General features: G+C 44.1%; 1 protein-coding gene across 1 annotated transcript; it reads left to right on the top strand.

Moving 5' to 3' along the window:
• The first annotated feature begins 80,324 nt into the window (after positions 1-80,324).
• Positions 80,325-270,620, top strand: LOC144826913 (cytochrome P450 2K1-like). The gene is made up of 9 exons (XM_078685371.1): positions 80,325-80,510; positions 105,860-106,022; positions 129,628-129,777; positions 133,197-133,357; positions 141,774-141,947; positions 182,209-182,350; positions 207,082-207,266; positions 232,081-232,222; positions 270,439-270,620. Exons 1-9 carry the CDS (start codon positions 80,325-80,327, stop codon positions 270,618-270,620), a joined length of 1,485 nt encoding a protein of 494 aa, XP_078541497.1.
• Positions 270,621-288,358: the final 17,738 nt, after the last annotated feature.

The raw sequence follows: 288,358 nt of genomic DNA, 5'->3' as shown, positions 1-288,358 counted from the left end.
AAGTGTAAGGATACAGACTGGAGAATTGAAGGTATAAAAGACAAGTTTGCAGGTGCATAGAAGAGTGCATGCATAGTGTATAGGGGTTTGAAACAGTCCATGCCCTAAGGCCTACTTTGCTGCAGGAGTACTTGGGTACTGACTGAATGATTACAGTTCTGCAAGGAGAGTGGCTGACTGAATGTAAAGGGCTAATATACTGCACACATTCCAAAAATATAAATACTGCATTTTACTGTACAACCATGAGTCATTTTGCAAATACAAAGGCAATACCTAGTTTCTAATTCAATCAAAACTTGAAAAAAGGATACATTTTTAAGCACTTCTGTGTCTGCAAACACAAAACATACAAAAATGCTTCACCCAGAATGATTACTAAATGCACACAGATGCACAGTGTGATTCTAGACAAAAAATATTAGACCTTGCATTTAATCAAAACACATTTGGTAGTCTAGAAACGGTAAATTGACTAAACACATTCTATATATATGACTGTTGCATTTTACCATATAATCCTGATTCATTTTGCAAATACATAAGCAATTTACTACATTATCGGTGCCAACATTACATCAAAAAAGTGTCACAATACAACTACAAAGAGGCACTAGGGGCTTGTAAATCTGCCCCAGAGTGTATGCAGCAGTGTATATATGCTGACTGGGAAATTGTACATTTGAAACACAAGTCTGATTCTAGACAAGCAACACTATTAATTACTCTGTAAGACCTAATACGACTGCACACATTCCAGAAATATAAATACTGCATTTTACTAAACAACCATGATTCATTTTGCAAATACAAATAATAACTAGTTTCTAATTCTATCAAAACTTCATATAAGCATATATATTTAAGCGCGTATGTGTCTAGAAACACAAAACATACAAAAATGCTTCACTCAGAATAATTCCTAAATACAAAGAGATTCTAGACAAAAAATATTAAACCTTGCATTTTACCAAAACACATTTACTAATCTAGAAATGGTAAAGTTGAAGGACTGAGCTCTTTAAGACCCAGCGGTGCCAGGGAACAACACCTATAACCTTCGTGGGATACCTGTTCCGGTGCACAAGTGACAGAGACACGGGAGGCTTCCTTCGGCGTCAGGAGGCGGGAATCTTCGCAGGAAAAATCTTCGGACCACTTATTTCGACAACAGGATCGATGAAGCGGGGTGCACCTTTTCCTCAGAGATTTCACACGAAGTTCCTCACAATCGTCAGGCTTTGGACCGGTACTGAAGGACTGAGCTCTTTAAGACCCAGCGGTGCCAGGGAACAACACCTATAACCTTCGTGGGATACCTGTTCCGGCGCACAAGTGACAGAGACACGGGAGGCTTCCTTCGGCATCAAAGATCAGAGTTTATTACTGTAGGGAGGCAAAAGTCACTAGAAGTACAACAGCGTGTAGGTTCTACGAGTCTGCTTCAACTTGCATATGTGAGTCGCTCTCTTTTATACAGGATATTGCCATTGCACAACATGTGAACAAAAGGTTACAACCCAGTTCCCACAATAAACTTCAATAAGGGTCGCTTTCATGCTTTCAGAACTCCGGAACATGATCACAGTACATTACCAGTCCCCAACTGTAAAAGCACATCTTCCCATCATTAGGCACATTCCACTTGAGTTGTAAATGAGCAAGAGAAAAGGGACAAGAACAGCTGCTAGGAAGTCAGGCACACCTAAAGAAAAGAGTGTGGGGGTAATAGTGAAAACATGATCATAGGATCAAAGAGCTTGATCCCAGCGCATGCACGGCTGAAACAATAGGCCGGTACGAAGTGATTACCCTCAAGCTGAGCCATTTGCCTTTGCAGTGTCATTCCTCCGGTCATAAAGGAGCATGAAAGGAATATGCGTCTTCCGTATGTCTTGGGAACTAAGAGTTCATGGTGCGGACACTTGCCTGTTCGCTGACTACGTGAGGGCAAGGAACAAAATGGATGCCTTATCTAAAATGGAACCCACGGGTTCAGATGTAGAGACACGTAAATAAGGCGAACCAAGCCAGGTAGTGTAGTGAAAACGCGTACACTTACCGAGCTTGCTATTTACGGTTCATAGACACCACATTCGTCCATATTCGGCAATGTCCAAAACACCGTAACGATTTTCACGGAACCTCAGACGCTCCTTTTGCCCTCATGTAGGCAAGCACTAGTCGAAATCAGGATCGATCTCGATATTCATCAGATCGTTCAGGTGTTGCTGGAACATTATTCTATCCATCAATGCCTCTCTGGAAACAGTCGGCCTTCTTATACACGTTGTAGCACAAAGGCCACATAAGGCAGGACCACACTGTACACAAAGACAACACGTGAACAGGAACGTCACAACAACCCCTATAATCATCAGAATCTTCCAACCCCAGGTCGACATCAGGCCCCAAAACCATCCTAGAAGCGTCCAATCTCCCTCGTCCACGTGTATGGACTCCGAGATTTTGTGCAACTTGGAGATGGCTTGATAAACCGTTGGAGCGTTATCAGGTATGAATATGCAGCAGCTCGAATGGATGACCCTACACACACCTCCTCTATCTGCTAGAACAATGTCGAGAACCATACGGTTCTGTAACGTCATAAGCCTATCCGCTTGAAGCTCTGCTGTCAAATTACCAAGGGCACTTGCGGTTATGTTAGCAGTTGACTCTACTACACGGGTTAACTGTCTCAGATTTCTGCTATTAACCATAGGGCCCCAGAACGGTAGGAAACCCTTAAAGAAGTCTTCTGCTTCTTGACCGGCAGTATCTTCTTTGCTAATAACACCTCTCTCAACTCTGGCTCTGTGATAATCTGAGGCAACAGTGAAGGTCGGAGGCAAGAGATTTGCAATATAGCAGATACCCGAGAAATCAAGAGGTAACCACGTATATGCTCGATCATAACATACAAAATAGGTACCCTTGGCAGTTAAGAAGACAGGGGAAGAGAGCATCGGTAGAACGTAAGTATCCACACAAGCGCTCTTCCCAAGCTGGGCTCTTGGATTTCGGCCACGACCTTGCAGACACAAGTGGCCTAGGTGAGGTACAATCCAGATTGGAGATGAGCTTTTAAGCTGCCTATCACCCACTGATATACTATACTCAGCCTCACTAAGGTACTTATAGGCCTGCACTTCCTCCTCTCGGATAAGTGAGGTATCGAAAATGTCTCTATCTAGATCAGCAATCGCCGTCGCCAGGGACTTATGGTATGGACCAGGACCAGAGCTTGCTGAGCGTGGCTCTCGGTGGGGGTAGGAATCTAGTGCACTATGGAACATGATTTGGAATGCCCGAGCTGACCCTTGGGGACTGTACGGAAGCATAAAATACGGGATACCCCTGTCCATGGTGTGTGGCATTAGTCCACACACCCAACAATTTGTAGTATTTACCACCATCTGATGCTGGTGCAGAAGTTGTACAAAAGAATTGTTTCGAAATTCCGCACGTCTGACTTGCTCATGTTGGGGCAGTATGTGGAAAGAATGTGGAGAAACAGTAGAGACGAATTTTAGATCATTAGAAGGAGAGGTAGGCAAAGCAGAAGGCAGTAATGTTTGAAAACCATAATATACTCCACTCACCAGCAGCATAGAAACAGTTAGGAACAACATAAAAACCTGTAGCAAGAAACATTTTGTACGCAATACCCTATCTAATGCAGATCTTTGCGCCGGCATTTTCTCTCTTTCCGACAGCTTAGAAAATTCCATCCTCTAACGACCGTCCGCGACGTTCTTGACGCACTTCGTTCTGTGTAGCGATCATCAATTCCCAGGAGTTCCCAGGAATTGACAAAAGAAACCGACCTAGTGTCGATAACTGCTAACCAGAAGAAAGTACCCGCACGGCCCTACGGCCAACCCGGATGATAGGTTCTAGATAAATTGAACATTCAATTTATTATAAGGTCCTTGGCTGCACGAAAAAGGAAAAAGGTACACCATATAAAATGTCCACAATGTTCAGAGTTACTGCGTGATCCAAAAACAAAAATTATTTTATTAGTCTTTTGTGCGTGGGCGAAAAAAGTATCGGCTGCTCCCAGGGCGTGTCTGATCTTCAAACAGTGAATTGGATGGCAAATGAGTGTTCGATTGTTCAGACAATTGTTCAGCACTTGAAGTTTTCAAGGTAGAGGGAAAGGAAATTGTTTGAGGGGAATCAACAAGGGTGTCAGATATGGGCTGAGCTTCGCTGAACGGGACAAAGCGTTGTGGGGCGTCGGTCTTGGACGAGGAAAAACCCTTTATTATCCAAGTATCCGCCGGCAAAGGAAGCGGGACTTTCTTGGTGTGGGTGGCATGCACCCAATGCTTCCATCCCTCCAGCCGAACCGCTGTCCTCGTTGCCAGTAGCACCTGGAAGGGTCCCACAAACCTCGGGTCAAGGTTTCGTTTTCGTCCGAAGTTACGGGTGAGGCCCCAGTCCCCTGGTTGTAGCCGATGACCAGGACCCTCTGTCTGTGACGGCAGAGCCTCAAAGACCTGTTGATGAATCAAACTCAATTTAGCAGTCAGATCATGAAGATAATCAATCAACATTGGATATTCGATTCTATCAAACTCTTTAGGCCTTGGGACTCCCCATATATTAGCAGGACGCCCGAACACAATCTCATATGGGCTAAGCCCTACTCGAGAGTGTACAGTTGCCCTGGTCGATAAGAGGGCTAGAGGCAAAGCATCTGGCCATGATAAACCAGTTGTTGCCTGAATTTTTGCAAGTTTCAGTTTCAGGGTGCCATTGTATCCTTCCACCAAACCCGCTGATTGAGGATGATTAGCACTATGAAATTTCTGCACTATACCTAAGCCACGACACACACTCTTCATCACACTTCCCACAAACTCACTTCCGTTGTCCGACCATACAATCCGAGGCATGCCGTATCTGGGGAAATACTCTTTGAGCAGAATTTTTGCTGTGGATAGGGCAGTATTATCCTTAAGGGGGTAAGCCTCAATCCATCTGGAGAAGGCACATACTACAACCAAAACATATTTCAAATTGTTGCATCTCTCCATATGGATGAAGTCCAACTGGATAACTTCGAAAGGGCATGTAGGAGGGGCAAAATGACCAGGTGGAGTGGGAGTGCCCTTACCGGGATTATACATCAAACACACCATACAATTCTTAACCACTCTCTCTGCACATTTAGTGATACCATCATTCTTCCATACAGGAGACAACAACTTGCATATGCCCTTTGCGCTTATGTGTGCTGGACCATGAGCCATTGTAACAACAGCGAGCACATATGCATCCGGTAACATCCATCTCTGCTTTTCTGACAAATCAACCCAACATCCATTTTCATCTAACTTCCCCGTGCTCTCTTTCCATTTAGTCTTTTCCGTCTCAGTGGCCTCATTCTGTATTCCCTTCACACTTTCAACTGTGTCTTCACACATACTAGTCTCCGTTGGCCATCTCACTGAACTCGTAACATACATTCGATTTGTCAGATCTTTAGCTGTCTCCTTAGCAATCTCGTCTGCAGACGCATTACCACGACCAACATCATCCGTCACTTTCCGATGCGCACTACATTTGATTATTGCCACCTGTTTAGGCAATGTAAGTGCATCTAGAAGGTCGTTCACAAGCTGACTCTTCGTGCCATGCGATGTTAAGAATCCTCTTTCTCTCCACAATCGCCCAAAACTGTGCGCCACACCAAAAGCATACTGGCTGTCGGTAAACACATTCACCCGTTTTCCTCTGGACAACACACACGCTCTTGTCAAGGCGATCAGCTCAGCAGCCTGAGCCGAATTCTGACTCAATCTTGCAGTTTCTACAACCGTACTCAATGTCACTACAGCATACGCAGTCGTCACATCACCATTCGGCAACTTAAAACAGGAACCATCCACATACAAAGTGCCATCGGGATCTACCAATGGAGTATCTTTCAGGTCAATACGACCCTTTGTTTCCTCCTCAGTTCTCAGATAACAGTCATGTGGTGCTTCACCACTTGACTCCATGTTGATCGGCAACAATGTTGCTGGGTTCAACACATTACATCGTTTGATGCGTATGTGACTAGCCAGTAATGTCAACTCATACCCAGACAACCTTGCGCTCGTCAAATGTTGAGTTTTCGTTCGATTCAAGAGAGTGTCAACTGCATGCGGAACCATCACCGTAAGCATATTATCCATGACCAGACCTGCGGACTGTCGAATGGACGCCGCGGCTGCCGCTGTTGCTCTTAAGCAACTCGGCAAAGCTCTAGCTACTGGGTCTAAGGTCGAAGAAAGATATGCGCATGGGCGCTGTTTGTCACCAAATTGTTGCGCCAGAACACTCAACGCACAACCATCCCTCTCGTGAACGTACAGTGTAAACGGCTTACTGTAATCAGGAGTACCTAACACAGGAGCCGAACACAACGCATCACGTAATTCAGAGAAACTTTTCTGACACTCTTCAGTCCATGGCAAAGGAGTCGGAACATCCTTGCACGTGAGGGCTAACAATGGTTTCGCCAATAGTGAAAAATTTGGGATCCATTGTCTGCAGTATGACGTAATACCTAGAAAGGCACGTACATCTCTCTGAGTTTTAGGCACAGTCATTCGAGAAATCGCTGCAATTCTCTCTGGGGTCAACCTTCTCCCTTCTTTTGATAATAAGTGACCTAAGTAGGTTACTTCTTGGCAACAATATTGCAGCTTGGAAGGTGACACCTTGTGATGTAAGTCATGTAGGTAGCGCAATAGTGATACTGTAGCCGTTTTGAAAATAGCCTCCGTATCAGCTGCCACTAATAGGTCGTCAACGTATTGAATCAAAGCCGCACCCATCGGTAACACAAATGCATCCAGTTGGCTTTTGAGTGCCTGGCTATAGATCGACGGACTTTCACAATAGCCTTGTGGTGCGCGTTTTAGTCTGAAACTGCGACCACCTAATGAGAATCCGAATAGGTCTCTGCTTTCCTCAGCGATCGGGATACTAAAGAAAGCATTCTTCAGGTCGATCACCGTGAACCAGGAGGCAGAAGCTGGAATCAGGGTCAACAAAGCCGTGATATCAGGGACCACGGGGAATTGTGGAATCATGATTTTATTCACCTCTCTCAAATCGATTATGAAACGATACACAGGAGGTTTAGATGGATCAGTGCGTTTTAAAATTGGTAGTACAGGACTATTACACAGATTTCCTCGAGTTTCTTCAATGACATCCTTTTTGATCAGATCGTGTACAATCGCTAATAGCGCTCGTTCTCCCTCAATGGAGATACGATACTGTGGTATACGTGGCAGTCGCACATTTGGTTTCATCTTGATCATATAAGGTGGGATGTCCAAGAGACCCACGTCATTGGGACCTGTGGCCCATAGAGATGCAGGAAGGGAGCTCAATTCCGGTGGGAGTTTATCGATCGACAAGTACATAGGAGAGATTACTTTCCGACCTAATGTAAGCTCCACTCCTTCAGGGGAGCAATACAAAGTCGCATATAACCGTTTTAACAAATCCAAGCCCAAAAGATTCTCACCACAACCAGTAGATAGAATCAATGGAGCCTCCAGCTCACGAGGGCCAATCGTAAGTGGCAAAGGGCTGGAAACAGGATTGCTAACAGGGGCGCCAGAGAATCCAACGGAAATATTTGTTAAGCCAGACAAAGGTGCGCCAGGGAGTTTCGAATGCATGATGGAACTTTTCGTTGCACCAGTGTCTAACAGAAAAGGCTCAACTACGCCAGAAGTAGCTACTGTGACGTAAGGCCCACTCTGATCAACTGGAACTGATACTACTCCCTCTCTTTGTCGGTGGCTGTCCTAGTAATGATCGTTTGCAACAGTCTCATGTTCAACGTAGTAATCGTCCACATGATATTGTGTAGATCTAACTGACCCCGCATTTCGCTGATCAAAACAATTATTCGTATCTGGTGAATTCTGGAGTCGCTCAATTTGATTTTGGGGGGCACCGCGACCTCTATCTCGTGATGCCTGTTGAGGACCACCACCACTGTTTCCTCGTGTTGACACACCATTTAGACGGTCACGTAAAGCAGGACAATCATATTTTATGTGTCCCTCTCTTCTACAATATGCGCACTGATTATACCCAAGTGAAGATCTATAGTCAGAGTTGTCAGAACGCGGCTGCATCCTATCGGGCTGTGCTCGCGGTCGATACTGCTGTTGTGAATCATTTTGGTTTGATCGTGGAGGATACGCTTGTTGCAACAAAACCTTCGTTTTGAGCTCCTTCGTTTTCTTATCTACACGATCACTTTCTTCCTTTTCCCTATTCTCATAGTATTGAGCCGTTGCTAATATCTGTGCAGTGGTTGAAACAGCCCATGCACTTTCTGAATTTTTCAATTTGTTGCATAGTTCTGGCAACAAATTTAATACGAATTTATCGACAAATAAACGTTGGCCTCCCTCAGTGCCCATATCCTGACCGCTATGATCGACAAATGCCTCTTCAAACCTTGTGAAGAAATCCGAGACACTCTCGTCTTTCTTTTGCTTACAAGCTGATAACTTATCCCAGTTTACCTTCATCGCTGGCATTAGAGTTTTCATGAGCGTAATGATTTTCTGAGGTAAATCCAAGATCAACTGCTCAGGCTTAGCCCCACCGACTTGCAATGCATCAGCCGCTATCAGTGCAGCCCAATCACCACCTAACTCATTTGCGTGGTTTGCTTGACGAATTTTCGCCCAAACTGGTTGTGGTACAACATTACCAAACAACATGTCGATGTCGGCAAGGTTCATAACAGAAGCTTCCACCAATTGGGATAGCTCCTTATAATAACCAGCCGGATTCTTACGCGGATCAGGCAAGGATTGCTTCACTTGCAAAACTTCCGATCGTTTCCATGGGAGGTGTATCCACACTCTTCGAAAATGCGGTAAAACCGGAGGGTTAGCTTGCGGATCACCAGGCACCCAAAGTGGCGGAACCTCTCTCATAGGATACTGACCAGGAGCCGCTTTCCAATTCTCAGTGGCATCATCAAATGACACTCGAGAATACACTGTGGATCTGAACGCTAACAAACGTTCCAAGGCACGTCGTACATCACCCCCTACAATCATACCGTTCGAAAAGTGACTCTGGAGTTCAGTTATATCGGGCGGTACGTTATCTAGATCATCGTTATACCATTCTTCCCTCAAAAAGTTACACATTTCTTCGAACACGAATCTCTGCGTAGGCTCATTAAACTGAGAAAACGTGTCGAAGACCACACGTGGAGTGTAGTTAGCAGGGTGTCTTATCCATCTATGTGCCATAGTCATTAATGTCTCTTTTTCCCTTCCACTAGGGATCTGGCTCCGTCTCTGGGGAGTTTTGGAAAGATCAGACGGGAATAACTGACCAGAAAGCGGTGAATAAAGGGTAGCAACAGTGTTAGGGATACGATTACGAACAGAAGGAGAAGAAGAAAGAAGAGCAGGAGCAACAACATTAGAAGCGAAGGAAGGCATAGTAGAAACAGACAAGGTAGTCGGGGTAACAGGAATAACAGATTGAGGAGGTACAGGTACGGGGCAGTAGGGACAGGGACAAGTGGTGGGACAACCATAGAATTAACGACGGGCGGACCCGCAGCCACTGGAACAACGGGAGGAACAACAGGAGGAACTACAGGAGGAGCTACAGGAGGAGCTACAGGAGCCGTAGCACCCTGTGCATAAGGAGGTGGCGATTTCATCAAATACGCTAACAAGGAATCCTCCTTCGAATCTTCTTCTTTTTTATCTAGACCAGTTGGTAAAACCGGATAACATTTATCTACACTCATATGATGTAGTCTAGTGGAAACTTCCATTTCTTTTTCTTCTTTTTCTCGCTTACATTGTTGTACAACTTGCATTATCGGAACAAACCCTTCTCTTCGATCCTTTTTAAGCTGTTTGATTTCTTTCTGCTTGGCCTCTTTACGCCATAACCGAAAAGAATCAAACATAGCGGGCCTAGCTTTCTTTTTAAATAATTTAGCTTCAAGATTATCTAAAATCGCAAGTTCAAAACTTCCATGCGGTGGCCAACTAAGGACACCATCTTTTTTCGTGTAACGGACCCAGTATTCATTATATATAATAGGGCCCACACCATGTCGACTGTAGAGCTCATATATCGGAGTTCCAACTGGAGGTATCGGACACGAGTCCTCCAACCGGGAATCCATTGCGCAACATTTGAAGATACCAAACAAACCACTATGGCTAGGCATCGTGCACACTAACCTAGTATCAAACTTCAAGGGTTACCGAAGTGCTAAATCTTCGTGTAAGACAAAACCCTCGGTTTTTGGCAATTGCAACTGTCAAATAAATACTAAGAACCACGACTAAGAACCACAAATGCAATGGAACCATGCAATACAACAAAGCCTTAAAAGGCTACCACAAAACTTCAATGAGCTACAACAACAAAGCTTCAATAAGCTACAACAAAGCTTCAATAAGCTAGAACAACCACTAAGGACTGGGAGCGACCCACAAATACTTAACTCAGAACTTCAATGGCGTCACCAGGAAGGCCCGTCTATCGTCTCGCTTGTACGGAAGGTCTACGCCGGGCGTCGAAAACAGGACGACAGTCAGGGCATCGGTCCGTCGCAGCCGTCAGGAGGCGGGAATCTTCGCAGGAAAAATCTTCGGACCACTTATTTCGACAACAGGATCGATGAAGCGGGGTGCACCTTTTCCTCAGAGATTTCACACGAAGTTCCTCACAATCGTCAGGCTTTGGACCGGTACTGAAGGACTGAGCTCTTTAAGACCCAGCGGTGCCAGGGAACAACACCTATAACCTTCGTGGGATACCTGTTCCGGCGCACAAGTGACAGAGACACGGGAGGCTTCCTTCGGCATCAAAGATCAGAGTTTATTACTGCAGGGAGGCAAAAGTCACTAGAAGTACAACAGCGTGTAGGTTCTACGAGTCTGCTTCAACTTGCATATGTGAGTCGCTCTCTTTTATACAGGATATTGCCATTGCACAACATGTGAACAAAAGGTTACAACCCAGTTCCCACAATAAACTTCAATAAGGGTCGCTTTCATGCTTTCAGAACTCCGGAACATGATCACAGTACATTACCAGTCCCCAACTGTAAAAGCACATCTTCCCATCGTTAGGCACATTCCACTTGAGTTGTAAATGAGCGAGAGAAAAGGGACAAGAACAGCTGCTAGGAAGTCAGGCACACCTAAAGAAAAGAGTGTGGGGGTAATAGTGAAAACATGATCATAGGATCAAAGAGCTTGATCCCAGCGCATGCACGGCTGAAACAATAGGCCGGTACGAAGTGATTACCCTCAAGCTGAGCCATTTGCCTTTGCAGTGTCATTCCTCCGGTCATAAAGGAGCATGAAAGGAATATGCGTCTTCCGTATGTCTTGGGAACTAAGAGTTCATGGTGCGGACACTTGCCTGTTCGCTGACTACGTGAGGGCAAGGAACAAAATGGATGCCGTATCTAAAATGGAACCCACGGGTTCAGATGTAGAGACACGTAAATAAGGCGAACCAAGCCAGGTAGTGTAGTGAAAACGCGTACACTTACCGAGCTTGCCATTTACGGTTCATAGACACCACATTCGTCCATATCCGGCAATGTCCAAAACACCGTAACGATTTTCACGGAACCTCAAAGTGACTGCACACATTCCTTGTATATAACTACTACATTTCACTGCACAACCCTGACTCATTTTGCAAATACATAAGCAATTTGCTGCATTATTTGTGCCATCATTACATCAAAAAAGTGACGCAATGGCAGCACAAAGATGCGCAAGAGGCTCGTAAATCTGCCCCAGAGAGTTTGCAGTAGTGTATGTATACTGACTGGAAAATTATAGATTTAAAACACAAGCCTAATTCTAAACAAGCAACACTTTTAACTACTCTAGAACTGAAAAAGTGACTGCACACATTCTACATTTTTTAATACTGCACGTAACTGCACACAACTGACTCACCAAACACATTAACTTACCAAATGGTTTTATCACAATGGTTATCGAAATGCAGACAACCTCAGAATGTGATTCTACACACTTTAGAAGGATAAACACATTACTCTTACTAAAAAACAAAATGCACCACATACATTCCCTAAAAAGTTATCAACTCGCCTTTCAAATTGATTTGTAGATTCAAAGGAATGCCAGTCAAACAGGAGATATTCTTATACAGAATCTCTCCACTTCAGTGTTCTTAGCAAAACCAGAAAATGGCACCCTTTCCCTCTCAATATACATATATACATGTTAATAACAAATCAAATTGCTTTGCACATTGATTTAAAACCAAACATTGGCTAAACTCTGCATAGGTATTTACTTATAAGTACCAATAAAGAGAAAGGCTCTAGTTAGAACTAACCAACATCTAAACACATAAGCTTGATAGGAATCTGAAAAATATTGTGGGGGACTGGGGCCCAGTGGGGAATGGCACACATAAAATTCACGGGGTGCCTTTATTCAATTACTCTTTATTGTGCCTTTTTTCTTTTCAACCAAGTCTTTTTACAGGATTTAAGTAGGGGTTGTGTTGTTCTTCGGGTATTATTTCCAGGGTCCTTCAGTCCAGTGTCTTACTTGGTCTGTATTTTTTCGGATATCTGGGCCTCAGAAGGGAAAAGAAGAAGGGTCGGAAATTAGTTGATGTTCACTAGCGTTGGAGTGCTTCCATGCGTGCTACCATCACAATTTCAGGGAGTGAGGGAGTGTTTCAGTGGTGGTTATTGGCCTTAATTTGACACCACATATCCCACCAAAAAGCCCCTGGCAGCGGTACTTGCCTTGGGCCACGTCCTGTGTCTCTGACCGCAGCGTAGGGACCCGGGGCGTCTCCTCCTTTTGCCGGCCCACCGGGATTGTAAGCAGTGTAGACCACGTGTTCTTCTGTCCTCTCCGTTGGTTCTCCTACTTGGCTCCTCTCCACGCTCTCCTCTCTTTGGGTCCGGCTCCTCTCCATGCTCTCCTCTCCTCCAGTCCTCTCGTCGCTCTCCTCTCTTCAGCTCTTCTCCGGGTGCTCGGCTCTCCTGCCTTCCGGGTTGCACACTGCCTGTTCCACTTTCCCCTCTCTTGTTCTTCCGGCTTCTGCGCCAAAATGTGACTCCGTCCCCTCCAGTCCTTGAACGACTACAGCGCTGGTTACTTCCTGGTTCTCCCGCGAAAGCGTACCGGAAATGGGCAACTAATCCGCCCCACGGGTGTCCTCCTGCTCCTCCTCCTCACAAACATATTTGTTTTCTTTTTTTTTCTTGCTAAGGTACGCATAGGGACTACTTAGAAACCTCACAGCATACGTTGTACGGCTGCACATGGTACGCGTAATCTAATTTTATAGGGAAAAAAGATAGCCCCAAACATTCATTTTTATTATCCCCGGGGACCCAATCCCCCGGGGCTCATATAAAACATTGGGGACAGTGGGGGAAGCCCCAATGCCCCCACGGCCCCAGCCGGCTCCCCGCATCCTTCGGGAGCCGGAATTGCTTTTCTGCATAGGGAGCAGCTAACATGCTGCCCCCCTTGCAGAGAATCAATCGGCTTTGATTTTTTGGAAGAGAGAGCAGGTTAATCTGCCAACCATAAATATTTAATAAAAAGCCCCGGGGGTGGTAGACCTTGGGGCTGGGGGGCCCCTCTGGCACCCCACAACAATAAACACTTTGGCCCTAGGACTTGGCCACCCCAGGGGCTAATTACCATGAAAGTCTTTCTTTTTCACGGCATACGCGTTCACGTTTCAAGCGATTTAAAAAAATATATATATATTTTTTAGACCTTGAGGATCCTTGTAGGACAACCAGAGCAGGCCTAGGGGGTCAATAAGTCCTATGGCAAATAACAAAGTTTTCCCCTCAATCTACACTCATATACAAATAAATAACAAATCACATTTATTCCCACAATAAATCAAGAGGAAACACACATTTCTATTGCTTGAACATTTGAACCCTTTCCAACTAACAAAACGTTCAACCCTACCCCCATTCTCCCTTCTGCCTGTCACCATAGAAACACTTCAGGGAACACTTAACTGAGCCCACATGTGAAAAAGTCATCAAACAATGTTGCAAATCAAAACAGCAAGTGTGCTTGACTTTTCGATATACCGGCTTATCTTAAGTAACGTTCTTTTCTATCAGTTTTTGTTAACCAATAAATATCAGGCTTCTAAAAAACAGAAAATGGCACCCTAGTTTTCTGTGTAAAATGTTTTCAAACAACCAATCATTTCTTAGCTTTTTTCAAATCTGCATCTTATTCACTATTTTAGAACATTTGTACTATTCAAACTGCCATTTCATTTACAGAGACCATCTGAGTGCATCCAGACCTCTCTTCAAGATGCATAGAGTGTGGATTGTGGGGCACAGCTATATTTTCTGGAGCCAAAGGTACGCAGAACAGAAAGGAATTCACAAAGACCTAGTTTACCAAATGTAGACATTAAATGGATTGGACAGAGAGGGTTAAAGTGGCACCAACTGATGCCATTGGTTAAACCCTTTTTACATCTCCAACACCCTGACCTCATAATTGTGCACTGTGGCAGCAATGACCTAGGCACTTTGACTGGGGTAAGTCTGGAAATGCTTATGAAGGACACCTTTACAGAACTGATGTCACCTTTCCCCCAAACTGCCTTTGAGTATTCCAACATAGGCCAAAGAAAGAAAAGGAACTGGTCCGATCCATTTTATCCACAGATTATGAAAGCTAGGAAACATGTGAACAAATCTGTTTCTGCTTTTCTCCGAGACTATAGAATGAGGTCCATTTACAACAACAATCGTTTCAATATGCATGGCATCTATAGGAGAGATGGTGTATATTTTACAGATGAAGGGAACAGAGTCTTCCTCATGAACTTTAGACTCTGCATCGGTACTTACTTGTAGGTACTAAAATTTCCCAATAAACATAAGGGCTCTTTTTAAAGCCACCCAACATCTGAACAAAAAAACTTATTTTTTTTAATCATTTTCAACAATAAGAAACAAACATCACAAAGAAGTACAGTACTTGGCATACAGTTTGGTATCAATCCATTACACAATAATGAAGAATCCATTAGGGACAGGTCAGGACTACACATATAATCATATAAATGGTATTTCAGTCAGATTATAAGGAAAAGGAACATGGATAAGGGAATATAGTGGAACATAGTCATATAGTAAACCTGCTCATCACAGTACCAAAAATAACAGGAGATTAGATATTAGGCACAGACAGCAAGTAGGTCATGAGGGGTGACCAAATGTCCCGTGGCCTTGATGAAGTGGGCAGTTCCTCAGCATAACAGACCAGCTGATCTCGACAATAGGTTAAATCCTGCAACCATAATTTGATAGTGGGGGCCAATCTACTCTCCCAAACACATAGAGACCCTCCGCTTGGCCATCAGCAACGCAATAGCACAAACCTTCTGCCGGAGGCCTTGACACCTGCAACTAGACCTAAGAGACATAATTGAGGGTTACAATCCAAAGGAAGCTCAACCATGTGGCGTATAATCTGTACTACAGATTCCTAATATGAGAACACCTTGGGACAAACCCATGCCAAGTGGTAAAAATCAGCGTTGGGGGTCCCACAGTGCCTACAGGTAGCAGAGTCTTTCAGACCATATTTATACAATTGGGCAGGGGTATAATATAGCTGATGGATGTATTTAAAGTAAACCATATGCAGATTCCCATTAGCTGTTAAATACCCTGTCAGGCGGCAACAGCCCGCCCACTCGTCCTCAGACAAAGTGTGGTAAGACTGCATTCAGCTAAACAAATAAACTTGATAAATATCTGAAAAATATTTTTATTTTTCTTGCTTAGGTATGTGTATGGTACGCCTTACGAATCAGGCATCATATGTTGTACGGTATGCGTACCGAATGTGTACACACCAGAAGTTATAAAAAATATGAGGAGGGAGGCTGCGTGGCCCGCTCCTGTGGCTTCTTTTAGCTCCGGGGACCCAATCCCCCGGGGCTCTGCCTCATTTTTTAAAATTATGTTTTATGGGGAGGGGGGACACGTAGCCCCCCTCCGGAGCCGTTTCTGGCCCCGGGGACCCCATCCCCCATTCACATAGTTTAGTTACCGATCCATGTATTAAGTGAGAAACTTTTAATTACTCAATTAAACAGAGAGTCAGACAGCTACTAAATACTCCATCCAGACAGTTATACATCCACTCAATTTTCAATACAGATTAGTATATATATATATATAATACATATTTAAATTTCAAACTAAACCACATTCACTGGATGATGTCATCCATGATGTCATCAGTGATGTCATTTGAGATGTCATCAGTGATGTCATCAGTGATGTCACTGACTGTGTCATGAATGATGTAATATGTGACATCACCAGCAGTGCATTGCGGGTGCGAAAGTTATAGTCAGCAGAACTAAATATAACAGAAGCCTTTGTTTTTTTCTGTGAATTTCTAATGTTTTTAAATGCTCGTTTCTAACTATAACGTCTCTGAAACCTATGTTTTTTTCAGTGAGTTTCAAAGGTTTTTTAAATGCTAATTTTTAAGTGTAATAGTAGTTATGCCTGTTTCTTTGTACTGATTTTCTAGTTTTTAAATTGTTTATTTATAAATGTTTTTTTCATTAAATAACATTATATATTTTTTCTGAAAATTGCAACAACAAAAAATAAATTCAATCTGAAATATTGTTTAATATTTTTGTTTTAATTTATTATTTTAATATATTTCTATTATTTTATTTGTTTTTCCAATGCCCGCACCCAAAGCGTAGACATCATGGTTGTAGAAGGCAAACATAAAGTCCCAATCTTGTAGTTTATAGCTTCTTCTTCTTCGTTTCCAGAACCTTTGATTTTCCACTCCGCCAGCACCCTCGGCAGAAGCAAAGAAGCAGGTAAGGGTCTGTACCTCTTTTCACTTCATATGAATTGAATTAGTGGGTTGATGGATTTCCATTTATCTTTTTGTGAAGAGTGCTTGTGAGCTACTTGATAGCAAATAAGAAGGATATGATGAAATGGAGAGAAATAGATGGCCCCAAAAGAAATGCTAAGTATAGCAGTGGGGAGATGAACAAACCATTAGAATTCTGGCTTCTAGTTGCACTTTTATGTTTTCTTCTTTTTCTCTTCTCTTCCCTTTTCTGTTTTTGTTCTTCTCCTCCTCCCTCCTGTCTCTTCGATTTTACTCCTGTTCGCCCCCCCTTCCCTTCAACTGTTTTTTATATTCTTTTGGTTTCTACCCAGTAACCGGGCCGGTACCTGGTGGAGCCACATCCCTCCTTGGACGTGGCGGGGCTCGGGAGCCAGCTGGCAGTCAGGAGACTCCGCTTTTGCTGGTACTTTCTGCTCCTCACGTGGGATGTAGTCTTCTGCAGGAAACTGGCCTGCCACTTGCTCTCTGTCTACCTGCTTCTTTGGTTCCTCAGTCTTTTCTCCGCTCACTGCCACCACGATGCTGTCTATCCAGTTTTTGTAGCTGTTTTTCGAGGCGCCGGCCTTCATCACCTTCCTCATCTGGGTCACGTGAAGAGACGTGATTCCACCCCTCTGCCTGACTTCCGGGACAGGCAAGAAAGAAAGAGCCAGCCTCGATCTCTGTTGCGTAGAGCCAGTCAGGTCGGTGACAGCATGTATTTTCAGGGCCACTTAGAGTTTATTCTCTGCAAAGCCTAAATTGTTTGCCCTATTTGTTCCTCTTTTGCTTTGTCCTGTTTATGCTGTTGGCAAAAACCTGTTGTACTAACAAAAGATATTTAAAGGGCACTCACTTGTTCCTAATCTGCCTGGAGCCCCACAAACCCTAGAAGTGGCCCTGCTCCTGTGTCTGTAATTGCTGCCTTAGTGTCAACAGCCCATACTGCAGAGCATCTGGCAGTTTAGAGAAGTGCTGGTTAGAATGAAAAACTAACATATTCAGCAATTTGAGGCAGAAGACACACATGTGAATGGAAGCAGTAGGGAGCATTTTAGGAGTCACTGCAGATGTAACTGACTAACAATAACAGCTGAAGGTGCTGTACTGTATGAAACCTGCTTACAAACAGTAAAAGTACGTGTTAAGCCACAGCCGATGCCAGTGATGACACTTAGTGCAAAGAAAAAAGAGAAGAACTGGAGGAATCAAGAGGTGGCTTGGTGGGAGGCAGTGACGTAGGTACAGCATACTGGTGTAGGCCATTTAACAAGTCACTGCAGATGTGAATGGCCAGAAAAAATAGCAGATGCTGCTGAACTGAGACCAACCAGCCTGTAGACTTATAAGGCCTCAGACAAACCTGTATGACGACGTCACAGCCAGACAGAGAAGGAGAAAACAAAAAGTGATGCAGCTGGAGGTCTGCAGACTTGGAAAATGTACAATGGACTGACTAGTAAATCAAATAACAATCATGGAATCACCAATCCATAACAACAATTTACAGCAGGAGTACTTGCACTTCAACACTGAACAGCAGTGAGAAAGTGTAGAGAGACACAACCAGCAAAAACAGAATCAGACTGCGGAGAAAACTCTGGAAATTCTCTCCTGCTGTTTAAATACCTGCAGGGCAGTCATAAAACGGCCCCCATTAGCATTTATAAAGAAAAAAAAAACACAACTTTAAAAATGCATCTCGGAGCGTAGCAGCATCACCATCACCATCAGTCACACTTCAGAGGCTCCGGTTAAGTATTTACTGAATGTAGTGAAATCCTTTGTAGTGGCTCTAATTGTAGGTGGCTGAGCAGAGGGAAACCTAGTTGTGTGCACCTGATCAGGCACCATACTCCTATCCTTCATTGACTCCTTACCCTTTAGCTCACAAATTTCAAGTTCCCTCCTTTTAGCATTGATTAGTAAGAAGACCTCTAAATAACAAGGAGTTATAGAGGGACAATTTCAAGCCAGATAGCCCTCCACCCATCAATAATTCAAACAACAAGGATCTGGCTATCGGGGCACTTCTTTCTCTTTTTTTAGTAAGACCGAAGTCAGGGGGTGTTCACCTGCACCCAACAACTTTTCCTCTATGTCCAGGGTAATAGGTTAACTTAAAAAGGAATTACAAAACAAGTGTATGTCGGACCATTCACAACAACACATCCACTTAACATTAGAATATGTGTCCCACCCAGAACATGTGCGTGAAAAAGAGAAAGTGTCTCACATGCGCACCACCAGAGGAGCTACTGGCATGTTCTCACCAGCTTTTCAACTTCTCAAAAGAACTTATTGTTCAGACAGATGCTTCAGAGCATGGTGTGGGGGCTGTTCTATCACAGATTAATGAAGAGGGCCTAGACCAACCTGAAGCCTTCGTCAGTAGGAGGTTACGTCCATGGGAAAGAGGTGGAGTGCAATTGAGCATGAGGCATTTGCTGTGGTCTGGGCACTAAGAAGTTGAGACCATACTTGTTTGGGACTCACTTCCTGGTTCAGACCAACCACAGGCCCCTCAGATGGCTGATGCAGATGAGGGGTGAGAACCCAAAGTTGTTAAGGTGGTCCATTTCCCTACATGGTACGGACTTTACAGTGGAACACCGCCCTGGTACACAACACGCCATCGCTGATGGTCTGTCCAGATTTTTCTGACTTAGTGAGGAGAACTCCCAAGGGTAAGGGTAAGGGTAAGCTGAAGGGCATACATATTAGACCTGGCATGATTCGCGTAAGTCTCCCTTCCATTTTGGCGGATTGCCTTCTCTGTTTTTCATATGTTTTTGCTGGTTACAGGCATTGGGCCGATTGCCACTGCTATTCAGTGCCACAGTGCAAGTGCTCCCTATGTTAAATTGATGTATTGATTAGTGACTACATGATTGGGTTATTTGATTTACTTGTCAGACCCTATTACAGTGCACCATGTGTGCCCAGGGCTTTTAACTGCTTCAGCGCTACCGCGTTTACCTGCTGTGCGCTGAAAAAGTAGTAAATGGCTTGTTTGTGACAAAGCCAGCTAATCATGAGCGCAGGGCAGGTAACGCCCATGACGAGCTGGCTTTGTCACTAGCGTCGAAGTGGTTAAATCAAATGCTGCTGGTGGGCTTGCAGCACTGTTTGTGCCACCCACAGAAGCAGCTTGTAAAGTGTGTCTCAGGCTTGCCATCTATGTGCCATCTAGGACTGCCATGTCAACTTGGCAAGTGCACCCCTTGCCAGACCCTAAACCTTCCCTTTGCTTCATATCAGACACCCCTATGGTAGGCCCAAGGGCAAGGTGCATTGTAAGTACAAGGTAGGACATGCCCTGGCGTGTGTAGCATGTCCTTATAGTAAATTGCATCCATTTTCGTTTTTCACTATTGCAAGGTTATCTGTTCTCCATGGGCCAGAATGGGCAGTTAGATTATTATATCTTATAATTCTAACTGACTCAGGGAACATGGTAGAAATTCAAATTTAGTATGCCTGAACTCAGAATGATAAAATACATATTTTATGAAAGTTGCTTTTGACATTCTGTGTTTGAAAATACCACTTTTAGAAAGTAGGTATTTTCTTGTCTTACTACCCAAAGCCTGCCTCTGCTATGTTGTGTATTCCTTATTTGGAGTTTTGTGTCAGCCCAGTGGTGAATAGGGAGATCTGCATCTAGATGGGAGGGAGGAGTTGCACCTGGGACCTGAATAGGGCTGTGCCTTACCCTCCACAATGCTGGCTCCACCTCCTTGGATGGGGCTAATGTCTCTGCCCTGCACTGTGAAAGAAGAGAAGGAATGATGTCAATAAAGTGCTCCAAGGGCTGTGCTTTACCTCCACAATGCTGGCTCCACCTCCTGTGGGGCGTCAGATGTTTCTGACCAGCATTGTGAAAGGAAAGAAGGAGGCCTGTAAACAAAGTGCTCAATAACTCGTTTGGACTAGGCAGAGGCCTCTCTGCTGTCAGAAAACAAAGAGCAAAGTAGTATAAATATTGGGACTTAGACCCAAGTACTTTAGATCACTTCTGGGAACAAGAAACCTTTTGCCAAGGAGAAGAACCAAGGAAGCTGCAGGCGTTTGGACTTGCCTTCTGCCAGTGTGCTGTTTGCTGAGTTGGCCTACAGTGGTTTCTTCATTGCCAAGGGAAAGGAGAAGGAACTTTTACAGAATATTCTCCAAGGGCTTGAACGTGTGCTTGCCTACTGCTGAAGTCTCAGGAACAACAGACTTCATCTCCAGCTCCCCACTGAATTAACTTGATGGGAATTCAAACTGCAGAAGCCTGCATGTCGCTGGGAGCTGGAAGCGCAACGCAACAAGAAGAAGCCTTTCGCGGCCACAGCTGAAATCGTTGCATTGCCAGAGAAGCGTGCCACTGTAGCATCTCCCAGAAAGTGAGTCTTCTTGGAAGCTGCCTGCTGTCGCATCACCAGAGAAGATCGACTTTCCGGGTTCTTCTACTTAGACAATGAAGATTCTCTAGGGAAAGGTTAGTCTCCTCATGTTTCGTTTGGGGGGTGTTGTGTGAAAAAGTGCCCTCTTTCTGCATGGTATGTCCCCCACTTTTTGCTGAATTGCTGATGTTACTTGACTGAGTGTGCCCTGGGCACCTGCTAATCAGGTACATAGGGCCTATATTCCTTCCCTGAAATTGCATTGAAGCCTAAACCCAATTGACATCTCTGTCAACAGGTCAGCCTCTGATAAATGGTACCACAGGTTAACAGAGCACTGTGAGCAGAACAGACCTCTAAGGGCTACATCACTTATTGTGCCACCCTTAGAGGTCCTGTACCCTGACACTCACAAACTGCCTTTGCAGGCTGCGTGTCTTGGTGCAGAACAAAGTAGAGAGTCGAAAGGGCACACATCTCTGTGTGCCATGCCCAAAAACATCTACCCTGGCATACATCAGTCACCCCTGTAGCAGGGTGTACTATGCCAGTGTTGAGGGTACAGGTTCATGAGCCCTGTACCCCTACAGTGCCCAAGTCCATTCTTGGGCATTGTAAGTGCAGTGCTGTCATTAAAAGTATATGGTGCTGGGAGTTTGTCATTACGAAATCCACAACACCATAATGGCTACACTGAAAACTGGGATGTTTGGTATCAAACTTCTCAGCACATTAAACCCACACTGATGCCAGTGTGGGATTTATTGTGAAATGAGCAACAGAGGGCATCTTAGAGATGCCCCCTGAAACTCAACATTCTCCTAGTGACCCAAATGAGTGGCTGCTTTGGCTGCCAACAACAGACATGTTTCTGCACCCATGGGTCGAGAGCCTGCTGCCCTTGGGGTCCTGAAACAATGCTCATTCTGGGATGAGGTACCAAGCCTCTTCCCCTAGGATGGGCAGGGTTCACGAAGGAGAAGCTTCAAAGGCATGTCACCTTTGTGAGCCTCCTCAGACCATTTGCTGTATTTAGCAACTGGTCCCTGCTGGTTCTACCTCTCACTTTGGATGGGGTAACCGGTGGGAAAACAAGTGAGGGAAATGGGTGTGCCTGCCTCTGCCAACTCCACCCCTCAGGTGGGGGAGGCGAGGTGAAGCACAACTCGGAGTACCCACCATCTTGAGGATGGGGGGACCCAACCAACCAGGGACAGGCTCTTGCGCCTCTCCCATTGGCGGTTGCCATGATAGGGGGTGTACCCAACCCAGGGAAGGGACCCATTTGTCCCTGCCCTTTAACTACCTGTAACACCCCTTAATGTAGTATTTAAGGGCACCCTGAACCTTGCTTCCTCAGATCTAGAAAGAACAAGAAGGAAAGAAGAAGAAGAACCGAACAGCTGTGCAGCCAGGTAAAAAGAGGAAGGAGCCCACTAACTTGGCCCAAGATCTGCAGGTCTGTCTCCCCTTAAACATGCTCTTGCAAAATCTTGGTGTGTCCTGCCGCCAGCCAGCTCAAAAACCCCAAAGGATCTGCCTGCCTTAACCTCAAAATACTGATTCTCACATGAACACCTGATTTGTTCAACTGCAACCTCTGGGAGCAGCTGGATACCAAAAATCCAGCCCACTCTGAACGTGCCAAAACCAGCCCGAGCTCGAGTAGAATAACACCATAAGGAGGTCACCGTGGCAATCCTGACCCAATATCTGGCAACCCCTGACCTACATCAAGCCTCCAGCCGATGCCTGCAGCCTAAATCCAGAAGGCCCCCTAACTGCGACCCGGAACTGATAAGAAGATCTGACCCCAGAAGGCACCCCTGCACCCAACGCCCCATGGCCCTGTGTGCCCAAACCAACAGTGCCTAACCAACCCCTAACTTCCCAACTTAACTCTCAAAGTCGTGGTCGCACCCACAAGTCCTTCATCTCCCTGCCTGCAGTGCTTTTACAAACCGGAAGTACTCCATTGAAAACAACAGGGCACCCGACCTTGAAACAGCACCCTGCACGAGGCCACCCCAGTGCCGCTGAGTGTGCACCTTTTGTGCTACTTTGTTTCCCAATTCTCCCTGACCTAAATGCTGGTAGCTTTTGCTCACACATCCCATTGGCCTGCTCCCAGCTGCCACCAACCTGAGGCTCCTTATCCCGCATTGGATACCATTGGGCCTCAAAACTCTGCACCTGGCTGCCCTTGTGCCGCTGATGGTGTAACAAGAGTGCACCACTGACCCTGGGGGACCCCTGATCTTAACTCCACAACCTTACCTCCCACAATAGATAACTTACCTGTGAACCGATAACCTCGTTTTCCTCTAAAGGATAACATTGACAATTTTCTTCCTAAAAGTTTCTGAGTGAGGAATTTTGAAATCAAAAATTATTCTTTAAAAAACACATGAATAACCAAAACCTGTTTGCTGAAAATGTCCCAGTGCTGGATCTAGGTATCCAGTACTGAGTAAGAAAAGTAACGTAAAAAGTCACTTCCCTGTAATTTACTGAACAAGCCTATTCATTTCAATGTACTGTGTTTGCTAAGTATTGCAACCTACTGCGCCCCTGTGAATCAAACAAAATAAAATTCCTATTACATTTTGAATCTGTTCTACGATCAGCAACGTATTACTGTAAAGTATTTAATGCTTACCTGTGCCAGGCTTTCTTGGTTCTAAAATAAAACAACAGTATATTTTTAATACCAAAACAATTGGCCTTGGGTGTGTGAATTCATTTTCTGACTGTATGTGTACATCAAATACTTAACACTGTCCTATGGTATTTCCTTCCTGCTCGACCACTCTACCATAAATAGAGAGTAAGTATCTATCTAACTTTAACCTCTGCCTACCTCTGGTGTCACCTGGACTCTATACACACTATACCTCATTTTGGTGTAGTACATATAGAGCCAGTTTTCTACATCCCCTCATTACATTGTACCATTGGCCACTCCAGGCCTGTCCAATATGGTAAGTGTCCCTAGGGCCTGGCTGGAAAACCCGCAGGGCAATAATAATATGACAATTAAACAACAAAAGTCCAACTTTGCGATATCACCCCATAATCTACATAATGACAATGGACCAGCCATTATGAGTCCAACAGAGTCCTGCTCGTAATCCACTTGAAGGGGGCCTGCACTCATCTTCCATCAATGCACCCAGCAACAAAAGCGCAGCACCAGTCACCTTCCATTGTTTCGCTGGAAGATCCCACGATCAGTATGCCCCATTTGCCTCCATTAAAACTAACTCTGTAGCCGTTGGCCATTCGGACAGAGAGGTACCATCACCTACCAAACCACATCCATGCTGCCTAGGTGCTCCAAGCCCAAACTACTATACTTTTTTAATCGGAATATAGATCCAGATGTTCTTTTGACATTTTAATTTGTGGTAAAATATTCAAGCTTCTCCAATCTATGGGTACCATTGGAGTTGTCACATTGCAAGATATCACTTAAATTGAATATATTGCCCAATGCCCAGCCAGATTAATAATATGACAAAAGTAACCTGAGGATCCACAAACCTTCAAACAGTGGGGGATTCCCATCATGCCATCAAAGGAACCATGGTATCGGCATGTCCTTGAAAATATGCCCAAAGAGGCCAAAACACCCATTCATCCCAGATTGGTCTATTCGCTTCTTAGAGGTGAACTCCTGCCCCTGCAATTGAGCAAATTAATGGCTTCCATGAAAAACCGGCAGCCGGCACAGAGGTCGCAGGCAACGGGAGCTGGCTGTCGGTGTTAGGGGTGCTACAGGTCGTCTTATTTAAGTCTGTGGAATTTAATTGCAGTATTGGGTTTCTATTAAACTTTAAGTTAAGGTTTTGTTTATATTTAAAAAAAAAGAACATGATTTGTTAGCTGTATGTAATCTTTTACTTATTGCCAATGAGATTCTCTGTTTAGATTTGCATTAGCCAATGCTTGTTGTTTTGCAGACATAGAGTAGAAAATCCTGTTAGACTGTGCGCTCTTCTTGAGTGAGGCTCGCGCTGACTCTCGAGTTAGTTATTTAAATGAGAGGGAGCTTGCGCTGCTCTCGTGCCTGAAGCCTTGCCTTAAATAGAACCCATCCCTAACGGTTCGGCGCTTCGTCTCTGATTGTCTCCCTGACGAGCGCTTCTGTGTTTGTGTCGACGGTCTCAGTCAACCGTCACCTAGCCTTCTCCTGAAACCCTCTCTGTGTCCCATCTAGTTTAAAAACAAAAGGAAAATCCATTTTGTCGAGCCCCCTTTCCCAGCGGTCATCTCCCTGATCCTGAAGCCGCTTCGAGTAAGCCGACGGTGTCAGCTCTCGTCTTTCAGCAAGCGGGACTTGGGTTTCCTTTCCGCTCTCCTGAAGTCAGTTCGAGGCTCCAGTCGGCGAGTGACTCTTGCAAGGGACAGTAAGATTTTATTTCTTCAGCTGTCCAGAACCTTAAAAAATCAAAAGACGTTTTTCAATAGAATTAATTAATTAACTATGAACCAGCAGTACAATTCAGTTGTAAGAAGAGGTGATTGAGGCTGGAGCGCTGGTAAAACAAGCCTTGGCAAGAACAAATTAATCGTACCATCAGCAGATGGGTTACTAGAGACTACCATCAGCAGATGGGTTACTAGAGACTACAAGTACTTGGAGATAAAGACTTACTACTGTTTTTTTGAAGAAACAAGCCTTGGCAAAGCCAGATCAAAATGGTTTTTTCTTTGTAAAAAGGTCTTTTAGAGACTGCAAACACTGTAGAGACAAAACTTGATATTTTCTGTTAAGAAGCCTTGGCAAAAGGAAGGGTTTAGTTGTTTCTTAGCAAGGAATGTTTGATTAAATGAATGTTTATAGAAATCTGTGGGAATTAAGAAAACAGGAGCTTATGTACAAAATCTACTGTTGCAACTAAGTTACAGTTGTTTTCTTTGGGGTAGATTGTTGTTTTGTTCACTATCTCCCATCTGCAGATTCCCTTTGATTAGAAGAATTTGCTGAAGTTTTCAGGTATGATGTTTGCATGCTAAAGACTAGTTCAGTTCACTAATCTATTAACAACCAGAGTATTTTCAAAAGAGTTTGATTCAAATAACAACTTTCATTTTATTTTCAAAGAATTTTGAAACTGAGGCAGAGTTATTTCTGATGCAAACTAAGTGCGAGCAAAGATCGCTAAAACCAATGGTCAGTAAATGTTGCATAAAATTATCATTAGAGTTAAGAAAGGCTAATGAGAATGATTAGTAATTGTTAATTTTGAATTATTGCTCAGTGTGAAAACCAGAAAAGTACCTCAAGAAAAGGTCAGCGGTCTGGAGCACTTTCAAGAGAAAACAACAGCGGAAGACAATATTTCTTATATGTTGTTAGTTTTCTCTGTCCACTTCCCCTTTCCCTGAGGGAAAAGTAGACTCAGTCAGTTTTGAATTCCTGATTGCGTAGACTGATCCTTGAGGGAGTTGGGAGTTTGCAGCTTCAAGAGGAAACGTCAGAAGTGACTCTCAGGACTTCACAACAGTAGACGAAGCCCTTTAAAAAGTCGTTTCCTCTTGGGTTTGTAAACTCGCCCTCATGGATGTTTCACAGTTGTCACAGTTAGTGCAGAAAATGACTGTGGAAATGGAGAATTTACGTTTAGAGAATCAGTCACTTCGTCAGGAGTTGGATGAAACTAGGGCGGGGTTTTCTTTTTGGAGGGATCCTAGTGTGGAGAAAAAAATAGTAATAGCGCCAACTAGATTTGGAACTGATGTGGATCAGTCACATCGCTCAGGAGATCAGTCAAAAAATCAACCGGTTCAAGTCACAGTTGTAACCCCAACGCCTGTCCCTTTGGCTAATCCAGAAAGATTTTCTGGAGATAATAGTAGATTTACTACTTTCCTTAGTCAATGTCAATTGCATTTCATGTGTAAACCCCAAATTTTTTCTTCCGACACAGCTAAAGTGGCATTTATAATTTCTTATCTTGGGGGGGTGGCTGCAAATTGGGCAATGCCTTTAGTTGATAAAAATGATCCCTTGCTTCATAATCTACAGGATTTTAAATTAGCCATGTCTAATTTGTTTGCTAAGCATACCTTTGTTCAGTCTTCAGATAATGAGTTATTGAGTCTTCGCCAAGGGACCAAGGAACTTATTTCTTATGTTACTACCTTCAATAGACTTTTGACTGAAACTCATTGGCCTGAAGAGAAAATGATTTCTTTGTTTTATAGAGGTCTGAGAGACGAGTTGAAAGATTCTCTTGCACATATTGTTAATCTGCCTGAAGATTTTAAGGAATTTCAGGATTTAGTGGTTAGGCTTGATCACAGATTAGGGGAACGTAAAAATGAGAAGACTAGGAGTGATTTTAGGAATCCTCAATTTAGAATAGAGACGAAAGAGTCAGAAGTTAAGAATATTTTGGCTGAACCAATTCTTTCAGGAGGGTTTAAAGGACCTTTAACCCTTGAGGAAAAAGAACGTAGACGGAAGGGTAATTTGTGTTTGTACTGTGGCAAGCCTGGGCATTTTGCTAAAGATTGTACAATTAAACCAACTAAAAAGAAAGTTTTAGTGGTTGAAACCCTTCCAAATAATTTGTCGGAAAACTAGAACTCTCGAGGAAAGTAGAGATCGTTTCTTCGAGTAAATCTTCTTCCAAGATCTCCCAATTTGTCACGAATGTAACTACACATATTCCAAAACACTTTACTATTCGGATGGTTTTTATTTTAACTACTCTTCAACGACATAGTATTCCTGCGCTATTAGATTCTGGGGCCACAGGAAATTTTTTCGATATTGAGTTTGCTCATAAATTAAATTTAAAATTTGTCGCCAAGGAGGAACCTGAACCTGTGAGGGCGGTTGATGGTTCAGTGTTGTCTTCTGGGATGATTCGATTTAACACGGAACCATTGACTTTGGTGGCAGATAATGGGCATACTGAAAGGGTGGTTTTTGATCTTATCGATGCACCAACCTTTGGAGTAATTTTGGGGATTCCTTGGTTAGAATTGCACAATCCAAAAATCGATTGGATTAAAAGAACTGTTACTTTGGAGTCTTCTTTTTGTAAGTTACATTGTTATCAAGAAACCAGAGATCCGGTTATGCCCCTTTTCTGTGCTACTTTAAATCCTGAAATTAATAAACTTCCAGTTGAATATAAGAGTTTTTCTAAGGTTTTTGATCCTGTTGAAGCAACTAAACTACCACCGCACAGAATTTATGATTGCAGGATTGATTTGGTACCTGGTGCTGTTCTGCCCTGCAGTAGGATTTATGCCTTAACTGAACCAGAAAATGATTATTTAAGGAAATATCTGGATGAACTTTTAGAGTTGGGTTTTATTCGTCATTCCACTTCTCCAGTCTCATCTCCGCTTTTCTTCGTTGCTAAAAAGACTGGTGATTTGAGGGCTTGTATCGATTATAGAGCGGTTAACAAAGCGACAATTAAGAATAGATATCCTTTACCTCTGATTCCTGTGCTTCTTAACCAAATTAAGGGTTCCAGTATTTATACCAAACTGGACCTTAGGGGAGCATATCATTTGATTAGAGTTAAAGAAGGTGATGAATGGAAGACCGCTTTTCGTACGAAATTTGGTCTTTTTGAGTATACTGTCATGCCATTTGGTCTTTGCAATGCTCCTGCAGCCTTTCAGTATTTCATAAACAAGGTTTTGCATGATTTATTGGATGTCTGTTGTATAGTCTATATTGACGACATCTTAATTTATTCTAAGAATTCGGAAGAGCATGTGCAACATGTTCAGTCTGTTCTACAGAGATTGAGGGATCACTCATTATTTGCTAAATTGGAAAAATGTGTTTTTCATGCCTCCAAGGTGGAGTTTTTAGGTTATTGTCTGTCACCTGAGGGGATCCATATGGACCCTAAGAACGTAGAAGCAATTTTAACTTGGCCGATTCCTGCTTCTATTAAAGACACACAAAGAATTCTTGGGTTTGCCAATTTTTATAGGCGATTCATTTCTAAATTTTCTGAAATTGTTACTCCCATTACTCAGTTATTAAAGAAAGGGAAAGTTTTCTCTTGGACTGAGGAAGCTGATCAAGCTTTTATGTTGTTGAAAAAGGCTTTTACCTCTGCTCCTATATTGGTTCATCCTGATCCGGACAGGCCATTTTTTGTGGAAGCAGACGCTTCGCAGACAGCTATTGGTGGTGTGTTGCTTCAAAAGGACTCAAATTCTGGTCATTTACATCCCATCGCTTTCTTTTCTAGGAAGTTATTATTAGCTGAACAGAATTATACAATAGCGGAGCGAGAACTGTTAGCTATTAAAGAAGTGTTTCAGGAATGGCGACATCATCTTTTTGGGGGCAAAACACACTATCACCGTATATTCTGATCACAAAAATTTACAATTTTATTCCACTGTTAAGGCTTTTACTCCTAGACAGATGAGATGGCTTCAGTTTTTTAGTGAATTTGATTTTTTAATAATGTATCGACCTGGAAGTAAGCAGTTGTTGTCAGATACACTTTCACGATTAGTTTGTAAAAAATATAATTCTGTTAAAGAACCGCCTAGTATTTTGCCATTGGAAAAAATAGCTGCTGAGATCCATTCTGAAAGTTTCTTAGACTCTGTTAGGAAAGAGTTAAAATCTTTTGATTTTCAGGAATGGTTGTCTAAAGAAGGGAACTCTATTAGTGAGGGCCTTTTCTTTCACAATAATAAATTATTTGTTCCCACTAAAGACTTACAAGAGAAGGTTATGCAATGGAATCATGATTTGGCAATAGCTGCACATCCTGGTATTAATAAAACCTTGGATCTGTGTCAGCGTCATTTTTGGTGGGGAAAGATGATTCCTGCAATTCAGCAATTTGTGAGAACTTGTCCTGTCTGTTCACGACAAAAGGCTTTGCATGCAGCTCCTATGGGTCTGCTTCGTCCTATGACTATCCCTCCTCAACCTTGGCACACGATCAGTTTAGATTTCATTACTGATCTTCCTAATTCTAATGGCTATACTACGGTTCTGGTAGTGGTTGATTTGTTATCAAAAATGGGACATTTTATTGCTTTGCACAAGATTCCATCTGCTGCAGAATTTAGTACTGTGTTTTTATCTAATATTGTAAAACTTCATGGTCTTCCCTCAAAGATTATTTCAGATAGAGGTCCTCAATTTATTTCTAAGTTTTGGTCACAACTTAGTAAACAGTTAGGAATTGAGTTAGCTCTGTCCTCCTCTTTTCATCCTCAGACTGATGGACAAACTGAGAAAGTTAATCAGTATGTTGAACAGGGTTTAAGATGTTTGTTAACAACTTCTTCTAGTCCTTGGGATGAAGTTCTGCCCTGGGCGGAGTTTTCTTACAATAACACTACTCATTCGGCTTTGGGTTGTTCTCCTTTTTATTTTCTCACTGGTCAACACCCAAGATCTCTTCCTATTATTTTACCTGAGGAACAACAATCCATGCCTGCAGTTTCTGACAGATTGACATCTCTGATGGATATTCAGGAAAAAGCTAGAAAACAGTGGCTTAAAAGTAAGATGACTATGAAAAGAACAGCCGATTCTCATCGTAGACCTTCTCCTTTGTACTCGGAAGGTCAATTGGTTTGGCTATCTACTAGAAACATTCAAGTGGAGGGTCCTAGGAAATTGAAACCTAGGTATCTGGGACCTTTTCAAATTGAGAAAATTCTGAATCCTGTGTCTGTCAAGTTAATTTTGCCTGGAGAATATGCTATTCATCCTGTATTTCATGTTTCTCTTTTGAAACCTTTTGAACCTTCTACTCGACCTGATAATCCACCTCCGCCAGTGGTTATAGGTGATCATGTCGAATATGAGGTTAAATCTATTTTAGATTCTAAGAGGTTACAGGGTACCTTGTTTTATTTAGTTGATTGGAAAGGTTATGATCCTTCTGAACGATCTTGGGAGCCTGAAAAGAATGTTCATGCTCCTAGACTTGTTAGGTCTTTTCATGCTTTACATCCTGACAAACCTCGACCTATAAGACGACCTTTGGGGGAGGAACTGTTAGGGGTGCTACAGGTCGTCTTATTTAAGTCTGTGGAATTTAATTGCAGTATTGGGTTTCTATTAAACTTTAAGTTAAGGTTTTGTTTATATTTAAAAAAAAAGAACATGATTTGTTAGCTGTATGTAATCTTTTACTTATTGCCAATGAGATTCTCTGTTTAGATTTGCATTAGCCAGTGCTTGTTGTTTTGCAGACATAGAGTAGAAAATCCTGTTAGACTGTGCGCTCTTCTTGAGTGAGGCTCGCGCTGACTCTCGAGTTAGTTATTTAAATGAGAGGGAGCTCGCGCTGCTCTCGTGCCTGAAGCCTTGCCTATAAATAGAACCCATCCCTAACGGTTCGGCGCTTCGTCTCTGATTGTCTCCCTGACGAGCGCTTCTGTGTTTGTGTCGACGGTCTCAGTCAACCGTCACCTAGCCTTCTGCTGAAACCCTCTCTGTGTCCCATCTAGTTTAAAAACAAAAGGAAAATCCTTTTTGTCGAGCCCCCTTTCCCAGCGGTCATCTCCCTGATCCTGAAGCCGCTTCGAGTAAGCCGACGGTGTCAGCTCACGTCTTTCAGCAAGCGGGACTTGGGTTTCCTTTCCTCTCTCCTGAAGTCAGTTTGAGGCTCCAGTCGGCGAGTGACTCTTGCAAGGGACAGTAAGATTTTATTTCTTCAGCTGTCCAGAACCTTAAAAAATCAAAAGACGTTTTTCAATAGAATTAATTAATTAACTATGAACCAGCAGTACAATTCAGTTGTAAGAAGAGGTGATTGAGGCTGGAGCGCTGGTAAAACAAGCCTTGGCAAGAACAAATTAATCGTACCATCAGCAGATGGGTTACTAGAGACTACCATCAGCAGATGGGTTACTAGAGACTACAAGTACTTGGAGATAAAGACTTACTACTGTTTTTTTGAAGAAACAAGCCTTGGCAAAGCCAGATCAAAATGGTTTTTTCTTTGTAAAAAGGTCTTTTAGAGACTGCAAACACTGTAGAGACAAAACTTGAAATTTTCTGTTAAGAAGCCTTGGCAAAAGGAAGGGTTTAGTTGTTTCTAAGCAAGGAATGTTTGATTAAATGAATGTTTATAGAAATCTGTGGGAATTAAGAAAACAGGAGCTTATGTACAAAATCTACTGTTGCAACTAAGTTACAGTTGTTTTCTTTGGGGTAGATTGTTGTTTTGTTCACTATCTCCCATCTGCAGATTCCCTTTGATTAGAAGAATTTGCTGACGTTTTCAGGTATGATGTTTGCATGCTAAAGACTAGTTCAGTTCACTAATCTATTAACAACCAGAGTATTTTCAAAAGAGTTTGATTCAAATAACAACTTTCATTTTATTTTCAAAGAATTTTGAAACTGAGGCAGAGTTATTTCTGATGCAAACTAAGTGCGAGCAAAGATCGCTAAAAACCAATGGTCAGTAACTGTTGCATAAAATTATCATTAGAGTTAAGAAAGGCTAATGAGAAGGATTAGTAATTGTTAATTTTGAATTATTGCTCAGTGTGAAAACCAGAAAAGTACCTCAAGAAAAGGTCAGCGGTCTGGAGCACTTTCAAGAGAAAACAACAGCGGAAGACAATATTTCTTATATGTTGTTAGTTTTCTCTGTCCACTTCCCCTTTCCCTGAGGGAAAAGTAGACTCAGTCAGTTTTGAATTCCTGATTGCGTAGACTGATCCTTGAGGGATTTGGGAGTTTGCAGCTTCAAGAGGAAACGTCAGAAGTGACTCTCAGGACTTCACAACAGTCGGGATCCCTAAACTCAACAAGATTGCTACATTGACAACTTTGCCCCAACTGTTCTCTCGGATCAGGTACTTTGGATACGTTCTTGGAATATCAATGGATTGGTAAATAAACTGGGGGACTTGGAAAACCTCCTATAGCTCTGTTCCATTCAAATTGTTATGCTACAAGGGACTTGGGCTCAGAAGGCTTACCATCTTGAGGGCTATTTAAATCATTTTATATCCGAAACCAAACAACATGTATGGCCGAAGCTGGGGGAGGGTGGTCATATACATATCGACTAGTATGTAATTAAGTCCCAGAAACAAAACAGCAATAAAGCAGGGATACAAGGACTGGATTTAGCTCTCAAAACTCCTAATGGCCAATATAAAAGAATCACCTTGCTAAAGGTTTACATCCATCCAAAGTACAACTCAAGGACAGAGGTTTTGAATAAGCTGATCAATATTGCTCTAAGCCTCAAATCAGAGAATTCCAGCAGGTACATTATAATAGTAATTGATTTTGGCATGTGTCTGATGAGAGAGCCACCTGCAAATTAAACCACAGAGGCACACGATGCAGACTGGGAAACACCATCTCAAATCCACCCGGGTGGCTTAAAGCTGATGAAAGAGGACAGACCCTACAAGGAAATCAGGAACATCTTAGAATCAGAGCCCTAAATAGATGAATATTACCCGATAAACTGCCTGGACTCTCTTATTCAACAAGCATTGGGGCCTCCTTATTTGACTACACTTTTGTCAGTCTTTCCTTCCTATATACCATTACCTACTTTGGCTTTAGCAAAAAATAGATAGTAGTCATCGACCTCAAGTGCTAACTTCAACGTTGGGCTTGATGTGTATAATGATGCCGTTGACCTTGGTCCTGAAGGCCAGACAGTCAATCTTATGTGAATGACGTGCACTACTGACTCTTTATCAGGCCTTGCCTTAGTAGCTAGAAATCTACTCGCTGCCACTAACAAGCTGTAGGAAAACCATTTGGCTGGCTTTGTAAGGTTCCCAGAAAAGCTGGCAAGCAAACATAAAAAGTCAAATTCAAAGGAACTTATTGAGTGCACAAATCACCAAAAAGGTCTCATAGCACTTGTGAAGACTCTGTATGAGCTGACGATCTGACTATCTGATATGACTGCGTTATTGATGGTCAAGTAACCAGGTTTTTAATTCCCTGCGAAAGAGCTTGTGATCAGAGATGGAGAGAAGCTTAGACGGGATCTTGTTCCAGAGGGTGGGTGCGAGAGAAGAGAAGGATCATCCACCTTTTCTTGCAGTGCGGATTCGTCGCGGGGTAAGGAGATATTTGGTCCTGGATGTTAGTGGTCTGCTTGGATGATACCAGCTTAGTTTCTTAGCTAAATAGCTGGTTCTGGTTCCATGCAAACTCTTGTGATCGAGACATAGAATTTTGAAATGACCTCTCTTTTTTACAAAAAGCTAGTGAGTCCTCAGGCTAGGTCCTGATGGGACTCTTGATGAAGGATTTAAAATAAGTTTAGCAGCGGTATTCTGCAAGATCTGAAGTTTAAAGTGGAGTTCTTCATTTGCGGAAGCTAATAGGGCATTACCATAGTCCATACGGCATACAATGAACCCCTACACTAGCGTTTTTCTGGATTCGATAGGAATCCACTGAAAGAATTTGCGTATTTTCCACAAAATCCCGCAACAGTTGCCTAGTACATAGTTTACATGATATTTCATTGACAGCTGATTGTCAATCCCTTTTCCAAGTTTGCCCACTACTTTTTGTAGCTGTTTTTCATCACCTTCCTCATCTGGGTCACGTGAAGAGACTTGATTCCACCCCTCTGCCTGACCTCTGGGACAGGCAAGAAAGTAAGAGCCAGCCTCGATCTCTGTTGCGTAGTGCCAGTCAGGTCAGTGACAGCATGTTTTTTCAGGGCCACTTAGAGTTTAATCTCTGCAAAGCCTAAATTGTTTGCCCTATGTGTTCCTTTTTTGCTTTGTCATGTGTATGCTGTTGACAAAAACCTTTTGTACTAACAAAAGATATTGAAAGGGCACTCACTTGTTCCTAATCTGCCTGGAGCCCCACAAACCTTAGAAGTGGCCCTGCTCCTGTGTCTGTAATTGCTGCCTTAGTGTCAACAGCCCATACTGCAGAGCATCTGGCAGTTTAGAGAAGTGCTGGTTAGAATGAAAAACTAACATATTCAGCAATTTGAGGCAGAAGACACATGTGAATGGAAGCAGTAGGGGGCATTTTAGGAGTCACTGCAGATGTAACTGACTAACAATAACAGCTGAAGGTGCTGTACTGTATGAAACCAGCTTACAAACAGTAAAAGTACGTGTTAAGCAACAGCCGATGCCAGTGATGACACTTAGTGCACAGAAAAAAGAGAAGAACTGGAGGAATCAAGAGGTGGCTTGGTGGGAGGCAGTGATGTTGGTACAGCATACTAGTATAGACAATTTAACAAGTCACTGCAGATGTGAATGGCCAGCAAAAATAGCAGATGCTGCTGAACTGAGACCAACCAGCCTGTAGACTGATAAGGCCTCAGACAAACCTGTATGACGACGCCACAGCCAGACAGAGAAGGAGAAAACAAAAAGTGATGCAGCTGGAGGTCTGCAGACTTGGCAAATGTACAATGGACTGACTAGTAAATCAAATGAACAATCATGGAATCACCAATCCATAACAACAATTTACAACAGGAGTACTTGCACTTCAACACTGAACAGCTGTGAGAAAGTGTAGAGAGACACTAAACCAGCAAAACAGAGTCAGACTGCGGAGAAAGCTCTGGAAATTCTCTCCTGCTGTTTAAATACCTGCAGGGCAGTCATAAAACGGCCCCCATTAGCATTTTTAAAGAAAAAAAACACATCTTTAAAAATGCATCTCGAAGCGTAGCAGCATCACCATCACCATCAGTCACACTTCAGAGGCTTCAGTTAAGTATTTACTGAATGTAGTGAAATCCTTTGTAGTGTGCTCTAATTGTAGGTGGCTGAGCAGAGGGAAACCTAGTTGTGTGCGCCTGATCAGGCACCATACTCCTATCCTTCATTGACTCCTTACCCTTTAGCTCACAAATTTCAAGTTCCCTCCTTTTAGCATTGATTAGTAAGAAGACCTCTAAATAACAAGGAGTTATAGAGGGACAATTTCACGCCAGATTGCTCTCCACCCATCAAGGATCTGGCTATCGGGGCACTTCTCTCTCTTTTTAGTGAGACCGAAGTCAGGGGGTGTTCACCTGCACCCAACAACTTTTCCTCTATGTCCAGGGTAATAGGTTAACTTAAAAAGGAATTACAAAACAAGTGTATGTCGGACCATTCACAACAACACATCCACTTAACATTAGAATATGTGTCCCACACAGAAAATGTGTGTGAAAAAGAGAAAGTGTCTCACATGCGCACCACCAGGGGAGCTACTGGCATGTTCTCACCAGCTTTTCAACTTCTCAAAAGAACTTATTGTTCAGACAGATGCTTCAGAGCCTGGTGTGGGGGCTGTTCTATCACAGATTAATGAAGAGGGCCTAGACCAACCTGAAGCCTTCGTCAGTAGGAGGTTACATCCACGGGAAAGAGGTGGAGTGCAATTGAGCGTGAGGCATTTGCTGTGGTGTGGGCACTAAGAAGTTGAGACCATACTTGTTTGGGACTCACTTCCTGGTTCAGACCAACCACAGGCCCCTCACATGGCTGATGCAGATGAGGGGTGAGAACCAAAAGTTGATAAGGTGGTCCATTTCCCTTGATGATATGGCCTTTACGGTGGAACACCGCCCTGGTACAGAACACGCGAACGCTGATGGTCTGTCCAGATTTTTCTGCCTTAGTGAAGAGAACTCCCATGGGTAAGGGTAGTTCTCCCCACATTCAGCTGAAGGGGAGACATATTAGACCTGGCTTCATTCGCGTGAGTCTGCCTTCTCTGTTTTTGATATGTTTTTGCTGGTTATTTGCATTGGGCCCCTTGCCACTGCTATTCAGTGACACAGTGCAAGTGCTCCCTATGTTCAATTGATGTATTGATTAGTGATTCCATGATTGGGTTATTTGATTTACTTGTCAGACCCTATTACAGTGCACCATGTGTGCCCAGGGCTTGTAAATCAAATGCTGCTGGTGGGCTTGCAGCACTGGTTGTTCCACCCACAGATGCAGCTTGTAAAGTGTGTCTCAGGCTTGCCATTGCAAGGCCTGTGTGCAGTGTAGGACTGCCATGTCAACTTGGCAAGTGCACCCCTTGCCAGACCCTACACCTTCCCTTTGCTTCATGTAAAACACCCCTATGGTAGGCCCAAGGGCATGTTGCATTGTAAGTACAAGGTAGGACATGCCCTGGCGTGTGTAGCATGTCCTTATAGTAAATTGTAGCCATTTTCGTTTTTCACTATTTCAAGGCTATCTGTTCTCCATAGGCCAGAATGGGCAGTTAGATTATTACATCTTATAATTCTAACTGACTCAGGGAACATGGTAGAAATTCAAATTTAGTATGCCTGAACTCAGAATGATAAAATACATATTTTATGAAAGTTGCTTTTAACATTCTGTGTTTGAAAATACCACTTTTAGAAAGTAGGTATTTTCTTGTATAACTATCCAAAGCCTGCCTCTGCTATGTTGTGTATTCCTTATTTGGAGTTTTGAGTCAGCCCAGTGGCGAATAGGGAGATCTGCATCTAGATGGGAGGGAGGGGTTGCACCTGGGACCTGAATAGGGCTGTGCCTTCCCTCCACAATGCTGGCTCCACCTCCTTGGATGGGGCTAATATCTCTGCCCTGCACTGTGAAAGAAGAGAAGGAATGATGTCAATAAAGTGCTCCAAGGGCTGTGCTTTACCTCCACAATGCTGGCTTCACCTCCTGTGGGGCGTCAGATGTTTCTGACCAGCATTGTGAAAGGAAAGAAGGAGTACTGTAAACAAAGTGCTCAAGAACTCGTTTGGACGAGGCAGAGGCCTCTCTGCCGTCAGAAAACAAAGAGCAAAGTAGTATAAATATTGGGACTTAGACCCAATAACTTTAGATCACTTCTGGGAACAAGAAACCTTTTGCCAAGGAGAATAACCAAGGAAGCTGCAGGCGTTTGGACTGCCCCTCTGCCATCGTGCGGTTTGCTGGGTTGGCCTACAGTGGTTTCTTCATTGCCAAGGGAAAGGAGAAGGAAATTTTACAGAATATTCTCAAAGGGCTTGAACTTGTGCTTGCCTACTGCTGAAGTCTCAGGGACAACAGACTTCATCTCCAGCTCCCCACTGAATTTCCTTGCTGGGTATTCGAACTGCAGAAGCCTGCATGTCGCTGGGAGCTGGAAGCGCAACGCAACAAGAAGAAGCCTTTCACGGCCACAGCTGAAATCGTTGCATCGCCAGAGAAGCGTGCCACCGCAGCATCTCCCAGAAAGTGAGTCTTCTTGGAAGCTGCCTGCTGTTGCATCACCAGAGAAGATCAACTTTCCAGGTTCTTCTACTTAGACAATAAAGATTCTCTAGGGAAAGGTTAGTCTCATCATGTTTCGTTTGGGGGTGTTGTGTGAGAAAGTGCCCTCTTTCTGCATGGTATGTCCCCCACTTTTTGCTGAATTGCTGATGTTATTTGACTGAGTGTGCCCTGGTCACCTGCTAATCAGGTACATAGGGCCTATGTTCCGTCCCGGTAATTGCATTGAAGCCTAAACCCAATTGACATCTCTGGCCACAGGTCAGCCCCTGATAAATGGTACCACAGTTAAACAGAGCACTGTGAGCAGAACAGGCCTCTAAGGGCTACAGCACTTATTGTGCCACCCTTAGAGGTCCTCTACCCTGACACTCACACACTGCCTTTGCAGGCTGCGTGTCTTGGTGCAGAATAAAGTAGGGAGTCGACAGGGCACATATCTCGGTGTGCCATGCCCACAAACATCTACCCTGGCATACATCAGTCACCCCTGTAGCAGGGTGTACTATGCCAGTGTTGAGGGTACAGGTTCATGAGCCCTGTACCCCTATAGTGCCCAAGTCCAGTCTTGGGCATTGTAAGTGCAGTGCTGTCATTAAAAGTATATGGTGCTGGGAGTTTGTCAATACAAAATCCGCAACACCATAATGGCTACACTGAAAACTGGGATGTTTAGTATCAAACTTCTCAGCACATTAAACCCACACTGATTCCAGTGTGGGATTTAATGTGAAATGAACAACAGAGGGCATCTTAGAGATGCCCCTGAAGCTCAACATTCTCCTAGTGACTCAACTGAGTGGCTGCTTAGGCTGCCAACAACAGACATGTTTCTGCACCCATGGGTCTAGAGCCTGCTGCTCTTGGGGGCCTGAAACAATGGTCATCCTGGGACGAGGTACCAAGCCTCCTCCCCCAGGATGGCCAGGGTTCATGAAGGAGACACTTAAAAGGCATGTCACCTTTGTGAGCCTCCTCAGACCATTTGCTGTATTCAGCAACTGGTCCCTGCTTGTTCTACCCCTCACTTTGGATGGGAGAACTGGTGGGAAAAACAAGTGAGGGAAAGAGGTGTGCCCATCTCTGCCAACTCCACCCCTCAGGTGGGGGAGGCTAGGTGAAGCACAACTCTGAGTACCCACCATCTTGAGGATGGGGGGCCCCAACCAACCAGGGACAGGTTCTTGCGCCCCTCCCATTGGTGTTTGCCATGATAGGGGGTGTACCCACCCCAGGGAAGGGACCCATTTATCCCTGCCCTTTAACTACCTGTAACACCCCTTAATGTAGTATTTAAGGGCACCCTGAACCTTGCTTCCTGAGATCTAGAAACAACAAGAAGGAAAGAAGAAGAAGGACCGAACAACTGTGCAGCCAGGTAAAAAGAGGAAGGAGCCCACTAACTTGGCCCAAGCCCTGCAGATCTGTCTCCCCTCGAACCTGCTCTTGCAAAATCTTGGTGTGTCCTGCAGCCAGCCAGCTCAAAAACCCCAAAGGATCTGCCTGCCTTAACCTCAAAATACTGTTTCTTCCATGAATACCTGGTTTGTTCAACTGCAACCTCTGGGAGCAGCTGGAGACCACAAATCCAGCCCACTCTGAACATGCCGAAACCAGCCCGAGCTCGAGTAGAAAAACACCATGAGGAGGTCACCCTGGCAATCCTGACCCAAGATCTGGCGACCCCTGACCTACCTCAAGCCTCCAGCCGATGCCTGCAGCCTAAATCCAGATGGCCCCCTAACTGCGAACCAGAACTGGTAAGAAGATCTGACCCCAGAAGGCACCCCTGCACCCAACGCCCCATGGCCTTGTGTGCCCAAACCAACAGTGCCTAACCAACCCCTAACTTCCCAACTTACCTCTCAAAGTGGTGGTCGCACCCAGAAGTCCTTCATCTCCCTGCCTGCAGTGCTTTTACAAACCGGAAGTACTCCATTGAAAATAACAGGGCACCCGACCTTGAAACAGCACCATGCACGAGGCCACCCCAGTGCCGCTGAGGGTGCACCTTTTGTGCTACTTTGTTTCCCAATTCTCCCTGACCTAAGTGCTGGGAGCTTTTGCTCACATAACCTATTGGCCTGCTTCCAGCTGCCACCAACCTGAGGCCCCCTATCCCGCATTGGATAACATTGGGCCTCAAAACTCCGCACCTGGCCGCCCTTGTGCCACTGATGGTGTAACAAGAGTGTACCACTGACCCTGGGGGACCCCTGATATTAACTCCACAACCTTACCTCCCACAATACATAACTTATCTGTGAGCCAATAACCTCTTTTTCCTCCAAAGGATAACATTGACAATTTTCTTCCAAAAAGTTTCTGAGTGAGGATTTTTTAAATCAAATATTATTCTTTAAAAAACGCTTGAATAACCAAAACCTGTTTGCAAAAAATGTCCCAGTGCTGGATCTAGGTATCCTGTACTGAGTAAGTAAAGTAACGTAAAAAGTAACTTCCCGGTAATTTACTGAACAAGCCTATTCATTTCAATGTACTGTGTTTGCTAAGTATTGCAACCTACTGCACCCCTGTGAATCAAACAAAATAAAATTCCTATTACATTTTGAATCTGTTCTACCATCAGCAACGTATTACTGTAAAGTATTTAATGCTTACCTGTGCTAGGCTTGCTTGGTTCTAAAATAAAACAACAGTATATTTTTTATACCAAAACAATTGGCCTAGAATTCAGGCCTTGGGTGTGTGAATTCATTTTCTGACTGTATGTGTACATCAAATACTTAACACTGTCCTATGGTATTCCCTTACTGCTCGACCACTCTACCATAAATAGAGAGTACGTATCTATCTAACTTTAACCTCTGCCTACCTCTGGTGTCACCTGGACTCTATACACACTATACCTCATTTTGGTGTAGTATATATAGAGCCAGTTTTCTACATCCCCTCATTACATTGTACCATTAGCCCCTCCAGGCCTGTCCAATATGGTAAGTGCCCCTAGGGCCTGGCTGGAAAACCCGCAGGGCAATAATAATATGACAATTAAACAACAAAAGACCAACTTTGCGGATATCACCCCATAATCTACATAATGACAATGGACCAGCCATTATGAGTCCAACAGAGTCCTGCTCGTAATCCACTTGAAGGGGCCCTGCACTCATCTTCCATCAATGCACCCAGCAACAAAAGCGCAGCACCAGTCACCTTCCATTGTTTCGCTGGAAGATCCCACGATCAGTATGATCCATTCGCCTGCATTAAAACTAACTCTGTAGCCGTTGGCCATTCGGACAGAGAGGTACCATCACCTACTAAACCACATGCATGCTGCCTAGGTGCTCCAAGCCCAAACTACTATACTTTTTAAATCGGAATATAAATCCAGATGTTCTTTTGACATTTTAATTTGTGGTAAAATATTCAAGCTTCTCCAATCTTATGGGTACCATTGGAGTTGTCACATTGCAAGATATCACTTCAATTGAATATATTGCCCAAGGCCCAGCCAGATTAATAATATGACAAAAGTAACCTGAGGATCCACAAACCCTCAAACAGTGGGGGATTACCATCATGCCATTAACGGAACCAGGGTATCCGCATGTCCTTGAAAATATGTCCAAAGGGGCCAAAACCCCCTATCATATAATACATTTGTTGTTCCCAAAATAAAACTGTCACGCATGGGAGGAAAATCCTTCGCCTACTTTGGTCCCTCCTTGTGGAATTCCATGCCACAAGCTCTACGCTCAGAGGCTAATTACATCAAATTCAGAAAAGCCTTAAAAACCTGGCTTTTCAACATCGAAGTCAGTCATTCGATTACTCATCACTGAATCACAGCGCCGGGAAACCCTTTGTTGGGTAGCTGTTTGCGCTATACAAGATAAATAAATAAATAAATAAATAAATATCATCCCGGATTGGTCTATTCGCTTCTTAGAGGTGCACTACGCAAAACTCCGCCCCGTGCAATTGAGCAAATTAATGGCTTCCATGAAAAAACAGCAGCCAGAACAGAGGTAGCAGGCAACTGGAGCTGGCTGTCGGGATCCCTAAACACAACAAGATTGCTACATTGACAAAATTTCCCCCCAACTGTTCTCTCGGATCAGGTACTTTGGATACGTTCTTGGAATATCAATGGATTGGTAAATAAACTGGGGGACTTGGAAACCCTCCTATAGCTCTGTTCCATTCAAATTGTTATGCTACAAGAGACTTGGGCTCAGAAGGCTTACCATCTTGAGGGCTGTTTAAATCATTTTATATCCGAAACCAAACAACATGTATGGCCGAAGCTGGGGGAGGGTGGTCATATACATGTCGACTAGTATGTAATTAAGTCCCAGGAACACAACAGCAATAAAGCAGGGATACAAGGACTGGATTTAGCTCTCAAAAATCCTAATGGCCAATATAAAAGAATCACCTTGCTAAAGGTTTACATCCATCCAAAGTACAACTCAAGGACATAGGTTTTGAATAAGCTGATCAATATTGCTCTAAGCCTCAAATCAGAGAATTCCAGCAGGTACATTATAATATTAATTGATTTTGGCATGTGTCTGATGAGAGAGCCACCTGCAAATTAAACCACAAAACAAACAATGGTAACAGTTACACAGGAGCGCACAGCGAGTATAAGTAAGTCCAGTTGGTGCTCAAAGTGGGCAAGAGCCGGTTACCACGACTCAAAAGTAAAGCCAACAAGTGGCTTACAACATTACCATAAGTTCCACCAAGCACTCGAATTATTGAATCAAAATCCACAATAATAAAGTCAATTATTTCAAATGTTCTTCTCTTTATTCCTTCATCCAACGTATATGTATTTCTCAAACACAGCCAACACGTGTTTCGTCCTGTCAGTCTTTGACAATAGACTTCTTCAGGGCTGTAAACAATTACAATATCCATTGTTTAAACCTACATTCAATATTAGATATATACATCAACAGTAGGATCACTGATTAGAGAATAATCCAAAATCACTGAATTTCCAATAGGAAAGGGAAATGTAAAGATTGAAAGAAAGTACCTATCACCAAGGACAAACCTAAATCACCCAAGTGTGACAGAATGAAGTTGCCAAGTAGGCAGAACCACAGTTTGAATCCCAAAATCAAGCAAAATAGTCAGTTTAAGGAGGAGTAATAAACATACCCCTCAAAATTCCAGATCCTCCTAATTACCACAGCCCAAAGTAATTAAATCTCCATATATTTCTAAAAAGTAAGAACACCCCAATCACAAACCACTCCTTCCAAAATGAGTAAAAATGCTGTCTCATATGTTAAATGAAACTCACCTAAATTAAAGGTCTATATATCACGTAGCACGAGTCTAAGGGTTCCTTCGTCACTAAACCCAAGTATTACTTCACATCAGTTGAGTTCTAATTCACTCTGTAAATATAAAGTATTTCTCTCTTAAGTACAAATAGTTAGCTATAGTGACCGTGTTATCTAGACACTCAGCTGTAATAGCTCAACCACTGTCTTACCTGCCAGTCTCAATGGATATGTCTGCCCAAATTCAGGGTATCAATATTATAAATCTTGGTCTGATTGCTGAAAAATAATAAAGTAACTACGTCTTAGCATTTATATTCACTATCTATCTTGCTCCGCTCCCGTCTAATGCATTGCTTACCGCGTATCCAGCAAATTAAACCACAGAGGCACACGATGCAGACTGGGAAACACCATCTCAAATCCAACTGGGTGGCTTAAAGCTGATGAAAGAGGACATACCCTACAAGGAAATCAGGAACATCTTAGATTCAGAGCCCTAAATAGATGAATATTACCCGATAAACTGCCTGGACTCTCTTATTCAACAAGCATTGGGGCCTCCTTATTTGACTACACTTTTGTCAGTCTTTCCTTCCTATATACCATTACCTACTTTGGCTTTAGAGAAAAAATGGATAGTAGTCATCGACCTCAAGTGCTAACTTCTACGTTGGGCTTGATGTGTATAATCATGCAGTAGACCTTGGTTCTGAAGGCCAGACAGGCAATCTTATGTCAATCACGTGCACTACTGACTCTTTATCAAGTCTTGCCTTAGTAGCTAGAATACTACTAGCTGCCACTAACAAGCTGTAGGAAAACCATTTGGCTGGCTGTGTAAGGTTCACAGAAAAGCTTGCAAGCAAACATAAAAAGTAAAATTCAAAGGAACGTATTGAGCGCACAAATCAACAAAAAGGTCTCATAGCACTTGTAAAGACTCTGTATGAGCTGACGATCTGACGTTCTGATATGACTGCGTTATTGATGGTCAAGTAACCAGGTTTTTAATTCCCTGTGAAAGAGCTTGTGATCAGAGATAGAGAGAAGCTGAGACGAGATCTTGTTCCAGAGGGTGGGTGCGAGAAAAGAGAAGGATCATCCACCTTTTCTTGCAGTGCGGATTCGTCGCGGGGTAAGGAGATGTTTCGTCCTGAATCTTAGTGGTGTGCTTAGATGATACCAGCTTAGTTTCTTAGCTAAATAGCTGGTTCTGGTTCCATGCAAACTCTTGTGATCGAGACATAGAATTTTGAAATGACCTCTCTTTTTTACAGAAAGCTAGTGAGTCCTCAGGCTAGGTCCTGATGGGACTCTTGATGAAGGATTTAAAATAAGTTTAGCAGCGGTATTCTGCAAGATCTGAAGTTTAAAGTGGAGTTCTTCATTTGCGGAAGCTAATAGGGCATTACAATAGTCCATACGACATACAATGAACCCCTACACTAGCGTTTTTCTGGATTCGATAGGAATCCACTGAAAGAATTTCCGTAATTTCCGCAAAATCCCGCAACAGATGCCTAGTACATGGTTCACATGATATTTCATTGACAGCTGATTGTCAATCCTTTTTCCAAGGTTGCCCACTACTAGTTTAGGAGGTTGACAGGGGCCTAGGGTTTGGGGCCACGAGTCACTGGACCAGTACTAATCGGCTTTCCCGAGCAGAAAGATCTCCGTCTTGCTTCCAAGACGCACATTCAGTTGTTGATATGGATCATGCAATTTTTAAAACAGGTCATTCTGTCTATGGAGTTAGGGCCAAACGTAATTAGCTGCTCTCTCATAGTGCTGGCACAGTGCGAGCTGTCTAGTGCCTTTTGCATCATGGTGCAGGATTGCTTATGTGCGTGAAGGGGGACCTCCCTGCACAAACGAATCTTTAGATGTCTCTTTCTCCTTGTGCTGCCAAAGAAATTAGGAGCAGAAATATAGGGGTGTGTCAATAATGATGCCATAATTTCTCACCCGCGAGACCCCTTTTTACTTTCCACTCTGTATGCCCAGGGAACTTCATAACCAAAGAGAGAGAGAGGGAAAATAATTACAGGCACTATGTGAGGTGGGAACTCCTGGTCCCCCAACTAATTTACAAAAACAATGGAGGAGTAACCCCTCGTAGGCAGAGAGAGGTATCTCTCTGACAATGAGCTTGAGTGCTCTGGTCAGCACATTATGCCCCAACCTGTTACTGGATAATGCATATCCTTGTAGAAGACCCCTCACTCACCAACCTAGTTGGTGACATGCTTCATCATCGGGGTCCCACCCCATAGGCCGAGTGCCTATAGGGTGTGCTGCGACACCTGATTACAGTGGAGCGGGTTTTTTTCTTTTATGTGTTCAAGACTATCAACAATTCTGTATTAAAAAGGGCCAACACTACTCACTGCAAGTATTTTATTCTTGAGTGCTTGAACCCTTGTTAAAATTAAAGTGTGGCACCTTTGCCTAATTAGGTAGGCTTTGGTGTCATAAGTAGTATGAGTGCTGACGAAGAATCGGTCCTGAACAAAGGTTTAGGATTTGTACCCACAGCGAATCTCTTCTTTCTTTAGAAAACTGAGATTAAAAGCTTTCTTCGAAAAAAGACCTCACACAGAAGAGAACACAGACCCTAATGAAACAGGACTGGGGAACAAAGCCACTTTCACTCCACCACCACATCTGATTCCTGTGGAAATCTCCGCATTTGAGCAAGCAGTGTTCAATTAAATTGAGAACACAAAACCAAAAAAACCATTCATGAACCTGACCAATCAAGAAAGAGTCGCCCTTGATGTTCTGCGCAATTGTGAAACCATTGTGATCAAGCCTGCGGATAAAGGCGGAGGAATTGTTGTGCAAGATCGCACAGCTTACCAAAACGAATGTCTCCGACTTTTAGCGGATGACAACAGCTATCGCAGACTACCGGCGGACCCAACAGAAGACCTGAAAAGTGAGATAACATCACTAGTAGAACACGTGGAAGCTGAGGGTTTCATATCCAAGCAGGAGGCTAATTTCCTTTGCCACAGCGAAGGGAAAATCCCCTACTTCTATACCCTCCCCAAAATACACAAAAACAGGACACCACCGCCAGGTAGGCCAATTGTCTCTGGTCTGGGATCAGTCCTCGAACCACTCTCGCAGTTTTGCGACGTGTTTTTCAAATCAATGGTGCAAAGAACTAGCACATATCTGCAAGATACAAAAAGTCTTCTACAAATTCTAGACCAACTCACCGTGGATAGTAACACCATCCTGGTGAGTTTCGACATTGAGAGCCTGTACACCAGCATCCCCCAGGATGCCACACTGGAGGTACTTGAACGAGCTCTAGAGAAAGAAACGTGGACATCAAGAACACCAAAAAATTTTGTCCTGGAGTGTGCGAGGCTAGCACTAAAAAGGAATTATTTTGAGTTTGAAGGCCAAATATTCCTACAGACGGGGGGGACATCCATGGGCAGTTCTTTTGCTCCAAGCATAGCGGGTTTGTATGTGTATGATTTTGAAGAAAAATACATTCTCAGTGACACAAACCCCTATAGCTCCAATATTCTATTATGGCGCAGGTACATCGACGATGTGCTAACCATATGGAAAGGTTCAGAGGAATCCCTGACCTCCTTCTTCAATTGGATGAATACCCGTGACAATCACTTAAGGTTCACATATGAAAAAAACATTGACACTCTGGTCTTCCTAGACGTAAAAATTACAAAAAAAGAAGGGAAACTGACTACCATTACCCATTATAAACCAACTGCAAAAAATAACCTTCGCTTTGAAAGTTTCCATCCCAGACCCCTACGTGAGAATTTACCATACGGACAATTTCTTAGAATCCGTAGGAATTGTAGTGAATTGGAAGACTACAAGAGACAAGCCAATGATCTCTCCCAAAAACTTCAAAGCCGAGGTTACCCTAACAGAATTCTCCAGAAAAGCCAAAAGCGAGCACGGAATCAACCACGTACAGCTCTATTGGAACCAAAAGAGAGGACCCCGGAAGAAATTCCTTTGACGTGTGTTACCACATATAACACAATATCCAACGATGTGTCAAGGATAATAAAAAAGCACTGGAACATTCTAAACACAGGCAACCTAAGATGGAATAAACCCCTGTTTTCCTTCAAAAGGGCACGAAGCATAAAAGATGCAGTTGTCAATACAAGACCCCTAATGGTATGTTCTGGAAAAGAAACGCAAACAAACCTATGGGGCCTACCAAAGGTGACAGGCCACTAGAAATGCGGCAGTTGCAGCGTTTGCCCTTTCACCACGAATACAAAAACCTTACTCTTGGAACCAAATAAAGTATGGACTATTAGAGGGCAGACCAACTGCAACAGCGAAAATGTCATCTATCGATTGACATGTCCTTGCGACCTACACTATGTAGGAATGACCAGTAGGAAGATAAAATTACGTATTGGAGAGCACAGGAGCACCATCAGGTGCAAGAAGACGAATACAAAGCTCACTGAACATTTTTTGTCCATGGGTCACACTGCAGATGACCTCAAATGGACAATTATTGAACAAGTTCAACCAGGTATAAACCTGACCAAACGTCTATTCGAAAAAGAACAGAGGTGGGTCTACAGACTTTCCACGCATAAAACCGGTTTGAACGACAATATACCGTGGAATAACGTAATGACATAAGGAACTCCCCCCTACATTAAACTGAAAAACCTTGTGCCCGAGTTATCTGCGAATGGTGGTGATAAAACCCGTTTTTTGTCCTGAATAGTTTTCTCTGTCCTGAATCATTCCCTGTAATTTTCCCTCTATTTTATTTTATTTAGTTGCTTATATGCTCACAAAAAACGCTAGATGTAACAAGCCCGTTTGTTTTCTGATTAAGATACACCATCACCATAGCGATGTAAACAATGAATCACACTGGCTGAGTAGTCCTTCTACTATGTCAAACGATTCAACGTGAGTGGCCACCACTGAACCACGCGTTGAGCACACGTGACCCGGCCACTCCCAACCAGGAAGTGCAAGCGGGTTTACTTTACCGGCAGCACTCAGGCACCCGAGACACTCCACGGGGCACGCCGGACAAGAACCAAGTAGGTTTTCGGTCTGACGATCAGAAGGCACAAGTAAGTACACTCGGTCAGATCAAAGTGCGGTAACGCTGGACCGCACTTTTCCTAAAGGCAATACTCGTGTGTCATTACTCAGCGACCACAGAGTTGACACTCGATATATGTTTTCTCTACCTACAGGAGACGAAATCTTGTCATCTTGGTAACGCCGCTGCCCATGAAGCGATAGTTCCGCTTCCAAGCGTAAGCATCTACTATTAACTAGCCGACTCCACAAATCATGGCAGTTATTACACGACTGCTCACTACGTTTGGCAGCCGTTCACATCGCAACACGATATAAGGTCACTCTCCCATTTTACCGATCCCTGTTTTTTCCACATATCCATGACGCCAAAACCATCTCGACACCTCTCATTTTGGCGCCGGTCTTTTGAGTGAAAGGGCACTACTCGGCGACTTATCACTGTAGTACCATTGAAAGAACGCTATAGAGAGAATTTACACTCAATATTGATATGCTGGCATGACTCAACACCCGGTTGGTACGATTGTGGTGTTGACCACTAACGCATGTGTTAAATGTGGTATAAGTCATTTTGTCTACCCCAGTATGTGACCCCTTCCTGTTCTTTGTCTTCCTGTCTTTTCACAGGTTTTTGCAAAAAAGAAAAAACGCACTTTTTTCACGAGATCGCAATTTGCGGCCTCTTACTTGAACTAGGGCAGGACGCTCCTTAGCGTGGGCGGACCACCCAGTTCAAATCACCACGGTCCTGACGAAAACCCTTGAATTTATGTATGGGTTGAAACATGTAGACCTCCTTAAACAATAGTTTGTATAGATTCACATTCACATAGCACACTTTAGCTATTTTTATATATTTTAATACTACTTATGACACCAAAGCCTACCTAATTAGGCAAAGGTGCCACACTTTAATTTTAACAAGGGTTCAAGCACTCAAGAATAAAATACTTGCAGTGAGTAGTGTTGGCCCTTTTTAATACAGAATTGTTGATAGTCTTGAACACATAAAAGAAAAAAACCCGCTCCACTGTAATCAGGTGTCGCAGCACACCCTATAGGCACTCGGCCTATGGGGTGGGACCCCGATGATGAAGCATGTCACCAACTAGGTTGGTGAGTGAGGGGTCTTCTACAAGGATATGCATTATCCAGTAACAGGTTGGGGCAAAATGTGCTGACCAGAGCACTCAAGCTCATTGTCAGAGAGATACCTCTCTCTGCCTACGAGGGGTTACTCCTCCATTGTTTTTGCCCAGGGAACTTGACACAAATAGCGGGCTGATAACAGGAGGCAGAAATATACAATAGAACTCAGAGAGGCTCCATTGACAGGAGTTAAATCATGGTGCATGCAGTATTTTTCATAAATGACCAATATGTACTTTGCAGATGAATGAAAGGTACTCTCTGTAATGTATATGTTTTAAGTGCCTCATACTGCACCCCTGAAGTTTTGAAGCGCTGTAGATAAGACGTATACGTATTATCGAGTTTGATGGGCTTGTGGTGGCTCTGTTCTCAAACTATGAGCTAACAAAAATATGTTTCCTATTACAAGTAATTCCTTTTATGCTTGTTTTTCTTGTGTAACAAACCTTTGAAGCATTGTCCTCTTTCAAGTGGGTAACAGATTTAACGTAAGCAGTTCTGGGGTGTTGTCACCCATATGTGGCTATTGATAAGTTACTACAGTGCAAAAAAAGAAAACCAATAATTTGGGAATTTCTTCTACTTACAGGGACAACGCTGATTTCCACTACTAGTGGTAAAGAGTAATGTTTATTAAATGCTACATACTGCCTTTCCAACCGCATGTTCAGATTATGGGCGGGCATTTGATGCCATCGTGCGGTCGACATTGTAACTTGCATAGTCTTTGTACAATATTAAATCGACTGGGGGCGGTGGTTAATATTGCAACGGTGACCATCTTCAGAGACTCTGCATTGGCACTCAGTGAGGAGACGGAAGCAGGCAGCGAGCACCAGGTGAGTACAGTGGGGCACGAGGGAATTTACTCCAAAGTATCTGATTTGTTTTTATTTTTAACAATATCTACTGTACAGTATACCCATCAAAACAGCTATTGTCTCTTCTACCTATAAACAAAAGTAAAATGTCTCTTTTTTAATCTCTAATCATATTATTAGGGGCAGATGTAGAAAGCATTTTTGTGGGTTCTAAAGTTCCACTTTGGAGTTTACGACCGCAGTAATGCATTTTACGAGGAAGTAACTTTTTTTCCTGAACCTAAATTGGGATAAGACAGTAACAGTAAGTAAGTAAAAATCTTTATTCAGCTTCAGTTTTACATGAAAAACCATAAAAGCATTTATACATTTCATTTACATACGTTTTAACAATACTAATGCATACTCAGTTCATTTAAAATTTATGACACTGTTACTTAATCAAGATAATTTTACTAGTTATTGTTCTGGAGATTTAGCCTATGTTTAAAAATACATTTTAAAAGGGTGCTAACGACTTTACATACATATTCTGAACTTAAAAATTGTAGCCACAGCATGGCAGGACGACATTTTCTAAGGCCTAAAGTTCTCAACAGGGGGGTTAACCAAAGCCTGTGGTGAGCGGAGTAATATTTACAGAATAATACGGTATGAATTGTGGACTGTTCGGATAGTTCATCACATGGACAGGGCATTAAACTTTCTTCCCAGCTATTTCTGTTTGGAAATGCTACAACCCTGTGAAAAATGTTCAACCTAAATCTCGCTAATAGAAATCGTTCAAACTACGAATCAACATAGGTTAAATATGGTTCCATTTCCAAGGTCGTCATGACCGCTAGGGAGTGCTGTACAGATGGTTTCTTAATTTCCACAGTAATACGTAACTCTTCAAAGTGGCTCAGTGCCTTTGCCTTGAGCTCTTTTTTTGGAATTCCAACAATTGTTTCGGGGTTGTGGTAATACTCGGCCATTCCTAGGTCAGTGAGAAGATTTTTTACGTATATTAACCAATCTATGTTATCAGCACGATCTAGAGTCATACAATCCGCAACAATATCTTTAGTGAGAGTATTCTTTGTTGATACCCATATTCTGCGCCAAAGAAGTACAGGTTCAATTTTGGCCAAGTCCTCAATATGTGATAGTCCCAATTCTGCGTGGCAGGCGAAAGTGGAGACTCTTTTAGGGATTGACAGTAAAAATCTTATAAAAGTGTTCTCCGCTACCTGAAGGGCTTTTGTGTGTTTGTGGCCCCATAGGCCCGCCCCATAAAGTGCGATAGAATGGCACTTGGCTCTATAGATTTGGAGTAGTTCAACCGGGGGCTTTTTCCCTAGTTTCTGGCCAAATTTCACAAGAGCGGCAATAGAGCGCAAAAGTTGATGCTTGCGCGCTTCTATGGCCGCTCTCCAGTTGAGCTTCTCATCTATCATAATTCCTAAATAGGGATATTGGGAAGTAGATTCTAATTTTTCGTTGTTTAGGAAGATGGTTTTTCCATATTTCCTGACCCGGCCTGCTACCATTACAAAAGTTTTCTTAATGTTTATGTGAAGGTCGAGGTCACTCATAAATTTTGCATAGCTATTCAGGGATTTTTGTAGCTCACGTGGGGTGCGTGCTAGGATCACCGCGTCATCTGCATACAAGAGCGCGGGCACCAGTCGATCTTTCACAAGGGGCAAGTCCAATCCCCCCCTCAGCATCTCTGCCTCAAGACCATTGGTATAGAGGGAGAAGAGGAAGGGGGCAAGGACGCATCCCTGTCTGACGCCGCGCTCCACAGGAAAAGATTCTGACAGTTCACCCTGTACTCCAAAACGCACCCTAGAGGAGGCGTTGGAGTAGAGTTCTCTGAGAAAGGTCACGAGAACATTGTCTATTCCCATGTTGGTCAAAACTGACCATAGTTTTGCATGGCTGACGCAGTCAAAAGCTGCAGAGAGGTCAACATATACCATGTACAACCTCTCGCGCTTTGCCGAGACATATTTTCCCGTCAGTAAGTCCAGGTTCAGGGCTTTTTCCGTTGTTCCGTGGCCCTCTCGGAAGCCATACTGGATATGCGAGAGGGTCCCGGTATCGTCCGCCCACTCCTGTAAACGCTGGAGAACCACTCTGCCCAGTACTTTCCCCAGTGAGTCAAGGAGGGAGATTGGTCGATAGCAGGTCACCTCCTCTCTATTTCCCTTCTTGAAAATGGGCACCAAAATTGATTGGGTCCAGGATGTGAATAGTCCACAGTTCATTGTTGCATCAAACACCCTTTTTATGATCGGGCCCAAAGATCTAATCTAAATTTAAAAAAGTCGACTGGTACCCCATCCGGGCCAGGGGCTTTTCCACTATTACTGGCATTCACTGCAGTTATTACCTCATATAGTTTGACTGCCAATGGAATTGGAAATGAATAATCCTGATTTAGGCTGTTGTTACTTTCTATGGGGGGTACTGCTGGAAATTTGCCAAAGATCTTTGCAAAATGGTTTACCCAGGTTTGTCCCTCGATAGCTACTTCTGTGCTTGGCTGATCTTTATATCCGTCAGGAAAGGTGCTTTTACCACCTTCCAAAATAATTCGCTGTTTTTATTTAATGAGCTTTCGTGCAGCTGATTCCATAATGCTTTTTTTAACTCTACTTTTCTCGCCTTGCACGCCGACCTATACACTTTTCTCAGGTTCCTGACCTCCTCTTGATCTCTTATTGTTTGTGTTAATGCTCTCTTTAACTTTTTATGAGCAGCTGAGCAATCATGGTTAAACCATCCTTTTTTTTTTCCATGATCCCTTTCTGGTTCACAGTAAGGTATTCATTTACTTTTCCTAGGATCGTCTTGATGTGGGATAGGACTTCCTCATCGGTTGCCTCCATATCTAAGCACTTCAGTATTGCTGTTTGTGCTGTAATTACAACCTTATTTTTCAGCTCATTTGGATCGATCTTCCCCCATCCAAGGGTGTAACCATTTATTTTTGTAAGTTGTATGTTATTCTGGGAGAGGGTGGACATTAAGGTTTGGGCTGATAGCTGGCATTGATCCAAAATTAATTCAAAAGTTAAAGCTGAGTGATCGCTTAGTGTGTTAATTTTAACTCTGAGATTCAGGGTCCTATTTACAAGGGTTGCTGTGGTGAGGATGTAATCGATTGTAGTTTCACTTCCCCTTCCGAGATAGGTAGGTTCCAACTTCCCAAATAGAGGGTTTGTTTGATTTAATATTACTAGGTCCAAACTGGACATGGTTTCATTTAAGAAATCTCCCACCACTGAGTGACTAAAATGGGTTGTTTGTTCTTCTGTTTCATACCCCATGCCACACATATTACTATTTGGCCTTTCACAAGGATGGTGGTTAAAATCGCCTCCCCAAACAATACTCGGTGGTTCTGGCCCTTGTATTAGTTTCATATCACTAATCAGTTTCTTACGTAAAACCCCCAATATTTTTATTCTCTCGTTTTCCACTAGATTGTCATAAATGTTAACGAGAAGAATAGTCCTCTTTGTCTTGAATACCAATCTCAAGATCTGGTATTGAGGTTCTAGGCTAAGTACAGTAACTACCAAGCCTGGTATAGTATTCGATATGTAAATGATCAGCCCACCTTTAGCTCTCCCATGGGTTCCTGCGATTCCTGCTGAGAAGTAGGTTTTATACCCTATCAGGTGCATTTCTTTCGTGAGCCAGGTCTCCTGGAGAGCTAGGACTGGACAATCTTTAGCAAACTCTAAAACACTTCCATCCAGAATTTTTTCTCGGAGACCTGCACAATTCCAAAACATAAATTGAATTTTTTCTACTCTCCTGCCGGAGACCTGACTTTCGTTTATCCTATTTTCCTTGTTTGGGACAGATGCCTCCACCTCCCTGTTGTATTCCTCATTAACTAAAGTGGATGTAATGCTAATGCTAATGTTATTCCCCATGGTGGAATTTTCCCCCTCCCTCTCACATAGTTGATTGGATTGAATCAGCTGGCTTTGTTCTTCAATGCTACAATTTTCAACCGTGATGTCTGGAATGATATCACCAAAAAGAGTGCCTTCTTTTGTGATGGTCCGGTCATTAATCGAGGGAGGATTGCTATCAAGTCAATCTATTCCTTCTAGACCACACAATGTTGAGAAGGGATTAAATATTGGAATATTAAACTCTGGGAATGATGTTTGATAGTTGTTATTCAAATTACTCCAGTATGTCCGAGAATAAAGTGGTTGCGGGGGTTGGTTAGGGAAATGAATCTGAATGGATTGGTAGCCTACTTCTCTCCACTCTGGACGATGTCTTCTTGTTTGGAAGTGTTTAGGGTTATTTATCAGTTCTCGTGGGTAGAAGTAGCTAACATAGTGTGTGGAAATATTATCTCCGCCTATGGCCTCATACCAGTCTCCTAGGGTTCTTACCACCCTGTGGTCCTTAAAATTAATAATTATCACATCTCCCCTTTTGTCTTTCGGTCTTGAGCCCACCCAAACGGCACGCCTTACTGACTGGATTTCTCCGTTTACATGTGCAGGGAGGGGTCTGTTCTGCTTCAACCAATAAATGGTTTTATTTTTTAAGGCATGATAATTCTCTCTGGCCCCTTCTGCTAACTCTGGAACTCCTGTCATAACAATTGTATATGGAGCTGATTCCGGGGGTAGATCAACTGTCCTGCGTCTTGGTCTTTTTGAGTGTTGTGTTGGCTGCTCGCCCGACTCTCTGCTTGATGTATTATTCGTGGGCAGATTAGGATTGGTTGTTTGTAAAGGAGGATTTGTTTGTATAAGATTCTTTGTCACAGGGGGGGCTGGACCTGAAGGTTGTGATGATGGGATGGTAGGTTTACTATGAGGGACCGGGGCTAGATTAGCCATAGGAGGATGCAAAAGGGAGGTAGCAGTGGTGACCGAGGGAGGTCCCAAGTTACATGGGGAGATTTGTGAAATATGGTGGAAGGTGGAAGGTGGCTTGGACTCAGAGGGTCTGTCTCGGGTAGTAACCGATGGTTTCATACTACTCAATGTAGCCTCTAGAATAGTGAGCCTAATCTCCACTTTATTTATGCTCTCGCTGATAGGCAAGAGCAAGGATCTAAGTAGGAATTCCAGGTTTCCTAAAGGAGCGACAGGGGGTAATGCATCAGATGAATTAATCACAGGGGCTTCAACAAGATCGATAATATTAATGCCCTTGTCAGGGGGAGAATTACGCACGTCCACCATAATTCTGCCGGGATTTGGAGCGGGCTTAGAGGCTTTCCCAAAATCAGAATGGGGGGTTTTGGTTTTATCATGCCCTCCCCTCGTCTTCCTTCTTCGCTTATTAGGGGGGGCATGCAACTTCGCCACAGCAACTAGTTTCGGCTTACCTTTCCCTGCTTTAAATGCTTTAGGTGGTGGGATAGGTTGAGAAGTTAAATCAATGGCCGCACTACTAGAGTTAGTGGGATCGGTAACCTTAGGGACATGCACAATAGGTGAACAGGGGCTAATAATACAATTCCTCAACAAAAGCGGGACGCCGTCCTGGGATAATGGCTCCTCGCTGATGTTGGAAGACTCACCCTCTTGGGAGGTAGAGATTTCAGTCAAGGGCCTATTTTTCAAAGTCTCAATAGAGCGACGTCGCTCGGCCCTACGCTCCGCCAGAGAAGTGTCTTTATCCCCATCCCCACCACCTGGTGTCCGTGAGAAATAAATGTCCAAAGTCCTATTTTTTGCTCCCCCCGCCTTCACGGTAGACCCATCCAAGGCTGGTGAGGGCATATCGAGTATCCGATACCCTAGTCAGGAACAAGGGCAAAATCGAACAAGTGCGCCTGCAACAAACGCAAGAGGGTAGGCCCAGCCCAGTCTCCTCTGGCCTCTGAGGGCCACAGAGGGCCCGCCCTTTGCCCAGGCTTAGCCCCGGGTGCTCCCGCGCGCTCCCGTGCAGCATGGTTCTCTGTGACTTATAGGACAGAGGACGTAAGTACGTAGGAGTGGGGGTGGGGCTGGGCTGTCAGGGAGAGCTGGCCCGGTGTCTCGGCCTCTGGGTAGCCGGGACTCCTGGGAAAGCGAGTCCCGGTTCCAACGCTCGCAGCCCTGCAGCCCAGTCACTCACCCTACAGGAGCCAAACAGCGATGAAACAACAGGGCGATGCGGGACCCGCGGAGCGGGTTCCGCGAGAGGTAGCATTGGTTCCTTGTGAATAGCAGCAGCGGCAAAGGTATTTTAAAAATAAAGGCGTCCCACGAAGCAGCAGCGTCCAAAGTCTTTTCAAGGAGTGGGGGTGGGGCGGGGCTGTCAGGGAGAGCGGGCCCGGTGTCTCGGCCTCTGGGTAGCCGGGACTCCTGGGAAAGCGAGTCCCGGTTCCAACGCTCGCAGCCCTGCAGCCCAGTCACTCACCCTACAGGAGCCAAACAGCGATGAAACAACAGGGCGATGCGGGACCCGCGGAGCGTGTTCCGCGAGAGGTAGCGTTGGTTCCTTGTGAATAGCAGCAGCGGCAAAGGTATTTTAAAAATAAAGGCGTCCCACGAAGCAGCAGCATCCAAAGTCTTTTCAAGAAGTGGGGGTGGGGCGGGGCTGTCAGGGAGAGCGGGCCCGGTGTCTCGGCCTCTGGGTAGCCGGGACTCCTGGGAAAGCGAGTCCCGGTTCCAACACTCGCAGCCCTGCAGCCCAGTCACTCACCCTACAGGAGCCAAACAGCGATGAAACAACAGGGCGATGCGGGACCCGCGGAGTGGGTTCTGCGAGAGGTAGCGTTGGTTCCTTGTGAATAGCAGCAGCGGCAAAGGTATTTAAAAAATAAAGACATTAATATATCTATGGGCCAAAAAAAGCATTTTCTTTAAAAAAAACACTTGGCGAGATTCGTGCACCCAGCGCGAATTTCGGCAGAAATTTTAAAAAAAAGTAGCGTGGGCTCCCGCAAATCCTGGGGGACCAAATCCCGAGGGCAATGGACTATATGTAAAGGGGGGCCCAGAGGGGCCCCCAACCCCAGGGACCCCCACCCGCGGTACTTTTTAAAATTATGTAGGAGGGGCCTCTCAGGCCCCTCCATTCCCGGGGACTGCCACCCCCGGGGCTTATTAAAATTGGATGGGGGGCTCTCAGGCCCACCAGCTCTGGGGACTGCCACCCCCCTGGGGCTACTTTAAAGAAGATTTGGGGGGCTCTCAGGCCCCCTATCTCCGGGGACTGCCACCCCCGGGGCTTTTGAAAATTATGTAGGGGGGCTCTCAGGGCCCCCCCAGCCCCTTTGACCACCACCCCCAGGGCTTATTAAAATTGGGTCGGTGGGTTCTCAGGCCCCCAGTCCCTGGGACCGCCACCCCACAGGGCAACTACAAATTAGGTGTAGGGGGGACTCCGAGGCTCCCCCAGCCCCAGGGGACAGCCTCCCCCGGGGCTTCTTACAAATGTGGGACAGGGGCTGTGCGGCTCCCTCCTGGAGCCTTGTACAGGCCCTGGGGACTGCCACCCCCCAGGGCCGGCTCCTGCAGTGTCCCGGGGTGCCCACCTCCGGGACACTGCCATTTGCAATGACAGGGAAGGCGCATTTGCAGAGGGAGAAGTAATTCCCCTTGCATACTGGGGGTCCGTGGGGGCCAACTAGCGCACCGGGAACCTCCAGTATGCGCCAGGGGGCTACGTTGCAGAGAGGTGTTCTGAGGCCAGGCCCCCTTTTACACCTCTCTGCAATGCAGCTCTGTGGTGCTTACTGGAGGTACCTGGTGGGCTAGAGGGCCGCCGGGGGACGTCAGGATTCAAGGGAACGTAACCCCCAACTTAAAATGTGCCACGGGGCACGTTGGCACAGTGGTGAAGGTAGGGGGCAGGGCCTGAGGTGATATGTGTGCAAACACGCCCTGTGGTGCGTTTTAAGTTGGGAAATTAATTCTTCTTCAATCCAGAGGTCCCCTGGGGGCCAACTAGCCCAAAAGGTACCTCAACTAAGTGCCACGGAGCTGCGTTGCAGAGTGTTGTAGAAAGGGGCGTGGCCTCTGAATACCTCTCTGCAACGCAGCTCCCTGGCGCATACTGGAGGTACCTGGTGGGCTAATTTGCCCCCAGGGGACCACAGGATTGAAGAGGAATTAATTCCCTAACTTAAAACATGCCACAGGGCGTGTTTGCACACATGTCACCACAGGTCCGCCCCCTTCCTTCACCATTGTACAAATATTCCTCTAAAATCAGCTGAACTACAAATTCTGATTTACACACCTGTTATCAGGAGAGAACCCAGTGCGGCATCTTTTAGCCCAGCGCTGACCCTGAAAAGTAATTTTAAGCATACTTACCAGTAACTTGTATTTCCTTCCATAGCAATCCTTTTTTTTAAATTTTTTATTTTCCAGTAAGCAATATTTGGACAGTTTCTTATACAAAAGACAAAGAAAAAACAACACAGAATTAAGGAGACCCCCAGAGGGCATGAAGGTAAAAACTAAAGATAAACAAAAAACAATCGAGGAGCCAAACAAATTGTCCATGGGACTCCCAGACCATAAAAACAGAAGAGACCTTAGCTCACATAAACTCGGAGATAAGAACCCTACGAAAACTGCTGAGCGCGGCATTAATCCTACCTTCCCCGTATTCTTCCATCAACAAACCCCATACCTGTCTGCCCCGCATCTTCCCCCTTCGACCTTTACACTTATACAAAGCCATCTCCAGATTAACCCCTTCGCTGCTAGGCCTTTTCCCCTCCTGTGCTAAGCCTGTTTTTGGCAAATTGGGGTAGTGCGCACTTAGGCCCCTGTAACTTTTTGACCACATAAGGTATCCACGCCAAATTTGCGTCCTTTTCTTCCTACATAATGTGGATTCTAAAGGTGCCCAGGGTTTGTGGATTTCCTTGCAGGGGCCCCAGAAACTAAGCAAAATACAGTAAAAATGTAGTTTTTTTCAGAAAATTGGAAAAAACGGGCTGCAAATGAAAGCCTCTGGGTTTTTCCCTGCAAATGTTATCAAAAAAGGGTTTGTCGGGCTGAAATCTCCATGTTCTCAGCTTTTAGGGAATGACAGTCTTTTGTCAGAGAACCAACATTTTTCACACAGTTTTGGCATTTTTCTGGGACGTAGCCTATTTTTGCTATTTTTAGAGCTTTCAACCTCCTTCCAGTTAATGGTAGAAATGAGTTTAAAAGCAATAATGGTTCCTGGAAAGCTATACATTTCCAAAAAGTAGACAAAATTTTGAATTCAGAAAGGGGTCATTTGTCTAAATCGATGAAGGTTTCTTAATAGAAACTAACAGTTAGATATTGGAATAATTGAAAATTAGTTGAAAAAGCAGCCTTTTGTCTCAATGTTTTCACCTGTAACTTCTTGTAATTTTGACAGCTGTTTGAAATCAATATACCGTTACATCCGGTTGACCTTCTTGGTTGTGGGGATATATAAGACTTGTAGTTTGACCAAGAACCCGATGAACCCAGAGCCAAAAACTGTGCAGCAACTTGCAAAGGTATTTTATTATTTACTGGGTATAGAGCACTTATTCTTGGAAAATGTATACATGAAAAAATCGATATGAAAGACACCTATGTATTTCTGAATTGGGTACAAATTATAGAGTTTACAAACAGTAAATATTTGCACATCTTCAAAATTGGGAATACTCATACTAGCATGAGAATTATTGGTCATTTTTCAAAAAGAGTTCTTTTTTTACACAATGTCTTTCATTGGGAAGGGAGAAATGCATGAAAAATCAATAGGTAATAACAGTTGACTTACAAATCTGAATTACCCTAAGTCTCCCAATAAAAACAGTACCTCACTTGTGTGGGTCGGCCTTGTGCCTGCGACTGGAAATGGCGCAAAATGCAACGTGGTCACACATCAATTTTGCAGGTAAAAATGGACCCTTTTATGGCAAAGTGCCTAGCTGTAGTTTTTGCACCCTAGCTCTGCCGGCATTTAAGGAAACCTAGCAAAGCTATACATTTTTGAAAACTAGACACCCAGGGAAATTCAGGCTGGGGTGACTCGACTGCCTACCACTAGGTTCTGTTACCCAGAATCCCTTGCAAACCTAAAGAATTGGGGAAAAAACGCATTTTCCTCACATTTCTGTGGTGGAAAGTTCTGGAATCTGTGTGGATCAACAGATTTCCACCCACCCCGCATTCCCCAAAGTCTTATGAGAAAAATGGTACCTCACTTGCCTGGGTCTGCCTAGTGCCTGCGTCAGGAAACGGCGCAAAACGCAACGTGGTCGCACCGCAATTTCGCAGTCAATACTGGCCCTTTTTTGGCAAAGACCCTACCTGTAGTTTTTGAACCCTAGCTCTGCCGGCACCTAGGGAAACCTAGCAAATCTGTAATTTTTTTAAAACTAGACAACCAGGGGAATTTAAGATGGGGTGACTCGACTGCCTCCCACCAGGTTCTGTTACCCAGAATCCCTTGCAAACCTAAGAAATTGGGAAAAAAATATGAATTTTCCTCACATTTCTGTGGTGTAAAGTTCTGGAATCTGCGTGGATCAACAAATTGCCACCCACCCAGCGTTTCCCTAGGTCTCCAGAGAAAAATGGTCCCACACTTGCCTGGGTCTGCCTAGTGCCTGCGACAGGAAACAGCGCAAAACGCAACGTGTTTGCACCGCAATTTCGCAGTGAAAACGGGCCCTTTTTTGGCAAAGTGCCTATCTTTTGTTTTCGAACCCTAGCTCTGAGGGCACCTAGGGAAATCTAGCAAACCTATACATTTTTAAAAACTAAACACCCAGGGGAATTCAGGATGGGGTGACTCAACTGCCTCCCACCAGGTTCTGTTATCCAGAATCCCTTGCAAAGCTAAAAAATTGACAAACAAATGCATTTTCCTTACATTTCTGTGGTGGAAAGTTCTGGAATCTGCGTGGATCAACAAATTTCCACCCACCCCACGTTCCCCTAGGTCTCCCAAAAAAAATGGTACCTCACTTGCCTGGGTCTGCCTAGTGCCTGCGACAGGAAACAGCGCAAAACACAACGTGGTCGCACCGCAATTTTGCAGTGAAAACGGGCCCTTTTTTGGCAAAGTGCCTACCTTTCGTTTTTGAACCCTAGCTCTGCCAGCATCTAGGGAAACCTAGCAAACCTATACATTTTTGAAAACTAGACACCCAGGGAAATTTAGGATGAGGTGACTCAACTGCCTCCCACCAGGTTCTGTTACCCAGAATACCTTGCAAAGCTAAACAATTCACAAAACAAACGCATTTTCCTCATATTTCTGTGGTGGAAAGTTCTGGAATCTGCGTGGATCAACAAATTTCCACCCACCCAGCGTTCCCCCAGGTCTCCCGAAAAAAATGGTACCTCACTTGGTGGGTAGGCATAGTGGCTGCAACAGGAAAATGCCCAAATCGTACGGTGGAGACTTAAAAATAACCTATAGCAAAACGACCTTATTTTTGGGGGGGCACCTGAGTTTTTGGCCCGGGGCTCGGTGGCAAACTTGAGAAACTACAAAGCCCAAACATTTCTGAAAGCTAGACACCTGGAGGAGTCCAGGGAGGTATGGCATGCGTGGGTCCCCCAATGTTTTCCTACCCAGAATTCCCTGCAAACCTTAACATTAGGTTAAAAATCACTTTTCCATACTTTCTTTCGTGGGATCTCCATGCCGGCACAAATGTCCTACCACCCCGCGTTCCCCTTGTTCTCCTGAGTAAAATGATACCTCACTTGTGTGGGTGGGCCAAAGGCCTGTGACTAGGATGACCCCAAAACAGTAGAATTCTCTGTGCTTAATTTGTCAATTCCGAACGCTACAATTTCTTAAAAAAAAATTTTTGGCCTGTTCTGCTTTGGCCCACCCACACAAGTGAGGTATCATTTTACTGGGGAGAACAAGGGACCCGCACATGCCATACCTCCCTGGACTCCCCGGGTGTCTAGTTTTCAGAACTGTTTGGGTTGGAAATGGGATGACAAGCGGACACAGCACAACTGCAGGCTTCAGGCTGGAGATAGGCTGGGATAGAGGGGTGGGGGTCAGCCTACATGCACAGCCAGTCACCGACTCCTGCTCCTGATCATTCTTCCACTCAGCCTTATCCACTCAACCTGATTGCTCCCCCCCTGCGACTCCTCCTGTGGGCAGAAGACTGCAGCACACCGGGTGGGCCACAGGCTGAACACAGGCCTAGCTGGGCCAACTCCGTGGGCCACCTGGGGTCCGCTCTCAGCAGGAACTGACTACGGATCCTGCCCTTGTAACTGCAAGGAGGGGAGGGGCTGTCTGGTGGTTGATTGCCAGAGAGTAAGAGTGGGTATGGGTGTGTTCGGCAGACTCAGTGACCGGGGGTGGTAGTCTCTTTATGGAAGGGGGAGGAGAGGCAAGGGGGCCAGCAGTGAACCCACAATGCCCACTGTTCATGTGACGCCTCATTTACTCACTCACCAGCTCAGCGCTGCGGGCTTGTGGTGGAGACGGTAGAGTTAGGAGACAATGTCAGGCTACTGGCTGCTGGTTACCCAAAGGGGCAATGTGTTGGATCTGCACCTGGTCACACTTGATTGTGGGGCAGGCCACCAGCCTAGTTTACTCACTGCATAGCATACCACAGAAGAGGGCAGAATGGTGAAATGTAAGTTGTTAGGACTCCTAACTTTACTACTACTAAATGCCTTTTGTGAATTCCGAAAGTTGTAAAGTTAGAATTTTCTCTCAGTTTGGTTGCAGTAAAGTTAGGAGTCCTAACTTTACTAGTACTAAATGCCTTGTGTGAATACCAAAAGTAGTATGTTTAGGATTTTCTCTCGGATTAGTTCTGGAATCGGCCCAGTAGTCCTTGTAGGGTTGGGGATTTAAATGTGTTAATAGGAAGGAAGATATGTTGTATAATTGTAACTAGATCCAATGTGATCTTGGATAGCCGGGTGATGTCCTGGAATATGGAATGTTAATGATATCATGGGTAATGTCAGGACTGGTAGTTGCTGTTCTGTCTTGCCAGGATTGGTCGCGCACTTGTTCTTGCATGAAATAAATACGTCAAGATGAAATTGGTGGAGTGTGCTCTTTTTCAAGAACCTTAGGTGGTTACGTAATGTATGTGTATTTGAAAAGGACACTTTCACCTGTGAGGGTATCTTGGCACCCTGGTGGACAAAAGAGCCGAGAGTTCAACAAGATCTACTGTAATATCAGAGACTTTATTGACTAATGTTTTTATAGGTATCACCAGCTAACACCAAGAAGCATTAGCATTAAATCCACTCCAAGGTGAATTAAATTGAATTTTGTGAGGGTGAATCCCAAGAAAACCAAAACTCTCCCCTTTATTAAAGATAAATAGGTGAAACCCATCTTTATGGCCAGCTTCTCTTTGTGTTTTCACGGACATGGTGGGTTCAGCCCCTTAATGTGGACATTATTATGGACTCCAAACGTTTATTTGAACCCTGATCTCTGCAGTTGAAAAAGCATTTTAATGCTTCCCTTTTCTTTCATTTTCTAAAACAGTGTTTGTTACTAGCGGTTTTATCTTGCCTAGATTAGACTAGGTCAACCCACCTACCTCACTTGCCTAAGAAGACACTGGACCTACTTCAAAAACATCGGAAAGCAGCAGTTAGTCTTGTACTCAGTTTAAAAAAGTTTGATTTTGTCTCAAACCATCACAATCACCTTCATTTGTTCCTATCAATGAGTGCATTAACTTTAATGCTGATTACTCGATGCATAATTCTTTTATGGTAAACATCTGTATAGTTTTCAAAAAAAGGAAACATTGCATTCCCTCTCATTAACTAAGTTCCTACTTCATCCTAATTCTTTCCGAATGTAAACTGGAGTGGAGAAGTGTGGCTCACTGGTTAGAAGCGGCAGACCCTGAAGCAGAGATCAGCTCGGGACCAGGGTTCAATTCCCGACGTGGCAGGGTCTTGGGTCAATGTCCACGGACTCGATAATTCTCACCGAGGTGCCTACGCTAACCATGGGTCCCACTCTGCAACTCTGGGCAATAGCTTGCTTAATCTCCACAACGGCCCCATGAGCGCCGGGGATGCCTGGCTTCACCTTGGAGGTGCCCAGGAGGGACTATCTCACAGGGAAAGCCAGGACGGGTTCCCCAGCGGTATACAGCGCCAGGACACTCCGAGATGGAGTAACAGTGCGCTTTACAAGTATACTTACCTTACCTTACCTTACCAACTCCATGAATGGGGTGGAATATTTCTAGGTTCTAGAACCTTATCTATACTAACTGAATATGCCCATTACAAGTTCAGCAAGCTTCTCAAAATATGGCTTTATGATCTAGAAGATGTAAGCTTCAGTAGAGGGAATTTAAGGTGCCCAGAGATTCCAACACGAATGAATGAACGAATACGTTTGTGTGATTATTTGAATCATTAAATGGTCGAAGGACTATTGCATCATAGCCCTCTCACCCTGATAGCACATAATTATGTGGTACATAGCACTACATGAAGCTCTTTATACATTCTTAAAACCGATTAGGCACCATATAGTAAGGGCACGCAGTCAGATTCACGTAGATTGCCAGCATAGCGCATTGACAGTGTAAATAAAGTTGGTTGAAAAAAACGGCTAGCGCAGCAATGCGCATGCGCTAAACAGCCGGTAGAAAAACGCACAGATTTGACCCCGGCGCCATTAGAAGATGCAGCGCGGAGTTCGCGTAAGCGGAACACCTTAGCAGTTCACAAAGTTCACAAGGTGAGCGTTTAAAGCACCAGCAAAATGCCAATGCAAGCCGCGTCCCGCAAGTTCAGCGTAACTTTAGCATATTTAAGCATTTGCTAGCGATTGAGCGGCCCAAGAACCTTTACGGTCACGCATCATGCTAAGCCACGCATTTGAACTATAACACAGTCAGTAAACAAAGTCGCTAACAATGTTTAATATCGTGAATTATACGAAAAAGTGCAGGCTAAAGCAAATTCTGTTTTATTAATCAACAGGTTTCCCTGATGAAGGTGCTAGATGCACCGAAATGCATTGGATATGATTTATTTGGGAACAAAACAAACGATGTAAAAGGAGACATTTAACATGTGAATTTAACATGAAAAAATTGGATTATGATGAAAAATAAATTCGAAAGCATACAACTACAACGAAGTTACGTTTGAATTGCCAGAGCTGGAGATCCAGCAATTTTCTTGTGCCCAGGGTGAGAGGGCTATGATGCAATAGTCCTGCGACCATTTGATTATTCTATTACACTCAGGGAGGAGAGTGATACCCAAGGCAGCACGGATAACACAGTTAAGCCTACAGGCTGTGCACATCCCAAACTTTGAAGTAACATTATTTTAATCATTGCAATATAAAGTAAAAAGTATATGTTGTATGTAGTCAAACTTTAAAATCAGCAAGAAGGTGTGTGCCCAGCCAATGTTGACTATTTGGATAACAAATAAATAGAGAATTTCACCATAGTTCATTAGTTGAGACCCTGAAAAAAACGAGTCCTTCCGGATTGCTGTTCTGTTGTGATGAACCACATCAAACTGTTAGTCATTCCCTCCATGTGGCATTTTTTTCTTTCAAAAGTAAACATGCTTGATAGATGAATTTGCCGAAATTGGCCACATTCTTCACTGTATCCAAGGTGTAAAGCTGGCAATTGGCATCCTTTGTGGAATGTGTGTCCAGTGAGAGAAATATAGGCCTGAGACTCCACACAAGTGAAGTGACCTTTACAAGTAATCTAAAGTATGAGAATACTAATCCTATGTGAATGTGAAGCAAGCTAGAAGTCAGGAAAAGCATATTTCTGACCAAGTACCTGAAAGTAAAAAATGGACCCAATTTGGATCCCTTCCTGGACCTGCTGTTTCCTTCTGACAAAAGGGTCCTAACCTTCATGTTTACATTAGGAGCTCTACGGGAGCAGGCCTTAAAAAAATCATGGAGTAAAGCCTTTTCGGTGGATCTGAAATGTCCTACTGCACATTAGGTGGCTCAAAAACAATCATACATTTTATGCTACAGTGTGATATCTCGCGGAAAATCCGAAGGTTCTTCATATGTCCACTATTTCTAAAATGTATTCTGGGGTGTTGCAGAGCAGAGCTTTTATTTTGTTGTAGAACATATTGCATTGAATTTAACAGGTTGTAGATTCTTACATACATGCTGCTTGGACGGTCACAAGATCTGCCATAGACAGAGGTGGAGGAAGCAGGCAAAAAGTATACCCTGACAGCTAGCAAATGGCTTATAACACTCTCAGTTTGGCCCTGGAGGTACTGCTTGCACCTTGATAAATATGTCCCACGTAAAATGGAGCTTGGTCTGAATCCTGCATCAAAGAAGCAAGCAGCCTAATGGATGACCTGGGGCATTGAACAGACCTTGGGTCAGATATAAGACAGGATTTTGCATGCAAATCCCTGTTGGCCATGTACTAAAAATAGTGTTTAGTGACTCACAATTAGGAAGGGGCATTCCAAGGGCGTCCCTTTCTAATTGCAACTCTCAGCCCTATATCAAAAAAAAAATTGAGACCACAATTGCAGTTGTAAAACACTTGCAATTTACCACCTTCTAAAGAGGGTGGTGATGCAGTAGCAAATGGGAAGGGGTCCCCAGAGGACCCTTTCCCCTTTGCAAATGCAGGGGGAAGTATTCTTTAGGGACAGGTAGTGGTCCCAGAGACCTCTACCTGCCCTTAAATAATGAAATGAAACGAACATTTTCTGCCGCATACCTGAGAGGGCCTTCCATTCTCAAAGGGGTAGCCAATATTTATGAGGCATACAATTTGCAACCCCATTAAGAATCACAAACAGTTTCTCAGACACGGTTGTACAAAGGAAATTGCAACTTGCAATTTGCGACTCGCAATTGAGCGCAAATTGCGAGTCGCAATTTCCAATGGTCGTACATCTGGACCCTAGACGGGGCGCTGAGAGATGGTAATGCACATCTTAACTTGCACCTACACTTTACCAAAACATATGAGTAGGTGCAGGATTTCTTTTAGCTGATTTCTACTGGGTTGTCACTAAAATAATAATCATTTGGGCAAATTGTTATCCTAAATAACATTATATGTAAATTTTGTGCAGCAAGTCTGTGCTCAGTTTTGTTTGTATCCTATAGTTACCGACATGGAGCTGGTATACTCCTACATTTTTAAAAGGTGTCTTGGCCCAGAGAGGGTAATTAGTAGATGCACACGTTTGCACTTGTTTGATAGTTGATATGTTTAGTAAGATCTGACAACCGCTCTACTCAATGGAAATTGTTTATATAAAGTAAGTAGGCTAGCTTATTACCTACTGGCGGTTGCCAGTAGGTAGTTATAGTTAGGACCTAGTTTCCATATAAAATCCACAACATTCTATTTGGAATAACTTTGGCGCCGGTATACGAATCTTTGTGAATTTCTCCAAGAAAATGGCCTTGGTTCCGCTCCTTCCCTGAAAGTTTAAGGGCGATTCGTCAAGTGGGGGCCCAAAACATGTTTTTCCCATGCAATTTTCCATAGGGACCTTTAGCAAGGGCTACAGCCCGAACGGCTGAACAGAATTATACCAAATTTGGCAGAGAGGTAGAGTTTGGTTCGCAGATTGTGCTTTTATTTAAATGGTGTAAATCCGTTCAGTAGTTTTTGAGAAAATTGCAAGTAAAATCATAGCGATATCTAGAGACGGAGTTCAGCATGCGTACAGAAATCTGTTCAATTACGAGCGCGAGCTGCATGCTGGTTGGCTGTGAACTGTCTGTCAACACTCATGTTGGAACCGGGGATGTACGACATTACAACGCATGCTTTTACATCGCATGCTTTTACAACGCGAGTTTTACAACGCATACCATTACAACGCATAATGCTTTTAGGCGCTGGATAGTGAATTGTTTAATTTACTATTCCAACTCCAGTCCCCGTGGATAGTAGGGAAGGTGTTGGATAGTACATTAAACACATTCCCTATCCTAGAGCGCCCCCCAGCGCAATGCGTTGTAATGGTTTGCGTTGTAAAAGTTGCGTCGTAAAGGCACTGCATGGTAAAAGTTGCGTTGTAAGTGATATTTCCCGGAACCGGAGGTCTCCGGTTGGCACAGGTATGCACTTGTGACAAGCGGGGACCCTCAGCTCCACGTCAGGGCAAGGGAACTACTCCTTCGAATAACCCCTGCTCACCCTCTAGGTAGTATGGTGCGAGCAGACAAGGCTAATCCTCAGGGCGATAGTAAGTTAAGCATTTATGGTCACACACAGTAAACCCACTGACCCACCACAAATGGACACCAGTCAAATGGTTGTATCAAAAATACGTATACTTTATATAAAAGATATGTTCAAGCTGGATTATCACAAGACCAGAATAACGTTTAGCGATTTGAGGCCACCAGATTACAATAGGCAAGCTTAGTCTTTGAATGTTCGTTTTTCAGCAATGTACGATGACAGGGAAATAAGAACGTTGCGGACCCTGGATCCAATATGAACTTGTGACGGAGTTCAAGTGTACCTTGCTTGTGGAAGTCCGAGGCGTTTCAGGCGTGGCTACTGGGAGGGTGGACCCTGGACGAGGCCGACGGTTCTCCAGAGGATTTCTACGGCTCGGTCCCCCTCGAGGAGCAAGGCGGGGGAGCTAGACTGTGGAGGGTTGCGGTGATCCGGGGTCGATGCAGCACACGGGTCGAGGCACCGTTCAGGCATGCGGGACGTACTACGTCTTAGCACGCCGGGTCGTACTCGTGGATCTGTGAGGGGCGTCGCGTTCTCGGGCGGACGGGTGCAGCACCAGACTTCCGGTACCACTGTACGGGGAAGCCTTTCTTGAGGTGCTCTATTAGCAACAAAGAGTTGGCTCTAATCAGTTAGGCTGAGCACTTATATCTGAACAACAAAAGAAAGTGCCTAAACTGATGAAATTAGTCATGTGTGATTTAAACTAAAGGAAGAAGTTATGTTTCCACCCTGGATTTTGCTAGTTAATAGCTTTTTATTTATTCATTTTTTAAGACGAAATTTTTGAAAAAGTTAATACATATTATATACAATAGGACACTACACCATTAAACTAAACAATATTATAACACTATGGATATTCATTCATACTCATCAGACATATCACAGTCGTTCAAAATATCATACATCCATTCTTACACAATCTGAAAAAAAGAAAGAAAGAAAGAAACAGAAGTTGCTCAATAAATCAAAATATCAGATATGATACATCAATGCATATCAACCTGGAGCAAAGTACACTTGGAATTCAATATACAATCAATTATACGATGAAAAACTTGTATGTCAATGTGTACACAACTAAAGTGCAGTATTTGTCAACACTTGAGTTATTCAAGAACAGAGCAACATTTGATACAAGGGCCTACGCGTTTCGAATTCCAAACGAAATCAACGAGGGATTCTCCTCAGGGCCAATGGAATATCTAGAAAGAATGAATAAACATGAAAAATTGGTCTCTAAGTAAAACATTCTATAAAAATAAGAGAGTGAACCACCACCAGCTCAAACAGCTTACCCCACTGGTCTACAAGGCGACTTGGAAGGTGAAGTGAAGCAGAAGTTTCTGCAGGGGAGAAGGGATGTTTGTATAAGGTGATCGAAATCATCAGACCAGCCAGCATATATGTACAAGAGGAAGAAAGCGCTGTACCTGTCTGAAACAGCTGGTAGTCAGTGAACAGTCAGTAAACATGGAATGAATTTTTGCAGGCGCAGACGGACGCTCTCACTGAAAAGTGAAATAAAATAGAATTAGGGGATGGTAATAACAGCCTGTGAGGGCCTAAGGTCATGACGTTTTTACAACTACGGTCTTACCGAGCTATATAGCCCAGGGGTCCGTTGCGGGTGTACGAATTCGGGAAAGTCGGGGACACAAGGATCCTCGTATAATTTAATATAATGAAGCCTGCAAAACCAAAACGGGGCATTACTTGTCTACCCCATAAGAGTAGAGGAGGTAAGCAGAAATGGTCACATTGCGAGCGCCTCACAAATGCGGGATGGATTACCTTAATTCAAGCGGGCGCTTGGCTTGATGCAAAGATGAGAATTTCAGCCACGCGAGTTACCATCACAGGTGGAGTCAATCCTAAGTATATGAAAACGAAAGGATATTTTAGTCATTGCGCGACCCTTGGGGACGAGGCAAGTGAACTGAAGAAACTACTGACAGATCTTACCTGAATCACAGATTGTTGTGCGCTGCAATGGAAAGCCGACTTGTCGTTCTGGCGTCTAGGCAGAACTAATCTCCCGCACATGCGCAGGCCGGCCGGTGTCGGTCTTATAAACGAACGAGCTAGCAGGGAGAATACTACTCGCCCGCACTTGCGCATCAACAGAATTGAGTGCAAGTTGCATTTGATATACTTATTGGCACACAAAGCGGCGTGATTGATAAACAAAACCCTTCACAGACATGAAGGGAAGGATTTACTAATGAACAATGTTCAAACAGGAATAAACACCTTCACGCACAAAACGAGGCTGGACAATTACTCGCGACTAACGAACAGATGATTGCAAGAGGGCAGGACTCGAACGTTTTTATAGTTTGTAAATTTCTGACAATTCATTAAGACCTATAACGGCCGTATTAAACTTGACTATAAGGAGCGCTTCCCTTTTAGAGAGTCTGGCATCCCAGTCACCTCCTCGGGGATCGTGCTCCACCCTGGAGATGATAGTCCATTTGAGATCTTTGATTTGATGGTTCAATCTATTCCAGTGATTGACCAGGGGTGCAGATTCTACTCGATTTTTGAGTCTTGATTTGTGCTGTGAAATTCTTTGCCGTGCCTCCTGATTCGTTTTACCGATGTACAAGAGTCCACAGGGACAAAGGATGCCGTAAACCACATATCTTGTCTTACAGTTACTGAATGTCTCGTGTTTCCACGAGACACCTTTATGCTGAAATAGAGAACCCTCAATGGTCGTCTCGCAGCATAGGCAGGTTCCACACTTATGGTGTCCTGTGATGGGATTAAGACCCATCATTTGTCGAATGGAGGGTGGGGCTTCCCTAGTCATTGCTGCTCTAACCACATAATTCGCTATGCTTTTTTCTTTTTTGAAAGCAAAAAGTGGTGGTTTATTGAGGCCCTCGTCTAGATTTTTGACTAGGTGCCAATTTTGATTGATTACTTTTTTTAGCTGATTCGCATTTGGGCAGAATGTTGTGACACACACCTGTCGTTTTAGCTGTGGCTTGGTGCGTCGTTCTAGGAGCATTTCCCTGGGAGTCCAGCGTGCCCTTTTCATGCAATTTGATACCAGTTTTTTTGGGTATCCACGGTCACATAGCTTAGACATCAAATTACTGGCATGAAATTTATAGTCATCATTATTTGTGCAATTTCTTCGTATCCGAAGAAATTGCCCGAGTGGAAGATTCTCTCTTAGACTCCTAGGATGGTTGCTAGAAAATAACAGGGCTTTATTCCGATCCGTTGGTTTAACAAAAAGGGAAGTGGATAGTTTGCCTTCAGTTGGGAAGACTTCCACGTCCAAGAAAGATATTTTTTCTTTCGACAATATCATGCTGAACTTGATGTCTGCAGTACGTGCATTCAGCCAATCATAGAAGCATCTCAATTCCTCTTCACCTCTTTTCCACACCATGAACACATCATCTATGAAGCGTAACCACACTCCAATGTGATCTTTAAAGGGATTATTGTTGTATACATAAGTGTCCTCATACAGTGACATAAATAGGACTGCCAATTCTGGAGCGAAGGGGCAGCCCATCGCCACTCCTTTTACTTGGAAATAAAAATCTTTTCCAAAGCAAAAGTAATTCTTTTTAAGAGCAAAAGAGGCGAGGTCAATCAGAAATTTTGTTGGCACCCGTACAGGTCTTGATCTCAATTCCAGGAAGTGTGTGAGTACAGCCACCGCTTCATCCTGAGGGATCTGGGTGTAGAGTGAAGTGACATCCAGGGTAACCAGGATGTCACTGCCCTCACAAAACTCAATTGTTTCAAGTTTATTAATAAAATCTGTAGTATCCTGCAAATACGATGTTACAAGGGTCATGAATTGTTTCAGGAATACGTCCACATATTTGGCAACTGGTTCGAGCAGGGAATCACATCCTGCCACAATTGGTCTCCCCGGGGGTTTATTTTGATCTTTGTGTACCTTTGGTAGGATGTAAAAAAGGGGGACTTTTGGATGTTTATTTTGTAAAAAATCCAGCTCTTTAGGACCTACAAAACCTTCTTCATACCCATCTTTAATGATAGCGAAGAGTTGGTGCTGTAGTTCTAACGTGGGGTCTTTCCCGATTTTGAGATAGCATGCCTGATCATTCAGTTGCCTAAGCACTTCATTGTTGTAGTCTATTGTCTCCCATACCACTATTGCCCCGCCCTTATCGGCTTGCTTTATAGTGATAGTGGGGTCGCTACGTAGATCTTGGAGGGCTTTTGTTTGTTCTTTTGTTGTATTGAATTTGACATATTTTTTCTGCGTTTCCATGGCAGAAATTGCAGAAAGTACAGTTTTTTCAAAGACTAAAATTTCTTTTGGTATTTTATGTCCCGGAGGGCAAAAAGTGGATTTATTTCGTAAACCCGTAGCTTCAGTAATAGTAACCGAAGGGTTTTCAATGAAAAAGGTTAGTAATCGTAATTTTCGGCAGAACTCGATGAATTCAGTCTTCATCCTTGTAAAATCAGTACGTTTAGATGGTACGAAGGAAAGGCCCTTGGACAGGATACTTTCCTCCGCTACAGTCAATGATTTAGATGAGAGATTGAAGATGGGTGACATTGTCAATTTTGATAATGTTGGCGACGAGTTGTCATCTCCCATCTCACTTTCGCCCTCGGGCGTGTTTGCCCTCTCCCTAAAAAAGAATTCGGGGTGTTGCTTTGTTGTTGTTGATTCTGATTCCATTGGCGATTCCTGTTTGGTCTGCTATTGCTTTTGTTGCCGCTATTATCACTGTCACCGCCCGATGAAGAAGTATCCGAAAAAGTAATGAACTGATTTCTTGATCTGCCGCGATTACCTGGTAAGAATCGCCTTGAGTCTGGTTTTGTGTAAAAATCTGCTTGTAAAAAAGGATACACGTTTTCCAGTGTAAAGGTCTTCTTATCTTTTTCAAACTGGTTAGTTTTTTGTGTTATAGTATAGTCCTTGAAGTCCTGTATTTCTTTTGCAACTTTGTCTAATAAAGCCTTTGCATCTGCTATCGTGGGGTTGCTATTTATTTCAGACTCTAGTTGGGCTATTTCTTCTAGTTCTTGTTTAGAAATTCTAGCCGCTGTTTCTACAGTAAGGACCATGAGGTCCCTACTGCATTTTGTCTCGATCTGACTAAAACCCTTTTTAAATAGCGGGTCCTCGGTGAAGATAACTGGTATATTTTTTATCTGGAGACCTCCTTGAGGTGCGGCACGAGCCTTGGTATGCAGGAGGGCAAAGCGAGACAGTCGGGTACGTTACGACGTACGGACCGTCCGAGGCTATGGAATTCGCTCCGTGCAGATTCCGGCTGGAGAAGATGAGAGGTACCCAACGTGCTCCGTTAGCGGCGAGGTGACAGGAGAGCGGGCGACCCGACACTGAAGCGGAGAGCGACTCAGGAATGAGCGGGGCTCTCTACGGCAGGGCGACCAGGCTCCGAGCTGTCACGACCTGGGAGGGGGAGAAGGCACCCGTGTCACAACTCTGGCGAGGGAATAAGAACTAAGGCCCAACAGCAGACGGGCACAAGCAGAATAGAACCCAATGGTCCTGGGGTTCCGTTCAGGGGGCAAGCTCTCGATCAAGCCCTTGGAGATCGTTTCAGGCACAAGTCTACAAAGTCCTCTCTGGTCCTTTCCTCTCCGTTCTTAGCAAGGCACCACTGCAGGCCAGTTCAACAGGATACAGACTGGTTTCCATCCTTCAGCTTCTCTTGGTCCTTCTAGTCAGGCAGAGGTTCGTCGTGGTCAAAACTGGATCTGATTTGTAAGGAGCGGAGCTCCTATATTTATACAGCATTTCTTTTGTCTTTGGGGGCCTGAGCCTGGTTCAACCCGGTTCTGGAGTACTCTGTTGACATGACGCTGCCGTCTTCTTTCAGGGTGTAGGGCAGAGACATCAGACGCTCCGCAGGAGGTGGAGCCAGCATTGTGGTGGTGGATCACAACCCTATTCAGAGTCGAGGACTACTCCGCCCACCCATCCTGGTGTAAGCACCCCATTCACCACCTGGAGCACCCGACTGTCCCCGAGAATCTCCCAGCCCTATCACTCACACAAACCCAGACAGCAGATACACATCCTGGCAGAGGCGGGCTGAACAGTTAGGCGAGCAAATGCTAACTTTCTAAAAGTAGCATTTGCAAACACAGGATATTAAAATAAACCTTACTAAAGGAAGTATTTTATTATTCTGAGTTCAGGCATACTAAACTCGACGTGCTACAGTGTTCCCTGAGCCTGCCGGTACTATAGCGTGTAATAGCTCCGACAGCTCATCTGGCCTAAGAGAACAGGTAGCCCTTCAACAGTGAAGAACGAAGAGGGCGGTAATTCACTACTAGGACATGCCACACTCTAGGCTTGTCCTACCTTACGCTTACAATGCACCCTGCCCGTAGGCCTACCATAGGGGTGACTGATATGAAGGTTAGGGAAGGTTCTGGGACTGGCAAGTGTGGGCACTTGCGCAGTCAGCGTGACAGTACGGGACTGTACGTGGACCCGAGACATATCTTACGAGGCCGCTTCTGTGGGTGGCGCAACCAGCGCTGCAGCCCCACTAGCAGCATTTGTATCTACAAGCCCCGGCATTCCTCGTGCTCTTTACTGGGGACTGACAGTAAACCAAATAATCCAATTGTGGAAATCAATTACATATACACTTTAAGCACTTGCACTGCGGCACGGATTGGCCGTGGTGCAGTGCCCTGAGCATCGAACACCAGCAAAACATCTGAGGCACTTCAGCAAAAAGTGGAAGGGAAACTCACGCCAAGGTGCCAGGTCTAACAACTCAAACCAGGAAGTGTTGGTGGCCATCTTGTGCCTCGCCAGAACCGAGTCACAAGAAAACAGTAAAACAAATTTCCGGAATAAGGAAAGGGGGTAGGCTAGAAACATTCTGACCCTCTCGACTTGCTCAGGGAGTCGTACAGGAATGTGTAGGCTCTATTTTTCATTTTTATTTTTGTAAAGGAAAATAGCAGGGTACGCATACCGAAATACGTACAATTATGAGCAAGAGCTGCATGCTGATTGGCTGTCAATACTACAAACCAGGAAGTGTTGGCAGCCATCTTGTTTGTCGGGAGAGCAGAGTCACAAGAAAACAGTAAAACAAAGTTGAGAAATAGGGAAAGGGGGCAGGGTAGAAACATTCTTACCCTATAGTCTTGGTCAGGGGGTGGTACATGGATCTTTAGGCTCAATTTTTATTTATTTTTAAATAAAAAAGGGCGGGGTACTCGTGCAGTACTTGTACGCGGTGGAAAAGGTGGAAAACAAACTAGTAGTTTGTTTAATTCATTATGTTCCGGGGGGCAATTGTTTTGCATTATGGGGGCTTGTAAGGTGCCCCGAGCACTGGGGAACGGCACTCCTCTGGTTTTATTTTTTAGTATGCGGGGTGGGTTACAGTCCTACTCCCCGCAGTCTTGGTGAGTGGCACCCCTCGGGTCTTTTTAAAAAAATATATGTTTTGAGCTCTGTCTCTCTCTCCCCATACATGTCGCAGGGAACGGCACCTTTCTGGGCTAGTGATTTGTAAAATGACCTTCCAGCTCCGGGTACCTGCATTGTCTGGAGTTTTTTATTAATGTTGGGAAGGTGGGCTTGATAATACGTCTTTGTTAATTCTCATAGAAGCCTACGTTCTGGTGTTAACATGGGCTTCTATGGGAAATACCAAAGGCTGTATTATCAACCTCATTATTGCCGTTTTGATGGCAGTTTCCTGCCAATAAAACAGCGATAATTTTAACACCGGTTCTTGATAATATGCACCTAAGTTTACTTGTCAAAAAAAGAGCAGTGGGCCATATTATCAACAAAAGGCGATTCATTATCGTCGCTTTTATCGGCAGGAAACTGGCGATAAAGCGGCGATAATGGGCTTGATAATATGCCTTTGTGAATAACCATAGCAGCCCAGGTTAACACCAGAACCTGGGCTTGTATGGGAAGTTACAAGGGCCTATTATCAAGCACATTATCGCTGCTTTATCTGCAGTTTTCTGTAGATAAAAGTGGCGATAATGTATCGCCTTTTGTTGATAATATGCTCCTTCATTTTTAAGATAGTATGTAAAGCTTTCCTTTTTTTGTGTAGCAGTTGTACTCCCTAAACATGCACAGCGTCGTTTCAAAGCCCAGGTTTTCTTTTTCTTCAAATTCAACAAGCAAACCGTTCTTTATTTCAGGTAGTAAATCTGTCGCTTTCGTTTCCCGGTTCGTGTGTGTCATCCGCTGCTGTACTTTTGTATCGTACTTTTGTAATCATATTTTTTCTATATTTATTTGAAAGGTAGTGCCAAAGCACCAAACGTTGATAACATACTCCATCCACCGCCATTTTAGTAGTTTTTCACCGTTGTTTTTATTATATCTGGTAGTTAGAACTCAGTAGTTTTCAATCCTAGTCTTGAATATCTTAGTATAGTATTTCAACATTATTTTTATTGTAGACCGTCATACCCCGTCCCCACAAAATAAAAGAAGTATGTAGTTTTTTTAATTAACTTTTATTAAACAATAAATATAAACGAAACTCAATTATAACAATATTAGAACTAGAAAAATAACTTTAACAAACAATGTTATAAACCAATTGTGAAATGAATTCCAAAAGGTGTCCGATTGGTAATCTGCAAAAGAAAAAAGAAAATTAGAGTTTAGAAGTATGTAGATGTGAGTAAATGAGCTGAAGCATTACGGGGCATATTATCAAAAACGGCGATACAATTATCGGCGTTTTAGCGGTAGGAAACTGCAGCTAAAGCGGAGATAATGAGCTTGATAATATGCTCTTGTGAATTCCAATAGCAGCCCAGGTTCTGGTGTTAACCTGGTGGAGAAGTGTGGCTCAACGGTTAGAGGCGGCAGACTGTGGTCGGCCCGGGACCAGCGTTCAATTCCCGACGCGGCCGGGTGCAGGACCAATGTCAGCGGGCCCGATAAATCTCACCTCGGTGCCACTCTAACCATGGGGACCCACGCTGCAACTCTGGGCAATAGCTTGCTTAATCTCCACTCCGGCCCCATCACAGCCGGGGATGCCTGGCTTCACCTTGGGGATGCCCAGTAAAGGGACCATCTCACAGGGAAAGCCAGGACGGGTTCCCCAGTGGTACAGCGCTGGGACGCTCCAGGGTAACCACGTGCTCTATAAATCCAACATTCATTCATTCATTCATTCATTATGCCGACTTATTTCTAATGCATTTCTATGAAGGCTTTGTAGATCTAGGCCTCTATGCTTACCCTTGTATAAACCTTGCGGCTAAACATTTCAGGCAGTTGGTGTCACAACTTTTTTTCAACAATTCTTATACACGTCCTAGCAGACAGCAGTGTCTAAGTTTAAGAGAGAAAGAGAAATGATGTCACAGAGAGTGGGAGAGAGAAATAGAGAGAGAGAAAACAACATTAAAACTGTGTCGCAGAGTCTGGAGTTGAGATTTTTTCTTGAAAAGTTAGACGTAGATTTACAAGCTCCTTGCATCACTTTACCCATGTTAAAAGTGACTCAAAAGTGGCGTAATAAGGTTGTGGATCTGTTTGTCAGACTGTTGTAACCTATCTGTTGTCACTGCTCTGAGGTAATTATAGATTTTACAGAGAAGCTGCTGTACACTACGCACTGTGGGCCATAATATCAAGCCTGGGCGACATAATTATCTCCACTTTATCGGAAGGAAAGTGTCGCTAAAGTGGCGATAATGGGTTTGATAATATGCTCTATGGAATTCCAATCGAAGCTCATGTTAGATGTCCTTCACATCTAAACAGTTTAAAAACAATTACACAAATCGCAGTAGAACATCATGCGTTCTGGTATCAAAGTAGCTGCGTAAGCGCATCATAAGGGTACGCAAAGGCATCAGTGATGTCATTTGAGATGTCATCAGTGATGTCATGAGTGATGTCACTGAGCATGTCATGAGTGATGTAGTATGTGACGTCATCAGCAGTGCATTGCGGGCGCATGGGTTATAGATAGCTGAACTAACTATAACGGAGGAATTTCAAAGGTTTTGTATGAGAGAAATGTTTAGCTAACTATAACGTGTGAAACCTATGTTTTTTTTTCAATGAATTTCTAAGCTTTTTTAAAAGCTAATTCCTAACTATAACGTGTGTGAAACCTATGTTTTTTTCAATGAATTTGCAAGGTTTTTTAAATGCTAATTGCGAACTATAACATGTGTGAAACCTATGGTTTTTTCAGTGAATATTAAATTAAATTGTTGATGAGCAGAGAGTAGCATGTTATGAACTGTGTCAAGGTTATTTCACATTTAAATGAATTGTGAAAATGTTTGCATTGTATTGTGATCAGCAATATTTGAATTGTTATGGCATAAATTACTGAACAATAAACTGATTTGAATGTTTGAATGTTGATAAAGAAGGAAAGTGTAAAGTTTTTGTCACATAACATGTTTCTGATTCTCGCCTGCACAGTTTTCTCCGTATTATCACATATGGCTCTGTTATGTATGCAGAATGACATTATGGAAAGAATGCATATCAACTGTTTGTGGTAAAAGATACCTCTGCAAACAATGTTTTAATGATACACAAAGATATATGTATGTAACTTATATATTCAGAACAGAAGAAAATGTGCAAAAGTGCTCCAGTTTTCAATGAACTTTAGCCCTTCGAAAACGTTTCTGGAAAAAATCCTTACTACGCTTGCACACCCAAAACTAATCTATGTAACTTGGATTTAACTTGAGCAGCATGTAGAAATCCTCTCGTATCTGGAGGAAGTGTTAAATCATGTGCACAAAAAAAACACAGTTTGAATTTTTGCTACCATACTGGATGAGGAAAAAGAGCGGCATGTTTTGTTTCAAGTCTACATTTAGCACTTCTGCCTCAACAGCTGCAACACCCCATTATCATCCAATGCTAAATCAGCATATGTTATCAGAAACATCCGCCTTTGTAGGTTGCTACTTTATTTAAATACCAAAAGAATCCATTTTGTTTACCTTGTTGAAACAATAACCGGTGAGCTTAGTCAGCAAGATTGCAAGCCTGATGCAATTCAGTGTATTTATCTGTGCAGTGGGCATGACAGACATGGTGTGCCAAAATGTAATTGTTGAGGTAATACAACTTAAACTCCAACAGTCACTATGCATACACCAGCTTAGAGAGAGGGGGGGCATTCCTTAAAAGAATGTAATCATTTCCAGCCAGAAGAGTATATATTACTTCACTCTTGTTAAGGTGATTGACATTTTATTTTACAGTGTGGAAAACCACTGCCAAAGGAGAAATGTACACTACAGGGATTGTTATTATTCTCCTGGTCGTTCTTTTGGGTTTTATTGCTGTAAAAATTACAAACGATGGCTGGAACAAGGACATCGCCCAGAACTTCCCACCTGGACCGAAACCTCTCCCACTAATTGGAAACCTGCTGCTGATAGACCTGAAGAAGCCACAGAAAACATTTGTAGAGGTAAGGCACCCAGCTTTCATAGCCTGGAATTAAATGCAGTACATGCCTGTATTGTGCACTGTATTCATAGAAAACATGATTGCAATATCTTATCATAGAAGAGGGGCTGCACTTTTTAAAGGTTCTCATTCATTTTGGAGAAAGGTCAGTCAAAGCACGAATAGAAAGATGAAGTAACGAGGAAAAATACATATATTGCTCCTTGTTTGACCTCCCATGGGAAGGCACAACTTTTGGCGCCTTCCCAGGTCTACTATTTCTGGTAAATTCATGGTAGTAGCATTGACACACCCACATAACGCCCATGGAATGCCCCCCATAGGGGAGAGTCAGGCAATACAGACATCTGCACTGCATTGATTTACTCCAAAGTGGCCCTGCACTGCTTTATGAAATGATTACGCACTGGTATAGCGCACGACTACCCGTAGGAATCTCGGTGCTTGTACGAATACCGCCGAGGAACCCTTCCTGGCCTTTCCCTGTGAGGTGTCCACTCCTGGGCACCCCCAAGGTGAAGCCAGGCATCCTAGCGCTGTTGGGGCCGTTGTGGAGACTAAGCAAGCTATTGCCCAGAGGTGCAGAATGGGACTCATGATTAGAGTAGGCACCGAGGCGAGAATTATCAGGTCCGAGAAAATTGAGCCCGAGACCCGCCGAGGCGGGAATTGAACCCTGGTCCCGGCCAGACTACTGCATCAGGTTCTGCCGCTCTAACCATTGAGCCACAAATCTCATTTAGGACTGGCGTTTCTCTTGCATGGTGCCCTGGAGTGCTGATTTGGGATCTCATCCCAGTGTTACCATCCGACACATTCTGGCAAATCACATTTTCTCCTGCAAACTTGGCACTTTTCTACATTCTTTAACTGGATTTCCCAGGTGCAGAGAGGGACAATGCAACGATTACAGTAAATGCACTGTCGCCAGCAAAGCCCTTAAGCGTGTGCTTGCCCTGTGGGCAGTGCATTAGTGAACATGATTTGAAGCCATTGGTCTGTCTGTCACTATTCAGGCAGAAGCCTGCGCCTCCTTTCGAATGGGGGGCAGAGATCCTCCCTTGCTGGCGGGTGTAGTTATTGACTGCATTCATCTCCAGGAGGATTGCCTGGGGGATTGTTGATATCTCCTATTCCTTCTTTGAGCACTGACTGTGCTTCCTTTAATGAGATGCACAGCTGGGGCACTTCCCAGCTGCTACTTTGCCTCTGCACTCTTTACTGTATTATGGCACAGATGCAAAAGCAATGTGTGAATGCTCTTCCCACCTATATCAGACTTGCTTCTTTGCATCAGTTCTCCCAAACTTTCCTCAGGTAACATGTCTTACTCCTTAACATCGACTCTAGAGGACACACTCACTCATACTGAGGTTCTTTGTCAAAATATAGTTGCCATAAATATTGTGTTCAATAAATATATACTAAATATTGATTGCTGTTGGACACTATTTAGACTACAACAATTTTGTACCTCAACTTTGCAAACTGTAAATGCATCTGTATTTGAATTTTCATTTCTGATGAACCCCTCTTTCAAGCAACCATTTAACTTTTTGTAGCAATTTAGTCGAGGCAGGCAGCCATCAGTGGCTGTCTGAGGTAATGTATGACTTAGTGAAAAGAAGACAGTCGCCAGGTACGTTTACCAGTCTTCTTTGGTTAAGTCTGATCACCCAGCTTCCCAGCAGCAACTGCCAGTGCCTCCGCATTCCATGTTCCACTCAGGGAACACAAGGAAAAAGCAATGCAGATACAAGCGGCACAAGATCCCAACACACCCCCCTTCCTTCACATGGAAAACAACAAGATGATGAAAACATACCTAACAAAAAAAAAACAGAAACAGAAACCATGGTAAATTGCAAGGATGGCAGGATAGCAAATGAGTTGAGAAAATACAATACCTAACATAGTCCCAGAATCTTGTGGGGCAACCCTTGTTCTAGAAGGGGATGCCTGGGGAATAATCTTCTTGGCAGGAACGGAAGCCTTTAAATCCCCCCCCCACTTAGCTATGCGCGGAGTGGCCCTGCCACCACCCTTGGCGGTAAAAAAAATCCACTAATGGTTTATGGTTGGTCCTTTAAACAAATTTGTTCCCACACAAAAAGTACCGAAAATACTGTACAGCCCACCACAAAGCTAGGGCCTCCTTTTCAATCGTAGAGTAAGTGTTCTCCGCTCCCCGAAATGCTCTAGAGGCAAAAGCAATGGCCTACTCCCTATGGTCAGATCTTTTCTGCATAAGAACATCTCCAAGAACTACATTGCTTGCATCATTGGTTGTAACAATGCAGCGATCATTATTGTTCATTAACGTGAGTGGGCGTGCCTGCACAATAGCCTCTTTCAATAGTTTGAAATCACAAGCACACTGGCCTGACCATACATACATTGCATTCTTTTTCAAAAGCTCATGCAAATGCACCATCCTATCCTAAAAAATTGCCACAAATATAGCATAGTAGTCAACCAGCCCAAGAAAAGAACAAAGCTGGTTCCTATTCAGAGGTTCAGGTGCATTTTGGATGGCACTCCCGGAAATGTGGTGCCCCAGATAGTCTACACCATCTTGAAGAAAATTACATTTGTCCTTCCTTAACCTTAACACACTAGACTTGACAGTGTCCAATACCTGCCTGACTCTGGCATTGTGCTCTAACTCTGTTTTGCCATGAATTAGGATGTCGGCTTGGAAAAACACGACTCCTGCAGTGTTCTTAAACAGGTTCCCCATGCGGCGCTGGAACACTGCAGAAGCCGATGCTAAACCAAACGGCAGGTGTAAAGAGAGAAACGCCCCTTCGGGAGTCACAAAGGAAATGAGGTGTCTTGAGTCCTTGCACAATTCCACTTGATGGTAATCGGCGGAGATGTCAAGTGAGGAAAAATACGTTGCACCCTCCAAAGTTGACATCCTCTCATTGATGTTGGGCAGGGTTTGGTGGTCCACCCATATGCAATCATTTACGTCACGCAAGTCCACACACATTCTGAGAGATCTGTCCGCCTTGCACGCCAAAACAATGGAGGACAACCATTCAGAGCCTTCAATGGGCTCAATTACTCCCATGGTACACAACCGCTCAAGTTCCTGCTTGAGCTCACCATGCATACTAAGCGGTACTTTACGCCCTTTGTATGCAACAGCCATTGCACCCTATTTAAGAACATTGCAGTGCTGAAAACCCTTGAGTTTACCCAAACCACTGCTAAAAATCTCTGAGTATCTTTGGATCCAGTCACAATTAGAAAATTACTTGGTAGTGACTGTATGCACAGGGGTAGCAGCAGGGAGACTGGAGTGGATGGCTTCATGTTTTGATAAGACCATATCCGGATGATTGGGATTGAAAATGATTCCAGGCTCACCCTGCTCCTCCCATCCCAACACATTTGCATCTTCCTTTACAATGTATGCAGTCCTCGTGCAAAACCCCCTTTGAATTCCAATTTGCCCTCAAATTTGCCAAGAACTTCTACTCTTTTACCACCATAAGCAAAGATCTTTAGGGTAAACGGAGAACCAGAATCAGAAAGAAACTTTATATTACTGCTGCTTAGACTTATAGAACAAGCAGGTGATTTCCATTTTTGAGGTTCTACAATAGAAGCAATTTCCACCACATTATCCGATTAAATAGAGGAAGAAAAGTCATTACTTTAATTTTCTTCCCCAGAGTCAACATAGTGAATGAATGATTGAATGTTTATTTATGTAGTGCATGGCTACCCTGAGGCCTCCCATTGCTGAGGACAGACACAGATAGACACAAAGCAGATAGTTAGAACAAGTCCTCGAAGAGGCAGGTTTTCAGGAGTTTTTGAAACGCCAACAGGTTAGGCTCCTTCCGCAGATTGGGAGTGGGGGGGGTGAAGGACTGGGTTCTTTAAGGCCCAGCGGTGCCAGGGAACAACACCTGAAACCTTCGTGGGTTACCTGCTCTGGCGTACAAGTGACAGAGACACGGGACACTTCCTTCGGCGTCAAAGATCAGCGTTTATTACTGCAGGGATACAGAAATCGCAAGAAGTACAACATAGTGTAGGTTCTGAGAGTCTGCTTCAAATTGCAAAAGGGAATCACTTCTTTTATACACATTTTCGTCATTGCTCGACATAACGAACAAAAGGTTACAACTCAGTTCCCACAGTAAACTTCAAAAGGATTGCATTCATGTTGTCAGAAGCCCGGAACATGATTATAGTAACATTGCCGGTTCCCAACTGTAAAAGCACATCATCTCTCCATGAGGCACATTCCACTCTAGTTGTAAACAGGCGAAAGAAAGAGACAGGAACAGGTGTAAGAAAGACAGACAACCGTAACAGAAGAGTGTGGGGGCAATATCGGAAGCGTGATCACAGGATCAAAGGACTCAAACCTAACATATGTAAAGCTGAAACAATAGACCAACACGGCAGAATAAGCCTCAAGCTGAGCCATCTGCCTTTGCCGTGTCATTCCCCCGGTCGTAAAGACGACCCCAAAGAATATTCATCTTCCGCCAGAGCTTGGGAATCCCAGGGTCATGAAGCGGACATTGTCCCTTCGCTGGCTACGTGAGGGCAAGAAACAAAATGGATGCCGTATCTAAAATGGAACCCGAGGGTTCAGATGGAAAAACCCGTAAAGGAGACGAACCCTTCTAAGTAGTCTAGCGTAAACGCATACACCTACTAATCTCGTCATTTACGGTTCATAGATACCAAACTCGTCCATATCCGAGCATGCCCAAAACATCGTAATGATTCTCACGGAACCTCAGACGCTCCTTTTGCCCTCAGGTAGGCAAGCACTAGTCGAAATCAGAATCAATTTCGATATTCATCAGATCATTCAGGTGTTGTTGAAACATCATCCTATCCATCAATGTCTCTTTGGTCACAGATGGCCTTCTTATACACGTTGTAGCACAAAGGCCACATAAGGCAGGACCACACTGCACACAAAGACAACACGTGAACAGAAACGCTATAACGACTCCTATGATCATCAGAAGCTTCCAACCCCAAGTCGACATCAGACCCCAAAACCATCCTAGAAGCGTCCAATCTCCCTCGTCCACGTGTATGGACTCCGAGATTTTATGCAACTTTGAGATGGCTTGATAAACAGTTGGAGCATTATCAGGGATGAAAATGCAGCAGCTCGAATGGATTACCTTGCACACACCACCTCTATCTGCAAGTATAACGTCTAGAACCATACGGTTCTGTAGCATCATAAGTCTATCCGCTTGAAGCTCTGCTGTCAGGTTACCAAGGGCACTTGCAGTGATATTAGCAGTCAATTTCACCACACGAGTCAACTGTCTCAAGTTCCTACTATTAACCATAGGACCCCAAAACGGTAGGAAACCCTTAAAGAAGTCTCCTGCCTCTTGACTGGCAGTGTCCTCTTTACTAACGACGCCTCTCACAACTCTAGTCTTGTGATAGTTTGAGGCAACCGTAAAAGTTGGTGGCAAAAGATTCGCGATATAGCAGGTGCCTGAAAAGTCACGAGGCAACCACGTATAAGCACGATCGTAACACACAAAATAAGTACCCTTGGCAGTCAGGAAGACAGGGGAAGAGAGCATCGGTAAGACATACGTCTCAGTACAAGCACTCTTCCCAAGCTGAGCTCTTGGATTTCGACCAAGGCCTTGCAGACAGAAATGGCCGAGATGAGGTACGATCCAAATCGGAGATGAGCTTTTAAGCTGTCTATCACTTACTAACATACTATACTCAACCTCACTCAGATCCTTGTAAGCTCGCACCTCTTCCTCTGGGATAATTGTTGCATCAAAAATATCTTTATCTAAATCAGCAATCGCTATCGCCAAAGGCTTGTGGTACGGGCCGGGACTAAGGTCTGTGGAGCGAGGCTCTCGACGGGGGTAGGAATCTAGTGCACTACGGAACATAGTTTGGAATGCTCGAGCTGACCCCTGGGTGCTGTAAGAAAGAACCAAATACGGAATACCTTTATCCATAGTATGTGGCATTAACCCACACACCCAACAATTGGTAGTATTCATCACCAACTGATGCTGATGCAGGAGTTGGACAAAGGAATTGTTCATAAATTCCGCACGTCTGGCCTGTTCATGTTGAGGCAGAAGATGAAAGGAATGTGGTGAAATAGTAGAAACAGAATTTAGGTCAAGTGAGAAGGAAACGGGTGAAATGGAAGGCAATAATAATTGAATCCCAAAGTACACTCCACCCACTAGTAGCAAAGAAACAGTCAGTAACAACATAAAAACCTGAAACAGAAAACATTTTGTTCGAAACATCTTATGCAATTTGGATCTTTGTACCGCCATTTTGTCTATGTCCGACAGCTTAGAAAACTCCATCCTCTAAAAACCGTCCGTGACGTTCTTGACACACTTCGTTCTGAGTAGCGACTATCAATTTCCAGGAGTTCCCAGAAATTGACAAAAGGCAATCGACCTAGTGTCAGAAACCTGCTAAACAGAAGGAGGTACCCGCACGGCCCTACGGTCAACCCAGATGGTAGGTCTAATTAATTTATCTTTTAATTAGCATAAGTCTCCTAGCTGCAAAGGAAAAAAATACACACACAATATGCAAAATCATAACATTCATGGCAACTGTAAGGGGTAACGTGAATTCAAAAATAAACAAATGCATTAGTCTTTATTGCGCGATCGAAGAAAATATCGAGTTTTTCCAGGTTGAGTTTGCTCTTCAAATAACGGTTCTGATGGCAAAACAGTGTTCGATTGTTCAGGTAACAGTTCAGAACTTGAACTCTCCAATGCTGATGATAACGGTATCGTTTTCGATGATTCGACAGGGATATCTGATTGAACTAAATCGTTCCCTACAGGCTGGGCATCACTAAATGGTACATAGTACAAAGGGGCCCCTGTTTCAGTCGAGGCGACTCCTTTCTTCATCCATGTGTCTACTGGCAAAGGAAGCGGAACCTTCTTGGTGTGGGTGGCATGCACCCAATGCTTTCTTCCTTCCAGTCGAACTGCAGTCCTCGTCGCCAGTAACACCTGGTGGGGTCCCACGAATCTTGGCTCAAGATTGCGTTTTCGTCCAAAATTTCGGGTAACGACCCAGTCGCCAGGTTGGAGCCGATGACCAGGACCTTCTGTTTGTGCCGGTAGAGCCTCGTAAACCTGTTGGTGAATCAAACTTAATTTAGCAGTCAGATCATGAAGATAGTCAATCAACATTGGATATTCAAGTCTGTTAAATTCCTTAGGCCTTGGGACTCCCCAAATGTTCGCAGGACGGCCGAACACAATCTCATATGGGCTAAGCCCTACTCGAGAGTGCACAGTCGCTCTGGTCGATAAGAGGGCTAGAGGCAAAGCATCTGGCCATGATAAACCAGTCGTGGCCTGGATTTTGGCAAGTTTCAGTTTCAGGGTACCATTGTATCCTTCCACTAAACCCGCCGACTGAGGATGATTAGCACTATGGTATTTTTAATGAATACCAAGGCCACTGCATACACTTTTCATCACACTTCCCACAAACTCACTTCCGTTATCCGACCATACAATCCGTGGCATGCCATACCTAGGGAAATACTCTTTGAGCAACACTTTTGCTGTAGATAGGGCAGTATTATCTTTATGGGGGTAAGCCTCAATCCATCTAGAGAATGCACAAACTACAACCAAGACATACTTCAGGTTGTTGCATCTCTCCATATGGATGAAATCCAACTGAATAATTTCAAAGGGACATGTAGGAGGGGCAAAATGACCAGGTGGAGTAGGGGTGCCCTTGCCAGGATTATACATCAAACATACCATGCAATTCTTAACCACTCTCTCAGCACACTTAGTAATCCCCTCATTCTTCCATACTGGGGACAACAACTTAAATATGCCTTTGGCGCTAATATGTGACGTGCCATGAGCCATGGTAACAACGGCAAGCACATATGCATCCGGTAACATCCATCTCTGCCTTTCTGACAAATCAACCCAACATCCATTCTCATCTAACTTCCCCGTGCTTTCTTTCCACTGAGTCTTTTCCATCTCGGTAGCCTCATTCTGTATCTCTTTCATACTCTCAACTGTGTCTTCACACATACCAGTCTCCGCTGGCCATCCTACTGAATTCGTAACGTACATTCGATTTGTCAGATCTCTAGCTGTCTCCTTAGCAATCTCATCCGCAAACGCATTACCGCGGCCAACATCATCTGTCACTTTCCGATGCGCACTGCATTTGATTATTGCCACCTGTTTAGGCAATGTAAGTGCATCCAAAAGGTCATTCACAAGTTGTCCATGCTGTATCTTCGTGCCATGTGACGTGAAAAACCCTTGTTTTCTCCACAATCGACCAAAACTGTGCGCTACGCCAAATGCATACTGACTATCGGTAAACACATTCACCCGCTTTCCTCTAGACAACACACACGCTCTCGTCAGCGCGATCAATTCAGCTGCTTGGGCTGAATTCTGACTCAATCTCGCAGTTTCCACAACCGTACTCAACGTCACTAAAGCATACGCAGTCGTCGTATCACCATTCGGCAACTTGAAGCACGAGCCATCAACATACAAAGTACCATCGGGATCTATCAATGGAGTGTTTTTCAGGTCAATGCGACCCTTCGTCTCTTCTTCAGTTCTCAAGTAACAATCATGTGGTGCTACATCATCTGATTCCATGTTGATCGGCAACAATGTTGCTGGGTTCAACACATTACAACGCTTTATCCGTATATGACTTGCCAAAAGTGTCAGCTCATACCCAGACAACCTTGCGCTCGTCAGGTGTTGAGTTTTCGTTCGGTTCAGAAGAGTGTCAACTGCATGCGGAACCATCACCGTAAGCATATTATCCATGACCAAACCTGCGGACTGTCGAATGGACACCGCAGCTGCTGCTGTTGCTTTCAGACAACTCGGTAATGCTCTAGCTACTGGGTCTAAGGTTGAGGAAAAATACGCACATGGGCGTTGTTTGTCGCCAAATTGTTGCGTCAAGACACTCAACGCACAACCATCCCTCTCGTGAACGTACAGTGTGAACGGCTTACCGTAATCGGGAGTACCTAACACAGGAGCCGAACACAACACATCACGTAATTCCGAAAAACTTTGCTGACACTCTTCAGTCCAAGGCAAAGGAGTCGAAACATCCTTGCACGTGAGAGCTAACAATGGCTTCGCTAATAATGAAAAATTTGGAATCCATTGTCTGCAGTATGACGTAATACCTAGAAAGGCACGCACATCTCTCTGAGTTTTTGGCACAGTCATTCGCGCAATCACTGCAATTCTTTCTGGGGTCAACCGTCTCCCTTCTTTTGACAATAAGTGACTCAAATAGGTTACTTCTTGACAACAATATTGCAGCTTAGAAGGTGACACCTTGTGATGTAAGTCACATAAATGCTGCAACAACGACACTGTAGTGGTTCTGCAAATAACCTCGGTATCAGCAGCCACTAATAAGTCATCAACGTACTGAATCAAAGCTGCACCCGTCGGTAATACAAATGCATCCAGTTGACTTTTAAGGGCTTGACTGTAGATCGATGGACTCTCACAATAGCCCTGTGGTGCGCGTTTAAATCTAAAACTGCGACCACCTAGTGAGAATCCGAATAGATCTCTGCTTTCCTCAGCAATCGGAATGCTAAAGAAAGCATTCTTTAGATCAATCACCGTGAACCAGGAGGCAGAAGCTGGAATTAAGGTCAACAAGGCCGTGATATCTGGCACCACAGGAAATTGTGGGACCACGATCTTATTCACCTCTCTTAAATCAATTACAAAACGGTACACAGGAGGTTTAGATGGATCAGTTCGTTTCAGGATGGGTAACACAGGACTATTACACACATTTCCCGAAGTTTCTTCAATGACATCCTTTTCGATCAGGTCATAAACAATCGCTAATAGCGCTCGCTCACCATCAAGAGAAATACGATATTGAGGTATACGTGGTAATCGCACATTTGATTTCAACTGCACCACATAAGGTGGAATGTCCAACAAACCCACATCATTGGGGCCCGTGGCCCATAGTGACGCAGGATGGGAACTCAGTTCCGGTGGGAACTTATCAATCGATAAGTACATAGGAGAGATTATTCTCTGACCTAATGTAAGCTCCACTCCCGCAGGAGAGCAGTACAAAGTCGCATATAACCGTTTTAACAAATCCAAACCCAAAAGATTCTCGCCACAACCAGTGGAGAGAATCAAGGGAGCCTCCAGCTCACGAGGATCAATCGTAAGGGGCAAAGGGCTGGAGACAGGATTGCTAACAGGGGCGCCAGAGAATCCAACGGAAACATTCGTTAAGCCGGACAAAGGTGCGCCAGGGAGTTTTGAATGCATGATGGAACTTTTTGCTGCACCAGTGTCCAACAGAAAAGGCTCAACTACGCCAGATGTAGCAACTGCGACGTAAGGCCCTCTCTGATCAACCGGAACTGACACTACTCCCTCTCTTTGTCGGTGGCTGTCCTAGTAACGATCACCTTCCTCAATCTCATGTCCAATGTAATAATCGTCCACATGGTACTGTGACGATCTATCGGACCTCGCATTCCGCTGATCAAAACAATTATTCGCATCCAACGAAGTAGGAGAGCGCTCATTCTGATTCTGAGAGTTACCACGACCTTTACCTCGAAATGCCTGTTGGGGACCACCACGTCCCCCTCGAGCCAAAACATGATTATAGCGATCACGTAAAGTGGGACAATTAAATTTGATATGTCCCTCTCCCCTACAATATGCACACTGATTATATCCAAGCATAGATCTAAAGTCAGAGGAGTCAGAGCGTGACTGCATCCTGGAAGACTGTGCCTGTGGCCGATACTGCTGTTGCGAATCATTTTGATTCGAACGCGGAGGATACGCTTGTTGCAACAAAACCTTCGTTTTAAGCTCCTTCGTTTTCTTATCTGAACGATCACTTTCTTCTTTTTCCCTATTTTCGTAGTATTGAGCCGTCGCTAGTATTTGAGCAGTGGTTGAAACGGCCCATGCACTTTCTGAATTTTTCAATTTGTTGCATAGTTCAGGCAACAAATTTAACACAAACTTATCAACAAATAACCGCTGTCCTCCCTCCGTACTCATGTCCTGACCACTATGATCAATGAATGCTTCCTCAAATCTAGTAAAGAAATTGGAGACACTTTCGTCTTTCTTTTGCTTACAAGCCGACAATTTGTCCCAATTCACCCTCATCGCTGGCATAAGCGTTTTCATGAGCGTAATGATTCTTTGCGGCAAATCCGTAATTAACTGCTCGGGCTTAGCCCCACCAATTTGTCGTCCATCAGCCGCTAATAGCGTAGCCCAATCACCACCCAACTCAGCCAAACGATTCTCTTGGCGGATTTTGGCCCAAATCGGTTGCGGTACAATATTACCAAACAACATGTCGATGTCAGCAAGGTTCATAATAGAAGCATCCACCAGTTGGGATAACTCCTTATAATAACCTGCCGGATTTTTGCGTGGATCAGGCAAGGATTGCTTCACCTGTAAGACTTCTGATCGCTTCCATGGGAGGTGTATCCAAACCCTTTGGAAATACGGCAGAACCACAGGATTAGCATTTGGATCCCCTGGCATCCAAACTGGTGGAACCTCTCTCATAGGATACTGACCGGAGTTCGCTTTTGGAGTATCAGAATCGTCATCAAACGACACCCGAGAAGGCACTGTAGACCTAAAGGCTAATAATCGCTCTAATGCACGTCGTACATCTGCACCTACGATCATACCATTCAAAAAACGACTCTGAAGTTCGGTCATCTCGGGCGGTACATCATCTAAGTCATCAATATCCCACTCTTCCCTCAAGGAGTTGCACATTTCTTCAAACACAAATCTCTGTGTCGGCTCATTGAACTGAGAAAATGTATCGAAAACTATGCGTGAGGTGTATTTAGCAGGGTGTCTAATCCATCTACGCGCCATAGTTTCTAACGTCGCTCTCTCTCTTCCACCAGGGATTTGACTTCGTCTCTGGGGAGTTTCAGAGACATCGGATTGAAGTAACGATCCGGAAAGTGGGGAGTAGAGGGTAGCAACTGAGTTAGGGATACGATTACGAACGGAAGGAGAAGAGGAAAAAAGAACAGGAGCAACAGCATTAGAAGTGGTTATAGGATCAGTGGGGGTAGCAGGAACAATAGACTGAGAAGGTACAGGCAAAGAAGCAGTAGGAAGAGGAACAGGTAGAGGAGCAAGAACAGGACCAACAACAGGCTGACCAGTAGCCGCCAAAACAACAGGAGGGGGAACAGGAGGAACTACAGGAGCCGTAGCACCCTGAGCATAAGGAGGCAGTGATTTCATTAAATACGCTAACAAAGGATCCTCTTTCGAGTCTTCTTCCTTTTTATCGAGATTTGACGATAACACCGGATAACATTTATCCGCCCACATGTGATGCAGTCTAACTGAAACTTCCGTTTCTTTATCTGCTTTATCTTGATGGTGACGTCCTGCATCTTGCATTATCGTAATGATACTACTTTCTTTCTTATTTTTCTTAAGCTGTTTGATTTCTTTCTGCCTGGCCTCTTTGCGCCATAACCGAAAGGAATCGAACATAGCCGGACTAGATTTTCTTTTAAACAGTTTCGTTTCGAGATTATCTAAAATTTTAGTATCGAAACTTCCATGTGATGGCCAACTAAGGTCACCGTCATTTTTCGTATAACAAATCCAATATTCATTATATATAATAGGGCCCACACCATGTCGACTATAGAGCTCATATATCGGAGTTCCAACTGGAGGTATCGGACACAAGTCCTCCAACCGGGAGTCCATACTGTGACATTTAAAGAAACCAAGGAAACCACTATGGCCAGGCATCTTGCACGCTAACCTAGTATCAAACTTCAAGGGTTATCGAAGTACAAAATCTTCGTGAAATACAAAACCCTCGGTTTTTGGCAATTGCAACTGTCAAATAACAACTAAGAACCAACAACTAAGAACCACAAATGCAATGGAACCATGCAAAAACGACTAAGCACCAACAACAACCAAGGATACTGGGAGCGACCCACAAATACTTAACTGAGAGCTCAATGGCGTCACCAGGAAGGCCCGTCTGTCGTCTCGCCGTACAAAGGACTACGCCAGGCGCCAAAACAGGTCGACAGTCAGAGCATCGGTCCGTCGCAACCGTCAGGAGGCGGGGATCTTCGCAGGAAAAGTCTTCGGACCACTTATTTCGACAACAGGATTGATGAAGCGGGGTGCACCTTTCCTCGGAGATTTCACACGAAGTTCCTCACGATCGTCAGGTTTTGGACCGGTACCACTGATGTCGCCCCACGTTGGGCGCCAACTGAAGGACTGGGTTCTTTAAGGCCCAGCGGTGCCAGGGAACAACACCTGAAACCTTTGTGGGTTACCTGCTCTGGCGTACAAGTGACAGAGACACGGGACACTTCCTTCGGCGTCAAAGATCAGCGTTTATTACTGCAGGGATACAGAAATCGCAAGAAGTACAACATAGTGTAGGTTCTGAGAGTCTGCTTCAAATTGCAAAAGGGAATCACTTATTTTATACACATTTTCGTCATTGCTCGACATAACGAACAAAAGGTTACAACTCAGTTCCCACAGTAAACTTCAAAAGGATTGCATTCATGTTGTCAGAAGCCCGGAACATGATTATAGTAACATTGCCGGTTCCCAACTGCAAAAGCACATCATCTCTCCATGAGGCACATTCCACTCTAGTTGTAAACAGGCGAAAGAAAGAGACAGGAACAGGTGTAAGAAAGACAGACAACCGTAACAGAAGAGTGTGGGGGCAATATCGGAAGCGTGATCACAGGATCAAAGGACTCAAACCTAACATATGTAAAGCTGAAACAATAGACCAACACGGCAGAATAAGCCTCAAGCTGAGCCATCTGCCTTTGCCGTGTCATTCCCCTGGTCGTAAAGACGACCCCAAAGAATATTCATCTTCCGCCAGAGCTTGGGAATCCCAGGGTCACGAAGCGGACATTGTCCCTTCGCTGGCTACGTGAGGGCAAGAAACAAAATGGATGCCGTATCTAAAATGGAACCCGAGGGTTCAGATGGAAAAACCCGTAAAGGAGACGAACCCTTCTAAGTAGTGTAGCGTAAACGCATACACCTACTAATCTCGTCATTTACGGTTCATAGATACCAAACTCGTCCATATCCGAGCATGCCCAAAACGTCGTAATGATTCTCACGGAACCTCAGGGGGGGCGTTCCAGCGGCTCGGGCATTGAAAGAAAAGGAGCGCCCGCCCCATCTAGTCCTTCATAGTTTTTTTCAGGACGCCAAGAAAGGAGGAGCTGGAGCAGAGATTTCTAAGGGGATGGTAGAGGGTAATGAGGGAATGGGTAATGACCGGGCTGTTCTTCCAGAGGCCTTGTGAGCCAAGCACATGGCCTTAAATCGTATCTTTGCCATGATAGGGAGCCAGTGAAGGGTTTTGCAGAGGAATCTGAAGGAGCAGACGAGCAGCACTGTTCCGGAACGTCTGGAGTTTAGGAAGAGTGAATTGAGGAGCATCAAAGTGGAGGGCATTCCCATAATCCAGGCGAGAAAGAATGAGAGCTTGGACCATGATCCTTCCTGCCTGGAAGGGAAGGAGGGAGAGGATCTTATGCAACATCCTCATCAGGCCGTATTAGATGGCTGAGAGCTTGGTGGCCTGGTGGTTGAAGCTAAGAGAGCAGTCAAGCCACATACCAAGGATCTTGATCTAGGCTTTTGGATCTGGGGCATGACCAAGGAAGTCCGGCCAGAGGAGAGCAGGGTTAAAGGAGGAGTTAGTTGCCGAGGAGCGTGAGCTCGGTCTTGTCCCCATTGAGCTTCAGGCATGAGAGTTCCATCTACTCGGCCACCACCTCTAGGCAAGGACCTAGGGTGCTAGATGACCCCTCGGGGTGGTTTAATGCCACCATGAGCTGCGTGTCATCTGCATACGTGATGATCTTTATGCCGAATGGTTGGACAGGCTCCGCCGCGGGTCTCATATAGATATTAAATAGCGTAGGGCTCAAGGAGGAACCCTGGGGTACTCCAAAGCTAAAAGGCAACCAGTTGGAGCAGCATCTCCTTAAAAAAAAAATAGGTCGCTGAGAAAGGACTGGAACCAGGTTAATGCTGTGCTGGTCAGTCCAAGATTATTGAGTTGACAGGTCAAGATGTTAAGATTGACAGTGTTGATTGCTTCACTGAGATCTAGGAGGATGATTGCTGTAGTGCCTCCCTGGTACAGTATCTTCCTCACCGCCTCAGTTACTGCCAGAAGGGCGGTCTCAGTCCCTAGCTGAAGATGAACGCCTGTTTGGAAGTAGTGGAGAAGATTGTTTTACTCTAAATACTCTATCAGCGTGGTATTTATATGTTTCTCAAGTGGCCTACTCAGCCAGGGAAGGAGGGATATGGGATGATAGTTGGTTAAGTTAGACTGGTCAAGGTTTGGTTTCTTTAAAAGGGCATTCACCATAGCACATTCCCAAGCAAGGTGGACCGTACCCGAAGAGATGGGCGAGTTCAGGATGTCAAGGATTACGGGGTGAATGGTGTTGGCAACAAAGGCAAGAGGCTGTGGGGGAGCAGGATCAGTAGGAAAGCCCGAGATAACCGTGAGCACAATCAGATCAAGTGAGTCTGAGTCCAAGAGAGGGAGTTGTCTTAATGAGAACTGGGATTCAGTTTGCAGTCCTGCAATATGGGAAGCACAGGGATCATTCGAAGAGGCTGGGAAGGACATCTAGATATTTAAAACATTTTTATGGAAAAACTCTGCTAGGTTATTACAGAACGTAAGTGCCCTCTCTAAGATTTGTGGTTTCTGGGGCAAGGTGGATAGAGTTTTAGCAATTCAAAAAATCTCTTTAGGTGAGTTTGCGGCTAGGTGAATTTTCTCTTCATAAAAGGTGACTTGGGCAGCTTTAATTCCTGACCTTTATAGCCTGATTGCCTTTCTATAGTCTAATTTCCTAGGTTCTGAATAATTCTGCCTCCACCTTCTTTCTAATCTTCTGCATGCTTGTTTTAATTTTCTTAATTTAGGGGAGAACCTGGTCTACATTTCTTATGGGTGGATCTCTTAGGGAGGACTGAATCTAGGAAGCTTAGGATCCAGTGATTGAAGTTATCATTGGCCGTATTGGAGTTGGGGTTGGGGTCACTGGCTGGTCTAGTGGCTTCAAGAACTTAAGTCCATTTGTCAGTAGGGAGCTTGGCCCAACACCAGCATTGTGTTGGAAGAGAAGGTAGGTCCACAGATTTCCCAAGTTAGGGGGATCAAGAAATGATCCGTCCAAGGGAGTGTGTTTGGAGTGCGTACGACGATCTTGTGCAGGTTACTAAAAACAGGGTCAAAAAGATGACCTTCGATGTGCGTTGATGTAAATCCTTTCTGGATGAGCTGAAGCACTAAGAGTTTCATTGATAGCTCATTGGCTGCATGGTCGGCGGGATCATCTAGGTGGATGTTAAGATCCCCAAGTACAGTAAAATGTAACGGGGCAAAAGGCCAGGTTAGCAATGGTGGTGGAGAGGTCAGTAAGAAATTGCCTGACGGCCCCAGGGGGGCGATAAATTAGTAGACCAGCAAAGGTGCTTGTCGGAGAAAACTCTTAAGAGAAGGCCAGGCTCTCGCAATCAGATAGAGATAATGTGGTAATCCGACAATTGGAGGTCTCTTTAAAAATGATAACTAAACCAACCTCCTCTACCAATCTTGCTATCAGCCCTGAGTATTAAATAACCTGCGGGGAGGGTTTGAACAAGGACAGGATCAGCTTCACCATGAAGCCATGTCTCGGTTTAAAAAAAGAGCATCAGGTTTTAGCTCTTCTACTAATAAAGCAAGTTCAGTTGAGTGTTTGGGGAGTGATCTGCAATTCAGAAGGAACTTCCTTAAGGAAGCTGGGTTAGCAAGAGGGTTCACAGTTTTGTTATATGGCCGGAAGGTGAAAATACAGTGAGAACAGTGAGATGGTCTATTTTCAACTTTCATAGCGGGCAAACAGTTTACGTTAAGATCCCTCCTCAGTCCGTGCAGAGTCTGGGGGCTATAGAATATAGTATTTCCATTTGGCCTTTGGCATGCCATCGGTGCACCGGCGGTGCATGGCGGTGCGCCCGCTGTGCCACAGGCAAGGCATGCTGGTTAAATAGTTTTGAGCGCACTATAATGCTAAATCCCGTCTCTGTCCCCAACCAACCGGAAAGGAGTTTGAAGACTGAAGAACCGGGCCTAGAAGGGCCTGGCGGCGCAGGGCACGCCTGAAATCAAACCAATTTATTAGCTGCAGCTTATTCACAGTTGTCCCAGAAGTACATCAATAGTAGGTTCTCAGGAGACTGCCACTTTGCTCCGTGGCTTACAGTTTTTTATAACCATATACACCCACAGAAAAATACTCCCCATGCACCAAATATTAACCAATAGGAAAACATTCAAAACAAGACACCATGTGACCAGAACGTCCCCATTGAGTCGTGTTCTTGCCCAACCCCATAAGTCAATCTATGACAGCACCTATAGGTCAATCAGTAATGGCAGGACGTGTTTGTGTGCTTCAAAGGACAACTGAAGAAATAGGATATTCTTTTATTCTTACAATGGTGAGAATTATCATGGTACGTTTTCCCAAACATGAGAGATGAAGCTATGTTGTTCCTAGCTTTATTGATAGAAGTTTCCACATTATCTATGAGAATCTTTTCTTTACTCAAGGAAGGCATCAACAAAGATCTTGCCTATCTACCTCTCATTATAAAATAAGGAGAAACTTCCTTACAGGTGTTAGGAGTTAAATAATAACTCCATATTTTTTCTTTATGAAATTCAAAGCAGCTTGAATGCCTTCTTTAAAAAATCTGTTTGCTCTCTCAATCTGACCATTAGAACGAGGACTATAAAGAGGAGCTATTTTAGCATAGACAGTAAATTTTTCCCAAAAACATTTGCATCTTGCTTGAAATAAATTGAACACCATTGTCAGACATAATTGACGTAGGTGCCCCTTCAATCCTGAAAATGTTATCCAGGAAAAGTATAACTTCATCTGTGGTAGGATGTTCAACAAAATAGTAATATAACCATTTAGAAAAATCATCAGTGCTTATCTGACTTTACACACGCAGAACAATTATCTATATATCTTTCCACAGATGCTTCCATGCCAGGCTACCAATAATGACACTTAAGAATTTGTTTTGTTCCTGACATACTTGGATGTCCTGAATGAGCGAAATGAATGAGTTTGTCTCTGAGACCAGTTGGTGTTAAAAACAAATCTTGCCTTAACAAAATATCATGTTCAACAGCAATTTGTGGAAAGCTTCTGAGAGGTAATTCTAATTTTTAACTGAGAGCCTTCCATTGATCACATATTGCTTAACTTTGGCTAAAACATTATCTTTGGTAGCCTGATTAATCCATTCTTTCTCAGAAATAGCGAAATTACAAGAATCAACAGCATCAATCGAAGCTACAACACATTCATGATGATCAAAAACTTCATCATCAGATTCATTGACTGGTGGTAATCTTGAAAGACAGTCTGCGGTAAAACAAATTCCACCAGGAATGTGTTGTATTTCAAAGTAAAATTCTTGCAGTCTCACAATTAATCTAACCAATCTAGATGAAGCTTTCCCACTTCTAACCCCTTCCATCATATAAACGAGAGGTTTATGGTCTGTAACCAAAACAAAAGGTATTTCCACAAAAAATTCTTCAACTTTTCAACAGCCCACACGCAAGCCAGGGCTTCCTTTTCAATGGTGCTATAGTGAACTTCAGCACCTCTTATACCTCTAGAAATGAACGAAATTACCCTTTCCTTTCCCTCAACAATTTGAGTGAAAACTGCACCCAATCCAATGGTACTAGCATCTACAGTAACACATGATTTTCCCTGAGGATCAAAAGTGTTAAGGCAAGGTGCTTTATCAATGAGTTTAACAAAATTGCTGAAGGCTTCATCATGAACATCTTTCCACACAAATTTAGAACCTTTTTTGAGTAGTCGTCTAAGTGGCTCAACCACAAAAGCATAGCCCTTGACAAACTTGGCATAATACTCACTTAAACCAAGAAATGAGCGTAATGAATCTTTATCTTGTGGCTTACTAGCTCTTTCCAAAGTATTGATAATATCCTCTTTAGGAAAAATACAATTAGGGGTAATCTTGTGACCTAAATAGATGATTTCATTGACCAAAAATGTACACTTCTCTTTGCTGACAGTCATGCCTTTGCTCTTTAGAGTTTTTAAAACCCTCTCCAAATGGAATTATGGTCATCACTAGTTTTAGCAAAAATCAAAATGCCATCTTGGAAAGACTGCACTCCTTTTAAAACAAAAAACAAATTCTCAATTAATCTCTGGAAAACACTGGCCGCTGATGCCAGTTCGAAAGGCATCCTCAAAAACCTGTACAACCAAACCAACGCCGTAAGATCTTTTGAAGAATCATCAAGGGTTACCTGATGATAGGCAGATTTTAGGTCAATAATTGAGCAACATGTTGCACCGTTAGCAGCAGCCAGCATTTCTTGAATTCTGGGTAAGTGATATGTTTCAACTACAATATTTTTATTAAGAGATCTAAGATCCACACATAATCTGATATCTTGATTTTTTTTAAGAGCGATACCAATCGCAGAAACCCACTCAGAGCTGTAAGTAGGCTCTATGATGCCTTGTGAACAAAGATCATCCAGATGTCGTGTGAGTTTATCTCTCACTCCCAAAGGTACCATCCGCACTTTATGCTGTATGGGTAAGGCTGCCTTTTTAAGTTTTATTCTATGTGAAAATCCTTTATCTTCCCCCGCCACATTTTCAAAGACTTTCTTGTACTTGTGTAGAATAGAAGATAAAGAAGAGTTCTCTAAAGAGACACTGTTAATAGAAATGTCTCTCAATTGAATAGGACGGTCAGACCCTGGACATAAATTCACTCCTAATTCATACCATCCAACAATATTCTTTCAATCTATAGCCACATATCTTTTAGTAAAAATCATGCGATTTTCAAATTTCAAAGAATCTTCAAAGAATCCTAACGTCTTGATGTCAAAATTGCCAAAAGCTTTAGGACTAATATCTGAAACAGTAAGATTGACACTGTCTCAATTTTCAGAAACAAAAACATCCGATTAAATGGCCACTGGCAATCCAGAATCAGTCATAGCCTCAAAAGCAATATCACAAACATGAACAGTCCCTAAAGGAGCTTTAAAAGGAAGAGTGACATTGTTAAAGGAATCATTAAATGAATCATCATAAATTGTGATAATTAAGTTTTGCATATCATGTTCAACACTTGAAACACTATTAACAGTAAAATTAGAATCACAACCTTTCCTGGGGGTTTTACAAACAGAAGAAAAATAACCAACTTTCCTACATTTGGTACACTTTTTTTTTTAAGAGCAGGACAATTAACAGAGTTTGCCAAATGTGTTTTAGAACCACACCTAATGCAACATAAATTAAACTCTCTACCCGTTTTGAAACTACTCCTATTACAATTTTGAACAGCACAAACAGAAGGAGTGTTAGTACTTTTAACATCTTCAGCAGCAATAATTGTAGATGATTCAATTGACCTCTCAATGCCTTTAGCAAAATCTATTACCTTCATTTAAAGTAGGGTTACGACATGCCAGAAGTCTTACCTGCGTTTCTGTAGTTACAATTAAAAAAAGAATTGTGCGCAAATCATAGCTGTAGTGAAGACGTGACATGCAAGTTAATATAACAAAGTGTGCATATCACTGTAGCAGATAACTTTGAATATTAATTTATTGCTGTATTTATTTGTCTGCAGATCACAGTTGTAGTGAAGATGTGACATGCACTTTAAAATAACCAAGTGTGCATATCACTGTAGCAGGTAGTATAGAAATTGAACTTATTGCTATATTACTAGCAATGTAACATGCACTATTACAATGAACTAGGGTGCATATCACTGTTAATAAAATTTAATAAGCAAATTGAATCCGCAAATTCCAGTAAAGTATGTGAATTGAATAGTCGTTTTATTGTACGCGCAATAATAAATAAGCTTCAATTACCAAATGCGCTATATTGACTTATTCTCAATTTTTCAATCTGCTTCGGAACATCAATAAATATGGATGAAGACGTTACGTCCTTCCGTAAACGTCTCAGACCTCAGAAAGAGTTCCAAGCATGTGATGCGGTCCAGAGACTCCTTAGCAACCGTGGTTGGGTTGCGTCACAGTGGCTGCACGTGAACAGGTGAAGAGACGCGATAACTAGGCGCACGAGCAACGGAAGATCAATAAATAAGACAGTACCTGGAATTCATGAATTCACAACCGAGTAAAATTCTCAAATAAATATACGCCAAACCGGCCAAACAAAGTACGTTTAAATAGATCTTCAAGAAGTTTTCTTCTTAAAAATTTGCAGAAAGTTGCTTGAATCACACAGTGGGTCAATAAATAAAAAATTAGAGCACCTCGTCGCCAATGTAAAAAGCGGAGGAGTCAGGTAAAGATTAATACTTATTTAATTCAATATATAAGTATAAAAAACCCACAGGTATACAAGCTCAGGCGTCTTGTCAGATCAGCTCCAACCGCTTCTCTGACCAAAGACTGTACATAATGACCTAAGTTGATAAGAAACTACAATAGAATTAAAAGAAAGACACATTTACTACAAATTGCGTAAATAATTTAGAAGTTGTAAAGAAATATCAAAAAGTACATTTAAGAAGAGCAGGGTGTGCACATCACCGACATACTTAATAATGCAGTAGAAGTGATGCTGTGTAATACACCACACTAGATGTGCACGTAACTATGTTTTAACATGCCTAAAGGATGTTGTCTTGAGGTGTGCATGTGTCACTACAATACCCAAAGGAAAAAACAGGCTGACACGCTTGGTGTGTGTGTCACCGTTATAATAACTTGTACAAGATGCTAAAAGCCAACAGCAGTAATAAAAAAAAATAACTGTCTGTAAAATATTCATAGAATATGGGGCAATGTTAGGCACAAAAAGGTTTTTGACAATTAAAGTTGTTGTTCACGTGGTATTTGGGCCCTAGGCCCTCATACTGATAAATGAGGTGACGCAGACACCGGAACTGTAGTTAGTTAACTGGCCCTGAGCACGTGCGCTCAGCCTGTTTTATTAGCAGGGTCATCTGACTGATGGCGCCTGTGGTGGGTGGGTGTTCAGTGTGGGTTACACCATACTGCAACACTAGAATGTATCCCTCACGATACCACAGTTCACACAGTCTTGACATGTAATGTGACACATGTCGATATGCGTGCCATTTAAAATAAAAAACAAGGCTTTGTCTCAATCAAAGTGACGCGCTGACGTGCTCACAGGTTGCCATTACAACAGGAGCTTTCTTTGAAGCAGTGTGACGCATGATGACGCGCACACCAAGCATTAACATGATGAACTTGAAATGTATATATAAAGAGGTAAAACTCCACCACAAGCTCCACTGAAACCGCGACTTGCAGGAAGGAGGATAATCAGCATCAGGTCTTCACTGGATAGATTTTAGGGACACTCAACTAGTTTTCCATGTTCCACGCAGGGAACACAAGATAAAAGGAATGCAGATACAAGCGTCACAAGATCCCAACAGTTAGTAATCATCGTAGGATGGTTAAATGTGCAAGTGTAGTGGAAGACAGATATGCCCAGGCAAAATGTAATCATGGCCAGTGCTCCATTCTTACACAAGTTGCTGAACAGGAGCTGCATCCCGAATTTATTATGAATATGCATTCTAAGTGGTTCTATGAAATTAAAATGCCATTTGTTACTAAACCGCCTGCACTAAAGGACCCTGCCCTGAAACCTAATCCTACATGGTTTGATCAGAGCTGCAGGTTAGCAAATAATCACCGTATTAAAGCTCTTAACAGTGGCCATCAGTTTGATATTCAATCTGCCAGACCCTCCAACAAAATTATACAAAAGCAAGCTAAAACGATCTTGTAAACTAATATCTGGTGTAATATTTTGGCAGCAGTGCATTCCAAAAATGAATCAGCTGTTTGGCATGTTACTCATGATGTCATTACATCAAGGACGAAGCCAGAATATCTTATACCTAAAGAGGAATGGGTATCTCATTTTGAAATTTTATACAGTGGCCCCCTTAACACACCCCCCCACAGATGCTTCTCAGTTGGCTTGAGCCCATTTTTCATCTTGCTGGGTGTTTTTGTAACAGAATGTAACCTTGCCATCACTTGTCACAAATCTGGTAAAGCTCCAGGGCTGGATCGACATCCAACAGAGCTCTTTACTTCCGAAAATTACTTTTGGGCCCCATATCTTAGTCGGTGGCAAAGGCTCTAATGGCAGGAGCTGATATCCCTACATCATGGAAGGGTGCTGAAGTAATTCCTATCAAAAAGAAAGGCTCTAAAGTTGATCCTGCTAAGTATTGGCCAATTAGCTTGCTAGATTCTAGCCCAAAAATATTCTGCAAGTTGATACTGGATTGTCTTATGAACTGGGTTAGTGAAAATAGGGTTTTGACCCAATTTCAAGCAGGGTTTTGACCAAAGGTCAGCACTGTAGACCAGGTTTTTTGGTTCCAGTTAATTGTAAATCCTCTATGTCACCTTTGTGGACGTAAAAATCAGCTTTTGATATGGTACCTAGGAATAACCTCGGGGCACACTTAAAGAGCCAGGGCTCCCAGGCCCCCTTCTTGGCATCATTGTTCAGCTATATTATTCCTTTGTTGCTCAAGTCCTCTGGGGAATTAATGGTGAAATTATTACTGACCCCATTAGAGTCGAAAAGGGGGTTAGGCAGGGTTGCGTACTTGCCCCAACGCGGTTCTTGTGTTTATTAACAAGTCTAGCGATATTTGCGACAATGACTCTCCCGTACTTGCGGGTTTTAAGGTCCCGACCTAATTACTCACTGACAACATCTTGCTATTATTAAAGACCGGAAAAGGCTTCGAAAACCTCTTGGAGAAATTCAATAAATGTTGTCTTGATCACGGTCTGAAAATTAAGGCAAGTAACACAACGTTTTTCTTTTTACCATAGATGGGGAGAAGTTGGAGAAAGGGCCCAGTTTTGACTACCTTTGTATCCATTTATCTTTCTCGAAATCATGGTCTGACCAACTCACAAAAAGTGCTCTCCTAATAAACCATATGGCTGCTACTATCTTAACTTTTGTCTCTAAGATCTGCTTCCATCCTGCTTGAAGTCTGAAGAGCTAGAGCAGCTGCCCCTGCTTTGTATGATGCTGAGTCCAACTAAGGTTAATGCCTTGGAGGTTGAGGGAATAAAAAATCTTAGATCAGCCCTCAAACTTTCCATAAGTTCCCCATTGGTTTTTAGGCAAGACTAGGGATTTTGCCGTAAACCTATCTTATTCTAGTTGCTACGTTGGTGTGCCCCTCAACTAGCCTATTACAGGGAAGACCTGAAAGATGTTCTTGCAAGGCAGCAAGGCGGGAGATGTTACTGTGATTGAAATATGTGAAACCTATAGGAAACAGGAGAAAAGACCACTCAATTGGACTGATCTGAGTCATGACACAAATTCAAGCCTGTCTTGATAATATGCCCCAACGTTCTTTTGAGTTGTAGCCATTTTCCTCCCTACATCCATATATGGATGAATTAGAACCTGTCTCTTTATATCTGTCTCAGGCTGGGTACCCTCGTACTTGCAGCCTTTACCTCTAAGTGAAATGGTGGAATAGAGGGTAGTAAAATCTGTTTAGCCTGTGGTGGGGTCGAAGAAACTGACAGCCATTTATTGTTTTTTGTCCTATTTCTCTCAAACAGGGAAAAAGCTGGTTTATTACCTTGTGCCAACAGTTGGGTGTTCGCCAACATACAGTAGCTATAAGGATTTGCAGATTTAATATGCCATCCACAATAGTTTTTTTCTGTGGCAAAGTTTCTTGAAAGTATGTGGCCTATACGTTGTAAAGTTATGTTGGTACCTGAATCAAAGGAAAAAAATATAGGTGCCCCTTCTTAGGGTGTTTTATGAAATTTTGTTTTTATTTAGTACGTGTTGATTGGTTTTTATGCTTTAATTACGATTTAATCTTAATGTTGAGATTGTTATGATGTTTTTAAGAAAGTTTTATTTATTTGCATAGAAAATCCGTGTGTGCATTACTTAAATGGTCTTCGACCTAAATAAAGTAAATAAAATTACTGAACGATAGTTTACACCTTTTTCTAGGCAAGAAACAATTTCTTCCAAGATCTTGGTGTTGTTGGGGATAGAAACGGTTGTTGCTACAATTGATAAACCATACCCTGTGCTCTGTATTTTTCCAGCTGTCCCAAAAATATGGTTCGGTTTTCAGCTTTCAAATAGGAATGAAGAAAATGGTGATTCTATCTGGATATGAGACTGTAAAGGATGCTCTTGTGAATCATGCCAACGAGTTTGGAGAAAGGGGTCATATTCAAATATTTGAAGACATATATCAAGGATTTGGTATGTACGCTCTAATCGTCTGGTATAATTCAGTGCTGTCTGATTGTATGAGCGATGAGCAATATCTAAAAAATAATCACACCTCACAGAAGAATTTAGAACAGACAGATTTGTTTACCTTTGACTTGACATTTAAAATCAATTTAAGAGCTAGCAATGTGTATATGATCATTCCTATTTATTTATTCTCAGAGTATGGCTAGATGTGAATGTCAAAATGCTACCCGTCTAGCAAACAGTCATTATTTAGCTCATAAAAAAGCACGAAAATTAAAGGAAATTAAAGAAAATTACCATGTGCCATGTGAACCTGATTATATTCCAGAAAGCCATTGCACTCACATGTCTCTCCACACAGGTCTTCATTACAGCTGGTAACTGGTGTGAAATTTATGGCACCTGATACATTAAAATCCGACTCTGCTCGGTAGGAGTTCTTCAGGTGTGTTAAATGCCGCCCGCTTATGAGGTTTTGGGGAATAATTTGGATTATGGTGCACCAACAACTGTCTGTTCTGGTAAATACCCGGCATTTCCACATAAACATATATGCAGCTATTTAGGCCGCTCGAAATCAGGGTGCCGTTGTTCTGTTAGGTTGCTGAATAATACATTTGTTATTCTGCACAAGGCTAAATTTATGATTTCACTCCCAGCAGAGTCTGATACAGTTAATGTCCAAAGGCGGTATTATGGATAGGGCACACTGTCCCTGTTTGTACCATAGGGCACATTTAACACCTTGACTGCTTGAGATATTTGCCTGCTGTGCTGGAGGTCAATAGAAACGGGTGTGGTCATGACGAGCTCAGCTCGTCACCAGCAGACGAGCAGTGTGTCTCATGAGGAGCTCAGCTCGTCATGAGCATGGAAGGGGTTACACAGTTGGGCCACGCACAAACCGGGGCAGTGCGTCCTATTACAATGAATGCGCTGCTCCAGGGCATCTGTGAACCGGCGCTCCGGGGGGCAGCGCATTCTGCTTCAAAGCCGCTCAGTGTTCTTAGGGTGCCCCCTGCACTTAAAAAAAGCATTAGAGTTCTCCCTTTAGGGGGATATTTACCAAGATTCGTGGGATCCTTTTCCACCCCTTCAGAGGGCTGCCAGCACTGTGAGTGCACAGCTTCAGGGCCTGTATGGCCGGGATGCCCGCCACCCCCTCCCAACACGTTTCCCCAAGAATGGAAAGTCGGACAATATTTGAACTTTTGGAAGGCGGGAGGCAGTCACCCTCCCGGCCATATTTATTAAAATATGAAACAAAATTTAAAACATTAAATAAAAGTTTCATCATTATGCATAATGTACAATTTGTCATTTATTACATTTCGATGCAGTCATGTACTTTTGGCTAACATCCTGAAAATGCATACACTCTAACTCAAATTGTACATCCTAGCATTAAGGGCCAACGGCAAGGTCTTAACCGGTGTCAGATCCCTACTACCAGACTCCCGCCCTCACGGTGTGAGCGGCGCATGCGCAGAGGACTGTACCCTCATTGCCAACTGTAACTTCCCTTGTCGTGGTGGGGGCCCCCTTTCTACTCGACGCCATCTTAAGGGTCGTCCGAGTTCCCGTATGAGGTCTCTGTAGGAAGGACAGCGTGGACTCTGCCCCCATCCCCACACTCTCTATCTGCCGTCGCGGATATCCGGCCCCGGGAAATTAGTAGGAGGGGCATTTAACCGCCTCCCCCCTTGGGAGGGGCCCATGGCCATCTCCCCCTAGGCGCCCCATCCTTAGTGGGTGCCGCCTCCCCGTGGAAGGGGCCAATGGCCGTCTTCCCCCGGGCGCTCCCATCCATTGTGGGTGGCGCCCCACTCTAGGGACCTTGAAATTACTGCTCACCGATCATGACCTTACCGCCACAGACCGGATAGTTGACCGACTATCCGGTCCCCCCAAATCCTCCTAAAGGTCATGCTTCCTCAAACCCCTTAGCCATGCTACGAAGTCTCCTATGAGTAAGTCATTCCGCTCCCTGGACAGGTGAACCCCATCGTGCAGATACATTTGATCACCCCGAATACACCCATGAGGAATGTTATGCAACTGCGCAGAAAGGAACAATCTACCTATTTTATTATTGACCCGTTTAACTGAATGGTTCAGTGCTGACACCGAAAGGCCCCCCTGCCACATCTTCCTAGGAATCATATGGGACCAGGTAATCGTACACCCCGGGACTCTTTTAGCCAACCAGCTAACCACTGACAAAATTCGTTCAAGTAACACTCTTCTACCCAGTGTCACCAAGTCGTTGCCTCCCAGGTGTACTATGACTACAGACGGCGGTGACCTATTGTAGTGTAGTTCCTATCATCCCAATAGGCTCTGCGCATTGGAATAATACCTACAGCAGTAAAGGCCTAGACCAGACGTTAACTAGGTCTACTACTGTCGATACTAGACTTAAAGTTTTGGGTTTGCCAGCTTAGCTCAGAGTTCACTAGAAACTTTCTCGAATGTTCAAGGAGGAATTAACTTCCCTGATTAGACAAGAAGGGATTTAGTTTCTGACAACCATAGAACATGACAACTTTGCTCTCCCCTAATCAAGAGTAAATCTCGAGAGTCGTGTGAACAAAAGGCAAATTATTTTACTCAGTCAGTACGTGCATTCTTAGTCTCATCAGATTGTAGAGAAAAGGAAGAGACGGGCGTGTTCAATAAAAAGGTGTTATTTATTGATCAGTCTCTTTTCTCATACAAGAGAAATGGATCGATATTATTGCAATACTTATAGTTAAGTAAAGTGCATACATTAAAAGCAATAGTATAAAATAATACTGTAAAAACATTGATATGGTTTCTAAGCCATAAGATGTTTTAAAATGAATAAAATATATTACATACACATATACATTTGACTAAACGTACTCAACTGGTGTTTCTAAATACGCCTACCCCGTGTACCTGACCTAAGCCTAATACGTGGGCGGGAATAGAAAGTTACAGTTTAAGTTAAGTTTGTTTTTGCCAAGTGAATAACTAAAGAATTCTCTGTGAGGGGTTATTCAGTTCTGTACCTGGAAGTTAGGATGAATGAGGAATGGTATCTCTCTCTCTGGTCTCGATATTCCAGGCTGCCTGCGAGGGCTGCCCAGAAACGCCGGTGCTGGATTCTCGGCAGGAGAAAGCAGCGCGTCTCTCAGCGCGTCAGGAAGGCGGGGCTGCTGCCAGCGGGGTCTGCTCTGCTCTTGGCTTCGGCAAGTATGGCTGCTCCGTCTCGTCACCACGCGTGTGTGTTTTGCATAGGGCAAGATCGGTAATATTTATACCTTTAAGGTGCCGAGATTGACGTAAGGATGGACATAGATACGTCAATAAGGATGTCATACCACTTGCTCGTTAGCACATTCTTTTACTGAAGTTCTCGGTGAAATCAAAACAATGGCCGCAGGGTTTTGCCCAGGTTGTCATAGGTTTGATTTGTTATGAGAACTCCGTATGCCTTATCAGGGGCTGGAGGAATATCGCTTGTCTAATTAGATCGCAAGCGTTATGACCTAATCAGATAACACGTTCCTGTGCCGTAGTGTGACTGCGTCAGATAACGGTATCTGCATCATGGGGGTTTTCTGCCTCATGGGCTGACTGCTAGTTAACTTGTTGGTTTGTTTAACTAGAATAGGGTCAGGAATAGGGGGATCGATTCAGAACCTATAGGAATACATCACACCCACTCCACGCTAACTATGTACATATTTACTAATCTATGCATAGTATAACATAGTACAACATACTATAGAGTATAGTGTATACCTTACCACCCCAAAATACATGAAAGCATTTTGAAATTTTCAAATATACGGAAAAATTGCAGACATATGTATTGTATGCACTCAAGCTGTAGAAAAATGCCAAAGTAATCGCATTTGTATACATTATTGCTTAATTGGTATATGAGAATTACACATGGAATGGCTTCTTAATACAGAAAAAAGTTCGAGACCATTCCATCACAGAATAAAATATTTATGAACGTATCAGCGGGCAGCTAATGTCTATAAGCTATCTAAAATTTAGAAACCTTAGTTCTTTAAGAATAGTTCTTACTTTAAGCAGAAGATAGTGTCCCGAAAAATATGCAAAAATATTTGGGGCTGCTGAAAAATTGCTGTCCGTGAACTGGAGGGAAAATTGTTCATGTGACTTTATTTTTAAAGTTGAAGGCCGAATTCAGGGAACGCCGTGTGCGAGCTTGCTCAAAAGTCTCTATTTCTGTTCTGGAGAGAACATCATATCATTCAGGCTTTCGAAAAAACTGTCAACAGCTTCCTGGGAAAGTTCCACTAACTCGGAAATAGGTGTAATCATGCATTCTTGCACATGATTGTCTCCATTGACATTCTGATTTGCATTACTGACAGAAGGTCGTACCTGTTCGATGCTGCTTTCATCTTGAACTTCACTACCCATCAATCGTAGTGGTGAAGCTTCCACGAATGCCGTCATCAGGATTGGTAGCCTTTGAGGGCAGCACATAGCATGAACCTTGATCGGGCTCAACAATGTTTCTGCATCCATCGGCGCATCCGATTGTAGCGTCAGACAGGTGTCTAACACGCATTCTTCTCCGCATAGCAGACACCTCAATACAGGTAAAACACATCTTTGCCACATTGGTCGAAATGATAGAAACCAAGTCATGTTCAGGTCTCTAAGCCGGGAGAGTCCCAGGATTTTTGATATCCGGTCCCGGTATCCAATGGCTAGGATTGTTTCTTCTCTTGTCGCCAGAGTTTTGTCTGTGACATGGGTTGCCATAACGAAAAATAAGGACTAGGAATAGGATTCCTGCAATTAGTCCCAGGATCAGGGGAAGTCCGCCAAAAATCGAATGGACGAAATCTGGAAAAATACCCAGTATGGCTTTGAATGGTGTTAATGCCATCGAAAATACTGTCTTAAATACCTTTGAGACCCCATTGGTATCAGAAATATTTAAGATTTCATTCAGGATTTCCGCGAAATGTACGGGGGAATTAGTTGATAATAATGTATGTGTCTCTGCAGTCGTCCTTGCGACTTGTAGATCATACGTTTCTTTTGATGACGAAAGCCTGGTAGGCGTCTGAAGAAGCACTGTTTTCATTCTGCTTAAAGTATCTATTCGAATAGAAGTAATTTTCAAATCGGGCCATGCCCTTGCCTCCTTGTCTGGGAAGGAGCTGGGGAACAATGAGCGTCCACAGCACTTGACCTTCACAGTCGTAGTTGCTAGATAAGGAGTCCCGGGCATAAGACTACAACATCTGCGGTCTACAATAAGAATGTAACTCCCATTATAGAGTCTTTGAAAGAATGGTTCTATTTCTGTTGCAGGTGCGCCTTGCTGGTGACATGAAAGGTTGTATGAATTCCCTTCACAGGCTCCATGCAAACTAATTCCGTTACACAGAAGTGTGCCACTTAGTGACATCGCACAATTGTTGCCACTAAGAAACACTTTCTGTCCTTTATTACTGACACATGCATGTGAATAGGGCAGGTTCCATGTTGTTTTAAGGTACCCCTTTCCCAATTTCTCGTACATGCCAGCCTGTATATATTTTTGGCAGTATTGAAACCTGAAGGTTGAGATTGGAATATTTATTATCCCATGTATTATCCATTCACTGACAGGTCGTTCTGACATTGTCACTGGTAATCTTTCGAGTTTTTCAATGCTCAAGATTGTATAATCAGCACCCTTTTGTGCCATACTGATTTGTCTATCAGTAAGGTTAAAGATTTGGAATAGTGACGTTGTGTTGATTAAACGCTAAGGCACATAGCCTGAACGCAGATTTTGTAACGTCCAGCCAAGCTGTACAATAGAACGCAATTGAGACTGACCGTGTTGTAATAACAGTAAGTCCTGCGATAATATGTCGATTGCTGAAGACACAATGCTGTCCAAAGAAAAAATTCTGGAGGACAGAGTCATTAACCCATTGTCCACTACAGAAAGTGATTTTTCCAAATTAATACGGTCAATTTCCCGTATTCTCTCTGCTGTTTCAATTTGAGTAACCTTCCAGGCCTCATTGTATGCTGCATATACAGAGGCTGCTATGAAACGCTTTTGACGCTGTTTGCGTGGTCCCAAAGTGAAATCACGCAAGTCAGCACCATCAGTAAGTAAAGTTAGGTGTTGCTTAATTTCTGCCAGTGTGGAAGTTTGTAGCCACTGAAGGCATAATTTGCCCACACTGTAGGTGGTTATTATCCCTGGGTGATGTCTTTGAGGATATCTTGGGTCTGGCCTGGTCATTTTGAACACCTGTGTTTTGTTCAGGAATCTGTCTTGACAGTTATTAGTATCTGTGGGCCAGATCAACCACTGTTTCCAATCAGGATGTGTTCTGTTTTGGTTTAATATATGGTTTACGTCTATCTCTTCATCTGTAGAAGTGTTGCTAAACATTGTTGGCTTTGGAATAGACGGTTTATTTAAATCTTTGATTTTGGCTAGGCCAAGACAGGTGGTTTGTTGAACAGTGTCATTTAAACATATCATTTGTTCTGGGATCATGCAGGCTTAAACAAAGCTTCTATACCCTGTACTTGCCATTCTTTTGTACCCCAAACACTTTTTAATTCAACATTTTTGTCCCAATAATCAAAACCAAAAGTATTCATTTTTTCAAAGAATGAGTCTGAATATAACAATTTTGTGTTGGTTATCATGGTCTTGGTCCCTGTTTTGTTTGACAATTTAAAATAAAATGTTTCAGCATTACTTGTGTTAAAACCTGAAAAATATGAATATTTGTCGTAAACGGTTCTTGAGCTCCCTTTTGGAGGTGTTGCACAATGTTCCCATTGATTATAATTTAAAACATTTCTAGGTTGTGCAGATTTATGTAAAAAATGGTTACCATAGTGGTTATAACAGTACATACTATCATAATTTGTAGAACCCTGCAAATAATCATGTTTGGTAAATTTAGCAGACATTACTAAGTCAGACATCATATTATTAATGCTTTCGAAGTCCCAATCATCAGCAAATGAGTTTGGTTTTACAAAGTCACTCAAGGAGATCTTAATTTGGTGTGGATATTTCAGGATCTCGACCGGACCATAAATTTCATAGTCAGTGTTGTCCCATGCTACCCCACCAGGTATCGGATTGGCTGTGAAGTTGGCTGAAGAAAGTTCTCTTTTCTCGACGTGTGAAGATGTGTGTGGTTTGAGGATCAAGTTGATTTTCTGACTTGCTGTGTCCATTTTTGCATATTTTCCCTCAATGAAGCGTCCCAATGTTAGTATCATGATGAGCCAAAGTATGAGGATAAATGCACCAAAACCCACCCAAAATTCAATCCATGGGGAAATCAGATATGTTTCTTTCAGTTGTTTCAAAAGTTCCTTAGCTTTATCTTTAAAGGTTTTTGATGATGGCTGTGTCTTTGATTCACTGAAGCCTTCAGAGGAATCATCGAAGTTTATGAAGTAGCCGGATGCAGTTCTGTCAATTGTTCCAATTGCTTCAGGATTTCTGTTACTTGCATTTTCACTTGTTACTTCATTATAGATTGGTGTGTCTCTGCTAAATGTTTTTATTTGGGTTTTCAGAGGTCTTAGTTCTATTGCATTGTTGCATAGTCCATGTTGTTCTTCTGTAGGCGTTTCGAATGTGATGAGCCTCTTTGTTAGGACCTCTGTACTGGTAGCAAACCTTGGTGTTCTGCTACTTATTGGGAGTCCACTTGGCCTACTGTTTGTTATCGGCCACATGTTGTGGTTTTACCAGGTCGATGGATACAACTCGGTTCTCCTTTTTACCAGCAAGTGGCGGTAGTACAACTGATCTTGTCCCGTTGACAGACAAGACAGGAACTGCTTTTCTGTAAGTCCTGCAAAATAGCCAAACGGTCTTTGATATCAAAGCTTTTTTCTTTCACCACTGAAGTCTGACTATCAATGTCAGAGATCATCATCCTAGTTCCAAATAATAATTTGTACGCACTGAATCCCTTCAGAGAATTTCTTGGCAAGTTATTGAGACTACGTTGGACACTTATTAGATGTTTGACCCACCCAGCTCCCGAACCTAATATCCTTTCCGCTATAGATTGCTTTATGCCTTGTTTTTTTCTTTACACCATCCCGTACCCTCAGGAAGGAAGTGAGAAGATTCCCGCTGGGCTATGCTCATTTGGTCATGTTTCCCCTCAGGCTGTTGGGCTAGAGTGAAAACAATGGTCAAACGTAGCATGCTCTTAGCGTATATGCCATTTAGACTCGCAAATCTTTGTATAACAGTCCAGACGTCAGCCGAGTGCTGGTGATCTACATTATAAGTGGAACTAGCCTGTATATGTTAATCGCAACCCTTCCTTTTTACTCCTGATTTTTCCTGGAGTAAACCGACGAGGTATTAAACTGTTTCTCTCCCCACTGCGATCTCTGTTGCAGTTTGGGCAGTTTTTTACAAACATGGTATGACGCAGGCTCATGCCTGGCCACCAGTACCGTGATTGTAATTCTTCCAGAGAATCTTTTAGTTTGAGGTGTCTGAGACCCTCGCCCATATGTGCGTCTGCGATTAACAAGTTTCTCCTGTCCATGTTTGGAATCACTCTATCCCCCACTCCAGGGATTCGAGCAAAAGGGACGGAGTTTGCATCGATTATGTATGTATAATTGAGTGGATAGTTGATCGGTAACGCTGAGCAGTCGCCTTTTGATGACGTTTTCACCGCCAGCATTGTTTCACCGTCAATGTATTTTAATGTACGCTTTTTTCAAACTACGGGAGCCGATTTAGTGGCTGCCGCTGTGGCTGTTTCGGCCAATGAATTCCCTGCAACGTGAACGCCATCACGCTGATGACTCAGTGAGTGTGTCACGTGAGTCTTTGGTAGCTCTTTCTGTAAAATAGCTATTTGTTCCCAGAGCAGTTTTTGCTTTATTGGTGCATCTGTGTCATCTTTGTAACCGTTTTGAATCCATGTCTGCAAATCGCTGTTATATGATTTGACGCAGTAATATGAATCTGACACTATAAGTGTCGGGAATTCGCGATCCGCATTATCTAGCGCCATTTTCAAAGCTAATATTTCAGTTTGTTGTTCTGAATTAGTTGCTACTGAGTGTGTTTTTGTTAATAGAGGTTTTAGTTTACCTCCGCGCCACACTTCTTTTGTAATCTCACATGTGGGGTTGTATGCTTGTTCTCCCCAAACGGAGGGTTGAGCATGTCCGTCTGTATAGATTACACAGGCGTAATGTCGTAAAGGCAGAATGTCGATTGGCAGAGGATATGTTTCTTCATATTCTAGATTTTTTAATTCTTCTAGTTCTGGATCAAAGTAGTAGTATACTTTGTCCGTTGTGATTGAATTCACCCATTGTATCCATTCTGGATTTAATGTTGTTGTTGGTAAATTACACGGTGTTGTTAGTGCCTCGAAGGCTGATTCTGCTGTTCTGACTGTGATATGTCTACCGTCAGCTTGATCTTTTTCTCTAGCTATTGCGGTTTGAACTGCATGAACAATTTTTTCTTTGTTGCTGAATTTCTGTTCAGCTTCTGTGTACAAGTGTGATTTGAATGCAATTGGTACCTTTTCTCCCTCATTAGAGGTCAGGTATGTGAATCCGCATCTCCCTGGGATGACTCGAATCACAAGATTGCGTGTGTTATCACGTGTTTCTAATTTTGTTTTAATTAGCATGTCTGTTTGTAGGGATCTCAAAGTTTCTGTGTGTATTTGAGTCCAATTGGCTCTTTTAAAATCTGGTTTTATCAGATCATAAAGGGGTTTGACCCTTTCTGCGTAATTTGCAATGTATGTTCTTCCGAAATTTAGGAAGCCTAGAATCGACTGTAGGTTTTTTAGTGTTCTAGGTGCTTGGATTACGGCACATTTCTCTAGGAAATTGTCGGCCAGGCGTTTGCCTTCACTTGATAATTCATATCCTAAGAACAGGACTTTCAGATGGGCAATTCTGGATTTTTTAAAGTTGAATTTGTAACCCTCTGCTGCGAACCCAAGTATTATGGTGTTCACTCTCTTCAAGTGAGTCTCCAAGTCATCGTCTGTTAAGTAAATGTCATCGACATAAGATAATGCTTCATCATCATATAGTTGTAGTAATTCTGTTACTCTCGCTGAGAATACTCCCGGGCTGTTCTTGTACCCCTGGGCTAACCGACAGAATTGTTTTTGAGTGCCATTTATTGAGAATGCAGTTAAATATCTGCTCTCTGGTGCTATGTTTTGACAAAAGAATCCATTAGAGATGTCTAATGTTGTTTTGTATTTTTTGCGCACTATGTTTTTCATTAGTGCAGCACTGTGTGAGTTTTGCACTGCAAAAGTTTTGCAACATGTGTTAAGGTGTCGGTAATCCAAAACTAGACGATATGAATTGTCTGGTTTGGAGACCGGAAACAAAGAGTTGTTCATTTGTGAGGTGCAAGTTTCAATCACCCCCTGGTATTCTAGCTGATCTAGTATTTCATTTACCTGTTTTTTAGCTTCTTGCTTAATTGGGTACTGCCTTTGTGCAGTTGGTTGTGATTTTAACTGGATTTTGTGAGGAGGAGAATCCTCATCCCATCCTACATGATTTTTATATAAAGCAGGAGCTAGAGCCACTGCCCACTTTCTAGCAAGTGTGTATTTTTTATGAATTGGAATTTGATTTGAGAAGGCAGGCATAATTACTTCTTCGCCATGAGGGCACTCCCTGACAAACTCTGGTGGCCAGTCTTTTTCAGCTAGAAGGATATCATAGCCCTTGGAGAGATTATCCCAAAATAGTCCCCTTATTTTCCTAGTCTTATCCCCCTCTATACGCAATGTTATTTCGTATATTTTGTGAGGTTTGCTAACTCTAGTGTCCGCAGTTTCCACTTGAAGATATTCATTCGTGTCCACTGTCTCCAGATGATTCATAAGGACTTTGCGAGCTATGCTCACTTCTGCTGCGCTGTCTAGCATTGTCTGAGCCCACTCTCCGTTTTTCAGTTGTGTCCTCAGTATTCTCGGCATTGTTAACTACCTTGATACTGGCTACCTTCTTTTTTGGAAATTGTAATTTCTTTTTTAGTTGAGCAGGTTCCTTGTCTTTGGACTTGGTGTGCTCTTCTCTTTGTTCTGATCGTCCTCTTCTTTCCGATTTCTGCGAGGAAGTCTGAAAAGATTGAGAGGGACGTGTATCAATGTCTTGATATCTATCAGGTTTTTTAATATTATCCCTATTTCTAAGGTTATATCTTTTCCCAGAGGGGTCACTCTGAGGTGACCTGTGTCTTTAGTTCGGAGATTTTTCTCTTCGCCTAGGAGACCTTCCTCGGGACTGGAATTTCTTTTCTTTAGGATTGGATTGTTTGTTTCCATCCCAGTTCTTTTTTGGTGATGTAGAATTATTATTAAAAAATATTTTTTCAGGACTTTCAATTAGTTGCGGTTTTACTGGTATTCCACCTAAACTATCTCTACCTAGTTCCTTATAGGATTTTTCTATGATTCTGGCAATTTCCGCTGGTTGGTCTGCTATATCTGTCTCTTTTAACCTCTGGCGGATCGCCACGTTTGCTGCTTCACCTTTTATGTTGGCTAATAATATAGCCGAGACCTGCTTGAAGTCTTTCAGTAATTTCATACCAAGAGTTAAAGCGGGTTCTGGACCATATTCATCTTGAATTTGTTTTAGCACATCTGGTATTACCGAAATGGATGGAACACCGTGCGTTTTTGTGTAGATGGAAGCAAAGACTGTACCCCAAGTGTCACAGTCCTCAATGTGTGGTGCGATTCCCATTGGAAGGCAGATAGTCAGAATCCTGTGCTTTTCTAGCGGGGTGGTGTCAGGAAACACCGCCTCTATTTGGGTGATTTTTTGCGCTAGCCAGAATGGTATTTGTTCCCGTTTAGCCGGTACTTTACCTAGGCAGGACTGGATGTTCTGTGGTGTAATTTTATTTGTGTTCCCCGGGTGAGGGGTCAGCTGTGGGAGTTTAATCGCTGGCTGAATTGTTGAAGTCCGCATCACATACTGGACTAATTGTCTATGTATTTTTATTAATTGTTTTAGCTGTGTTAACAGCTCTGCTGCTGGCATCTCATTGATGTCTGGATGTGGTGTGTATCCGGCTAGGACCGGCCACGTTGCTCCTGGTCTACCTAAAGGACCGAGCCTGGTGATGTGATTATTATGTTTTAGGGCGCCATCAAATAAGAGCAAATGCTCTTGAAATTTGAGTGGTACTTCCACCTCCTCGAAAGGAGTGTACTCATTAGGAGGTTCCTCTATTTTGTAATAGTGGAAGTACTTTGTTACAGCATTTGCTGCTGGAAAATGTATCCATGAATAGTATACCTCTGTCTGCCGATATTCGTGTGCCTCAATTACGAATATGACTGTGCCACCTCTAGGTGTCAGTCCATTTTCTATAGGTTTTAGGGTTATAGATCTCCTTTTGATGACCGGGATGAGTATTATATCCTGGTCTGCTGCCTGCATGGTAGCATCAGCTGCTGCGAGTTCAGTTGCTAATCTAACTGCCTCTCTTTCATCCTCATTCTCTGACATTTTACTGACAGGATGGTTATTTCTTTTGTTTGCAGATCAGGTTTCTTATGGAAACAAAGGTTAGATGCACAATATTTTGGAACTGTTTATCCTTCAACGTTGACTATACCAAGAACCATACATAGGAGTTCCCTCCTGCGAGGTCTGGCGGATATAACCTTTCACCCACTCCAGACGTCTTTGGAGTATTATGGGAAAAGGGGTCTGAGTGAGAAAGCACGACTGAGTTACTCTAAATGTCTTACGTTAGTTTTATCGCCCTTTCCAAACGCGTTGGGCGCCATGTAGTGTAGTTCCTATCATCCCAATAGGCTCTGCGCATTGGAATAATACCTACAGCAGTAAAGGCCTAGACCAGACGTTAACTAGGTCTACTACTGTCGATACTAGACTTAAAGTTTTGGGTTTGCCAGCTTAGCTCAGAGTTCACTAGAAACTTTCTCGAATGTTCAAGGAGGAATTAACTTCCCTGATTAGACAAGAAGGGATTTAGTTTCTGACAACCATAGAACATGACAACTTTGCTCTCCCCTAATCAAGAGTAAATCTCGAGAGTCGTGTGAACAAAAGGCAAATTATTTTACTCAGTCAGTACGTGCATTCTTAGTCTCATCAGATTGTAGAGAAAAGGAAGAGACGGGCGTGTTCAATAAAAAGGTGTTATTTATTGATCAGTCTCTTTTCTCATACAAGAGAAATGGATCGATATTATTGCAATACTTATAGTTAAGTAAAGTGCATACATTAAAAGCAATAGTATAAAATAATACTGTAAAAACATTGATATGGTTTCTAAGGCATAAGATGTTTTAAAATGAATAAAATATATTACATACACATATACATTTGACTAAACGTACTCAACTGGTGTTTCTAAATACGCCTACCCCGTGTACCTGACCTAAGCCTAATACGTGGGCGGGAATAGAAAGTTACAGTTTAAGTTAAGTTTGTTTTTGCCAAGTGAATAACTAAAGAATTCTCTGTGAGGGGTTATTCAGTTCTGTACCTGGAAGTTAGGATGAATGAGGAATGGTATCTCTCTCTCTGGTCTCGATATTCCAGGCTGCCTGCGAGGGCTGCCCAGAAACGCCGGTGCTGGATTCTCGGCAGGAGAAAGCAGCGCGTCTCTCAGCGCGTCAGGAAGGCGGGGCTGCTGCCAGCGGGGTCTGCTCTGCTCTTGGCTTCGGCAAGTATGGCTGCTCCGTCTCGTCACCACGCGTGTGTGTTTTGCATAGGGCAAGATCGGTAATATTTATACCTTTAAGGTGCCGAGATTGACGTAAGGATGGACATAGATACGTCAATAAGGATGTCATACGACTTGCTCGTTAGCACATTCTTTTACTGAAGTTCTCGGTGAAATCAAAACAATGGCCGCAGGGTTTTGCCCAGGTTGTCATAGGTTTGATTTGTTATGAGAACTCCGTATGCCTTATCAGGGGCTGGAGGAATATCGCTTGTCTAATTAGATCGCAAGCGTTATAACCTAATCAGATAACACGTTCCTGTGCCGTAGTGTGACTGCGTCAGATAACGGTATCTGCATCATGGGGGTTTTCTGCCTCATGGGCTGAGTGCTAGTTAACTTGTTGGTTTGTTTAACTAGAATAGGGTCAGGAATAGGGGGATCGATTCAGAACCTATAGGAATACATCACACTATACCGCCCTAGAAGCCCCTCGAAAAATTATTCAAAGTGGTCAAAAACGAGCCCACCCTTCCCATGGAAGGACACTCTGAACCTGTATTCCCCAGGTGCGTGAATCGCGTCACCTTCCTTGAATACGTCGCCGGCGCGCCTCACGTATGATTGGCCCACGACCCATACCATCCTCTCTCCAGTCGGTGGCCTCTGACCGCTGGTCTCCTGGTGCTGGGTCGACCTCAAATTCCGCCCCGCGTGGCAGGCTCGCGAAACTGTAAAGTAAACAAAGACAGAAAACGTGAGTGCATGTCAATTGATCACTCACAACATGTGCAATCGCACATACCTCTTGAAGCAATTCGAGGACCAACGGCCCAATTGTTTCACTTACTCAGCACTCTGACCCCTGGCTGCAGCCCCTATCCGAAAGGAGTGGGTCCCAAAATCGCACGGGTCCATGCCCGCGTCAGCGATTGACAGTGCTAGCACCCTCTGAAACTGAAATCTCGTCAGTGGAGTGCCATCCTTGTGTCGGAGCAAGCTCCCCCCCATGCGGCCGCCCTTAGCGCCAAATAGTCTTCCACACATTTCAACGGGCAGATGGGGGACCCACGCTTGCGCTGTACGACCACACTGTTTCCCATAGCCCACTGGTCAGTCTTGGACCTGGCTATCATGATCACCATCGAATCACCCCTTATTTGGATGTGATCCCTGCACAAGCCTCCCTCCATATCTCTCTTGTTCCTTGCGACAAGTTCGCTCACCCTCATAGCCCCATGGAATGCCAATGTGAACGCTGCCCGGAACAGAACTGCTTCAAAATGGGAGGAACACGTCTCATCCAGCTTTGCTAAAAGCAGAGACAGTCTGTCTAAGCCAATCGGGTGCCTCGTATCTTGCTTGCAACCCTCAAGGCGCTGCCAGCCGCGAAGGGCTTTTTTCACCAAAAAGGAACCTGTAGGGTCTTTTATGCCGTGTACCTGGGCCATGAATGAAATGGCCGCCCTATGCCTACTGGCCGTTGCCGCTGATCGGCCCTCTCTGTGCAGCGCTACCAAGTACCCCAGGAAGGATTCCTCCTGACCCCATTTCTGACTCTCTGTGGGACCCAAATATGTGCAATAGGAACAAAACGCTCCTTCGTATGCTTTCCTTGTCCTGGGGGCTAAACTCGCTGCCACGAGGTCTTGTAATCCGGGGCACCGATTAGCCATATTGTTTCGGGGAATGGTGCTGCCTCTAGGTCCGCTGTGGGTAGATAACCCCTGAATGCCTGCATATGTGAACGAGAGAGTGCATCAGCCGCATGATTCAGTACACCTGGCACATGTTTCGCCCTGAACTGTACATTCAATCTCATGCAAAGCAGCACAATTTCTTTCAACAATCTCAAGATCAATTTGCAGCGTGCTGCCTGTTGGTTAATGCACTCGACAACAGTCATATTATCAGACCAAAACACCACTGAGCGGTCCCTGAAGTCGTCAGACCATGTCATCAGAGCAACCCAGATGGGGAATAACTCCAGGAAACCAATGTTACTTGTGAGACCGTTGGAGTGCCACCATGTTGGCCATGTTTGTGCCGACCATCGATTACCTAAGATGGCGCCAAAACCCACGCTCCCTGCTGAGTCGGTCCATAGACCTAGTTCATCTGAAGATTCCGGCGGGGAGTTCCACACGACTCGACCGTTGAAGTCCGCCAGAAATGCCATCCAAATACGCATATCCTGGCGAACCTCCCCTGACAGTCTCGTACGGTGGTGACCCTCTTTGAGACCTACCATAGCTTGCGCGATAGAGCGCGAAAAGGGGCGGGCCATAGGCATCACCCTCAATGCAAAATTAAGCTGACCCACTGTTTGTTGTAACTGGTGCAGGGTCACTTTCTCCCCACTCAGGCATTGCATCAGGGAAGCCCGAAACTTGACCACTTTGTCCATTGGCAATCGGAAACACCCCTCCACAGAATCGAGTTCAATTCCCAGAAACTCCAGTGAAGTAGATGGTCCAACCGTCTTACCTGGTGCCAATGGGACTCCAAATTCACTTACGAGGATGCAGAAATCATACAGCGCCTGCGCGCAGTTCGTATCACCGGCTGCCCCCAAAAACAGAAAGTCATCCAGATAATGCATAACATGTCTATGCCCTGTAGCCTCGGTGAATGCCCATTCTAAAAAACAGCTAAACATTTCAAAATACGCACAAGAAATTGAGCAACCCATGGGCATACATTTATCCATGTAATAACTCCCCTGAAATGCAAAACCTAGCAGGCGCTGATCCTGCGGGTGCACCGGAAGCAACCGGAATGCTGATTCGATATCACATTTCGCCATCAGCGCCCCAGGGCCTAGGTGGTTCAACATGGCCAAGGCATCGTCGAACGATGCATATCGTACTGCACAAACTTCTGGGTCAATGGCATCATTCACCGAGGAACCCTTAGGAGCAGAAAGATTATGTATGAGTCTAAACTCCCCTGGGCCCTTCTTCGGGACAACCCCCAACGGGGAACAGATGAACTCAGCCACCGGCGGGCAACGAAAGGGCCCAGCCACTCGCCCTAAACTGACTTCTTTTGCTATTTTCTTTTCTGCCACGCCTGGGTTGTGCTGTACCGATAACTGGTTTCTACAAAAGGAGTTCCCCCGAAAATCCCCCGCCGGGATGTGGAAGCCATGTAAGAATCCCTTCCTCAACACCCCAGCGGATACATGATCTGGGTATTTGTTTAACCAAGGAATCATAACCATGAGATCAACGGGTGTAGGCAATCGGTCACAAAACTCTATCTCACTCCTGTTTAGACCCGCCTTTACCCCCGTCCCGTCAATTTTTGATCTACATGCACTTCCCGGGTGTGAGGAATTCCCACAGCCGGCACACACATGCTTAAACTTGCATGTCCCCTGTGGTCTGTTACAGTTGCCTCTATTGAAGCCCCAACAGACCCCCCCTTTTCCGCCATTCCCGCCAACTCTGGGCTGGTAGCCCCCCCCTGTGCCTGCTCGAAAGGGCACCCCGGGCTTTTGGCGGACCACTCCGGACCCGCTCCCGCCTGGCGAGGACGTACCTGTCGCCCCTGGCAGGAGCTGTTTGTGCCATGACACCGAGTCCAAACAATCCCAAGACAAAGAAGCATCAAATTCTTTTGCTTTACGGAATTTCATGTCATAGACTTTCCATTCTTCCCCCTCATACATTGAATAGAAATCCATAATGCGATTCTGATAGCAAATCAAATCAGTCATAACCTCGGGTTTACGTTCCCCCATCACTGCGGTAAATATAGAGAAGGCCTTCACCCAGTTCGTCACTGTCTCGTCCACCCTGAACTCGGCCATCTTGGTGCGCCAGACACTCGGGTGCCACAAATCTTTCTGTGTTTTAGCATACTCCATCTCGCGATGGTCAGTTAACAATGAAAACATGTTGACATACTTGTCTCCCCATATTAACTCTTTCGTGGCCATGGGAATGTGCTGTGCAACCTTTTCCCGCCTTGAGGGTATCGAGCCCTCCCCCACCATCGGCAATGCGAGCTTACCCGGATCGGCCGTTGCTGCCGCCGTCTTTTCCTGACCAGCTGCTGGTACTCCAGGTGCCACCTGTGGGGGAACAAGAGGAACACTCACCTTTGCGACATCTCTCGATTGCCGCAACTGCTTTATTAATACTCTGGCTTCCTCGGCCGGATCTCCCAGGGTCACTGTGCCCCCGACTTTTGTTTTGAGCCATGCCGTCAACTGTGCGGCCAATTCTGGGGGCATTTCATCATCCTCGGTCGAGGTGATCACCACCGGGATAGGCTGGCCTAAAACTGGTTCCTGAACCGGGTTACGAGCCGGTACGAGGGGGACGATGGAGGGTACCTCTGGGACCGGGACCCCCCCCGAGACCGCCCTTTCTTTGACCCGCTTCCCTCTTAACCCGGGGACGACTCCCGGCAAGGCCGGGCCTATTACCTTTTTCGGCTGACCTGGGTCGTTCAATGCGGCCAATTGCTTCTTCACCTCAGCTAGACCTCTCCCGAGCGATTGGACTTGTCCGAGCTTTCGGTCCATACAAGCCATCCGGTTCGACAACAGGCGTAACACCCTCTCCGTCTCGGAACCCTTTCCTGCTTTCTTGTTAGGCATGGTTTCGAGTCTTCCGCCCTTGGTCGATCCACGAGGTCCTGAAATCTGTGAGCCTTCGAAACTGAAAGAAAAAAACAAGATTAACAAGTTCAAAATTGCTGCTTGTTCCGTCGAGGGCTCACGGGCAACGAGTGGTGCAGCCTTCCGATCCGAGGAACAAGAGGACGCTCCTCTGGATTCCCGCTCCTTTATTCTTCTGCGGGAGGGCGTGTACCCGTCCCCGGTACGCCTACGGGGCGTGGTCGTCTTCCGTTGAGGTGTCTAGGACAACCCCTCTTGGGCAGGGGAAGGCGCGCCCCGGCTACGCCGCTTCGGGCATACCAGCCGGGCTACGCCCACCCCGCCCAAAATGGTTTCCCGGGAGGTTCGGGGCACCCATCCATACGTTCGGGGGGACCGAGTGGTCGCCCCTTTCCATTTGCATCTGTGCCTGCCCCACGTCTATAATATGACGCAGGAGTCAAGGAGACGCCCTCATTTAGAAGGGGTCGCATCCCCATGCAAATGAGGCAAAGTTCTCTCATGATAGCGTAGGTGCTACATGTGCGCCAGTGCTATCAGTATTACAGAAGGGGACGCACACGCATGTACAGCTTCTTCAGTAATACCATTGCACTCGTGGGGCGCACAATGCCGCCAATCATGGCCTTGGCGGTCAGCGGACTCAATGTATAAGATGGCCCCTGGGTGTGGGAGTGACACTAAACAGCATTTGGCCTCTGATGACACCACAAGAATTAACATCAATTATCATTTGGCATCATTGATAACACATCCACACCATTGTTGTTGATACCACAACAAGTAGTATACGTAAAGTTATTTTAAACCTGCAATAAGTAAAAAAAATATAATTTAGTTGCCACAAGTATGCCCATCTCGATCCTGTCAGTTGTAACATCAGATGCCAGTGCAAGCAATGGCCTCCCCAGTGCACATGAAGACTGGATTGCAAGGGTAGTTTAACTCTGCTCATTTTACGTCTTGTACCTCTTGAAGAAATAATGCAAACACCCCCAAACACGAGGCTTCCTCCACCGGCAGGCATCACTTCAACAGCTGAGGTCAACCTCCTGACCCTTCTAGCTCTGCTTACATGGATTATCATCTTACTTAAACACAATTCTACCATGTGATAGACCAACAGCCTCTAAGAGCAAGAAATCCACCCAATCAACACAATTATCCCTAGATCGCAAGTATACAAGACGTTGCTTGCATCACTTTTTATTGCTATTATAAGGTTTGCAGTGCCAGGATACACTTACGGGTGATAGTGCGCTTTACAATACACATAACACACATGCACATACACATGCATGCCTCGCTTATTAAATAAGTATTGCAGCTTAGTCCACAGTGAACTGCTCGGTCAGGATCACAGTCTGCATAGACATAGAGATCAAAACAAATTGTGCATTTCCAAGTAATTTCCAGTGACTGAAATTAATTTGAGTAGTCCTTCCATCACTTTTCCCAATTCAGGCTAAATGTGATTGGTATGCCAAGATATAGGTCCCATGTTCTCTATGCCACTGGAATCAAGCTGCACCATTCTGATGACACCCAACCAGGAAGAAATATGTCTGCAATTGCTTGTGTTCACTTACTGAAGAGATGTCTTCTAGCATTTCTCCCTTGACTCATCTCTAAATGTGTGGCCTAGACTAAGGCCCTGATTAAGTGTTTGGCGGATGGGTTACTCCATCACAAATGTGACAAATATCCCATTCTCCAAATTCCAAATGCATTATACCCAATGGCACTTGTAATACGGTGGATGGGATATCTCTTGTAATTTTCATATTTTTGTCTCTGACCACATAGGTACAGTAAGCAAAAAAAAGACTAAAATACAGTCCTGAATAACTGCAGGAGGAGAAAAACAATTTTGGAATTCCATCCATCAATTTCTTTTAAAAATAGCACCTAGAACATAGGCGCTATAAAAATGATTTGGTGGTCTTATGTCTTTTACAGACAAAATAGCAACTTCTGTTTTTTCAAATCTTTTTTAGTTACTTGTAATAAAATGTAGATACGTATTTGACATTATAGTACTGAATATGCATTGATTTTATTTTGAATTATGTACTGTGTTATGCTGTATATTGGTTTCTACCCTCTACCACCATAGAGAGTATTTCCTCATGGCTCAACTTCTCAAGCCCTAGACATCCAAGGACTCACTTGGTGTCCAATTGGAAGGCAGTAGTCTTGATTGGTCTGGTTCAACAGTGGTGAGGAAACACTCCCATATTTTTCAGTAGCCACTGACTCCCTTATCGCCCAAAGAAAATCTCAGACAGTGGTGTGCAAACCTGGGATTACTGTGTTCCAGATTACACACAACACTAAATACCATATAACAGTATTAATCACATTGACTACAATATGGCACTTAGATTCCGAAGAACATGGGGGGGTCAGTCTGAACTAAAGAGTCTGTCATAACAAAAAGTAAATGTACTTGAGAAATTTTTAAATGGTTTAACCAAATAACTGGTGTGATATTGTACAATCATTGGCAGAATATAATCAGGCATAAATATTGTGACCTATATATTGATAACAAATATTTCACCCCATTAGAGTTAATGATAGGAGTTAATAATGGGACATTTTTACCCAATGGGATATTATTTTTGTAAGTAGCAATTAGTACACCATATTTCTATAGATGAAACAACCCAATGACCAGGAGTAATACTGTTTTAGCAGTATTATTATTATTATTACATTGTATTTCTCTTGTGCATGTAAACCAAATATCTTCATTGTACTAAGATTCTAAAGTGGAAAAACGTCATGCAAAAGTTATCCTATTAACATCAACCACTTAAAACAGCCTTCAACGCACAGCACACAGCCCAGTGTTTCTCAGTTTTTCTATTTTCCATAGTAGCACTGTCCCACAGTTTTGCAGAGAGAAACCCAAAGTCCTACCTTACCCTTTCAGCTCACAAAATATCGATTGTTGGAGTGCATAATCCTTACAGACATGTTAGGCTGAAGAACCAAAGACAGCTTCAATGTTTCTTGTCTCTCTAAGATCTCATGAGCAAAGTAGAGTCATTTAAATGCAGTCTCAGTCAATCAGTCATACATCTTTATTTTGGTTCAAAGGAACAAGAAAAATGAAGAGGATAATTATTAAAAAAATGATAAAATACAGGTGACGGGGCAAATATATAAAATAAAATTGAGTACATTTTGCAGCATTTTGTTACAATAAAATAATATTTGAGTAAGACAAACCTGAGATAGCTAAAACCTTTAAATAGTCCAAAAAGATCACATAACGGAGCCGCCATGTTACTTGGGATGGCAGTACCAAAAGTGTCAGACAAAATGATCAAACATTATTAATACTTGTTTCTACCAGAGCCGGACTGGGAACCAAAACTGGCCCTGGCAAAGTGCTGAAAGTGCCAGGGCCGGTTTCGGCTGATTTTGTTACAGGGGTCGATATTGCAGCTATGCTGCAAAAATGGCCCTGGACCAAACAAGGCCCCACAGGGGCCCAAAACCGTCTACTCCCTGGTGGCCTACCGGGAATATGCCCGGTGCCCGCTTGGGCCAGTACGGCCGATTGGCTACATAAAACCGAAATGGTGAAAAACATACCACTTGAGCGAAACATATTATGATAAGCTACCACATAAAACTTGTAAATGAAATCAGTTATAAAAGATACATGAGAAGATTAAGAAGGTTCAAAGTTTAAAATGCGGTACCAGTATGTCAATTGTTAAAAAGGCTGCAGTTATGTTGAACCAATTATATTTCTGAGAAGTTCTGATTTTCAAAGCTCCACAGATAAAGCTAGTAATAGCATAGCAACAGTATTTTGCAGTTTCTGTTCTATGGCAAGCAAATGGTTATCTCTGCACGCAGCTGATACATGGTCAAATCTTTGAAGGTTCCATACTATTCTAAGTGCAAAAGTATGTGGACACAGTAGGTTATTTGAGACAGAAGTAAAACAAAATCAATAAATACTTACAGTTTGCAATTTTTGGCAGAACACATGCAACCACCACCAGAAAGAGAAGTCTACTTTTTTCAATGTAAGTGTTCTACATCCTTAATGAGTGTAGTGATAATTCCTGGCCAATGAAGCTAACCAAATTCTGGATTTTGGTGCACTCGTGGAATGCAAACTCATACTAAGCTTTTTCTGGCATTGAATTTGCAAGACTTATGGCCCATCCACTACAACATTTCAGCCAAACAATGGATCAGCCTCAGTGCACATCTTGGAGCCTGATTGTTCAACCTGATGACAAGTTCAGCATTATGAGAATAGAACAAAGTACAACACCCAAATGATCTAAAGGTCCCAGCAGTAGTCAGCCTTAGTTGTGAAACAGAGTTTGTGACCGAGGGAGCCTTGTGGGACTCTGCAGTCAAAGGCAACCTGTGAGTGTATTAGCACATCTCAAAAGAGTCAGCAGAGTGCCACCAACACCTGCCTCAGTAAGATACTGAATCATTACCTTATGCCAGCTGTATTACAGGCAGCAGAGAGGTCTACAAAAATCACTACCACCATTTCCATCATACTTAAGGGATTAGATCTCATCCAGAGTTAGGAGCAGGGTCATCTCAGTGCCTTTCCCTGATCAAAAATACTTTTGCTGGGAGTGAAGAATGTCATAGAATGTCTAGGAAGCCGGAAAGCTGGTTATAATCTAGCTTCTACCTCTCCAGGAGTTTGCCCAGGCCAGAAAATAGTGCATTTGTGTGCGTCTGTGATCAAAACAATATTAAAGCCTTCTAGCTACTTTAGAAAACGAAAAAGATAGAATTGATTCACGTTTCTGTAACCTTGTCTGTTTTCTTCCTCCTATTGTGCTTATATTTTCCAATATTTTGTTTTCTTTAACCCGCCACTTTTACATGATTTTCTAAACATGCTAATTAGAACTCTTGTATGACAGGGATGGTGTGTAATTTGTAAACATGTAACAGTACTTCAATTTCTCAAATTTTGTTTGGAGCAGTTAAATGTATCTTTGATATGGCAGCATAAATCATACTTAAAATTCATCGCTCATTCCTTGCCATATATTGTCATCAAGGACCTTGAAATGTACACACGTTGTCTCATAATCCATGTTTGTGTCACCAAGTGCCTCATCATTGATCTCCCTCCTGGTGAAATACAAGTAATACTGTTTTTCTGTGTCTTTATCTGCCTTTCCATTAAGGAATTGATCATTGATTTTCTATTCAAGTGTAAATGATTGTTGCTCTGTTTTTAGGTCTCCCATTTGCACATGGAGAATCCTGGAGGATAATGCGAAGGTTTACCTTGTCTACCTTAAGGGATTTAGGCATGGGCAAGAAGACAATTGAAGGCAGAATTATAGAAGAAAGCACATTTCTCATAAAATACTTTCAGGCACAAGCAGGTAAATGAATGGCTTTGTAGAAACTTCTTTCAGGGTACTTTTCATGATTTCATGAATTCTCTACTCCCTGCAACCTCTCAAAAAATGCTCATACAAGGTCTAATACTATCAATGCCCTTTTTCTGGCCGCCCCTGAAGCCACGCTCAATGTCCTGCAACGAACACAAAACGCCGCAGCAAGGATACTCACCGGCACCTCCGCAGAGTCTCAGCCAAACCTGCCCTAAAGGCATTGCACTGGCTGCCGATCCGCGAAAGGGTCACATTCAAGTCCCTATGTACCACTCACAGAGCCATGCAAAACCAAGGACCCCCTATACTGAAATCTATGCTCCACCCATACACACCTAACAGAGCTTTACGTTCAGCGCAGGGCTACCTGGCTAAGGTTCACCGAACTAAAAGAGCTCGTACTGGTGGACGCCGTTTCTCGGTGGTCGCCGCTACCCTCTGGAACTCTCTCCCAATCCAACTCCGGTCTGAACCTAATTATATGAAATTCCGAAAGCTTCTCAAAACCTACCTTTTCCCGCAATAACCTCTCCACTCCCTCCTCGGCCTTTACCATTGAGTGTCTGTTTGCAATCTCAGCGCTGGGACGCTTCCGGGCAGCCATGCGCTATATAAGTCCCAAATTCATTCATTATATAAGTCCCAAATTCATTCATTTAGCATTTTCATGCACTGATATGTTAATTAAAATACAATTAATTAGTTTAAATGTGGCAAACCAAGTTATTATGATGCAAACCATCTTAATAATCAATGTCTTTTAGCAATTTTGGACAGTAACATGGCCATGCAGCATGGCTAAAAGTAAAGTTAAATAAAGAAAAGTTAGAAAAAAGGGCTATGACACAGGGCCAGGTGTACAACCTGACAAATAGCGTCTCGCAAATTCTGTCTTAAGTCTGTCTTAAGTTTGTCTTAAGACAAACTTAAGACAAAATCCTAACTTCTGTGAATACCAAAAGTAGTAAGTTCATTCTGTGAATGCCAAAAGTAGTAAGTGCATTCTATGAATACCAAAATAGTAGTAAGTTTAGGACTGAGTCTTAAGTTCATTCTGTGAATCGGGCCCCTAGTCTTCATGTTGTATGGTCCATTTTTCTCTGGGCAGACAGAGGATGGTGTCTCTAATTTAGGAGCTTTACAATTACCAGACAAGGTGGGGCTTTGGGATTAGGCCTGGGCGCCAATTGTGCAATGTGCCCTCTCAATCACAAAATCCAATAAGTAGTGATGTCTCCCAAAATGCTGATCAGCATGTATTCCGTGTAGGCCTCGAACCGTTGCATATTGCTACAATATGTAGATTACTCCTTCATGTGTGGGCTTCCAAATATTCATTCTGGGCTCCTATTTTCCTGAGTTCTGCTTGTAGGCCCTTGTGTTCAGAGTCAATTTTGATGTCAAAGACGTGATGGTCTGCCATATCAAAGTAGGTGTGCTGCTTATTCAGACACTCTTTTTTTACGTCGTTGAGATAACATAACATAACGTGTATTTGTAAAGCGCACGCTCACACTTAGGTGTCTTTGCGCTGAATACCAGATGTTATTGTTACCCAACTCAATGGTACTCATTTTATCGGACTTAGCTGGATGAAAGTATGAGTGGACCAGCCGGGATTTGTACCTGTGACCATGATATCAAACAGAACCCCCTGTAGTGGACGCATCAGTCCACTGAACCACCAGGCCTGGCATCAGATCCTCTTTGAGGAGCAAGTATATTTTGGTGTCAGTCGCTGCCAACTACCTTTCATATCCAGAGTTGTTCCAAGGTCTGTACCCCCTCCAGAGTCAGTGACCTGCACTACTCCTAGTTTGCCATCTTGCGCACCCTCATGATCCTGCAATTAAGAGCCTTTCTTACCCACTTCAAAAGTCAGCTTAGGAAGTTTGCCATCAGGTATACCCACTGTTAAGAAGTGAGGATAGAATGGGGCGAGCTTCATCACAGTTATTGCTCAGTACAATAACAGAAATGACTGCTTTGTGAGTACAGTTAGGCTCACAAAGCGGTCAGGATCTCTGCCAATGCCTTTTCCTCACAGAGTTGCAGCTCTCCTATTTAATGTTCGAGGAGGGTTGCACCACCAAGTGGTTAGGTGTATTTGTAATGGTCTTATGCACATATACAGCGCTTGCCTGCTGCAGTGTCCAGATTTCTTTATATATTTAGCAACAAAAGAGATCACCTGCACCCCCAGCTCCATCTCAGGTGCCAGACACCTTCAGCTTAGTCACATCTACTCAATGCTGCACAGGGGACAAGCTTTGTCATGCTTCACATTCCCAGAGCTCACTGTTTCCAAGCATGGCTCCACTCCACCCATGACTTCAGGGCCCGATGGATGGCCAGTAGCTGGAAGCCTCTAATCAGCAACACACGCGCAGGCCTTCCCTGGTCACCGGTTTCACCGCCAGGGGGCCCAACGTTTGCCAGTTGTGCATGCATTGGTTTACTGTTTTGTGGGTGGTGCATGCCACTCTCTAAACCCCTCCCTAAGCTCTACATAAACTCATCTTTACTCATCCCTAAACCCCTCATAGATGTGTTAAGAGAATTTTGCAGTACTTTGTAGTACTATTGTAGTACTGCTAAACATACCACATAATGCAATTTGAAAATAGGGCCCAATATCTTGTATTATTATACTTGTCTTGAGAATAAAGTTATTAAAATCAAATTACATTATTCTTTAATTGCCATTTACCAAGGATTCATGGAAAGAGATTACACTTTCCCTTAAGAAAATGCAACATAAACTTATAGGATTCGAAAAGAAATGAATGTGAAGGTGCTCTGGAATGTAAACAGTTTTTTGATACTTTGTTTTCTTACTGTAAAATATTGTTATTAAAATACTTGCTTTTATAACCATGGAGCATCAGTGGAGACTGTTATTTAGATTACATTGCTGTTATTGTGTGCACTTATTCCTACAACTTTCCAAGATGGTCATCATATTGCATCTTGGGAGTATACAAAATAGCATTCCAAGATGGACACCAGATGCTTTTGGCTCTGCCAATTGGTTCCCTGATATTTAACAATCACTGGCAAAGACAGTAACAGCATTAAACAAGCAATGGCAAATCCAGGTCTATTAGCTTTGCCAATGCGTGCGCTATAGTTTTAAGCTGCTTAGCATACTTTGGTAATGATCTTATATGTGGCACTGATGTAAACTGCCTTTAATATTTTTATTCTTTCTTGTGCTTGAGCATTCTATTCAATTATGTTTGTTTCATACGCAGATTCCAAATGATAATACTTTCACTTAAAAGTTTCACACCAACTAGCATGTCTCAAATATAATCTACTGTTAGAAATGCAGCACTTCAAACATATCTATGAAATATCTTGAGTCATTACATTTAATTAATTCAGTTCATTCTCAAATTTCCCAGGAAAGCCTCTTGACATCACTGTGATAATGAATTCTGCTGTCGCCAATATCATCACCTCCATAGTGCTCGGACACCGCTTTGAATATGACCATCCCACACTGCTGAAGCTCACAGGACTGGTTACTGAAAACTTAAGGTTAATAGGAACACCCATGGTTAATGTAAGGTTACTTATATGTCCTTAACTGAACTTACATATGTGTAATATCGGCAATGTAAAAACTTGCACACATAAGAATTCAAACATTCAAACCCATATGTGCTAACATTTATACAGTGTGAAGATAGCTTCTAAAATGACCAAATTTATGGAGTCCAAAAATATTTCAGGTTGCCCAATTCTAAACTTCCTGTACTTTATTCTGCAGTGCAGAGAGACATATTGTGAGAACATGGGTTAATATTTGGAGTGCATGGTAGTTCACCACAAGTGCTAATGTCACGGTTTTTGTCAGGTCCAATAAAGAGGTCAGTATTCAAACCGAGCACAAGCCCCAGTAGTTATGCACAGACCTGACATGCTTATGTTAAGAAAATGTGTAAAGCATTTAGCAGTTAAGAAGTTGAAAACACCACAATAAAAGTCCCACTTTAATTTAAAAACAATGAAGATTAAGACTACGTTAATAACAAATGACGCAGGTTTTAAGGATTTAAATAAACTTAGTGCCAACAACTGGCATCAGCGGTCATACAACAGAATGAGATAGATATCATTATCCTCACATAACTTGGCTCAACCCCTCGTCCACTCCAATTCTTGACCTCTTGGTGCCCCCACCCACAACATAATTCGTCTTGACAGAGTTAGGAAGCTGGGAGGGGGCCTAGCTTGTATACATCGGAGCACACTTGCGGTCTCCCTTTCAGAGTCCTCTTCGCCAGCAACTTGCAAAGACCTTTGTCTCAACATCTCTAGTAACAATCATCTTGTTTGCAAACTACTCACATTATATCACCCCCCAGGTGTGAATCTCCCCTTCATTGAACAATTAATGGAAATCATCTCTGGCAATGTGGATTCAGTCCAGTCCCACATCAACCTTAGTGACTTTAACCTTCACTGGTATAACACTAATGACCAAGCAGTTTCATGCCTCAATTCCTTCTTGAATGATCATAAATTGATTCAACATTGTGACCAGCCTACTCACATTGAAGGGGGAACTCTAGACCTCATCATCTCCAAAGGTCATACCATCTCATTGGACTCCATCATACCAATTGATTGGTCGGACCATCAAATCATTTCCATCCATATCAACTCAGAGGTTTATCAGGGTAAGGCACAATAAACCAAACCAAAGATTTGGAAAAGGGACCACAGAGACATCAATACAGCTGACCCTGCAACCCGCTGTGATCGTGCCCTCTCTCCCCATTTGGACATACTGGAAGTCCATGCTCTAGCAGACTTCTACAACTCTTCTATTTCCAGCATCATGAACTCTATGGTCCCACTCCAACAAAAAAATGCACCTACAAAAATATTTAAACCTTTGTTCAATGGCAACCTAAACTCAGAACGTCACAATCTAAGTGCCATAGAACGTTCCTGGAGAACCACTCCATCTGCAGACCATCTAAAAAACCTTAGAGTAGCAAGAAGTTTGTATAACAAACAAATCAAGACAGCTAGGAGGGAATATTTCAGATCCCAACGTAACTAAAAATGGCTAATCGACCCAAGAAACTATTTGAACTGGTTAAACAACAGTCAGTGGTAGCCCTTAACCGATCAGCCTCCGAAGTCTGACCTCCCCCATGTGATTATCTGGCTGCCTTTTTTACCGGGAAAAATAGACTTATTAACATTGATCTGGAAACCATGAAGGCTCTATTGCTACTCAATGAACCTGCACCCCCCCTGGCTTTACTAGACAAGGCAGCACCATGTAGCTGGGGTATAAAGAACAACGCTTCCTGGCACACCTTTACCCTCCTCAATGAAAATGATATCAAAAAAGTTCTTCGGAGTATCAACCCATCTAATCACTTCAGTGACCTGTTACCACCTACCATCTTCAGAGTAATTAAGGATCCAATCTCCCCCTTCTGGATAAAGATTGTCAATGCATCTCTGTCACAGGGCACGATCCCAGAATGCCTAAAAGAGGCTCAGGTAACACCTATATTAAAAAAAACACACCTGATAGTACAGATCTTAACAACTTCCGACTTATCTCCAGCATCCCCACTCTAGCCAAACTCCTTGAAAAATGCATCCAGTCACAATTATGTTCGCACATCGAAAATTTCCATCTCCTGGACCAACACCAATCTGTTTTTCATAGTGGGCACGTGATGGATGGCATCTTAATAATGCTTGATCGAAATTAATCCTGCCTCCTTATCCTGCTGGACCTTTCCTCCGCTTTTGACACTGTCAATCATGACAACCTCCTATTCATTCTGGAGAATAGGATGGGCCTTTCTGGTCAGGTGATGCATTGGTTCCCGTCCTTCCTGCAGCCTCGGACCCAAAGAGTTAAAGCAAACCACTCACTCTCCCAGCCATCCCCAGTCAGCATTGGGGGTTCTCCAAGGGTCCTCCTTATCTCCCATTCCCTTCAATTTGTTCCTGGAACCATTAGCTAATGTTCTAAAATCCTTGGACATTCGATTTCATATGTATGCAGACGACACCCAACTGTTTCTGAAAACCTCCTCCCCGGATGACATCACTTCATTCAACTCCACCCGACTGAAAAACGGGTTAACTGAGAACTGCCTCCTGCTAAACACCTCCAAAACAGAATTCCTCCTCATATCGCCCCCAAAACATACTCCTAAAATCGACCTCTGGATGAAACAACTCACCAGCTTCAACTGCTTCCCCCGCATTATCGACTCAGCTAAATCTCTAAGAATCACCGTTGACAAGCATCTGAATATGAAGACTCACATTAGCAGCATGTGCAAGGGAGCTAACCACCTTCTGAGAACACTCTGGAATCTCAAACTTTTCTTACCATTCACCAGATTTAGAAGTGACCGCAAAACAGCCTGTCATTTCTCAAAGCATTGCCAGGAGTTGTTACCACAGCTGTTGCTGTCAGTGCTTTCTACTGTTTGGTGCAGGGCTTTGTCAATATGGTGGAGTCTTGCACCAAACTGTTTTTTTTCAAAAGGAGTGATTTTCTTTTTTAAAATAAAAAGATAATTCCCTCTTCACCATGAGAGTCATTTCCCACAGCGATGGGGGCATTTTGTGTGTTTTACTTTGTGTTTGTGACTCACTGAAACATAAGGTAGCAGCAGGGTCAGGTCCAGTTAGATCTTTTCAGTAGTGCTCTTCGATGCTCTTCAGTAAAAGGGCTCTTATAGCTTGTTGTGCCTTTGTATTGTAACAGGAGGTCAGCTAAATGACCCTTCGAGGCCAAGTCTTTGGCCTGGCTACAAGTAGTAGCAGGTACAGTCTTTCAGGTATCCTCACAGGTCTCAGGCAACAGGCACAGTCCTTCTTGTGTTCTTCCATTAGTGTAGAGGGTGCCTAGGGGTGCTACCTTTATGCATGGCACATGCCTGTGGATGGAGGCAACTGCTGCCCCCGCCTAACCAACAGGAAAAAGTCCAATGGGTATCTCTACACACTTTTGCAGCAGTGCCTGTGAACCATACAGAAAGTGCTCTTCTCATGCCCAATCCAAGAAAGTGAAACCCATCTCCCCATGTGCAGAGCCCGTATCCCCACCCTACAGGTGTTGCCAGGGAATCAAGCAATCCTTCCTCAGTGGTCACTGCAAACCAGTTCTGGGGACAACTTCTTTCTCACTCGGACTGGTGACTATCTAACTGGGAAAACAACAAATGGTCTTGGTCAGTTGTCAGCTTACATTAGCTTGTGACAGGGTAGGACTCAAGTTAATCAAGTTCCTGGGACACTACTTCTGTGCTTAGCAAAATCCCTTACTGGGGGGGCCATCTGGCTTCCTGCAATTCGAAGATTTCTGGAAGGTCTCTCAAAGAAGCTCTTCCTCCTCAGTAGACTTCAGATCTTTCTCCTGGGGTTCAGATTCCATATGGACTGTGGGAAGTTTTGAGGCTGTTTTTCCACGTCTCTTGTGGGAGGCTTGTGTTCCAAACTCCAGGCTCCCTTAATCCCCCTGACAGTCTGTCTGAGCTCTTATGGCCACACACACCCACTTATGCAGACCCACAATGTCAGCATGGGTCCGCTTCAGCCCAAGCCCAGGCTTCAAGGGCTTTTCCAAATAGGATCCTCCACTGGAATGGCATGGCTCACAGCAAGCTTCCTAGAGCTAGTACATCCTTCCCACTCACAAATTTATCATTTTTTAATGATTTTCCACCTCATTATCAGCATTGATGGAGAATGTCTGGGATCATTTTCTCTGAGGAAGCCAGGTGATCAGCCACTGTGGTCATGCTGACTCATGTTTCCCTCAGAAGCTCTACATTGGTGCTGTTAATAATTGGGCATTGCCTGCACTTCACCATGCTTGGATTTCAACATCCACCCCACCCATGGAGACTAAGGTGGCTTAAGTCCTCAATTCCTACACTTGCAGTCCCTTGGGCCTGCCACCTGCGGGAGGTCGTCTTGGAACAGACTGAGTCTCCATCGTAATGTCCTAGCTTGTAACAGTCCAGGCATACCCGAGCCTGCACATTATCAAAAGATGTATTTTCCTTGTATCCTCACAACTTGAGTTTAGATAAGGCACGGGACTCCCTGGTATGAGCAGGCTTTTGTTGGTACCCTTGTGAGAATGCCTTATTGTTATCCTTATTGCTCTACTCTTTCCCATGAATGCGACAAGATCCCAGTCTTTGGATCATCTCCTAGGACTTTTTGGTCACTCCGCTGCCTTCTAAAGCTGCCTGGGATCAGACAGTTTGGAATCAACTCAATGCTGGTGTAACTATGAATGACACTTTCTAAAGATATGCTCCTTTATGATCAGATTAAATAGCCCATCATAAGTAATGACTGTATTGGCTTTCATTAAGCTCTCCAGCTCTTTTATTGAGGCATCGACAAAATTAACCTATGAATGTTGCGTGAGTTCCAGAACTTTTTAGGCTTGTGACACAACTTCTGCACATGATCATTCTTTATGTGAGTGCAGGGGTCAACTAACCTATTTTCTAGAGTCAATATTGTAACCCTATGTAGTGTTGGCCCGAATTCCAACAGTAATGCTCCCCAATGCTGTTGACCCACTCTGTGCATTCTCAATGCTCTTTTGTAGGAGAAAAACTATTTGTCAATGTTGTTGCTCACCACAAGTTAGGAACAGTACCCTTGGAAAGGAGGGAGTGTGCATACAGCCATTGTAAACACCCCCTATTACGGCCAGCATCTTCTTCGGACCTCAGTTGTCCTAATCAAGTCTTCTTCGCCAAGTACAGGCCCTTTTCTTCTAGTGCCAGATTTGTCTCCTCCAGTGCTGGTGCTGCCAGCTTGGCCTGTATCAACCTTGCTGATTGCCTGTCATTGATATCCAACTGGCGGTTAGACAATTCAGACGAGTGTTTGCTGGCAGAGCCTGGGTGGTACACAAAGAATCCTACTCTGGTCATGTGGTCCACTAACCCTTCATCCTCAATGGGGATCTGGGCTTGGCGGACTTCGTACCATGTCTTGATGGCCCTTTTATAATCTGTTATTATGGTATTCTGACCCAACTTGAATTGCCTTTCTCTGCATAGTGCCTTTATCTCCACCACTGTAAGATTTGTCCAAGTAGCCAAATCCAACTCATGTTCCCATAGACGTTTAAGAGGTGCAAAACATACAACTCAAATTAATTTGGAAAAATCAAAATGGTCCAATCAAAGAAATGATGTCAATGAACAATAATTCGTTATTTATTTTACTTCCAGTTCAATCTAGAGATTATTCATTTCCAACTTTTTTGATAAGCGGTACTGATAATTCAAGTTGTGGATCCCATCGCTGCCACAAAAGTGTGTTATTAGTTTTGGAAGATACTTGTCCACCACAATTAATATTGAAACTATTCTTGTTACGTCCAGTAAAGGTTTCACTAATTTAAACCTCAACCCAACCCCTGGTAGATACATCAAAGAGGAGACAGGCTTTTTTTAAATGTGTTTATTGAAGTTATGCAAAATCATTTAAAAAGCCTAGCTAAAAAAATACAAGTAACATAGATTTTGCAGAAATTGAAAAATTCTGCCATACAGCGACTATGAACCTTTTGTAATATATACATGCGCTGCACACCTGCACAGTTCCTTTATAGGCCAGTGATGCTGCAACTGATGATGCTCTAAATAGCGACAATATGATATTGATAAGGATTATGCAGACCTACTAAAGTCCTTTCAACAGCATGTGATTAAAGCTCTGTGACGTTTCCTTTCAGGTTGTATTAAATCAACAGAGACTTGTTTTGAACAATTTGATATGCTGGCCAGCTCCTTACAGAAAAGACATCCATAGAAACCAGATTCTCCCCCTAAAAGCACAAAGGTATTTCTTATGGCTGTGTTACAGAAATGGGGCTTCCCTCCAGCAGATACATGCAGGCAGAAAGTCTACAGAGCCTCCATACCCCTAATTCACACAGCCTTTAAACTGCCAAGAGCCTGATAGTTCAATAGCCTATTGGCATATGGAAAGTGAATTTCCACTACCATAAGGATGCCTTATTTTTTTACTTGACTAATCATTGACTACAAAATATTTGAGTGAGTTCTCTACCATTTCTCTAAAAAGTAAACACACGATATATTTTAGCCAAAACTACACTTAGACAGTGAAATCCAAACAATGCTACTTCTAACATAATATGCATTTGGTGTTACAAATTTGATTTTGATATTGAAAGCATGCTGAAGTGAATTGTCATCTTGCCCTGTGGTGTGATGCATATTATAATTAGGGATTCCTGTTCTCCATTTTTACAGATTTTTACAGATAAATACAGACGGAAAACCATTTGTTTCCTTGTCGGTGTTTATTTTTAAATTTGGATAAAAACCGACATTGGGTTGCTTTTGGATGATTCTAAATACTCTCTGCTATGACTGTCAGGCCAATAGCTGTGTGGATTGAAGGGTAAGGGGTTAAAAAAGGGGAATTTAGTAAATGAGTGAAAAGATAGTACTCCTCTGAGCTCCACAGAATATTAGTGGGGGCTGTGGTCATCCTTTGAACACCACTTTGTCAAATCCTGCTTGACATGTCTTTTGAGCCACACAACAATTCTTGTAATCCCCTGTCTAATTGCTGAAGTGCCCTGCTTATGTCTTACCAGACTAATGTCTATGCAGGGCCTGGATATGTGTCCAATGTGAAAATAAACTGCTAATTGCCTTACGACATTCCCACACACATCTCCAGTGCTGCAAGTCCAAGTTTAATGTTGTCGACAATGTATGCCATCTTGAAATTGCCCTGGCACATCACATTTTGGCCATGAGTGCAGTAACACAAAGAGGAACTATTAAAAATTGAGTAGGGTTACACGTGAGAATGGTCAATACATTGGGTAGGGAGTGTCCAGGAGTCATCACTATTTGGTCCAAGCATAAATGTGGCACCACAAGGCACCTGCATTAAAACACTGCTGGGCTTGCAAAAAAATCATGTGGACTGAGCCAGCTGTGACCTGTAAGAAGCACTTGAGGATGTTGGAACCCATTCCACTTGAAATCCAGGGACAAGAGCTCTCCAAGGATCATAGAGCTGGGAGAATCCAGGAACATAAATAGGGGATGTGATAATTACTTTGAAGATTCCTAACTGACCAGTGGCAACTGGATTTGACTGGACCTTGCAGTTGCCCTCTACTTGATACTTTGAGAGTTTCTATGTGATTCTACCGGGGCTGTAGAACTTTGCTTTAGAGGTTAATAGGGAACTGACCAAAAACAGTATCTGACCGGTAGTTGATCAAATTGGATTTCAGATTTGTCCCACTTGGAGAAAAAATGTTCCTCAGAAAAACAACAAAGTAACTTTTCAGATTGGGAATTGGAAACATTTTCGATTTTGCTATTTCTAATCTATTTGTCACATCTGACCAGTGCTCCATTGTGTAAATAACTTACACTTCCTGGACTACAGCAACCATTGCCGACTGTTTGATGCTATCTGGTGCCCCGTGTTTTTGTTGTTTAGCTGTCATTTTAATTATTATAATTTTTCTCTATTTTTATAAATTGGAGTGGAACTTTTAATGTATTGTATTTTATACTTTTCACTGTTTTGATACTTCTAAATGCAATGCATATTATATCTAAGTTAAGCCTGACTGCTTTGTGGCACAGCTACCAAGATTTAGAATCAGGTTTAAATATTTAAATTACTGTTATTACTCGTGGTGGGTTGACATCCACCCCAACTAATAATTAACTTTTTCATAATATCATATCACCTTTGCTTTCTAATCATTACTCTGTTAAATATTAGGTAAAGGAAAATAGTTTGTTATTGCATATGCATGTGTGAGATAAACATTACACTTACATTCCTAATGACCACTTAATGTGTCACATTAAAAAAATATATATATTTAGCTACTACAATGCATACATTGAAATAAAATGTTCTAAATTACTTGTTCGTTATCTACATTGCAGCTCTACAATTTCTATCCTGCTTTGGGATTCTTGCCTGGAAATCACAAATCTGTATATCAAAATGTAAAAGATATACACTCATTTTTACGCACAACGTTTATGAAGAGTAGAAATGAACTGAATAGTGATGACAAGAGAAATTACATAGATGCATTCCTTCTCAAGGAAAAAGAGGTACAATCAATAAAGCAAATTATGTCTTTATAAGTTTAAGGTATGTCTGCTTATGGTTGCTAATACTGTTGCCATTTTCACCTGGTGTATATGTGTAACACCATTCGTAATGAGGACTCCTAGTTATTTTTCAGTACTTCTCAGCTTGTTTTTGATAACATTCCACGTTGGAACATATATTTTCAATGGTACAGTGGCTGATTGAGACATCAGGGTGTATATCCGCAACTGATGTAAGTGAATTAATGGAAAAATGAAAACTGAGAAACCACATTGAAGGAAATAAAATCATGGAAAACCAATTTTAATTTTAAGAAAATACCAATAAATCAAAAAAGAAAGGAAGGATTTTAAAGGAAGGATGACGGTAAGGAAATATCCAAAGTTACATTCAACTTGGGTGGAGTTTACCTGGGGGGGTCCAGGGTAATGTTTAGGGGTGATTCGGGTGAGTGGAGTTCAGGCATCAGAAGGAGATTTTACGGTTCATGGATGGATAGAGTGTAGGGATGGCGAGAGATTTTTAGGAATTAGTGCAACTTAGGGGAGGAGACGTCAGTTTACGGTACAGGGATGGGTGGAGTGGAGGTCTGTTCGATTGGTTTAAGGGTTATGAATAGCTGGCATTTAGGGAAGGTGAGAGTTTTGAAAGTTTAGTGATGTGTTAGTGTTGAGTAGTAGTGCTGATGAGTTATTTAGGGTTCAGGATTGGGTGGCGTTTAGGGTGATGAGGGCTTTTAAGGATCCCTGGAAGGGTGAGTTTAGATGTAGTTAGTGGTTTTATCGTTCAAGGATCGGTATAGATTAGGGGTGGTGAGGAGTCTTTAGGAGTTATGGATGGGTTTTTTAGTGTTCCGGGATGGGTGGAGTTTGGGTGTGGTGATGGGTTTTTAGAGTTCAGGCAGTGGTGGAGTTTATGAAATGGGTGAAGCATAGAAGCAGAAAGGGCTTTTGGAGTTCTGGGATGGGTTTAGTTACGGATCAGGAATGGGTGTTCTTTAGGTGTAGTGGGTCGTTTTAGGTTTCTGGGTTGGGTGGAGTTTAGTGGCAGAAATAGCTTTTAGGGTTCATGGATGGGTTTAGTTTAGGTGTGCGTTATTCAGTGTTTCAGTGTGCAGGGATTTATGACGTTTAGGTGTTGTGATGGGTCAGGAATTGATGGTGTTTAGGGTGGTGAGGGGTCAGCAGATTAAAAGCATCTGAAATAATTGTTTGACAATATATACTATATACATCTGAAAAAATGTCCTTTGAAGTAATGTACTGAAATAAATATCCCCAACAAAACTGTTTCTGAAATTGTTGTACACATTAAAATATAAGCATACAAAAGCCAATTTCAAACAAAAAGAAATGGTAAATGCTGCAGTTTAGGTGAAATGGATTCCCAGTAATTGGATTCAACTAAATCATTTGTCTATGATATCACATACAACCATCCACAACAGCATGAGTAACTAGCACTCCTAGATCTTGTTCAGTCCTTCTCAGCTTGCTTTTGATAACGTACCACGTTTCAGCATATATTTTTACCCGAGCACTCGCTGATTAATAATGTGAAATCAACTTAATCATAAACTCACACATATTCAATCCACAGAAAAAGTACTAGTTTGTGGTTAGAAATAAAGTACACCTTAATTTTGTTTACTGTTTTTTTATCTAACTTTAAAATATTTTTCTATGTAAAGAAATTCCTTTCATACAGCCCCAGGAATATAATAGTGCTTGTATTTATTGTCACTTCCTCTGTGCACATTCACTCTAGACTTTGTTTGCACTAAAGAAAAGTGAACAAATTTGATCCGAAGAACATAGGAATGACTGTTAAATACTTGCAGCATTATGACTATGATGATTTTCACTTACATGTCCAATGCCACCTGCATTCCCTCCCCTCTGACCACCTGTTAGCGCTCCTTGAAACCATATTTTGTGAAGCTAATGGTTCCATTCGTAAACCTGGTGAAGGCCTATGCAGCTTCACTAGGCCTGAAATCTGGTAAAGTGCTTTCCCTTGCACAGGCAATGATACCAGGAGCATGATTGCAGACAGTGCTCCTTCACTTATTGATTCATGTTGGCTGTTTCACAAAGAAACTTCTTATATAATAAATGATAATTTCCAGTGGCTTTGCTCATTCAGCAATATAGTGGTTTGGCTGGTGAAAAAGATTAACTTGGGCAAGTAAAACAAACAAAATGTTCAGTGCTAGTTTTACATTTACTTTCCATTCTAGTCCTTCTCCTCTTTTCATTAAAATCCTAGGTTTGTGAGCAATGGTGTGATAGTGTTGGGCATAGGACAGGATGAATGCGAGTCTCCAAGATGGCAGCCGAGGGATGCATATAAATGAAATTAAGACCCAGTTCACCACCCGAGAAGGCCTCTAAAAGCTGCAGAGCCAACTACAAATACAGCAGCCCTAGCTGAGTGCCTCTTTACTCACAAGGCTCCAGTCCTGTCAACGTTTCCATCATAAATCTCAATGTCCAGTCTGGCAGCTGGGACCGGGTCAGCTTCGATGTGGGCTGGGAGCTTTCCTTCTATATCTACAAAGGCGTGCACAAGGTGAGGCATTCAGGGGTCTAGCAACACCAGGCAGAGTTTAAAATAAGACCACAGGTTTTAAGAAGACGATTGCAGTTAGACTAGGGGCCTGGGCTTCTTACTCAACTTTGCAGGGCATTTTAGAACAGATTATGGTTAAATTAACAAATATGTTGTTGAATTTATATTGTGCTTACTACCGTTGTTTTAAATAGTTGCCATGATTTGATTGCTGTATGTTGTGTCATTCTCTTTCCTACTCCTCCATGTAGGTCTTCCCTTTCATCACCTATGAACCCCACCCATACCACTGAAAATGCCCCTTTCTGTTACTGGCTTTGGTCCCACTAGACTATAACACTGATCAAAATCCACCATCAAACACTATTGGCATACCTCACGAGCCTTCCTGTGTGAGGCCTTGTTTATTTTTTTCTTTCACTTATGCCATCTTTTTTCTCCTCCATGCTTTCCTTATCCCATCCTTTCCTAGCCTTATTTTTCAACCCATTTCCACATTTTTTCTCCAGTCTGTCTTATCTTTTTCAGTCAGGTGAATATCCTTGGTGCCAATCGTCAGCTAAAGAGTGGTATTTGCCTCTCTGAATACCTGCCCTACTTTGAAGTTAATAAGGTTTATATGGGAAGAGCAACCAGTCCCTCTCCATCTTATACTTTCTCTCACACCTCTCTCTCACGCACTCTTACCACCTCTCTCATATGGTTAGTTGACTTCAGGTCTTGGAGCACAGTTTCTTTCCTGTGCCTTTTAAAGGTTTCTGTCTCTCAATCCCACAATTTTCTTATCTTTTTGGGGTGTCTTCTGCAAACAGATGTGCTCTCTCTTTAAGCATCTGTCGCCTGCTCTCACCTTCTTTCTCCTTTTTTAACACAGTCTTTCTGTTTCTAGTCTCCCAGTTCTAGTAGCACCTAGGGTTTGGTATAGGAAAGAGAATGCCAGTCAAAAACAGGCTGTAATTGAGAGCATGAATGTATTGCTCTTTATTGTGAAGTTCAAGCCCTCTGTCTGATGTTCTCCTATACAATGTTGCTCTTGTTATTCGGGGGTAGAATTTGCCACATGAATTGCAGCACCACGTTGGGGGTCTGCTGGATGATGCCACTAGAGATTCAGAGTGACAAGGTGTGTGTCACATAAAGTAGATACTTTTTGTTTTTATAGCATTAATGCAACCCAACCATGATATCTCCAACCTGCCCCAGTAGTAGAAGTCCTTCAATAAAAGTTCCAACATCGTAGGCAGATTATATTCGAATGGGGGCCGATTCCCAGAACTAATTTGCACCGAATCCTAAACTGTATTCACAGAAGACTCTTACATTTTTTGGTTTTCACGGAATTTCCACACCCGGAGTAGAAATCCTGCACTCATGCCAGAATTTTCGCTCTGGACTGGAATTTCTGCACCTGGGACGGAATCTACGTATCCGGGCAGGAATACCCACATTTGGGTCTGATGATCATTTCAAGTGCCTACCATCCCCTACCATTCTCCAGCTAAAGTCAATCAACACTAACTGCAAGGCCAGCACCACAAACCACATAAAAGCAGCACTCATTCAAGGAAGAGGTTTGGCCACAGATGGTTCCTGTTTTCATTTGCTATTGGAAAATGTACAAAATGAGGAGGAAAAAGAACCTCAAAACTGAGGAGACCACAATGATTGTAGAGTTTAATAGTGAGGCACCACAAATGCCTGTATGGTCTCCCACTTTACTGCACCAGTGGCACACCAAAGGCAGCTTAATGGCAGCATTTTGCCACTGCTGTTACAGTATTGGGGGAGTATGTGCACACAATCAAGAAGAAGTGGCAGGATAAAAAAACAAGGGTGAAGGAGAAGTAGTCCAGGATCAAGTTGAACAGGATTCTCCCTGCCCCAAAATCTGAAACCCACCTATGTCTCACCCCAATTGAGGAGGATGTCCTCCGTACAATCCACCCCCACATGCTCCATGGGCTGGCCGTGAGTAGTGTCTGCAATGTAGTACCAGGTAAATGGGATGACAAGAACAAGTATACAAAATGAATGTCTGTGTTGCACTGCCATTGTGAGTAAGGAAGTTGTCCAAAGTTCATATAAAAATATAGTCAGTCAGAGGATGTGTTTTCCTTTGTATGTTGCACCACTAGTTCCAGAAACCTTTGTATTAGAAATGGTAAATCCCTTTCCCACTACTTAAAACCTGGGCCCTGTACTTCTGCCTTATATATCTAACACTGTTAAGTAGCAATTGTCAAAGTGCCCCTTTCACTTATCCAGATGCGGCTGGGTCAGTCAAGGACAACAGGGAATGGGGCTACGGTGCAGTGGAAAAGCAACATACAACAGAATAGGGAAAATAAATACAAATTATCTTAAAAATAAATTACCTTGCGCCTGCTAAAATCACAAAGCAGAAGATGAGAGAATCCCTATTTTAAAACATTCAATTCCCAAATTCCATTGTCTATTTCCCACTATTCCTTGCCATTACATCCCCAACGCCCCACTGCTCCTACCTAGACCGGCCGTGGCACTACTTCGCAATACTGTTAGCATGAAGAAGACAAGAGGAAATTTCAGACACGTTCCACATGTACATTTTCCATTTGGTGACTTTTCTCTCTTCTCACCTATTAGCACATTCAACCAGAGTACAGACAACCGCAGTAGCAGAGGTCACTGCATCTTCTGGGAGGAAACATCCTCCAGAGCAATGCATACCACTCACTTACTGGTCAAAATGCATACATTGTCAGCAGACAACAAAGGGACATATGGTGTCCGTATCTCAAAGAGAACAGGAAAGGTAAAACTAGCTTTACAACTATTGGAATTGCAAATGACATTTGTGAATAGTGAAAGACAAAATATAACATATGTGGGCTCATCATACCTCTGTGGTTTCTGAACATTGTATTTATTCCACCAACAGTTCCAGAACTGTGAACTCAATCCTGGAATCGAGTACCACGACAAGTCAAAAAGGTGCCTCCACCAGATTGTAATTGTTTCTGTAGACTAAATCAAGAAATCCAATGTTAACGAATATAACAATGATGAACAAGAAGTGAGATACAATTGTCAGCAGGATTGAGAATGCGTCCACTGTCCAACTTAGAATATTTTTTCCATACTTGAAATTGTCCAGTCCACCCAGCTGGTTATAAATGTTATCATAGGATGGCATGTGTTTGGGCCAATAACAAAACACGATAGTGAACCTTACTTCAGGAATTGTTGTTGTGTAAATTTGATAGCCATTGCTTCTAGGCAGAGGGGCCACTCATTAAAACTTGAATGTGTGATCATTCATGATAATTAGTGCTACACACGTCTGCAACGGTAGGGCCCACACTGCTTGTGCTCATCCTTTGTGCCTGAAATTGATTGCAATACATGTGGCAGCAGAAATGTAAAGTTGCCAAGATATCATTGTAGGTCCAATGATGTCCTCCCAGATTCCAAGACCCACATTGACTTCTGAGACAAGGTTGGCTGTGACTTCTTGTCAGGGAACACACACGAGCAGGTGCGGGCCATGTTAAATAAACCCAAGATTAATGGACCTGAATGCTCATGCCCATGAAATGTGCCTTTAATCTCCACTGTGTATTGTATGTGTTTTACGTCACTGTTGTCCTGCATCACAATATGCCTACATATGGCATTTAAACACATACCATATCACACCATGGTGGCTAATGAAAGGATGACACAAAATGTATGACAAATGAGTTCAGAATGGACATACAAATTGCATATAGTGTCATATGAAGTGTACTAGCACAACTGGATTGTAATTCATTGATATGGAAAATCCCTAGCAAAATTCCAATGGAAAATCATATTCAAGTTGGTGTGGATGAGGCTCGCACTGATGATAGTTGTGTACTTTTGTGATGGATAAATGGGCTGCTAAGGTGAATCTTCAGGAAGTTATATTTTAAAATCTCTTGGCTGAAAGGCACAATGCAAATCCAGTGTAGGTGGCATCCATCAAAGCTTTGCAACTTACCGACTGTGTTGGATCCAAGTCAAATGTTTACTTCTGCTTGCCTCCTGCTCTACTGAATCCACCTATAGAAGTGAGTGTATAATATATAAGGCTAAGATGTCTGCTGTACAAGACATCATCCATTGTCAGCTCTGTTCTACCATGATGTAGGAAATGGATTATGGGAAAAAAGGACACTCAAAGGATGGACATAACAAATGTGTGATCTCTCATTCCAAAATGAGCTTTGTGACTTTGTGGGTAGGGAAGCACAAATGACACACACAATTTTCCTGACTATTGCACATCTCACACTTGAATAAGAATCGGAAAGAAAGCATTCTTCAGGTCTATTACAGTAAATGTAGTTGCTGTTGGTAGAAACATGGGGGTAAGAAGTGTTGTTATGTCAGAAACCACAGGATATTGAGGTTCCACAATTGTGTTTACTTCTCGTAAATCAATAATGAATCTGCTGTATATCCTAGTGTCAGTGTCTTTTTTCAAAATGGGAAGAATAGGACTGTTGCAAACATTATAAAAAACTTCTACCACAACTCCCACTTTAATCAATCAATCAATATATTTATAGAGCGCGCTAATCACCCGTTGGGGTCTCAAGGAGCTGGGGGGGGGTGCTGCTACTGCTCGAAGATCAAGGTCTTGAGATGTTTCCTGAAGCTGAGGTGGTTCTGGTTCAGTCGTAGGTAGGTGGGGAGGGCGTTCCAGGTCTTTGCAGCTAGGTAGGAGAATGATCTTCCTCCGGTGGTGGCTCTGCGGATCCATGAGATGATGGCGAGGGCAAGGTTGGTGGAGTGGAGCTGGTGGGTGGGGGATGTAGAACGTGAGTCGGCTGTTGAGGTATTCCGGGCCTCTGTTGTGGAGTGCTTTGTGTGCGTGGGTAAGCATTCTAAAGGTGATCCTTTTGCTGACGGGGAGCCAGTGGAGATTCTTCAGGTGGGTTGATATGTGGCTGTGGCGAGGAATGTTGAGGATGAGTCGTGCTGAGGCGTTTTGTATGCGCTGGAGACGGTTCTGGAGTATGGTGGTAGTTCCTGCTTAGACGGCGTTCCTGTAGTTTAGACGGCTGGTGACGAGGGCTTGTGTGACCGTTCTTCTGGTTTCGGTGGGGATCCAATGGAAGAACTTTCGGAGCATGCGCAGGGTGTTGAAGCATGAGGATGAGATGGCGTTGACTTGTTTGGTCATCGTGAGCGAGGAGTCCAGGATGAAGCCCAGGTTGCGTGCGTGGCACGTGGGTATCGGTACGGCGCCCAACGCCGGGGGCCACCAGGAGTTGTCCCATGCTGAGGGGGTTTGTCTGAGGATGAGGACCTCAGTCTTTTCCGAGTTGAGTTTGAGGCAGCTGAGCTTCATCCAGTCCGCTACCTCTTTCATTCCTTCCTGGAAGTTGGATTTGGCGGTGACTGGGTCCTTGGTGAGGGAGAGTATCAGCTGGGTATCGTCAGCGTAGGAGATGATGTTGATGTTGTGCTTGCGTGCGATGGGGGCGAGGGGGCTCATGTAGATCAAATCATGGACAATGCAAATAAGTGCTTTTTCACCTTCTTGAGAGATTTTGTAATGAGGCAATCATGGCAATAAAGCGCCCTCCTTGACACTAATATGTACTGGCGGAATAACCATTTGCCCTACATCGTTATCTGAAGTAGCTCACGAAGTACTAGGGAGTGAAGCTAATGCAATGTCCTCTTTAATAATACAGGATCTCTCAAACACAGGGTAGTTGTCATTCAAAATTACACATACTCCTTATGGAGAACACCGTATCGTAGCCCTGAAATATTTGAGCATATCAGGACCCACAATATTGTCTGGTGTGTTTGAAGAAAGCTAAAATGGAAATGGAGCAGTAAACTTGTCAACATGGAATGCACGTGGTTGGGACACTGGGCTAAGGGAAGGTGTTCCATCGAAACCTATCAATGTATTAGTTAAGCCAGACAGTGGAGCCCTTAGAACCAGGTGTTTAGATAACACGCAAGCTCCTGTATGAACCAGACACTGATCAGTAGAACTCAAAACATGTGCTGTAACATAGGGACCCTTCTGATCTACTGGAACTACAACTGATTCCTTACCCCATCCTAGGCAATCCTATGCATAAGCAGAATCTTTCAAATGAGACGGCATATAGTCGGACATTTTAAATTGATTTTGTCTGTCAAAACTGTTAAACCCATCTTGTCCATGCATATTAGAATCAAATCTAGCACGATCATTTGTGCTCCCTCTAGGCCCTGTATATCCTGAGCGATTTCTCATTTGTTCCCATCCATGTGGCTACTGCTGAGCACGGAGTGCCAGACAATCAAAAGCCCAATGTCCAAATTTCCTACAATATGCACACTGGTCAACAGACAAATTCGACCGAGTATAAGAAGGAAAAGACGAACCATATGATCCACGTCCACCTCTATTGTTACCTCCATAAGGCGGACCATAAGCCAGAGCCAACATAACCTTCGTTTTGAACTCTTTAGTCTTTTTATACTCACTGCCCTTCGCTTCTAACTCCTGTCGCTCGTAATACTGACAAAACACTAAGGGAGGAGGGTCCTAGGGGAAAGATTACCGACCTAAATTGCTATAACCCCCAATTATCAAACTACACCAACAATGAATAACAGTAGGTCAAAAGGATATATATTTCTTTCTTAGGTATGTATCTGTGTGTAAACCTTAATACTTAAAAGGTGAAATCTTGCCCGTGGAACATCATCCAAAGGTGATCAGTCAACTCACGAGACCGCCCTTCATCATTTGGGGACCGTCACGTTTAGAAGGTCGAATATCCACAATAGATTGGCAGATGTTATAAGCCTAATCTATGTCAAACGTGTCGAAAGGAAAACGTGTCTGTGGATGACTGAATAGCAGTGCAAAACAAAATAAGTGAGAGTGAATCAGTGAACAGTAAAGCAAAAGAGTTTTTAAGATTGGGTAGTGATAGGGGAAAAAAACATTTATTCTGTACCCCTTCAGTCCCAAGGTATAAAAAACAGTGCAAGAGTAGTATAACAAAATAACTACTGGGAAGTGTCTTAGGTCGACATGTTTCTGCAGACTACCGGAGCCAGGTGGTCTCCCGCTGCTTCTTCAGGAGCATTAAATGCTACTGCTAATAAAAAGAATTTATATCACCTTAGACGTGATCGGTTACCATCCTCCTGACTTCATAGTATAATCATCCAGAGTGGAAGACCAGATACATACAAAAGAAAAGAAAAGCACAAACAGGGCACTATTAGTATGTGCATGAATCGTAAAATAGATACAGATCCATTTGTTAGCTGATATGTTAACAGCCACGACAGACAGTATAACTTATCATCGCACTATTCTGCTCACTCACCTGTGTGGCAGGAAGGAATAGCCCCACCTCACCTGGCTTCAGCTCAGGTACTTGGAGCACCGCTCTAGCGGAAGGAATAAACAAGTATTTACACACTGGAAATACAGAACCATGTAACAGTAGTGCTCAATCTAATTACTACCCACCAGTACCGAGTTGTCTCCCCAAATGTTTAAACATGGCCAAATACCTATCTGGGCTTGCCACCGATCACTGCCTCATATGACAGGACCATATTGAGGAGACCGTGTTACCAAAACGTGGATCAGAAGCATTAAGAAGCACGCATCCTGGCGACAATTCGCCGACCCCTAGTGTGACAAAGGTCGGGGGTATGCAGCTTTCATTGCTCTCCTCAAATTAACGCTGTCACAGTTGTAATAATGCAAATCTGGCAATACTCGCTGTTACACTAGAAGCGCTAGATCCTCTCTACGTTCAGGCTACAAGCCATTAAACAAGGCGTGTTAGTCAGTCAAACAAAACTCGCAAATCCGCTGCCAGAATAACAGTTTGTTTGACACAATCACTGAGCGCCGCGCACTGACCTCTCCGTCGGTACTCCGGTCGTCCCTCTCGGCTGTCTGTTGGGGAGGTACCGGCACGACGGGGATCTACCAGTTTAGTTCATTCAGACGTCGGCGTCGCACTGACGTATGATGTCATCAGAGCGTGCCGCGCTCATAATCATGGGTGATGTAGTTTCACAAACACTGCCTGTAGTTCATAACTAAAAAGGTGAGGAGCGCGAGGGTAGTGTAGTTCTACAGGCACTGTCTGTAAATCATAACACCAGACATGATGAGGGCAAGGAAGTAGGACACAGCCACATTCGTGATTGTGACGATTAGGCAATTCAATAGTCGCCAGTCTTTATTAATCATTATTTTCATGACACCTACAACCATTATAAAACCCATCACTCGCTTCATTTATTAGAAGATCCTCATAATGATTTAAGATACTGAGAAACCAAAAAATGAGGGACAAAGCAAGGCGAGGAGAGATGATGTACTTGGATCGCTTGTTATATAGAAAAGGCAAACAGTATGCTGAGCCCATGATGATCATGAGTGAAAATCTCCTTTAGCTAGAATTTTAGGCAATGAGAGACCAAAAAAGATGTATATGAAAAAATGGTGTACTCAGATCCCCTATGATGTTGGCACAAAATAAACAATATGTTGAGCCCATAATTGTAGTGTCACAATTGACTCGGGTATCAACAGTTCATGAATTGCAGACAGCTCTGATGATATAATGTGCAAGTTGAAACACAAGTCAATTAGAGCGACATCCAAGGAATGTCCTCATTTAGCCCTATTTTGTCCGTCTTTAGCCTAAACACCCATTTTTGTTCGCACCTGAACAGGAAGGCAGAGACATCAGCCCCCGGTGGAATCAGTGGCTGGTCCAATACCGTCCAATGGAGATCAGTCGGTAGGTGTCCTACTTCTAAAAAGTGATTTGTTAGTTTGGTAGCTTGTTTGGAACACCTAACCGAACTCTTATGCTCCGAAATCCTCACCTTGATTTTTCTGGTTGTCATCCCTACCATACTTCTTGTTGCAGGGACAAGTAATCAAGTAAATTAGGTTCATGCTGTTACAGTTAGTGAATCTTCTTAACTGCCAAGGGCGATCTGTGCCTATATCGATGTTCAATGTTTTAGTTGTTTGTGGGCAGGCGGCACAGCTGCTGCATGGATAGTGCCCAGTAATAGCTGGCATGTCCCAGAGTGTCCCTACAGCCCGGGGGATGGTGTTCTTGGGTCTGGTATGAACTATTTGGTCTCTCAGACTTTGTCCCCTTTTAAAAGCAAACAATGGAGGTGGTAATGTATCAGTGCCCCTGTTTAGAATCTTCCAATGTTTCTTAACAATTTTTTGGATTTGGTTGGATTGTGTGCTAAATGTATTTACACACGTAATCCGTTCTTGTTTCGGCTTAGGGGGCAAAATCTCCAACAGACTGTCTCTGTTATTATTCGAGGCCCTCTTCTTTGAGGCACGAATTAAGTGTTTTGGATAGTTTTTCTCGGCTAAATTCGCCGCCAAGGTCTTAGAGTGGGCCTCAAAGGCAGACTTCGTGGAGCAATTCCCCTGAATCCGGAGAAATTGCCCATAGGGCAAATTGTCCCTCAAAGCCTTGGGGTGACAACTTCCATAGTCCAGAAGGGAATTTCTTGCCATTGGTTTACGGTACAGTTCAGATTGTAGACCAGTTGGAGTAGATATAATTAGAAGATCCAAGAAGGCCAAACGATGTCTGTCAAATTCTACGGTAAACTTGAGAAAGTGAAAAAGCTGTAGGTCCTCAACCGTGCCACGCCACACCACCAAGACATCGTCTATATATCTTTTCCACACTCGCAGACAACTAAGATATGGATTAGTGTCTGTGAAAATGTGGGTCTGCTCAAATTTGTGCACGTACAGGTTAGCGAGCCTAGGAGCAAAAACGCTGCCCATGCTAGTCCCGCTAACCTGCAGGTAGATAGAATCCTCAAACTGAAAACATTTTTTAGTCATGGCCAAAGTGGCCAAGGTCATTATTAGTCTCACAGGCGTGATGGAATTCAAGTCTCTCTCCGTTAACAGCCCTTCGATCACCTCCAACGTCTCAGTCTGAGGGATGGACGTATACAGACTTTCGACATTGAAAGATACCAGTATGTCAAGATCTTTATTGAACTCGATGTCTGGGAGAATCCTTAGTATCCTTAAGGAATGTAGGCATTTCCCTGACTAGGGGTTGTAGGAAGAAGTCTACAAAGGTTGATAAAGGTTCAAGTAATGAACCTATGCCCGATATAATAGGGCGACCTGGGGAGGGCCTTTGTGTCTTATGTACTTTCGGTAGTACGTAAAAGTAAGGCATCTTAGGGTTCACCGTACAAAGATATTGTGCTTCCTTAGGGGTGACCCACCCCTCAGCCAATGCTTCTTCTACTATGTGCCCAATTACTGTTGTAAGTCTCTCAGTGGGATCACTTGTAAGTTTCAGATAGGCTTTGGTGTTATTCAACTGTCGTAAACACTCATGGCGGTAGATACAAGTATCCAGCAGGACTATAGCCCCACCATTGTCAGCTGGCTTCACTGTCACTGCTTCATTATTGGCCAATGATCTTACTGCCTCTTGTTCTTTCTTTGACATATTAATAAATGGACTTGGATGATGTCGATACAGCTCTCTCAGGTCATGGTCTACTGCTTCCTCAAAGGGGGCCACCTTCGGTGGCAGGCCCACTGTGGTAGGGTTGAACGTAGAAGGTTTTCTTAGACCTGTGTTCTCATCTAGTGGTGCGGTCATCATACTCTGCTCAGGTTTATTCGCAAAAAGATAGTGCAATCTTATCTTACGGAAGAATTTCCCCATTTCGATCTGAGCAAGGAAGGGGTCCCCTCTAGTGGTAGTGACGAACCCCAAGCCTTTGTTCAGGACTTGTTCTTCCATGTTGGTAAGTATGTGCGAGCTCAGATTGATTACAATGCTTGAGCTCCTGATGTCCCCGGTTGCTCCTGAGGTATCTTTTTCCCGTTCCTCAGATCCATTGTCCGAGGGGGAAGGTTCCAACGCACTTGGCCTTGTTGCTGTGCTCTCCGTTGTCCCCTCGACCAACCTTGGCCCTGCCCTAAAAAAGGCTGTTGATTGTATTCATTGTAGAGCTGTTGGCCATAAGGTCCACTATTGGGTGGATAGGAGGGTGGACCCCATGGGTCGGGTTGCCACCATGGCGGAAATTGAGGATAACCAACATATTGGTTGCGGCCTCTCCAATTCCCCCTACGATTACCTCTACCTCTATTTCCATTTGGTACGTTCGCATGGCTGGAAGAGTCAGAGTCAGAAGACCCTTCCTCTGAGCTTGAGGTGCCATACGTCGATCCCCCTTTGCGTCCATTTTTGTTATATGGCATAGGCGTATAGGTGGCGCCCGTGTAGGGATACACCTTTTCAGTCGAAAATTTTGCAAGATCTTTCTTAAATTTTTCGAGTTTGTTAAACAGTATAGAGTCTCTAAATTCTTTGCTCGCTTTATTACCCTCGTCCTGACCTTTAGTAAAGGCTTTGCCTGAAATGGTTGTTCTGATTTGGCCTTCAAGTGTCTGAATTTCAACTAAGATCTTATCAGCCATTTATTTGGCGGTCTTGATAATCAGTACCAGCCAATCACGTAATACTGAGCCATAGTCAAAAGAGAAACCGGAGAAGAGGTTGTCCATGAACTCTCACTGGCCTTTAGGAGACTAGCTATTACTGGCAACAGGTTTGCAACATATTTATTGACAAAGAAATGCCTGCCCGTCTCATCTGTCAATGACTGGTCACTAAAATCGTGGAATGCCTCCTCAAAGTGTGTAAAGAAGTCAGAAACCGATTTGTCTACCTTTTGCTTACAAGATGCTTATGCAGTCAAGTCCATCTTTTTAGGAGGAATAATCGTTTTTAACTTTACTATTATAGCTGCGGGAAGAATTCAAATTAACTGACAATTGTTTCTGTGCAGGTTTCCTTCCTACATCCAATTGTTCCAAATCTTTCCATTCCGCCCCAAAAGTTGCACGATCATCAACTTTACGAACAGTTCTCCACATATCAGGGGGTAATATCAATCCGAAAAACAGGTCAATATCAGGCAGAATCAGAGTACAAGAGCTAATAGCACCCTCAACTTCCCCATAAAAAGCTGCTGGATTCTTCCGCGGATCAGGTAATGCAGTTTTAAGAGCCATAACATCTGCCCTATTCCAAGGAGTGTAAACCCAATTATAAACAAAACAACCCTTTGCATCAGTAGAATCCTTATTATCATCTGTTCCCGTGCCACTAGGAGGAACATACAAAGGTGCGACTTCCCGCATAGGTTTCACATGTACTATCATAGTCTTATCTGTTCCAAAGATAGAAGCCTGTGCCACACCGGTCTGAGATGTTTGTGCAGCTGCGTCTGCTGCCTTTTTCTCCTCTTGCAAACGGACTGCATCAGAACGCAGTTTAATCAAACGTCTGATTGTATCAGCCACCTGGGAGAAGACAAAAAGACCTTCAGGCATTTGCATTCAGTAATTTCCTATATCATCGGGCTCTAATTCCTCAGAATGTCTCCTAAATCGCTCAATGACCTCTGCGGCAAATACCTTGGTAAAATATATTTGCTCCTTTTCCTGCCAATCTTTTATGTCATCTAAAAGTTCAGAAGCAGGGGCAACACTACGAACTGCTTTACGAGCAGCAGATCTAAGTTCAGACGCACACTCAGCGGACAACATAGAACAAGTTTCCCGTGCTTTATCTTGCCTTGAAGCAGAGTCCTCATCTGACTCATGAGGAGCAGAAGGAAAAGTATACGGAGATGGAGAGCTGTCTAACAAAAGAGACTCATCTTGGGGTTTATTAAGAATTGGATAGAGAGGTCCATGAACAGCATATTGTCCATTTACCTGTAAATGATGCTCCCTATGTTTTCTCTCTTTTATTTCTTTAATTTCTTTATTTTTCATTTCTAATGCTTTCGCATGAATGCCCTTACGCTGTTTCTTTTCGGCCAAGGCTTGCTCATGCTTCATTCGTTCACGTACTTCTTTCTCCCACATTCGTACACAAACATGTCTTGCCTCGCCTTTCGCTTAAACATTCGTTATTCCACATACTGAATCTTTCGCAAGTCAAATGCAAAGGCCAACGCAACTCAGGATCCTTACGAGTATATTTATTCCATAACGTGCTGTACATTATAGAAGAAATACCATATTTAATATGCATGTCCCTATTAGGTGTCCCTTCTGGGGGAGCCAGTTGTGCTTCATCGAGTCTAAAACTGGTACCACTACAAAAGCATCACATTTTACAAAGTGTGCTAGAAACAGACATGCCAAAAATAGTGCAAAATATGCAGTATTATATCCAAAGTAGCACTTAAAGTACTTCTTGTACGCTGTGCCGTTCAAATCAATTCAAAACAGAGAAAATTCTCCTCATTACCTGCCTTTATGAATTAAAATCCATGTATTAACTACTCACAAATCTCAAATTGGCCAATACAAATTCCAAAAGCTACAGCAAGTGTCGCAAAACGACCTTACCAATCCCAAGCGTCCGGATTCCCACTGCCAAGTTATTGAATCGACCAAATGGTCACTGCACGGCGAATCAACAGAAGAGATATCAGCCGAGGACCGGCACCACCTGGATGAACAGATCAGAAAGAGAGGAAAAACACAGTGGTTTGCTAAGACGCGGGTCCGTAGCGAGATTCCAATCCTTTGTTTCGACCACTCCTTCGGGCTTCCGAGTTGCCGATGAGCCCCACGTTCGGTGCCAATTTGTCGTGGTGAGCCTCAGCTAGGTCTACCAGTGTTAGAGGTTTGCCCTTCTCTGCACAAAGTCATTAGACCAATAGGAAGAAGTTGCAATTCAAAACAATGGTCTTTATCATCTTCAAGAGGTGGAACTACATTCACACAACAACCCTTCGGTAGTGTATGAAGTAGCACACCGAACAGTAAGAACATGGACCTTTTATACCCACACCGGGGCTCAAAAGAAGGCATTATAAGTAAAGAAAGAAGGTTTTAGGTACATATAAGGTCATACAGAAAATGCATAATGAACAAGTGGGAGGAGCTAGCAGTTGCTAATTCTAGTAAGAGTACAAGAGCAGAAAACAGAAAGGTAGGACAAAGCACATGGTGAGCACGTAGTAGCATATGGCAGACAAAATGGCTGCCGAATCCAAGATTGCTTCAGCTAGATGCTAACCCCGATCGCTGCCAAATTACAACAAAAGTGGTCTAACCCTGTGTGTCTGCTGAGCGCACTATGCAATTATCTGTTGGGGTAGGATCTCAGTATAAGACGCCAACACCTACTTAAAGCGTAACAGCCCATAGAGACAGAGGGGAACCATCTCTTTGACGTGAAAGAAGAGTGGGAAGAGACTGTTTTGCTGTCTACAGTCCGATGTCCCCGCAATCCTTTGCCAGTTGAGAGACTGGGCAGTGTGACAAGGAGAGCTTGTGCAGAGAACGGAACCTGCCCGGACTCCTGCAAGGTGAGGCAAAGCCCAGCAATTAGCCAGGCACAGAGCAGGCTCCACTTGCGTTATCCGGCCTTGAAGTCCTCAACCCCACTGACACGCTGCGCAAGCACTGAGAGAGGCTGGCAACGACATTGTCAGCCCTGGCTGTTCATCCTTCCCCCCTAAGAGGAAAGAAAGAGTTGTGGAAGCTGTAGTGTGAGACAGCGTGTCTGCCGATGCCTCCCTACTGATGCCGCTGCCTCTGCCGGGAGTTTTGTCTTACCCCTAGGCTGCTATCATAGTGCCAGCAGCGGCCGGAGGAAAAATTGTGGAAGCCATCCATAGCACTTAAAGGACGAACACAAGCGCTGAACAGAGGACTGCAATTGCAACTACAGCGACAGGTGTCCCACGGCGTGGGCGAGGCCTATACGTTTGCTACCAGAGCGAGTAGCTCATTACCAGGCCCATACCATCACAACATTCTAAGGATGCTACCAGCATGACAGGGCGAAGCAAGCCTGATGTGACACTTAACTGTTTGATAAATGCCAGACTAGCAAGAGTGAAGCATAAAAAAAAGCTAACAGTAATCAGAGTTTAAACTCACTGCGTTCTGGCAGGGTTGCTTCAGATCCTCACCTCCTGTTTTACAACAAGGGCTGCAGCTTGTATGGAAAGTTCAGCCTGGCCAAGAGATCGCTGTACGACCCCTGGTGTTCGTCTGCCGCTACTACATGCTGCCGATCGGTGTGACACTGGAAAGGAAAACGGTGACTCCTGGCCTTGGAAAAATAGGGTTGAAGAGGAGAGACAAATAACCTCTGTAGAGACAAATACACAAAGAGTACATGATGGGACATCCTCTACATTGACATACACTACTCCAGCACAGAATCAGTGGGGCAGAGCTGCGACACACACACATTTTCATCTACCTGTTGGTTTGGAGCGAGAAAGACTGGATACACCACTAGAGAACCACAAGAAGCTCAAGGCTGCCCAGTCAAGGAAGCTGCTATTAGTCTAGTGATGTCAAAAGCAGTTGAGGCAGCAAGCCCACAAAACGTGCAAGGAGAACGTCTACTGCGCATGCATTCCTCAGTGGATGTGAGACACTACTGCAAGTGAATAAAGTGTGCTGCATGCTCCCAGTTGTGAACAGACCACCGCAAGCCAGAAGAAAGGATACTCAAAGCACCAGAAGAGGGTGCCTATGAAGAGGGACCAAGAATCCAAAATCAGAAGTGTGCAGAGAGCCGATCCAGCAAACCTGACAGAATGGGCAGGAGCCCTGGAGAGAGAGGATTCTTTAAAGAGGTGAAGCAAAGCACCAAGGATATCCCCGAGGAGGGGCTCTGTGTGGCCTAAACGCAGGAAGGAGAGAGATCGTGTTCACCCTACCTGCACCAACATCGCCCAGCATTGGGCCAGAGACCACTCGGAGAGTGCCTCCAATACTGTCTTAAGCCTGTGGTGTGCATCGGTCCTTTAAAGGAATAAGGAGATTCCTGCACTCCGAGTGGCGTGCCACCACAACTGACGCAAGGGAAGGGAGAAATTAACCTCACACAGCGATCCTAAGTTACAGCCAGAATATGCTGTCGAGGAGAAGAAGGGTATGGAAGGTGCTACAGAACAGATCAATCAAAGCACACCTACCACCACTGCCATCCCTGAACTGGCTGACGCACCTGAGAAGTCGCCCAATTCTGTTTGACAGGACCAGACCGGTGAGTGGTCCGTGACGGGAGAAGATGCGATGTCCAAAGAACACGACTGTTAGACCTGGCTTCCTGGGCACCAGGGCACTCAGGGGTACCTGCACTCCAATCGCATCAACTGGAGTGTTCCCCCACTGGTGTCCTTGGGCCTCAGTACAAGCGGACCCAAAACTGGATAACCAAGTACTCCTGTCCAGCACTTGACTCTCTCAGGGTAGCGAGACAAAGCAGTCCAAGGCTTACTCAAAGAGGTGAGGTGGGGTTAGACATTCAGAATATACCGTACCACCAGCTGATAAACTCAATGTCCAGTCTGTGCTTTACTTTTTATAAAAGAAAAGTACTTTAATACACACAATATAATTATACTACACATAAAACTAGGATAAACAGTGAAAACCAAATGTCTCTACGACCCTCTGGGACAGAGTTCTGACCCCAAACAGTATTATAGCGCCTTGACACCATGCACTATAAAAACACAATTAACATGAAAACGCACAATAAGCATAGCATTTTGCAGACCATGTTACACGGGGCTGCTCTCATTCACTGAATCCTTAATACAAATCTTTGGATTGAAAGGTTATAGTTTCAGCATATGATATGAAGTCAAATGTACTTGATAAGCCCCATAATCCCAACCCAAAGCAACAGAAGTGCCCTCCCGTCCTGAGTTATGGACTCCGCTCCAGTGGTTTCAGGGATCTGACTACAGGTGCCTGATGTATTGGCATAGTTTACCGGAGTCCCAAAAGTCCAGTAGCCACTGGCTAGCAATAGGAGGATAGTTGCTGGACAGAGTGCCAGTTCACCATGATACCCCCAGAGATCATAAAAAGAAAGGTGGGGGCCTGTTTCACTGGCTTCTATTCCCAGCTACTGCTTCTACAGGCTCCCACAGTGCAGGGGAGGAGGATAAAGGATTTGATCTCACGTTCAAGGACTCGAATCAAGCTTTCCCCTCTCAGGCTCCCTTGATGTGCTGCAAGCTTTCTTTCCACACCAGCTCCCTTGATGTGCTGTAAGCTTCCTTTCCACACCTTGGGCAGCTGTCTGTAATTTCCTTGCTCAAAAGCACATGCTTCGCAAGCCTCACAGAAACAGCTGGTCTTCTCCCAATCTGCTGATCCCCTGGATTCTCATTGAAGCCTTGGCAGCAGACTCCCTCTGTCATAGAGAAAACTGCCTTAGTTCCAGATGCAGGGAGTAGTGTCTTATCTCCTGCCTTCACACTGCAGGTTCCTCCTGGCTATCTTCAGATGGACCTGATGTGGCCGCCTCTTCAGTCATAGATCAGTTTTGAACAACAGCTGACCACTCAGGCCAGAATTTTATCACCTTTGATTGATAGCCTCATCCAATCAGAGGGTTTGCTACATTTGCATCCTGAATACACCTCCAATCACAAACCATGTATGTCATCTTCAATGCATGGCTAAAGATTGCACAATTTTCATCCATGTTTTCCTAGTTCCAGCATGTAAAAATTCACAAAGAGGAATTTGAATTAACTCCAGCCCAAGAGGCACTGACCAGTGGGGGAGGGTCCGCTTAGCAGAGGTAGTGCAGCTAAACCCAGATAGGAGCTGAGTGTCTACCCAAGTCCACCAGGCCTTTCCAAGGAAATGGGGATGGGCACGTGGGAGCTGGGATGTCCAGCAGAACAGCTCGCATTCCTCACACTTTCTCAGCTCACCATTCTTCCCCAGTACACCCACGGGCTCTCAAACACACGTCAGGCAGACAAAGGCAACAGGACCACAGGTATGGAAGACTGCACAGACTTGGTCAGGAGGGTACCTAGGGAGTCACCCCTCCTGACTATAGATGTATTACTGCCACCAGTGTCAGTCGACCACAGCCTTAATAGAGAGGGCAGTAGCCACTCTCTGAAAAATTGGGGTACTCTAGGCATGCCAACTCGACCTCAGAGCCAAGCTCCCGGGTCTCAATCAATGTAAACAGGGAGACCTTCAGTGGACATCTATGATTGTCATGCTCACTAAGGTAGGGATCTAGAAACCATACAGTAGCTTTTGAGTGACTTACCTGGAGATTAGCATAAGGCAGGGGAAGCACTCTCTCTAGAGACATGCAGGAGACTTCACGTCCCAACAACGACGGAGTGAGCAGGAGGTACCTGTGAGATTGTGTGGCCCTTTCACCACATTTTCAGAGCATGTACTGATGAAACATGCATTGCTTGGCCTTTCACCACATTTCAAAGCAGGTGTAGAACCTGCATTTATGTGGTTACTGCAGCATGATGCCACTGCAAAACGATGCCATTGAAGCACAATGCCACTGCAGCAATATGCTACTTTAGCCAGTTGATACTAAAGCAAGATGCCACTGCATCAAGAAGCGACCTGCATTACGTGACTTGTCTCCACATTTCAGAGAAGATAAGGAGTGGAGAGATATAGGATGGTGACAGTCCTATTTCAGGAAAGCAGTCGACTACAGGTGTGCAGTAAAAGTCAACAAAAGGGTCCCAGAACGAGTATTCGCACTTTCATCTGAAGGCACCTTCTAAGATATGACAATCACTGGGGAGTGTGACATCATTCTTCACAGTGACCTTTCGCCGGCTGCTTAAAGAAAAGGGCATCCCTGTTTGTTTACACACATACCAAATAGGAAGACTTGCACCAAGTGTACGATGAGTATCATGAGTGCAAATGTTCGCCAGTCACCCCTTATCACTGCCGGTCATCACCACCTATTGGACAGTCGGCTCATGGCAGCCACTCCACCATTTATCATGTGCATCACTACCATCCCTGGAGAGTCAAATACCACGACAAGTCCTGCATCATTGCCATAAAAAGCGATGATCTGAAGATACAGTAACCATCTGTTTAACTAGTGCATATCCTGATCCTGGTAGCGTGAGCATGTTCTGACCAGGACACCTCCACCCCGGAAGTTTGCACGCGTGACTAGGCGGCGGCTCCAGAGTCGGAGCCCATATGCATTCCCAAGGTAACTCATCCAAGAGGCCTCAGAGAGCGTGAGAGATGGATTTTAATTTGCCCCACCAATGTTTTTCAGGAAGTAGCCAGGCCATACAACTGAGACTTCAACAGATCACAGAATGCCAAGACTGTTGTCATAGAATCAAGCAACATCATCGCCTGGTGTTTTACAAAGGACTCCACCTACGCGCCTGAGGGACATATTTTGAACAATAAGACACTAATTGCCTCGCAAGGTTTATAAAGTAGCATCAATAAATATCAGTCCTTTTTATCAGACTTAATTTTTCTATATTGATTTATTGTGCTCTCTACTGCCATGATTTCCAGGTTGCTTCATAATATTTTGTTTCCATTTTCCTGTTTTGATGCATGAGTGATTTGTTTATTCTTATCATTCTGACTTTACATTTGATTGTGCCGTATGTGTGAATTTTATGCCACAAATATTTTCAAGCGTTTTCTTTACTTGTCTCTATCTTGGAAGTGGAATTCTCACTTTTTGGTTGTCATTTTGTATTCTATTTTTTTATGCTACTTTATAAACCTTGCGATTACAGTGTACTACAATTTTCTATTGTGTCCTAGTTTTTACACGTGTATCTCCTACATATTTTTTTTCTCTTTTCTCTCAAGTGTGGTCTTATTGATCTTCTATGTTGTAGTCCACCCAAATCGCACGTTTTATCTATCTACAGTGTATTTTTCTTCTGGTGTGCAAGTTGTTACGTCTGCATTATTTTTGCGATTATTTGTCTTCCGTAGTCTTACTTGGGGTGTGACTGCACTTTTGATTTTCGGTGGAGTGCAGTCCACCCGAATAGCATTTTTAAATTGTGTTTGCTGTTTGCGGATTCACTTGCTTGGAGAAGTTCCCTCTGCATGCTTTCTTATTGGGTGTAGTCACCCGTTTTTCTGGTTGGGTGAAGCCACGCTTTGCTTGCTTTATGGTTGGGTGTAGCCACTCGCTGCTTGCTTTCTGATTGGGTGTAAGCCACCTACCACTTGCTTTCTTGTTGGGTGTAATCTACCCATTGCTTGCTTTCTGTGTGGGTGTTATCCACTCCTGCCTACCTTCTGGTTGGGTGTAAGCCACCCTTTGCTTGCTTTCTGGTTGGCTGTTTTCTCACTGTTGCTTATTTTCTGCTTCGGTTGTTTTCTCTTTGGTTTTCACTTTTGGAGTTCTGTCTGTGTTTTGTCTTGGGGATTTATTGATTTTTCTTGTTGTGTCTTATCCCTGTTTCCTGGTTTCACTTGGTAATCCTTTTTCTTCTTTTGCTGTGGTCTGTTCCACATTTTCTTCGCCAGTCTGGCCAGCCAGTGTGGTTGTGGTGGTAATTTGGAGGACCATTTTAATTGACGTTTTCATGGAATAATGTTCTCTTATTTATGTATGTCTCTCACTTTTTCTTTGGTGTGTTTGTACATCACCTTCTTTTTAAAATGTTCTAGTTTAATTTTCCTCCTTGCATGTTTCAGCATTTTTATGCATTGTCGCAATGTAACTGCCTTGTGTAGTTCACAAAATGCTGTTTGCATTTTGCATTTGCAATATCTTTTTATGTAAGTTCCTTTTTGTAACTGTAATTTTCTACTTACATTCTAGTCTTTTGCATTTCTTATGTAATGTTGTTTCCAACTTATGTTTTGCAATATTTTCTCTTGCAAGTTTCTTTTGTATCATTGTGATCTTTCTTCTTGTATTTGCTATGTTTTTCTGTGTTATATAGAGGGGGAAGATGTGTTATATATGAGCTTTTATACTATGCATCTTCCCTGTTTCTCTGCCTCTGCTGCTCAGCCAGTGTGAATGTGTTTGGTAGAATGTTGGTGTGGATGGTGATGTCATTGGAATGTGTGGATTGCTGTAAGGTGGAGAGTCAATTGGATCCTGGGCTGAGCAGCAGGGAGGCTGCTCCTGGTGCGGCCTAATTACATCCTTACTGGAAAACATACTCAATATCCAAGAACAATAAACGTATTCATCTTTAACCTATCCACATCTTCTGGAACTCCTTCCTATGATACAACACAAGGTCTCAGTGCTTGCTGGCCTGGTTGTCCTTTGAAACCAGCTTCAAGTGCCTGCCGCTACAATATGTCATGTCATGTCATGTCAATGGTTCTTATATAGCGCCTTATCACCGCAAGGTCTCAAGGCGCTTGCTTTGGGAACCCGTACTGGCTTTTCCCTGTGAGATAACCCGTACTGGGCATCCCCAAGGTGAAAGCCAGGCATCCCGCCACGGGGGGGGGGGCCGTAGTGGAGATTAAGCAAGCTATTGCCCAGAGTTGCAGAGTGTGAACCCGGGATTCGAGTAGGCACAGAAGCGAGAATTATCGAGTCCGTGGACATTTGGGCTGAAGACCCTGCCGCGTCGGGAATTGAACCCTGGTCCCGGGTCTGACCTCTGCTTCAGGGTCTGCCTCCTCTAACCAGTGAGCCACACTTCTCCACAATATGGGGACAGAGGTGATTGTCTCCCCACATTTGCCACTAGTGCTGTTTCACTCAGGCAGCCCAGGATCCTTCAGTCAGGGGTGGACCCCAGCAGTCGAGTGGTCCTTATTTGCACAGTCCTGACTCCATGGGGGACTCGGGGCACTCTCTCCTTAATGAAGGTGACCCTCAGCCTCACCCACAGTACTAGACACACAGGTGCCAGATAGCCAGTGTGGAAACTGTGGCTGTAGATGGTAGGAGGAAGACACAGCACCAGATGAAGGGGAAGAATGTCCAGAGGTAGGCTGTTGTGGTGTCCCGAGTCTCTCCTCATGTGCCACTGGGTCCAGGTTCCATGAAGTCTGCCTCTTTTAAATATGTGAGGCTTTGACATAAAGTCCTGGTAGTTTAATTGGTCGGAGTGGTAGGTGAGCCATATAGGGTTTGAAAAGCCCGCAGTAGTCCTATAAGCTCTCCCCTCATGGTTGTCGCCCCTCAGCCAGGCATGCCAGGTCATTTGGGAAGCTTTGACATCCCGGAGATAGGGAAAAAAAAATCACTTTTATGCTGGAATTGTGCGAGTGACCCAGGGCCATCTCGGTCATGGTAAGTCTCTGCCCACAGTGTTTTCATATTTAAAGGATGGTCAAGGTAAAGATATGTGAGGAAATCGTCCAGCCTATCACAAAAAAAAGATAAAATGGGATTTATGTGAGAATGATAAAATCTGCTTAGATTCAAGGATCAGTAATAGATATATTTTTTAAATGAGTGTTTCAAAGCAAGGAGAAAGAACGCAATGAGGGTCAGGTGTCAAGATATGATGGGACAGGTGAGGGCCCTCTCTACAGGTAGGTTAAGGAAATGGAGTGCACGCTATGTGTTTACCAGGGGCCAGTAGACGTTTAATGGCCTGGATGGTTTGCAAATGGTTGACAGAGAAATTAGTAGCAAACCTGTGCTTTACCATTGTGAGAAGGTCTGAGACTTATTATCCTTCCTGCATATACTGCTGGGGAAGGAAAATTCCGCTCTCTAGTTCACATGATCAGGAACGCTCTTCACTGGTCCAGCGAGAGATTCCAAGAGCTGGAGTCACTTGCCCCGGAGAGAGTCCATAGAATTCACTGTCCATATCAGGAGTGGTTGCAGCCCAAATCTGACAGATATCAGCAGTTGTGTTGATCCTTCCCTGTTCCTTTCTGGATCCTTCTTGACTCTCTATTCATGTTCAAAGGCTTAGGATCAAAGGTATGGTTTTCCATTATTGGTGAAGCACCCACTCAATCTAGTTAGGCGACACTGCCCCTTCACCCATCAATAACACTGAAGAAGCAGGGTCACTCTTTGCACCACTCCTGTCTGCCTTTGTGAGTAAAATAAAGAAATGGCAGCTCCTTCAAAACCAAATCAAACCTTTTTGTGAGTTAACCTCTGCCCATCAAGGCCTGTCTCATCCCTCTAAAAGGTTTTCAAAGAGGTCTACTGCTGAGTATTAGAGATAGGTACCTGGACCTGTTTCATTGCCTTTATTAGGAATTATTCCCGCCGTCTAATTACCAGGCAGTTGTCGATGGTGGCTACAGAGGTACGAAACGTGCCCTTTTTCTCCAGCATGAGATTGTTATTCCCTGGAGTGAGCTTTTTGTGTGCTGTGGCATTAACATTACCAGTAAACTGAAAGAAGAAAAGTTAATAAAGGCTGGTTTAGGAAAACATGCACTTAGATTTATTATACTAAGCATTTTATGTAGAATAAAGATAGCATAAGATATTAAGTCCAGACCCGCTAAAATATGACTATCATAGTGCTACATGTATTCTCAGATTCTAGGCTGAGAGATAACAATACATATTTGCTGAGACTGCTTAAGTGAACATGCAAGCCCACATGTGTCCTGCACGGACTCTCATAAGCCAGCTGCACACAGTGTGGTAAATAAATAAATAATACCCTATTTTTGACTAGACATATATCATAACAGATAGCTCAATAAATAAGAGTCAAGATTCGAGGTAGTAGGAGTTTTGCAGGTTTAATACAGCATAAGGACAGGATCAGGACAACCTGCATAGGAATAGGATGACAGGGCCCAGCAGCTGCTGGGGCTGGGTCTGGAATGAGCGCGCTAGCTTTTAATAACAAATCATGAGCATATATACATAGCGCAAACACATAGCATTACATTGCAGTAGGCGTAGCAGTGGGTGGAGCAGAAGGCGTGACGCGTAGCAGTCGCAAAAGATAAGAGTAAAAAGAAGGTGTAACTCAGACATGTGATGCGAACGTAACAGAATATGTCATGAATGGGCGGAAACATAGGAGGGGGCTACCTAAGGAGCCGGGACCTCTAACCTGGTGGTGCGCGCAAACTGGCAATGACGTGTTACTAGGAGAAGCTGGGGGCTATGAACTCTGTGCTAGGAGCAGAGACTAAAGTCTGGAGGGTCGGAGCGACATGTACCTAAACCCTATCTAGTATCTGATGTTTAGGGAACATGTTGATATAAACTAGAAGTCATGAGGGGAAAAGCTAATTGACTCTAAGACTAGAGCATGCATTTATTCTACATGTAGTGCGTGATGAAGAATATTAAATGACCATTAAATACAGTATTTCTCTTAACATGGAGCCGCATAGGCTAGACAATGACGGAAACTATTGATGTAGTTCAGTAGCTTAGGAATGCAGAGAAGGAGGACTAAACTGATAGCTGGAATCATAACATAGTCTTGGCAGACTCAGAGGCAGAGCCAAGCTGCACCGGGCACTGCGAGGCAGGAAGTAAGTGAAAGGTCGAGGATACAGGTGGGGGCTGTATCGCTCCTCAGCGAGGCTCAGGAGACAGGAGCTGAATCTGATGTCCGGGCCCTGTTGAGGCCTAGAAACGGGGACTTTATAATGAAATAACGTGCACACTGAGAAGCGTGGCAACATTACTTTACATAAGCCTGATATTCGTAGTATTCACGAGGACTGGAAACTGGCATACTAGAGGTGGACACAACTATAATTGCGTCTTGAATCGGACATGGGGAATAACATATGCATATTTATCATGCACACATAACATATGATGGATGACACGTAGGGACACAGAACATGACAAAATTTACTTTTCCACATTCCCTCCTTGTCACTACGTTTCCATCAGGAAACATCAATATTCATGATACCATCTATCATTTCATACAGTACCATTTGTTCATCTCGAATTGTCTTGGAACGAGATTTAGAACGGGGCTTGGGACTAGGAATACAAGAGGTAGCACAAATGCCGCAAATCGCAGGGCCACATTGTATACAGAGGCAGCAGCTGAATATGATCGCTACTGCGATACCTAGAAAGGACAGGACTTTCCATCCCCAGGCGGAAATTATATTCCAGAACCAACCGGACCATGTCCAGGTGCCTGGATCTTGGTGTAACAGATGGGCAATTTTATGAAGTCTGGTTATAGCTGAATAAACAGACGGCGCGTTATTTGGAATAAAAATGCAACAACTGGATCCGATGACTCTACAGGCCCCGCCCCTATCGGCCAGTATGACGTCAAGGACGAGACGATTCTGGAGCACAACAATTCTCATAAAGGATTGCTCTTCGGTTAAGTTACCTAGGGCGGAGGCAGTCTCATCTACTACAGCTTCAAGGGTTCTTGTTAACCTACGAATTAGCTTACTGTTTACAACTGTACCTAAATAAGGGAACACACCTTTATCAATATCAATGAATTGCTCTGCAGCAGTCTCAGTATAATCGACAATCGGGAGGTTTCTCTTGTGTCTAGTATGTACTAGGAAGGAATTCCTATGGTAGTCAGGTGGGGCTAGGAAAACAGGTGGCAGTAGGAAGGCAATGTAACAGGTTCCCTCCCAATTGAGGGGCAGACGAACATATGCGGTCTGACCACAAACAAAATAAGAATGACGTGAAGCTTTGAAAATAGATTTCCCACTGTCACTATACTGGATAATAGTAGTACAATCACTATGTCCTACGTGTACAGAACCATAATTACGGACACATAATTCGCCTTTGACTGGTAATACTGAAATAGCAGGTGAGTCTGGAGTAGTATCAGACTGAACATTCAGGACCATGAAATTCGAAGAATAGTTACCTAAATTATACACTTCATTTTCTAGATCTAAACCTGTTCTGTGGGGGAGACCTTGCTTGTCTGGGAAACATGTGCTGTTAAGAAAAGACATATCTGTTAAGGATGACGTTAACGTGGACCATGCTCCACACGAACCATTATGTGAAAAAGGATAAGGAAAGAGTGGCAGAACTCCCTTTGACGTCTGGAAAGGGGGAAGTCGACCACACACCCAACAATTAGTGGCATTGCTGGTCTGGTGTGAATAATGTAACATGCGGATAAATGTATTGTTACGCATAGCGAGGCGGTATGAATATTCGTGAGGAGGCAGATCACTAAACGTGTGTTCTACTGTAACATTAGAAGGCTTATTTACATGAGGAACTGGAAAACACAGGAAAAATGCGTAACTAGTGCAGGAAATCATTATGCTGATAAATAATATGAAACTTAGAAAAATGATACATCGGTTTGAGTTTTGACTAACTCTCTCACTATGGGGGTCTATTTTATACATGTCAGAAACAGTCTAACCGTTTCACCTAGGGGAGGACTTAGACAATCAAACTGACTGACTTATTTTACTAGACCGGAGTTTTTGCTTATACTCCTGCTGCGGAGTTTTCTCTACCAAGGGAGGGGTTGTGTCAATGTCATTTGCGGGACAGTCCTTAGGAACAATGTTTTGACAAGTCTTGATATCCTGGGAAATGTTCTTGGAGACCGGCTTTAATCCGTAGAATTTCTTGACGTGCGAAAGGTGCACCCAGCCGCGGCGTCCTTCCAATTTCACAGCTGTACGGGTGGTGAGGAGGACCTGACGGGGCTCCTTCCAACGTGGCTCCAGCGGACTTGATCTGTCAAAGTTCCGGACGAGCACCATCGAACCTGGAACGATTTCATGCGGTGCCACCTCGGTATTGTCTGGAAATGCGGCGGCAACCTGTGAACGACATGAGTTGAGGGCAGACATCAAGGAAGCTAGGTAATCTGTCAGCATATTACATGAAACATCAGTAATACTTCGGGGTCTAGGAGTACCCCACATGTTAGGGGGGCGGCCGAAAACGACCTCATACGGGGACAGACCTGATCTGGAATGTGCGACCATGCACATATAAAATAAAGCGACTGGCAGAGCTACTAGCCAGTCCACACCCTTATCTTTACATATTTTGGCAATTCGAATTTTCAGAGTCTGATTATGTCTCTCGACTAGACCGGCTGCTTCAGGATGGCGTACACAATGAAACTTCCACTGGTACCCTAACAACAGGGAAACGTGCTTCATCAACTCAGATGAGAATGGCTGACCGTTATCAGAATATACGACTCTAGGGAGTCCATATCGAGGGAAGAATTCACGAACCAACTGCTTGGCAGTGGTCGCGGCTGTGTAATCGGGGACTGGATATGCTTCTGTCCACCTGGACAAAGCGCATACAACTACAAGGACATACTTGAAACCTCGACATCGCTCCATCTGAATATAATCCATCTGGAGGACTTCAAAAGGGTGGTCAGGGGGCTGGAAACCACCTTGTTCCACCGGGACACTTTTACCTGGATTAAACTGACAACATATCATACAGGTACGGACTTTCTGCTTGGCTGCAGCTCGTAAATGCTTGTTAAACCAAATGTTCTGGATACTGTCTAACATTGCTTTTTCTCCTAAATGTGCTGGACTATGTGCGGTATTAATAATGACTTGAACCATAGAGTCGGGGAGAAACCATGTGGCTCTACCCTTTGTTAACCATCCTTGATCTGTCTGGACCCCTCCTTGTTCAGACCATTTCTTGATTTCATCGGGAGTAGCATGTAACTGGATATCTATGACATCTTGGGTAGGGTCCTTAACTGTCATACATGTAATCGGATCTGGAGTGTGTGTCATGTTAACTGGAATGTCTAGAGTCTGTGCTGTAAGCTTGGCTGTGCGATCTGCTAGATCATTACCTTGGGAAATAATGTCAGTAACTTTCGTATGTGCTTTGCATTTCATGATAGCGATAGATGTCGGTAAGTGTATTGCATCTAACAGAGCTTGGATAAGGAAACCATGCTGAATCTTGGTTCCATGAGAAGTCATGAAACCTCTCTCCTGCCAGAGCACTCCAAAGTCGTGTACAACTCCAAATGCGTAACGTGAATCTGTGTAAACATTAACTTTCAGGTTCTTGGCGTGTATACAGGCTTGTGTCAGAGCTACTAGCTCTGCTGCTTGAGCGGACAGGGTATCAATACGGTGTGTTTCAATAACTTCGGTGTCAGTAGTCACTGCATACGCGGCTACTAGTTCTCCTGTACTAGTCCTCATACATGAACCATCCACATAAAGTGTCAGGTCAGGATCTGGTAACGGAATATCTGTCAGATCTTGTCTTGGCTTTGTCGTAATGTTAACTACTTCCACGCAATCATGTGTGGCTGGATTTGAATTAACTGATGGTAACAGTGTAGCAGGATTCAGGATGTTGCAGCGTCTAATATCTATGTGTGGCTGAAACAGTGTCAATTCATAACCTGTTAAACGTGCAATTGTCAAGTGCTGTGTTTGTGTTCGGTTTAAAAGAACTTCCACGGAGTGTGGGACTTGTACTGTCAAGGTATGTCCTAAAACTATGGAATCACTTTGTCTGATAGCTAGTGCTGTGGCTGCAACTGACTTGAGGCACGCAGGCAACGCCTGGGCGACTGGATCTAGTGTGCTAGAAAAATAAGCACAAGGCTTGTATTGTCCTGCTTGGTCTTGTGTGAGAACAGATAATGCTGTACCTTCACGTTCAGTGACGAAAAGTGTAAAAGGCTTACTGTAGTTCGGTGTGGCTAGAACTGGGGCTTGGCATAAAGCTTTCTTTAACTCGTTGAAACTAAGTGTATGTTCAGATGTCCAAGGGAGGACAGTCGATACGGCTGCCTCCTGTGTCGTTAACTGTATCAGTGGCTTGGCTAGAAATGCATACTGTGGAATCCATTGTCTGCAATAAGAAGTAAGGCCGATAAAGGCACGTACCTCCTTCTGGGTTCTGGGCTGAGGAAGACTCGCTATTAACTGGATACGGTCTGGTGTCAACTGCCTACCCCTCTTGGACAGTAAGTGTCCTAAGTAGACCACTTGCTGGACACAGAATTGAAGCTTCGAAGGGGACACCTTGTGTCCCATCTCGGCTAGGAAATACAGAACCGTCAGTGACGCTCGCTCGCAAGCACGTTCAGAACGGGCTGTGATCAGTAGATCATCGACATACTGGAGCAGGGCAGTGTCAGTTGGCATGTGAATGTTGTCTAGTTGTCTCTTGAGTGCTTGACTGTAAATACTAGGACTTTCTGTGAAACCTTGAGGAGCGCGTGTGAACATATAGCTCCTTCCATTTAAACAAAATCCGAAAAGAAACTGGCTGTCTGGATGGATGGGAACACTAAAAAATGCGTTCTTGAGGTCTATGACAGTGAAGAACGTGGCTTCGGAATCAATGGCTGTCAATAGGGAAGAGATATCTGGGACAACTGGGTACTGAGGAATAATACATTTGTTAAGTTCCCGTAAATCAATCACTAATCGATATACTGGGGGTGCATTTGGATCAGTACGTTTCATGACTGGAATGATCGGAGAGTTACATACATTGGAGTCAGTTTCTACAACTACTCCTTGAGCCATGAGCTCGTCTATAATTTTGGATAAGGCTGCTACAGCCTCAGGTGGCAATCTATACTGCCTGATTCGTGGTAACACTACACCTGGTTTGAGAGTCACACGATGGGGTGTGATTTGCATGTAACCTACATCAGTTGGACCTTGCGCCCATAAATGCTGCGGAACATTGGACAGTCTGGAATCAAAATCTCGTAATACATAGTGACCCTTAAAGTCACGTAGGAACAATCGTATTCCCTCTGGGGAACAACATATAACTGCACCTAACTCTTTCAGTGTTTTAATGCCTAATAGATTTTCTGGACATGACTTAGTAAGTAACAGATCAGTAGTGCGGGACAATGGACCTACTTCTAGAGTGACTGGCTTTGAAATCTCATTAACGATAGGCTTTCCTGAAAATCCAAGGGAAACATTTCTTGAGCCTGAGAGCGGAGCCCCTGGAACTTCGGCATGACTAATTGTGGTCCTACTTGCCCCTGTATCAATCAAAAACTTTCTGTCTTTCCCTAATACTTGACTGTGAACATAGGGACCTTCTTGATCTACAGGTATCTCGATGAGAGGCAAGCCTACCTCCCTCTCTAGGCTGTTTCATGAATATGGCTGGTACTCTGGATACTCAGACTGTGCATACTGGTACATCTGCGATGTAACATGCTGTGTTGCAGCGATAGGCTGCGGTGCTGTAACTGTCTGTTGTGCATTCTGTGACTGAGGAGTCTGTGAAACTTGTTCCTGTCTAGGCGGACGTGGTCTTTCTTTAGTCTTACCAGTAGCTATGTTATGTTTCAGAACTGCACACTCATTTATAAAATGACCTGGCTGTTTACAATAGTTGCAGTTCCCTTTAACGGGAGCTGCAGGATGACTGGCTTGATTCGGACCCCTCTTCTGACTGTCTTGAGGAACAGATTGTGCAACTAGCACTTTCATTTTCGTGTCTTTCATACGTTTTCTCTCGTGTTCTTGCTCTTCCCTGATTCTATTCTGGTGGTACTGGAGCATCTGGAGCATCTGGGACGGAGTATTTGCTTGCCAGGTGCTTTCGACTTTCAAAACTCGGTTTTTAACTTGTGGGCTTGAATTCTCGACTAATTTGGTAACGAAAAGGTGAGGGTATGACTCACTACTTGTCTTGAGACCACTGTTGATACTAAAGCACTTTTCAAACCTCGAATAAAAATCACTAATATCTTCATCTTGTTTCTGTTTACAGGCTGAGATTGCATCCCAGTCTTCTTTTCTAGTTGTTAATAATCTGGGTAAAACTTGAATTAATAATTCTGGTAATTCTTTACATTTCTCTCCAAGACCAGTACCTGGTACACGTATCTTATCTTCTGCTTCTAGGACTGCCCAATCTATCTTTTTCTCTCCCACCTCCCATTCTTTTTCCTTTAGCTTTTCATACACCCCTGCGGGCAGCAGAACCTTTAACATTTTAATGATATCTGGGTAAGTGTATTCTCCCATACGGAGCATGTCTTTTAATTCTCTATGGAACCCTGCTGGATCTTTGTCATGACAGGGAATTAATTTCTTCATTTCGAGGAGTTCCATCTTTGTGATCGGAGTGTATACAAACACTCGCTGCATTTCGCCACCCGCTCCTCTGACTGGGTGGACTTCTCGTAACGGATTCTGTCTGTCTATGTAGAATGATTTACTTTCCGGGGGTGAGACATGAACAAAATGTGGGTTCAAGAATGTTCTATATTTATGACGCTGTTCTAAAATGACACTAATTAAATCGGTACCTAGACCTCTCCATCTGTACTGGAGTAACTCGTTCAGGATATCATGTAACGGGCCTGGATCAGAATGTTGACCCTCATACAGAGTAATGAGGTGCTGAATCATATACATACCCACCAGTCGCTGCTCGGCTGGGGGCATTTTCAGAAACATTTGTGCCACTATTTCGTCTGGAAAAGTGGTAGAATCAGTAATCCATCTGACTGCTGATCGGACTAGTTCCTGTTCATGCATAGTACTTAACTCACTATAACCGATTCGTGATTTCAGAATGTGATCGGTAGCTTGAAATACTTGTTCTAGGGAACCTTGTTCTGGTGCTGGATGATGGAAAATTGGCTTGTGTTCTAGGCGTAAATGGCGATCTGGAAATCTAGGTTTTCCTACATACGCTATTCTGGCAGTATTCTCATCGTCTTCCTCTTCAGGATCAGAGGTACTTTCTTTCTCGCTTACTTGTGCGGCTTTACGCTGTTCGTGTATCTTTATTATCTCTCTACGAATTTTCTTGTACATACTTTCCATGGCACCAATGGTATTGTGCTTTCCTTCGGCTATATTATCACTCCACTTTGTTAGAGTTTTCATTTCTTCCGGGTCTTTAGACGGGTAATCTTGTTCTCTTATTAGACAGTTAATTAAGAACTTTAATATCATGCGCTGAATCTCGGCTTTCCTTTGAGACATGGCATCACTAATACTTTGTGGGTCATCCCCTGTACGGATGAAACGATATATCCTGTCTAGATCTTCTTTCATATTCGGCAGGGTGACTAGATACTCGGTCACTCTCCTTACGCGTACGGAATATAAAACCATATTAAACTCGCCTGGAACTGGGTCATAGGCACATTCGCCAAGGGTTTGCCTGATCTCTGCAACAGACTTATTACTTTTAGGAGTACGCTGTGATGCTTGAGCATGTAATTCGAGTGCTGATAAACGCTTGTAGGGCGGCGGGGTTTGAGGAGGACCTCCTCCTGCGGCCCCTAGACTAGAATCATCAACTGATGCTTTTCGTCCTGGCAGGGTGGGTAATTGTAACGTGGGCTGGACTTGTATGGCGGGCTGACCCGGGGGGGCTGTTAAGGGCACCCCGGTGTCTGGAGGAGCAGGAATTACCTGGTTTACAGGGACTGGCGGAGTGCGAACAGGATTTGCATATTCGGGGACTGTGTCGTCCAAATAGGACGAGATGAAAATATCAGCTGCGGTCGGTTTGTGACGTAGCTTGGTCGGAACTAATGGTGGCGGGAAATTACTGGATGCCTCTGGGGTCGCTTTTGGCAAGCCCTCAGCAAGAAGAGGATACATACCCTTAATGAGGGCATTCCTCTGTCTGTCTGATTGCTCAGTTCTAACTCGTTCACCTATCTCGATTAATTCTCTTTCTTGGGCTCGTTCTTGGGATTCTCTACTTAGTTCTGACTTTCTGATTTCTCTTTCGGTTCTTTTATGAGCTTCTTTGCGCCATAACTCGATGGCATCTTTCTGTGATTGTCTGGCTTTCTTTTTCCATAATGCCTCCTCTACTCGCATGATGCATTCGGCATCCCATGTACCCGATACGGGCCATCTATACTTTTCTTCTAACTGTTTGGTATACTCTACCCATAAATCTAGATACAATATGGCACTTATGCCATGTTTCTGATACATAAAATGACCTGGACTGTCCCTGGGCGGGACGGGAACTGCTGCTTCCAGCAGACCCTTTCTAGTTTTTAACTGACGTAATTTTGAGAAGAGCGGCATGACTGGACTATAATCTGGACATAATACAATACACAATAAACACGATACTTATTTCCCATTCATACCACGACATTAGAATACATGAAAAAACATTTAAAATAACAGTTCGGACAGAATACTACCTGGAAATACTGAGAACAGAACACATGAATTTTCTCGAGAACAGAAACTGACTAGAACAGAAACTAGATGCACTGCTGAAACAGTACGAAACTTACCGGTCTCTTAAAGAGACACGTCAGGACCCGTATCCACCGAAGTGAACACTTCGTTTGTGGGACTGTGTACCACCAACCCACAGACCAGAGTCAATTAAATTGACCCTGTCTAGATACCACCCCAGTAACGGTACTCACCGGGCAGCAAGAACGGAAAGCCTCGGACTGGACTGGACTGCTACGACGACGAACTTCGGACTTCAGTTACGGGTGGACCTCCGGATACCTCGGACCTTGGACTCTTGGCTTGGGCTCTGGTCGGGACTCGCCGCGTTCCTCCACCGTCTCGTCTGGATGCTGGACCGCCTCCTCCGTCTCCTCCGTGGGCCTGAGGGATACTTGAGCAGAAATATCTGCCACTGCGCAGAAGAGTTCCGTCACGACTGCAGAGGGTCAGGGGGTCGGCGTGGCTTCACCGACGCGTGGGGAAAGGGCAAGTCCCTATTCGGGCGCCATTATGTGGTAAATAAATAAATAATACCCTATTTTTGACTAGACATATATCATAACAGATAGCTCAATAAATAAGAGTCAAGATTCGAGGTAGTAGGAGTTTTGCAGGTTTAATACAGCATAAGGACAGGATCAGGACAACCTGCATAGGAATAGGATGACAGGGCCCAGCAGCTGCTGGGGCTGGGTCTGGAATGAGCGCGCTAGCTTTTAATAACAAATCATGAGCATATATACATAGCGCAAACACATAGCATTACATTGCAGTAGGCGTAGCAGTGGGTGGAGCAGAAGGCGTGACGCGTAGCAGTCGCGAAAGATAAGAGTAAAAAGAAGGTGTAACTCAGACATGTGATGCGAACGTAACAGAATATGTCATGAATGGGCGGAAACATAGGAGGGGGCTACCTAAGGAGCCGGGACCTCTAACCTGGTGGTGCGCGCAAACTGGCAATGACGTGTTACTAGGAGAAGCTGGGGGCTATGAACTCTGTGCTAGGAGCAGAGACTAAAGTCTGGAGGGTCGGAGCGACATGTACCTAAACCCTATCTAGTATCTGATGTTTAGGGAACATGTTGATATAAACTAGAAGTCATGAGGGGAAAAGCTAATTGACTCTAAGACTAGAGCATGCATTTATTCTACATGTAGTGCGTGATGAAGAATATTAAATGACCATTAAATACAGTATTTCTCTTAACATGGAGCCGCATAGGCTAGACAATGACGGAAACTATTGATGTAGTTCAGTAGCTTAGGAATGCAGAGAAGGAGGACTAAACTGATAGCTGGAATCATAACATAGTCTTGGCAGACTCAGAGGCAGAGCCAAGCTGCACCGGGCACTGCGAGGCAGGAAGTAAGTGAAAGGTCGAGGATACAGGTGGGGGCTGTATCGCTCCTCAGCGAGGCTCAGGAGACAGGAGCTGAATCTGATGTCCGGGCCCTGTTGAGGCCTAGAAACGGGGACTTTATAATGAAATAACGTGCACACTGAGAAGCGTGGCAACATTACTTTACATAAGCCTGATATTCGTAGTATTCACGAGGACTGGAAACTGGCATACTAGAGGTGGACACAACTATAATTGCGTCTTGAATCGGACATGGGGAATAACATATGCATATTTATCATGCACACATAACATATGATGGATGACACGTAGGGACACAGAACATGACAAAATTTACTTTTCCACAACAGCCTTATTCTAAAGGGTGGGCATGGAAAGCTGCAGCTCATATTCATTTTACCTGAGCATTACAGCCAGACTCCTTTGAAGGTCCACACTACAGCTGAGCCCCAAAAAACAGAAGTCCAAAAGCAAAAACAAATACCTGAGGGATATCATGGGTACAGACCTGCTCTAATTTCTTTGTATACTGACAACCATTTACCTACTTTGTCAAGGCAAAACCTGATCCATGATGGCAGAAGCACATCTATAGTGCTGAGGGCACGAAGGTGGGCCTGATTTGTCATTAGATTTGTGAAGTGTGGAGACAACTAACCTCTACATATGCTATCTTCATGGTTACTATCTTCTTAATTTGCAATGAGAACAGCTGTACTAACTGTACTAATTGACAGCTTTTGAATTGTGATCATAGAACTGAAAGTTCAAACACTTGGCCACACTGTGGGGCCATTCATAGTAAGGGATAGGCTATAACTAGCTATTATTACCTCAGTTGGGCATTTGAAGACATCTCTATAACTGATGTTCACTTGAGAAGGAATCATGGGGCATATTACCAACAACTAGCGTTAATTTTTGTCTCTAACTTGTTTAGAGACAAAAATTATCGCCGCACAACGGCGATTTTTATCGCAGATAAACCTTGCTATTAGCAAGGTTTATCGCAAATGCGATAAAAAACGGCCGCAATGCATGAATATCGCTGAAAAGTCAGCGATATTCATGCATTATCGAGCAAATGCTCTTAGCCATGTTATCCACCTCCCATTGGATAACATGGCTAAGAACTGCTCAGGGCAGGTGTTAGCTTTTGGAGATATTCGCGCTTAGCGCGAATATCTCCAAAAGTTGGTAATAGGAGATAGCGATGTTAGCGACTGTTTCCAGTCACTAACATCTTGGCACGCCCACTTTGCATGTCATTAGTGATAAATATCACTGACATGCAAAGCGGGGCCCAAGATGGTCGCTATCTCCTATTAGCTGTCACTAACTGGTGTTAGCGACAGCTTGGTAATAGGGAGATAATTTTATCTCCGCTTTCTTGGCTTTTAAAGCCAAAAAAGCGGAGATAAACCCCCTTGATAATATGCCCCCATGTTTTTCTGGGCTGCTCCTCCAGGTTGCCCCCAGTGCTCTTCTGTAGGGAGGTGAAGCTGGCGGATGAGAGGACTAAATAGAGTTCATCACATTTCCTTCCAAATGAATGGCAATTAAAAAAATGGTGTGGCGTTTTGGAAGGAAACAAACTAACATTTACTCCCCAACCACCAAAAGTCAAAGAGATTCTTAACAAGTAATGGGAGGAATTATTGCATCAAGTCTAACCTCTGGCAGTTATTTTGCAACTCACATGCTTTTAAGAGCAAGAATCACTATGCAAACCCATTATATTGTTACAATTTATTAGCATTGTGAAGCTTTGATTTTTGTAAAATGTGTTAACAAAACAAAAAAGAAAACAACAAATAGCTCCACAGGGACGGACATAGGCTAAGTTGAACATGAGGGTTCAAAAGTAATCTCATAAAGGTAAAGTAAACAAGTGGACACATAGAAGTGTGTTCGACAGGCAGATATGCCCCAGTCAGTTCACCTGCACTTGTAGATCAAGCTGGGGAAAGCTTTCTTCAGACACTGGTCAGGAGGAAGCTTCACCAAGAGCAAGTTCCTCAGCTGGGGAGGCTAGTGAATCTTCAACAGGGCATTATTGAGGTGCAGAAGCAAGGTCCATGCAGGCCGTTGCCAATGAAGCTCTTTAAGGTTTTTAAGTAGGGACCCAATTTATATCCACAGCTCCTGGGCATTGAGCAGCAGCCACTCAGGCAGTTCCTCCTCAGAAAGGATCCTTGGCTGTGCTTATGTCTTTGTTTTTTGTAGAATGCATTGTATTACATAGTGCCCAAGTCTCATCACACAAAGAGTGCGTATCTAGAGTGTATCCTGGACAAGCATGCCTACCGTAAGAAATGGGATATGATCAATTCTTGTGATTTCTGTGGAAAGCTATCCTTCATCTATCACACTTAATTTGCGCAGAAATTCCAGCTGTAACTATTTCTGATAGCAGTCTTGGTCATACAACCTTGTGACCAACTTTCTATGTTGTATGTGTTCTGGAATTAGCTGGGTAATTGCATGCCTGCAACTATCAAGCAAAGTGTTGTTTGTTAAAACATAATGCACAAAATGGGATCCCTGTTATTAACGTAAACATACAGGGCAGGTAGGCATCATCCCCAGGTGAAGATATTGCATCACAAAGCTAAATAACTGTTGCCAATACCTAGGCCTTTGAGTGAAGTGTCAAGGGTGAGTACCATGATTACAAGTGACTAGAAGTTAAGTGATGGTCAAGTAGTGAGTCAGTGACTGAGTGAGTGACTGAGTGAGTGAGCGAACGAGAAAGTGAAAAACAGTAATTAGCAGAAGCAATGGGATCCAAATTATTTTCATGAAATTGATTAGATCCCTTTCTGATGACTTCATTCACTGAGTTCCCAAGCGATAAAGCTAACACTTGTCAACCTATGTCTACTAAATGTGGAAACTCATCCAGCAAGAGTCACGTTTGGTAAAGTTGTGGTTCAGACAGGCTCCTATTCATCCCCAATACTGAGCTGTATTTTATATTATTGTCAATATTTTGGGACACATGTGAATAGTTTCACTAATATTTCCTTCTCCTTCTATATCCAATACTTTTATACACATTTCTAAGGATACTTTTATTTGATATTTCAATATGCAGATGAAATCCTCATTTATATCGTTCACAAATTATATGCAATTAAAATGCATGTTATTCAAAATGCCAACTAAAGTTTGAGTGACCAGGGTTATCAGACATGTGGTAAGATATCTCAACAACTTATTACTCCGTGATATATAGACATGGTCACAGACTGCTTCAAAAGTATTCTTGGGTTATCAGACGTAGGTGTATATATTGTCATTACTAATTGTGAATGCTAACTAGAACGTCGTACTTTTCATCCACAGGAGGTAAAGAATAAATATTCATATTTCCATGAACTCAACTTGCTAAGTGTGGTGACCAACTTGTTCACAGCAGGAACAGACACCACTTCCGCCACTCTCCGTTGGGGCTTCCTGCTCATGATGAAATTCCAAGACATTCAGAGTAAGGTATCCCATGATGATAACCAGAGAAAGATCTAACAGAATACACATTGGTGATGTAGTTTTGGAAATTATGTTGAAAAATATGGATTTTTTGTTTAATTCATGACCATGCATTGGCACTGAAATACATTGTGAGTACTAAGCACTGCTTCCACCAATCTGGGCAAAATCTCCATTATGTTCCACGCGCAGCAACATTTTGTGGCACACACTTGTTTGAAGTGGCACCATTTCCGGAGGAGGCAATAATTTATGTAGGAGAAAGCAACAACAATGGTTTGTCCCTCCTCCCCAGTGAAGGCGGCAGTCTTTAAGAAAATCTGTGTATGGCCGAAAACACCAAGCACTTAATATAGACTTTCTCCCATTAACCTTACGAGTTTATAACATTATGGGCAATAATCTGAAGAACGTGTGATAACTACCGTAAAAGTAGCTTAATGCAACTCTTCACATTGCAGTCTATCGTGGGAAAATAACACTGTAGTAATGCGGCATTCCCAAGCCAGCGGCACGATGCAATGGGCACACGATAACGCATCAAAAATGTATGACAAAGTCAACGCGATGCTGCAAAAATGCAAAACACAAACGCAAAAAAAGCTGCGATGAGGCCAAGCGTGATGCAAAAATCTGCCACAGGCCTGCAAATATCACGTGTCATGTGGGAAAATGCACTATAAAAGCAAAAAAATTAATCAAACTGCGTAGCACCATGGATGCACCTGGACCGAGTGCAGAGCACAACCCAAACCCTACAAGCCCCGCGGAGGGCTTGTAGGGTTTGGGTTGACCCCCACAACCAACAGATGGATTTCCAATCCCGTGTATTAGTGTGCCAGGAGGAGTTGGCTGATCAGCTGTGGGTGGGTTTAGACCTCGCGGCTGCCAAACTCGATGCCATATGTCGGTGTCTGAATCCCATCAGGGACCACGTACAGTCCCTAATGGACACCCCATGTCGGCACCATGCTCACCGACAATCCTAGGCTGACCTCGCTGGGGCCATTACTCAGATACAAGAACTGTCTAGTCAGACAGGCTCCAGTGATGACAGCACAGAGTTGCCCCAGAAGCGGAGGACACTGGAGACCATGGAGCGGATGCACGCTGGAAGTAGGGCTGCCACGGCTGCAAACCAGCGACATGTAGCTCGGATCTTCCAGGCCTTGCAGATCCTCATCTTGCCATTGCCGCCACCAAGCCTGTCCCAGATAACTGCTGGTGGAACTCTGACACACACATCTCCTCCTCCTGATGTGTCATTGGCACACAGAGATGCTGGCATAACACCACCACACACACCTGACACAGAAGACGTCTTAGAGGGGTAAAGCATGGAAGGTAATGACTGTGTGAGGAAGGAGGTAGTAGCATCCGTACCGACCACATAGCCTGTCCCTGCATGGGTCAGCCCCATGCATCATGCCCTGGAACCAAACTTCCGACTGTCCCCTGGAACACTCTGTGACATTCACCTGGATCCAGACATGGACTGCCATATCTGCTCTTGTACCAATGACACAGCAATCCGGCTGTGGACTGAACTCTTCCTCTTCAGATTAACTTTGCATTCCCCCAAGGACTCTAGTTGGCCCACCACTGGCCAACCATGTCATGTGGGCTTGAACTGGCCATGTACCCTTCCAGCTCCGAGACTCCCAACAATGTGAATAAAACATTCCAAATCACACAGATTTGCCATGTCTATGTTCACTCACGTGTACAAGTATGAATGAATGTAGAGATGTTGATTGCACTAAAAGGTACACCGTGGTAAATGTCATCAATGCTCATGTTTGAGCCTGACCCACACTGCAAATTAGATGAATTTGAAGGTGTAAATTAGCTGTGGTCATTGCACATGAATAACAATCTTGCATCCCCCAACGTTGCCCCACGTGAATGTATTCTATAGGGCTGTGTGTGTACATGTCAGAATCGGTAACCTGCCTAAAGTAGTGTCCCCAATCACATGTGGCTACAGAACATCTCTTCGCATGACGTACTCACACGCATCAGTGTGGACAAAACCCGTTTTATTGGATCATATTGATCCACATGGCAAAAAGTTGGACACCATACTCACCTTGCTGAAGACACGTAAGAGCACAGGTCTACAAGCAACTATCCCAAACACAATGTGTGGCTCACAGAGGTGGAGCTGCCAATAGGGATTCACAAGCTATGTACCAGAGGCAGTCTGTCCCTCACTGTGTACGGACAATGCTCATTGAGGCACACAATTTGTCATACTACTCAACACTCATCAAAGTTGTACACTGGTGAAGTTGCATAGACTTTATTAGCATGTGCGTGTCAGTACAGTTAAGTAATAGGCCACAACAGGAAGACAAATGCTTAAGACACATACAGGCAGAATGGGAACGTGTCGAGGTGCAAGGAATGGGGTGGCAAAAATGAACACATATCCTTACGGTTGACAACGATCTTAGCCCACCTTGCCTTGCTGGTCGTGTCATGTGATGTTAGGCGTCTGCTCATTGCCACCTGTTAAGGGACACGACTCACAGCCCATACATTCAGCATGGAGCTGTACCACTGGACTGCACCAACGGTGTGCTCTGCTGACAGTGAGCAGGTGAAAGGGACCAACAAGCTCACATGTCGTGCTACATTGCCATGTGTGTTGTCTCCCTCCAGCAGCATGTCAGATTTAGGAACTTTGACAGACAACGCTGTGCATCTCCGCTAATGGGGCTGCATCACCTTGCACAGGTATGTGAGAACATGTTTAGGTGCACGCACATGCATTCTGAGTTTGAGTGATTGCAGACATGTCCTCTGTTGTTCTGGCTTATGGGACCATTCCTCCATGATGCGACATCTTACTGTGCCAAACTTTTCGAGGCTCATGTCTGTAACAGCATCTCCAAGTTTTTGGAAGAATCCGAGTATTTTGCACCGAATCAGGCTGGTTTCCGCCCATGTCATTCCACCGAGGCGGTCATCCTCTCGGTGCAGAATACTCTGAGACGGAATGCGGATGAGGGAATACATCAGGCTCTGGTGCTGCTGGACCTCTCAGCCGCTTTCGACACGGTCGACTATAACATCTTGGTCGACCGTGTCGAGCAGGCAGGTCTCAGGGGTATGGCATTGAGCTGGATCCGCTCATTTATTACTGGGCGCACTCAGGCTGTCAGACTAGGACCTTTCACTGCCCCCACCATTTCTTCTACTTGTGGAGTCCCGCAGGGCTCTTCGTTATCACCCCTGCTTTTTAATTTATATCTACGCCCCCTTTTGCACTCCCTTAGGAGGGCCAAAGTAACGATATTCAACTATGCAGACGATCTGCAGTTGATTTTCCCTCTAAACACCAAGGATGCTGTGGTTGAATTTCAAAACACTATGTCCCACATTTTAAAATGGATGAACTGCAGTCATCTGAAGCTTAACCCTGGCAAGACCGAATTGGTCTTGCCGGGACTGAGCGCCCTCAGCTGGAACCCCAGCTTCTGGCCTTCCTGTATGGGTACTCCTCCATCCAAGTCATGTTCGGTCAAGAGTCTGGGAATACATATCAGCGAAGACCTCTCCCTTAAAAAACAAGTCGGAGCAGTTGTCTCAGCTAGTTTCTTCCAGCTGAAGAAAATCAAGAAAATTGCCAGCTTCTTCTCCCCGGCCGCTCTCACTCAGATAGTCATCTCCCTGGTTCTGTCCAGACTTGACTTCTCCAACAGTCTCTACCTTGGCATTCAAGCTGGAGAGCTCAAACGCCTTCAGTTGGTTCAGAATCAGGCCGCCAGACTCCTCCTGAACCTCTCGAAGAGGCAGTCTGTAAGATCCGGCCTAAAACAGCTACACTGGCTGCCTGTGGAGCAGCGTGTGGCGTTTAAAACAGGGTGCATTGTATTCAAATCTCTGCATGACTCTGGCCCTCTTTTCATCAGAGACATGTTTAAGAGATATACTCCCTCACGCAATCTCAGTTCTATTCATAAATCTCTTCTGACTGTTCCATCTTACAAGAGGAAGCGTCTTGGAGGCAGCTGCTTTGACCTTCTTGCAGCTGGTTTTTGGAACTCCCTTCCCCTCCATCTAAAACTGAATGACAACATCCTCAGTTTTAGACATTCCTTGAAAACCTGGCTTTTCACTCAGGCGCACTGTTGAGCTGCTCCCCCTCCCCTGTGACCCTGCGCTAGCTCCTTCCTACAGCGCCATGAAGCCCCCGGGCGTACGAGCGCTTACAAATACCTATTAACATTAACATTAACATTAACATGGTGTTGGGACCTTGCTCTCGGTGTCAATCAGTTGTGGCTACAGGAAGGTAGTTACTCATCCATGAATGCGAGCGCTGATTCATAGGCAAACACTTCCAGAAGTACGTCATTCTCGAATTCAAGGAACATGAGGCAGAGCCAATCCATTAACTGATCTGGACAGATGTGCTCTGACCATTCAATTTCACCAATCTGCAACACAGTCCAATAGGGGAGTGCCTCAATGTGGTCACTGCACACAATGACTTGTGCATTCTCCCATCCACTGCTGCCGGCAGATACACCAAATATCCAGGCCTCCCATGCCCGGGTATCCCTGTTGCAGTCCTGATCGTGGGCCAACAGGGGGCGCACACATGTCATAATCCAGTTAAGCTACTGTTGTGTTGGATAGACAGACCTCCATGGGCCACTCAAATGTGCATGATCAGTGGAACCATGGCTGGACGCATGTGAGGTACGCAAGCCGGAAACTCAGACGGTAACTGATTCGCAAAACTGCAATTGGCAGAGCTTCCAACAGATGCAACATTTGTGCATGGTACAGTTCCACGTGACTGGGGTTGTGCATGTGCCCGGGATTGCCTGCCAATGTGTTTGTTGGTCTCCTACCACCGGCACTCCTCAGACTGGCGACAGTTCTGTGGATGATATGCCACAGCTTGGAGCAAAGAGTAGTATGTGTGTTCAACGTTTGGACATATGGGTTGTCTTTTTACCAATGTGTTGGGGGCATTCCATGCAGGTATAGCTCGAGCTGGGACAAGTGTGTGTGGGGTGTGGACACGTTGCTCTTTCATTATCACAGTTCATGGTATGGGAGTCGCCAGAGTCTGGTATGTTATCCCACTCAGGGGGTGCCGGGAGCATTGGAGACCAAGATCGGAGGTTCGGATTTCTTTCTGCCTTGTGTATTGAGACAAAGGAGCTTTCATGCCTAATTTTAGTCTGACTACTGCTTGAATTTCTGAAATGTGATCTGGCCTTCACGCTGAAATTGTTGCCACGCCTTAGATTTTGAGTGCACCAATCGCGAGACACACGCAATAGCTTGCATGTATGTGCCAAAGGCCCGATTGTCCTTGAACTCCTTGTTTAGTCTCTCTCACTCTCTATATCTCTCTCTCTCTCTGTCCTTTGATGAGTGCCTGACACACCTTCTTATCTGGGATATTGTCTTACAGGCTGTCACTTATAGATTATCCAGGGTTGACCCACCATGACTCTTCCAAATAGTTGTTTGGTGAGAAATTTTTTTGTGATATTTTGTTTGAACTCTCAATGTTGAATGATTGATTCTGCTTTTTCTGTACTCACATGACTGTTAGTTGTTGTGAGTCTGTGGCATCAGGAAAATGATTTTGTTCATGATTTCTTAACGTTGATGAGCAATCTCTTGGTCCGGGGGAGGTGGGGGTTGACTGGGGTGGGGCCCCGGTGGGGTGGGGGGTGTTACAGAGGTGGGATGCAGTAGGTGTTGTGGCCCTCTTGGGTATCCAGGATGCATGATAGTTGGCTCCATTGCATCTGTTGTTGTTCACGTGTGGCTCTGGGCTGGGCTCCCTTTTCTAGTGCAGGTTGTAGTTGCCGGGGTCATCCGTGGCAATGTTTTTTGCGGATGCTATCGGTGGAAAGTTGGTGGTATCAGCTTTTTGCACCAGCTTGTGAATGGGGCGGTATATTTATCGCGACTTTGGCTGCGCTAAAGTGCTGATAACTCGGCGATAGCTCCTTGAGAATATGCCCCTAAATGTACCAGGGCTAATAGTTTAATACACCATGGGCTTGCACAACACACAGAGTTAGTCTACAGTGTGGAATCACTAATTCATTTTTGTTACTAATCCACATCTTTGCTCATGAGATTTAAAATGGTTAAAGCTCAAGAAAATTTTATGGCATTTCCTGCACCGTTACTAATGAAAGAGTACACCGATGACGTTTCCTACCAGCCAAAACCACCCTCATGCTTGAAAAACGCAATTTGCATACTGTTATAGGACTAAAACAAAGCTGTATGAAAAATTAAAGTGGACTGTTAACCTGATTTTTGCAAATGTGCAGAATTGGAATTAGGCAAACAAAACAGTTTCATTATAACGCCTTCACTTGTATTACCTAAAATTGCAAAAAAAACGCTTAAGGGTTAAAGTTTAATGTGCCATGGGCAAAAGCAAAACATACATCTTTTCTTTATATTAAATGTACACTCCTGGAACATATTATACCTGTTACTAGGGGCAATGCCATTGGATACATTCCTTCCCTCCTTAATTACAGTGCCTATAAGTCTATATGAACAATTCAAGTAAACATTCTGATAAAACATTTTGATTCATTAAACGTTTTGGTCAGTACTCTATTAAAATTCTTATGTATTAAACCATACAGGAATAATTCAAAAGTGCAGAGTGTCCATGATTGCATTTTGAAAAGAGCCCCCGGATTCTTTACACAGGTTACAGTTTGTGGAGATTCAAGGTTTTTGTTGTGTTTGTGCTCCCGCAGGGTACCACTGGTCCTTGCTTAGATGCTACTCGATGGATGGGAGTCAATAACTTTTAAAATACTTCCATGAATGGCTGAATAACTGTTCAGAAGATATAAAATTCACCCTAGAGTGTGATAGGGAGTCTATTAATTTCTTGGACATTACTATCAAGGTCGAATCAGGGGTTTTGTACACGACCCTATTCAGAAAAAGTAGTGAGCGGAACACACTGTTACGGTACACCAGCCATCACCCTCGCAACCTCAGGGACAATTTGCCTTTTGGCCAATTCCTGAGGTTGCGTAGAAACTGTACCAAGAAGAAAGACTACTTCAATGAATCTGCATTACTCACTGCCCGACTTAGTGAACGCGGGTATCCATTGAGACTCCTCAAAAAAGCACGAAAACGGGCTTGGCATAATAATCGGGAACATCTATTGACTCTAAAAGAAAAATCAGTCAATGAAGATTGACTGGTATGTGTTACTACGTTTAACACCAGGAGTAATGCCTTTAAGAAAGCGATTGATCTCCATTGGCATTTAGTCACTGACGAACTAGGGAATATACCCCCTCCTTTACATGCTTTTCGTAAAGGGAAAAACATCAGGGATCATGTGGTGGAATCTCTCCTACCAACCACTCGTGTGAGTAGTCAGACCACACTGTGGGGGCTCCCACCGGTGGTGGGGCATAATAAGTGTGGGGCTTGTAAAGCATGCTCAATGAGTGAGGAACTAACGTCTTTCACACATAATAATCAGTCGCATACATTAAAACAGCACAGCAATTGTAATACATCTGGTGTAATCTATGCAATACTCTGTCTATGTGGGTTCATGTACATCGGACAGACCATACAGAGGATCAAGTGTCGTATCTTACAGCACTGCAGTCGGATTCGCTGCAAGGTGCAAGGTGCACCACTGGTGGATCACTTTACCACTTTCGAGCATGATGCCACGAGCCTGAAATGGTGGGAGATCGAAAAGGTGCTACCCAATCCTAGGGGCGATGACCTTAGTAGTATTTTGAATAAAAGAGAGTGTTGATGGATACCCTCTTTGAACACAGTAGCTAAAGGGCTTAACGAACAGGAGGAGATTAATAAACAAGTTGCTCTCCTAGGGCAATAAGGCTACTCCTCACCCTTCTTATGAATATCTGATGGTGCGTTGGACACATTACTGAATACTTAAATGTATCCAAGAAATGCCAATACATACATTTTTCTTTTGTAGATATTTTACAACGTATTTAATGTAGACAACTATATAATTCATCCCTCTTGATTGACTTGATTGTTCATATATTAGATGGTCTTCTTTCACATGTTAGCATGGAAAATGTATGTCTTATGCTCCCATGTGAGCGAATATACTGTTTTTAACTACTTGTTAAATTCACAGGTAATAGCGTTTAATGTATGCCCTGTACTCTTTCTTGAGCTAATAGACTGTATCATGGAGTTCTCAATGTGTAATTGTTCATTGCACTTTTGTTTTGCTTGATTGTTATGATTACATAGCAAATATTTTGTATTGTATCTTGTTTACTGTTTTTATAATTGTCTCTGTCCTTGGAATTCCAATATCAATTACGGGTAATATTTACAGTTTTTTACTCATGCTGCTACGCGGAATTACATTAGCTATGATACCTCTGTTTTGAATGATGAGGCTAATTCCACAGACTTCGCTGCTCGACTAGTCTTTTTACTAGTTTCATTCTGGCGTCTGACGTAGTTAAGCTTCAAACGCGAGGACTTCCGCGTGTCCTTCTATCACGCTGAGAGCTGGCGTGGATAGCTAGCTTACAGTGCAGATAGCGGTAAGCGTTGTTTTTAAGTCGTTCCTTTGCAGTCGACATCGTGTGTGTGGACTTGACTGACCGCATCCCTTGTCCCCCTCCCCCCGTTTTTCGTTTACAACCGTAAACAGTAACGGTCGACTGGCTGTTTAAATAACTCACTGAGAACCGATACAGCCTTCGGTAAGCTTTTTTCGAGTGCCCTATCTCTTTCGGCTTCCATTTTAATGGTTGACTTACATATTTTGAGGTAGTGGGTTATTGATTCCTTCCCACTCTCTCTCCCATGAAGTTAAATGAATGGAAGGCTTTTGTACGTGTAATCTACCCCGCGATCATTGAGGGGACGTATCTTCAATGCGAGACTCTGGTTGCGCTGATTAACAGGTAATTGTCATACTTGACAACGATACCTCTAGGAATGGGTTTTGTAATTATTATCTGGCTATTTAACTGTGGTCTTTTTCCCCATTTATTATTTTTTGTAGCCCTGTAACTTTGATGGTCGCTGGTAGCCATATTTGCTGATGGTCTGCTTTTATCAAGCCTTCTCCACCTTCCCACCCTCTTTCGAAGCCGAGAGGACCTGCTTAGTCCGACGAGCCCCTAATTAATTTATGGACCGTGCTTCTGCCTGTGTGTGGGAGGTAACTAATAGATACATTCTTTACATACCGCCATTTATCATTTTGGTGGAACATCACTATTCTAATAATAGTTTATTGTTTTTGTAGGTGTCAAATTGCACCTTCTTATCGGGTTGAGTTTTTCCTAATCCTAACATCTACTTTGATGGATATCTGAATTGAATTGTTGGTAAGCATCTTAACCAATGGATGTTTGTTCCTTTTTTTAAAGAAAACACATTCTTTTGCAACAGCCTCACTCCTTCCCTTATTTATCCATTAGGGATCTTCGTCTCCTCATAATTCCCTGTGACATTGCCCCTGAAGTCCTGATGAAGACTCGCACGACCAAGGTTCAAATTACCTATTAGGCCACAAGACGAGTCGAAACGTCAACGCATTCCCCTTGATAGCACCTGGACCCACTTCTGATACCAAGCGTGCTTAGAAATTGGAATATATATCCAGATTGTCAAAACAAATTACACTTAAGTGTTGAAAATTATTAATGTGGCCAGGTCAGGGAGGACGGTAACTTGGTTTGAACCTGTCCTTCTTGTGTATAATATTGTGAAATATTATTGATGTCACTATTCTAAACTTTTTCTTTATTTCCTTATCACACCTTAACACTCTTCAACACTACTACTCCTTTCTGCACGTTCCCTTCTTGGGGGCAATTTTGCTTACTGCTTAGAATTTTTAATAATTTTTCTATTTGTAAATTATGAGCAATCAATTGACAATGCAATGAATTAAAATTGCTTTCTAGTCTTTTGTCTGTTGCGTTTTTCTGATTTCTCTAGTGAGTATTGAATACTGCTCCAATCTCGTTGAATCAATGACTATGTACTGATTTGTTCTGTGTTCTATTTAAGGTCTAGGGCCATTGTTTTTTCATATCGAATTACGCCCAGGTCCAAGGCCATTTGGGTTACCTCATTATTATAATGGTTAGATGCTACTCGAAGCAGGAACTTAGCAAGCTTCCCATTTATTTGTGGGTCCCTTAGGTTAAAGCATGCAAATACTTCTTGTCTCCGGTTACGTATGCCTCGTTCATTAAAATGAGTTTTTAGGAGGCCTACCCTTTCCTCTTTTAGCTTAATGCAGGAGCCTATTATGTGTTCAATGTCCTCATTTCCGACTCCGCGTAGCCTGCATAAATTCCCGCAATTCTTTCTCAGCCTTGGTGATAGATGTCGTATGGCTGGCAGGATTCCTAACCTGTATTTTAGAAAGTCTTCTTTTGAATTCCTGGAGTACCCCAGTTCATAGAATGCCTGTGACCCAAATTATTTATAGCTGCATAGGGTCATCCATACGTGGCTCCTGTGTGCAAAGGCGGCTTTATCTTCTGTGAGAGAAAGTTTCTTAATAACCTTATTTACGATGTGCTTAAAAGTGCATAGTTGGTATTTCCCATAGCTCAGCTACTCCGGTGATGGCCAGTGATTCCTCCAGGTTTGCTTTAACCGGTGAGGTAAATGTGCTGCACAGTTCCTGCCAGAGCTAGTGATTCAGTGTATTCCTGGCCGAATTCTTGATTTTGTGCCAGCACTTGATGTACGAGCTTCGCCTTGCGAGGAGTTGCTTCGTTAGTCCAAACTAAAGCCAAATCTGTGCAGGCAAGGTGCATGGCTTGAGGTTTAGCATCACCCTGTATGATTTTGCCAAGGTGGTATCCAGCAGTGTAGCGTCCCTGCCTCTCAGTAATTGGCTGCCATAAGTAATTAACGATGGAATTTTTGCTTGCGCAACATGGAGCAATAGTGCAATAGTGAAAATGTTGTTCCAGCCACTTTTGTTTTAAGTTGGCTTAGCGTTGTTGCAGTCACCATCCCTTTCCTCTTGAGGGCCTTAAGCTGGTTCGAGAATTGCCCACCCTTATCAATCATGACAACTAGGTATTTACACTCAGAGCAGTTTGCAATTGCAGTTATTCCAAGAGACCAAAAATGAGACAATTTTTCCCATTATTGTCAGAGTTTTAGTTTTGTCAATGTTAACTTCCAGATAGTTCTCGGCTGCATACCCATTCAGGGTGTTGAGTAGCTGTTGTAGACCTACTTGGGGGTGGCTAGGTAAAACAACATTGTCCACATTATACATGCTGGAAATGGTTTTTCCTCCTATTCTAGGGGCAAGCGCAATGCAAGTAGTGAGGGCTTATGTCAAGTCTGCTCTGTAAAGGTAAAAAAGAGTTGGTGCTAGCACGCACCAACTCTAGTTGTTAGTATGCGCCTCAAAAGTGGGAGCCTTTACCAAGCTTAACCTGTATCCACGTGTTGGAGAGTCAAAAGAGATGCAGGAACCCCCAGAGAGCCAATTTTCTCCAGGGTTTAGCTCGGTTGATATTGTTGAATGCCGCCTTAAAATACCTGAAGCAAAAATTGAGATTTTGTTTGGTTAGTTTTCCTTTTTTGATGAGTAATGACATTGCTAAAAGGTTGGTTGTTGTTAGTCTCTCTAAAGAATCCTGTTTGGCTAGGGCAAATCATATTTTGCTCTGTTGCCATTCATGCAGCTCAGGCAATAAATTCCCTGCAAAGTATTTTGCCTCTACGTCCAGCAATGTGATCAAACTGTAGTTTTTGGGTAGGGTTTTGTCCCCCGCTTTGTAAATTGGTGAGATAATGGAGCCCTTCCATGATGCGGGCAAACACCCAGTCTGTCTAACAGAGCTGAATAGAGGAGCTAGATTTTCTGACCAGTATTCTGGATCTTGTGTAAAAGGAGCGGGTGGAATCCCATTTGGCCTTGGTGCTCCTTCTTTCCTTCCTTTTTGGAGATTTGTTCCCTGATCATGACAGCATCGATTTAAAATGCTTCAACCTCATCAGTCATCACAATTTGAGATGGAGGTGCAGGCTGGTCATCCTTGGGAGTATTTAATCCAGTTACCTGTTGTTGAAATGAAGTTCTTAAAATGATGTCCAAGTGTTTTATGTTTATGTGATATTAAACCTCCCTGTGCCCATTGTAAGAATGTATTTATCATTGCCCAAAATCGGGCACTATTACTTCCTTTTGAATTATGATGGAGTTTGGCCAAAAATTAGTTTTCATTGGATCTTTTAATGTCCCACTTAGTTTTCCTAAGTTCGGCCTCACTCTTGCGGAGCTGTTGGTATAGTTCCTTGCCCCCTGGGAATATTCTTATTGAACTTAGTAATTTAATGCATTTAAAGGTAGACCTCTGTGCACTTATGTCCTTCCCTGCAGCTGTTACGTCATTGGCTAGAAAGTGTTGAACTACAGATGAGTAAGAGTTTGAGAACAATGCCGTGAAGGTTTCCAATATATATGTGAGATGTCCCTTGGGGTGGTTGAGCTCATTTAGTTGTTGTTTTACTGCCAAGAGCACCTTCCTAGAATTTGCTACAGAATTGATTTGTCTGGTAGAGCGTAAATTGAGACTTCCTGAGGCCGATGATCGCTATCCCCTTTGTCTCCTAGGCAATAGCCTATTATGTGTTGGAAAAGTGAGAAAAGTGAGAGAGACAGTAGAGTATAGTCAATTGTGGAGGTCACATGACCCGGGTGAAATGAGGGGGCCGGTGAGGAGTCATCAACAAATCTTCCATTTAACACCCATAGGCCAATGTGCTCCAGGTCTTCTAGCAGCCCTGAGCCACCGTTAGATGTTCTTCTGTGGGCGCTATGAGATTGAGTTGGAATGTTCCAATGAAAGGACTGGGCCTGAATGTCTTCGTTTAGGGTGGTACCTACAATACGATAATTAAAGTCACCTGACAAAATGAAGTTCAGAGTAGTGTGCGTGCTCATCAGTTGATACAGGTGTTCAATTAAAAAATTTTAATCCTGTTTTTTCTGTTTCGGATTTAGGTATATATTTAACAGCAACACCTCCTCCTTTTTACCATTAAGATTTAGTTGAGCCTTTATGGTGTTTACAGCTGGGAGTAGAGAAGGTTATTCCTGCGCACTGTTGATTTTTGTTATTTTGATATAAGTAGCCAGGCCGCCTGATAGATGGTAATAATTACTTTTCCTTATGGAGGGAGTGTGGAAACACGTATATCTCTCTACTTGCAAAGGCTCCTCTTGCCATGTTTCCTGCAATAAAATGATGTCAAAAGATTTTAAATAATCAAGAAATTCAGCGTCTGCAGCCTTGTTGTTTTGCCTCTTAATATTCCAAGAACATATCCTCAGAGATAGTTTATTGGAATGTCCACAATGCCTCATTGATTTTCTCTGTCATTGTTTGTGACTGGATGTGTTAATGGTTCTCGTTTTCCGAAGATGATCAGGGGAAGCTGAGTTGGTAACTAGTGTGCTTATTTCTGTATTCAGCACATGTTCTTTTTGTGGTGACCATCCTCGGGCTCGCCTAAGTACAGACAATGTTTTATTGCTTTTGCGGGTTGTTCCTTCTCTTGCTCTAACAAGCTGAGGGAGTAGGTGTCCTGTATTATAGAACAGTGGATTGTATCCCCCAAGCTTTTAAGGTTTCCTGTTCTTCCAAGACTTTATTTGCGATTTGAATACTCCTCCAGGTGGCTTTAGTGGAGTCCATTCCTTGTGCTTTATCCAACTTTATTAAGTCTATTGAGAGAAGGTCAGTTGAACGTTTACCTTTTAATGTTGGTATTGTACCTAGGAGTTGGAGAATATTCCCTCTGTTCAAGATGTCGAACGGTCCTTTCGATTTGTATTCCGGGGTGAAGATAGAAATGGCAGAGTTCCTAGTTTGGTTAGCTAGAGGAGTTGTTGCAATGTTTGACCCCAAATGATTTTCTCTGGTAAGGTTAGTGGATTGCTGAATCGGTCTAATGGAGATATCAGCAATTAGGGGGTCTTGGTACCTAGGGCCTGTGGGTACTTCTAAGCCACAATCCGAATTTAAGTGTTGTGCTCCAGAGAGGCCCAAATGCCTGATTGTAGTGTTCCATGGCTCATTAAGGGCACCCTGCACTTCATTATAGGCTCTACTTGTGTTATGGTTGATTTGATTTACTTCCCTTGATGCTTTGGTTGAGTCCCCAGTATTCTTGTGTGCAGGCGGCTCGATTTGCAAGGTTGATGTTTTGGTATTGGTGCCCAGTGGAAGTGGCAAAAGTAATATTGAGGTTAAGGCCAGCTCCTGGTGTAGACCGTGGATTTGAGAGGACTCCCTTTCCTCAATTGTTTGTGATGATTGGCTATTTGTGCTATCATCCTGTTTCAGTCTGGCTTAAGTTTTTCTACTACTTTGTGTGTCGGTTTGACCACTGAGTGATGGCCGGACTGCCCCCAAAGATGGTGTTACCACTTGTATCGCATCAATGTTTTCCATAGAATGGGTTTCCTTTGGCTGATTAGACCTTCCTTCAACTTCGGGGACATGTGCTGTAGTTCTTTGTACTTGCGTATGCTGCTGTGATGTTTTTGTTGTAAATAGAGGATAACGTTTTATGAGGCTCTGAGATGATATTTTACTACAACCTTTTCTCCTAAGTTGACAGCGTCGCTTTGTGTTCTGAATCAATGTTTACTCCTTAGATAATAAAGGGGTGCCATTGCAAGGGCTGTCACATGACCAGTGGGGAGGTTATTGCCAGCAATGTTTTGGACAACAAGATCCCTATTTCGTGACTCATTGGGCACTGCTTTGTTTAGATTTGCCCTTGATTTCTCTTTGTTTGGGCCCTTTGGCAGGCCTCTTATAAAAAGAGATACAGTTGATTAAAGTGACGATAATTTGTCAATAATAGGACCACAGGTGCAGTTTAATTTTGCTTCCTGCTGGGCTCTGCTGATTAGAAGGTTTGGTTGACCCAGTTTCTCATCTATCCACCACAAAGAGGGCCAGAGTATCTAATAAGGTCAACTGCAGGTCCATTTTGTCTGACTGGTAGTGTAGCACATCAACAGTTTGTTTGATGCCTGTTTCCCAGTTTTAATTGTGATCCTGAGGTCAAAGTAGAAATTTGAGGGCTTTGACGTGGGATTGAGTTGTTAATCGCTGCTTCTTGATTGTTTTCCTTGTTTAGCACCTTGATTTATGCGAATTCTAACTGTAAGCAGAAGCTGTTTTTCAGGAGTATCCGATGCGGAGGATGCTTTTAGGTCCACCCACTCCTGTGATCCCCAGGGAGGAGAGGGTATCCTGCCAGAGACCCCTGGAAACTGGGGAATACAATGAGGTCTCTTTGAGATTTTTGTTGCTGCCCTGTTTCTCCTTCTAAAGACAGTTGGGCCGACTTGATGGCCTCTCGATGTAATGGCGGGTCGTGAGGGGATTTATGGAGGTCTTTTTGAGACAAGACTTTGTGCTGGTTTTCGGATTTGGGAGAGGGATTTGATTTATGTCCACTTGAACCCTCCTGACCTAATTCTGTGGCCTTACCATTCTTTGCCATAGACTCTTGTAAGAATTGCGCTTCCTTCAACTTATTGAGATCGATTGAGTCAGTTGTAATGTTGCAGGTTTGGGTCGGCAAGTGGCGTGCTCCTCAACACACGTTTCCACCTCCCCCTCTTGAGTGTCAGATGAACTGCTAGTTTTGTGTTTACAGATTTCTTCTGGTGCTAACAGGGGGGCCCCAGGTTGGACCACTAGAGTTCCCACTGTAGCTTGTATCGTAACTGATATAGTCAGTGGTTGTAGGGGGGATAGGGGAGTAATGGTTCTTGAAGGCCCAGAATTATGCCACTGGAGAAAAATATGGACGATGCTGGGTCCTTTAGGAATTGGAATTTTGAGGAGATTTTTGGTTGGTGTGGGTGTGGGTGGTGACTTCCAGGACGCTGCTGTGCTAGGCCACTTATTAGGCTGCTGGGGGTCTCTACTTCCTCAAAAGGCATTATCAAACTCATTGTGCTTTGTTTTGTTTTTCCATTTTGTGTGGCTTTGCGCATGGCGACCACGGGCTGATCCCTTTTCCTACCAGACCTCATGGTTGGAAATACTCCAGGACCTCAGAAGCTGCCGTACATTCTCACACTTGCCCCTTGAGTTGTGTTGAGTGGGAACCCTTCAAGAAACAAGTCTGTCGGTTTCCAGTGGGAGGGCAGCTCATCAATTCAATTGAGCTCAGGTTTAGTTCTTCAAGATTGGGTTTTGATTGTCTTCTCAACAGTTGACAGTTAATATGCTGTTTAAATGCTGTTTGTCCTGACTCCAGCAGCTTTTGCTACTCTTGCCACTGCTGAGCGACTCACAAGCACTGTCTCTGGCCGATTGGCAGATAGACAGGTGGGTGATGACCAACAGCTCCTAGTTCAGATTTTCTGATTTTGGTGAGGTAGGTCTGGCACCCACCAAAAGTTTCACTAATACGTGCGGGGCCTGGCAGTCAGCCAGGGAAGAGGACAAGAGCCAGAGGATGAGGATGAGGGAGGGAGAGGGTGGAGTGCCACGCTCACTCTTACACTACCCACTCACACTCATACTCCCCACCCCCAAGCAGGGTAGGATGACAGTGGGCCCCTGTAGAATGCTGGAAGCTGCGGGGGCCCCAGGCGGCAGACGTAGGGTGGACAGGCAAGTTTATGATGGCCACTCCTCATTGCCCCCCTCGCAACCTTACCACAGTCTCACCATCTCTGTCCACCACTAGCTCGGGTGATTCAGACACCAGACGTCGCAGCCTCAGCCTCAGGGACCAGGGATCGATTCGGCACAGGCTCAGGCTCTAGCCCGAGCTGGACTCATGGATCGGCTAGTGTTCTGCCTCTCCCTGACCCGAGTTCCCTTGTCGATGCCCAACGAGCACCAAGGCACGGAGGCGTAGCCGATGTCAAGATGCCGCAGCAGGGATTTGCAGCAGGTATTTGCGGCAGGTTCCAGCCTCCAAACTGAAACCAGCGGATTCCAATCCACTGCCGAACTGCGGCACGCACGACGCAGCTCCCCAACCGCAGTGCCTCTGCCTCACAGCTCACTGCTCATTCTGCTCACACTGCTCCAGAAGCATCTACTGAGGAGGAATGTTCAAACATAAATAGAAACAAACTGAAATAAAAGCAAATAAAAGTTAGTGCAGAAGACCTCAGCCAGGCATTACTGTTAAAGCCCCCCACAGTTAATTTGGTGCGACCCAAGAGAAGAGCATTTAAAAAGATTTCAAAGGCTGTCCTAGTCTGACAAGGCGGGCTTTAAGACAAGGCGTAGCTTGGTCAATTAGATTGCGGGAATCTTGGTGGGGTGGAGATATTCGGATTTTCCAAACAATCACTCTGGCATATAATAGCAAAATACATACATGAGAAGCAGGGCATGAGTGAGTTTTAGGAATAGTGAGAAGGGTGAGCAGTGCGGATTGTTAGGAGTACTGAAAACACAATATTTTGAAAAATGTATAGGGGAGAGAATGTGTGTGTGCAATTTTTTGGCCTGTGTGTGCATGTAAAAATCCCAAGTGAAATTCTACAGACGCATCACCATACCAAACGGAAGGCCCCTTTACCCAACTATTTACTAAAGAATAATTTTATTAGGGGGGTGTAACCCCACAATCAACACCCCACTGAAGCTATGCCCCTCGCTTTAAGGTTCATTGCAGCCTACAAGGCTCCTGAAACACAGAGATTTGTTTTTGGAAATAGTCCGTTCAACGTATCCTATCTTTTATCTTTGTCTGGTTCTAGTGTCCTTTCATATCAGGTAAGTTGGGGCCACTAACATATGCAGGAAGAAGACACCAGAGCTGTAGAACCTCTGCACTCACTTTTTCCACAGCTCCGGCTTTCAGTGTAGCTACATATCAGTGACAGTGTGATTCACAAGACAAGGGAGGGGAAATACTGCATTATGTTGCTCTGCCATGGCCTCACAGTGGCATTATGCAAAATTATTGGCTTCGCAATATCTAGTCATGGCCTGCCGACTACAGATATTAACTTACCTGTGTCTAAATGAAGGCCCCTAAAGTGTTGGTTGTCCCTGTATGGGGTGGGGGATCCCAGCGATGCATGGGCTGTAGGCTGTAGCCTCAGTGATCAAACCAACAATGGATCATGGGTCCTCCATTGAACAGTGTTTCACAGTAGAAACTGAGTACAATATATTCAGCTTGGTTTGTCAACAACTTAAAATGATTTTACATGTTTTAAGGGCTTTTTTATGTTTATAAATCTGTCTGGGACTCTCAAATAGGTAACAACAAATCAATTTCAGACAAAGTAGAAGTCAGTAAAAATAAACAATTCTTTGAGGTAATGTTGCACTGCTTTGAGGACTGATTTATACATTTTTAGTGTCCAAATTCCTTTGGATTATTCCATAAAACATTGTATTTAACATCTGCAAAGGGTACTGTTTTTATCACACATTACCTGTGCTAGCTATAATTTCATCTAATCTCTTGAGTCCTTGAAGTACGCACACTCACCTACATAAATAATAGTCATATCTGAAAGGTCCTCACTTTAAGCAACTTTATTGGAAGGTGAGGAAATCTATTAATATGTATCTTTTATTTGTCCTATTTTTGTTACCACCGTCTATGCTTTAGTAAAATTAAATGTCTGTCAGAACTCTCATTTGAAGCCATTACTGGTTGTTTTAAATTAAGTTTGAGAAAACATTCACATTTCCACGAATGATCATCCTGTAAAGTGTCTTTCTTATTACATAGTAGAGTGATATTCATGAAAATGAGCTGACAACTTCATCGCGATCATATTCTGCCAACAATGGCCTGCAACTCTTGACTCAACAAGCACTGGGACATGAAAGCTAAGGTGAAATAGTGGTGGCACTTGAGTACTAGGGTGATATAATGGTTTCAGTCGCCTGTCACCCTCAACACTGCCGAACACCTGCACTTCCGGATCCACACTGACCCCAACACCACCCTCAGAGGAACACTCATCTACAGACCACCTGGACACTGAGCTCACTTCAGCAACTCCATCGCCGACCTCTCCAGCACCCACGCACTCGCCTCCATGGACTACATCCTCCTCGGGGACCTGAATTTCCACCTCGAGAACAACAACGACGCTAACTCTGCCACCCTGATCGACAACCTCGCCAACCTTGGCCTCAGACAACTCGTCACCACACCCACCCATGCCGCAGGCCATACGCTGGACCCCATCTTCTCCACAGGAACCCACGTCGCCTTCGACCACACTACCGAAATCCACTCAACCGACCACCACTGCATCCATTTCACCTTCAAGAAACCAACCACGCACCACCGCACCCAACAGCTATCTCGCCGCTGCTGGAGCAAAGTCACCGAAGACCAGCTGATCACCACCCTCGCCTAAAACCCACCCACCGACCCTACCAACCCAGACATCGCAGCCCGCAACCTCAGACAGTGGATCAACGACTGCGCCAACACCCTTGTCCCATTCAAGAAACCCTCCAACTACCATGCCAGCAAGAGAGCCACCTGGTTCACCGATGAGCTGCAGGCCTCAAAACGTGCATGCCGGAAACTGGAGAAGATATGGCTCCACGAACGCACACCGGACAACCACGCAGCCCACAAGGACGCCACCCGCAGACATCACCACCTCATCAGATTAGCCAAAAGATCCTCCTTCAAAAACCACCTGGACAACAATGCACATGACAGCAAAGAGCTCTTCGGCATCGTAAAGGAACTCTCCAACCCCAGCGCCAACGCCAACGACATACCACCCTCACAAGAACTGTGCAACTCACTAGCCTTTTTCTTCCACCGCAAGATCGTTGACATCCATGACAGCTTCAACACCATGACCGTCCCGACTACGCCAGACCCCACCTCTCCTGTGAACACCACCAGCGCCAACCACCTGACCTCCTGGTCCAACGTCAACGACGACGAGACACGCAAGGTCATGAACTCCATCCACTCAGGATCTCCGTCAGACCCATGCCCACACCACGTATTCAACAAAGCATACACACTGCCATCGCACCCCAACTTCGGAAGGTCATCAACATCTCCTTCAAAACAGCGGCATTCCCGGAAAGCTGGAAACACGCCAAAATCAGCGCCCTCCTCAAGAAGCCCAAGGCGGACCCCAAGGACCTCAAGAACTTACTGTCCATCTCCCTGCTCCCGTTCCCGGCGAAGGTCATCGAGAAAATCGTCAACATGCAACTGGCCCGCCACATGGAAGACAACAACATCTTAGACCCATCCCAGTCCAGATTCATACGAAACCACAGGACCGAGACAGCCCTCATCGCCACCACAGATGACATCAGGCACCAACTAGACAACGGCGAAACTTCAGCCCTCATCCTCATGGACCTGTCAGCCGCCTTCGACACGGTCTGCCATCGTACTCTAAAGACACGCCTCCTAGAAGCCGGAATCCAAGAGAAGTCCCTTGACTGGATCACTTCCTTCCTCTCCGACAGAACCCAGAGCGTCTGCCTCCCTCCCTTCCGATCCGAGGCCACCGACATCATCTGCGGAGTCCCAAATGGCTCATCCCTCAGCCCTACGCTGTTCAACGTCTACATGGCCCCCCTCGCACAAGTGGCCCACCAGAATGACCTTGTTGGACTTGTCCCTTCTGGCAGGTTCACCCCTGAACTTTTTGCTTTTTATATGTGACCTGGGGATGGTGATTTTTGGTTTCTGCGCACTTTCACTGTGTCCCAGTGAAAAGTGCGTGCGCACTCTGAGTGCGTGTGGTGAGATAGGCTTGCCCTCCCATAGGGATGCATGGGGAATGTATGTGTCCCTGGTAGTTCCTGATGCGTGGGGTGTGCAGGCTCGAGTCTGGTATGTGCGGACTTGTGTGATTGAATGCTGCACAATGATGCGTGCAGCGTGTTTGTGTCTAATATGGAAGTGCCACTTCTAGAAGTGTGCCTGTCTGTGCAGTGAGTGTGCTGGCGTGTGAATGGCTGAAGCTGGCTGGTGAGCCTGGCTCCAGGAGTCTGGATGGGTCTGCCCCGGTGGTGAGTGTTGAGATTAGCATGTGTGATGTGAGGGAGTGGTGCACCTGGGACCTGAATAGGGCTGGGCTTTCACCACACAATGCTGGCTCCGCCCCCTGTGGTGCGTCTCATGTCCCTAGCCTGGCCAGTGAAAGGAAAGGGTGGTTGAGCACATCACAGTGCTCCAAAACCAGCTGCGACTGTTTTTTCCCCCACCCTACACCCTGAAACAATGGAATTCACTGTATAAAAAGGGGCTGTGTCCCCTTACAAAATGTTCTTGTTTCCAACTCGAATCTGCCAGGGGTGTGCTGCTGCTTGGGCCCAGGGGAAGGCTTGCCTCCCTGGGCCCTGCCCAGCCCCTGGACTGCTGATGTCCTGGACCCCTGAAGGACTTTGTTGCTTTCTTTTGGGACCCTAGCACCTGGTAGCGCTTTATTTTGCCTAGCGCTTGGGAGCGCTTGTTGTTCTCAGCCGGTGCCCACCCGGCATTTGCCCCACTTAATTGCCAACTTGTCCCCTGGCAGGTGCCCACCCCACCAGGGACCGTGCCGCTATTTCTTTTTGACCCCCAGCGAGTGCCCACCTCACTTTATTACTTATTTTGAGGGAGTCTACCCCTCGTGATATCCCCGAGTTCGCCGCCGCTGGCCCGGGACCCCTCGTGACGTCCTCCCGGGGCCACGCTGGGATTGGCTGCCGGCCCGGGATACCTCCATGACGTCTTTCCCCGGGCCGCGCCGTGATTGGCTGCCGGCCCGAGGAGATCCCCAAGTCCCCCCCCGCCGCGGAGCGAGACGAAGCAGGAAGCGGCGGGAGCCTACTCCGCGCTCCTGCATTGCCCCAAATGAACACGCCGTCCCCCCCGGGGCTTCCAAGAGCGAGGGAGAGCCCCGGAGAGCGAGAGGAGGCCGCGACGAAGCAGAGACCAGCCGCGTCAGGAGTCCCGGTGAGTGGGGCTTCGTTGTTGTAGCAGAGGGGGGGCGTCGGGGCACATTGCCGGTGCCCGCCCCCCCAGTATGCTCTCTCCGTGTGAGGGCTCCGGGGGCATGCTTGCATAGAGCCCGAGAGGCTCAGGGGGGCAGTCCTTGATCTCGAGTCCCCAGAGGAGGGACTCCAACGAAGCCCCCATATTGTTTCCGAGCCCACGAGATGCTCAAGGCGCCATTTGTTCTTAGAGCCCCGAGAGGCTCAAAGCGCTACATCTGTTTTCCGAGCCCATGAGAGGCTCAAGGCTCCATTTGTTCTTAGAGCCCCGAGAGGTTCAAAGCGCTACATCTGTTTTCCGAGCCCATGAGAGGCTTAAGGCGCCATTTGTCTCGAGTCCCCAAAGGGGGGGGGACTCCACCTGTCAGGGGGCCACTTGTTTGCTCGGAGCCCACGAGGTGCTCAAGAAGGCCCCATTGGTTTAGAGCCCAGAGAGGCTCAGGGGGCACCTTTCCTAGTTGGTAGAGTGGCCCCAGAAGGCAGCGGGCCGCTCCCACCTGGCCCCACATTGTGTTAGAGCCACGAGGGCTCCAGGGGCATACCTTGTTCAGAGCCACGGAGGATCTAGGGGGCATTTCCTTTGCTCAGAGCCTGTGCGGCTCCCACGTTGGCCCCATCATTGTTGCTACAGATGCCCAGCACTTAGTGGGCAGCTGCTACGTTTAGGCCCCTGACATTTGGGACAGTCACTGGTGGTGGCCTAATGTGATTTCTGCGAATTGTTCTTTGCTGCACCTCTGAATGTGTTTTGATGCATCATGTGCCTTGTTCTTACACCGCTGAATGTATGTTTATGCATCATGTGTTTCTCCTGCACCTCTGAATGTGTTTTGATGCATAATGTGCCTTATTCTTACACCGCTGAATGTATGTTTATGCATCATGTGTTTCTCCTGCACCTCTGAATGTGTTTTGATGCATCATGTGCCTTGTTATTACACCGCTGAAAGTTTTATGCATCATGTGTCTTTCCTACACCTCTGAATGTTCTATGCATCATATGTGAAGCTTCTGATTGTTATATGTTCTAAGTGCTAGTTCCACTAAGTGCATATTCCTGACAGTGGTGCCTGTGGCCCTGTCCTGTACATAATCCCCTGTAAATTCTGCCCGTGCCTGTTGGCACATTGTAAAGTATGTGTTTCTATCTAATGTGTTTTGCAATACAAAGGCTATTTTTGCATATACCTTGTGTGGAGTTCCTTTTGTGGGGGGCCTTGGATGTTGTTGCTGGTGGGTGCGTGCGCAAATGCTTTACACATCCCCTCTGAGATAATCCTGACTGCTCGTGTCAAGCTTACAAGAGGGTGAGCAGGGGTTGTCTTGGCGGGTGACTTCCTTACCCTGACTTAGGAATGGTGGTTTCTGCCTGGCTCTGGCGCAAGCCTTAGCCAACCAGATATCCCATTTCTAACAGACCTCAACATCATCTCCTATGCCGACGACACCCAGCTCATCCTCTCCCTCACCAGGACCCCCACACCGCCAAAACCAACCTCCACGAGGGAATGAAGGCCGTCGCCGACTGGATGAGGAGAAGCCGTCTGAAACTGAACTCGGACAAGATGGAGGTACTCATCCTCGGACCCACCCCCTCAGCCTGGGACGACTCCTGGTGGCTGACCACACTGGGAACAGAACCGACACCCACTGACCATGCACGCAACCTGGGATTCATCCTCGACTCCTCCCTCTCCATGTCTAAACAGGTCAGCGCCATCTCCTCCTCCTGCTACAACACCCTCCGCGTGCTCCGCAGGATCTACAAGTGGATCCCGACCGAAACAAGAAGAACGGTGACACAGGTCCTGGTCAGCAGCAGACTGGACTATGGCAACGCACTCTACGCAGGAATCCCAGCCAAACACCTACGACAACTACAACGCATCCAAAACGCCTCCGCCCGACTGATCGTCAACATCCCCCACCGCAGCCACATCACCCCCCACCTGAGAGACCTACACTGGCTCCCCGTCGGCAAGAGGATCACCTTCAAGCTCCTCACCCATGCACACAAAGCAATCCACAACGCCGGATCAGCCTGCCTTAACAGCAGACTCAGCTTCTACACCCCCACCCGCCAGCTCCGCTCCACCAGCCTCACCCTCGCCGCTGTCCCGCGCATCCAACGAACAACCTCCAGCGGCAGATCCTACCTCGCTGCCAAGACCTGGAACACCCTCCCTACCCACCTACGGCAGACCCAGGACCTACTCGCCTTCAGAAGACTCCTTAAGACCTGGCTCTTTTTGAGCAGTAGCGGCACCCCCTCCCCTCAGCGCCTTGAGACCCTCGCAGGTAAGTAGCGCACTTTACAAGTACTCTGATTGATTGATTGATTGATTGATTGATTGATTGATTGATTGATTTGAGCAACAAAATGTTGCAGCACCATGAGTTTCTCTATTCTTTATTACATCTGGCTATAGATTGTGTTTCTCGTTAAGCCAGCAAGAAAGGCACTCTGGTAGATCCTGAGTTACACTGCTTTTGAGCATATAGAAAATGGAAAGAAAACAACACTTGATTATACAAATTGTGTTTATGTCTCTATTGTTCACCCATTGAGTGATTGTATCATTTTAAAATCTGAAATTTGAAACATTTGTATCCTTTTGTTCCGTAATATGTACTATAAAAATACAGACATTAATTCAATATGAAATAGTATTCAAATTAATGGACAGATTACAAATGTGTTGTTGCATTTGCTCAGGAAAGGTCCAAGTAGAGATTGAAGGAGTGATAGGCTCAGGACAGCCGAATATTGGACATCGGAAGCTTATGCCGTACACAGATGCAGTGATCCATGAGGTTCAGAGATTTGGCAACATTCTGCCTTTAAGCTTGGCCCGGGAGACAACGGTGGATATCAATTTCAAAGGCTATTTCATACCAAAGGTGCGATTGATTTTAACATTTTCTGAAGTATATATACATGACCTTTTTACTTCCTCCATATTTGTAAGAGTAAATGGATAATAAAACCAGCTATCTTGCACGCTTGAAAGAGCAGTGTCCTATAGGTATGAGTGGCAGGTCAATTGGATGTGGAAAAACAGGAATTACCATGAAGGGGTACTTGTGAGTGTATGTAATTGAGATTGTGTGACTGTTGTATCTCAGATTTGTGCAAAAACAACAATTGATGGACAGAATACAGAACAATGTCATACATTCACCCCAGTACAGAGATCTGGGCCTAAATCCATCGTTTTTTTTGCACTCCACACCACCCCACTTCAGACATGGCTATATGCAAACCAGCTCTGACCCTGTGCCTCATGGGAACAGTCCAGTCCGAACTGCCAAGCCATGTCTTTCCTGGACCGGAATCAAGCATCCAAGGACCGGTTTATGGCTATCAGTCTTCATCAGCCAGGATAGCTTGGCTCCAGTGGTGTGGAGAGCATGGGACTCACGTGTGAGCATATCCTTCCCACTCGGGGAGACAAATGCAAAAACAACAATTGATGGACAGAATGCAGAACAATGTCATACATTCATAGTCTCAGAGACTGTTGTCGCTCAAATTCATTGTTCCTTCAAGGGAGCGGCTCTAAGGTAGAGTGATTCAGTTGGGCTCTAGCACTATAAATCCCTAGATGGAATGGGAGTGAAGAGAAAGCATTGCAGGACATATGGGGGCAGGTATGATGGTCCGGACCATCACAACAATAATGATTAGGAGTATTAGTGGCACAGAGGAATGATCAGAAGGCAGAAAAAGGCAGAAACAGGAAGATTCCCTGGGCCCATCCTCATCTCTTGCCATCCCTGCAGTAGAGAATGCTGCCGCAGATCAGGTGAAGCAATGCAGAGTCTTCTGGCTCCACAGACTTCAGAAGAAGCAATGGGCAGTGGCGGCTGGTGACATTTGAAAGTGGTGAGGCGTAAAACATTGTTGCACTGTGGCGAGCGAGAGTAGCGAGTGCGCCTGAACCATCTACGGGGGACTCGGGAGGGGGGGTCGTTTCTTACAGTGAACAATTTGAAAAGATAGTGGGTAAATGGTGCATTTATAAGCAAATTTGAGAAAGCAGAAAGGTGTCAACCACTCTGAGGTCTGATGACAAGGCACCAGAGCCAGACAGCAGGCAAAGCACTGCAAGCTCAACAAACACGAATTGTCCTTGACCAAACCAACTTAAACTGGCAGCTCGAACATGATGTTACCAACTTTGTGGCACAATTCTGCATCCTGCTAGAGAGACTTGGCAAGAGATGCCATGGGGAAAGTACCTGCAAAGGCCAGAAATGGACAACTGACCACCCAGCTCAGCAACAGCAGCACAGTCCTGTGGAGCGCTCATCTTTACGCAGAGTGAAAAACAAAGACGTTTATCTGGGATGACCTTCTCTTAATTTGACATTAACAATCATGATCCATTTGCACTGTTGACAAAGTGCCCAGTTCCGAGTGCAAATGTGTTCACTCATTGTTACAATGCATTCAATCCGGCACCAAAAGTTATACGAGCTTTTCGGTCACTTTGGAAGCAGCAATCCATTATATCCAAACAGCAATGCACAAACAACCATTCAATAAACAGATGCCTTATTTCATTTAACTGCAAGTAAACACCTTGGATTTCATGGGGGCAGTGAGCAGACATCATTTGACTTTCGTTTGGTAGTTTATAGCAGATTGTTGACCTATATGCGGGGGTTAGGTTGTAGGTTATGCATGTAGAATAGTGTCTGGTGGTATGCAGAGAGCGTGAGGTGTTTGTGTGCTGGGGTGTAGTGGCAATGTATAAAGTCTTAGCTCTATGCGTCCTGTGGGGTTTGGCTTGGGCATGTGTTTGCAGGTCTGTGCACGGCGCGTTCATCGTGTGTTTGCTGTTGGTAGGCACAGGTTGGGTGAAGCTGCCATCGGCATAACGAGCCTCTCATTGCATTGCAAATGCTTGTTTCAGTTGTTATCAACTAAAACAATGCACATTTCAGGCATTAAGGAGGGGGCATAAAGGAATTAAAAGAAAACACATAACACAGTATTAAACTCACGGCTTCTCAACAAGGAAGCCATCTTACAATAAAAGTGTGACATTTATTATGCAAAGACGCGGGATAGTCAGAAGAAACGCACCTCTGTGACGTTAATCCGATAGTTTTCATTTACATTATTTGAAGTGTCGCTCTGCGCCAGGACATCACAAATTACTTTGGAATGATAAATCCGTTATTACAAATGTATGCTCAGCGCACTCTACAGCAGTGTGTACCTCTTATCTTACAGCGAGAGCTCACTGCCCAAGGGAAGCTAAAGGCCTGGAGAAGAAGCAGAGAGCAAGTAATGCCACGCAAACAATCCTCAAACAATCCACAAACAATCCACAAACAATCCACAAACAATCCACAAACAATCCACTCGTCCAGCTTAAAAGAAAGTCTGCCTGTTGCATCCCTGCAGGAATGACCGCGCGCACACACACTTTATACCGCCGGGTCTTGTGCAGCACAAGAGCGCCTCGCCTCACTCTCTCGAGAGACGCAACACATGTGTTTAGAAGCAATAAAAACAATGACGTCACCAGCCGTAAAATGAGGAGCGGAGACATGATAACAAACCAAAGGTCTCTGTGTATTGGCCCTGCTGAAAGCTCATCCCACATTGAACCCAAAGATAAAATAACAGCAGCACCATACATGTCAAATAAATATGTAACCACTGGTTAAATTAACCACAGTAACCTTCCTCGTCGCCACAACTGGCCTTGTCAAGCGCCCCCGTCGCTCGGCACCCTGCTGTGCTACTGTCCATCTCGGGTCACACTTTCAGTGAAATCAAGTGCGCCCCCCTGTGTGCCTCCCAGGGCGCTGAGAGGTGTTCGTGTGTTACGTGCTACCTGCACCTGTGATTAGCGAGGCGCTTCAAGGCTGATGGAGGTGAAGAGAGCGCTAGGAAACGAGACAGCTTCCTGGAGGGGTGTGTTCTGTTCTCTGCTTTCTATCCATTCCCAAGGAAGTAAACATAAGGGCAATTTAGCTACGAGCACACTGAAGCACCTAACAAGAGGTTCTTCAGTATGTACCTGTACCGTAGCGCTTTGTGACGTCAGAAAGGACACAAACCAGCTCTCTATAAAACCTAATAAACTAATCAATGCAAACTGAATACGAACTAAATCACCTTCTTATAAGCGGACACCTCACAGGGAAAGCCAGGATGGGTTCCACAGCAGTATTCGTACAAGCACCTTGAGACCCTTGGGGGTGAGTAGTGCGCTATACAAGTATCAATTTTACACTCCGTTTACAATACATCAACTTTTATAATTTATTTCACTGTTTTAAATTAATAGAATAGATTAATAGATGGTGATGCCTTCTAAATTCAAGTTTTGTTTTTTTGATCACCTAATACAGCCAATCATATACTTCAGTCACACTTTTCGAAGATATCTATTTTGGTCATTTGTAGGAACATCTTGGTTTTCGAAGTTTTACACATTCCTCCATATTGTCACTAATCATTCCTGTCCCAGAAGAACAGGGGAAGTTAGTCTTCCTCGCCACATGACTAACAACGTGAGCTTCAGCTCCACACCAGAACCCTCCAAAGCAAAAAAGTCAGCCTCCTATGCCTCCCATCCCTTCCCAATATGGCCGACCCATTATACTTCATGACCACTATAAGAGGCGGGCCGGCCCAACCCCAAAGCCTGTTTTTTTAGTTCTGCACACGTCTCTCCAGGTGCGTCAGGTAAGTGGTTCCTGCAGTAGCAGGTGCATGGGTCTCGGGTTGGAGCTCCTGCTCTAGCAGACCCTAGAATATTTGACTCCTTTTCTCCCACCTTTCCCCCGGTGTGTACTGTTATTGAGCTGGTTCGGCTCTGCTCTAGCGGGCCTAGGGTTTCCCAGGTGGGGGCCGGGGTACTGTTTGGGATAGTGGATGGCCCTGCCTTGCCTCCTCTGTTTTATGTGTTCCTTTACTCTGTGCCCGGTTGTTACCTCCCGCCTGCCTTTTCTGGCGCTGCGGTCAGCGGCGACAGTCCGTGCTGTGCTGCACTTTGTTCTCGCTGCCCGCCTGCCCCTCGTGGCGCTGCGGCGGCTCGGCTTTCTTTTTCCCTTTCTGAGTGCGGCCGTACAATTATGCACCGTGTGTTGCGTGCTGACTGTGGGACCTTTCTGGTTCCACTCGCCACATGTTCTTGTCACTTATTTCACGGGTGCTGTTAAACGGGCTGTGCATGTTGTGCTGTAGTTTCTTCACGCCACCTGCCGGCCCCTCGTTGCGCTGGCGGGCGACGGCAGTTGTATGCAGTTTTAATGTGCAGCACCGCCTGCCATTCGGCGGGGGCCCAGCGCGGCGCTTTGTGCCCACTCCTTTCAATCTGCCAGTGAGCTGCATTTTAGGGGTTCCGACTGTGCTTTTCCCATTACTTCTCGCCGCCCGCCTGCCCCTCGAGGCACTACGGTGGGCGGCAGCTGTGCTGCGCTTTGTTCTCCCGGCACCCTTTGGTTCTCCTTGCCCGCCTGCCCCGTGAGGTGTTGCAGCGGGTGGTGGCTGTGCTTCGCAGCAGTTCTCACCTCGAGGCTGCCCTGGACTGCCGTTCACCCCTTTTTCATGTGTCTTACTCACGCTACCCTTCAATCTGCCTGCATGCTATATTGTGGGAGTTTTCCACTCGCCTTTTCCCGTTGCTTCTCACCGCCCGCCTGCCCCTCGAGGCACTGAGGTGGGCTGTGGCTCTGCTGCGCGGCATTCTGGTCTCTCCTATCCTGCGGCGCGAGCTTTCGGTTTTCATGGGTGCCTAATGCCCGTCCGCTGCTTGCCATTGTCAGGCTGACTGCCTGTCCATCATGAGTAGTGAAGTGGCAGAGGTGCTGCGTGGCTGTGTTTTGGCCCTGCCGCTTACCGGGTGTCCTCTGAGTTTGCGGTCCGGAAGTGGTGTTGCCTGTTGTCAGGCTCGTCCTCCTGCGGCGGAGTCGATTGCGCGTTCCTGTGCTGTCAGGTGTTGCTGGTCTTTTTCGGCTGTATGGGTTGATAATGTGTCTTTGGGTTTCCTGCGTCTTCGGCTGTAACCCTCTGACCTGCCTGCATGGAGCCCACATCTGTGTCTTGCCTTCTGCGGGCTGTGCTTCTCCGCCGGCGCATTAAACCACTGTTAGCCCTTTCTGCTGGCCCTGGAAGTTCCATCTGACCCATTCCTCCTGGCTGGTGAGTTTGGCTTTGGTGTATGGCTTTGCAGCTTTTCCCTTCTTCTTGCTGTCCTCGTACTGTTGCCTCTGTTCGCAGAACTGGGCCCTTGTCTGCTTGATCTTGCCGGCAGTTCATGTCCTGTATGCTTGCAGCTCTGTGTATATGCGATCCTCGCGCTGTCCTCCTTGTGGCCTTGCGGGAGTTCGTATTACGGGGTCTGTGTTTCTTTGTCCCGCTTGTATGCGCTTGTGATGTCCTCGTGCTGCGTGACTGTGAACCTGCTTTTGGTCTGTGGGTGTCTGTGGAGCATGTTTTGTTTGTGATCTCACTCTAGTCACGTTCCTGTTTCTACCTTCTCGGCTGTGTGTTTGGTACACCGGACTCTGCAGGGTTTTTTATGTGCGTTTGCCTTGCTGCCTGCTCTACTGGTTCCGGTATCCACTCGGTGTGCAGTGTGGTTTTGGTTTCCCCCTGGTTATCCTGGGGTTGACAATCCTGCTACCATGCACTGTTGAAGTGGGCACGCATTGGGGTGTTGCATTATGACCATCTGACTAGCGTCTTCCTGGGTTTCTGGATGGTCTGCTTCTTGCTGCTTCTGTGTTTTGCTGGTGCCCTAGGGGTTCCCTTGGGGAACTAGTCCATCATAGTAGCTTTTGATTACTGGATGGTCTTGTGCCTCAGGCTCGCTCTTTGGCCTTTGGGCCTGCGGTCATTCTGTCCTCTTGACTCCTGTTCCCGCCTGCTCTCCGTGGTTGTGTGGGGTCTGTCCTGGTCGATACATTGTTGATTGTCCTCCGGGGGTTTCTGGGGGCTATGGGCTGTGACGTGTTGTTTCTGATCCTGATGGGCTCACCCTGTCTTATCCAGGTCTGTGGCTTTGCCGCTCCCTCGTCCTCTTGCTCCCTGTCTCAGCGAGCGGCTCCTGCACCCCTTTTCTAATGGCTTCATCCTGTCACCATTCTTCTCCTCTCCCTATACGGTCGGGGTTTTGTGGTGGTCCTTCTGTTAAGGTATCCTGCCCTCTGCCGGGCCGCTCCGGTTGTCAGATATTGGGCTTCCCTGATCCTGTCCATGGAGCTGTGGCTCTTTGGTTTCTCTGCTTCCTTTGGGTGGTGCCTGCTTGGTCGGGCCGGGGGTTTGGTGCCCGCATCTGGTGGGGTGTGCATTCTCTCCTTTTTATTGCAGGGTCGCTTTTGGTGGTCTCGCTGGTCCTTCTCTGACAGGTCCTGTTCATAGGATTTCATTTAGACCCCCGATTGTTCCGGTTGGGGTTGTCTGCCTTGGTAGCGGCCTTCCCCGGGTCATGTTTTGGATCTTGTTGACTGGCTGTGTTTCACCCCTGTCTTTCCTTTGCGGATCCTTTCCTTCCTGTTGGTCTAGGTGCCTCTGGCTCTTCCTTGGTTCTTTTTGCTCCGGAGACTCCCTTCCCGCTCTTTCTCCTGGTGTGGTAGGGGGTCTTCTGTTGGGTTCCTCCTTCCCAAGTGTTGGCGACTTTTGCCTTCATGGGGGCCTTGCTTGGGTTCCCGATCTGTGCTGGGTCGGTGGGTTTCCCTGTGGGCGGATTTGCCGTCTGGCTTCTGTTTGCTGTTCCTTGGCTTCTCTGGGGTTTTCCCCTGACTTGCTGGGGCTTCTTGTTTTCATTCTGGTGGGTTTGCCCCCTGCCTCGTGCTCCAGGGTGTTTGCGGGGTTTGCCCTTGTTGGCTTTTTGCCACTTTGGTGTTGTCCTTGCCCGGGTGGTTTTTGGCGCCGGCCGTGCCACCCTGCCTACTCTTGTTCTCATCGGTTCTCATTAGGTGATTTGTGGGTCGGTGCCGGGATGGGAGTTCTCCTGGGAGCGTCCGGTGATGGCTGCTTCCTTTGGGTCCCCGGTGTTGGCTCTTTGATCTTCTAGTTCAGGTTCCCGGCTCTGCGCTTTCCTGGGGTCCTTTTTTCTTCCAGGGATTCTGGGCTTGTTTGGCATGGCAAGGGCTTTTGTCCTGTTGTTGGTGCTCGCCTGGGTGCATCTCCGTTGGCTTCTGCTGCTGCGGTGGTTGGCTTGGTCCTTGTTGTGCCTATGTGGGCGCAGGTTTTTGTGTCCTGCCCCTGCTTTCTCTTTCCCTTGCTGGTTTTTGTTTCCAGCAGTGCTGTTGGGTGTCTGAGGGTGCTGGTACTCCCGGTTCTCATCTCCCTGGTGGGGCCCTGCGCTTCTGGTATGGACTGTATCCTCGTTTTTTGTCCCTGGTTTTGAGGTCCCGGGGGCTGTTGGCTCTGGTGGCTCCCTGGGGGTCTTGTCATAGCTCTGGCTTATTTTTTCCCTGCCCTTCTGTCCTTTACGCCTCTGGTGTGTTTCTGCCTGTGCCTTTTTCTCCCTGTGCGCTCCTGTCCCAGTCTGTTCTTCGTTAGGCTGGGTGGGCCTGGTTGTTGGCTGGCTGACTGTGTGGCCGCCTGCGTGCTCGCTTCGGAGGCTCGCTTCCTTCTTGTGGAACGTTCCTGGGATGGGTTGCTTGGTCCCTGTGCACGGTGGTCTCGGGCCGCCGCGCTGCTTTCCCTTCTTGCCAGACGTGGGCAGACCTGTGGGTTTTCCGCATTTCGCTGATGGCCGGTCGGGTTTCCTTGATGGCCGGGTATCTTCAGTGTCGTTTCCGGCACCTTCCTGGGTCCGTTTTGCCTTGTGCCTGGCTGGGTTCTCGCCTTGGGGTTGCGGTCCCTTCCGGGGGGTCCTTTGTGTGACTGGGATATTTCCCCAGCTGTTTCTCTTCTGCACCCCTTTCCGATCTTGCGGCTCTTGCCAGTCTGTTTGATCACATCTGGTTCCGCTGTTCCATTCCTCTGGATGGTTTCGGCTCTCTCGCGGGTGGTGGTCAACCTTGCGGTGTGGCTGTATTTGTCGGTCTGCGTCTCTCTTTCTGCTGTGTCTTTTTTGTTTTGTCGCTGTGGTGGGGATGCCCTCTGTTCATTCAGTTCATCTCTCTGGGCTTTTTGATCCCCTCTTACTTTTGGCTGTCCGTTGGGCAGTCATGGTTGCTGTTGCTTTTGGCTCAGTGCGGTCTGGTCCCATGCCTTTCTCTGTCCTCCTTCGGGTTTTGCATAGGGCGGATTTCCCGGCTGCACACGTGTCTCTGTGGTCAGGATTTTCGGCCTTCCCTGTGTATTTCGGCTGGTTCTTCCTTCTCATGGTTGCCTCTCTCCTGGGTGGTCCTTCCACTTGTACTGATCTGTTGGGTTTGCCCTCTTTCGTGGGCATCCCATTCTGGTCCATTAGTTTCTTGTGAGTTTCCATGAAGCCGCTTGGCTTTGGTATGTGCTCACTTTGTTAGTCATGTGGCAAGGAATACTAACGCAGAGGTAATGCCCCGATTACTTACCGGTAATCTTCATTATTCCAAGTTAGTCTTCCTCACCACATGAGTTCCCATCCCTTCCTCCCTGTCTGGCTATCGGCTTCATTTTTGGGCTTGGTAGTTTCAGGCTTTGGGGTTGGGCCGGCCCGCCTCTTATAGAGGTCATGGATTGTAATGGGTCGGCCATATTGGATGGGCGGCATGGGAGGCTGACTTTTTTGCTTTGGAGGGTTCTGGTGTAGAGCTGAAGCTCACTTTGTTAGTCATGTGGCGAGGAAGACTTACTAGTAATGAAGATTACCGGTAAGTAATCAGGGCATTCCTGTCCCAGAAGAAAAGGGGAAGTATTTGTCATAAAAGGTGCAGAGAAAACCACACCATACATATGTCAACGTCATCTTATACGAATTCAGTGCTCAAAATCTGCTATTTCCGGAGTGGGTGGAGACTGACTTAGTGGGAGGCAACCCATTAAAAACAAGTGGCGCAAAAGAAAAACAATCCATTTAGAGCGCCATTTAAACTTCAATGGCAGTAAAGCATGAAAGACATGGAGCCATCTTTCTGAAACCTTTGTAATTTTTTGCACTTTTGATGAATGCAGGAGGTGGGATTAATAATCCATTATGCAGGATAGGGCCTATCCATGGAATATGACGGCTTAAGTAAGTCGCTTCACTCATCACGCACTCGGCATGCTATTGTTAACAGTCGCGGACCGCGGGCGGCATGACGGGTGGCTAGGGGATCGCGTGAGGGGGTTTCGCATGGTGTGGTTAGCAGGGAGGCGGGAGGGGTTTCCAAAATTAAAAAAAAACTTACCGTCCCGTGCTTCCTGCTGCCGCGCTCTCTCTGATGACTCTTCTTGAAGGTGCAATGCCACCCACAGGCAGCCTCCCTCCCTCCCCATGGCCAATCACAACGCTGCAATGGCAGCATTGTGATTGGTGAGGCGAAGCAGAGAGCGCCCCAGCCGGGTCCATTTTCTCTATGTAGGCTGCTGCATGCACCCTTCATAGTGAAAAGGGGGAGTGTGCATGACTGCTTCGTTCGGCCCCGGGGCCGACCAAAGCAGTCAGGGCCCACAACATTGGGTAAGCCACTCCCCCCTGCCCATGAGCAAGACGGACCACCCGCTCTCCCACAACCAGGCACTCCAGGCACTTCTGCTTTCCCACAGTGCGAGAAGCAGAAACATAAAGTGGTAGTTTTACCATTTTATGTTTCTGCTTCTCTCACTGCATGAAAGCAAGGAGTGACACCCCAATGCCCCTATGAAGGAGCCGCAACTGGCAATGGGAGGGCTTTGCACCATGTCCGGCTTTAGGGCAGTGCAACCGGTGCCACCGCACCGGGTGTTGACTTTGCATGTGGGCACCTGTTTTCTAGTTTATATTGTGTTTAAAAGCACCCACTGCAGCGTTCCTGACCTCCAGCAAATTTCAGTCAATAATAAAAATGTCAAGCGCACTCCCGTGATTGATGTCCGTCCTGGAGAGACAACGAAGTTCTGTCTCGAGGAAGTTTTGACTGGAGGATGATTTGATTCATTATAAGGTAGTGCAGAGAGTTAACATGCCTGCTGTAAAGAATGTATATCATGCAAACCACGAAGTGAAAATAACGTAAATAGGTCAGGGGTTTCTGCTTTTGTCAGAGACTTTGTTTTGTTACTTGTAGTTTATAAGTTAAAATACTAATAAAAAACTGTGAGATGTTAGGATAGGGCCTATCCATGGAATATGACGTATTAAAGAACTGAAATACAGACTTAAAATATAAATTAGAGTGTATTGATTTTTTCCCAGACTTTCAATATCCTAATGTTCTACAAAGTGTTGATTTGGGTAGAAATCAATTCCAACTAGTAAAGATAATCCCTAACCATGGTCTTACGTTTTACATTTTGAGTATGTGCTTCTTCCTACCAAGCCCCCTAAACTTTACTGCCTACCAGAATGCAGTCTAAATTGTGGCTCGTCGGAATAAGAAACGTCCCAAACCTTATTTATATTCGTTTGGGTGTCACGATATTGCCGATTGGAGGCAGCTACTACCTTTGAGAGTTTGTTGCGATATTTCAGTTATCAGTGATGGACGAATTCTCTAGCAGTCAGTGGAACCTTTAAACTGACTCCACAGCAGTTGGTTATTTTATTGTTTGATGATAAACTCAGAAAAACTATTGTCCTGAGGATGACCATGTACTTATGACAACAGTCGAAACGCCGTCGACGATACTGTGGCCACAATTTAAGGAGGACACATTGTTTTGTGTATAGGAGTTCTTATATGGTTTTAGAACTCTTATGTCTCTGTAACCTTTATGTGTTTGCCACCTGTCTGGTTTTATGTATATGTTGTGTAATGTTTTTTTAAGACCGACAACCTATCTGAGCCTTATTTTAATCTTTTTAATATAAATACATTTTGTATTTTTCTATAATCACATGCATACTTTTCTGAATCACTTTTTCTTTAAACCAAAAGTTTTCTATTCTTCTTTTTTACTTTTCCTTCTTTGTATAACTTTATTGTTCTTGTGGCATATTATTGATTCATGTACACTCTGAACCTTTGTTTGGAAGAATATTGTTGGCCCCTGCTTCAGGTGGTTAGGGCTGCCCCTGTGGTGGTGAATACCAGAATGGATGACATTTAAATTCCAAGTCTTATGTAACATTTCCAATACATTGATTTACACATATATGCTTGAGTAATGTGTGTACAATGTAAAGTGCTCTGACACCCTTCACCCTTCACTTTTATGAGTGACACTATAAAACTAATTAGAACATTGGAATGTTGGGAGCTCCATTGCAGACAATGGAGTGCTGCCTGCTTCTACGGGCTGGTAAAGGCCCGCAGAGCAACATTCTAATGTTCTTCAAAGGCTTCTCGAAGCTCGAGGGGAATTTATATTCCCTCGAGCTTCGAGAACCCTTTGTTTAATTTGTTAGAACATTCTGCCCTCTAGTGGCAGAATGTTCTAATAGCCCTTCGTAGCAGGGCTATACCGGCTATTAAAGTCCCGCTGTCTCGTTAAAGTCCCTTGCCTTCGGCTCGGGCCTTTAACGATTCAGCGGGCCTTTAATAGACGGTATAGCCTGCTTCGGCGGGCTATAAGGCTATATTAAATGCATCTGAGTGTGTGTGGTTATGGAGTCATAAGGGGTAGTGGTAGTGCTGGAATTAGGGGAGGCACCAAAAAACATTGTCGCACGGGGCTTCACCAGACTTGCCCTCTTCCCTGTTCCCCAGTAGCCAGACTAAAACCCCCTAGTTTCCGTAGGCGGAGTTGAGAAAAGAATGGTTCAGATAAAGCAATTAGGGTGGGTGTAGAATGCTTCCTGCATAGCCACACCGGTTCCCCCAATGGATTCTGGTTGTTGCTGTTCAGAGATGTTTTGAGTTCTCACAAATAGAACATGTTCACCATCAGTGCTATTGCAGCCAGTGCTTGACATCTTGAGACAACGTTTCTTGGTCATTACCATTGATCAACGGAGAGCAGTCAGGTTTGGAGGTGTTTGAAATGCTTTTAGTCTCTCAGGGAGAGGACCACTCCAAAGCATGCAGATGTATTACAGCAGAGGGATTAGCACAGTGCCAGCATAGCAACAGCATTTATTCTAAGTGCATTCTGATTGCTGCTGTTCATCCTAGTTTCAACTAATTCCACTTGGGAGATAAACCGTTGACTCAATCCCATAGTGCCTGCAGTTGGAAAGTGGAGCGCCCTTGAAAGGTACTGGATCACAGAGTTAGAAAACTTTACGAAAAGGTGAGCAAGTATGATCGGGTAGTTAGAAAGTAGGACGTAATAGCAGGAATGCAGATATTGGTGAGTAACTGTGCAAGAAACAGCTAGGCCAAGTAGAAGATAACGTTGAAAATTGCAGGTGCTTGTGCATGCAAATACAAGCGCTGGGGGGCTATAATATATCCTTATCACCCGCCGTAGTGGGCTATACCGGCTATTAAAGGCCCGCTGAATCGTTAAAGGCCAGAGCCGAAGGCGAGGGACTTTAACGAAACAGCAGGACTTTAATAGCCGGTATAGCCCTGTTACGAAGGGCTATGAGGCTATTAGAATATTCTGCCACTAGAGGGCAGAATGTTCTAACAAATTAAACAAAGGGTTCTCGAAGCTCGAGGGGATTTATATCGAGAAGCCTTTGTAGAACATTGGAATGTTGCTCTGCGGGCCTTTACCGCCCGTAGAAGCAGGGAGCACTCCATTGTCTGCAATGGAGCTTCAAACATTCCAATGTGGAATATAAGAGAGAATGGGGACAAGGGAACAGTGACGGAGTGCAGCTAGTCACAAGGAAGGGACTCTCACCATCCTATCTACTCATGGAATTCCCCAATTCAGACACTCTCTGTATACAGAATAAACTGAATCAGACATATGACAGGAGTCCTTGAGTTTTATATACACGTTTCAAAATCAAAGGTTACTATTTAGGAGCATTACGGATCCAACGAGCACTCACACATCTCTGCCACATTGGGAACACCAAATATCTAGTACACACAAAAAGAAAGGGGTGAGAGCACAAACTCTCCTACCCCGAACCCCCTGTCAATACTTAATACACCAGTCTATATCTCGTGATGGCATGTGCTGGATGTGCTAATATTGCCCTCACTCACACAAATGTGTGACATGCTTCAACACAGGGCTGCTTACAATACACCTCAGAGTTGCCACGTACGGGGTGGAGCAATAGGGTGGGGAAGACAATACAACACAGAGAGAAACAATTTATTTCACAGTAGCTGGGAACGATGGTAGTGAAAGTGCAGAGTGATGTGAGTTAAAACTCGCTCTGAAGTGTTTCTGTGCCTAAGACTTTATTCCATCTGCTCATGTGGAATCTGTGCTTGAATTTGCACCAACGATTTGAACGATGCAAACCCCATCCCATGGCTTCACCTTACGGTCACCATAGGAGGCCAAGTACAAAAATACAGTGTTTGACCTTCCATTTCTTTTTTGTGTAACCCTTGAAGAACTTGTTTTCCCATCCTTTTGTTAAATGTAATGTGGTGTGCTTCATGTATAGCTCACATAAAAGCTGTAAAACTGGAGAATCCATACATTGGTTATGTCACTGTGGAAAAGTGAATTTTGCCTTGTTATATGTGCCTACGTGTTCCCCACCCTATGTTATATGTGCATGATCGATATGCATATATCCCCCTGTGATCGATTAAAGACGCAATTATAGTTGTGTCCAACTCTAGTATGCCAGTATCCAGTTCTCGTGAAAGCAACGAGTATTAGGCCTATGTTGCCACGTTTTACAGTGTGCACGTTAATTCATTGAATTGTCCCCGTTTCTAGGCCTCAAAGGGCCCGGACACCAGATTCAAGCTCCAGTCTCCTGAACCCACTCCGAGGAGCGATGCAGCCCCCTCCTGCATCCCTGACCCCTCACTTACTTCCTGCCAAGCAGCGCGGTGCCCGGCCTGGCTCTGCCTGCCTGTCTACCAAGAATATGTTTTGCTTCTAGTTATCAGTCCAGCTTTCCTTCTTCACATTCCTAAGCTACTGAACCGCATAAACAGTTTCAGCTATAGTCTAGTCTTTCTGTCTCCATGAAAGAGAAATACTGTATTAATATTCATAGAAGATTCATAGCACACGCAATACATGGAGAATATATGCATGCACCAGCCTTAGTGGCAAGTAGCCTTTGCCCTGATAACTTTTAGATTCTATCAACATGTACTCCAAACACCAGATACCAGATATGCTATAGGTACATGTCGTCCTGACACCGCAGACTTTAGTCTCCTCTTCTAGTGTAGAAGTCATAGCCCCCAGTTCTCCCTGGTAACACGTCATTGCCCGTTTGCGCGCACCACTAGGTTAAAGGTCCCAGCTGCTCAGGTAGCCCCCTCCATGTTTCCGCCCATTCATGACACTTCTGTGACGTTCTCATCACATGTCTACGTGCACGCCCTGTGCACGCCTTCTTTTCACGCCCATGTGTTCTTATCTTACGCTTGTCACTAGTTACGCCTACTGTATGTAATGTAATTGAAATGTCTTACTATATATACACTGCACTGTTAATGAAATGGTGCAGCTGCCTTCCTTCCTATTTTATTTCAGGCTGTCCCGTTCCAGTCCATTCCCTTTTGCCTGAATAAAGCCTGTTCAACTCGGATACATCGGATCCTGCCTCTTATTTATTGAGCTATCTGTTATTGTTAATATATTCAAAAATAGTACCGGTATTTAATTATTTATTTGCCACATAATGGCGCCCGAACAGGAACGTACCCCTTCCTCACGCGCTGGCGATGTTACGCAGGTCCCCTGACCCTCTGCAGCCGTGACGGAACTCTACTGCGCACCGGCAGATATTTCTGCTTCAAGTCTCCCTCAGGCCCACGGAGGAGACGGAGACTGCGGTCCGGCATCCAGACGAAGCGGTGTGGAATGCGGTTCGTCCCGACCAGAGCCCAAGCCGAGAGAGCAAGGTCCGAAGTATCCGGAGGCCCACCTGTTTCTGAAGTCCGAAGTTCGTAGTCCGACGTCGTAGCAGTCCAGTCCAGTCTGAGGCCTTCCAGTTTGTGCTTCCCGGTGAGTACCGTCGCGGGGGAAGTATCTAGACAGGATCATTAGTTTGTTCCTGGTCCGTTGGGTTTGGGTACACAGATCCAGTCCGAAGTATTCACCTAGGTGGGTACGGTATGACGTGTCTCTTTATGGGACCGGTATGTTCTGTACTGTTTTAGCAGTGCATCCAGTAATTCTAGTAAGTTTCGTTCTCGAGAAATTCATGTGTTCTGTTTTCAGTGTATCAGGTAGTATTCTGTTCGAACTGTTATCAATGTATTTTTATGTCGTGGTATGAGTGTTTTGTTTGCCATTTAATTACTGTGATTATTGTGTATTGTGTTCCAAGTGTATTACCGAAATGCCTCTGTTCTCGAAATTACGTCAGTTAAAGACCAGAAAAGGGTTACTCGAAGAAGCAGTTCCTGTCCCTCCTAGGGACAGTCCAGGACATTTTATGTATCACAAGCATGGCTTAGATGCCATAATATATCTAGACTTATGGGCGGACTATACTAAGGAACTAGAAGAGAAATATAGATGGCCCGTATCAGGTACATGGGATGCCGAGTGCATCATGCGAGTAGAAGAAGCATTATGGAAAAAGAAAGCCAGACAGTCCCATAAAGATGCCATCGAGTTATGGCGCAAAGAATCTCATAAAAGAACCGAAAAAGAATACAGAAAAACAGAATTAAGTAGGGAATCCTCAGAAAGAGCCCAAGAAAGGGAATTAATCGAAGAAGGTGAACGAGTTAGAGCGGAACAGTCAGACAGACAGAGAAATGCCCTTATTAAAGGTATGTATCCTCTTCTTGCCGAGGGCTTGCCAAAAGCAACCCCGGAAGCACCCTGTAATTTTCCGCCGCCATTAGTCCCGATTAAGCTACATCACAAACAGACCGCAGCTGACATATTTCTTTCGTCCTATTTGGACGACACAGTCCCAGCCTATGCAAATCCTGTTCCGCCTGCTCCCGTTAATAATGTAATTCCTGTCCCGCCAACTACTGTTCCCGGGGGCCAAGTTCTTGTTCCAGCACCCCCGGACCAGCCCACAGTAAATGTACCCGTTATGCCAGTCACTCTACCAGCCCGTACAGTATTCACCGACGATTCTAGTTTAGGAGCCGCGGGGGGAGGTTCTCCTCGCACCCCGCCTCAACCGAAACGTCTGACGCTACATGACCTAGCGTTACAGCGTACGCCAAAAGTGGCTACATACACAGATCTCAAGCGACTTCTTACTGACTGTATATATGATCCCGTTCCAGGCGAAGATCACATGATCTTATATTCAGTACGTTTAAGACGGGTTGCCAGCTTTTTGGTCACCCTGCCCGACATGAAGGAACATCTAAACAGAATATATCGTTTTATCCGTACAGGAGAGAATCCAGGAAGTATTCACGAAGCTATGTCACAGAGGAAAGCCGAGGTTCAACTTATGATTTTAAAGTTCTTGATTAATTGTTTAATAAGAGAGCAAGATTATCCAGAAAAAGATCAAGAAGAACTGAAAGTCCTGACTAGGTGGAGTGACAATATAGCCGATGGAAAACACAAGACACAAGGTTGTATAGAGAGTATGTACAAGAAAATTCGTAAGGAAATAATACGTATACACGAGAAACGAGAAGCAAAAAGAGCAACCGAGAAAGAATATGACTCTTCTACTGAAGAGGTTGACAACGAGAATCCCTCCAGAATAGCGTATGTAGGTAGAACTAGACTTTCCGACCGACATTCACGCCTAGATTACAAGAAAACTTTTCCTCCTCCAGTACCAGAACAGTGTTCTCTTGAGCAAGTATTCCAGGCCACCGATCAAATTCTGAAATCACGAATAGGTTATAGTGAGCTTAGTACAATGCATGAACAAGAACTAGCCCGATCAGCAGTCCGATGGACTAGTGATTCTACCACGTTTCCAGATGAAATAGTGGCTCAAACGTTTCTGAAACTGCCCCCAGCCGAGCAACGTCTGGTGGGTATGTATATGATCCAGCACCTCATTACACTGTATGAGGAACAGCATTCTGATCCAGGTCCTCTACATGATGTATTAAACAAGTTACTACAAAACAGATGGAAAGGTCTAGGTACCGATTTAATTAGTGTCATATTAGAACAGCGCCACAAATACAGAACGTTTCTGAATCCACATTTTGTTTCCGTCTCACCCCCAGAAAGAAAATCATTCTACATAGACAGACAGAATCCGTTACGGGAAGTGCATCCAGTTAAGGGAGAAGGTGGTGGTCTAGAACGAGTATTTGTTTACACCCCTATCACGAAAATAGAACTCTTAGAAATGAAAAAGTTAATTCCCTGTCATGATAAAGATCCAGCAGGGTTTCACCGTGAATTAAAGGACATGCTCCGTATGGGAGAATACACGTATCCTGATATCATTAAAATGTTAAAGGTCCTGTTGCCTGCTGGCATATATGAAAAACTCAAAGAAAAAGAATGGGAGGTGGGAGAGAAAAAGATAGATTGGACAGCATTAGAAACTGAAGATAACACACGAGTTCCAGGTACCGGTCTTGGGGATAAAGCTAAAGCTTTGCCCGAATTGTTAATACAAGTTTTGCCAAGATTACTAGCCACGAAAAAGGAAGATTGGGATGCCATCTCAGCCTGTAAACAGAAACAAGACGAAGATACTAGTGATTTTTATTCTAGATTTGAGAAATGTTTCATTATTAATAGTGGTCTGAAAACGAGTAGTGAGTCGTATCCCCATCTTTTTGTTACCAAACTAGTTGAGAATTCAAGTCCACAAGTTAAAAATCGAGTACTGAAAGTCGAAAGTACCTGGCAAGCTAATACTCCGTCACAGATGCTCCAGATGCTCCAGTATCACCAGAACAGAATCAGGGAAGAGCAGGAACACGAAAGGAGACGTATGAAAGACACGAAAATGAAAGTATTAGTTGCACAGTCTGTTCCACAAGACAGTCAGAAGAGGGGTCCGAATCAAGCCAGTCATCCTGCAGTTCCTGTTAGAGGGACCTGCAATTACTGTAAACAGCCAGGTCATTATATAAACGAATGTGCAGTTCTGAAACACAACATAGCTACTGGTAAAACGAAAGAGAGACCACGTCCGCCTAGACAAGAACAAGTTCCACAGAATTCCCAGCCACCGCAGAATGCACAACAGACAGTTACAGTACCGCAGCCTATAGCTGCAACACAACACGTTACACAGCAGATGTACCAGTATGCACAGTCAGAGTATCCAGATTATCAGCCGTATTCATGAAACAGCCTAGAGAGGGAGGTAGGCTTGCCTCTCATCGAGATTCCTGTAGATCAAGAAGGTCCCTATGTACACAGTCAAGTATTAGGGAAAGACAGAAAGTTTCTGATTGATACAGGGGCAAGTAGGACCACCATCAGTCATGACGAGGTTCCAGGGGCTCCGCTCTCAGGCTCTAGAAATGTTTCCCTTGGATTTTCAGGAAAGCCTATTGTTAATGAAATATCGAAACCAGTTACTCTAGAAGTTGGTCCATTGTCCCGAACTACAGACTTGTTACTCACGAAATCTTGCCCAGAGAATCTGTTAGGCATTAGAACTCTGAAAGAATTAGGAGCAGTCATATGTTGCTCCCCAGAAGGGGTACGACTGTTCCTCCGTGATTTCAAAGGTCATTATGTATTACGTGATTTTGATCCAAGATTATTGAATGTACCACAGCATTTATGGGCGCAAGGTCCAACTGATGTAGGTTGTATGCATATCACACCCCATCGTGTCACTCTGAAGAAAGGTGTTGTATTACCACGAATTCGACAGTACAAATTGCCACCTGAGGCTGTAGCAGCCTTATCCAAAATTATTGACGAGCTTATTGTTCAAGGAGTAGTTGTAGAAACTGACTCCAATATATGTAATTCTCCTATCATTCCGATTCTGAAACGTACTGATCCAAATGCACCTCCAGTTTATCGATTAGTGATTGACCTTTGAGAACTTAATAAATGTATCATACCCCAGTACCCAGTGGTCCCAGATATTTCTTCCCTATTGACAGCAATTGATTCTGAAGCTACGTTCTTTACAGTTATCGATCTCAAGAACGCATTCTTTAGTGTCCCCATTCATCCAGACAGCCAGTTCCTTTTCGGATTCTGTTTAAATGGAAGAAGCTATAAATTCACACGAGCACCTCAAGGTTTCACAGAAAGCCCTAGCATTTACAGTCAAGCACTGAAAAGACAACTAGAGAACATTCACATGCCAACTGACACTGCCCTGCTACAGTATGTCGATGATCTATTGATCACAGCCCGTTCTGAACGTGACTGCGAACGTGCGTCACTTACCGTTCTGTATTTTCTGGCCGAGATGGGGCACAAGGTGTCCCCTTCCAAATTGCAATTCTGTGTCCAGCAAGTGGTCTACTTAGGACACTTACTGTCCAAGAGGGGTAGGCAGTTGACACCAGACCGTATCCAGTTAATAGCACATCTTCCACAGCCCAAGACTCAGAAGGAGGTACGAGCTTTTATAGGCCTCACTTCTTACTGCAGACAATGGATTCCCCAGTACGCATTTCTAGCCAAGCCACTGATACAGTTAACGACACAGGAGGCAGCCGTATCGACTGTCCTCCCTTGGACCCAGGAACATACACTTGTTTTCAATGAATTAAAGAAAGCTTTATGCCAAGCACCTGTTCTAGCAACACCGAACTACAGTAAGCCTTTTACACTTTTTGTTACTGAACTAGATGGTACTGCATTATCTGTTCTCACACAAGATCAAGCAGGACAATACAAGCCCTGTGCTTATTTTTCTAGCACATTAGATCCGGTGGCCCAGGCTCTGCCTGCGTGCCTCAAGTCAGTTGCAGCCACAGCTCTAGCTATCAGACAAAGTGATCCATAGTGTTAGGACACTCCCTGACAGTACAAGTTCCACACTCCGTGGAAGTTCTTTTAAACCGAACACAGACTCAGCACTTGACAATTGCACGTTTAACAGGTTATGAACTGACACTGTTCCAGCCACACATAGAAATCAGACGCTGCAACATTTTAAATCCAGCTACACTGTTACCGTCAGTTACTTCAAATCCTGCCACACATGACTGTGTGGAAGTTGTTAACACCATGACAAAGCCAAGACAAGACTTGACAGACATTGCATTACCTAATCCCGACCTGACACTTTATGTGGATGGTTCATGTATGAGAACAAGTACAGGAGAACTAGTAGCCGTGTATGCAGTGACTACTGAAACCGAAGTTATAGAAACATATCGTATAGACACCCTGTCTGCTCAAGCAGCAGAGCTTGTCGCTCTGACCCAAGCCTGCATACGTGCCAAGAACCTGAAAGTTAACATATACACAGATTCACGTTATGCATTCGGAGTCGTACACGACTTTGGAGTGCTCTGGCAAGAAAGAGGTTTTATGACTTCTCATGGAACCAAGATTCAGCATGGCCCCCTCATTCAAGCTCTGTTAGATGCAATACATTTACCGACAGCTATCGCCATCATGAAGTGCAAGGCACATACGAAAGTCACTGATATCATTTCCCAGGGTAACGATCTAGCAGATCGAACAGCCAAGCTCACAGCTCAGACTCCTGACATTCCAGTTAACACGACACAGACAGACATTACAGATCAGACTACTTGTATGACAGTTAAGGACCCTACACAAGATGTAATAGATATACAGTTACATGCTACTCCCGATGAAATCAAGAAATGGTCCGAACAAGGAGGGGTCCAGACAGATCAAGGATGGTTGACGAAGGGAAAAGCCACATGGTTTCTCCCCGACTCTATGGTTCAAGTCATTATTAACACCGCACATAGTCCAGCACACTTAGGAGAAAAAGCCATGTTAGACAGTATTCAGAACCTCTGGTTCAACAAGCATTTACGAGCAGCAGCCAAACAGAAAGTGCGTACCTGCATGATCTGTTGTCAGTTTAATCCAGGTAAAGGTGTCCCGGTGGAACAAGGTGGATTCCATCCTCCCGACCACCCTTTTGAAGTCCTCCAGATGGACTATATTCAGATGGAGCGATGTCGAGGTTTCAAGTACGTCCTCGTAGTTGTATGCGCTTTGTCCAGGTGGACAGAAGCATATCCAGTTCCAGATTACACAGCTGCGACCACTGCCAGGCAGTTGGTTCGTGAGTATTTTCCCCGCTATGGATTACCTAGGGTCGTGTATTCAGATAACGGCCAGCCATTCTCATCCGAGCTCATGAAACAAGTTTCCCTTCTGTTAGGGTACCAGTGGAAGTTCCATTGTGTACGCCATCCTGAAGCAGCCGGTCTCGTAGAGAGACATAACCAGACTCTAAAAATCCGAATTTCTAAAGTATGCGCAGAGAAAGGCGTAGATTGGATGGTAGCACTGCCAGTCGCCCTTTTTTATATGAGAATGGTTGCTCACTCCCGTTCAGGTCTGTCCCCTTTTGAGGTAGTGTTCGGTCGTCCCCCAAATATGTGGGGTACACCTAGACCACGTACAATTACCGATGTTGACAGTAATATGCTGACAGATTACCTTGCCTCCTTGATGTCTGCACTACAATCTTGTCGTTCACAGGTTGCCGCTGCATTTCCAGACAACACCGAAGTGAAACCGTATGAAGTCGTTCCGGGAGATTTTGTGTTGGTTCGCAATTTCAATCGTTCAAGTCCGTTGGAGCCCCGCTGGAAGGAGCCCCGCCTTGTTCTTCTCACCACCCGGACAGCAGTGAAAGTTGAAAACCGAAAAGGCTGGCTACACTCCAGCCATGTCAAGAAGTTTCATGGACTTAAATCAAAGACTTTTCTCAAGGACTGCCCAGATACTGAATCTAAACTTCCCCTGTTAGAGAAAACTCCGCAGCAGGAGTATAAACAGAAATTAAGGTCTAGTAAGTCAGCCAGTTTAATTGTCTAAGTCCCTCTCGGGTGAAACGGTTAGACAGGTTCCTGACATGTATGAGATAGACCCACACAGTGAGAGAGTTAGCCAAAACTCTAAGAGATGTATCATTACTCTGTTCTTTCTATTATTCCTGAGTCTTATGGTTACTTGCATAAGTTATGCTTTACATTTATGTTTTCCTATTTCACATGTACATATGTTTTCTAATGTTACAGTAGAGCACACTTTTAGTGACCTGCCTCCTCACGAGTTATCCTATCGTCTTGCTATGCGTAATAATACTTTTATCCGAATGCTGCACTATTCACACCAGACCAGCAATGCCACTAATTGCTGGGTGTGTGGTCGACTCCCCCCTTTCCAGACACCGAAGGGAGTTCTGCCACTCTTTCCTTATCCATTTTCACATAATGGTTCGTGTGGAGCATGGTCCACGTTAACGTCATCCTCGACTGATATGTCCCTTCTGAATCAAACATGTTTCCCAGACAAGGAAGGACTTTCCCATAGAACAGGATTAGATCTAGAAAATGAAGTATATGATCTAGGTAATTATTCCTCGAATTTCATGGTTTTGAATGTTCAGTCCGAGACTACTCCAGATTTGCCTGCTATTTCAGTACTACCAGTCAAAGGCGAATTATGTGTCAGAAAGAATGGTTCCGCACATGTAGGACATAGTGATTGTACTACTATGGTCGAGTATAGTGACAGTGGGAAATCTATTTTCAAAGCATCACGTCATTCTTATTTTGTTTGTGGTCAGACCGCATATGTTCGTCTGCCCCTCGATTGGGATGGAACATGTTACATTGCCTTCCTACTGCCACCAGTTTTCCTAGCCCCATCTGACTATCACAGAAACACACATCTAGTACACGTTAGACATAGAAGGGAGACTGAGTCCCCAATTGTCGATCAAACTGAAACTGCCCTAGAACAGTATCAAGACTTCAATAAAGGTTTCTTTTTCTTTATAGGTCCTGTCCAGAATAGTAAGTTAATACGTAGGCTAACCAGAACCCTTGAAGCAGTAGTGAATGAAACTACTTCCGCTCTAGGTAATTTAACCGAAGAGCAATCTGCTATGCGTTTTGTTGTGCTCCAAAATCGTCTCGTTCTTGACGTCATACTGGCCGATAGAGGAGGAGCTTGTAGAGTCATCGGATCTAGTTGCTGCATTTTCATTCCTAATAACGCGCCGTCTGTTTATTCAGCTATAACCAGACTTCATAAAATTGCCCATCAGTTACACCAGAATCCAGGCACCTGGACATGGTCCGGTTGGCTCTGGAGTATTATATCTGCCTGGGGATGGAAAGTATTGTCATTCCTAGGTATAGCAGTAATGATCATATTCAGTTGCTGCCTCTGTTTACAATGTGGCCCTGCGATTTGCGGCTTGTGTGCTACCTCTTGTATTCCTAGTCCTAAGTCCCGTTCCAAGACAATTCGAGACGAGCAAATGATGCTCTATGAACAGATAGATGGTATCATGAATATTGATGTTTCCTGATGGAAACGTAGGGCACAAGGAGGGAATGTGGAAAAGTGAATTTTGCCTTGTTATATGTGCCTACGTGTTCCCCACCCTATGTTATATGTGCATGATCGATATGCATATATCCCCCTGTGATCGATTAAAGACGCAATTATAGTTGTGTCCAACTCTAGTATGCCAGTATCCAGTTCTCGTGAAAGCAACGAGTATTAGGCCTATGTTGCCACGTTTTACAGTGTGCACGTTAATTCATTGAATTGTCCCCGTTTCTAGGCCTCAAAGGGCCCGGACACCAGATTCAAGCTCCAGTCTCCTGAACCCACTCCGAGGAGCGATGCAGCCCCCACCTGCATCCCTGACCCCTCACTTACTTCCTGCCAAGCAGCGCGGTGCCCGGCCTGGCTCTGCCTGCCTGTCTGCCAAGAATATGTTTTGCTTCTAGTTATCAGTCCAGCTTTCCTTCTTCACATTCCTAAGCTACTGAACCGCATAAACAGTTTCAGCTATAGTCTAGTCTTTCTGTCTCCATGAAAGAGAAATACTGTATTAATATTCATAGAAGATTCATAGCACACGCAATACATGGAGAATATATGCATGCACCAGCCTTAGTGGCAAGTAGCCTTTGCCCTGATAACTTTTAGATTCTATCAACATGTACTCCAAACACCAGATACCAGATATGCTATAGGTACATGTCGTCCTGACACCGCAGACTTTAGTCTCCTCTTCTAGTGTAGAAGTCATAGCCCCCAGTTCTCCCTGGTAACACGTCATTGCCCGTTTGCGCGCACCACTAGGTTAAAGGTCCCAGCTGCTCAGGTAGCCCCCTCCATGTTTCCGCCCATTCATGACACTTCTGTGACGTTCTCATCACATGTCTACGTGCACGCCCTGTGCACGCCTTCTTTTCACGCCCATGTGTTCTTATCTTACGCTTGTCACTAGTTACGCCTACTGTATGTAATGTAATTGAAATGTCTTACTATATATACACTGCACTGTTAATGAAATGGTGCAGCTGCCTTCCTTCCTATTTTATTTCAGGCTGTCCCGTTCCAGTCCCTTCCCTTTTGCCTGAATAAAGCCTGTTCAACTCGGATACATCGGATCCTGCCTCTTATTTATTGAGCTATCTGTTATTGTTAATATATTCAAAAATAGTACCAGTATTTAATTATTTATTTACCACATCACAGTGAATCCTAACTGATTGTGTTTCTGTATTATTTTCAAAATGTCTCCAGGGAACGTATGTTATCCCACTGCTTGAATCTGTGCTTCATGACAATTCTCAGTTTGAGAAGCCTGAAGAGTTTAACCCTCAGCATTTTCTTGACTCCGAAGGAAAGTTTCTGAAGAAAGAAGCATTAATGAATTTTGGAGCAGGTAACTTTTCACTGTTTACAGTTTCATATTCATTAAGGCAAGATTTGAATTTGCTCTGTAAATATTATGGTGGGTGTCACAAAATCTTCGAAAGCACACATTTAGTCTCAACACAAAAGACAGTAAGTTGAGACAACATGAACTAGAGTCAAGGAAACAGTTTTTAGTTTACATTATTTTACCATCCTTAGTGGGGATGTTTTTGACCCCAGGGTACACAAAATGTAGTGGACATAGAAAACCCACTTGAGTCTAAAGTTGAACAGCACTTAGGGGTGAATCTCAAATACTTTTTCTGACTTTATATGTCTCTAACTCTTGAGTTAAATTTATATTTCCTTGTTCCATGCATACGAAAATTGGGTCTCACAATACCTGGAACAAATGTATTAAGCATGCATAATTTACATGTATTATGTATCATATGAATGGAGAGGAAATGAGATCACGTGCCGGATGGGAGAATGAAGATGTGTAACAATGAAATAAGCGAGACCCAGAAGAATGGTTATTTACATGTTATGAAAATATTTCAAACATGTAGGAAATAGTGCATTTAATGGATAATCACAAATGCTTTCAAATGGACTTACACTAGTTTTGAGAACATCTAACATGTACCTAAAGGAGTCTCGAGTAATTGGGATTAAAAGTAGTTTGAAGTAAAGATCTCTGGACTAGTGGTGGATATTACATTTTGGGACATTTTTGGAAAGGCCTGTGGGTAAGTGTCTTGCATTAGCCCCTGCATTCCCAAGTTCCAAGGGGCCCCCCTCAGCACAGCACAGCACAACACAGGTCTTAAAACAACACTCCCAAATCTGCAATGAGGTGTAAATTATCTCATCCAGATACAACATTTAGGGAAGCTGTAAGTATGTATTTCAACCTTGTTGGAACAAAGACAAATTAAGAATTGTAGATGCGCCAACCAGGAACCAATTTGACACAAAAGCTAAAACGTTCTCTTATAGAATAGAGAAATTAAGTCAGAGGTAGGTTCCAGCAAATTTCCTAGAATTTGACTACATGTTGTGAGCAGAAACAAGCACTTTCATTGTTTCATTGAGCTCTCCCTATGGGCACTGTGACCCCATGAACTACAGAGGGCATCATGTATGTTTTACCAGAGAGATATAGAATGCCTTTGATGTGTTAGTGGGTTTGTATCACTGTTTTGCTCTTGCAGAAAGCCCCCCTTCTTCTACATTTGAACAGGATATTCCATGGTTGGCTTACCCTGCATTAAGAAAAGTGTTACTAGATTTAGATGCCTTGTCACTGTAGGAACCAGAGGACCGGATGCATGGGGAACAATGAGGAATCAGTTTAGGACCAACCATCAATCAATCAATCAATCATGGACATTTATATAGCGCACTACTTACCCGGAGGGTCTCAAGGCGCTTGGGGGGGGGTGCTGCTACTGCTCGAAAAGCCAGGTCTTGAGCTTCTTCCTGAAGGAAAGGTGGTCTTGGGTCAGGCGCAGGTCGGTCGGGAGGGAGTTCCAGGTCTTGGCGGCCAGGTGGGAGAAGGACCTTCCTCCTGTTGTCGATCTTCGGATGCGGGGGACGGCGGTGAGGGCATGACTGGCTGATCGGAGGTGGCGTTTGGGAGCGTAGAAGTTGATGTTGTTGTTCGGTAGCTCGGGCCTTGGTCGTGTAGGGCTTTGTGTGCGTGGGTGAGGAGACGGAAGGTGATTCTCTTGTTGACGGGGAGCCAGTGCAGGTCTCTCAGATGTCCGGAGATGTGGCTGCGTCGGGGGATGTCGAGGATGAGTCTGGCTGAGGCGTTCTGGATCCGCTGGAGTCTCTTCTGGAGCTTGGCGGTGGTTCCGGCGTAGAGGGCGTTGCCGTAGTCCAGTTGGCTGGTGACGAGGGCCTGGGTGACCGTCTTCCTGGTCTCGGTGGGGATCCACCGGAAGATCTTTCGTAGCATGCGCAGGATGTTGAAGCATGACGAGGAGACGGCGTTGACTTGTTTGGTCATGGAGAGGGAGGAGTCCAGGATGAAGCCCAGGTTGCGTGCGTGGTCTGTCGGTGTGGGTGTGGAGCCCAGGGCGGGGGGCCACCAGGAGTCGTCCCAAGCGGAGGGCGAGGAGCCCAGGATGAGGACTTCCGTCTTGTCTGAGTTGAGTTTCAAGCGGCTGGTCGTCATCCATTCGGCTACGGCTTTCATCCCTTCGTGAAGGTTGGCTCTGGAAGCGGCGGGGTCGTTGGTCAGTGAGAGGATCAGCTGGGTGTCATCGGCGTAGGAGATGATGTTCAGGTTGTGTTGGCGTGCGATGGGCGCGAGGGGGCTCATGTAGACGTTGAAGAGGGTGGGGCTCAGCGAGGATCCTTGAGGGACGCCGCAGATGACTTCGGAGGCCTCTGACTTGTATGGTGGTAGACGGACTCTCTGTGTTCTTCCGTCGAGGAAGGAGACGATCCATTCCAGTGCCTTCTCTTGAATTCCGACGTTGGTGAGGCGTTGCACTAGGGTGCGGTGGCAGACAGTGTCGAATGCGGCGGAGAGGTCTAGGAGGATGAGGGCCGCTGTTTCTCCGTTGTCCATCAGGGCTCGGATGTCATCGGTGGCAGCGATGAGGGCGGTCTCGGTGCTGTGGTTGGCTCGGAAGCCAGACTGTGACGGGTCGAGGGATCCATTCGTCTCGAGGAAGGCGGCCAGCTGTTTGTTGACGGTCTTCTCGATGACTTTGGCTGGAAACGGGAGGAGCGAGATGGGGCGGTAGTTCTTGAGTTCGGTGGGGTCCGCTGTTGGTTTCTTTAGTAGAGCGCTGAGTTCGGCGTGCTTCCAGCTCTCCGGGAAGGTGGCGGTGTCGAAGGAGGTGTTGATGATGTCCCGCAGGTGGGGTGCGATGACAGTGTCGGCCTTGTTGAAGACGTGGTGAGGGCAGGGGTCGGTCGGCGATCCGGAGTGGATGGAGTTCATCATGCGGACGGTGTCATCGGTGCTGATCGGAGTCCAGGCGCGGAGGGTGGTGGTGGGTGGCGTTGCTGCGGTCGTTGTGTGCGATGGTTGACTGCTGAAGCTGTTGTGTATGTCCGCGATCTTGTTGTGGAAGTAGGAGGCGAGGGAGTTGCAGAGGTCTTGCGATGGGGTGATGTCGTTGTTTCCTGCATTGGGGTTGGAGAGCTCTTTCACGATGTTGAAGAGTTCCTTGCAGTTGTGTGCGTTGTTGTCCAGTCTGTCCTTGAATGCAGTTTTCTTGGTGGCGCGGATCAGTTGGTGGTGCTTCCGGGTGGCAAGCTTGAGGGTGGTCATGTTGTCCGGTGTTGGTTCCCTTCTCCAGACTTTCTCGAGGGCTCGGCAGTTCTTCTTGGAGCTCTTGAGTTCGTCGGTGAACCATGGGGCTTTCTTGCTGCCGGGTCTGCTGGGCGGGGTCCTCAGAGGGGCGAGATCGTCCGCGCAGTTGCTGATCCACTTCGTGAGGTTGTCGGCTGCCTGGCTGGGGTTCGCTGAGCTGGCCATGTATGCCTTCTATTATGTCCTCTTTCAAGCCCTGTAGTGAGCACAATGCAACTAAAAGTGCAGTGAGACAGAAAGATACCTGATTCACTTCTGAATAAAACATCATTAGTGCTGCCTTTAACTTGACGAGAATCTTGATTTGGAGATGACATTATAAGCTTGATATTGTCATCCCAAAAATACTTCAAGTAGTCTTTTAGTGCCATGCTATTGTCACCTTACACCTGAAAAATACTGCAGAAAACCCACAAGATCTGGCAAGTTGTGAGCCAATCCCCAACCTGTCTTACCTCAACAAAATCCTAGACAGACAAACTTCACAAGTATTTTTAGCACAGCCATCTATACTTTGATATGCAATCAGGCTTCAAGCTGACATAGACAAAAGACCATATTTATTTAAAGCATAATGGATTAAGAAAGTAAGCTATCCTGGTGTTCCATGACCTCTTTGTAGTCTTTGAAACAACAAGTTTGTTCTGAACAAAATCAAAAAATTAACACGGATGTACAGTTTACCCCTACTAAGCCAAACATGAAAGACGGATTGAAGGAATCACCAATTCTAAGAGTGACATGTTGTGTTTCACAATGGTCCTCTAGCTCTCAACTCTGCAGTTCAACACTTACATGCCCCTGGTGCCATCAATAACAGATTGTCATCAGGTACAATTTCAACAAAAGAGTCTCCTTCCACGCCCCCAGGAGAAACCTCCGATCCGCTGACCTGGCCTTTGCAGAAATCCTCTGCATCCACAGCACGGGAGGCAGATCCTTCTCCTACATTGCGGCCAAAACCTGGAATGAACTCCCCCTCAGCATCATAAGAAGCCCCACACTGAAAGCATTCAGGAAGAGCCATAAGACCTGGCATTTCAGATGACCAGAGTTGCACAACCCCCCCCCCACGAGCCCCTTGAGGCCCTCCGGTGAGTAGTGCACTTTACAAATCTGTGATTGACTGATTGATTGATAGACTGAATTCCGAACCTAGGAGTCAAACAGACGTCACTGAAAGCCAAAGCAACAGGTTCCAGTGGATGATGAATAGACCAACAAACACTGTAAGAAGTGTGAGCATCATCAACAACAATGAGATGTTTTTTGTTTACCAAATAATCACTGTAGTCATTGATGGAAGTCCCAAATTGTCCATACCCATCAATGCTAATGGAAACTAACATTGAATGGTTTGATAGGGGCTCTATGGATGGGCCAACTGTGCTATTGTAACATAGTATATACTGATCTCTCTTAACGTTCCCATTCATAGAGAGTTTGCTAAGACCACACACTCATAAATACAGTCAACATTTGAATCTATGGAAAGGAGAATCTGCAAAACCTGTTTTGAATCCTCTCAACTGCACCTAGTGGAGTCAGAAGTCACTTTCAACTTCCCTAGAAAGTCAGGTTGTAACAAATGGTCCAGTTGCTGGAAGAATCTAGCTCCACACTAACTCTCATCCTTGAATCGTTGCTCCTAGCAACTAACTACATAGCTTTAATTGAAGGAAATATAGAGGTAGACAGTCATGGCCCTGACCTTGAAATATTCTGCTTCCCAGTCTGAGAGCAGCCCAAAAACCTTCAGTTTGGCAAACACCTCATGAAAGATTTTTGCTAGCAGGCATTTTTCCTGAGGACTTGCAGAACTGTGATAATCCATCCACTCACACATTTCATGGTCACTCAACGCACTCTCGCGTAATACGTAGGTCCCAGCACACCCCATTCCGCAGCCAAACGCAATGGACCCAATGATGAAGCATGCCACCAAGGGGTAATCCTAGTAGGTGAGGGTTTTACAGAAAACTTTAGTTATTTCCAAGAAACAGAGTTAGACCTTTCAGAAGAACTGCGTGCTTAGTTTGTGTTACAAAATGCCTCAAAAAACATAAGGAAGTACACTATGAAGTCACAACACAAAATTGTCTTTCTCTTATCAGATGATTTATCTTTGGCCACTTTGCCTCTTTTTGTCAAAATTCATTCATGCCTTAGCCAACACATGTTTCATTGTCTTAGGGCAGTCCCGACGACTTCATCAAGGCTAAAACAATGGGAAAACCTACCATTGTAGTACTGCATATATTGTCACGTCATCCCTCCATTAGTGACATCTGTGTGTTGTACATAAACTTTGTGTGGCATGAAATTGGAAACCCAGGCACAATATTTAAGAGAAACTCACATTGAAATAATTTTTCTTAGAGTTGAGCTAGACACCCTATAAGCTACAGTGGACGACAGGGGGTTGAAAGCACATACCTTGAGCTATATTATGCTGTGGCTCAGCTGCATTGGCCCTTGAGGAGGTTAAATACATCCAAGCTGGAGAGCCGCCGGTTGGCCTTTGACTTTGAGGCTATGTCCTTGTTAGAGTAGGTTTTGTCCTCCTCCTTGCAGAGCACTCTTCCCTGCATTCTTTGGAAATTGAAGGGTTCAGGCTAGCAGAAATACCTGCATAGAGGTAAGAAGACTCCTCCCTTGGCACGTAGCCTCTCTCTGTGGGCACATGTTCCATGCCAGCGGTTCAGAGAGATGGAACCCTGGGATTAAGTGGGGTACACACCTTGGTGAGGCATAATGGTGTAAGGCAGAATATGCAACTTTGTGGACCTGATGTAGGAAGGCACGCTAGACCCGATACAGTATGAAATTGTTATCACATTGTGTGGCTTTGCCCTGTGATTGTCATTTATTGCACTCAGCAATCTCCTTTATTTTTGATGTCACTGCATCTATTTTGCCCTATGATCCAGCTTTCTGATTTTTTAATTCTTGGATTGTATAGAAGTGTATACAGCAACTGCAGGGGTGTCAGGCTTTGGAACTAGCAGTGGCAAAAAGACATATTGCCATGGCCTGGAACACAGTGTGTACTACCTTGATCCCCTCATGACTTCTAGTTTATATCAACATGTTCCCTAAACATCAGATACTAGATAGGGTTAAGGTACAAGTCGCTCCGACCATCCAGACTTTAGTCTCTGCTCCTAGCACAGAGTTCATAGCCCCCAGCTTCTCCTCGTAACACGTCATTGCCAGTTTGCGCACACCACCAGGTTAGAGGTCCCGGCTCCTTAGGTAGCCCCCTCCTATGTTTCCGCCCCATTCATGACATATTCTGTTACGTTTGCACCACATGTCTATGTATACACGCCCAGTTACACCTACATTTACCATTATGTGGTAAATAAATAAATAATACCCTATTTTTGACTAGGCATATAGCATAACAGATAGCTCAATAAATAAGAGTCAAGATTCGAGGTAGTAGGAGTTTCTGCAGGTTTATTACAGCATAAGGACAGGATCAGGACAACCTGCATAGGATGACCCAGCAGGGGAAAAAGAGGCCCAGCAGCTGCTGGGGCTGGGTCTGGAATGAGCGCGCTAACTTTTAATAACAATACATGAACTTATATACATAGCGCAAACACATAGCATTACATTGCAGTAGGCGTAGCAGTGGGTGGAGCAGAAGGCGTGACGCGTAGCAGTCGCGAAAGATAACAGTAAAAGTAGGTGTAACTGGGCGTATACATAGACATGTGGTGCAAACGTAACAGAATATGTCATGAATGGGGCGGAAACATAGGAGGGGGCTACCTAAGGAGCCGGGACCTCTAACCTGGTGGTGTGCGCAAACTGGCAATGACGTGTTACGAGGAGAAGCTGGGTGATATGAACTCTGTGCTAGGAGCAGAGACTAAAGTCTGGAGGGTCGGAGCGACTTGTACCTAAACCCTATCTAGTATCTGATGTTTAGGGAACATGTTGATATAAACTAGAAGTCATGAGGGGAAAGGCTAACTTGATTCTAAGACTGGACCATGCATTATTCTACATGTAGTGCGTGATGAAGAATATTAAATGACCATTAAATACAGTATTTCTCTAACGTGGAGCCGCATAGGCTAGACAATGACGGGAACTATTGATGCAGTTCAGTAGCTTAGGAATGCAGAGAAGGAGGACTGAACTGATAACTGGAACTATAACATACTTTTGGCAGACTCAGAGGCAGAGCCAGGCTGCACCGGGCACTGCGAGGCAGGAAGTAAGTGAAAGGTCGAGGATACAGGTGGGGGCTGTATCGCTCCTCAGCGAGACTTCAGGAGACAGGAGCTGAATCTGTGGTCCGGGCCCTTTTGAGGCCTGGAAACGGGGACTTTATAATGGAATAACGTGCACACTGAGAAACGTGGCAACGTAGCTTTACATAGGCCTGATATTCGCAGTATTCACGAGGACTGGAAACTAGCATACTAAAGGTGGACACAACTGTAATTGCGTCATTAATCGGACATGGGGAATAACATATGCATATTGGTCATGCACACATAACATATGATGGATGAGGCGTAGGGACACAGAACATGGCAAAATTTACTTTTCCACATTCCCTCCTTGTCACTACGTTTCCATCAGGAAACATCAATATTCATGATACCATCTATCATTTCATACAGTACCATTTGCTCGTCTCGAATTATCTTGGAACGGGACTTAGAACGGGGCTTAGGACTAGGAATACAAGAGGTAGCACACATGCTGCAAATCGCAGGGCCACATTGTATACAGAGGCAGCAGCTAAATATGATCGCTACTGCAATACTTAGAAAGGACAGGAATTTTCATCCCCATGCGGAAATTATATTCCAGAACCAACCGGACCATGTCCAGGTGCCTGGATCTTGATGTAACAGATGGGCAATTTTATGGAGTCTGGTTATAGCTGAATAAACAGACGGCGCGTTATTTGGAATGAAAATGCAGCAACTAGATCCGAGAACTCTACAGGCCCCGCCCCTATCGGCCAGTATGACGTCAAGGACGAGACGATTCTGTAAAACGACAATTCTCATAAAGGATTGCTCTTCAGTTAAGTTACCTAGAGCGGAGGCAGTCTCATCTACTACTGCTTCAAGGGTTCTTGTTAACCTACGGATTAGCTTACTGTTTACAACTGTGCCTAAATAAGGGAAAACACCTTTATCTATATCAATGAATTGCTCTGCAGCGGTTTCAGTATAATCGACAATCGGGAGATTTCTCTTGTGTCTAGTATGTACTAGGAAGGAATTCCTATGGTAGTCAGGTGGGGCTAGAAAAACAGGTGGCAGTAGGAAGGCAATGTAACAGGTTCCCTCCCAATCGAGGGGCAGATGAACATATGCAGTTTGACCACAAACAAAATAAGAATGACGTGAAGCTTTAAAATTAGATTTCCCACTGTCACTATACTGAATAACAGTAGTACATTCACTATGGCCTACGTGTACAGAACCATAATTACGGACACATAATTCGCCTTTGACTGGTAGTACTGAAATAGCAGGTGAGTCTGGAGTAGTATCAGACTGAACATTCAGGACCATGAAATTCGACGAATAATTACCTAAATTATACACTTCATTTTCTAGATCTAACCCTGTTCTGCGGGGGAGACCTTGCTTGTCTGGGAAACATGTACTGTTAAGAAAAGACATATCTGTTGCGGATGACGTTAACGTGGACCATGCTCCACACGAACCATTGTGTGAGAATGGATAAGGAAATAGTGGCAGAACTCCCTTCGGTGTCTGGAAAGGGGGGAGTCGACCACACACCCAACAATTAGTGGCATTGCTGGTCTGGTGTGAATAATGTAACATACGGATAAATGAATTATTACGCATAGCGAGGCGGTAAGCATATTCGTGAGGAGGCAGATCACTAAACGTGTGCTCTACTGTAGCATTAGCAGACTTATTTACATGAGAAACTGGAAAATATAGGAAAAAGGCATAACTGGTGCAGGAAATCATTAGGCTGATGAATAATATGAAACATAGAAAAACGATACATTGAATTGAGTTTTTACTGACTCTCTCACTATGGGGGTCTATTTTATACATGTCAGAAACAATCTAACCGTTTCACCTAGGGGAGGACTTATACAATCAAACTGACTGACTTACTAGACCGTAGTTTTTGCTTATACTCCTGTTGCGGAGTTTTCTCTAACAGGGAAGGGGTTGTAACAATGTCTTTTGCGGGACAGTCCTTTAAAACAATGTCTTGGCAGTCTTTAAAATCCTGGGACTCCTTGGAAATGTTTTTAGAAACGGGTTTCAATCCATTGAAAAGTTTTACATGAGAAAGGTGGACCCACCCCTTCCTGCCTTCCAGCTTGACGGCAGTACGGGTGGTCAAGAGGACCTGACGTGGCTCCTTCCAACGAGGTTCCAGCGGACTTGATCTGTCAAAATTCCGGACCATCACAAGGGAACCTGGAACGATTTCATGCGGTGCCACCTCGGTATTGTCTGGAAAGGCGGCGGCAACCTGTGAACGACATGAGTTGAGGGCAGACATCAAGGAAGCTAGGTAATCTGTCAACATATTACATGAAACATCGGTAATACTTCGGGGTCTAGGAGTACCCCACATGTTAGGGGGGCGGCCGAATACGACCTCATACGGGGACAGACCTGATCTAGAATGTGCGACCATGCGCATATAAAATAGAGCAACTGGCAGAGCTACTAGCCAGTCCACACCTTTTTCTTTACAGACTTTTGCAATACGGATTTTCAGGGTCTGATTATGTCTCTCGACCAGACCGGCTGCTTCAGGATGGCGTACACAATGGAACTTCCACTGGTACCCTAACAACAGGGAAACATGCTTCATTAACTCTGAGGAGAATGGCTGACCGTTATCAGAATATACGACTCTAGGGAGTCCATATCTAGGGAAGAATTCACGAACCAGCTGCTTGGCAGTGGTCGCGGCTGTGTAATCTGGGACTGGATATGCTTCTGTCCACCTGGACAAAGCGCATACTACTACAAGGACATACTTGAAACCTCGACATCGCTCCATCTGAATATAATCCATCTGGAGGACCTCAAAAGGGTGGTCAGGGGGCTGGAAACCACCTTGTTCCACCGGGACACTTTTACCTGGATTAAACTGACAACATATCATACAGGTACGGACTTTCTGCTTGGCTGCAGCTCGTAAATGCTTGTTGAACCAAATGTTCTGGATACTGTCTAACATAGCTTTTTCTCCTAAAAGGTGGATACGGGTCTTGATGCGTTCCTTTATGGGACCGGTATGTTCCGTACTGTTACAGCAGTGCATCCAGTAATTCTAGTCTGTTCCGTTCTCGAGAAATTCTGTTCTGTTTCTGTTCTCAAGTATTCCAGGTAATATTCTGTTCGAACTGTTATGTTATGATATTGTTTAATGTAATTCCAATGTCGTGGTATGCCTGAATTGTTTTCCCAATTGTTATTGTTCTTCGTGTATTGTATTGTGTTCCGATTCAAGTTTACAATGCCGCTCTTTTCAAGATTACGTCAGCTAAAAACTAGAAAGGGTTTATTAGAAGAAGCAGTTCCTGTCCCGCCTAGGGACAGTCCAGGTCACTTTATGTATCAGAAACATGGCATAAGCGCCATATTGTATCTAGATTTATGGGTAGAGTATACCAAACAGTTAGAAGAAAAGTATAGATGGCCCGTATCGGGTACATGGGATGCCGAATGTATCATGCGAGTAGAAGAAGCATTATGGAAAAAGAAAGCCAGACAGTCACAGAAAGATGCCATCGAGTTATGGCGTAAAGAAGCGCATAGAAGAACCGAAAAGGAAGTCAGAAAGTCAGAGTTAAGTAGAGAATCCCAAGAACGAGCCCAAGAAAGAGAATTAATCGAGATAGGTGAACGAGTCAAAGCCGAACAATCAGACAGACAGAGGCATGCCCTCATTAAGGGTATGTATCCTCTTCTTGCCGAGGGCTTGCCAAAAGCGACCCCAGAGGCATCCAGTAATTTCCCGCCACCATTAGTTCCGACCAAGCTACGTCACAAACCGACCGCAGCTGATATTTTTATTTCGTCCTACTTGGACGACACAGTCCCAGAATATGCAAATCCTGTTCGCGCTCCGCCAGTCCCTGTAAATCAGGCACTTCCCGCTCCTCCAGACACCGGAGTACCTGTTACGGTACCCCCGGTCCAGCCCGCCATACAAGTCCAGCCCACGTTACAATTACCGACCCTGCCAGGTCGGAAAGCATCAGTTGATGATTCCAGTTTAGGGGCCGCAGGAGGAGGTCCTCCTCAAACCCCGCCGCCACACAAGCGTTTAACGTTAGCCGAATTACATGCACAAGCATCACAGCGTACGCCTAGGTATCAGTCTGTTGCAGAAATAAGAAAATCCCTTGCCGAATGTTGCTATGATCCAGTCCCAGGCGAGGATAATATGGTTTTATATTCATTTCGCGTAAGAAAGGTGGCCGAGTATCTAGTCACCTTACCGAATATGAAAGAAGATCTAGACAGAATATATCGTTTCATCCGTACAGGGGATGATCCAGAAAGTATTAGCGAGACTATGTCTCAAAGGAAAGCCGAGATCCAGCTCATGATATTAAAGTTCCTGATCAATTGTCTAATAAGAGAACAAGATTACCCGTCTAAAGATTCCGCCGAAATGAGAATCCTGACAAGGTGGAGTGATAATATAGCCGAGGGTAAGCACAAGACCGTCGGTGCTATGGAGAGTATGTACAAGAAAATCCGTAAAGAGATAATAAAGATACACGAACAGCGTAAAGCAGCACAAGTAAGCGAGAAAGAAAGTATCTCTGATCCCGAAGAAGAAGAGGACGAGAATCCCGCCAGAATAGCGTATGTAGGAAAATCTAGATTTCCAGATCGCCATTTACGCCTAGAACCCAAGTCTATTTTTCATCATTCAGCACCAGAACAAGGTTCTCTAGAACAAGTATTTCAAGCTACCGATCACATTCTGAAATCACGAATCGGTTATAGTGAGTTAAGTACCATGCATGAACAAGAACTAGCCCGATCAGCAGTCCGATGGATTACTGATTCTACCACTTTTCCAGACGAAATAGTGGCACAAATGTTTCTGAAAATGCCCCCAGCCGAGCAACGACTGGTGGGTATGTATATGATTCAGCACCTCATTACTATGTATGAGGGTCAACACTCTGATCCAGGTCCGTTACATGATATCCTGAACGAGTTACTCCAGTATAAATGGAGAGGTTTAGGTACCGATTTAATTAGTGTCATTCTAGAACAACGTTACAAATATAGAACGTTCTTGAACCCACATTTTGTTCATGTCTCACCCCCAGAAAGTAAATCATTCCACATAGACCGACAGAATCCGTTACGAGAAGTCCACCCAGTCAGAGGGACGGGTGGCGAAATGCAACGAGTGTTTGTATACACTCCAATAACAAAGATGGAACTTCTTGAAATGAAGAAATTAATTCCCTGTCATGACAAAGATCCAGCAGGGTTCCATAGAGAATTAAAAGACATGCTCCGTATGGGAGAATACACTTACCCAGATATCATTAAAATGTTAAAGGTCCTGTTACCCGCAGGGGTGTATGAAAAGCTAAAGGAAAAAGAATGGGAGGTGGGAGAGAAAAAGATCGATTGGACAGCTCTAGAAGCTGAAGACAAGGCTCGAGTACCAGGTACCGGTCTTGGAGATAAATGTAAAGAATTACCAGAATTATTGATTCAAGTTTTACCCAGATTATTGACAACTAGAAAAGAAGACTGGGATGCAATCTCAGCCTGTAAACAGAAACAAGACGAAGATATTAGTGATTTTTATTCTAGATTTGAAAAATGTTTTAGTATTAACAGTGGTCTCAAGACAAGTAGTGAGTCATACCCTCACCTTTTCGTTACTAAATTAGTCGAGAATTCAAGTCCTCAAATTAAAAATCGAGTTTTGAAAGTCGAAAGCACCTGGCAAGCAAATACTCCGTCCCAGATGCTCCAGATGCTCCAATACCACCAGAATAGAATCAGAGAAGAGCAAGAACACGAAAGAAAACGTATGAAAGACACGAAAATGAAAGTGCTAGTTGCACAATCTGTTCCTCAAGACAGTCAGAAGAGGGGTCCGAATCAAGCCAGTCATCCTGCAGCTCCCGTTAAAGGGAACTGCAATTATTGTAAACAGCCAGGTCATTTTATAAACGAGTGTGCAGTTCTGAAACATAACATAGCTACTGGTAAGACTAAAGAAAGACCACGTCCGCCTAGACAAGAACAAGTTTCACAGACTCCTCAGTCACAGAATGCACAACAGACAGTTACAGTACCGCAGCCTATTGCTGCAACACAGCATGTCACATCACAGATGTACCAGTATGCACAGTCCGAGTATCCAGAGTATCAGCCATATTCATGAAACAGCCTAGAGAGGGAGGTAGGCTTGCCTCTCATCGAGATACCTGTAGATCAAGAAGGTCCCTATGTTCACAGTCAAGTATTAGGGAAAGACAGAAAGTTTTTGATCGATACAGGGGCAAGTAGGACCACAATTAGTCATGCCGAAGTTCCAGGGGCTCCGCTCTCAGGCTCAAGAAATGTTTCCCTTGGATTTTCAGGAAAACCCATTATAAATGAGATCTCAAAGCCAGTTACTCTAGAAGTAGGTCCATTGTCCCGCACTACTGATCTGTTACTTACTAAGTCATGTCCAGAAAATCTATTAGGCATTAAGACACTGAAAGAGTTAGGTGCAGTCATTTGCTGTTCCCCAGAGGGAATACGTCTGTTCCTACGTGACTTTAAGGGTCACTATGTATTACGAGATTTTGATTCCAGACTGTCTAATGTTCCGCAGCATCTATGGGCACAAGGTCCAACAGATGTAGGTTATATGCAAATCACACCCTATCGTGTGACTCTCAAACCAGGTGTAGTGTTACCACGAATCAGACAGTACAGATTGCCACCTGAGGCTGTAGCAGCCTTATCCAAAATTATTGACGAGCTCATGGCTCAAGGAGTAGTTGTAGAAACTGACTCAAATGTATGTAATTCTCCGATCATTCCAGTCATGAAACGTACTGATCCAAATGCACCCCCAGTATATCGATTAGTGATTGATTTACGAGAGCTTAATAAATGTATTATTCCTCAGTACCCAGTAGTCCCAGATATCTCTTCCCTATTAACAGCCATTGATTCTGAAGCCACGTTCTTCACTGTCATAGACCTCAAGAATGCATTTTTTAGTGTTCCTATTCATCCAGACAGCCAGTTTCTTTTCGGATTTTGTTTAAATGGAAGGAGCTATATGTTCACACGCGCTCCTCAAGGTTTCACAGAAAGCCCTAGTATTTACAGTCAGGCACTTAAGAGACAACTAGACAACATTCACATGCCAACGGACACTGCCCTGCTCCAGTATGTCGATGATCTACTGATCACAGCCCGTTCTGAACGTGATTGCGAGCGAGCGTCACTGACAGTTCTGTATTTCCTAGCCGAGATGGGGCACAAGGTGTCCCCTTCGAAGCTTCAATTCTGTGTCCAGCAAGTGGTCTACTTAGGACACTTACTGTCCAAGAGGGGTAGGCAGTTGACACCCGACCGTATCCAGTTAATAGCGAGTCTTCCCCAGCCCAGAACCCAGAAGGAGGTACGTGCTTTTATCGGCCTTACTTCTTATTGTAGACAATGGATTCCCCAGTATGCATTTCTAGCCAAGCCACTGATACAGTTAACGACACAGGAGGCAGCCGTATCGACTGTCCTCCCTTGGACATCTGAACATACACTTAGTTTCAACGAGTTAAAGAAAGCCCTATGTCAAGCTCCAGTTCTAGCTACACCGAACTACAGTAAGCCTTTTACACTTTTCGTTACTGAACGTGAAGGTACAGCATTATCTGTTCTCACACAAGATCAAGCAGGACAATCCAAGCCCTGTGCTTACTTTTCTAGCACATTAGATCCAGTCGCCCAGGCGTTGCCTGCGTGCCTTAAGTCAGTTGCAGCCACCGCACTAGCTATCAGACAAAGTGATTCCATAGTTTTAGGACATTCCCTGACAGTACAAGTTCCACATTCCGTGGAAGTTCTTTTAAACCGAACACAAACTCAGCACTTGACAATTGCACGTTTAACAGGTTATGAATTGACACTGTTCCAGCCACACATAGAAATTAGACGCTGCAACGTCCTGAATCCTGCTACACTGTTACCATCAGTCAGTTTGAACCCTGACCCACATGACTGTGTGGAAGTAGTTAACATTACGACAAAGCCAAGACAAGACCTGACAGACATTCCGTTACCAGATCCCGACCTGACACTTTATGTGGATGGTTCATGTATGAGAACTAGTACAGGAGAACTAGTCGCCGCGTATGCAGTGACTACTGACACCGAAGTTATTGAAACACACCGTATTGATACCCTGTCCGCTCAAGCAGCAGAGCTAGTTGCTCTGACACAAGCCTGTATACACGCCAAGAACCTGAAAGTTAATGTTTATACAGATTCACGTTACGCATTCGGAGTTGTACACGACTTCGGAGTGCTCTGGCAGGAGAGAGGTTTCATGACTTCTCATGGAACCAAGATTCAGCATGGTCTCCTTATTCAAGCTCTGTTAGATGCCATACATTTACCGACATCCATTGCTATCATGAAATGCAAAGCACATACGAAAGTTACTGACATTATTTCCCAAGGTAACGATCTAGCAGACCGCACAGCCAAGCTTACAGCACAGACTCTAGACATTCCAGTTAATCAGACACATACTCCAGATCCGACTACATGCATGACAGTTAAGGACCCTACACAAGATGTCATAGATATCCAGTTACATGCTACTTCCGAGGAAATCAAGAAATGGTCTGAACAAGGAGGGGTCCAGACAGATCAAGGATGGTTAACAAAGGGTAGAGCCACATGGTTTCTCCCCGACTCTATGGTTCAAGTCATTATCAATACCGCACATAGTCCAGCACATTTAGGAGAAAAAGCTATGTTAGACAGTATCCAGAACATTTGGTTCAACAAGCATTTACGAGCTGCAGCCAAGCAGAAAGTCCGTACCTGTATGATATGTTGTCAGTTTAATCCAGGTAAAAGTGTCCCGGTGGAACAAGGTGGTTTCCAGCCCCCTGACCACCCTTTTGAGGTCCTCCAGATGGATTATATTCAAATGGAGCGATGTCGAGGTTTCAAGTATGTCCTTGTAGTAGTATGCGCTTTGTCCAGGTGGACAGAAGCATATCCAGTCCCAGATTACACAGCCGCGACCACTGCCAAGCAGCTGGTTCGTGAATTCTTCCCTAGATATGGACTCCCTAGAGTCGTATATTCTGATAACGGTCAGCCATTCTCCTCAGAGTTAATGAAGCATGTTTCCCTGTTGTTAGGGTACCAGTGGAAGTTCCATTGTGTACGCCATCCTGAAGCAGCCGGTCTGGTCGAGAGACATAATCAGACCCTGAAAATCCGTATTGCAAAAGTCTGTAAAGAAAAAGGTGTGGACTGGCTAGTAGCTCTGCCAGTTGCTCTATTTTATATGCGCATGGTCGCACATTCTAGATCAGGTCTGTCCCCGTATGAGGTCGTATTCGGCCGCCCCCCTAACATGTGGGGTACTCCTAGACCCCGAAGTATTACCGATGTTTCATGTAATATGTTGACAGATTACCTAGCTTCCTTGATGTCTGCCCTCAACTCATGTCGTTCACAGGTTGCCGCCGCCTTTCCAGACAATACCGAGGTGGCACCGCATGAAATCGTTCCAGGTTCCCTTGTGATGGTCCGGAATTTTGACAGATCAAGTCCGCTGGAACCTCGTTGGAAGGAGCCACGTCAGGTCCTCTTGACCACCCGTACTGCCGTCAAGCTGGAAGGCAGGAAGGGGTGGGTCCACCTTTCTCATGTAAAACTTTTCAATGGATTGAAACCCGTTTCTAAAAACATTTCCAAGGAGTCCCAGGATTTTAAAGACTGCCAAGACATTGTTTTAAAGGACTGTCCCGCAAAAGACATTGTTACAACCCCTTCCCTGTTAGAGAAAACTCCGCAACAGGAGTATAAGCAAAAACTACGGTCTAGTAAGTCAGTCAGTTTGATTGTATAAGTCCTCCCCTAGGTGAAACGGTTAGATTGTTTCTGACATGTATAAAATAGACCCCCATAGTGAGAGAGTCAGTAAAAACTCAATTCAATGTATCGTTTTTCTAAGTTTCATATTATTCATCAGCCTAATGATTTCCTGCACCAGTTATGCCTTTTTCCTATATTTTCCAGTTTCTCATGTAAATAAGTCTGCTAATGCTACAGTAGAGCACACGTTTAGTGATCTGCCTCCTCACGAATATTCTTACCGCCTCGCTATGCGTAATAATTCGTTTATCCGTATGTTACATTATTCACACCAGACCAGCAATGCCACTAATTGTTGGGTGTGTGGTCGACTCCCCCCTTTCCAGACACCGAAGGGAGTTCTGCCACTCTTTCCTTATCCATTCTCACACAATGGTTCGTGTGGAGCATGGTCCACGTTAACGTCATCCGCAACAGATATGTCTTTTCTTAACAGTACATGTTTCCCAGACAAGCAAGGTCTCCCCCGCAGAACCGGGTTAGATCTAGAAAATGAAGTGTATAATTTAGGTAATTATTCGTCGAATTTCATGGTCCTGAATGTTCAGTCTGATACTACTCCAGACTCACCTGCTATTTCAGTACTACCAGTCAAAGGCGAATTATGTGTCCGTAAATAAGGGTTCTGTACATGTAGGACATAGTGATTGTACTACTATTATCAAGTATAGTGACAGTGGGAAATCTAATTTTAAAGCCTCACGTCATTCTTATTTTGTTTGTGGTCAAACTGCATATGTTCGTCTGCCCCTCGATTGGGAGGGAACCTGTTACATTGCCTTCCTACTGCCGCCTGTTTTTCTAGCCCCACCTGACTACCATAGGAATTCCTTCCTAGTACATACCAGACACAAGAGATATCTCCCGATTGTCGATTATACAGAAACTGCCGCAGAGCAATTCATTGATATAGATAAAGGTGTTTTCCCTTATTTAGGCACAGTTGTAAATAGTAAGCTAATTCGTAGGTTAACAAGAACCCTTGAAGCAGTAGTAGATGAGACTGCCTCCGCTCTAGGTAACTTAACTGAAGAGCAATCCTTTATGAGAATTGTCGTTTTACAGAATCGTCTCGTCCTTGACGTCATACTGGCCGATAGGGGCGGGGCCTGTAGAGTTCTCGGATCTAGTTGCTGCATTTTCATTCCAAATAACGCGCCGTCTGTTTATTCAGCTATAACCAGACTCCATAAAATTGCCCATCTGTTACATCAAGATCCAGGCACCTGGACATGGTCCGGTTGGTTCTGGAATATAATTTCCGCATGGGGATGGAAATTCCTGTCCTTTCTAAGTATTGCAGTAGCGATCATATTTAGCTGCTGCCTCTGTATACAATGTGGCCCTGCGATTTGCAGCATGTGTGCTACCTCTTGTATTCCTAGTCCTAAGCCCCGTTCTAAGTCCCGTTCCAAGATAATTCGAGACGAGCAAATGGTACTGTATGAAATGATAGATGGTATCATGAAAATTGATGTTTCCTGATGGAAACGTAGTGACAAGGAGGGAATGTGGAAAAGTAAATTTTGCCATGTTCTGTGTCCCTACGCCTCATCCATCATATGTTATGTGTGCATGACCAATATGCATATGTTATTCCCCACGTCCGATTAATGACGCAATTACAGTTGTGTCCACCTCTAGTATGCTATTTTCCAGTCCTCGTGAATACTACGAATATCAGGCCTATGTAAAGTTACGTTGCCACGTTTCTCAGTGTGCACGTTATTCCATTATGAAGTCCCCGTTTCCAGGCCTCAAAAGGGCCCGGACCACAGATTCAGCTCCTGTCTCCTGAAGTCTCGCTGAGGAGCGATACAGCCCCCACCTGTATCCTCGACCTTTCACTTACTTCCTGCCTCGCAGTGCCCGGTGCAGCCTGGCTCTGCCTCTGAGTCTGCCAAAAGTATGTTATAGTTCCAGTTATCAGTTCAGTCCTCCTTCTCTGCATTCCTAAGCTACTGAACTGCATCAATAGTTCCCGTCATTGTCTAGCCTATGCGGCTCCACGTTAGAGAAATACTGTATTTAATGGTCATTTAATATTCTTCATCACGCACTACATGTAGAATAATGCATGGTCCAGTCTTAGAATCAAGTTAGCCTTTCCCCTCATGACTTCTAGTTTATATCAACATGTTCCCTAAACATCAGATACTAGATAGGGTTTAGGTACAAGTCGCTCCGACCCTCCAGACTTTAGTCTCTGCTCCTAGCACAGAGTTCATAGCCCCCAGCTTCTCCTAGTAATACGTCATTGCCAGTTTGCGCGCACCATTAGGTTAGAGTTCCCGGCTCCTTAGGTAGCCCCCTCCTATGTTTCCGTCCCATTCATGACATATTCTGTTACGTTTGCACCACATGTCTATGTATACGCCCAGTTACACCTACTTTTTCTGTTATCTTTCGCGACTGCTACGCGTCACGCCTTCTGCTCCACCCACTGCTACGCCTACTGCAATGTAATGCTATGTGTTTGCGCTATGTATATAAGTTCATGTATTGTTATTAAAAGTTAGCGCGCTCATCCCAGACCCAGCCCCAGCAGCTGCTGGGCCTCTTTTCCCCTGCTGGGTCATCCTATGCAGGTTGTCCTGATCCTGTCCTTATGCTGTAATAAACCTGCAGAAACTCCTACTACCTCGAATCTTGACTCTTATTTATTGAGCTATCTGTTATGCTATATGCCTAGTCAAAAATAGGGTATTATTTATTTATTTACCACACTTGCACGGTAAAGGGACAGGATCTGGTGGGAATCTGCGGAACACTTGACTTGAGGGGACACCAGAGGTCGTGATGGGAAGTGTAACCTCATGGATCAATGGGATAAATATCTGATATCTAATGATGTACTTGCACCTAATAGCTTAAGTGAGGACGATTCGCCATTATATTCAATGTGGTAGTCCTTTGCGGTTGCACCCTGCCAGAGTTGTGCTTTAACCCTTTCGCAGCGGCGGCAATACCGCCGCAGCGCTAAGGGGGTGGGGCGGCCGCACGGCGCTCCGACGCTTATGATGGAACCGCTCGGTCATGGTCCTCGGGTGGGATGTGCTTGTGACGGAGCGGTTCCGTCATGGCCCTGCCCGTTCTTTAGAACGTCAGCACAGGCGCGAAATCAGCGCCGCGCAGGCGCGGCGAGCGGGCCATGACGGAACCACTCCGTCACCAGCACAGCCCACCCGAGGGCCATGACGGAGCGTTTCCGTCATAAGCGTGGGAGTGGTTAAATGATCATCCTGGGCTAAGGGATTGGGTGTCAAGGTGTGGGTGAGAGGAGCATAGTTGATTATTTTTGTTTGATCATTAGTTATTTGGATATTTGATTTTAATAATTACTGTCACTGTAAAAGTATATACATTGCTCCTTTACTGTTTAAAGCGATGCTGATTGAGGTATTTGAATCAGGTTTACTTATATGATCACGTAATATTTTTATGACATATAATATGTTGTATATGTCATAACAAAGTTTAAAAAAAATAATGGAAACATGTCTCTGTCAGAAACTATCACCAGTAGAAGGGAGGAACGTTGTTCAAAAATCTTTTTAACAATTTTATTAGGTTGAAACATGTGCCTGAAAGAGCTTGTGACCTGAAGGATAAAGCGGGTGTTGAATTTCACCCATAGGTTTTTTACTACTTAGACTGTGTTTGGCGGGGCTTCCAGAGTCTGGCCACCATGTTTTTGGAACAAAAGAAATAGTCTTACCTAAAAGCATGATCTCCACTTTGTTTGTGTTGTATTCAAAATGGTTGGACTGCATCCAATGGATTACCTAAACTGTGTGTCATCTGCATATTAAGCGGTTTTGATGCCTAAAGATGAGATCGGTTTAATGAGGGGGCCATATATAGGTTGAACAGTGCAGGCCCACGAGATAGATGAGCCCTTTGGTACCCATGAAGGGATGTTTCTTTCAGGTGATAGAAAAGGTCCTAGCTCCACCATTTGCCTGCGGTCTAATAGAAAATGTTTTAGCCAGGCTAAGGCCAGGTGAGTAATGCCACAGTTTTTAATGCACAGTAATAGGATATTGTGTGAGTTGGTGTCCAATGCGGCTGATAGGTCTAATAAAATCAGTACTGTGTTCTTACCTACATCCAATGTTAACTTGAGAGTGTCTGCCACTTCCAGTGGGACTGACTCTGTAGAGTGTTTGGGATGCAAACATGCCTGCCTATGGTGGAAAATGTTGGCTTTTACTAAGAATGTCATCACCTGCCTGTTTACCAGTTTTTCCCTAGCAGAGGTAGAAAAAAAATGTAGAGGTTCTGCCTCTTCAATCTTTGTCCAAGTGGAGATGTCTGCCTCAGCTGTTGACTCTCCGCACATGTAAGAATATATTTTAGCAGAAAATGTGGTAAGGACAGAGGAGAGTGGTTAGAACGTGAGTAATTCTGACTACTATAGGGGAGGGGCTAAGAGAAGAGTAACAAAAAGTTAGGGTAAGGCTAGTAAGTGGTTTGGAGAGGGACGTGCATCCACCCACAAAACAGTAAGCCCATGCCTGTCTACAAACTGCACTTTTCAATTTAAATTAATCAATAATGTTGTGACTGTTCTATTCTGGTCTGTTTTTAAATACAAATATAAACAATAATTCACATTAATATTTGCCATTACATATTTGTTTCTCCATTTTTTAAAGAGTTAGTGAATCCAATTGCTCATATTCAAAATATCTGAAATTGCATGATAGTGTTTGACTTCTGTTCTTGTTTTTTGCAACCTCATTCAAAAGTTACCGTTTAAGGCTAGAAAGACAGCTGGATTTAAAACTGGGAGGGATTAGACATATTTAAAGTTAGCAGCAGGGTAATTCTGTTTTCTGGTTGGAGTAATTGCCATGTAGCCAGTAGCCACATCTGTGTACATTGTGAAATATACATTATGCAAGGCAGGTCCATGTACTAAGGCAGCAGAATTGTACTCAGGTGCAGGACTCTTCAAGTAGTAAATAGATGAAAATGGGTCATTGCCCTCAGCTGCTACTCTGTGCTGTCCCACTGGTGCTGAGCACCTGGAGAGTGATGTTAAATCCACACTCTACTGGTACATAAGGTGGGACACCCGAGATGCCGCTATTGCGATTCACATGCTTTACCATTTTACCCTTGCTGGCAACTCTATAGCCCAATGGCAGCAGTGGAGCAGGAATCCTGCATTAGACATTGGAACAAGTCCGCCATAATTCCCAACATGAGCGATACACAGTAGCAGGGCCAGGATTAAAAGGAACACACACCTTTAGCCGTCTCCCAGCTTTTGTAAGACGCTGGGACAGTGCTTGGGATCAGTCCCCTGCTTTTTGTGTGACTACTCATCAACCTCTTGGATGCACTGATTTGCACCATGATAGCCCCACTTTAGCACATTTACTCTGTTGCTAGAGGCATGTGATGTATCTCTGCTAAATACAATGGCTTGTGCCTGCATAAGGGGGTTGTAGTTGAGCTACATGCCTCACATGTGCAATCAAGATATTCAGCTATAAAGTGCAGTGTTTTTAAACAACACGCTGTAGATCATGAATTGCTCAGCCTTGTCAGCCCTCTTCCTCCTGTCATCAGTAGCTTGGCGCACAGGCCAGAGGCCTGACCTCTGCAGTGGCAGTGTTCATATAAGCTGTGTTTTCATGAACACTAATCAGTTAAATAATTAGCAGTGTGGGCAAAGGTTCACACCATTTTGTGGTACATTACAGGTAGCAGGACTCCACCCTGTAGCCCCTAAAGAGGAATCACCACTGCAGCTACTCCACTGAAAGGTTGAGCCGGTGGGCAGCAACAGTAGTGCCCTATTGAGGTGAACTGAAACCCATTGTCCACGCACATCCCAGACAAAACACCCTAACTCTGCACACCGGGGTGGCTTCCTATAGACTATTACCATAAAGTCTTGTAGTCCACTTGCAGGCAGCAAAACAGGTATCAAAACAAGGTAACCACATACACAGACTCAACAACAGGCATTGAAAGCATATCATATACAATAACAAATTCTTGTAAGAATGATCCTGTATAAAATGAATATAAAGCCTTGTGTGGTCACAAAGACAATCCGACATTTTGCAATTGCTTTCTATTTTAATAAACACATTTTTATTAGCATTTATAAAACATGCATAACAATATTAAACATTTTACCCCCACTGCCACCAACCTCCCTTAAGTCCAGTCCCCATTATTGTATATAGACAACAGATATATATTTAGCAAATTACATTTTTATCCATTTTCTTTCAAACCATCATAACTCTTTTCTAAATGTTTAAGGGAAATCCAATAAATGATCCCATGCATGAACTTTTCAATTGATCCTCTTCCTTTCCTCATTTTACTGTTCCATACTGCACTCTCATAACCAACCCAACGAACCAACTCCATTATCCATTTTGCTCTCCTGTGGCCTGGGCGCCTTCCAGTTCTCAGTTATTTCACGTCTTGTGAGTGCCAAAGCAAATCAATAAATCCAGTAGTATTTTTACACTTTGTGGGTCTTGGAAATCCTCCCGGCAGACATACCACAGGAATACACTCAAATGATCTCCTTGTTACCTCATTTATACTGAATATTTCTTTTCTCCAGTAGTCCACTAATAATGCACACAACCATGCCATGTGCAACATTTCTGCACCCTGTTCACCACATCTCGGGCTTGCCGCTTTTGTCCCATAAGTTCAATGTATTTTTCCTTGAGTTAGATATGTTGTATGCAAGTAGAAATACAACATAGATACAGTGTGTGAATTTCTAAGAATGTTAGACCATTCCAACTCTGGTATTGGATGTACTCGATCCTCCTCCCACTTTTCTCATAAGTCAACATGAGACATTATCATATCACTTCTTATTGCCTGATAAAGGCACAACACCGCCTTCATATGACCCGTCATGGCACACAATAATTGACAAGCACTATATACTTGCAGCTCTACTAAAGCCAGACTCCAGTGGTTGCACAGTCTGGTGATCACCACTTGATGCAACAAAAACTGCCCTCTCAGGATCTTAAAAAGAGGAAGAAAATTACTCAAATGACACTATGATAATATTACCCCTTCACTATGTGGAAAAGTAAATTTTGCCATGCTATATGTGCCTACGTGTTCCCCATGTTATGTTATATGTGCATGATCGATATGCATGTATTCCCCTATGATCGATTAAAGACGCAATTACAGTTGTGTCCATCTCTAGTATGCCAGTTTCCAGTCCTCGTGAATACAACGAATATCAGGCCTATGTAATCCTACGTTGCCACGTTTCACAGTGTGCACGTTAATTCATTGAATTGTCCCCGTTTCTAGGCCTCAAAAGGGCCCGGACTCAGATTCAGCTCCTGTTTCCTGAACCCTCTCCGAGGAGCGATACAGCCCCCACCTGTATCCCTGACCCTTAGCTTACTTTCATGCCTCGCAGTGCCCGGCTCGGCCTGGCTCTGCCTCTTAGTCTGCCAAGAGTATGTTATGATTCTAGTTATCAGTCCAGCCCTCCTTCTCTGCATTCCTAAGCTACTGAATCGCATCAATAGTTTCCGTCATGTTCTAGCCTTTATGTCTCCATGTAAGAGAAATACTGTATTAATATTCATAGAATATTCCTCGCACACACACTACATATAGGATTATGCATGCATCAGTCTTAATGTCTGTTAGCCTTTGCCCTGATAACTTTTGGATTCTATCAACATGTTCTCTAAACACCAGATACTAGATAGGCTTTAGGTACATGTCGCTCTGACTCTCCAGACTTTAGTCTCCTCTTCTAGCACAGAAGTCATAGCCCCCAGTTCTCCCTAGTAACACATCATTGTCAGTTTGCGCGCACCACTAGGTAAGAGGTCCCAGCTGCTCAGGTAGCCCCCTCCATGTTTCCGCCCCGTTTATGACATATTCTGTTACGTTTGCATCACATGTCTATGTATACGCCCTGTACACGCCTTCTTGTTACCTCATTCTGCTCTTATCTTTCGCGACTGCTACAAACTCCGCCTACTGCTACGCCTACTGTATTGACTGTAATGTAAATGTTTTAACTATATATACTTGTGCACTGTTATTAAAAGCTAGCCATTCCCAGATCCTGCCCCGGCAGCTGCCGGGCCCTGCCATCCCATCCCCGTACAGGCTGTCCTGTTCCAGTCCTTTATGCCTAATTAAAGCCTGTCAACTCTAGCTACCTCGTATCTTGACTCTTATTTATTGAGCTATCTATTTGTATGAGTATCCTGAAAAATAGTACCGGTAATTAATTATTTATTTACCACATAATGGCGTCCGAATAGGGACTTGCCCTTTCCCCACGCGCCGGAGAAGCCACGCAGGCCCCCTGATCCTCTGCAGCCGTGACGGAACCATCCTGCGCACCGGCAGATATTTCTGCTTTAAGTATCCCTCAGGTCCACGGAGGAGACGGAGGTTGCGGTCCAGCATCCAGACGAGGCGGTGGAGGAACGCGGCGAGTCCCGACCAGAGCCCAAGCCGAGAGTTCAAGGTCCGAGGTATCCGGAGGCCCACCTGTAACTGAAGTCCGAAGTTCGTCCGTCCGTCGTCGTAGCAGTCCAGTCCAGTCCAAGGCCTTCCGTTCTTGCTGCCCGGTGAGTACCGTTGCTGGGGTAGTATCTAGACAGGGTCAATTAATTTGTCTCTGGTCCGTGGGTTTGGGTACGCAGATCCAACACGAAGTGTCCACTTAGGTGGATGCGGGTCCTGACGTGTCTCTTTATGGGACCGGTAAGTTTCGTACTGTTTCAGCAGTGCATCTAGTCTGTTCTAGTAAGTTCTGTTCTCGAGAAATTCATGTGTTCTGTTCTCAGTATTTCAGGTAGTATCTTGTCCGAACTGTTATTCTAAATGTTGTTCCATGTGTTTTCAATGTCGTGGTATGAATGATTTGTTTTTAATTATTGTGTTTATTGTGTATTGTATTGTTTCTAGACTCCAGTCTAATCATGCCTCTGTTCTCTAAGTTACGTCAGTTAAAAACTAGAAAAGGTCTGCTCGAGGAAGCAGTTCCTGTCCCGCCTAGGGACAGTCCAGGTCATTTTATGTATCATAAGCATGGCATAAGTGCCATATTATATCTAGACTTATGGGTGGAGTACACCAAGGAATTAGAGGAAAAGTATAGATGGCCCGTATCGGGTACATGGGATGCCGAGTGCATCATGCGAGTAGAAGAAGCATTATGGAAAAAGAAAGCCAGACAGTCCCAGAAAGACGCCATCGAGTTATGGCGCAAAGAATCTCACAGGAGAACAGAAAAAGAAATCAGAAAGTCAGAATTAAGTAGAGAATCCTTAGAAAGAGCCCAGGAAAGGGAATTAATCGAAGTAGGTGAACGAGTTAAAGCCGAACAGTCAGACAGACAGAGAAATGCCCTCATTAAGGGTATGTATCCTCTTCTTGCCGAGGGCTTGCCGAAAGCAACCCCGGAAGCACCATGTAATTTTCCGCCGCCATTAGTTCCGATTAAGCTACGTCACAAACCGACCGCAGCTGATATTTTCCTCTCGTCCTATTTGGACGACACAGTCCCATAATATGCGAATCCTGCTCCGCCAGCTCCTGTAAATAATGTAATTCCTGTTCTTCCAGCCACCGGGGCACCTGTTACAGCACCGGTTACGGTACCCCCGGTCCAGCCCATAATACAAGTTCCCGCTACATCGGTCACTCTGCCAGCACGAAGAGTATCAGCCGACGATTCCAGTTTAGGGGCCGCGGGAGGAGGTCCTCCTGGTACCCCGCCGCCACACAAACGTGTAACGTTAGTCGAGTTACATGAACGTGCGTTACAGCGTACGCCCAAATATCAGTCCGTTGCAGATATCAGACGAGCTCTTACCGAATGCCGTTATGATCCAGTCCAAGGCGATGATGGTATGGTCCTGTATTCATTGCGTGTAAGACGGGTGACCGAGTATTTGGACACCCTACCGAATATGAAAGAAGATCTAGACAGAATATATCGTTTCATCCGTACAGGGGATGATCCAGAAAGTATTGGCGAAATCATGTCTCTAAGGAAAGCTGAGACCCAGCTCATGCTATTAAAGTTTCTAATCAATTGTTTAATAAGGGAACAAGATTGTCCGACTAAAGATCCGACCGAAATGAAAGTTCTGACAAGGTGGAGTGATAATATAGCCGAGGGAAGACACAAGACACTCAGTAGTATAGAGAGTATGTACAAGAAAATTCGTAAGGAAATAATAAGGTTACACGAGAAACGTAAAGAAGCACAAGTAAGCGAGAAAGAAGACAACTCTTCTACTGAAGAGGTAGACGACGAGAATCCCACCAGAATAGCGTATGTAGGTAGAACTAGACTTCCCGACCGACATTCACGTCTAGACTACAAGAAAGCTTTTCCTTCTCCAGTACCAGAACAAGGTTCTCTAGAACAAGTATTTCAAGCTACCAATCACATTCTGAAATCACGTATTGGTTATAGTGAACTTAGTACCATGCATGAACAAGAACTAGCCCGATCAGCAGTCCGATGGATTACTGATTCTACCACTTTTCCAGACGAAATAGTGGCACAAATGTTTCTGAAACTGCCCCCAGCCGAGCAGCGACTGGCGGGTATGTATATGATCCAGCACCTCATTACATTGTATGAGGGTCAGCATTCTGATCCAGGTCCGTTACATGATGTCCTGAACGAGTTACTCCAGTATAAATGGAAAGGTTTAGGTACCGATTTAATTAGTGTCATTCTAGAACAGCGCCACAAATACCGAACGTTTTTGAACCCGCATTTTGTTCACGTCTCACCTCCAGAAAGTAAACCATTCTACATAGATAGACAGCATCCGTTACGAGAAGTACATCCAGTTAGGACAGCGGGTGGTGAAATGCAACGAGTATTTGTTTACACCCCAGTTACCAAGATGGAACTCTTAGAGATGAAGAAATTAATTCCCTGTCACGACAAAGATCCAGCAGGGTTCCATCGAGAATTAAAAGACATGCTCCGTATGGGAGAATACACGTATCCAGATATTATTAAAATGCTAAAGGTCCTGTTGCCCGCAGGGGTATATGAAAAACTCAAGGAAAAAGAATGGGAGGTGGGAGAGAAAAAGATCGATTGGGCAGTTCTAGAAGCTGAAGATAAAATACGAGTACCAGGTACCGGTCTTGGAGAGAAATGTAAAGAATTACCAGCGTTATTGATTCAGGTTTTGCCTAGGTTATTAGCCACGAAAAAGGAAGACTGGGATGCAATCTCTGCATGCAAACAGAAACAGGATGAAGACACTAGTGATTTTTATTCTAGATTTGAGAAATGCTTTATCATCAACAGTGGTTTGAAGACAGGTAGCGAGTCATACCCTCATCTTTTTGTTACTAAATTAGTCGAGAATTCAAGCCCACAAGTTAAGAATCGAGTTTTGAAAGTCGAAAGTACTTGGCAAGCTAATACCCCGTCACAGATGCTCCAGATGCTCCAGTATCACCAGAATAGAATCAGAGAAGAACAAGAACACGAGAGAAGACGTATGAAAGACACGAAAATGAAAGTACTAGTTGCACAATCTGTTCCACAAGACAGTCAGAAGAGGGGTCCGAATCAAGCCAGTCATCCTGCAGTTCCCGTTAAAGGGACATGCAATTATTGTAAACAGCCAGGTCACTTTATAAACGAGTGTGCAGTTCTGAAACACAACATAGCTACTGGTAAGACTAAAGAAAGACCACGCCCGCCTAGACAAGAACAAGTTTCACAGACTTCTCAGTCACCACCGAATGCACAACAGACAGTTCCAGCACCGCAGCCTATCGCTGCAACACAGCATGTTACACAGCAGATGTACCAGTATGCTCAGTCAGAGTATCCAGAGTATCAACCGTATTCATGAAACAGCCTAGAGAGGGAGGTAGGCGTGCCTCTCATCGAGATACCTGTAGATCAAGAGGGTCCCTATGTACATAGTCAAGTATTAGGGAAAGACAGAAAGTTTTTGATTGATACAGGGGCAAGTAGGACTACTATCAGTCATGACGAGGTTCCAGGGGCTCCACTCTCAGGCTCTAGAAATGTCTCCCTTGGATTTTCAGGAAAGCCTATTGTAAACGAGATTTCAAAGCCAGTTACTCTAGAAGTTGGTCCATTGTCCCGAACTACTGATTTGTTACTTACGAAATCATGTCCAGAAAATTTGTTAGGTATTAAAACATTGAAAGAATTAGGTGCAGTTATTTGCTGTTCCCCAGAAGGAATACGCTTGTTTTTAAGAGACTTTAAAGGTCACTATGTATTACGTGATTTTGATCCAAGATTGTCCAATGTACCGCAGCATTTTTGGGCGCAAGGTCCAACTGATGTAGGTCTTATGCAAATCACACCCCATCGTGTGACTCTCAAGCAAGGTATAGTCCTGCCACGAATCAGACAGTACAGATTGCCACCTGAGGCTGTAGCAGCCTTATCCAAAATTATTGACGAGCTCATTGCTCAAGGAGTGGTTGTAGAAACTGACTCCAATGTATGCAATTCTCCTATCATTCCAGTCATGAAACGTACTGATCCAAATGCACCTCCAGTATATCGATTAGTGATTGACCTTCGAGAACTTAATAAATGTATCATACCCCAGTATCCAGTAGTCCCAGATATTTCATCCCTATTGACAGCTATTGATTCTGAAGCTGTATTTTTTACTGTAATAGACCTCAAGAATGCATTTTTCAGTGTTCCCATTCATCCAGACAGCCAGTACCTTTTCGGTTTTTGTTTAAATGGAAGGAGCTATAAATTCACACGAGCTCCTCAAGGTTTCACAGAAAGTCCTAGTATTTACAGTCAAGCACTTAAAAGACAACTAGACAATATTCACATGCCAGCTGACACTGCCCTGCTCCAGTATGTCGATGATCTACTGATCACGGCCCGTTCTGAACGTGACTGCGAGCGAGCGTCACTTACAGTTCTGTATTTCCTAGCCGAGATGGGGCACAAGGTGTCCCCTTCGAAGCTCCAGTTCTGTGTCCAGCAAGTGATCTACTTAGGCCACTTACTGTCCAAGTGGGGTAGGCAGTTGACACCAGACCGTATCCAGTTAATAGCGAGTCTTCCACAGCCCAAGACACAGAAGGAGGTACGTGCTTTTATCGGCCTTACTTCTTATTGCAGACAATGGATTCCTCAGTATGCATATCTAGCCAAGCCACTGATACAGTTAACGACACAGGAGGCAGCCGTATCGACTGTCCTCCCTTGGACATCTGAACATACACTTAGTTTTAATGAATTAAAGAAAGCTTTATGCCAAGCACCTGTTCTAGCAACACCGAACTACAGTAAGCCTTTTACACTTTTTGTCACAGAACGTAATGGTACTGCATTATCTGTTCTCACACAAGATCAAGCGGGACAGTACAAGCCTTGTGCTTATTTTTCGAGCACATTAGATCCAGTAGCCCAGGCTCTGCCTGCGTGCCTCAAGTCAGTTGCAGCCACAGCTCTAGCTATCAGACAAAGTGATTCCATAGTATTAGGACACTCCCTGACAGTACAAGTTCCACACTCCGTGGAAGTTCTTTTAAACCGAACACAGACTCAGCACTTGACCATTGCACGTTTAACAGGTTATGAACTGACACTGTTCCAGCCACACATAGAAATCAGATGCTGCAACGTTCTAAATCCTGCTACACTGTTACCGTCAGTTACTTCAAATCCTGCCACACATGACTGTGTGGAAGTTGTTAACACCATGACAAAGCCAAGACAAGACCTGACAGACATTGCACTACCTAATCCCGACCTGACACTTTATGTGGATGGTTCATGTATGAGAACTAGTACAGGAGAACTAGTAGCCGCGTATGCAGTGACTACTGAAACAGAAGTTATTGAGACACACCGTATTGACATCCTGTCTGCTCAAGCAGCAGAGCTAGTTGCTCTGACCCAAGCCTGCATACGTGCCAAGAACCTAAAAGTAAACATATATACAGATTCACGTTACGCATTCGGAGTTGTACACGACTTCGGAGTGCTCTGGCAGGAAAGAGGTTTCATGACTTCTCATGGAACCAAGATTCAGCATGGTCTCCTCATTCAAGCTCTGTTAGATGCAATACATTTACCGACAGCTATCGCTATCATGAAGTGCAAGGCACACACGAAAGTTACTGATATTATTTCCCAAGGTAATGATCTTGCAGATCGAACAGCCAAGCTTACAGCTCAGACACCAGACATTCCAGTTAACAAGACACCGACATTCACTCCAGAGCAGACTACTTGCATGACAGTTAAGGACCCTACACAAGATGTCATAGACATACAGTTACATGCTACTCCTGAAGAAATCAAGAAATGGTCCGAACAAGGAGGGGTCCTGACAGATCAGGGATGGGTGACAAAGGGAAAAGCCACATGGTTTCTCCCCGACTCTATGGTTCAAGTCATTATCAATACCGCACATAGTCCAGCACATCTAGGAGAAAAAGCCATGTTAGACAGTATACAGAACCTTTGGTTCAACAAGCACTTACGAGCTGCAGCCAAGCAGAAAGTCCGTACTTGTATGATATGTTGCCAGTTCAATCCAGGTAAAAGTGTCCCGGTGGAACAAGGTGGATTCCAACCTCCTGACCACCCTTTTGAAGTCCTCCAGATGGATTATATTCAGATGGAGCGATGTCGAGGTTTCAAGTATGTCCTTGTAGTTGTATGCGCTTTGTCCAGGTGGACAGAAGCATATCCAGTTTCAGATTACACAGCCGCGACCACTGCCAAGCAGCTGGTTCGTGAATTCTTCCCCCGTTATGGACTCCCTAGGGTCGTATATTCTGATAACGGCCAGCCATTCTCATCTGAGCTCATGAAGCATGTTTCCCTCTTGTTAGGGTACCAGTGGAAGTTCCATTGTGTGCGCCATCCTGAAGCAGCCGGTCTCGTAGAGAGACATAATCAAACCCTGAAAATCCGTATTGCTAAGACATGTAAAGAGAAAGGTGTAGACTGGCTAGTTGCCCTGCCAGTTGCTCTATTCTTCATGCGAATGGTTGCACACTCCAGATCAGGTCTGTCTCCTTATGAGGTCGTATTCGGCCGCCCCCCAAACATGTGGGGTACACCTAGACCTCGCAGTATTACAGATGTTTCCAGTAATATGCTGACAGATTACCTAGCTTCCTTGATGTCTGCCCTACACTCTTGTCGTTCACAGGTTGCCGCTGCATTTCCAGACAATACCGAGGTGAAACCGCATGAAATCGTTCCAGGAAGCCTCGTATTGATCAGGAACTTTGATCGTTCAAGTCCGCTGGAGCCTCGCTGGAAGGAGCCGAAACTAGTCCTTCTGACCACCCGTACGGCCGTGAAGTTGGAGGGCCGCAAGGGTTGGGTCCATCTGTCGCATGTCAAGAAATTTCATGGACTCCGAAACAAGACTTTTAATGACATTTCTACAGACATTTCCATTTCCAAAGACTGCCTGAAACCAGACTCTAATCCTGACATTAAGTCAAATCCAGAACTGAATGTTCCTCTGTTAGAGAAAACTCCGCAGCAGGAGTATAAATCCAAACTCCGGTCTAGTAAAATAAGTCAGCCAGTTTAATTGTCTAAGTCCCTCTCGGGTGAAACGGTTAGACAGGTATCTGACATGTATGAGATAGACCCCCATAGTGAGAGAGTTAGTCAAAACTCTATCCGATGTATCGTTTTTCTAAGTTTTCTATTGTTTCTAAGTTTGATGGTTACCTGCACAAGTTATGCATTGCATTTATGTTTTCCAATTTCTCATGTAAATAAGTTTTCTAATGCTACAGTAGAGCACACATTTAGTGATCTGCCTCCTCACGAGTTATCCTATCGTCTTGCTATGCGTAATAACACATTCATCAGAATGTTACACTATTCACACCAGACCAGCAATGCCACTAATTGTTGGGTGTGTGGTCGACTCCCCCCTTTCCAGACACCGAAGGGAGTTCTGCCACTCTTTCCTTATCCGTTTTCACATAATGGTTCGTGTGGAGCATGGTCCACGTTAACGTCATCTTCAAATGATATGTCCCTTCTGAATAGAACATGTTTTCCAGACAAGCAAGGTCTCACCCATAGAACAGGGTTAGATCTAGAAAATGAAGTATATGATTTAGGTAATTATTCCTCGAATTTTATGGTCCTGAATGTTCAGTCTGATACTACAATAATCCTTAACAAAAGAGGGAGAGGGAGAGGAAGGTGTGGATTCTGTCTCCCCTAATAAATATCATAAACAAAAGGAATCCACAAGGTGGAAGGTGGTTGCTACCACAATGGTGGGGAGCAACCTGGGTTGTTAAAATACCCCTCACACACCAACAGGCCCCTTGGTGTCATGCTTCATCATCGGGGTCTTCGCAAAACCTCTACGGAATGCGGCGTGCTACGACTTCACGACTACGCAGGAGCACTTTTAGGTGAACTATGTGTTTGGTGTGTGTGGGTAAACAATGTGAGTGGTGAGGTGAAGGTGAAAAAATAAAAAATACCTGGCACGTGAGTACAGAAAAATGTATTAAGTCTCCGGCTGGTATTATTAAAAGAGTGCTGTGATGGTTGTGGTCTACTGATTAGGGTAACCCAACCATGTCAGTGTGATACTACTCCAGACTTGCCTGCTATTTCAGTACTACCAGTCAAAGGCGAATTATGTGTCAGAAAGAATGGTTCCGCACATGTAGGACATAGTGATTGTACTACTACTGTCGAGTATAGTGACAGTGGGAAATCTATTTTCAAAGCCTCACGTCATTCTTATTTTGTTTGTGGTCAGACCGCATATGTTCGTCTGCCCCTCGATTGGGATGGAACATGTTACATTGCCTTCCTACTGCCACCAGTTTTTCTAGCCCCATCTGATTATCATAGAAACACACATCTAGTACACGTCAGACATAGAAGGGAGATTGAGTCCCCGATTGTCGATCGAACTGAAACTACTCTAGAACAGTATCAAGATTTTAATAAAGGTTTCTTCTTCTTTATAGGACCTATCCAGAATAGTAAGTTAATACGTAGGTTAACCAGAACCCTTGAAGCAGTAGTGAATGAGACTACTTCTGCTCTAGGTAACTTAACTGAAGAGCAATCTGCTATGAGATTTGTCATGCTCCAAAATCGTCTCGTTCTTGACGTCATACTGGCCGATAGAGGAGGAGCATGTAGAGTCATCGGATCTAGTTGCTGCATTTTCATTCCTAATAACGCGCCGTCTGTTTATTCAGCTATAACCAGACTTCATAAAATTGCCCATCAGTTACACCAGAATCCAGGCACCTGGACATGGTCCAGTTGGCTCTGGAGTATCATATCTGCCTGGGGATGGAAAGTATTGTCATTTCTAGGTATTGCAGTAATGATCCTATTCAGTTGCTGCCTCTGTATACAATGTGGCCCTGCGATTTGCGGCATTTGTGCTACCTCTTGTATTCCTAGTCCTAAATCCCGTTCCAAGACAATTCGAGACGAGCAAATGATGCTATATGAAATGATAGATGGTATCATGAATATAGATGTTTCCTGATGAAAACGTAGGGCACAAGGAGGGAATGTGGAAAAGTAAATTTTGCCATGCTATATGTGCCTACGTGTTCCCCATGTTATGTTATATGTGCATGATCGATATGCATGTATTCCCCTATGATCGATTAAAGACGCAATTACAGTTGTGTCCATCTCTAGTATGCCAGTTTCCAGTCCTCGTGAATACAACGAATATCAGGCCTATGTAATCCTACGTTGCCACGTTTCACAGTGTGCACGTTAATTCATTGAATTGTCCCCGTTTCTAGGCCTCAAAAGGGCCCGGACTCAGATTCAGCTCCTGTTTCCTGAACCCTCTCCGAGGAGCGATACAGCCCCCACCTGTATCCCTGACCCTTAGCTTACTTTCATGCCTCGCAGTGCCCGGCTCGGCCTGGCTCTGCCTCTTAGTCTGCCAAGAGTATGTTATGATTCTAGTTATCAGTCCAGCCCTCCTTCTCTGCATTCCTAAGCTACTGAATCGCATCAATAGTTTCCGCCATGGTCTAGCCTTTATGTCTCCATGTAAGAGAAATACTGTATTAATATTCATAGAATATTCCTCGCACACACACTACATATAGGATTATGCATGCATCAGTCTTAATGTCTGTTAGCCTTTGCCCTGATAACTTTTGGATTCTATCAACATGTTCTCTAAACACCAGATACTAGATAGGCTTTAGGTACATGTCGCTCTGACTCTCCAGACTTTAGTCTCCTCTTCTAGCACAGAAGTCATAGCCCCCAGTTCTCCCTAGTAACACGTCATTGTCAGTTTGCGCGCACCACTAGGTAAGAGGTCCCAGCTGCTCAGGTAGCCCCCTCCATGTTTCCGCCCCGTTTATGACATATTCTGTTACGTTTGCATCACATGTCTATGTATACGCCCTGTACACGCCTTCTTGTTACCTCATTCTGCTCTTATCTTTCGCGACTGCTACAAACTCCGCCTACTGCTACGCCTACTGTATTGACTGTAATGTAAATGTTTTAACTATATATACTTGTGCACTGTTATTAAAAGCTAGCCATTCCCAGATCCTGCCCCGGCAGCTGCCGGGCCCTGCCATCCCATCCCCGTACAGGCTGTCCTGTTCCAGTCCTTTATGCCTAATTAAAGCCTGTCAACTCTAGCTACCTCGTATCTTGACTCTTATTTATTGAGCTATCTATTTGTATGAGTATCCTGAAAAATAGTACCGGTAATTAATTATTTATTTACCACAACTATACAAATCTCCTAACACCTGCACCCAATTGTTTGCCCACTTCGCTAAGCCCCATAATCTTTCACCTGGAATGATTTGTTTCCAACTTCTCAAATGCCTGGGGCATAGGGCCTCTGAGTATGAGTTTGTTGAAGTGCCCCAAGCCAAAAGTGCAGCACAACCATCAAAGTAGGGGGCATCCCCTGCACTGGTCCCCTGACAGGGGCCTTGTGTATTCTCCTCAACACAGTCAAATCTGGTTTTATTCCAAGTTCACCTCCCCTGGACATCTTTACAAATTAATCCATTGTGTAAACCATTGCAATTGTACTGCTAGGTAGTAGAGTTCCATATCTGGGGAAGCTTGTCTTTCCTTAATAGAGGGCTGTTGCAACTTTGCCAATGCCGCCCTCCGCCTACCTGTTTCCCACATAAGAGAAACCAACAAATACTCTACACGGTATCACCATGGGCAATGTTGTGAAGATGTAACGTAATTGGGGCCACGCCACAATTTTTACTACTGCTATTCATCCTGAAACTGAAAGCGACAGCGCTCTCCCAAAATACACACTTTTCTTCAAAATTCTAATCGCCACACCAATGTCAACCTCCAATAAATCAGTTGGAGCTTGGTATAATCTTACCCCCAGATAATGTAGACATATTCTCTCATACTTAAGCCCCCTCAGATCCACAGGCTGTGGCACTTTCTTCCGTAGTGGAAACCAATATGATGTATTCCAGTTGATGCATAACCCTGCGGCTTGCAAAAACCAATCTAAGAGGTCCATGGCATGCCGCAAATCAGCATTAGTATCTTTGAGAAATAACAACATATTGTCTGAATATATTGCTGAATAATGTTGCACACCTGCCATTCCAGACCCCTGTACACCGCTCCTGTACTTGCTAACTAGGAAGTGGCTCCTTAGCAATTGCAGATAATAATGGCATGAGCAGGCACCCTTGTCGAGCCCCTCTTCCCACTGCATATATTTCCAAAATATGCCTACCTGGTTTGATACAAGCAGTAGGTGCTGCATGCAGTAGCATACTCCAAAGCAATACATTTGTTTCCCAATCCCATCTTAATGAGCACTTCATAAAGGAAATCCTAAAAGAAACTACCAAATGCCCATTGAATGTCAATTGCTGTAATCACCCCTTTTTCCTTCTCTGCAAAATCAGATGCCATGATTGCCAATACCCTCCTAATATTAAGAGCTGTATTCCTTCCCAGAATGAACCCAGACTAGTCTATATGTATTAACTTAGCTAATAATCTTATCAATATCTTGTCATCATTTAGCATAGAAAGTGGGTGATAATCCCTCCATCCTCAGAGGCTCTTCCTGGTTTCAACAATGAGTTCCCAATTTCTTCTGAAGTTTTGTTGGTCAATCGTTCTGCCTTGTGGTCTACAAAGTAAAGATTAACTAGTCTCAGTACCAATTCTTCAATATATGTCAAATAAAATTCCACAGGAAATCAACCCATTCAGCGAAGTTCCCTCCAGCCATATGCTTTATGACAGCCTTCACTTCTTGAATTTTTAGCTCCTCACCCAGGTCTTTTTTCTCCTCCACTGTAATTTCAGGTAGTTCTACTGGCTGTAAAAACTTATTAATTACATTTGTTAGGAGCTCCATTGGCATAGCATATAAACCTTCATAGAATTTATGGAATGTTCTAATTGATGGCTTTCTGTTTATGGGTGCGTGTAAACCTCCTCAGAATCTATTTCCACTATCTGTGCAATTGCTTTTTATGTCTCTAATTTATGATTCCAAATTGTTAGGCAAGAATCTGTTTCTAGTCTTTTGAATGCTCACTAGAAATACACTCAACATGGTGGAGGCGTGCGGGTGTAAACACAGCGGAATCAACTTAAGCACTTTTGGGAAATTGAACAGTAGTAACTGAAATAAGGAAAATGGTGCCAAGTGTCTACTAACTGACAATATTTCATTAATTTCATGTGTCATTTTGTTACAGGTCGAAGACACTGCATTGGTGAAAACCTTGCCAAGATGGAGTTGTTCATTTTCTTCACAAGTCTGATGCAGAAGTTCAGCTTTCGTCTCCCTCCTGATGTAACACATATAGATCTCACCCCCGCTGTTGGATTTACTACACCGCCTTCACCTTATCAGATCTGTGCACTGCATCGGGCATAAAATAATGCAAACAATTCGATGTATTAAAAACTCCTTCACCTTCATCATGTACTCCACAGAGTCATTCCCCTAAGTTGAAAATGCATCCCACACAGTCACTGATTTCCACATTTGGATAAAGCATTGTGCACAAATTGGTAATTACTTAATTAAATGCCTTACCTTCCACATATATAAATGATGTGAGAGTTAACTGTCACTGTTGACTAGTAGTAGTTGTCTTAATTTGGATATTGTTTTATCATTAAATCCTGTTGATCATTAAAACAGAATTATAATATGTGTGAGTGTCTTCAGTGCAGGCACTATTGTGACATACACATCAAAACACTATACTCAAACACACAATGCTGAGGTCTCAGACACTGGTGACTCATGCCTGGGTAAAGATGGAATTTTAAGTCAGCCTAAGGAGGCATATTTGATTCACAAAAGTGTGATTACAGGCATTGTGGCTCACATTTACTTAAGTTATACATCTCATTAGATCTTACTCTGCACTCACCTGTGTACCTAGTTCATATCACTGTTTCAATTACCGTACACATACGATACGTACGACAGTTCAAAAGTTTTTAGTATTCACAATAGCCTTATCTTTTCTTTTTGAGTTAATCCAAACACCAAGCAAGTTCAGAATTATACATAATTTCTTTTCAGAATTATTTATGACTAAACATTGTGATACGCCATCAGATAAAGATTTACATTCCCTCAGAAAAGGCTAAGACAGCCAACAAAATTATGTTTTCACAATTATTTAAACAGCACTTAATTATGCAGCATATCACAATCACTTATTTACAAGTCAATGCAACCACAGAACCTCAAAACACGGACCCTGTTCAAGGCACCTGTGTCTCAACCCTGCCATACCCCTATGAATTGTCCATCTGTGGGCAACCCATGATTAGGGCCATAAGGTCTAAGCCACTAGTAACCCAGATCAGTTGACTGGGGGTGAGTGTTTGATTTGCTCAAACGCTCCCTCCATCATCTTCTTTTGTATCGCTTTGTTCGCCCTAAGTGTGGCAGGGTATGCTCAGACGTGAGTCCCTTGCTCACTTGGTCACTGGATTCAAGATAGCCTGGCTGATGAGGATTATGTATCCGAAACCGGTCCCAGGATGCTTGTTTCCGGTCCATGGAAGACATGGCTTGGCAGTTCGGGCTGGACTGTTCCCATGAGGCACAGGGTCAGACTGATTTGCATATAGCCATGTCTGAAATGGGGTGGCTGAGTGGGCTAAAGAATGGTGATGGATTAAACCCAGATCAGTTGACTGTGGGTGAGTGTTTAATTTGCTCAAACGCTCCGTCCATCATCCCCTTTTGTATCGCTAAGCCACTAGTAAGCCAGTCCCCTGCACAGCCAGCCCCACCAAAACTGTAAGCAATAGCTGACAGGGAACTTTAAGTCAATGTGTTTGTGCAGGGCACTTGTGACTGAAACCGGCCACACTCCAATGAACTGAATATGCAAAGGCAACCCCCGATTGATTAGAGCCAGAACTGCCCCTCCAGCCAGCCTAGCACTCACCAAAACCTCTCATAGCGAGGGCAGTCATCATTAAACATATCATGCCTTCAGGTGATAATCTTACATTGTTTCCTCTGTTTGCTTACACAGCTGTTCAAGAACAGGGCATGGGTGGGTGGAATGTTGTCGCCCTCTGCATGGTCCACTTTCATTGGTGATGAGGACAAAACAAGGTGCTATTTGTGCTACTCAGGCTTATAAGCACATTGCTCATCCTATTAACTGATGTCACTCAGGTAAACCCCTCCGCTGTGAGCTCTGCCTTTTGGCAATGGTAGGAGATGGGACAAAGCCGCTGAGGGGAACCTGCCCACAATACACAGGCTTAAGACAACTGGCCCCCTTGGAAGGCTTCTATCAGAGGTGCTCATTCCAGAAACACTGAACCCCTGATGACTTTACACATGAATATGTCTAGAAGAAATCTGTCTTGCTGACATGTGTTTGGGGAAACAGACTGGAATGGTGAAAAGGTTGTGTGGCTCAATGCGGAAGCAAAGTATTTCAGCATCCCAAAATTACCCGCACACATCCCATTGATTTGTCCATGTGCAGTGTTACTGTTGTGTCAACTACGGAGTTAGTTCACATTATTGAAAACTATAGAATAATATTACACCCATGCGGAAAAGTAAGTATATCTCCACTCTGATTAAATGATGCTAACTGTAGAGTATTAATTCACTGAGAAAACACAGGGGCATATTATCAAGGGGGTTTATCTCCGCTTTTTTGGCTTTAAAAGCCAAGAAAGCGGAGATAAAATGATCTCCCTATTACCTAGCTGTAGCTAACACCAGTTAGCGACAGCTAGTAGGAGATAGCGACCATCTTGGGCCCCACTTTGCATGTCAGTGATATTTATCACTAATGACATGCAAAGTGGGCGTGCCAAGATGTTAGCGACTGGAAACAGTCGCTAACATCGCTATCTCCTATTACCAACTTATGGAGATATTCGCGCTAAGCGCTAATATCTCCAAAAGCTAACACCTGCCCTGATCAGTTCTTAGCCATGTTATCCAATGGGAGGTGGATAACATGGCTAAGAGCATTAGCTCGGTAATGCCTGACTATCGCTGACTTTTCAGCGATATTCATGCATTGCGGCCGATTTTTATCGCATTTGCGATAAACCTTGGTAATACCAAGGTTTATTTGCGATAAAAATCCCCGCAGCTCAGCGGTAAATCTTTGGCTCGAACCAAGCAATAGCGATAATTATCGCTATTGCTTGGTAATATGCCCCACAATCACTTATACTTTTCTTCTCCAACTTCGCAAAAACATATATTTCTACTGTAAGCTTTAACTATGTCGGGTTAATGTCTTTCACCTTGGAGATCGTGATTTACGGTTACAAGTAAAGTGACAAACAGACAGGCATTGATATGTGGCCTTAATATACGTGAATAACACCACCAACATGGCCGCACCATGAACTTAATTTATTAGTCTCTTTTCGATGTGTATCACTACAATTGACCAAAGTCTCGTAATAGCGATCTATATAATTTGAATCCGAATTCCCAAGCAAATTTGGATTTCTACGACACTTATACTCAAACAAATTTGAAATTACGACACTGATTTGTTTTGAAATGATTTATACACAATACATCTTTTATGTGGCCTTTGTAAATATGGCCGCTTACGGCCATTCTAAATATGTTAATTACGCTAAAAAATGCATATACTCGTTGATGATCTCGATCAAAATACATTATTCTTTTCGATACTTTCACTGCACTACCAATATGGGTGTCACGAGATAGTGACCTGACATCCTATTTTGATGTCTTTTGCAACCCGGGAAGAACACCCAATGACGGACGCGAATAGAGAGGTGGTTGATGTTAAATGAAAGGCAAATTTCACCTGAAACCTACACAAGGTAGGTACGTTTGGGACAGGAAACTGTTCGGAGCAGTGGTACTCTTGCTGACTTAGCAGGTAAGGGACGACACATTAGAGATGGCGGTGTTTTGCTAAACACGGATGGGACGCTCTGAATTAGCCGGGGGCTTGGAGTGCCACTAATGGTTTTACTTAATTTTGAGTAATGTGATGATTAGCTTGTGTAAAATACGAAATACGTGAAACCCCCAATACCGAAGGGTCGACTTTCTTCAGCCAAATCATTCTATACTAAAATGCCTGCTCAATGTGAACAGACAGTAGGTTTTGCACTTGACTTTGTGGCACAATAATGACGCGGGACAATTGTTCCTAACTTTATTGGGAACTGTTTAGTGGCTACAGTAGTTAGTTCATGGTTTAACAACATAGGATGAATATGAGTGAAGTAATTAATCTTCACCTATACTGACAAATATTTATTCGAGATATGGACAATTCTATATACGTTTTTTAAAAAATATAACCTTTCGATTTTAGAAAGAACAGATGACCACTCGTGAGTAAATATTACGAGGAGTTAAGCATACATAGCGATTTCAACTTTCACCAGAACCCACGTGTGGGATGGAAATATCACCACGCAGAAAGTAGGTTATTTTTACAGTTTTAGACTACTTACGGGCTAAAGTACTATTTCAAGATGCGTATCTTTAATCACGGTCCTTATCTTTACTCTCCACAGAGCACTTCATTGGAAGTTATAGGTATTGTAACAAGACCATATGTTTTTCACACGTTGTTAATTAGTGGTTTCCCCTCACTTCCTGGCATGAAATAAGGTGATAGAAACTTTGACATCATGAGCACAAGTGCATGTATTATAGCACGGGTTCAATTCCGTACGTTTACCAAATGTCCTACTCCTCGGGTGATAAAGTTTGAAATATCACGGACCAGTGGGAGCTTTGAGTTTCCGTTCTCTCCATCACATATTTTATATGTATTTGGAATCTAATATGCTTATGTTATGGTAAATGGTTTGAAACCAAATGGTGTATTTGGAAGTATTGATAGTGAACTTTTCTATCAAATGCCCTTTGTTTCTAATTGGGGAGCATGTGATTCACCTGTAATTGCTCATTGACATGCATATATGTCTTTAGAGACAGTAGATGTTATGAGGAAATACAACACAATTCTGTATGTTTATCTTGTACGGCCCTGAGAAAGTCGCAGGATTACAGCCTATAGCGACGAAACGCGTTGGCTGTTGTTGACTGTTTGGAAGAAATCTGAATAAATCAAGACACGAATATGAATTGAAGACTAAAGTTGTTGGTCTATACATTCATTGTGTTATATATGTGTATCATTGAAAATGGGAAACGTTGTTTAAACGTATATGTGTGCTTGGGAGTGAAAAATTGTGTTGTGAGAGTCTTGTCTCTCGTCATATGGGGTTTGATGGTTCTCCATTCCTTTAAGCACCGTCAATTTAATTCTGGAGTTAATATACATTTAGTGCGATTCTAACCTTAGGCGTCCTATACCTATGAGCATTACCACGCTGCGGATGTTTTGTTACTGTTGTGTGGTGTTGGAAATGGCCCTTTTTGCAGGGTTATCCCCAAACGTGTTGCTTCTTCCTCCCTTGTTTTTCCTGAGCTGTGGTTGTTGGCAATAGGACTCTGGGCACTTTACCACTGCTGCCCAGTGCTAAAGTGCATATGCTCTCTGTATACATTGTTATTGTGATTGGTTATCCATGGTTGGCATATTTGTTTTACCAGGAAGTCCCTAGTAAAGTGCACTGAGTGTGCCAGGGCTGTTGATTCAAATGCTACTAGGGGGCCTGCAGCATTGATTGTACCACCCACAGGAGTAGCCCTAAAACAGTGTCTTAGGCCTACCACCGCAGTGCCTGTGTGCAGTTGCTAACTGCCATGCTGACCTGACCGGTGTCCACACTAGCCAGGCCTAACCCTTCCCTTTCTGTACACATTGGACACCCATATGGAAGGCCCAAGGCACCCCCCTGGGCAGGGTGCAATGTATGTTAAAGGTAGAGCATGTACTAGTGTGTGTGACATGCTCTGGTAGTGAATTGCAACTATTTTCGATTTTCACTATTGAAAGGCTATCTTGCCCATAGACTATAATGGGGAATGCTGTGTATAATGTTTACCTAAATATCTTCCCATAGGAACAAGATACAAAATTAAAGTCTGTATATCTGAACTCAAAATGTTATAACCTATCTTTTAGAAAGGATGTTTTTTAAATCCTGTGTTGGAAAGCAGCACTTTTAGAAAGTGGCTGCTTTCTTGTCTGACATTTCTGTGTGCCTTGGCCTGTTTGTGAATTGACTGTCTTGTTTGTGAGTGACAGGGCTGGGGGATTCCAGGGGACAGAATGTGTCCGCCCAGTGGTGAAAAGAGAGATCTGCTTCTAGATGGGAGGGAGGAGTTGCACCTGGGACCTGAATAGGACTGTGCCTGCCCCCCACAGTGCTGGCTCCACCCCAGTGGTGTGTCTGATGTCTCTGCCCTGCACTGTGAAAGGAGAGAAGGAATAATGTCAACAAAGTTCTCCAGGGCTGTGCTTTCCCTCCACAATGCTGGCTCCACCTCCTGTGGGGCGTCTGATGTTCCTGCTGTGCACTGTGAAAGGAAAGAAGGAGTCAGGTAAACAGAGTGCTCCAGAACTGGTTTGGACCAAGCTCAGAGCCCTCCTGCACAAAGGGAACACAGATGTTTTGGGGTATAAGTATAGGACCCCAGACTACTGAAGATTAGATCATCCTGGAATCAAGAAGGAACCTCTGCCAAAGAGAAAGCTGGAAGACTGAAGAAGGAAGACTGTCCTACTGTTGCTTTGCTGGACTGACCTGCAGTTGCTTTGCTGCCAAGGAAAGGGGAAGGACTGTGCTTTGTGCTGTGTCCCCTTGCTTGATGGAATCTCCAAGGGGCTGCGAAGAGCTGGCTCCCTGTTAAAAAGTCCTAGGAACAAAAAAGACTTCACCCCCAGCTTTGCTGAGCCCTGCTGAGAGAGTTATGTACTTCCTTGGGTGCTTGGGCCAGTTGTGGTGCCTCTGGAAGTTGTACCTGTGTTTGGGAAGCTGGAAATCAAGATACTAAAGACTTTCTGCAAAGTTTCACGCATCACTCGCTTGCGGAGCGCATCCCCGTCAATGCGAGGAAATTCCCGTCGCCGAATTGATCGAGTTCGTCGCAACACCTGTTGCTGCTGCCAGAACCGACGCATCCTTCGCTTGTGGAATGCATCGCTCCGGTGCAAGAAAAGTACCATTGCTGCATATATCGCCGTAGAGCCTGTCGTCACTGGGTGAGATTGTCGCACCCCCTGCTTGTGGACCGCATAACATCACTGCGAGACTTGTCGCAGAGCCATCGCATCGAGGTGCAGCGAGAGAAGAAGATCGACACTGCACCGCGCCTCGCCGCCGCACCTGAGATCATCGCCGTTCCAAAGATTGTCGCATCCTACCTTTTGCGAGCTGCTTCCACCGAAACCTTAGCACCCGAATCCACGCAAGGTATTGCATCCCTATACAGACCAGAGTCATCGCAACACATCCGCTGCGTCCAACGGGGTTGTCGCATCGCCTCCCCAGGGTCTCAGGATTGACGCATCGCTTCCTTTTCAACGATGCAGCTTGCACTTGGAACTTTTGTCGCATCTAAAGGTACTGTTGGCTAAAATGTGACACAACTGTGGATTATTTAAACACAACCTTAAGAACTCTTTTGAAACCCTATTCTTGAACTGTGAATGTTGTATTCTTGTCATTTTGGTCTTGTGCAGTTTAGATTAAATACCTTTATTTTTCTAAACTGTTGTGGAGTCAGTTTGTGGTGTTTTCACTGTGTTACTGTGACTGACAGGATGAGGTGTGGCGTCGCGGCTAGGGCGACTGACTCCGGAATCTGGGGATCACGGTTCGATCCCCGGCACTGGCGGCAGATTACCAGCACCATGTGACTTTGGGCAATAGCTTGCTTAATCTTCCTGACGGCCCCCAGCGCCTAGAGACCCTTGCGGGTGATTGTGCGCTTTACAAATGTGGATTTAATATTTATTATTATTATTATTATTATTACTGTTGGTACAAATACTTTGCACATTGCCTTTGATAAGCCTGACTGCTCTTGCCAAGCTAGCAAGGGGGTGAGCAGGGGTTATCTAAAGAGTGTATCCTCCTTACCCTGACTAGAAGCAAGGGTCCCTATTTGGACAGGGGGACCTACCTCTGCCAACTAGAGATCCCCAGTCCTAACATGTGGTGACATTATATTTAATCAGGGGCAAGAAGATGTTAAAGAAGGCATAGCTTTGAAATTGAACACACAAACAATGAATGTGCCCTTATTGCACATGCCTTAATTATTTACTTACCCATCGTACTCTGTGAGGGATTCCTCTATATGTGGGTAGGATATATTTTCTTGCAGCAACTCTGATATGTCTCCATGGGCATTTCCTTAAAATAATCGGAATGGCCTCACCCCTATCATGGGAGTCATGCTTTATCATTGGCCATCCGACGCTCACCAAAGAATCCTCTAATGGCAAGTGTGCTCCTTATCAACATCTGAGGGGTGTTTACTCAAGGGAACTGACGAAAGGGAGGTAACTAATAAAAAACCCTACCTCCTATCAAAAGGACACTCTAAATGTATTGTGTGGCGGTGGAGAGATGATTACAATCAGTAAAGGGATAGGAGAGACACAACTATAATGTTCCGGTCCAAATTAAGTTGACATTTTAAGCCCTTAGTTGACCCCACCGCCAGGTCATTTTACTATGAATGGCATGTACTCGCTCATATCGTAGGAAAAAGTGGCTAGCCTACTGGTAAGCTAGAAGAAGCATTCCTTTTTTACTTATAGAGTGCATATAGAGAGATATTGATGCTAATCCTAGCATGATGCCTAATGTTATCTCACATCTTACATGTGATTTTTTTCAAGAAGTAGGACATGCATTGAAGGAAGATGTTTATAGATATGCTGGCTGGACAGAAGCATAACCAGCAGAAAGGTAGGAGGTTTTGATACAGAACATGTGAGAAAAAAAATAATTAACATATTAAATTGCAAATCGTAATATATACTTATGAAATATCCCATTTTACCCCAATATCTTTTACACACACAGGGGTTTAACTACAAGGCATTTACATCATTTTTAACATGGGAAATGTGACGCAAAAGTGGCACAGGGGCTTGTATATCTGCCCCACAGTACCTAACAAGTCAACAGGTACAGGCACAGTGTGCACACAAACTGTAGAAACCTTTAAAAAGGTAAGCAAGCTTGTAGTTATCACTCCAGTGACACAGTGTAAAGGTTCCTGTTCACTGCAACTGTAAACTACACAGTATGCTGCCACAACAGCGATCATGCTGCTAAAATCCTGGTTAAGGAAGTAGCGTTCCACCACTATGAGAGTCGAGCTTTGAGACCCCTTCTGGTCCAACAAGACCACAATTGGTGAAACAGGAGCATGATCCATGTTTACCAATGACAAAAAATCTGCATTAGGGCTCCAGACAACAGCACAGTTGGGTAGTCAGGATTGGGGTGCAAAGGACTTTTCCATCAAAACAGTCAGTAACCAGGAACCACTGGCTTTACAGGTAATGCCTGTGTCATAGTCCACAGTTGCTCATCAGGATTTGAGTATGTATACCAGGCAGCGTACACCATTTAGAATCAGAAACAAGAACATACCTCCTACATAACAATTCTAGCACTTAGCTAGGTTGAATCTCCAAAGTGTGCCAAAGACGAAATGTGATGAACACACAAAACAAAAATGACAAAAGTTTCCATTCTATCATGTCCCCAGAAGCAGACTCTTACAAGGCCTTTTTTTTAGGCTCAGATGGGGAGGTGGAAAAGGCAGAGCAAAAGGAGCAAAGAAATTCCCCAGGTGTTCCACTTCATCTGACGGAATACCATTATTGTGCATAGTTTGGTGATAAAACCTAATCAATGATGTGCATAACTTCTGTCTGCCGGGCACGAAGCAGTGCTGTCATGAAGCAACCCTGACTGTGATGGAATTTGTTCTGATGGTCACATAATCTGTAATCACTTGTTCATATGTGGCTATTGTATACATTTCCTCAACTGGGCTGTGGGAGGTTCTCCAAAGTTGAAGTATGCAAAGTTTTGAAGCTACAAGAGCCATAGCAGACCATTTAGTCATAAGTTGAGTGACCTCCAAATAGTCTGCTATTTTATGTAGACGCACTCCCTAGCTCGAGAGTGGGACAAGGGTTCCCAAATATGAGTTATGTATTGTCAAGTCCTTCCCCAGTAATGCGTCAGGATCAGGCATTTCCAAAGAATGTGTACAGTGTCATTCCCCGCGTTGCACCTGGCAGTAGCCCTGTGTCCTGTAGTCTTTTCGGGGTCCAATGCTACCCGCAGAGGATCTTAAAGTAGCTAAGTTTGAAACACGCTTCCAGCAGTGCCTTATTATGGGTAGACATTAGATCAGCTCAGTCCTTGTCAGTCGGACTACCAATTCTTAAGAAAAGTTGATATAGAGTTGCAAAATACTTTGTGGGAATGTCTTGTAAAGACATCATTTCACGATTCAATAATGGAGTATCGTTGTTCCATAGGAGATAGTGAGCTGGAAACAAATGTCAGTTTGAGTTCCCCACTATTTGAGCTTACTTCAACTAACTCTTGTCCTAAGACTCTTCCACTTTCGTCAGTTGGGATGATGCTACTGGCTTTGTAGAACACATCTTACAAAGATGTGGTTTCACAAATGAGACCTTTGTTCCTTCATTAAATGCCTAAGAGCATGAGTCTCAACAACAAAATCTCATACACATTTTAAATACAACTCAGGAAGGGCCAGGAAGATATCTCATCATCCTTAGAAGTCGGTTCAGGTACATTCAATATCGCCTAAACAAATTCCTCCTTAAGCAGCATACCTTCTTTGTTTACCTTGGAATAAGCTCCCTGTGAACATCAGACGCTACCCGACCCTGCACACGTTCAGGAAGGACCTCAAGATTTGGCTCTTTCAATGAAACGGAGCCGCCCCTCCCCCCCACCCGTGCCTTGAGACCCTCACGGGTGAGTAGCATGCTTTAAAAACCACTGATTGATTGATTAAGTGATTACCTTGTGGCTCAAGTACCTAATTAACCTACTGGCAAACTTACACATCTTCAATTCCTTAGTCAAACCATTGGGCTTGTGAATTCCCAATGCGTGCCGCAATAATTCATAATGTTCTAATCTATTCCTACCTATAACTAAAATGTCATACAAAAATTGCCACCCCAGTACAGCCCTTGAAAGACTGGTACATTAGAGGCTGAAATTCTGCAGTAAGTGATGCAAGGTCAAAAGGCAAATGCTTGAACTGGTAACCCCTAAACGAAGTGATTAAAGTGGTGAGATTCTACTGGATAGATTTAAGGGAATGAGGCAAAATGCAGACGCACAGTCAGTTGATGAGAGTCACTTAACCCCTTTAGTCATAGCTAAAAGCTCACACATCTTAGTAATGGGAAATGTATCAATTAAGATGCTCTTCATTTAATCTCCAATGTCTACATATGAGCTTATATTTCTATTAGCCCACCAAGACACAACCACATGGACCATTACAATGGGCCTGCCATTGTAGCCTGTGTAAGCTGGCATTAGCTCCATGTACGAAAGGCATAGTTTTTCCTATATCTAATATCACTGCACTTAAAACCTATAAGACACCCCTACAGCAGGCCTTTTCAATCCTGAAGGCATGGGGCTCAGTTCTGAGTGTGAGGGTGGCCCTGCTGCCTTGATATCTGCATCAAAGACACAGAAGGTACACTACAGGTTGAGTTGTTAACAAAACATACTGATAAAAATACTCTCTTACACTATGAGAGTAATCATCCCAAATCCCCAAAAGATAACATTCACTTTGGGGAATTCTTGCACCTTCGACAGAATTGTACTACTGTTTTGGATTTTTATCAACATGCGGAAAAATGTATTAGACACTTGTTTAAGAGAGCGACATTTTATAATCGTGACCACCTACTTGGTATGTGAAAAGACAAAGAAAAAAATGTCTGGATTGGACAGGATAGTGTTTCTGAGTCAGAACTCAGGAATTAGTAATAAAATAAAAAACATTATTAATAGAAACTGGAAAATCTTGAACAATGGACAAAAAACACGAATGGATAAACCTCTATTCTCATTCAGACGCAATAAAAATGTTTGCAATTCTTTAATAAGACCTACAGAAACACCGAAGAGAATCAAAAGACTTTCCTAGACAAGAAGCAAGAAGAAAGTGATAGGGAAGTATAAGTGTGGCACATGTTCAATATGTGAACATTTTATAGAGACGGAAACTAGTAAATTTAATGGCAAACAGTTGGTGGCTTCGATTCTTAACAATTGTCGTAGTAAACATTTTATATATCTGTTGATCTGTCCCTGCGGTCTAGGTTATGTTGGAGAGACTAGCAGAGAACTAAGACTGCGTTTAATGGAACATAAAGGACCAAGAAGGAAAATGCTCCCCTCAGTGAACATTTTTCCAGGGCAGGCCAAGACTGTAATCAGTACAGTTTTGGTTATCCTGGGAAAAAATCAAGATTGACAGAAGAGGTGGAGACGTAGAGCTCAAAACAAAGAAAAAAGAACAGTAGTTCATGTGTTTTTAAGGGACCATTGAAAATGGTTTGAATTCACGTGAAGACTGGGTTAACTTAATTATATTGATTATTTTTACCTGTATTATGATATAAATTAGTGACAGGACTGGAATTAGGATAGTAACTAGACAATCTAGAATCTAGAATGAAACTATTCCCTTCCATTCGTTCTGTATTTTAGCAGATAACACATGTTTAGAAAAACATTCAAAGATGCAGTTATATTATTAGCTTTGCCACAGTTCTTTATTCCCTCTTCTATTTCGATGACTCGTAGGCAGGACACAGAAGGAGGTCACAAGTACTAATTTAGGGGTATATTATCAAGGGGTTTATCTCCGCTTTTTTGGCTTTAAAAGCCAAGAAAGCGGAGATAAAATGATCTCCCTATTACCAAGCTGTCGCTAACACCAGTTAGCGACAGCTAATAGGAGATAGCGACCATCTTGGGCCCCGCTTTGCATGTCAGTGATATTTATCACTAATGACATGCAAAGTGGGCGTGCCAAGATGTTAGCGACTGGAAACAGTCGCTAACATCGCTATCTCCTATTACCAACTTTTGGAGATATTCGCGCTAAGCGCGAATATCTCCAAAAGCTAACACCTGCCCTGAGCAGTTCTTCACCATGTTATCCAATGGGAGGTGGATAACATGGCTAAGAGCATTTGCTCGATAATGCATGAATATCGCTGACTTTTCAGCGATATTCAAGCATTGCGGCCGTTTTTTATCGCATTTGCGATAAACCTTGCTAATAGCAAGGTTTATCTGCGATAAAAATCGCCGATGTGCGGCGATAATTTTTGTCTCTAAACAAGTTACAGACAAAAATTATCGCTAGTTGTTGGTAATATACCCCTTAATTCTTAATTAAACTGCACTTCCCTTTTCTTTCTTCTATTTTTACAGTTTTTTCTCCTTTTTCCTCCTGTTTTGTCTCTTCTTTTGTCTCTCCCCTCTATATATTTCTTTTATCCCCTCTTTGTTTCCTTCTTTTCTCCCTCGTACTGTACTGCAGGCCCAATTGATGAAGGGCACTGATACATAAAGCGGCAATTCTTCAAAACCGCGATCATAGACAGAAGACTGCAAGACATAGATAATAAAGTATCGGCTGCAACTGGATGACTAGAGAGGTATGAGAGTCCTCTATTTTAACATAAAGTTTAATATACAGTCAAATAGGACAGCAAGCTTAAAATAGTCTTTTTACTTTGCAGAGTGCATTCAAAGGACATTCAATTGGATGGTGGTTGTTTAGCAAATTATTAAAACAATCCTGAAAATTAAGTAAGACTGATAGTATTTAAAGTCTTCAAATGCTTCTCTTATAAAAAAAAACAAGGTATCTCATGTGTCATTACCAATATGCAGCTAGTATGATGACTTGAGGAAAGTAGGGATAATATTCATCACTCCCATTGTTCCTATATTCGCCCTTGTGGTGTATATTAAGAGTAAAATACTTTTGTCTTGAGAAAGATGGTTCAATATTTGTAATATATTTAATCAACAAGAAAGAGAGGTAAAATGGAGCCACTCTTGGTCCCCCTAATAATCAGTATACAAACAAGAAAAGAGTGAGGCTAAGGATTCAAGAGCCAGTAAAAGAAGAAACTCTTATTACATTTCTATTGGATGAACAAAGGTGATTTAAAAACACTATCTTTTTGCAGCATCACTTTTTCACAGTTATCAAAAAACCTGCTCCTCTGTAACCAGGCACACCAGAGGGGCACTCGGCCCCATGATGAAGCATGTCACCAACTAGGTTGGCGAGTGAGGGTTCTTTTATAAAATAAGAGTGTCTCAATATTTGTAAAATCATCGAAACGTGTTGACGCTTCAATTACACAATTTGTTTTGTTTGACTGGAACCACAGATACCTAACAGGATTTGATGTATCGGGTCCTAGCCAACTAAAATGTTCTCTTGGACGAATGTGTATAAATTAATGACAAAGTGTATTGTCTTTTGTTTTATTCTCCCAAAATCACTTTAGGTATTGATGTATGCTTTAGGCTTTTTTCTCCCCTTATGAGCACGTGGGTAATATTTGCGCACTTTTTGTATATTATCCAGGTTTTTAATGTCGATGTGTATCATTAGGAGAGATACATTTTGTATCTAATTTTTTATATTTTTAAAGGAATGAAATTTAGAGGAATTGTTCTGCATTTCTTTTAATCATTTCTACTTTGACAGAATTGTTATGTTTACTGTTGGGGCTATAGTGATCTTTTAAATGAAAGGCTTTAGTGATATGGGATATGTTCAAACTATGCATGCAGAAGCAAGTGTATAGGTACCAATGGACAACTTTACTTTTTAACTTGTAAAGAGTACCCTACTCCTTTGGTGAGCCTAAGTGGTCCCTCACTCTTTTTGTTTGAGCAGGACACCCCTACAGCCTTCGGAGTCCATTCGCCAGTGTTGTAAGTGAGAGACCAATATAACATTTAGAGGGGCACCGCCTCATTAAGTGATGACCATCTTGAAACTGGCAGTAACTAACCCTGTCTCGTTTGGTATCAAACCTGTTGCAATCATACCCCCACGCCATAAACAGTGTGTGAGATATGATTCAAAGCACTGGAAAGGCTCTCCGTTAGGTCCTCAGCGCTCCCAGTAACAGTCTTTTAGACCAAGACAGCACAACATGTGCTCTGTGACTCCTGTGCCACTGGCCTGTGGGTCCTCTTGAGGGTCACCTCTGAATTATTTTGTGCTCTCCTGATTGCTCGGAGCCTGCCCTGACTCCCCTACTTGTGGTCAGTCTCCTGGACCTTGCTGGTCCAGAAATTGCACATCCTTTAACTTCCCCGCTGGTTGCAGTTGCGAAGGCTTGTTCCTTCTCCCGCCAAACACTGACCTCTCAACTCTCGACATCCGACGTAGGAAAGCTTGTGTACTGCTCCTAGTCCTAGTCTTCCACAGTATCTCCTTGTCCACACAGATGCAGTTCCAAGGTCACCGTCAGCCCTCCTCCAACCCCTCGACATTAGTAGGCATTCATCTTCGTGCCTCCGGGTCACTCCTGAGTGGCATAGGCTCTGTCCCCTCTGCTTGCAGGTTCTTCACATCTCAAATCCACCTTTGGGTTCTACTGGACACTTTCACCTTCCCCAGCAGCTGCATGTTCCTGAAATCTCCCATTGAGTTCGGCAATGGTATCCAACGCCCCTTCACAACTATGTACCCGGCCGCCCCGGTACAGGTAACCTGGTTTCTAAGGTCTTCACGGGTGGGGTGGCTCTCTAACCTTCTGTCTTCCAAGGCGTTTCTTCAGTGTCCACTGGTGTAGTGTAGTTCCTATATTCCCAATAGGCTCTGCGCATTGGAATAATATATCCTATAGATGTGACGTAGGACTTATGTTGACTAGGTGTCTATTGAAATATATTAGACTTAATTGTGAGTGCCAGCTAGCTCAGAGGTCTCTAGAAACTTTTCGAATTCACCAGAAGGGAATAAGTTTCTGACAACCGCATGAACATGACAACTTTGTTTCCCCAAGATAAAACGGATCTTCAGAGTCATGGAAACAATAGATAGATATTTCACTTAGTCAATTGTGCATGCTTCGTTTCACCAGAGGTGCAGATAAATAGAGAGACAGCCGTTTTCTTTTTTTTTTTTTTTCATTTAACTCCTTTTTTTATTAACAGCAAGAGAGGTGAAAAAAAAAAAAATAAATAAATAAAAAGGAGAAAAAAAAAGAATACATAAACAAAGACAGAGCAAATCATTTCAAAACTTAAAAGGAAGAGTATTCTTGCACAAAATACATATAATGCATATAATAAACAGAAAAATGTATATTACAGAGGACGCCGTAATGATATATTACATTGTAAATCAGAAAAAGTTTGATATTCTAAATAAAATTACCCCAGATTTTGTTAAATTTACATAAAGATCGGACCCCACGATGCTTAGCCAAAGCCGCCTCCATATTATAAATTTCGTTGACCAGGGCCCACCATTCCATTATATGTGGGGGCTGAGTAGAAATCCAAGCATGAGCGATAGTCAGTTTTGCACACGATAACAGAATGGTTATTAGGGACTGTTGGGGAAGAGAAACTTCATGTATGTCTAATAAGGTTAAAGAAGGAGAAAGAGAGGGTGGTCTAGTCAATTTTAGTTTCAGGGCTCGATCAAGGGCAAGCCAAAAATCATTTAAGATGGGACAGGAAAACAACATATGCTCTATGTTAGCACCAACCAACGCACATTTCGGACATTTCATGCGATCACTTGTTAGAGTATTTACCGACCATTTAAGAATTATTTCGGGGGTATAGTATAACATACAAGTCGTTTTAAACTGTTGCAATCTTAGACTTGATGACTGCACCAGATTGTTCAGATTAGAGAGAGAGTGGGCAATCTGGTTGGAGTTAATCGAAAGTCTCAGTTTCGAGCTCCATTTCTCCGCCAATTTGGAGCAATCATCAACTCCGTATGAAACAAAGCAACTATACCCTTCACTAATAAGAGATTTTGTTTTGAGTGAGTATAAATAATTCCAAATGTCCGAGTCTAAAACCTCTAATATCTTCATCTTACGAATCAAAAAATCATAGATCTGCATATATTTAAACCTCATCTCCTCGTTCAAATTATATATTTTTTTAAGTGTGACAAAATCTAGAAAACCCTGAGCACCGTAGAGATCCGCTAATGTAGTGATTCCAAAAACAGACCATGATTTTGCTTGAACATCATTGAAAATCCCGGGAAAGCCAGGGTTTCCCCAGAGAGGTAATTTAGGGTGAAAAAAAAGAAGTTTTACAAAAAGACAAGATATTAAACCATATTTTCGCGATATCCCTTGCCGTCTTAAATCTAACCCTTTTAAAGTAATTGGGATCATTCAGTTTTAACAGAAACATTTTGGCGTCTGATTTTAGCAAAATAATGTGATAGAAGAGTTGCATTTCTGGAATGAGCAACGAGCGCAGACGACTAATAAAAGTAGCCCAAAAGTATAATTTAAAATCTGGGAAATTGAGGCCTCCTGTATCTAAAGGGCCTTTAAGCAGCTTTAAAGATCTACGTGCTTTCCGATACCCCCATATGAAACTGCTGAATATTCCATCAAGTTTCTTGAAAAAAAGGTTATTTAAAGCAAGTGGTATAGATCGAAAAAAGAAAATAAATTTGGGTAGTATTTTCATTTTTATCAGGTAGATTCTGCTTATAATGTTTAAAGGTAATTTATGCCATTTTTTAAGTAATAAAACTGTGGATTTCACTAGAACATCGTAATTTATTGTGATAATGTCTCTAATTTTAGCCGACATTTTGACCCCTAGATAATTAGCCGCTTGACAAATTCCGGAAACAGAGGTCGGTAATTTATAGTTGGCCACTATTTGAGTTTTGTTTATATTAAGCTTGTAGCCTGAGACAGTACTGAATCTGTCCGCTTCTATAGTTATACCTACCAGTGCTTCTACAACATTAGTGGTATATATAGCTATGTCGTCCGCATAGGCTGTAATTTTCAATGTATGTAATCCAGATGTGTATGGGACTATTCGTGCCTGAGATTGAAGAGCGGCTAAAAAGGGTTCCATTGAGAGGGCAAACAATAGGGGGGGTAGCGGGCACCC

Source organism: Lissotriton helveticus, chromosome 4_1 (assembly GCF_964261635.1).
Source record: "Lissotriton helveticus chromosome 4_1, aLisHel1.1, whole genome shotgun sequence".
Classification (NCBI taxonomy): domain Eukaryota; kingdom Metazoa; phylum Chordata; class Amphibia; order Caudata; family Salamandridae; genus Lissotriton; species Lissotriton helveticus.
The sequence above is the reverse complement of the archived record's forward strand: the minus strand, read 5'-3'. Positions and strand labels throughout refer to the sequence as shown.

What these genes read in the sequence shown, in the direction of transcription:
- LOC144826913 (XM_078685371.1), top strand. Translation starts at nt 80,325, where the DNA reads ATGTACACTACAGGGATTGTTATTATTCTCCTGGTCGTTCTTTTGGGT. An exon ending in TAGGAACACCCATGGTTAAT is followed by an intron (nt 133,358 to 141,773) that starts GTAAGGTTACTT and finishes TCTACATTGCAG; the next exon opens with CTCTACAATTTCTATCCTGC. An exon ending in GAAATTCCAAGACATTCAGA is followed by an intron (nt 182,351 to 207,081) that starts GTAAGGTATCCC and finishes GCATTTGCTCAG; the next exon opens with GAAAGGTCCAAGTAGAGATT.